General features: G+C 40.4%; 3 protein-coding genes and 1 pseudogene across 5 annotated transcripts; 1 reads left to right on the top strand and 3 right to left on the bottom strand.

Annotated features, from left to right (window-relative positions):
- Positions 1–88077: 88077 nt before the first annotated feature.
- Positions 88078–118902, bottom strand: LOC308518374 (protein FAM170A-like). Its single transcript, XM_081090085.1, has 6 exons — positions 118236–118902; positions 94500–94816; positions 90685–90825; positions 89232–89928; positions 88780–88838; positions 88078–88193 (listed from the first exon to the last, which is right to left on the bottom strand). Exons 4-5 carry the CDS (start codon positions 89762–89764, stop codon positions 88832–88834), a joined length of 540 nt encoding a protein of 179 aa, XP_080946211.1. The 5' UTR covers positions 89765–89928; positions 90685–90825; positions 94500–94816; positions 118236–118902; the 3' UTR covers positions 88078–88193; positions 88780–88831.
- A 23504-nt stretch (positions 118903–142406) lies between these two features.
- Positions 142407–221545, bottom strand: HSD17B4 (hydroxysteroid 17-beta dehydrogenase 4). The gene is made up of 24 exons (XM_081090420.1): positions 221343–221545; positions 219689–219742; positions 210878–210985; positions 209031–209090; positions 204392–204413; positions 204237–204283; positions 202383–202467; positions 201011–201198; positions 192641–192732; positions 189986–190010; positions 188317–188445; positions 182465–182571; positions 180771–181007; positions 177691–177742; positions 175171–175242; positions 170364–170467; positions 168052–168117; positions 165997–166066; positions 165290–165396; positions 164243–164329; positions 159519–159605; positions 158250–158388; positions 149286–149413; positions 142407–142838 (listed from the first exon to the last, which is right to left on the bottom strand). Exons 1-24 carry the CDS (start codon positions 221398–221400, stop codon positions 142749–142751), a joined length of 2214 nt encoding a protein of 737 aa, XP_080946546.1. The 5' UTR covers positions 221401–221545; the 3' UTR covers positions 142407–142748.
- LOC308518683 (tubulin alpha-1A chain-like) lies at positions 206901–207880 on the top strand (annotated as a pseudogene). The gene is made up of 2 exons: positions 206901–207023; positions 207262–207880. The product of its transcript is annotated as a tubulin alpha-1A chain-like (transcript).
- Positions 221546–245032: 23487 nt separating the features above from the next.
- Positions 245033–287309, bottom strand: TNFAIP8 (TNF alpha induced protein 8). 2 transcript variants are annotated; one of them, XM_081089907.1, is made up of 2 exons: positions 287217–287309; positions 245033–246764 (listed from the first exon to the last, which is right to left on the bottom strand). In XM_081089907.1, the coding sequence occupies exons 1-2, from the start codon at positions 287269–287271 to the stop codon at positions 246199–246201; spliced, it is 621 nt and encodes a 206-aa protein (XP_080946033.1). In that variant the 5' UTR covers positions 287272–287309; the 3' UTR covers positions 245033–246198. The 2 variants fall into 2 exon arrangements, with proteins under 2 accessions (XP_080946033.1, XP_080946034.1); XM_081089908.1 differs by lacking the exon at positions 287217–287309 and adding an exon at positions 284857–285026.
- Positions 287310–288358: the final 1049 nt, after the last annotated feature.

The raw sequence follows: 288358 nt of genomic DNA, 5'->3' as shown, positions 1-288358 counted from the left end.
TGACAGGAGGAGGTGTGGATGGTAACCCCCTTTTACAAGTGATTAGAATCAAAGCTGGAGGTAGGGGGTTAGCATTGGGAGGAAGAGACAGCTCTTCACTGGGAACAGTTCTCACAAAGGTTAAGACATCACACAAGGAGGACACAGAAGCTTCTGTGAGAAGGGCTCAGTTGCCCAGCTCCTGAGCCTCTGCAGGGATGGAGGAGATGCTGGGAGTGCCACAGGGAGTCCCGAAGGTCCCACTGAAGGGCAACAGCAACCTGGGTGGTGGATCACAGCTATTTACCTCTGGTGGCTTCCTACTGCCCTCTGCATGGTTAAGAACAAATAAACAAAATTAAAATTAAAAACAAAAATAAATAAAATTAAAAATATGCCCGTTGGAGACAGAGATTCAGATCCATTCTATGGCTAGCAAGCTTGCTGTCCTAAAATTAGCTTTAGCCCCTGAAAATGAGACCCTCTCATTATTTACAAAGCAAGAAAGGCTAAAGCAGAGAAAAGTTAGCTGGAGCCACTCCCACCCACACAAACAAATAAGCAAACAACAACAACAAAAATTCCTAAAAAAACAATTATAGAACACGTCAGTACATGCTACTTCCTTTTACAAATTCTTTTGAGAAGTGTTATCATCAGCAGCTTCACTCTTTCTTTTGCACATTAAGAAAGACCCTGAGTTAAGACGTTTCTACAGAATGAAAAGGTAAGGAAGAGGGAACATGAGAGCATGTGCTTGTTGTAATAACATTACATCTGCAAGAATGACATGAGGCAGGAGAGAGGCACTTCGCACATGACCCTAAATGAAAGTGAAGCTTGAGGGTCTGTTAGCACTAAGGATTCAGCAGCAAGAATTAGTACAATAGGCAAAGGGACATCAATAACTAAAATTATTTTTGTAGGACAAATATGATGAGGATAGCTGTTTGTAAATATGACTATATTGTATATTTTAAAAACCAAATTATGTCAAACCTTTATTCCTTTTTAAGAAAAATTTTTAACTCAGATTAATTTTCCCTGCATACTGAGTCATTTCTGTCAGTGGCTGTGAATATTAAGTCTTTTACTACCTCAGAAAAGCTCTATCTGTGACTGATATCTAGGCAATAACGTTTTGTGCAAGGATCTGTGTGTTTGTTTAATTTGTTTTGGTTTTTAGTGGTTGTTTTGAAATACAAATACAGGTTTTTCAAGAAACAGTCACTTGAGAACAAACCAATGCTTCCTAAAACTGACAACAAAAAACTGGTCTGCGCCCTCAGGGCAGACTTATTTATTTCGCCCATATTTTACCAGCTTGAAGCTGAATATTTTATATCAACATGTGCAGATGAAAATCAAAATGCAGCAACAATTCATCCATTGAGACTAAGAGATAAAATGTAATTTGATTTTCCCATACACTCAATCACCTGTTTTTGGTTCTGTTTAGAAGTATTTTTCAAAAGTCTGACATGCTTGTTAGCAAAGCCCAACACAGATTCAGCAATGCCCCAGGCGGCCTTTATGACTTTTGATTTTTATTTATTTATTCATTGGATTTTTAGAACTGCCCATTCCTGACGCTTTGAGATGCACACATACACATACACAGGATTCTCAGCATAATAGTTAAAAACAGCAAATAACTGTGATAATATCAAAGAGAAAAACCAACAAGTTTTTTTTTTTTAATCATTCATGCATTATCTTTCCATCTGGATAGGCTCTACAGAAAAAGCAGGATTTTGGATTCAACTGGAATCCCATGGACATGGGCTTAGGGTTCTATTATTGCACAGAAAGAGAGGTCATCTCTTAAAAGATGTATAATTGTACTTAAAGGTTTCCTTCTCTTAGAAACCTTTCCTTTCCTAACCATACCATAGCCACCACCATTTGGGCTTAGGAAGCTACCAAAGGTCACTTCCTTTACTGTAATGATCCTTGGTATTTGATTTATATTTACAAATATAAATATATTTATATTTAAAATTCATTGATACTAATTTTTGTCTTGGTTTTACTGTTTTTGCAGGTTTACAAATTCTATGAAATATTAAAAGGTAATTTATCCTATCCTCCTTTTGCATAGGGGGTCCCCAAGACCACACCCAGCTCCACTGATTCACTTGGGAGTTTCACAGGACTAAGCATACAATTGTATTCATACCTAATATTTATTAAAGCAAAAGGATACAAACAAAATCAGCAAAGGGAAAAAGCAAGTGTGGTAAAGTCCAAAGGAAACCAGGTACAAACTTCTAAAGGTTATTTCTGAGTGAAGTCACACAGAGCGTAATTCCTCCACACATGTGCTGGTGCTCTTCCAGGGAAGCTCATGAAGACTCAGTGGCCAAGAATTTTATTGGGGACTGGTCAAATGGACACCCTCTGCTTCTGCCAAAACTTCAGACTCCCAGAAGTAAAACAGGTGTTCCACATAAACTGTCTATTTGCACAATCAGATTAGGCAAAATGAGCCACTCTTTTATGAGTTAGAGAATGGTGGGAGCACTCCAGAAGTCCAGTTCCCAAACACAAACCAACAACCAGCTCTACACACAAGCCTTTCTAAGGATAGCAGTCCTGGTAACTCTTTTCTGCACAGACCCCCTTAGAGATGAGATAGTCAAATTTTTGTCTCTAAATCTGGAACCCTAAATAAAACCTGAGCCACATGATCTCCAAGCATAGAGCTAACTCCATGTTCCTAACCGCTGCTGCCAAACAAAACACATAGAGAAACTCTTCTAAACAGAGAAACGGCTTTACTGAAACTACACCTGACTACTCAAAGTCTTATCTCCCCGCACCCACCACTACCCACAAACCTCAGCTTCTGGATTTCTGATCTAGAAAAGTAATTGACAATGTGAGATTTCACCTTCATTTTCATCTAGGCATGAAGTGCTTAGAAATGGGCATGAATTTCTTGCCAAACTCACTTCATCTGCTAGTTTAGACAAATGCAGACTTCCTTCTGTAAGGATAAATAAAGAAATTTTTAAAAATCCTAAGTATATGATGCAGTTCAAGTGAAAGATCAATCTGCAGAATCAGATCTAATAATGTCCTGGCTAATAAATTCAAGGAACTACTAACTTAGTATAGATAATTGTTAAAATATTTTCACTAGAGTTTTCAACAAGTTTCAAGAGAACCTTGTGTCCATTAATCTAAATCAGATAGTCATTACAAAAATATACACATACTAGAGGCCCAGTGCATGAAATTCATGCACACGGGGGGTGGGGGGGGTCCCTCAGCCCAGCCTGCACCCTCTGGCAAACCGGGACAGCCGACTCCTAACCGCTTGCCTGCCTGCCTGATCACCCCTAATCACTTGCCTACCTGATCACCCCAACCAATCGTCTACCTGCCTGATTGCCCCTAACTGCCTCTGCCACGGCCCTCGCTGCCACGGCTTCATCAGGAAGGACATCCAGAATGATGTCCAGAAGGTCGTTCCACTGTCTGGTCTAATTAGCATATTACGCTTTTATTATTATAGATATCTGATATGTAAAACTGCACATAAATGGAAAATTTTAATAGGAAATTAAACTGCATGAAATATATATATAATTGGAAACCATAAAAACAGCAAATTAGGAGACAAGTTCAAAAAAATTTTTAAGTTTTTTAAAAAGAGAAAGGAATAGAATAATGAAAGAAAAGATAAAACTTGTAGGGAATAAAGTTGCTAAGAGAGAAATCTTAAAAGTTCTCAGCACACACATATACAAATTATAACCATGTGAGGTCATGGATGTTTTAACTAACCTTACTGTGGTGATCATTTCACAATATATATATGTCTTGCAAATCATCATGTTTATACCTAAAACTCACACATTATATGTCAATTATATCTCAATAAAGCTGGGGGAAAATAACAAATGATGTTTAACTATATTTTATTTTACTTTCTTCCTCTTTTCGGGAGATTTTACATTTTTTCAGATTCTCACTGTTGCAAACAACTCTGTAATAAATAGTTTTGTACATAAATCTCTGTATGTATTTATGACTATTTTATAAAAGTAACTTCCTGACTGAGTAAGAAGAAACCAATGTTTTTGTAGCTCTTGATACTCATTAATAAAATTGTTTTCGCCGAAACCGGTTTGGCTCAGTGGATAGAGGGTCGGCCTGCGGACTGAGGGGTCCCAGGTTCGATTCCAGTCAAGGGCATGTACCTGGGTTGCGGGCATATCCCCAGTAGGAGATGTGCAGGAGGCAGCTGATCGATGTTTCTCTCTCATCCATGTTTCTAACTCTCTATCTCTCTCCCTTCCTCTCTGTAAAAAATCAATAAAATATATTTAAAAAAAATTGTTTTCTATAAATGTTCTTTTATGCTTAATCCTTTGTGAATATATATATATATGAAGATCTTTAGTTGGGCAAGGTACTGCCCATGCTCTGAGGTCTGAGGGTGCCCCTGGCTATGCTCTGCAGTTGAGGGGCCACTAGATGGACTCCCTGACCCGGCGAGGATGCTGCTGTGTTTTGCAGTCAAGTGGGGCCACTGTAATCACTTCTGGTTGGACAGGTTCACAGGTTATGCTCCCTAGCAAAGAGGTGCCACTGACTGGACTCTAATTGGGAGGAACTATGGGCCAGGCTGCACGATCTCTCCTAGTTGGGTAGGTTCTCAGGCTGTGTTTCCTGACCAGATGGTGCTGTGGCTGGACTTCAGGGTCAGGCAGGGCCACACGCAGGGTACTGTAGTTGAGCAGGCTGTGCTGGGCAATCATTTGGGGCTACAAGTTGTGCCTTTAAGTTGGACAGAGCCATAGACTGGGCTTCAAGATCCTATAGGACACTGGCTCTTCTCCACATTGGGCAAGCCTGGCTGGGCTCACAGCTGGGGAAGAGCCTCCAGTTGTATCCTGCAGTTGGATGGAGGTGGAGACTGCTGTGTGGTCTGTTGGGGTGACTGCCCAGGCTTCCTTGTTGGATGTGGCCACTGGCTAAGCTCTATGACAGGGGAAGGTTAACGGCTGGACTTCCTGCCTGGGTGAGGCCACAGGCTGTCTTCAGCGATCTTGCAGGGCCATAGGCTGGGCTGGGCTCCCCAGCTTGTGGGACATAGGCTGGCTCCTTAGTTGGGGGTGGGTGGAAGGGGGGCCAGAGGATATGATAATAGTTAGGCAGGGCTGCTGGCCTGGCTCCCAGCCCTAGTGGGGCTGTAGGATGGGCTCGTGGATGCCCAGGTTCCCTGACCAGGCTCCTGGATGATCAGCAGTTGGGTGTGGCTGAAAATTTGCTTCCCTTTCTGGGTGGTGTGGTGTAACAGTTCCACTGCCTGCACAACCCACAGACTGGGGACCCAAGTGGGCGGGGTCACTGGCTGGAAATTCTGTCCGCCAAGATCTGAGGGCTGTTGTAAGCCCGCCCCCTTCTCGGTCTCCATCTGATCCCCAGTGATGCTCATGAAGCATCCCTCAGCACTGAGGTTGGATATCCATCCACTTGGGCTCTTTTCCCACTGCAGAAACCGCAGGCCCTGAGGGCCTCGAAGCAGGGTGGCGCTCTGTGGGTCCGGAGGAGGGGCAATGTGGTCAGAGTGTCGGGCAACTCTTATCCTTCTGATGTGATCTGTCCTCAGTCTCTGTGGTCTGAGGCTGCTTTATCCTCACCCCGGGGTTCCAGGATTTTCACAAGCATGTTTGTTTGTGGATAGTTGCTAGTTGGACTTCTTGTGTGGGGGCGCTCGATGACATCATCTCCGGATTCTAGGTGGTCATTTAAAATAATGTTTTTTAATTACATTTATGATACTTGACAATGCCACCATATTTTGTTAAATGGAAACAGATTTTTAAACATAAAAAGATGCACAAATAATTCACTAAAATGTTAGCTGCACTTATGTCTGGATATTAGCTTTAGGGTGTGTGTTTTTTCTCATAGTCATTTAATGTTTTCCAAATTTTCCAAGAAATTTGAAAAGAACATCCTTATAATTCATATATATAATGTGCATAATCATAAAATATCCTTTCAACTCGGAGCAGCTTCTGTCTGTGTCTCTTGTATTCAAAAGAACATCTTTAAAATAATATTAAATGCTCTTTTTCCCCATTACTAAAGATAGAATTACATATTCTATATTTGTAAATATGCTTTTTTATACATAATCTGTTAGCTCTAAGAAAAAATATTGTCTGAGTTGCATGATTCATCTTAAAAGACAAAGAAAAAGATCTCACAAATTCAGTTGCACAGAATGGTATGTAATGGATAAGGATCACAGTGTGCTATGAATCTGGTGAGTTGAGTTGGCGATAAATTATAGAATTTTCTTTCTGCACAAAGCAATTTTCCCTAAATCTAGCTTCTATTGATGCTCACACTGTTCCTATTTTCTGTTCATTTAACAGTAAATTACCAGGTTATCTGAAAGCAATAATAAACTAATTTCTCTTTAGATCTTCTGAGGGAATTCTTTAAATTACAGTTTGGAAAATAAATGGAAAAGAGTGTCCCTCTGCCTCTCTGACATAGTTTTTATGTAATTACTTCCTCTATTCTCATTCCCCCAATCAAAACAAGGTCCCCATCTTCCCATTAACCACCATCACTTTCACAGCATCTTCCTTCTTTCCGTGAATGCAGTGGGCACCAATTATGGTGAAATGTCAGCAAACAGCAGAAACATGATGCCATTAACCTACTACCATTGAACGGGACAGTTAATGTCAAAATGTGATAAATTTCTCATTGAAAGGCATTCTTCTCCATCCCTACAGCCCCTTATCTGCTCTGGATCCTGCTTGAATTTAAAATCAGCATCACAAATGGATGGGCCTGATTCTGAAATGTAACAAGTCAAGCTCTCTCAGAGGGATTAAAGATATCAGAAGGTATATATACACCACAAAGAACCTTCTGTTTCAAAAAGCTGTTGAGCAGGGAGAGAACTTTTTTTTTAAAGGCCTGTGGAGCTCCAGGTAGGGCCTCCATAAGTGGCCACCTGTACCAGAGATCCTTCAGGATCCGGATGACAGGCCACCTAAAGGTGACCTTCCTAAGGTCATTGATGCTGAACAAGATATTAAGCAGAATATCAATTTGTCAAGTAGCTAGAGACCTGGAAGCCTTATAATCTCTACTGATCAGCACCCCCTCTCTGCAACAAGAACAATTTTATAAGCCAATTTGATCTCCACTTCAATCAAGAGAACAATTCCATCATTCCTATAAGTTTCCTCGTGCCCTTTTCTAGGCTATTGCCTTGCCCACACACAGGCAACAATTACTGCGATTTTTATCACCGTAGATTTGTTTTGCCAGTCCTTGAACTTCACATATATAGAGTCCTACTTATGTCTTCTTTGTGTCTGACTTCTTTTGTTCAATTTTATATTTTTGAGACCCATCCAGTTTGTTGCTTTTATCAGTAGTTAATTTCCTTTTACTGCTGAATAACATTCTATTTTATAGATACATTATCACAAATTGTTTATCCGTTTTTCTGTTGATGATCATTTGCTTTGCTGCCAGTTTGTGGTTATTATGAATAAAGCTTCCAAGAATATTTTTGTATAAGTCTTTTTGTGGACATATAATCTTGTTTCTCTTGAGTAATTTTTAGGAATGAAATTCTTAATCACATTTAAACAGCCAAAATTTGAGTCATATATAGCATCAGCTTTTTGTGCACAGACATAAAAAGAAGCCTCCTATTCTATGCATCTCTTCCTATCTTTTTTGCTCTCTTCTTCATTTCCCCCCTTCAAATTCTTTTAACACTTCACAGCTTTAAGATGGGGGAGGAAAAGCAGTGCCCTTGAAACACTCATTCTTATCTATTAGAGATCATGAAAAGCAAGAAGCCAGGGTCTGAGCAGCACGCAAGAGTAAAGTAACACGTTCTTCTCAGAAGTCAGGAGTAGAAAAGAGAACAGGAAGTCAAGCATGGTGGGTATTCCCTTCTGCGCCTCCAGACATACTCCCACTCTTCTCTAACTTGCTTTTTTCCTCAGGAAGCTGAGCCCTACTGGTGGTACCATATGGACTCCCTTGACCTTTGCCTTCTACACTGGTTTGCCAATGGCTAATGCTGGCAGGAGACGAAGGAGGGAGAAGGGAGAGGTTAGGGAATTTACTCCCCCCTCCCCTCCACACCTTTTCCCAGTGAGCAGAAGCGTGGCAGTGGCTATGTTATCACCCCAAGGTGACATCTCCATCACATGAACCCTCTTCCACTGCTGCAACTGTCCCCATCTTCTCATAACTACCACCCCCTTCAGGTCCAGAATTAGCATGTTTCACCAAGGAATGCTTCACCATTTTTGTTGGTTCCCTTAAACTTACTGACACCATTGTACATTGCTCCTTTATTAAACTTGTTGTCTTTAACTTACCCCTTTGAATTTGCTATCTGTGTGCTGCCCTGACTCTGGTTAATAGCTCAAGTTAGTAGTTTAAAAGAAGTATGTATCTAAGTCAGAGTGGGCAAGAATCCTGAAATACAAAGCGAAAACATGAATCAAGTTACCAGCAATCTGGGATGTCAATATAAGAGTCTGATTCTGATATGAAATCTGATCAAATGAGGAACCTCTTGTACACTTTTAAGACAAGCTGAAGCCACAAAGGGATGGAGATAAAGGTAGTAAATTCTGAGAGAAAACACATGTAAGGAGGGATTGGTCACAAGGTCAGAGACAAAGTACAGGAAAATTGAACTCCATTGATCTGTAGACTACCGCTCACTCCTCTCTTCCAAGTCTCCAAGTCTTCATCCTTAAACTTCCCCCCCACTGATAATTTCACCCCTTCTCCTTGAGCCTTCATCTGTCATTCCCATGTAGAAAAACGTTACTCTTCAGTTCCAGACCCAGTTCCAGTCCCCTGCCACTCAAAATGTACTCTGTTCCAGACTTATCACATCTTCATCCTCTCAGTCACTTGGCAATTCCTCTTGACTTGCCTATTTCTCCTCATGGCATCAGCTGCTCCCCATTTCATCCTGCTCAATACCTCCAGCATTTTTTACTAGTTTTCCCCACAACCCCCATATCTAAATCTGCTGCCCAACAGAGACTGATTGTACTAGTATATCACTGTGTATCTTCTCATGTTAACTTTAGTCTTCCTCTCCAGTCTCATCTCTCACCTCTTCTCTTTGTGGTCTCCATCTTATCTTAGAATATAATGCATGTCTTGCTTCTACATTATTCACTCAGGTATAAAAAGCTTTTGCCAAACAATCCCAACTATGAGAAAAAAATTCAAATTTTAGTATACATATGTCAAGTACCACTTCCCTCACAAAGTATTTCCTCTTTCCTTTCCCCCAACAAAATATTATCTTCTCCTTCTAAATATTCTATTTATATATCACTTTTATAATTTGTTTTTATTATGTATTACAATCATATGTTACATATTATAATTATGTATTACTATTATGTGTTATACCAGGGATGGCGAACCTATGACACGCATGTCAGAGGTGACACGCGAACTCATTTTTTTGGGTGATTTTTCTTTGTTAAATGACATTTAAATATATAAAATAAATATCAAAAATATAAGTCTTTGTTTTGCTATGGTTGCAAATATCAAAAAATTTCTATATGTGACACGGCACCAGAGTTAAGTTAGGGTTTTTCAAAATGCTGACACGCCGAGCTCAAAAGGTTCGCCATCACTGTATTATACTATTATGTATAACACTATTATGTATTATAATCATGAATTATGTATTAAAATCATGATTATAAAATACAAATGTTTTGCCTACGGTAAATTTCAAATCACTAGAAAGTACAACGGGTCCTATCTATTTGATTCTCTGCAGCAGTTTTTCAATAAATAATATCTGAATTGCATTCAATTGCATTCAATTGCATTGAATTTTCTGACATGCATATCAAAATTTCAGACAAAGATATTTATAAAATTAAACAAAGACTATCAAAAATCCAAAATCTGTGCATTACATATCCTCTATCTAAATTTTTAGAATTTAGAAAATAAAATTAGAGTAAATTTATGAATAATATTTATCTTTGAAGTACTAACCAAGCCAGTCTTTAAAAAGTGATAAAAGTGATAAACTGTTGTACCTATAGTTCACAATAAAAGATTTGGTAACACATTTTTCTCTCCTAAACAAAGTAAGTTATTTTGGATAAGCATGCAGTGTTTTGTTAGAAAAGTGAAGCTACTTGTGCCTGCACTGCAATTTTACTGATTGGTGCATATATGAAGTGGAAACTGAAAAACAAATGTTTTGCAGGATGTTTTCTATTTTCACAAAAGCATCCACTCTTGCTAAGAATGAAAAATTTTGACCTAAAAATTTCTCCTAGAAAACTTTGAAAAATCCTTTCGTTTGATCAATATTTCTACATATTTTTGTAATTATTTGGGACATCTGCATGAAAATATGTTCTCTGATTTAGCTATTCATTCTCTTAAAAACCATAACTGAGTATTAGCATTATAATTTCCTGAGGAACATGTATTAGATTCTTCTATAATGACATCAGTGCCTATTTATATTTCTCCTGAAGCCCTCACCCACTTAGAGCCATTCTCCATCCTATTATCTGTAACTATATGCAATAGACCTTCTGTTTGTTTGCATTTTAGTTTTGTTTTGTTTGCCTGCCCTATTTAATTCATAGCCCTTTCTTCTGTTATTAGCTCCCAGTTATATTTTGGGGAAACTTCCTTCCCCACACCCTCAGTCTCTATGGTCTGAACTGCTAGGACTGACTCCATCCTAAGCAGTAAAAATGGAGGTCAATGCTGCAGTGCTTAGTGCACAAAGAAATAATGAAGGAAGTTGAATTCAGAAGAATCGGTCAGAGACATGTGGAACCCTTAGAAAAGGTGTGTCTTCCCATCAGGATTGCTAAACAGAAGCTCCTGGGGAGAAGCCACTTGAGGAGGAAACCAATAGAGGAATGCAGAACAAGAGGTAGAGAAAGATTTCTGATACAATCAGTTTCGCATCTAGACTCAGAGGTGCCTTAGCTGAATATGTAATTACGTAAGCCAATCATTTTTAAATTAAGTCAATTTGTGAATCAATAATTTTTTTCAATTAAATCAATTTGAATTTATTTTTCTGTCCCTTGCAAATGGAAAAATTCATTATTTGGAATGCCATGGAGTGCCTTTCTCACTGACCAAACACCAGTGTTCACCTGGCCTCCTGCCCCTTTACAGCCACTATAATCATGACTTACCCCGTGGCCCAATATATAACCCTCATCCACAAACTCAAGAAATCCCTTTGGGCTTTATTCTAATGATCCTCTACTTCTCTCTACATAACAGTGCACTATGCAATGCCTTTTTTTTTTTTTAAATTCTTACCGGAGGATATGTTTGATTTTTTAAAATTAATTCTTTTTAGAGAGAGAGAAGGGAGAGGGAGAAGCAGAGGAAAAAGGAAAGGAAGAGTTAGGGAGAGGCAGAAAGGGAGAGAGATGGAAAGAAACATCAATGTGAAAGAAACATCCATCAGTTGCCTCTTGAACATGCCCCAACTAGGGATTGAACTGCAACCTGAGTACGTGCCCTGACCGAGAACAGAACACCTGACCCTTTGGTGCACAGGAAATGCTCCAACCAACTGAGCCACACCAGCCAGAGCACAATGTCACTTTTTAAGTGTTCATTTACTGATGTATCCCTAAAGATGTTTCAATTCCTTCTGCTTCTTTTATAGTTCCCAAAATGTGCTTAAAGTTTTTAAATCATTTAAAATCATCAGAAAAACAATAACACAAAGAAATAATTAACAACAAATATATAACTTAATAAAGTCACCGAAGAGGGCTTTGAGGTACATATTTGAAATATTGATGACTCTAGAAGTAGGCAGAGCAAGTACTGGTTGAGGACCATTATAAGAGCCTCACCTCACCCCCAAACTGTAGCCCCTTATTGCCAATCCTACTTCCAATGAAATCACCATAAATAATTCTACCATTTAAGTTTTAAAAAGTGACCTGGGTAGTAAACACACTGACCATGTTTGGCATATTAAAAAATCCAGACACTTGACATGACATCCATGAGTATATTCATGTCAAAAACATAAAACATAAAAATATAAGTATCCTAGAAAGCCCACTGCACATGGACTTTGAAAGACACACCATTGAGCTCCATGTTGCACATGAATAAAAGTTTCATTATGAATGATTGGTATACTTTCAGAAGATCCTGAATTTTCTAGTAAAGGTTATTTAAAAACTGGAATAGAGCCAAAACCGGTTTGGCTCAGTGGCTAGAGCGTCGGCCTGCGGACTGAGGGGTCCCAGGTTCGATTCCGGTCAAGGGCATGTAGCTGGGCTGCGGGCACATCCCCAGTGGGAGATGTGCAGGAGGCAGCCGATCGATGTTTCTCTCCCATCGATGTTTCTAACTCTCTATCTCTCTCCCTTCTTCTCTGTAAAAAATCAATAAAATATATATTTTAAAAAAAAAATACGTTGAATTTAAAAAAAAAAACAACTGGAATAGGGCTTGAAATAAAGTATTCTGCTATGCCTCCCCCGCAAAATTGAGATGTGTAAATTTTCCAAGCTTCATTTTTTCCATCAAGGCTATTGCCAAGGGAGATTATTATCTCTGACTTTTATCTCACTATTCAGAAAGGAGTACCGAAGCAATCTTAATAATACATCAGTCTCATCAATAAAACCTCTGCTGAACTCCAATTTACATGAACTTCTTATGAAAAGTAATTGACCACATAGAATTTACTGTGGGAGTCAGCTAATGCTGAATACAAAAGCACAGGGAGATTGAGGAGGAAGGCCTGATGCAAGGTTATACACATTGTAAAAAAATCTGAGTGGTCCTCACAGGAAAAACAATGTTGGGTCTACTTAAAAACCACTCAACATGAAATTAAGCTTTAAATTTTGAATAAATAAATGTCTTGCTGGACAGGAAAATCTAGTGCCCCCAAATCCAGCAGGCACAAGGAGACGGTTTTGCAACCTTGTCACTGTCTGACATCAATGTCATAACAATCACACTGGTTACCGGCTGATTGTACTAGGGCTCCCCTTGTAGCATCAGATTCCAGTCATTCATCCAAGGTAATAGTCAGAGCTGGGAATGCTGACAGGGGTCAGCATCTCGGATATGCAGTTAATCTGAAAAGCTTTTAATTTCATGTGCAATACTGAACAGACTTTGTAAGTGAGTAAGATCACTGGCACTCTCAATTCCAGTACAAAATTCCTGACAGCTAGCTCATAATGCACATGAAGGAGGGGGTTGAGCTTCAAAGTTTAAAACAGCAAACGTAACATGTAAGTAAGGCTCAAAGATATGTTTTTCCCTCATCCTGGAGACTGGAAATTGAAAAAGTGGCAGGTATAAGATACAATTTTTATTGATAACAATATATATAAAGACAGATTCTGAAGGTATTAAGGTCCAAGGACTCAGATGGCTTCACAAATACATATGTGTGTGCATATATAATTTTATACACACAAAAACAGAATAATCAAACCTGAAGCAAAAATAGCACTTTGTAGAAGGCTCTCTCCTCCAACAATCCAAATTCTATTCAGTCCTGAATCCCTGTTTAAGTCCTACCTTCTCCGGGGTCTTCCCTAGGAAATCCAGCCCACGTCCTCCCTCCTTTCTCAAACAAGATTTCTACTTCACCACCACCATCACACACGTGAGTACTTAAAGTGTAGGACCTTACTTCTGAAGTAACAGGCTGCTCCTAAACCTGGAAGTTTAAAGCTAGTTGTGAAGGCAAGATGCAGGCATAAAAAGGTATAATCAGCAGCTCACAATAACTGTGGATCACGTAGGTGAACACAGCAACGAGGAGAAGGAGGCCTCACCCAGTCTGGGCTGGTCAGAGATGGGATGGGTTTTGGGTGGAAGTGGAGTTCAAGTTTGTCCTTGAAGAAGGGCTCTTCTCACACAGCCAGGATGCAGGAGAGAGGCTGGGAAACATGAATAAGATGTAGAGGCAAAGATGGACCAATACAGGACCGTCAGGAAGACTTGGGCTGCAACTAGGACCCTCCCTGTTAGGAAGTTCACAGGTTCTCTTCATCTGTAGATTTACCCATCACTAAATGTGGTGTCTCCTGTGGGCGGAGTAAATCTCACTAACCAGAGCAAAAGCAATGCAATAGCACATACTTCTAAAATAATTTAATTTAGATAGCATTAGAAAGACAGACAAAGGATGCCAAACTAGTGTCCACTCTAATCGGGGTTCATTAATACTGGTTGCCTCAATTTGGACCACAGCATAATAATTGTGAGTGAGTCCAGTTAACTCACATTTGAGGTAGGAGCCTTTCACTTACAAAGCATAATACGGTATAGACTTAAGTAAAAGAGGAAATAAAAGTTCCTTAAAAGTCACAATTGAATTTGAAATCCCCAGTGTGTGGGTTGAACTATAATAAAGCAACATGAAAAAAATGAATGAGTCCCAAAAACTAGGGACTGCCCTTTAACCTCTATGAAACACATGCAGAGATTCATAGAGATTTAGGTCTTGCTAAGAGTTACTCTGAAGAAACCAAAGTTTCCCTTCAAGAGCCCAGGGAGTCTCGATCTTCCTTAAATATTAAAGGCACCTGGAGAACTTTTAAAACCCTCTGAAAACAGGGTCCCCACCTGATCCACTAAATCAGAATCTTTGTGGGTGGAGATCAGGCAGGTGATTTTCACAGGCAGCAGGGGTGAGAACTATTGACATCTTCCCTCATACAATCATCAATGGTTTTACCAGGTTAGGGAGGGCTCAGCCATCCTGTTTACTATCATCTTGTGAATGCCCAAAATCATTCACAGCACAGCATATACAAACCCTTAACCTTATGTAAGCTTTTGTCTTAGCTATCAATACTTGGCATAATTCACTAAGCAATTAGTAGAAAATCAGAAAAAAATCAAGCAACGTAGGCACAGCACTTAAGGAAATTAGTGAAAGAAAACAATGGGGACAAAAACAAGAAAAAGTGATATTAGAAATAAAAGTTCCTGAAATTTACAAGTAGAGCCAATATTAACTCACCCCGTTAATATTTATGATGATATATATTAACCACAATGACAATGGTAGTATCTAACAGTTTTTCTTTCTTACTAAGTTGCTTTATATATTAAACTCAATCTTACAATTCTATGAAAGAGAATACCCCATTTTAGAGATGAAGAAATAAGGCTCCTGATGACTACGTCATTTTGCCTGATGTAACCTAACTAGTGACTGAATTAGCTTTCAAAAAGATTTACTGATTCCAAAAGTGTCTCAAAGGCAATTTGATTTAGTTATAACCCACCATCATCCAAGGGCTCAGCCTACAGCCCCAAGCTATAGTTGGAGAGAGGGAATGGGAGTGGGTATATGAGTTGTCATAAGTGACTTTTGAGTCTATGCACTCCTGATTTAGGGGGGGGGGGGGGGGAATCACTTAATTTTTAAATTGTTGAGCCAGGTTTAATTTCTAACCTCTCAGATGGGCTATATAAATGTCATTCCGGCCAGTTTCAAACTGTCTTTCCTAGAAGCAGCTTTTGTTCATGGAACAAAATTCCCAATATTTTTGGAGCAAGAAAACTGAAATTTGCCCTAACTGGTTTGGCTCAGTGGATAGAGTGTTGGCCTGAGGACTCAAGGGTCCCAGGTTCGATTCCAGTCAAGGGCATGTACCTTGGTTTCAGGCACATCCTCAGTAGGGAGTGTGCAGGAGGCAGCTGATCGATGTTTCTCTCCCATCGATGTTTCTAACTCTCTGTCCCTCTCCCTTCCTCTCTGTAAAAAAAATCAATAAAATATATATTTTAAAAAAAAAGAAAACTGAAATTTGATTTTTGGAGCCAATTTCTTCCATGGTACTATTCTTTAAAACATTGTTCTTTTCCAACTACGTGGGTACTGGTAACGAGCCAGACCATTCAGGGAGTCAACACAGATCTGAAAGTAAAGGATAATACTTGAAAATGTCATGTAATTATTTCAATAAGTTCCTGAAAGTGTTTATAGCATTAACAGCATTCTGTACATGAGAGATTGCATTCTGTTTATAGAATGAGAACTAAGGGACACACACCAGCCTAACTCATCCAAAAAGGGCCAAAGCAGAGAATAAAAGCAACTCCTCACGCAGAGCATTGGACCCATCCCACAAGAACTCTGCTATTTAATTTAAAGTCTGGCTTGTTCTACTTTTCCATCCAAATACCAAGAGAAAACACGTCAAACAATTCCGCCTTGAAGATTAGAATGGGGCTCCCAAGGGAACTGGAGGAAAATCCACTCCTAACTGAAGATAGGCCCTTAAAATCCTAATCTAATTTTCTTATTTGCTGCTTGGCATGTCAGCCTGCTCCTTATAATTTATTCCAGCTGTTTCTCCTGAAAGTATGGTATTTGCAATTTGCTGTGGACCTCAAAAAGCACAAAGAAATGGTAAATCATCAAATGCTGATCACCAAGTCAAAGAAATAGATATTGCTTTTCCTAGGGGAAGACAGAAATGACTATTGCATAGTCGTAGTTTTAAATAATAGATGAAGGCTTCCTTTTAATGCACAAAAACCTGACAATGTCATGATTATATACTTGAAATGTATTACATGTTCAAGTACTAAAATATAAAGGATATAATCTCAGGATATGTTGTTTTCTGAATATGCTAATCTTAATTGCCATGAAATTTGCATTTCATATCACTTTTAGGCTGAATATGAGCATATTTTATCTGAAGCCAGTATCACTCAATTTTTCTTTATTTTGGTATCTTCATCCTTGATTTTTTTTTTAAAAGACAGAAATCTAATGCTAACATAATAATTCTAAAATTAAAATCATTAATTAAAATTCTGTCCTTTTGCTTATCTTTCAGGCTTAAGAATGGATTAGTATATTTTAGCAATATTGGGTTCAAATACAATTAAAGTTGAACTTTTATATATTTTCCCATTTAAATGTTCAACCTTCTTTATATTCTTATAGGTTAACTCATTTCTACCTCTTTTTAAAGCACAAAATTAATAGTACTTCCTGACACAAATTATTGTTAAATAAACCTTTCAGACTTATACTATGCTTCTAATTTTGGGTCTGTTTCTTAGAACAAATCTATTTTTAATAAGATTGTTAAAAGTTAATTTATTTGTATAATGTTCTTCAAATTAAACATACTATTATATTTTGTCACTTAAATTCATAATTTTGTTCATTAACCCTGGGTGAATTGGATTTAATCTGATAATTTTTTAAATGATGAAGGCATTAAAGATCTCCTTATTTTCTGTAACACTGCTTCTTTAATATTTGGCATAAGTGGGATTTTACTTTAGTGTCTGCTATCCAAAAGACAGGCTTAAAATATTAACATAAAATTTTAGGAGACATCATAGATAAATGTCACCTAATTCAATTCAAAACATGTTATTGTGCACCTACTATGTGCGGATACAGCAGAAAATACAATTGATAATGTCCTGTCTGATGAAGCTTTACACCCCAGTAGGGCTGTCACAGTAAAATGAGTAAATATATATCAAGTCATTGAAAGTGTTTAAAGAATAAGAGCAGGGTAAAGGAGATAAATGAGGCTGAAGAAAACACTTTACATACGGAGGTTAAAAAAGCCTCCTAGTTAGAAAGATGCTCAAACTAAGATCTAAAAGAGGGAAGTAAACTAAAAAGTTACACAGGGAAGAAAATCACAGATGTGGGAAGAAGCAGAGTAAAAGCCCTTAAGGGTGAATGACTATGCTTGGTGTGCAAAGAATATCAAAGATGCCATGGTGGTGGAGTGGAGTGGAGTAGAATCATGTAAGGGGAGATGGTAGAGATGAAGGCAGAAGGCTGCAGGAGTGAAGAGGAATGGGGAGCAGATCATGTTGGGCATTATAGGCCAGAGTACGAGTTTTAGAAATGTGAAACCATCTGAAGATTTTGAAAGAGAACTGATATCTGTCTCCCATTTTTTAATGCTCTATGGAAAATTGGTTAAAAGGGTAGGTTAGAGTAAAGAGATGAGTTCAGATGCTACTGAAGTTCTAGACAATATGTGAGGAACCTCAGACCAGCACAGTAGTGGTAGAGGTAGTGAGAAATAGTTTGATTCTAGAAGAGATACTTTGAAGGAAGAACCAAGATGGGTATAGATAGGTTGCTAAAATGGAGGTGTTAAGAGGGAGAATCAAGAATGACTCCAAATTTTCACCCGATCAACTGGAAGAATGGAATTGCCAGATTTTTTTAAAAATAAAAGAAGAAGAAGAAAGCAGAGGACAAAAAAAAAGAAGAAAGCAGAGGACAAGCATAGGGAAAGAAATTATTAATTTGATTTTACAGTATGTAAATTCCTATTTCTAAAAATTAAAAATAGAAATACCATATGATCTAGTAATCACACTGTTTGGTATATATCCAAAGGAGATAAAATCACTATCTTGAAGAGATATCTGCTCTCCCATATTCATTGCAAAGTTACTCACAATAGGTAAGACATGGAAACAACATAAGTATCTATCAACAGATGCCAATACATATATATATATATATATGTATATATATATATATATATATATATGCGCAATGGAATATTATAAAACCATTTAAAAATGCTGCCATTTGCAACAAAATGGACAGACCTTGAGAGCATTATGCTAAGTGACATAAGTCAGCGAAAGACAAATACTGTCTAATATTACTTATAGTGGAATCTAAAAACATTGAACTCAAAAATAGAGAGTACTGTTAGTTGCCAGGGGTTGAGAGGTGGTGACAATGGGGAAATGTTGGCCAAACATGTTGGCACAAACTTTTTATTATAAGATGAGTAAGTTCCAAGGATCTAATATGAACCTAATAATCTAGTAACTATAGTTAAAAATACTGTAAGATGTACTTGAAAGTTGCTATGAGAATAGAGCTTTAATGTTCTCAACACAACAACCAAAACAAAAAACAACAACAATAACTATGTCAGGTAAAGTGTATATTAACTAAACTTATTGTGGTAAACATGTAATATACAAGATGTCCCGAAAAATATATATACACTTTGAATAATTATTAATTCCAATAGGTTAAATCTAAAAAGACAGAAACATCAATTAAACTATCAGCTATTAAGTATATGTACCTTTTTCGGGACACCATGTATATGTGTATCAAATCATCACAGTGTACACATTAAATTTACACAATGTTATATGTCAATTATATCAATAAACCTGAAAATTCAATTAATGTTTTAATTTTTTTAAATTGACAACTGGCCAGTTAGCTCAGTTGGTTAGAGCATGGTGCTAACAGCACCAAGGTCGTGGGTTCGATCCCCATATGGGCCAATGAAAATATTATTAAAAAATTTGATTTTGGACAAATAAAATTGGGATTCTCATTAGTCATTCAAGAGTAGATGTAAAAAGGCAGGTGACTATGCAAGTCTGGTATTTAGTAGGAGAAATCTGGACTAGAAATAGAAATTTGGTAACATCAGTGTATAGATGGTAACTGGTTGCGACCGAATAAATTACTCCGGAGGTGAAGGAATATAGAAAAGACAGCTAAAGATTGCATTGAAGAGCCTTGTTTTTGCCAAAAAAGGCAAAAGGTGAGGGAGAATACCCAATTTCAAGTAATTCAGACCATCTTATTTCTTAATGTTAGAGGGCTCTTTTATGGTTATATACAATTGGCAGTTATCATAAGTTCTCTCATTTTCAGAGTAATCAGTACTAATGAAGTTAACGTATTATTTATTTGCTTGCTAAGCACCAGCTGCTAGTTCCAGCTGATATGAACCTGAACAAAATTAGTTCAAGCATCATGAGAATTGGACTTCCCTAAAGGGAACGGTACCTTTGAATAATGTCTTTTAAGAAAACCCAAAGGCTTTACGCAGCCGTCTGGTGAACAGGAAATCTATAGGGCTGCTCTACAGAGGATTTTGTTCTGATGAAGGCTCCTCAGTACTGGGTTTCTATCATCAGCCTACCAGGCATTCACCTTTGAAATGAGGACAGATTATGTATTCATTTTTATCCCACTGTAATAATCAAGATAGCTCCAGGGATTCCAAACTCCTGGTGTTAAGACCTTTGTAGTTCCCTCTCCCATTGAATAGGGCTGCCTGTATAACCAGTGGTCGGCAAACTCATTAGTCAACAGAGCCAAATATCAACAGTACAACGATTGAAATTTCTTTTGAGAGCCAAATTTTTTTAAACTTAAACTATATAGCTAGGTACATTGTTATTAACTTAATTAGGGTACTCCTAAGGCTTAGGAAGAGCCACACTCAAGGGGCCAAAGAGCCACATGTGGCTCACAAGCCGCAGTTTGCCGACCACTGGTAACCAATAGGATACTGTGGAAATGATTGTGTGTGACTTCATAGACTAGGTCATGAAAGACATCAGAGCTTCCACTTGCTTATTCCTGAATTACTCACTTTGGAGAAAGCCAGCTGATATGTTTTGAGGACACTCATGCAGCTGTAAAGCAAAATCCACTAGAAAAGGGACTGATGCCTCCTGCCAACAGCCAGCAAGGAACTAAGACCCCCATAAATGGCCAAGAGAATGAGCCATCTTGAAAACAGATTCTCCAGAGCCTTCAGATGACTACAACCTTGGCCAACAACTTGACTGCAACTGCATGAAAGCCCTTAGCCATTACCACTCAACTAAGCTTATCCCAGATTCTTGATCCATAGAAACTGGAATAACAAGGGCTATTGTTGTTCTAAGCTGCTAAACCAGGGGTCCTCAAACTACGGCCTGCGGGCCACATGCAAATACAAATATTGTATTTGTTCCCGTTTTGTTTTTTTACTTCAAAATAAGATATGTGCAGTGTGCATAGGAATTTGTTCATAGTTTTTTTTTAAAACTATAGTCTGGCCCTCCAACAGTCTGAGGGACAGTGAACTGACCCTCTGTTTAAAAAGTTTAAGGACCCCTGTGCTAAACTATGGGGTTATTTTTTATATAGCAATCCTATACAATAAAAGCCTAATATGCTAAGTGTCTGGTCATCCATTCAACCAATCAAAGAGTAATATGCTAATGATATGCTAAGGCTGCTCAACTGCTCCCTATGATGTGCACTGACCACCAGGGGGCAGACAGTTGACTGGTCGACCAGTCACTATGATGTGCACTGACGATCAGGGGGCAGATGCTCCGACTGGTAGGAGGTTAGCTTGCTGCTGGGGTCCAGCCAATCAGGACTGAGTGAGATGGGCCAGACATGCCCTGGAGCCCTAACACGGTCCCTCCCTGGCTGGCCAACCTCCCGCATCTGTCGCCAAACCTGATCGTGCACTGGTGGGGTCCCTCGGCCTGGCCTGCACCCTCTCGCAATCTGGAACCCCTCAGGGAATGTTGGAGAGCCAGTTTTGGCTGATCCCACAGGCCAGGCTAAGGGACTCCACTGGTGCATGAATTCATGCACCAGGCCTCTAGTGGATAATGAAAACCTCCATAGTCTTTACTTTCCTATACCTTTTACCCCCTTGTCTACACATTTTATTTGGGGTTTGATTCACTCACAGGAGAATGGAGGTTAAAATAATTCTCAACATTGGCTGCATAGGAGAATTTATTTGAGAAGCTTTAAAAATATGCCCACTTGTTTCCCAACCCCAGAGGTTCTGAGTTCATTAGTCTGGGATACAGTGTGGACATCAGAATTGAGTCAATATTATGTTCAAACATATGCTATCTGATTACAGATGAGATATGGAGCCAAATAGTCACTTCTTTCTAAAAGTAAAAGGCAGCTTTGTTTTATGGGTCAGAATGTTCTAGTTATGGATACTGACAAAAGCATCAGCAATGAAGGCGTATCTGTCATCATTTGCTAGTGACCTATACAGAGCAAATATATCTGTGGCTGGAGGTACAGAGGAAAATCCAGGTAGCTATGAACTATTTTCCACCTGACCTCAGCTTATATCAGTGATGGCGAACCTATGACACGCGTGTCAGAGGTGACACGTGAACTCATTTTTGGGGGTTGATTTTTCTTTGTTAAATGGCATTTAAATATATAAAATAAATATCAAAAATATGTCTTTGTTTTACTACGGTTGCAAATATCAAAAAAATTCTATATGTGACATGGCACCAGAGTTAAGTTAGAGTTTTTCAAAATGCTGACATGCCGAGCTCAAAAGGTTCGCCATCACTGGCTTATATACCACTTAACACATGCTGCTATGTGCCTACAGTTTCATTAGGGATAACCTGAACTATTTTCTTCTTTTCACCCAAATTTCTCCTGCATTACATCCTCCTCGAGCTCCTACCCCCATACATACCACACCCATATCAGTCAAGATGCTTTCAGTGGTAAGTACAAGAAAACCCAACCCACTCAGCTTAAAATAAAAATATACAGAGCTACAGTGGCACAATTGGTTAATGTTGCTACTTATACAGCAATAAAATAAAATGCATCCTCTCTAATGACACAGAGCTCAGAGGTAGGACAGCCCAGAGTTGGTTAATTAAGTGGCTCATTAATATCATGCACACAGGTTCGCTCCCTCTGTCTGTACTCAGGTGTTCCCCAGTGGACACAGACAACAGCCTCAACTCCAGGCATGAAGAGAACATCTCTTCCAACACATCCCCTTTTACCAGGAAAAACAAACAAACATTTACACACACACACAAGACTTCCAAGATATCACACTGATGTGAAGACTACGTTATTTGCTCATTTCAAGCAATCAGGAAAGAGAATAGGAAAATATGATTGCTAAGGCTGGACATGATTTACCCCACAGAACTAAAGTCAGGGTCAATCACATAGTCTCTCTCTCACACACACACACATGCTTCCTTCACATTATGGACACTGATATATTCCATCAATTGGAATGCTTTCAATTGCCTATAACAGATATGTATCAGTTAGCTATTGTGAGATGCAAAACACAAATATGAAATCTCAGTGGCATAAAACAAAAATCACGTATTCTTAGAAATTGGCAGGTGAGCATTAGACATTTGGTTCTGTTCATCTCAGCTGGACCTGTTCACATATCTGTGGTTCTTTTGATGGTCAGCTAACCTAGGCTGGATCTAGGTGATGCTGCTGGAAGTCATGGGCCAAGCTAGACTTAGCTCCTCGCTGCAGGTTGGGCTGAGGTCTATCTATTCCATATGTATTCATTCTGAGGCATGGGCAGAGGAGAAGAAGGTACCCAGGGAAGCTTTCTCATGGCAATAACAGAAACACAAGAAGGCAGGTAGAAATGCATGCCTCCTAAGGTCTAGATGCAGAACTACAGACACATTATCCCTTTTACCCTAACCATTGGATAAAGCAAGTTCATGGCCAAGGCCAAACCAAGACATACGGACGTGCATGTCAATGGGAAGAACTGCAAAGCCGCATGGTAACAAGTTTGAATATAAGGAGAGGTTAAGAATTGAAGCCAGTATTTCTATCTACCACAGATACTAAATCTGACTTTGTTTATCAAAAACAAAATTATTAGAAAAGTATTGACGACTCACACAACTGATGGAAATTAATGGTTAGGCTTTAAAAAAAATCAATATTTCCAAATAAACAAGAAGCTGGGAGCACTACGATCATGTTTAGTGTAATAATCTGCCAGGAGGCCACCACTTCCAGACACTCTGCCGCTGCCACTTCTGTGAAGAAACTTCCCAGATGTCTTTTCTTTACTCATTCAAAATTGAGAACCCTTGTAGAAGCTCCAATTAGGCCAGTGTAGGTCATTCCCATGCAGTATTATCAGGGTCAGGGAAGAAAGGACCTAACTCTTTACATTTCCATATCGAGAGGTGGACACTGCCTCCACCAAGACTACTCACAGAGATTCTCCCACAATATGAGGGGATGTAGATACCAGATAGAAAAAGACACAATGTTAAGTGGCTGCACTAATATGATAGGGACTGTGTGAATGGATAAAAGACATCCCATTACAACATCAAAACATCCATTACAAAGGGAAGTACTTCATGCTCATCAACAGGAGGGTGAGTCATTAGATCATTCATGATAAACCATCTGAGGTTTAGCCAGGATTTAAACAATAATTTCAAGCAACAATTCCTTTTGAATCATGAAAGAAAGATATCTGCTAGCCTTTTATTTCGTGCTGCTGAATATACTCAAGGAAATTAAATATGTTCCCAATTTTACAATCAACACTTAAATAATTGAATATACATGCAAAAGATAGGTACCTCATGCTCAAACATGCTCAGGAAAAATCATTGAGCCTTGAAATGTCCTAACTCACAAGGCTTTTTTATGCTGGGAGATGCACTCTGGTGTGATAGGTGTTCATTTCTACCCATGGCTTTAGGGGATCTATAAATTCAAAGAACTATTATTATGCTGAAATAATGTAATTCCACTCCAGAGACATAGACTGCAGTGTCAGATAAGGCGATGAGATGCATGGATTGGGAGGCTCTCATTTTTTTCTCTCTAATTCACTTTTGGATATTACCACAATGACAAATGCACTGAAAAGAGCTGGCTTAATAAATGGCTGGTTTCATTAAATATTTATAGTAAGTCAAATCTATATCACAAAACAGCTATTTGGTTGGTGAAGAGAAGTGCATAAGGGGCAGAAAGGAAAATTAGAAAAGGGAAGGGAGGGAAAGAGGGAGAGTCAGGAAAACCAGGAGGCAGGGGGAGAGGAAAAGGAAAGGAGAAAGAGGCACCTGCCATCGCCTCTCAGGGCTTTACGCACACAGCAGTTCTCTGAATCATTCATGCCTCATTTAGGGTTGTAAGATCGTACAGGATCTGCATGCAGAAGGTCAAGTGTGTTCTCTTAAGCAATTTTATTCTTCAGGAATAGGGGCCAATGCGTCAGATGAAACGTGATGGCTCTCAATAACTACACCCACATCTGTAGTCCAGGCTCCTGTGATCCCAGACTACTCTCTTTTTTTAATTTTTTCTGAAAATAGAGCAAGCATATTCTCATCAGAAGTAACCACTCAAATACACAAAAAAGAGAGGAGAGTAAGGAATGCAAAAATAGGGCAGTATTATGAAGACCCTGACTTCTCCTCTAAACAACATTCTGGGCAGCTGTCGTTCTGTTTCGATGACTGCTCTACTTCTCTTTCTTTTTCTTTCTTTCTTTTTTAACTTTTATTGATTTTTAGAAAGAGGAAGAAAAAGACAAAGATAGAAACATTGATGTGAGAGAGAAACATGGATCGGTTGCCCCCTTCATGCACCCTGACTGGGGATCAAACCCTTCACCTGGGGCTGTGCCCTGACTGGGAATGGAACCACCAACCCAGCCCCCTGGCCAGGACTATTCCTGCTCTCTTGTAGATACACTGTCCCCACATAAGTTCCTTTGCTTTTTACGCTTGACAATACTCAGCAAAGCCCCACTTTCTTTCTCTCCAGACTCTTCTACTAGATAGAGTGACCAGGAAAGAAAAATGAACCACTACTTACTATACTGAAAGTAATAATAGACTCAGGAACCTCAAGACACATAATGAAAGAACTTGACCAAATGCCCCAGAAGGTCATACCATAGAAAGGAAAATGAATGAAATTAATTCCATTCAGTTGTGTGTTCTGATTGAGTCATGGCACAATTTGAAGTCTTCAACAGTAAAATAAAGAGCTTCCTAACTTGGGCTATTTTAAACTTTCTCCATTAAATATAAGTACTTTTGCATATATTCATTTAAATAGGTCATCTAGTTCTAATTAGATCTAAATGAGAATAGAGAAAATAGCTGAAGTGTCCACAATGTATGCTCAATAAACTACAGTAATTAAATTATCTGAATAGGTCCTTATCTAGAAGAAAACTTTCTATTAAAAATAATGTACCCTTTCTTTATCTAAAGCAATCCAAAGATTCCAAATAATTAATTGCAGAGTCATTCCTTTTCTATTCTTGACTGAAATTGGTCAGAGAGGGTTTAAAATAATTTTACTTCTAGTCTGGACAACTCTCCAACAAATTGTGGTTTTCAATGCATTACTAATAATAAATTTTAGTACTCAATTGGGCTGATGTATTAAAAACTCCTGATTTTAAAAGAAAAAGAAACCTACCCTTTTTTAATTCCAGAAAATACTTATGTAAGTATAAAATTATGTATACATAATTTTATATATATTTATATTTATATATATTATTGATTTTTAGAGAGGGGACAGAGGAGAGAGAGATTGATGTGAGAGCATAATATCAATTGGCTGTCCCCTACAGACCTCTCACCAGGATCGAGCCCACAGTGCCTGACCAGGAATGGAACCAGCAATCCTTCAGTGCACAGGACGATGCCCAACCAACTGAGCTACACCAGCCAGAGCTAAAATTTTTACATTCTTGTTTTTTGTACTTAAAGTCTCCAAAAGAATCTTTCTCATCATTCTGTTCCTTAATTTATTCCAATAAATGTTCCTACAAGATTCAAATTTACCCAATTATTTGCATGCTTTACCTCCACTTTTCAAACCCCTGCCAAATTCCAAATTAATTCTATTCATCATTATTTTCTATAGTCCAACAGTAAAAGAACCTTGTCTAAATGCTAATCTGCTGTGTATTCATTTTTTTCTCATATAGCTTCAGTTCCCCAGAGTTTGACATTTCAATAAATCCTTAAAAGGGATTATAATGCTGCCTTGCTACATTTTGTTTTCTATGAGAAAACAAATTAAGAAACTTCCCCACCTTCAACCTTTAAAATTTTAAAAAGAAACCTGTCTTTCTCTAGAAAACAGGTTTGAATGTGGAATTAATTCCAAGCATCTGGAATAAAACACAGTCCCTGGGTAACAGAAGATGAGTTCAATGGATTCTGGCAAAATCATTCCTATATGATGTCTCCTTCTAATCAATATGATCACTCTCATTCTTTTAAAGCCGAAAATCCCATATGCGCTCATGCAATATTAAAAAGATCCTTGGCTATTTTTCCTGCAACTCTGCATGCAGCCCTTGGGTTTCCCTGTCATTGAAGGCAGTCTGTGCACAGTGGACGGAAAACGATATCCATGATATTATTCTCCTCAACTGTATAAATTGAGAAGACAGATTAAATTTTTATCATGATTCGAGAGAAAGAAAACTTAATATGCAGGAGCTAATTAATATGAAAATAACTAATTGAATCAGGAGTTATACACAGCTGACTTGCTAAAATAGAGCAGGCTATATAGAAGGACCAAACCAATTTATTCTCCTCATGTCCTCATTACCAAACACAGTGAGCAGGTAGAGCCTGGGTGTCGGGCATAGCCTACCATTGCCTGTGCTTTAGCATTTCTTTCATCAAGTAGCTCATGCCCATCACACAGGTCAGATTTACTTTACAGCTGCCACTCATATGTTCACGACCTCTGGTCAGTCTAACCAAGGGAACAACCCCCTGAATCCAAGGTGTTTCTACAGTTTCAAATCTGCATCAGTCCATGCACTTGGTGAGTGCTAAAAACAGGATTTGTAGGAATGACATTTCCTACCAAAGAACAGCTCAATATTGGTTCAGCAAACAAAACTTTGATTCAGTCAAATGATGCACTTCAAAGCCAGTGTAAACCACACTTTCTAGAACCATGTTGGGGAGTTCAGGAATTCAAAATCCAGAAAAATGTTCAAAATAGAAATCAATGCTCATCTCCAGTTTTATACTGGAGTGCCCACATGCTAAATTCCTACTGGATGACTGAATATTTGCTACCACTTCCAGTTCAGTTTGTGTCAGGCCATGTCCTTGGGGCAATGAGGTGAGGAAGCTGGGAGGTGGCAGGAAACCACAATTCTTCTTAGGGAAGGAGAGAGTAAATTGTGAGATTAAGAGCCATTTGTCAAGTTGGACAGGAATGGGAGTGTGAAGACTGACCACAGCCTAGGGAAGGTAGGGAACACACAGCATCACATGAGGGCAGTTTTAAGGGACAGCAGGGTATGGAGTACATCACTTCTACCAACCTCTCATGGCCCCACCTAACCCAGAAATACAGTCTAGCCTTGTGCCCAGGATAGGAAATAAGAGGATTAGGAAATTGGATTTCATGAACATATGACAGTCTCTGACACATCAATCTAGAATTTAATTCCAACCCTCTTATGAAAGTTTTCAATTTCACTACAGTCAGAGGAAGATTTGCCCAGCTTCTGAGCACAAACACTAATCTCCCATTTGGCAAAAAACTCTACCTTTGCTTTTTCTTTATTGTTATCCTATCGCTATCAAATTATCATGTTGTTTTAAACATTTAAGAATGTAAGTTTTGTTTCTCCAAGTAGATAATGAGCCACTTATAAGTAGGGAGTAAGTTGTATTTCTGGTTCAGACACATATAAACACATATACATACATGTTTGTACACACAGAACTCCTCTGGCCTTTCCTCCTATTAGGTATTTTACAGGAATATGGTGAGTGAGAGCATAAGGTTCAGACATGTAAAATTAACCTATCAATAATAAATACTCTTGGGCTTACAATGCAAACATCAGAGTTTGGGATACTAGAGATCCAATAGATGTCAACCACAGTATGCTCAGTGGACTGTGTGAAGATAGATATGTGCGTAAGGTGATTTTTAATAGCAAATAGGAGTTTCCACATAAAATTTTGGTTTGATTGCATAAATTTATTTCCTGAAATAGTTTTAGTATAACTTTAAGGAATAAAAAAAAATTATAAACTCAAAGGACAAAGAAAATGGAAAAAAGAGACAATGGCAAGCCAGCCGTTTTCATTAAAACTTAATCCCTACCCATTTTGGCTCAATGGATAGAGCACTGGCCTGCAAGGACCAAAGGATCCCAGGTTCAATTCCAATCAAGGGCGTGTACCTCAGTTGCAGGTTCATCCCCAGCCCCAGCCCTGGTCAGGGCTCATGCAGGAGGCAAGCAATCGATGTTCCTCTCACATGGATGTCTCTCTCTGTCTTTCACTCTCTCTTCCACTCTCCCTAAAAATCAATGGGAAAATATCCGCAGGTAAGGATTATAAAGCAAACAAACACTTAAGATGCACAATGGACTGGGGACTGGTGAATGACTTGCATGAAAAACGCTAAAACCTGCAATGAAGGAAACTTTTGAGAAGTAGACTGACAGAGTCTTTAGAACCCTGGAAAGCTCTCAGGAATTGGAGGCACCCGGTACTTTGGGAGACAAAGGCAAGGATGAGACTGTATAAGGATTCAGTCCATACTGCAAGCCGCCTCTACCCTGGGCCAGGTGAGTTCTCCCCATCCCTTCAAAAGAAGAGAAATGTACTCTCTAGAGAAATTGAGTCCAGGAAGACTTGGGACTCAGAGACACTGAACTCAGCAGGGAGAGTAAGCTGCTGTCTTGAAAATGAGAAATTAAGAGAATGCCTATTGTTAAAGGAAAAATTATTCTGACACCTGTTGAAGATGGTAAGGCAGACTTTACTCAGGAAGACTATTACAATGGGATTTTGTAGGAAGGGACAGAGAATTGAGCTGAATACAAGAAAAAGTAAAAATTTATAGCAGCAAAGAAGGACACTGGCTAAACCTACTTTATAGGATTATTGCTGAAAGCAGGCCAAGGTCATAAGGTATCAAGGGTGTGGGATAAGGAATTTAATTGGATATCAAGGGTGGTCAGATACCAAAGTTGAAAGATAAGGAACTTGATCAGATATTAAGGTTGGTCGATTTTCACTAAACTGCTCACCCAGCAGGAGTTTTACTAAAATTGGACCAAAAGAGGTAATGGCAGAGCCCAAAGGAGGAGGCCAAGTCAAAAAGACGATTCAGAGGAACCTGAGGAACTAAAGCATGGTCTTTGTCACCATGAATAGTGAGGGATGGGTGTGGGTGTACTGCTCAAACTTCAAGGACTGGGTATAAGAATGGCATTACACTTCTCAACCACATGACTAAAAGCTGGAAGATAATGGAATGTCTCCAAAATTCTGAGAGGAACTTGTTTTCAATTTAGAATTTTATATCTGGTTAATTTGATTCAGGTGTGAGAATATACTCAAAACATTCTTAGATTATTTTCAAAAAATATTTTTCACATTCTTTGCTTTCTTAGGAACATATATAGGATGTGCTCTGAGTAAAGCTGTGAGCCCAAAAACTATCCCATGAGAGCTTGCTGCCTGCAGACAATTATTTAACCTTCCACAGTTCAGGGAAATTAAACGATGACCAATTATTTTACAAAGGATCTTGGCATAAGAATTATAAATGAAAAGAGATGGGAAATAATATTTTCCTCATGTTCAAAATTTTTTAAAACTAACATTATTTTTTATTAAACTTGTTTTGCAAGAGCAATATCCCACAAATGCTTGTGTCAGTAACTCTTCAGATCCTTTAGCTTCATTTTTGCTGGCACCAACATTTAATGCAATCATATGCTTGTGTGAACTTTTCAGTTTCTGAGGCATAGTAACCTGATCATTTTTCTTTTAGTTTTTCCATATATAGTAGGCACTTCATTGTGTTCAATGGAGCATGAGAATAGGAGCCTGCTTTTTATTCAGTTGCCATGTTAGCTAAATCACTTTTTGTTGCATAATAGACACCTTACTCATGCTACTTTGGTAAATAAAGGTACTTACTGGATCACATAGGTTAAAAATTCATATCGGACTTGAGCCCAAGGCTCAAATTTTATCAGCATAACCAGGCTCTCTCTCTTTCTCTGCCTGTCCCCTAATGTGATGCCTTATTCTCAGGTTCGAGTCTAGCAGAAAATAAAGAGCATCGCTTTTAGAAATCTCAGCGAAGGACCCAAAGAATTCACTTTGATTGGCCAACTTAAGTCATGTACCTTTTCCTAAAACAAACATAAATGTATATCCTGGGAAATTAGGGTCACATTCTTTATGCTACAGAGCCCCATCTGGACACTTGGCCAGAGATAGGGAATCTAGTTCCCACAGGAAAATGGGGGTACTTTTTCCAGTAAATAGGGAATGAATGCTAGGCAATAAAAATAGCATATAGCCACAATAGCTTTTAATACATTCAAAAATTCCTTGTTCTACTGTCTCCACGAAGCAGAATTTCCTTGTCTTACCCTCAAGCCAACTTAATGTTTCCCTTGGTAAAAAAAAAAAAAATACTAAGGAGTAACACATATTTTCCTTTTAGACTTACGATCAAATCACAGAGATGTAGATTTTTCAATTTCTAAATAATCATTTGAAGTCTTTGCAGAGTCCTTGCTCAATGTTTGTGGTACTGGTAGTTATGACAGAAACTAATTGTAATTGGGCTGATAACTTGCGATTTTCTTTCCCCAGAGGGTCTGCATTTCCACCTGCAGCTTTCCCTTGAATATCTTCACATTCCACCCTCATCTCTGAAGATGAAATGTGAGGGTTTTCCTTTGCATCAACACGCCCTGGGCTGCGGGTCATAATCCGCCTCGGCAGGAAGCTGGGTATCTGGGAGAGCCCTGGTATGCGTCCCTGGGATCAGAGAGGAGTGCAGCTCCATGTAGGCCTCCTGCCTATGCCAGTAAATGGCTCAGGTGATGTGGTTTAATTCCTTTCTTTACAAAGGAAGAAATTAATTTTCAAAAATTGGCACGAGGCTCTGTTGTTCCTGTATTTGTCTGAGATAAACACTTTCCTTGTGCTCAGCTACACCTCTGTCTCAGGAGACTGGGCTAAGTCATCCCGTGTTGCCACCAGGGAGGCCTGATTAGGGCTCCCGGGCTTATTTCTACAGAAACAATCCATTCTCTGCCATTACATCTCAAGTTCAGAGAAACCAGCAAAGCTCTTTTATTTTTATCCTTACATTTTCTTTTCCAAATGAAAACTTATCACATTTGTTTATTGAGAACCTACTAGAATTAAAAGATCCCTGTCCTTAAGGAGATCATAGTCTGGTAGAAATTTTGGTATGTTATTATATAATACAGTAATTTAGAAATATACTATGGGATCTTAGAAACAACCTCTGGTAGCTAATCTCCTACACAAAAAATTGTTTTTGATATTAAATTGCCACCAAAAAACACTCTTATGTACTCATTCACATATACTGTGACAATGAATTGTAAGAGAGATATATATGTGTATGTACACATATATTTATATATTTATATTTGATATACCAAAGGCAAGTTTTTGATACATTTACTTACTCAAAGTATTTTGTTATCCTGTTAAACAAAGTCCTGTTCTTCGGTTTCATCAAATCATAGTTATTATAATAATTTACAAACTTAAAAAATAAAATCAATTTATTTACACTTCCTTTAGGCATAGCAGTTTCATAACTCTTTATATATCTTTAGTTTGTATTATCAAGCTCTCGTTATTCTTTCCTGATAAAAGCAGATTGGGGATGAATAGAAGGACAACACAAAAAGAGAAGCAAGACTTCTTTTGGCTTTGTTTTCTGGTCATTTCTTGAATGGGATTTCCTATGTATGGTTTGGATCTAGCAGCTAAAGAGAAGTAACTAGTGAAAGTAGATATTTAAGAGCTAATTAATTTATTGTATAAGACAAATAATAAGAAGAAACATTTACAGTTATGAATTATAGGATGTCCCCCTTACTATAAATCCAAGTATAATAAATAAAAATAGAGATATTTTCCCGGGGTTTAAAAGAACCAAGAAGAATTTCCCACGTGGAATTTGCTCTTGTGCACAGCATTCGATTTCTCTCATCATGTGCAAAGCAAGGAAAAAAATTCAAGCTAAACCAAAACTATAAGTGTTGTAATGTACCCCACGAATCACACAAGGACACCACAAGAAGTCGAATTAAGGAGTCACATTTATTGCAAATCCGGGACTACGAGGGGGCATTTCGCTCTCTCAAATCTCGTAGTAATTACCTAGCCCCAACACCAGATTTATAAAGGCAAAAATCACAAAGGTATTGATTACATCTCAGGGTTTGGAATGAGGAACCTGGTTTGCAAAAAAACAGTTTACAGAGCAGAATTGAGCATGTTAGTTAAATTACAGTCTTGGGTCTCCGGATCACTGAATCAACGGAAACACATTGCCTGGAGCCATGGGTCTTGGGACCACTGAGTCAACCTGAACACATTATCTGTAGCCACTGAGGCAATTTAGGATAATTGTGCTGTCCTGGTTCCCAGGTACAGAAGAATGTGCTTTCTAAAACCAGTATGACCACAACCTGGTCATACTGGTCAACCTGGTCAAAATGGGGTATTGAAATTACAGTCAATAGGGTATTCAATCAAATGGAATGATTTATATAATTCAGAAAATCAAAATAACTTTTCTATTATTTAAGCAAGCAAATAAGTACAGAAGCCAAACAGCAGGGTTAAAGTTAAACTACAGTTTCTACCTGAGATGACTGCTACAATACTTCATAAGCTTCCCCAATGTCTTGGCCCTAATGGCTTTTATTCTTCTTGCAAAAGCATTTTAACCCTGTAGTCAAAATAACTGCCTGTGACATGTCTGTACTTCTTTGCAAGGTTTTTAAAATATTTTCTAATGTAGTTTAACCAACCCAGGAAGCAGCAGGTAGACTATTGAGGCTACAATAGTAACTACATGTCCACTTCTGGTTGTTTACCACATCAGGATTTGTCTGGAGAAGGCTGGTGGTGAAGTAAATTAAATTACAAGATAAACTCATTAGACAAGTCTGCTGGCACTAGACTTTTGAAAAAGAATTCAAATGATGAAAATATCGTCCATTATCATTTGTTCCACCAATCCCGAAATTTTTCACCAAATATTACGATCATCTGTATACTATTTACCAGTTAAATATTTATCAACTGGAGTGTGCTCTGAAAGGAAAACCAATGAATAGGGAAGAAACAGTGTAAGCTCACATATCAGGGGAGGCAGGAAAGTCTTTGAGAATCTACCCTGAAGATAGGATTTAAAAGGTTCACTGGATCCTGGAAGGCTAAGAGAGACCCAGGAAATAAAATGCTAATAAATGAGGAAGTAGACCTATGCATTGAAATACAACTACTTTGAAGGTCAGTGTGACAAAATAAGGAAACACATGTCATCAAGCCTGAGATATGCTTTATAAGTTTCAATGTAGCTGGGTTTATTTTTTATGTTGTTAATCCTCACCAGCGGATATTTTTGCATTGATTTTTAGGGAGAGTGAAAGGGAGAGGGAAAGACAGAGAGAAACTATATGAGAGAAACGATGTGAGAGAAACACATGAATTGGTTGCCTCCTGCACAAGCCCTGACCAGGGCCGCGGTGGAGAAGAGCCTGCAACCGAGGTATATACCCTTGAAAGAATGAAACTCAGGACCCTTTGATCCGCAGGCCGACGCTCTATCAACTGAGCCAAACCGGCTAGGGCAATGTAGCTAGATTTTAAAATGAGACTGAGTACTCAGATTTAAGAAACACAGGGATACCTCAGAGATATTGCAGGTGCCAAACTACTGTATTAAAGCAAGTGTCGCAAAGAAGTCGTAATATTTTTGTTGGTGAAGGTTCTTGGCTTCAATTTGTAAAAAACACATCTGCGAAGCACAATAAAGCGAAGCAAGATAAAACAAGGTATGCCCATATCCATTTAAATTTATTTTCCCCAGCTCCGTCCACTGAAAGGGCTCAGAAGCCCAGAAGCAATTACACCCCTGGAGCAATTAGCACATCTGACACTCATATCTGTATTTCTAAATACCATTCTCTACTAAAAGGAATCAGGTGCCCCTGAAGACATGGCAGATTCTAAGGCTGGGACAAGGAAGGTACAACATGAACCTGAACATTTTGTGCCAGAAAGTAGGAAATGCTAAAAACAAACCAAAACTCAGAAAAAAAATTAAGGACAGGTCAATAGGACACATGGAACCAGTTCAAAGGAGTTCCCACTGGTAGGTCAGAGACCATTTGAGCATTAAAATAAATAAGGACTGTAACACATTATAACACATTGAATAAAATAATAATCTATGAATCCATTTTGGTAATAAAGAAATGATTGATAAATAAATACATAGAATATACAGATAGATCTTTCTAACTATATAATGCTGACTAATAAATCTGGAACAATACAATTAGAAAATTACATGCAACTATCATGATAATTTATGTAGGCAAGACCAATTGTCTATGGTATTAGGAGTGGGGGCTAAGTGAGAAATAGACTATTTTTATAGTTCCACCCCACACATTATCATAACTATAACAGGGGAATACAGCCAATGCCTACCCAATAGTAAGCCGAGGCTATGGCCCTGCCCAACTTCTGGGCACAGCCTGTGGTCCCACCTGGTCACACAACATAGCCTGAGACCCTGTATCAATTCAGTGCTCTGCCTTTGGCCCCATCTGAATGCAGAGTCCAGCCAGTAACACCAAAGTTCCAGGAAACACAGCCTGTGATCCTGCCCAACCAGAGGTGATTCCAGAGCCCAGCTAGTAGCCCTACTTGACAGCAGAACATAGCCAACAGCTCTGCCAGACTATGGCATCCACCTTGCAACCCCACTTGAACTTGGAGCCCAGCCAACAGGTTCACAGCCAGTGGAGTGCAACCAACAGCCAATAGTAACTCCCCTGACCTCAGAGCATGGACAGTGGTCTTGCCCAAATTAATCCAAGGACATGAAATATCTGTGGACACTGATAACAAAAAGACCCTGATGAAAGAAAATGAGGTAGACACAAATAAATGGAAAAATATTTCATGTTTATAGATCAGAAGAATTAATATTGTTTAAAAAAGTCCATACTACCCAAAGGCATGTATAGATTCAATGTAATTCGTATCAAGACTCCAATGACATTTTTTATAGAAATAGAAAAAACAATTCCAAAATTCATATAGAACCACAAAAACACCAAGATAGCAAAAGCAATGTTGAGAAAGAACAAAGGTGGATGCATCACACTTCCTCATTTCAAACTATATTACAAAGCTATAGCAGTCAAAACAGTATGGTACTGGCCTACACTCTGACACATAGACCAAGGGAACAGAATTTAGAGCCCAGAAATGAATTTCCACATGCAGTAAACTAATATTTGACAAGGGAGCCAAGAATCCTCATTGGAAAAAGATGATCTCTTAAATAAATGATGCTTAGAAAATAATATTCATATACAAAAGAATGAAAATGGACCACTATCTTACACCACTCACAAAAATTCACTTGAAATGTATTAAAGACTTAAATGTAATATGTAAAATTGTAAAACTCCTAGAAAAAAACATAGAAGGTAAGCTCCTTGACAGTAGTCTTGGAAATAATTTTTTGGCTATAACATCAAAAGCACAAGTAACAAAAGCAAAAATAAAGAGAAAGGACTACATCAAACTAAAAAGTTTCTGCACATCAAAATAAACCATGAATAAAATGAAAGACAACCTAAGGAATAGGAAAAAATATTTGCAAATTACATATCTGATAAGAAGTCAAGATCCAAAATATATAAGGAACTCATACAACTCAATGGCAAAATCATCATCATCATCATATTTAAAAATGGGCAGAGGACTTAAATAGACATGTTTTCCAGAGAAGATATACAAATATACAATAGGCACATGAAAATATACTCTACACCACTAATCAACAGGGAAATGCAAATCAAAACCATAAGGCAGTGATGGCGAACCTCTGACACGCGAACTCATTTTTTTGGTTGATTTTTCTTTGTTAAATGGCATTTAAATATATAAAATAAATATCGAAAATATAAATCTTTGTTTTACTATGGTTGCAAATATCAAAAAAATTCTATATGTGACACGGCACCAGAGTTAAGTTAGGGTTTTTCAAAATGCTGACATGCCGAGCTCAAAAGGTTTGCCATCACTGCCATAAGGAGATATGACCTCACACCTGTTAGAATGACTATTATCAACTAAACAAGAGATAACAATTACTGGCAAGGATGTGGAGAAAGGGGAAACTGTATGCACTGCTAGTAAGAATGTAAATTGGTACAGCCACTATGGAAAACAGTATGGAATTCCTCAAAAAATTAAAAATAGAACTACCATATGATCCAGCAATCCCACTTTTGGTATGTATCTGAAGGAAATGAAGTTACTCTCTCAAAGATATATCCATACTCCCATGTTCACTGCAGCATTATTCACTATAGCCAAAACATGGAAACAACCCAGTGTTCAAAGACAGATAATTGGCTAAAGAAAATGTGACTGATTTCATATATACATATATTCATGTATACATCTGCATCACCACTAACAATGCACAAGCATTCCTCTTTTTCCACATCCTTGCCAGCAATTGTTATCTCTTGACTTTATACACACAAGGGAATATTATCCAGTGCTAAGTGAAATAAGTCAGAACTAAATTCAAAGAAACAGAGTGCAGACATATCAAAAAGAAAGAAAGAAACCATCACATTATGAAAAACCACATATGTAATGAGGTTGAAATTTTTTAAATTTAAAAACCATTCATTCAATAGTTCTGCTGTCATAACAATGAAAGTCTGATAAAAGCCAATCAAACATCAGATTTTTTTTCTTGTAAAACAATAAAGATGTTGCAACAGACACAAGACAAACATGTATGATAATGTTATTTTTAGACAAAAGGGATGCTTTAGCTCATATGTCAGGTTCACCGTGATAAAGAACCAGAACTTGGAAAATGTTGAGCATCATAAATGACACAGTGGCTGAGAAACTAGAAGTTGACATACTTTATTATGATCCAAATCAAAACTGCTCTCAGCCCTACACTTTGAAGGAGACAGAGGTTAGAAAAACACTAGCGTTTGTCTTATGGCCTTTCCAGCTTTAGAAAGCGAGGCCCCTGAGGATCAGCAGAGCCCCCTTTCCCAGGACCAGAGCATTTACCACGGTGTGAGAGACGATCCTAGTTCAGTGGTCGGCAAACCGCAGCTCGTGAGCCACATGCGGCTCTTTGGCCCCTTGAGTGTGGCTCTTCCTAAGCCTTAGGAGTACCCTAATTAAGTTAATAACAATGTACCTACCTATATAGTTTAAGTTTAAAAAATTTGGCTCTCAAAGGAAATTTCAATCGTTGTACTGTTGATATTTGGCTCAGTTGACTAATGAGTTTGCCGACCACTGTCCTTGTTGAATGGTGGCACGTGACTGTCCACTGATGGAGTTGAAGGCCGTGCTTTACCAGGACCACAACTCTGTTCCTCCTTTACCCGGAGGCTGCAGTGGCTCCCAGGTAGCCTTCACTACAGGGACCATTCTTCACAAACCACAGTTCATCTTCATTTTTTTTTAACACTTCACATTGGAAAAGAAAGCTGCATAGCAGCTTGTGTGAATCCTATTATCAGAACAAAAGGAGCAAGAGCATGCATCAGCAGTCCTTTCCGATAATTTTTATGAACTGGATGAATGTTCTCATTGGGAAGTTAACTAAATTACTTAAAAATTTATCATGCAGAGAGAAGACTCGAGTTGGCTTCTGGCAATTTTTTTTCCCATTGACATTGCTTAATAAAACCCTTTAAGTGTTAGTAATATGCTGCCGGACTGGGATGCCCCTGTCGACAGTGTATTCAGTAATCCTGAGTATTACGGGCACCCTGAACAAGCAGAGGACAGGAAAGTCCTGCTGAGACTAGCACAGTATCGGGTAATCCATTGGCTCACTCACTAACAGGTCCACCGATCGGCACTGGCCTCCCTGGTGAGGTCAGACTCAGCTTCAGGGCCTGTGCATCGGAAGGCAAGAAAGACTCTCCTAGAGCTCAGGGCTGAACTTCAGCTTATCCAAACCAGCCCTCTGATGGGGGAGGGCGAGGAAGCCTAAAACAATGGAATTACTCTTGCAGTAGATTCCTCTACTACCACCACTCAAAATCCAGAGCAGTCACAACAAGAAATAAGTACTTCCTACTGGCCAGGCAAAGGAAGCACGTGAGATTCATAGGGAAGAGGGTGAAGAACTCCTGGTCCTGGCTTTGTAGAGAAAACAGGCCACAAAGAGCTGCGTCAAGGTCACTAGATAACGCACCCGGGGCAGCAGGCTGGTGGCCCAGCAGGCCCGTGCAGCCAATAGCAGACGCGTTTTATACAATGTCCTGCGGAGAGGATAGGAGCGAGGCTCCAGCAGACAGAAGCAGAGGCACAGACCGTGGCACTAATCTTATGTAACAGATGACATAATCTCTGCAGTGGGTTCTCCTGGGGAAAACTGGAAAGGGGAAGGCTAAGGTCCAGGCGTAAATACCTGCTGAGCTTCTTGAGCTCGCCGCTTTCTCGCTGAGGCTGGTGGTGGTGGGTAAATTGCTCGCAGATCCTAAGGCTGTAGTTTTGCATTGGGAGTTTCGGACTTTATTTGAGCACATCTTTTTCCATACTGGGTCCGGAAATCCGCTGAGTTGAACTGGGTCTGACTTAAAAACCGGACTAGGTCTGGGGCCAAACAGGATCTGACCTAGGAGCTGAACTGAGCCCAGTGTGCTCTGGTTAACCTTCCCAAAGATAATCTGAGATTATGTGGCCACAGTGGATAACTTTTAACCTAGACAGGCTTGCCCATTTACAAGATGTCCTAGGCCGGGGATGGGCAACCCCTGGCATGCGTGCCAAACATGGCACGCCAGTAACTTTTGCTGGCACGCGAAACCCTCTCTTACAATCTTCCATTTAAAATTTTTTCTTAATATCGATTTTTTTATTTTTCAGATAGGTGCATCAGTGTAGGTGCATCTTAGATAAATAAATAATTTTACATAACAAGTTATCTTAAAGACCATAGACATGGATTGACAAGAGAGGGGAAGAGCAATTTCTATGCCTCTGCCTTAACTCTCCCTGCCTTCCTAGATCCAACCAGTGTTTTGGTTTCATCCACATACGCTTGTGAATCTTTGCTCTCAGTGATGAATTTTGTTAAGTCTCAAAGGAGTAGCCTGACGGATGAAAGTAGTAGCTCGTGCATATCTATGAAGGGCACAAAATATAAACCTGATGTAAAATCTCTGTCATCAGTGATGCAGCAGCAAAAGTCCCACTGATAATATCAAACGGAGTCATAAAGTTTTCTGTCAGACTATCAGTGTACATGTATACATTAAAAAATAAATGTATTTTTCATCATCATATACTGTGTTTTTGTCGCTCAAATGAATTTTATTATTTCTTCAAGGTACTTCACATATCTTAAGAGAGATCAAGTAGGCGTAACATGTTCTCAAAAAATTAGGGTTGGCAAGCAGAAAAATTTTGAGTCAGAGATTTTGCTGGCTTTGGCACACACTCACAAAAAGGTTGCCCACCCCTGCCCTAAGCCGTGGTCGGCAAACTGCAGTTCATGAGCCATATGCGGCTCTTTGGCCCCTTGAGTGTGGCTCTTCCTAAGCCTTAGGAGTACCCTAATTAAGTTAATAACAATGTACCTACCTATATAGTTTAAGTTTAAAAAATTTGGCTCTCAAAGGAAATTTCAATCGTTGTACTGTTGATATTTGGCTCTGTTAATTAATGAGTTTGCCGACCACTGCGAGAAACAGGAGTCTCAGCCAAGCACTCAACATAAAGGACAGAGGGAAATACTTTTTCCCTCCACTACAGTTTCTGGTGACTGGGATGAGAACCTCAGGGACACCCGGCTTGCCCCAGAGCCTGCAGATGGAATCGGGGGAGCACTGGCAGAAGCCAGCAAATGTGAGAAATCTTACCAGTCAGCTGTCCCAGATCTCTACCTATGGAGCTGGTCAAGACAGGAAGGTAAAATTTCATGTTAAATCTTCCTTTCCAAATTCAGATCGGCAGGTACAACAATTGTATGAATTAGACCTTTGAATTGTGACTTGTGAATTTGCTTTCAGGTATCCATTGGTTGTTGATCCTTTTTCTCCCAGACACAGTGATTACCTTCTTGTTTCTCCTACTTGGTGTCCTGAGAGCTTAACTTGGCACATCAGCTTGGTGGCCCCCAAAATATGGCCAGACAGAAATGTGGGTCGCACTTCATTTGTGACTAGGGTCCTACTGACTATTGCCAACTCCTGGAGGAATGGTTCAAGTCTTTTTTCTTTCAGTTTTGCTGGAAGTGGCTCTGAATCTTGGTAGAGTAGGATCTTTTGCACCTTCTTTGGAGATGCCTCTTGCATCCATGGGGCTGTTCAGTACTCTGAGGAATATTTACTATTGGTCACACCTGAAACCTGACAACATATTTGAAATGATTTTTTTTTAAGTAGCTCTGTGGTCAGAAGTTGGCCAAATTAGAATAGATACTTAGAGCCTGATGTGAACTTTTCCTTTTAGACCCTTTCCCCTAAACTAATTGAAACTATGTATCCAGAGGGGAGGGGGGGATTTCCAAAAAGAAGCCTTTAAATGTAGAACGTAGGAATCTTTTTATTTCCATCTTAGTTGAAGAGCTTCCTGCTATAAAGAAGCAAATTAAAGATATTAGTTGGATGGGTTAATAAGCCGCAGTATCATTTGGGTTGCAGCCCAATTTTTTGAGGAGTTAAAAACGACATTTCAGTTCTTGTAAAGACTCAGTTTGCAAGAACAGAAATGTGGATCGATAGCCAATCAATAATTTCCTTACTTTGATTCTGACTTTCTCTATAAAAGCCTTTTCCCAAGATTCTGTCTGTGGGACATTCCTGACCACTTCTGGTTTGACACTGCCCAATTCAAATCAATTTTTGCTCAAATACACTCATAAGAATTTTAATATACCTCAGTGTATCTTTTAAGAGCATGTATGCTTCAGTCCTTCACGGTACCCACCACTTTTTAGCTATCCATTGTGTTTCCCATTTAAGCCTCTGCTATGTGAGTGCTGGCCGCGTCTGGTGGTAGGTGGTTCAAAGAAAGGCCAATTAAACTGTTAGGACTGCTACTATTAACACTTTCAATAAAAAGCAAGCTATGTTGTATTTCATGCTCTTCCAGGCCTTTCACCTAAGACTTCAAAGTTCATTACCAAAATATATGTGGTCATGATTGCTCCCTTCTTATAAGATACATACTTTCAAAGAATCACACCACACATGCATCTTTTTTGCAATGTATCTGCTTAATTTGAAATATCTTCTTTTGGCATAGAACAACAGATGAAGTACTATAACTCCTGACACAAAAGCATCAAACATTTTCCCTTTAGCTTAGCAATGTACAATAAGACAACAAACAGAAAGAATTATCCTGAAATTGGTCACACAGTACCCAAACGATTTGTCAGAGTATTTGAAGCAATAGATATTAGGGAGGCAATGCATATAATTACATGAATCCAAGAACATTTTCATAGCCTCCTATGATTAAAACATACTGGGCCATAACAAGCCTCTAGACAATACTCAGATTAGTTCTATAATTTAAGTCCTGTTTGCAATAACCGCATAGAAAGCACAAACATCAAAACATCCAATTTGTGCTGGTAGCAATGAGATTCTATTATTCATTTATTCATTTCAAGGTTCTTAGTTGCAAACCAAAAAACTATTCTAGCTCCTTAATGCAAAACATATACTTTATTAAAGGATATAAGTCTCAGAAGCCCTGGGAAAGCCACCAAAGCAGGCTTGATGACCATTCTTCTAGGAACAACCTCCAAAATAAAACACAAGACTTTGCCAGCACCAGGGCTGCCACCAGGGCTGCCACCAGGCCTTGCGCTGGTGATTCCAGGCACTGGAGACCACTGCTGGACTCTTTCAGCCTGTGCCTCTGAAAGGCTGGATGTCACTGTGTGGGCCATATGTTTGCACCTGGCTGCAAGGTATGATGGCCAGGAAAGCAAATTTCTGGGGTCTGGCACTGTGAGGAGTGGGGTCATAAGGTGAAGAATTCCCCAAACACAGGAAAAGGGTACAAAAGGGCTGAAGAATCCAAATAAATGACCAACGTACCCAACAAGCAACAGGGCACAGATGCAGGGGGAGGTGGAAAAATAATGTATTAAGGCAGGCAGGTGAGTGGTTAGGGGCTATCAGGCAGGCAGGCGAGCAATTAGGGGCATCAGGTAGGCAGGCAGAGTGGTTAGGGGCGTTCAGGCAGGCAGGCACCCTCTCACAATCCAGGATCACTGGCTCCTAAATGCTTGCCTGCCTGCCTGATCGCCCCTAACCATTCACATACCTGCCTCATCGCCCCTAACCACTCGCTTGCCTGCCTGATCATCCCTAATTACTCGCCTGCCTGCCTGATCGCCCCTACCTGCCTCTGCCTCAGCTCCCCCACCCCCCACCATGACTTCGTCCGGAAGGACATCTGGAATGACGTCCGGAAGGTCATTCGGCTGTCCAGTCTGATTAGCATATTACACTTTTATTATTATAGATAATTACAAATTGTGTAAGTGATCCAAAGGAAATCTGTTTCTCTGAGAGCCGATATCAACAGGACCCAACCTGAATTGGGGATCCAGAAAACTTCTTGAAAAAAAATGATTTCTGACCAGAAATCTGAGGAAAGAATAAGGGATCAATGAAAAAAGTCAAAGAACATTCCAGTCAGGGGGAACACATAAGCAGTGGGTCTGTGATGAGAGGGAACAGAGAAAGTTTGAGGAGGTGGAAGGAATATGTATCTATTCTACAATAAGGTTGGGGTTGGAAAGGAGTCTTGAAAAGAAGATTTGAAAGGAAAATGGTGGTAGATCAAACAATATTTATGTCTTCATTCTGAAAGCAAATGTGGATGGGTGAGCAGGAGAACTCTAGAATGTTCACATTGCTTTGACTGTGGTGTGGCTCATGAGCATTTAGAGGTTGTGGGCATTGTGTGGTTCAGGAGCGAGGTGATAGGGGGCTCAACCTGTACAAGGCATGTGGGAAAAGCCTCCAAGCCACTTACCATAGATTCTTTTGCATTTTCTTCAGTGTTTAAGTTCTATTTTAATCGTTTTTCCAATTATTTTTCAAAATTAAATTACATACATGCCTAAAAATTTTTCTGATTTTGAGAAGCTTAACACTATAAATATTCCTTTTTTGGAAACTGCATCCAAGCTGACACTACAGAATATTAGCAATTTATAGCCTAATGCATTTGGACAATTTGCAATTCCTTGAAATTTGTAAATTATTATAAAATGCATTATGGTTTCCAAGCAGTAGTGGATGACCAGGAAATTATATTATTTATCACTGCTTTTCAGACATCTACCTGAAAATTGCCTTTTCCTGCTTGTCACATCTACTGACTCTTCACCAAAAAACTCGGTTAATTTTTGCATAAATAGCAATGGAAATCTCTATAAGAATTTCATTATTTCTTTTCAATTATTTGAAATTCAGTTAGGACTGAATATTTCTTTACATTAAAGCAGCCTGAAGCATTAGATAAAAAAGTGGACTTTGGAGCCGGAAGACCTGATAAGTTCTGTTTCCATCACGGCCCAGATATGACATTGGGGAGTTATTTGGTCTCTCCCAGCCTCTGTTTCCCTAGCTTCGACAAAAGAAGCATGATAGGGCCTCCAGTTGAATTATAGCAAAGGTTAAATAAGAGGATATTTTATCAAAGTAATTGCATACTGGAAAACTAGAGAAGCTTAAGTGGTTACTAAACATGAAAATGATTTACTAAATACCCTCCTCATTTGGGGAAGAGGAAGTATACTTGCTAGAAAAGATAGTATCCAAAGTGTTTGCAGCATTTTAACAATATGCACAAAAGTGTAGATAAAAACTGTTTTGATTGTGCCTGAGTTCCTTCTTTCTGGATTTTCCTCGCTGGTCTCTGACCTCAGAGTACGTGAAAACCCTAAGCCAGCCCACAATAGCATCCCAGATGGGCCATACCCCCACAAGGCAATCATGGTGGTAAATTTAAACAGAGGCAAGGAGTAAGCAAGGCATACCTATTCAACTGCAATGCATACTTTGGTTCCTCCAGTGCATGGTTATGGGTTTATGTTATTTTATTTTATTTTTCATCAGATATACAGGACTGAATTAATAATGCTTCTCAGTTCAAGGCACATTATTATCATCGATCCAAGTGAGACTCTCTACTTTTAATATTCATTTATTCCATTTTATACCCATCTTCAAAGTAACCATTCTGTTGTGTTTATTCCTTTTTATTTTAAAGTGCTAAAAAATGTGATGTGTGGTCTTATTGGCATTTATTTTAAACTATAAAAATCCTTATAGATCTCATTCTGTTTCCCCTTTCTTTTAGACTAAGCACTATCTTTTTAAGATCGTCTTATTTCTATGTATACATCAGATGTGTTCCTTGGAAAGCTGCTTAGTCACCCAAAGTATGTTTCCTTCAAGTCTTGCCTATTTACCCAAACTGCCACCAACTCCCACCATTGTAAACAACCTTCCAACAAATATCTTTATATATTTCATTCTATAAGCATGTTTGACATTTTCTTTGGGATAAATTCTCAGGAGCAGAATTTCCAGGTCATAGTATATATGCATTCTTAATTTGCCTACTTCATGTCAGCTAGTTCCTCAGAATTGCTTCTCCATGAAACTTCCTGCATACCTGCTTCCCTGACAACACTCAGCATTATCCAGCTTTCTAATTTTTGCCAATTTAATATTGTTAATTTAGCCTGTGTTTCTTTATTGCCTTTATTTACTAGGCCTTCGTGTGCTCATTGGTTTTGATATATTTCTTGCCTGTAAATCATTTGTTCATATTCTTTACCTGTTTTCCTACTGCAGTAACTAACTTGTCAATGTACAGAAATTCCTTCGTGATTATGAATCCCTTGTCAGTTTTTAACGTTGAAAATACTTTCTCCCATTTAGTCATCTATTAATTTGGCCCATAGAATTCTTCATGACTGAAAGTTTTAATTTTTATATAAGTATATTTCTTAATCTTCTGCTTTGTTGTTGTGTGTTTTGAAATTTTTGAAGTGTTTTCCCATTCCTAAATTATAAAAAAATATCTTAGACATTTTCTTCTATCAGCTGTAAATTTCTTTCCTTTCCAACTTAGATTTATCTAGAGGCCACCCTTTATGTGGGCTTAGGTAGAGAGCCAATTTAATTTTCTACATATAGTGAGCCAATTTCCCCCAAATACTTCAACTAAACAATTTCCATTGATTTGTGGTCATTCCTTTAAAGTTTATGAAATTCCCATGAAAACATTAGTTTCTTTCTGAGTGTGTTATTTTCTTCCATTTTCTCTTTTTATCTGATCTTCACCAAAAGCTGGTTGCTTTTATAACTCCAGCCTTATAATATGTCTTATGTCTGACAGGGCAAGCTCTCCATCTTTATGACTTCTCTTTAAGCAAGAGACAGCCATGGACTTTATTCCTCTCTATAAATTTTACAGCAAGTTTAGTAGTTTCTCTAAAATAACTGGAATTTTGATTGAAATTGCATTGCCCTTATATACTGCAGAACATCTACATCTTTGTAATATGAATTCATCCTATCCAAGAGCATGAAATGTCACTCCATTTATTCAGATCATCTTTTATGTCCTTTACTAGAATTTTAAAGTGTGTCAGGAAATTTATTTGAAACTTGAAAATAAGTTCCAAAAGATAGTAGCACATCCTTCAATATCACAAGGTGGGCAGAGGCCACACAAGGATTGCTATGAGTGTGCTCAGTTTCTCTCATTGATGACTATTAATAAAAGGTCTCAGACATAGTGAGGTTATATGTTAACTTCTAGAATTTTGTCCAGTAGATACAAATAATTTTGTGTTTGGTGAAACAGATAACTCTAAAGATTTATGGTTTGTGGAAAATTCTTTTTATAACTAATTCAGCAATCTTATCCTAATATTTCTCTGTTAAATCGCCTATAAATCCCTGGCTTCCTAAGTGCTCTTTGAACTGACCATAACATCTTATTGATTCCCTCCTTAATTAATGATTTTTAAATCCTTGACACATGTTCATTTTATATTTGCGGGAAAGGCATGATTTTATATTTTTGAAAAGTATAATTTGTCAAGTTTCTCCATGAAGATCTTACATTGTTGAGGTTACTATAACTACTGAGTATTTTATAGTTTTACTGTAATTATGAATGGAATATTATTTTTCTGGAGGTTTTTGAGTGATTATTGCTGGTATAGAGAAATTTGATTTTTGTTGGTTGATGTGTCTAACAACTTTGCTAAACTCTTATATTGGTTCTAATAGCTTCACTCTAAATTCTATTAGTTCTTTTACATAGACAATCATAATATCATCCATTAAGGAACAGTGAGATACTATTACACTAACACATTTTTAAAACTAGATAAAAAGAATTTCTAGAAAATTATTGAATGCCAAAATTAGCCCAAATTTTACAAATACTCCTGAGTGTGATCTTAGTTTTAGCTTCTGCCTCAATAAAAATTCATACCTATAGTGTGGTTTCACATAAATGACCTCATTTCATGTCAACTAAAATCCTATGAGGCTAATGTTATGCTCATTACATATTGAAGAAAATAATATATATAAAGGGTAAGGCCATTATGAGAAGGTACAACACTAGCTGTGGTGGATCCTTGTCAAAAACCCAACTCTTGTGTCCTGAAATCTTTGCAACAGAAACTTCAGTCCTCCAGGTCAGTTTACTACCTAGCAAGTTCACAAAAATAAAGCTGATTGTAGCAAAGAAATGCTCATCAGCTAATGGGATAACTGTATTCACACAAGAGTTATTTTTGTCACTCTGGGATACAGAAGGAAGAGCACTGGGAAAACAAGATGATGACTATTCTGCAGGGGTTCTGTTTCCCCTTTGGGCTCTGGAGGACATGGCCAGGTTCCTGCAACTGACTTGGCAGCTTTGAAGATCTGCTTGTGGTTGGATTGCCAAATTTAGCAAATATACAGGATGCCCAGTTAAATTTGAACTTCAGATAAACAATGATATTATTTTCATACTAGAGGCCTGGCGCACAAATTTGTGCACCAGTGGGGTCCCTTGGCCTGGCCTGCGGGATAGGGCCAAAATGGCTCTCCAACATTCCCTGAGGGGTCCTGGAGTGCGAGAGGGCACAGGCCAGGCTGAGGGACCCCACTGGTGCACGATTGGGGCCGGGGAGAGACATGGGAGGTTGGCCAGCCAGGGAGGGACCGTGGGAGGGCTCCAGGGCATGTCTGACCTGTCTCACTAAGTCCCGATTGGCCAGACCCCAGCAGCAAGCTAACCTACCAGTTGGGGAGTCTGCCCCCTGGTGGTCAGTGCACATAATAGTGACTGGTCGACTGGTCAACTGTCTGCCCCCTGCTGGTCAGTGCACATCATAGCGAGCTGTTGAGCGGCCTTAGCATATCATTAGCATATTACACTTTGATTAGTTGAACGGCAGACGAGACAATGAGACACTTAGCATATTAGGCTTTTATTATATAGAATAAGCATGTCTCATGCAATATTTGGGATCTGCTTATAATAAAAAAGTATGTACCAAAACTCACATTGTTTAAATTCACTGATTCAATTAATATGGGTTTCCATTTTTATGTAGAGCAAGCTATGTTCTTTACAGTGGAGAAATGATTTGTGGTCAAATAGAGACTAAAATCCAAGAAAACTAAAAAGCAAGCAAGAAAGTAAAGAAAAAAAATGCTACATTATAATGTGAACAAACAGGGAATATAATTGTAATAGTTGCATCTCACATGGACTGAGGATGAATATGTAATGCTGGAAAATCCTTTTACAATTGGGTCATACCCCAAGCTCACAATATTACACTAACTGGCAATCCCTCTTCATACAGAGAGTCTTCCAGCAGGAGAAAAGAAAAATTAGTTTTCATCTTTAATAAAAAGTACCACAGAAAGAGAAAAGATTTGGCAAAGGGCAACACAATAACAAGTTGTGGAAAAGCATTACAAAGTCCGAAGAGCTGGGCAAGTATTAATTTGACCACAGTATTAATAGGATAAATTGCTTCAGACTCTTAAAAGATAATGAGTATGCCAATTATTTTCTCAGGGCATAGGAGCAGGACGAGGAATTACTGTTGTTTTTAGATGTAATAACAACAAACTGAACAAGTCAGATATGTCATCCTCAAGCAGTTGTTCTTATTTGAGCAAAGAGATATTAATCACAGGTGAGTCTTGCCAGTGACTCTCCAATCACACAAGTCAGGGTTCGTTGGCAGTTCAAGCATGATGCTCTCAAATTAAACCTGGTATTAATGAGGTGCCGCAATAAGGAGACTTGCGGCAACCATAAATTTTTTGATTTCCACGTCAGTTGTCTATTTGTCCTTGTTGATTGAGAGCACATATTTATTCTGCTTTCAGGGTAAATAGATGCCAGAGATGGAGGAAGAGAGAATTGATTCCTGAACATGGGTTGCTGTGTAGTAGGTCTTTTGACATCATAATTGCTATTTCTTTTATACATTAAGAATAATTTTCCTGTTACAAATATTACATCCTGCTCAAATCTATTAAGGTTTCAGAGGAAGTAACACAGGATTTTGGGTGGTATCAGCATTCCTCTGAAGTTCTTTTGTTGTTTTTATTATTGTTTTATTGCTGCTTGTTTGGGGGCTTTTAACCTGGATGTTTTATTAAAAAATATTTTTAACCTACAAAACAGTTGAAAGAAGAGAGCAATAAATAACATTTACCTAAATTCATCAAAATATTAACATTTTCATTTTTCTCCCTTCTTTTCTTTCTTTCTTTTGTTTTTAATTTTTTTAAATTTTCTTTTTATTGCTTAAAATATTACAAAGAGTATTACATATGTCTCCTTTTTTCCCCCGCCCTTGACAATCCCCTGGCCTCCCCTACTTTTCTTTCTTTCTATATCTGGGCTAATCATTTTTTACATAAGAATAGCCTATTTAATAAAAGAGAAACATGCAAATTAACCATCCCTCCACTACACCCAAGCCACGCCCACTAGCAAATCAGGATCACGTATGCAAATTAACCCAACTAAGATGGCAGCAGCCACGGAGCTGGAGCGAGCAGGAGGCTTGGGTTGCCCCTGTCGATGGAGAAAGCCAAGCTTCCTGCCTGCCCTAGCCAGTCCTGGGCTATGCTCAAGGCTACAAAGTTTCAATTATAGAAGGTAAATAAATCCCAGATCTTGCTTCCAGCCGGCCATGGCCTCCGCTCAAGGAGGCACTGAAAAAAAAGAAAAAAAGGAGAGGCTGGGAGCTTGAGCCACCAGGGGGCGTGGCCACTCTGAAAACGGCCCTCAGCCCCTCACCCAGGCTGGCCAGGCACCCAAGCGGGACCCCTACCCTGATCCAGGACACCCTTCAGGGCAAACCAGCTGGCCCCCACCCATGCACCAGGCCTCTATCCTATATAATAAAAGGGTAATATGCAAATTGACCCTAACAGCAGAATGACTGGGAATGACTGGTCACTATGACACACACTGACCACCAGGGGGCAGACGCTCAATGCAGGAGCTGCCCCCTGGTGGTCACTGCGCTCCCACAGTGGGAGCTCTGCTCAGCCACAAGCCAGGCTGCCAGCTGCCAGTACAGCAGTGGTGGTGAGAGCCTCTCCCGCCTCCTCAGCAGCACTAAGGATGTCTGACTGCAGCTTAGACCTGCTCCCCGCTGTCAAGTGGACATCCCCCGAGGGCTTCCAGGCTGCCAGAGGGATGTCTGACTGCCAGCTTAGGCCCGATCCCCCGGGGAGTAGGCCTAAGCCAGCAGGTAGACATCCTCCAAGGGGTCCCAGATGGCGAGAGGGCACAGGCCGGGCTGAGGAATCCCCCCACACACACACACGCAGTGCACAAATTTTTGTGCACAGGGCCTCTAATATATATATATATATATATATATATATATATATATATATATTTAATGAAACATTAAAAAATAAGTTATAGACACCATGACAGTGCATCCCTAAGCACCACACATCTGGAAAGAATAAGAGTGTTGTGTTATATAATTATAATATCATTTTCTTATATTCACATTCAAATTTCTCCAATTGACCAATTTGTCCTTTAAAATTGTATTACTCTTTCAATATAGAATCAAATCAAGGTTCACACATTGTATTGTATTGGGTTATATCCCTTTAATATCTTTAATATCTTCCAGTCTAGGACTAGGCTTTTATTACATAGGATGTAGAGCAAGTATTTTTATTGGTTGATGTGTCTAACAACTTTGCTAAACTCTTATATTGGTTCTAATAGCAGTTATAGCCATATAACTAATAGTTCTAATAGCCATAGAAGTTATAGGTATGATTTTTGTTTTTGTTTCCATGACATTGAAAAATTCAGAACAGTTATCTTATACTATGCCCCACACTCTATATTTAATTTTTCTCCACCATTAGATTCAGGTTAAATATTGTGGCACAAGTACTACATACTTACATAAGCAGGCTTTCTGGAGAGAGCAAGGCAGTCCTCTCAAGCTGGTCTGAAACCGTCTTGCAAGACTGGCATGGGGTTTATGTTGGTGAGAGGATGAGGTTGGCATGAGGGCTCCTGTACACAGACAGGTGCATGTGTGGTTTGACTTTCTCACCAGCACCAGATGAGGAAGCAGCCAAACTTTCTCATCAGTTTGTCTACAAGTGGGGCTGAAGGGGAAGGAGGAAGAGTGAGGCTCGAGATGTTAGCAGTCAAACATCAAAAAATGGAGTCATGGTCTTCGTTATACTGCACTATCTTACATTCTTTTATTTAAGTCTATGAGATAGAGACCTGCTGCACAGATACTTTCTATGCGTGCCCAAATCGCCTTTACAGGGTACTTCGGAAGTGCATGGAATAAGAACACAAGTCACTTCAGGCTCTTTTTAAAAAAGAATCTTTTAATATGTTTGTATTGATTTTTAGAGAGGAAGGGAGAGAAAGAGAGAGAAACATCAATAAGAGAGAATCATGGATCAGTGGCCTCCTGTACACCCCCCTAATGGGGATCAAGCCCATAACCCTGGCATGCACCCTGACCAGGGACCAGTGACCTCTTGGTGCATGGGTCAATGCTCAACTACTGAGCCACACCAGCTGGTCTCAGCTCTTTGAGGGAGAAACTACTCTATAAATATGCAGTATTTTCACCAAAATCATTACTCCTTTCCAAGGTACTTGACATTTTCAAATTGTTTATAAATCAGTTATGGACAGGGCTATCAATTTTCTGTTTAGAAAATCAACCTTAGAAAGATCATGTGCTTTCATGATGTCAGAGGGTTCCTGAGAGGGTCAAAGTTCTTAAACTTACATCTCAGCAGAACACCAAGATGATTCTCAGAGCGTTATATTGCATATGGAATGTTAGGTTAATCGAAATAACCACTATATTTAAACACACAAAAAATAAAGCTACAGATCTTTGTCAAAACAAGTATTAATGATAATAATAAGAGCAGCTAGCACAGATTGAATGCCTTTATCTTCCAGGAACTCTTCCAAACACATCACAGTCATCCTCATAATAGTTCAGTGGGTTAAATATTATTATTTTCCCAATTTTGCAATGAGGAAATTGAAGGCCATAGAAGTTATAGGTATAATTTGACCAACATCCCACTGTAGGTATATAAGGAGTGAGAATTCAAATATGAAACAGAAAGAGAACATTGAAAATTAAATATTTCAAAACTGCATTGTAGTTCTGACTGTAGAGCACAGATTGATTTCCACTAAATATCAGAAGTGCCAAGCAGGCTCAGCTTTTAACCTAGTTGGGATGAATTTTTATTCTGTTCTATTTAATTTTGACCTCCGAATAGTAGGGGTACAGCATCCAAGATAGCAAGTAGCCAAATGATGAGGCATTGGACAGATGAATGGTTTGGACATTCCCAACCTAAAAGGTCAAGTCAAAAACCAATTTAGAAATCAGTCATGTATGCCCTGTTGGGTTCCCAAGGCATTTTTCTTCTGTTGAAACCCAGATAAAGTTATATAGTGAAATGATAATGGCATTGACTTCAAGAGTAGCCTTAGATTGGTTTAAAAATTGTTAAACCACTGTTTGACCTTCAACTTTAGAGATCGCAATATAATATGTATAGTGCTATACTCTAAATGATTTATATATTTCTGAGCACTTTCACACACCTTTCATTTAATCTACTTAATAACAGTGCTATTTACAGAAATTTTACATACACAAATGTGGAACTAATATTCTATGCAATCCATGTGTATACTGAAGTACGGGGAGTGCATCAAACACCTTGTGCAATCCTGTGGCCCATCCCTTTGCTCAGGTGGCTGTAGCGATCAGCTGTGGCATGAATATAACCTCTGACAAAATGACACACCTCAGCTGTCTTTCCCTTGCTTTCTGCCCCAGGGTCCTCTACCCACTGAGATTCTGAGCTAAGCTGGTCATGTACAAGCCTAGAGCAATCCCTGATCAACAGGGGATAGGAATTGGTAAGTAAGCATTCCCCTTTCCCATCCCTGAACGTAATTCTGAGGCACATCCTGTACTGCTCCAGTGGGGCCTGGGCAGCCCTGAGCCCCAGCTGCCCCGCTGCCCCAGCCATCTCCTGAAAATGCACCCTTGGAGCGGCTTCCTTCCTTCCCTGTTTTGTTCCTCCCGATTGCCATGCCTACTTTGCTTTATTAGATTTGGTTGCAGTAGGTAATTAATAAGTAGTTAATATATACATCAAGAAAAGTCATATACCAGGGGAGCCATTCATCAAACCTTTGTCATGGGATCTGCTTTAGGGGTATCTAAGGGAAATTAGAGAGTTTAAGTAACTCATAAAGAAAAGTTAGTTATTATTGGAGTTATAAAATAGGTCTTCTGTCCCCTTATGGGATATGGATTAAAAGCATTGGATTCACCCGGGTTTGAAACTAGCTGAGACATTTTGAGACTGTGTCTTGACTTTTCTGAGCCTCAATTATTAAATGGGAATGGTAATAAAAATAATCACAATGGCCAACCTTTATTGAGAGCTTCCATATGTAGATTCTGTTTTAATACTTTATATATACCATATATATGGTGTGTGTGTGTGTGTGTGTGTGTATTCACCTACTAACCCTCACAATAACTTATGAGATATATGCTAGTATTATCACCATTTTACAGAGGAAGTAACCAGGGTACAGAAAGGTTCCTGTGCACAAAATCACAGAGCAAGTGGCACTTTAGATAATCAAGCCCCAGACAATCAAGCCCTAGGGCAGTGATGGCAAACCTTTTGAGCTCAGTGTGTCAACATTTTGAAAAACCCTAACTTAACTCTGGTGCCGTATCACATATAGAAATTTTTTGATCTTTGCAACCATAGTAAAACAAAGGCTTATAGTTTTGATATTTATTTTATATATTTAAATGCCATTTAACAAAGAAAAATCAACCAAAAAAATGAGTTCGCGTGTCATAGGTTAGCCATCACTGCCCTAGGGCTCACACACTTAATTACTATTCATTAGCTTTATAATTTTCTCATGGGTTCATAATGATAAAATGTAATAAAATAAAAAATAAAGCATTTACTACAGTGCCCAGTGCAAAAGAAGTACTTACAAATATTAGCTTGAAAAAAATATATACTTCTTTTAAAAGTTTGAATCCTCATGAAAAAACTGACAACAAATATTATTTTCCTGTCCATTTATCTTTGTTTCTCTAACTTCTTTTCTGAGACTCTCTTCCATTAAAATGTTACTGCCCTTCCATCTCTCTAACTCGCTGATGTTTTACGTTTCCTTGCTCCTGGTCCCCAGTCACCTTCTCCAACTTCTCCACATTCAAACCGAATTTTTCTCAATTTCAAGGCCACTGACAGATCAGTATGAGAAACAAAAGAGATAGTTTATTTTCATGACATCCCCTTCAGAATGTCACCAGCATAAATTTATGTGGCATTTGCAACAAAGCACCCCAAAATACTTGCACAATCACCATCATTATTTTTCAAACCCTTGAAAATATAAATGAAGGCTTCCGTGATCTAGAGAAAGCAATACAAGGATCTCCCTGGCAATGTAGGTGCTGCCTACAGTCTGAAGCACAAGCCAAAACAGCAAATAAGTTAAATAAACACTTTATTTGATTCATTGGCAAGATCTTCTCTTTCTTGTAAATTAATAGTCTAAATGCTAACTCACTTTAACCTTTCCTCATAAATGATACCAGTGAGGGTAATTTGCATATGTAAAAGAGTCACACAGGGAGCTTTAATTACGGCACTTGACAAATTCTCTGATTACTACATTTTTCAAGGCTGCCAAGAAATGTTGAACTACTGTCTTGACTTTTTTCCCCTGGTGGAAGAATATTGCTTATAGAAATCTGAATGATTGCAGTGATCACTAGTAAAATGTCAGCAGGTAACAAATAGATGGCCCCACTTTGTTTCCGAAGGCAACCTTGCATTATCCTAAGTTTTAGGAAAGCAATATTTACAGTGACTTGACTCTTCTTGGGGACTAAGCAGGGTATGAATTAATTGAATTTAGTTTAATTATGTAAACTATTTCCCAATGAAGAAACATTCCCAGGTACTGTTAGTAAACTTGCAATTTACTACCTTCCATTGAGTAAATTCTTCAAAGTGGTTGGCACATTAACATCTCCAAGGTTTGCAGTAGTTCCTCTATTTCTGTGGCAAGTAGCTGTTTGCTCTAATTTTTGGACAGTGGTTAATTAGTGGAATATTCATCTACACATTAAGACATCTTAATGTATCCATACCTCACACTGAAATATTCCCCATCTGAAGAGTTTACACATTGCTTACTCTTTCAGTCATTGCTTGTTTCATTAAGTAATTGAAGGAAAAGCAAAATTCTCATGGTTGGTAGGACCCACATATTAAATGTATTTGTTTGTCTAAAGTCCATGATGTGCATTTCCTTGGATCTTAGGCAATACTATTCTCAGGCTAAATACCAACCTCCGTGGTAATCATATTAATGTCTAATTTTGATCTTATGTGGGGTTTTTAGTTTAGTTAACTCAACTGTTTTTTAGTTAACTCCCATGTTAAACATGCTGAAACATTGTGTCCTCTATGTCCTATTACTTGAACAAACTGTACCATTAGTTTAAAATATAATGGAATAGAATTCAAGAGGGGAATTTTTAGCACCATTTTCATAGAGCACTCTTGGTACAGGAACCAAAATTATTAGCAGTGCCTCTTTTTTTTTGCTTGTTTTAGGAGACTTCATTTTCAGCTGATAGTTACATCTCTAAATAGATCTCACGCTTTCTGCTCAGATAGAAGAGCACACTTAGCTTTCGTAACATTCAAATAGCACTCCCTTCACTCAGCACCACCAAAGTCCATTATCAATCCCAGAACCTATTAAATGAACTACAGAATTTTTGCCGGTTTCAAGTTCTCACAGAAAAAGCAAGTCTGTGAGAGAATTTAACTGATTTCATCCTACTATTACACAGAATGTTCTTATATTCCAGAATTTACCTACAAAGATTTTAAAAGGTTCTTTCCTGTGATCCTGTGAATTAGTCATAATGTCAACTTTCAGGGATAAAAGAGAGCCCTACAGGAGGAGAGATCTGAGTGTAAGGGACTATTGCTTGGTAAAATTTAAAAAGAAAAAGCCCCAGTTAGGGATATACTATCCTTTGGCCATGGGAAATTCAATTTACTATAGTTCAAAAAAAAGAAAGGGGCTACTTGCAAAACCCAGTTGAAGATGATAACAATTCAAGAGGAAATTCAGTCAAGGGAGGCACCGGCCCAAAAGTTAAGTGGGGATCTAAGTGAGTAGCCAACATTGAGGTAAAAAAAAAAGTCATTAAGCAAGGGTGTTCAGGAATGGGCACAGTAAGCAATCAGCTCAGAGGACACCTGCTCATCAGGTATGAACATCCCCGCTGGTTCTTAAAGGGCTACCTTGGAAACAGTGCCTGGTGGGAAATAGGCAGGACAGATTAAAGTCTTCCTTTCTGAAGCTTTGATGGCTATCCAGAGCCTTGTACTACCCAGAATTGCCCTGCGCTGTTGGAAGGCATGCAGTTAACAACTGAGAATGGCAGTTCATAAATTTATTTCTCAGTTCTAGAATGCTGTCATTTTAAAGGAATATTCTAGGTAGACCTTACAGTTAATTCAAAGCAGGGGGACCTACTAGATACCAATATGTTGTTCTCACATACATTCATAGTGCTGACTCTGCCTCTCTCTGTACCACCTTTCCTCCAACACCATCATTACCAGTCACAGTACTAGGAACCATCATCAATATTATCAAAAGTTACTAAAAATTTAATTTTAAGCTCAAAATGTTTTCAAAGGCTGTCAAAGTTTCTGATGCTGAGTAATCTAAGCTAATTCCTCTGAAACTATAATATGCATACAAATCTCTTGGGAGATCTTATTAAAATTCTATAGTTCTTGAGTGAGATCTGAGATTTTTGCATTTCTGACTCATTCTTGGGTGATGTCAAAGCTGTGGATCTATGGGCCACACCACTGAGTTCCTTGGTAACTAAGAACTTTTATAATTGTTCCATAGTCCTGATGCTTCTTCAGATTAGAATTCAGCTTAGAACCAAATCAATTCTCCAAACAAGAGTTCTCAAACTGAGGTCCTGGGTCTCCAGCTCCAGCATCACACTGCCTTGGTGCTAGTCCCAGCTCTTCTGCTCCCTTCCTGTGCAACCTAGCTACTGAATCTCTCTATGCCTCCATTTTCTCATCTTACAGAATTATATAAAATAGAATCTGGCTCATCCAGTCATTGTAGGGATTGAGATGACTCAGGTAACATGTCTCCCATAGTGCTAAGCATGGTAATCAAACAGCAAAGGTTAGTTGTCCTTAGAAGATCCTAGGATGAAACTTCAGGGCAATCTATGAGAAAATTGAAATGATTTCTAAAATATTCTATGTGCTGAAGTTTATTTGACCTACAGAGAGTCCATGTTTATCACTGGATTCGCAGTGGAATTCATAACCCCAAGAAGTTTAAGAACCATTGATTAAGACCGACTATGGGGCCCAGAGCTGCCCTGGTATCCAGAATATGGGTCTAAGGAAAAGGCACACTTTGGCCTAGCACTGCAATAAGTCTAACCCCACTGGGTTGGGGGGACAAGCATAGGAGGAGCAGACAATAGACTAATGTCTTGCTACTTTATAATTAGTGTTGCTATCACCATAATCATGTGGGTGTTTATCCATTGGGATAAAGTTCTCCCTGGAACTCCTGTGCTCCAAGAGCATAAAACAATGCAGTGGGAAAACTCTGTCAGGCCGCCAATGACCTCACGGAGGTGACATACTCTTTTTTTAAACAGCATCACCTGCCTGGTCAGCATGCCCTATCCAACAGGCCCTAGGGGGACAGTTATGTCGCAGCATGTCACGGAGCTATGCACAGAGGAAGGGTGATAGCACCATACCAAACATGTCCTGACTACTTGGAAGCAGTCAGCTGTGAACAGGTAGGCAGCAGACACAATCTCATCGTTTCTGAAGAACTTAAGCACTTATAAAGGCTAATGGAACAGCCAGAGACGATTGGAGAAAAGTCAAAACACAGCCATGACAAATTTATGAACAATAATTAGAGTTGAGAAACCAGTGTCAGCCAAAGCAGATGTGAGAAAAACAATACTTTAAAAACCATACTTTATCAGTCTCCTACCTTACTGTTTAGTGGGCAAAAGAAGCCCACTTTCAGAAGAGATACAGAAGAAATTTTTGAAAGTGTGTATTATGGAAAAGATGTGAAGGCACTGAATAAACACTCAGAATACTCATTTTAGTGCTACTAGTTTAAATAAACCCATATATTATATAAAATATTAAAATCTAACACATAGGAAACTTGATTCTTAAGACTATGAAGTAGGCACATGAAGACAAATATATATGCAAAATATAAGGCCTTCAGCATTAAAATAAAGTATATTTATTAAACATAGTTATGAATTCTTAAGATGAAAAACTGTTTTTCACAGATATACATCCACATACCCAAAAGTGAACTTGATTTTAAATTACACAAGTAAAGATTATGTTATAAAAGTTCACTAAAAAGTGTACAAAATATAACCCTTTTGTCAGAATTCCTGCCACCAGAGCATCACACCAGGATACATGAAGATTGATACCATAAAAATGATTTCTACTTTCAGTTATAAGACCCAACTTCAATATTTACAAAAATGACTAAAGAATCATCCTAATAGCTAATGCAATTTACCAAATTAGATACTTTGCTGAATTTGTAATAAGTTTTAAGTCACTATGAATGTCATAATTTGAATAGTTGACACTAAATCCCAAGGTTATATTATTTTTGTGTAAGAACTAATCACACTAAAAATAAAGAAAAAAGAAAAAAAAAGAATTACACTAAAATAAAATTATTTTATAAATTGTGGAAATGTTACTTTTTTCTTCTTAATCTTAAATTATATCTCACATACCAGTTAATTTTATATTTCACCTATTTATAAAAAAAAAAATATGAAACTCTAAAGCTGATAGAAGAAACATAAGGGAAATGCTCCAGGACATAGGATTTGGCAATGATTTCTTGAATATGACACCAAAAGTACAGACAACCTACAAAAATAGGCAAATTGGGCAACATCCAACTTTAGAACATCTGTGAAGCAAAGGAAACCATCTGAGAAGGCTAAAAAGGATTAATTCCAATGTAACCCTGATATTTGGGGAGCTAACAATCAGAATCCATGCTGCAAGCTCAATGTACATTCTTGATAACCTATAATTAAGTCACTACCTCCTTCCCAGATACTGGCCTTGCAAACCTGTTACAGAGGCCATAAAACTGTGAACAGTGCACTGCCCTGGAGGGAGGGTTATTAACGCTGGTGCCAGACCAAACCATCAGATATGGCCTGGAGACCCCCCAACACCTGGGGGCCTTCTTGTAAGGCCTGCGAAAAGGACCGGAAGCATAATCCATATTTGCAGGACAAAGACCACAGGGAGATATAAAAGAGAAGCCCCCTGCATGTTACTTTACTCAGATTTGGAAAGTTATTCCCCGAGTCTACTGGCATAAATAAAGTGTCACTCCTTTTCTCTAAAGTGTCGCTTGGTTTTTCTGTGGTCTTCTGCAACAAATCAACAGAGTAAAAAGGCAATCTATGAGTAAGAAGAAGTATTTGAAAATCATATATTTGATGTGGGGTTATTATCTAGTCTAGAATATCTGAGGAACGTCTATAGCTCAACAACAAAGAAACAACAATAATTTTAAAATAGGCAAAAAACTTGAACAAACAATTCTCCAAAGAAAATATACAAATGGCCAACAAGCATATAAAAAGAAGCTCGACATCATTAAACGAGAGAATTTGCAAATCACAACTACAGTAAATGTAATCTCACACCCAAGAGTGGCCAACATTAAAAAAAAAAAAAAAAAAAAAACCCACAAAAATGACAAGGATGCAGAGAAATTGAAACCCTTGTACGCTCTGGGTGGAAATGTAAAATGGTTATGGAAAACAGTGTGGAGGTTCCTCAAAAAAATTAAAATAGAATTATCATAAGACTCAGCAATCCCACTTCTGAGTATATATCCAAAAGAATTGAAAGCAGGATGTTAAAGAGACATTTGTATACCCATATTCATAGCAGCATTATTCACAATAACTAGGAATAGAAGCAACCTATGAATATCCATTAACAGTTAAAAGCATAAACAAAATGCAGTATATACATATAATGAAATATTGTGCAGCCTCAAAAAGAGAAGGAAATCCTATCACATGGGTGGTATGGAATTTCAGTTTTGCAAGATGAAAAAGTTCCAGAAATCTGTTGCTCAAAATTGAATATACTTAAAACTACTGAACTGTACACTTAAAAATTATTAAGATGGTACATTTAAAGTCATGTGCTTCATCACAATTTAAAATATATATATTATTCCTGAGTCCTAACTACAGAGAATATCATTTAATTTATCTGGCATGCAAACTGGACATTGAGATTTTTTTAAAGTCCCCACCCTCACCATAGTGATTCATCACTGCTCTACAGGACCATGGGCCTGGTGTTGTCAGACCTTCTGATATTTTCAAGAAAAGCTAGAACCATGATTTTTATGTAAACATTTGTGATTTTTTAATGCTATCAACTAATTTTTAAAATGCTATGCAAACCAAATAGCATTTGCCGGCTCTAAGCTAGTGATGTCTAAGTTCCCTTTTAATTTAAAATGTCTGTGGATCAAAATTAAGTTTTGTGTGTTTCAGTAGCTGGCTCCTTACCAGGTGAGTCTGCTCTGACTTTGAAACTTCCCTCCATGGAGTGCTCATCAATAAACTGGGTCACCCTCCACATCGAGGTGACACAAGAGGTCTATCAAGGCTATGAATCCTCAGCCCCATGTGGGTTATCGTTTTGGTCAGTAAAATAGATTGAGGATCTTTGAACAGCTAGTTCAGGCAGAGAACCCTGTTGTTTAAGTTGAAGGTTACCCGGACTCCTAAATACATTTACCATTCAAAGGCTGAATTGCTTTGATGTAAGCAGGATTGGGGAAGGGGAAGTGAATGGCTGAGAACAATTTCTCATCCCATCAGGAGGTTTTTCTGTCCACAAAGCCTGTATGGAGGTTCAGAGGAAAAGCCTCAGGAGCTGGAGGAGGGACAGCAAGCTGAACCTCTGCATCCTCTGCTCCCAAACAGACCAGGGGCTGCTCTCCCTGCTCTTATCAGCTACACTGAGCGCCCACTTAAGCTTGTGTTCATAAAAGGGGTTCAACTGCTTTAAAAAAAAAGTTAAAAACCCTGACCTAGATTAGGGTATTTAGTACGCTCATTCATTTTTCAGATGACACCAACAGAGATAAAACTAACTGAACAAATAGAAAATATAAGTACCAATGAATAGTGAAAAAATAGGGGAAAAGGTAGGACTCTGAGGCTGTCAAGCAAACTCAATAAAATGTTATTGTTAGAACAGAACTCCCGTTCAGGAAAGCATAAGCAGAAGTCAGCATGGGGATGTGAGACCCCAGCCCCCCAGCTTGCTTGTGGACCCTCCGAATGGAGCAGCACTCAGGCTGGGCTTCAGTGTCTGCAAAAGTGAGCAGCTTGTTTAGCAGTGAGGTTAATTAAAGGTCTATAATGTGAAGTTTTACATAAGCATGAAGTAACCAAGATTATTCTGCCAAAATAAAAACACCAGGAAGAGATTTAATATTGAAAGGCAAAGGCTGCACAGGCAGAAAAAGAAAAAAAAATAGATTAGATCAAAATGAAAAACTTTTGTGCATCAAAAGATGCTAGAAACAAAAAGAGGCTACCAATAGAATGGAAGAACATATTTGCAAATTATACAAATTATAAAGAACTTCTACAACTCAACACCAAAAAAAACAGCAAAGGACTTAAATAAGAAGTTCTCCAAAGAAAATACACAAATAGCCAATAAGCATATGAAAAGATGCTTTACAACACTAATCATTGGGGAAATATGAATCAAAACCACACTGACATAGCAGTTCACATTTATTAGGATGGCTATTAGAGAGAGAGAGAGAGAGAGAGAGAGAGAGAGAGAGAGAGAGAGAGAGAGAGAGAGAGAGAGAGAGAGAGAGAGAGAGAGAGAGAGAGAGAGAGAGAGAGAGAGAGAGAATAAGTGTTGGTAAAGATGTGGAGAAATTAGAACTCTTGTGCAATGCTGGTGGGAAAATCATCTGAGAGATGCAAATCAAAACGACAATGCGGTACCATCTCACACCTGTCAGAATGGCTATCATCAACAAATCAACAAACGACAAGTGCTAATAAGGATGCGGAGAAAAAGGAACCCTTGTGCACTGCTGGTGGGAATGCAGACTGGTGCAGTCACTGTGGTGAACAGTATGGAGTTTCCTCAAAAAACTAAAAATGGAACTCCCATTTGACCCAGTGATCCCACTTCTAGGAATATATCCCAGGACACTAGGAACACCAATCAGAAAGGATACATGTACCCCTATGTTCATAGCTGCACAATTTACCATAGCTAAGATCTGGAAACAGCCTAAGTGCCCATCAGCAGATGAGTGGATTAGAAAACTGTGGTATATCTACAGGATGGAATACTATGCTGCTGTAAAAAAGAAGGAATTATTACCATTTGCAACAGCACGGATGGAACTGGAGAGCATTATGCTAAGTGAAATAAACCAGTCAGAGAAAGATAAATATCACATGGTCTCACTCATTTGTGGAATATAATGAACAACATAAACTGATGAATGAAAACAGATCCAGAGACAGAGAAGCATTGATCAGACCATTAAACCTCAGAGGGAAGGTAGGGGAGGTGGGGGTAAGGGGGAGAGATCAACCAAAGGACTTGTATGCAAGCATATAAGCCTAACCAATGGATATAGACACCAGGGGGATGAAGGCATGAGTGGGGGGGGGGGCGCAATGGGGGGATAAGAACACATATGTAATACCTTAATCAATAAAGAAACAAATTTTTTTAAAAAATGCTGGTGGGAATGTGAAATAGTGAAGCTACTATAGAAAACATAGCAATTCCTCAAAAAATTAAAAATAGAATCACCATATGATCCAACAATTTCACTTTTGGATATAGACCCAAAAGAATTGAAAGCAAGGACTTGAAAATATATTTGTCCACCATCTTCATAGCAGCATTATTCACAATAGCCAAAAGGTAGAAGCAACCCAAATAAGTGTTCATCAAATGTGAATGGATAACAAAATGTGGTATAGGTCATCCGCTTCTCCCTCAGGAAGGACATTGGTGGTGGGGAGAATATAACTACCATGTCTTCCAGTGCTTTGCAAAAACCTCAGATGCGTGACCTTCTGGCCAACTGTCTGAGATTTCATATTGTTGGAGCCGTCATTGTATCCTTGGAGGTTGCAGCTTCCTATGAGTTTCGTGTAGCTGAACCAAGAAAGAAGGCATATGCAGATTTCTACAAAAATCATGATTCCACAAAAGATTTTGAGGAGAGGAGGAAAGCTGGTGTCTTTCAGAGTACAAAGTGATCTTAGAATGTAAAGAATATCTTTGGGTTGAATTCCATGGAAGTTTGTCACTGACCTGTGTTCCTGAACTATGAAACATGAATATTTGAGCTAAGGAATAGTTTCTCTTGATAAATAAACAATGAAATACTACGGACAACAAAAAAATGTAGTACAAACAAACAATGGAGTATTATGCAGCCTTAAAAGGGAAGGGAAGTCTGACACATGCTACAACATGGATGACTCTTGAAGACATTGTGGTAAAATAAGCCAGTCACAAAAGAACAAACATTGTATGATTCCACTTATATAAAATACCTAGAACATTTGGATTCATAGAGACAGAAAGTAGAATAGTAGTGCCAGGAGTTGGGGGAGAGAGGAAAGAGGAGTTATTATTTAACGAGTAAAGAGTTTTCATTTTTCAAGATGAAAAATTTCCTGGAGATTAATAGTAGTGATGGTTACACAATGTGAATTCCACTGAACTGTAACCATTATGAAATTGTTAAAATGGTAAATTACATTTTATGTATATTTTACCACAATTTAAAATATTTTAAAGACAAAGATTATGAGAATCATGAAAGCATGTTGGCCCACATGCTTAGTGAGTCTCATGAGACACCACCCCTACGGACTTAATAAATTTCCTCTTCACAATATATTCTACTTTGTTTGGTAGATATGAGGATCTGTGATCAGCTCAGGGTGAACTCTGAGTGCACCTTCTATGGCGGGACTGATTATAAGGACTTTGACTTAGAGGGGGAAATAAATGGAAACAAGAAAGCAAGATTAGAAGGACTGGTTGAGCAAAATGAGATGAATAGGATAAGTGAACATTTCAGGGCAAAAGGATTTTAGTGAACCTGATGATTCTCATACATTATTAGCAATGCAACTTATAACAGACACCAAACTACTTAACATAACAAGGCAGATCAAAGTCAACTGGTACAGTTTGTGAGAATGAAGTCTTGAGATTACTAACAGCACAAATGTATAGAACTAGGGATTGTTTATCAGACACTGAATGTAATATAGAGAAAAATTAAGGATCTCCTTCTGAAACATACAAAATTGCCTCATGGGTGCTAAAACAATACTATGGTTTAGGATAGCAATGATTTTACACATTTTGGAATACCGGTAATTATGGCTCCACTTCCTCTGAAAAAAGTGAAGATTCATATTTTTTTCCATCATCCCTGCTTTAGAGGGCTATGGGAACCTCACATTTGCTTGGCATGGCCAGTGCCACCATTCAAAATGCTTAAAGGAATTGAAATATACTGGATAGTGAATATTGTGAAACTAACAATGAATAAAGGACATACCAACTTTGATGCTCCCATTAATTGAGAATTAACAAGCAAATTCACAACAAATAAGAGAGAATTCCAACAAAATAAGCCAGAAAAAGCTAAAAATAAATTTTAGTTATAAATGTAAAGAAGAGTTTTCAAGAAAATATTATGGCATTTTAACCTTCTGTCAAGGTTTAAGCATATAAATTTTCAACTATTGAAACAACCAATTTCAAGAATAGATGCAAAGCTCCCAAGTTCATGGTGGTGCTAGAGGTACAGCCTGGCCCTGCCTGAGGTGAGCAGTGAGGGAAGAAGATGAAGGCATGGGGGTAAGAACAGCAGAAAGACACAAGGGAGCTGCCAAGGAACTCCTTCAGCAAGCAGCCCCCCAATCCACTGGCATCACAGTGGTAACCGAACACCTGCCCACAGAACCTGAAGCACACAGCAGAAGGATATACTGTGTCCAAAGATATGCCAAGCCTCAGAAGCAAAGGTCTGTCCAAGTGGGCAAAATATAATCGACTTATGTGCTTTCTCTCTTTTTATTGAAGTTCCTCTTGGCCTCGAGTTGCTGAATGTTCACATCATAATAGCCATGCTCCATTTCCTAGAGATGGCCGTTTCAGTGTTTGGGGTTTAGACAAATCCTTACCTGCATAATCTACTTCACAACACGAGAAGCACAGGACAATTGTTCCTCAGCATCTGGCCTTCCTAACCCCGCCTAGACAACTGCTATATTTTCTCCAAGACACGCCTATCAGTCCACTGGAGCAGTGCTTCTTGGGTGAGCAAGTGCTCACACTGTTTGTGTCTTGCCGATCCTGTTTCTCTTGAATAGAGCTCACTACGGCTTACTGCACTTCCTGTGTAGAATAGAAAGAGGAATAAAACCACATTTTTGTAATCAAAGCTATGTTTGTCCTTATGACATAGCAGTAAAGGAGAATAAACCATTCACTGGCCACCAAGTCTCAAAAGATGACGTTAAATTGTCCAGCTTTATGTTTTAGTGGTCTTTTTTTATTGAGACATAATCAACTTAAATTTGATGAAACAGAGACAAGATTATGGGAACAGAAACTATTCCAACCCCTGAGAATGCCTGGACTTTTCATTATTTCATTAGCTGAAAGTATATTAAGATGCAGATCTATGAAATTCCATTTTTACCCAAATCAAGGACTTGCTCTCTTTTTCTCCAAACTTTTTAAAAGAAAACACAGATAGTGTTGATACAGATTGGTCATGTGGAGTGGGGTGCTTTTTAATGAGATCCGGACCTGAGTCTCAGCTGTACCACCAGCTGTGTAACCTGACATGAATTTATCTCCCTGAGCCTCATTTTCCTGTCTGTAAAATGGTGCTGAGAATGCTTACCTCTGATGCTTATTGAGGGCATTATGTGGGGTGATGATGGCTGAATCCTTCATACAGAGACAGGCTCATGGTGTTTTCAAAATTAAAGGTAAAAGGGAGCTAGGCAATTTCTGCCTTATTCTACATGTTCTCAGGAAAAAGAGAAGGGTGGGGAGAGAAACTAAGAGAAGAAATATCACAGCACAAGGCACTGACATATCACAGACCTTGTAAGATACATAGCTATCTCCCTTCTAATAGAAACACAGAATAGATTAAAAGACCCATCTCATATAGAGAACAACCTGGTGGTTGCCAGAAGGGAGGAGGTTTGGGAGACTGGGTGAAAGAGATGAAGGGATTGAGAAGTACAGACTAGCAGTTACAAAACAGTCACAGGGATGTACCATACAGCATAGGAAATACAGTCAATCATATTGTAATAACTATGTATGGTACCAGGTGGGCACTGGAAATATTGAGGAGAACACTTTGTAAAGTATATAATTGTCTAACCATTGTGCATACACCTGAAAATACAAAATAATATTTAATGTAACTGCAATTGAAAAAGTTAAAACAATAAAAATCTTTAAAAAAGTAAAATACCCATCTCACAAAGTAGGCGTAGGCCTCCCACCCTAACATCAGGAGTCCAAAGGGTTTCGTTGTATTTAACTTGGACTTGTATTTAGACACATTCAGACTAGAAAATGAAATCATTGAACACATTAAAAGGAATTTAAAGATGTCCCCTACCCCCAGACTCTAATATGTATACTAAAGGATTTCCATATTTGTCTTCCCTTCCCACTCACTTTAGACTGGCATGTCTCACTAGGGAGTATTTATCCTATCTGCCTCCCTTCTATGTATGTTTGGGTGAGAAAAAAAAAAGCATCTATTCATGCGTTGATCCAGTCTTTAGGTCCATTTCTCATTAGTTTTCCTCCCATCACATAAGAGAATGAAAGCTTCAGGCAAGCCTTGAGGAGTAAACTACAGCCAACTAGCAAATCCAAAGCCAGTCCAAGGTCAGCAATATGCCAATGAACCCAGTGTTTATCTCTTGGATATTAGGAATGTTTGACATGAAAATGAAGAGGATTAATCAGTTAATGAATCTGGCAGAGCAGCATCTGGCGGGTGAGGGAGGACAAGGCACTGAGTTCAGAAACCAAGGAGACATCATGGACAAACCAGGTCATTGCCTATAAGTTTCTTCTTCTCTCCACAAGTCTGAACTTCCTATCATTTAAGAGTACAACCCTTTCCAGCTCTGCAAGGCTTGAATGCCTCTAGTGAAATGCCAGCATAAGTGAAAATTTAGTAGCTTTCCACCAGCAGCACCTGTGCTGACAAATTGTACCAAGCTGCAGACAAGTTGAAGGCCTCATTGTGTTATAGATGGAACAGCTGGCCCGTCAGTGTTCATTAGCTGAATGGATTCTGAAATCCCTGCTTGAGCTGGAAAGGAATCTCTGGAAAGGTAGTTAACTCTGAGCTTCCATGCAAGATCCATCTGTCATCTGAACAACTTTGTGGGAGGTGCCTGTTCTCTAGGCTGTGGCAACTGATAAGAAGATTGCCATCAGAAAGAGTGACAATGCTCCTCAATATATCCTTTCCGAGTGACAAAGCAAGTCTCTGTTGCCACTAGCTCAGGTCGTTAAACATCATCATACCCAGAACCAGAGTCATTTACCCAACATCCTCTTTAAAAAAAGGAACACTAGGTTATTAACAATGAGGTTCAGTCCTGTTCTGAGAGGTGCTTCAGCTACCCATTTATGTTATCAATTGAGGATAAATATTCTAGGTCATTGTATCTACTATAGAAAGTCTGGGTTATAATAAATTACTCCCAGAATTATTCCAGTGGGTATAAGCATATATTATGGAGGTAGCATATTTTTCAAATTAAATGTTTTCATTGTATGTATTGCCTAAAACATGCCCTAACTTCTCATGCAATTTCTAGTTATTAAAGTTCTTTAATTGAACTATTTCTTCTTTTTCATTCATACCCACTAACAATCCCTAACCCTAATCCCACCCTATTCCAGGGATTCACAGTAAAAGGAAATAAGATTGCACATAGACAGGCATATGTTCACACGTGCTCTCCAAAACTAACAAACCACATACTTGAAAATCAATAAAGATAAAAAGGGACCCCTCCAAGCTACATGACTACCTGATCTCACTTTGATGTACTTCTACTCTTGGCCTTATCTTCCATTTCTAGATCCTTCCTCATCCTTTGGGAAAACCTGAACTTACCTTCTCAATGAGTAAATGAAAGGGTTTAACTCATCTCTATGTCTTCCTCCACAGCACAAATCTTGCATTTCCAAGTCCAGCTACTTGTCTGGACTCCCCCTAACTCCCTATGCTAAAGGGAAGGAAAAGTTGTGTTTTAAATCCCATGAGAATGAAATCGGATGCAAAAAAGCTACCCAAACTGGCAGACTAGAGTAGACTGTTCTGAATTTGCTCTTGGGGCAAAAGGATTTCTCCAAATGATGGTCATTTAAAATGATAATCTAATAGGAATGTAATTTAGCATCAGTTTAGGGAAAAACAAAGAACACTTTGTTTCCTATAGACACTTTACAACCGACAAACTGAGCCGGGTAAGGTTTGATATCAGCACAACATGATGACTCCGAGACTATTCGGAAGATTATTATGGATGACTTCATAACCTAAAACAGTGGCCTACAGTTCCTACCTATTACTGGTTCTAATGATCATTCCTGCATTTTAATGTTTTATCATTACTAAGCCATCAGACACTGGAGATAGTAATATGAAATTACATCCCACTATTATTTTTGAGCAACTAATAGTTCCCACTTGAATAAAATGAATTTATTTTATATCAAATGCAATAAGACAGACCTAGTGTAGAACTTCAGTGCTGCACTGTACTTGCTGGAAGTTGAGTTCATTAGATTCCTGGATGTCAGCACAACCCCAAGCTCCACCTCTCAGGCCTGCCATGGACTACTATGTAATCACGCCTACATGAGCCAAAATCTCCTTACCTTGTTTTTTCTTTTTTAGTTTGTTTGCTTTTTCTCCATTTGTAAAATGGCAATAATACAAGGTTTCCAAGTCAGGGACCTCATTTCAGGATTTATTTTTGAGTTATGCTCCTAGAAGCTCTAAAATCCTGCATAGTTGTTTCAGGTGTCCAGCTGGTCCAAATTTTTTATTTCTAATGTATATTTTAACTCTGTGGGAATATACTTGAAAGCACTAACTCACATGTGTTATATATATCAGATCTTTAACACATTTGGGTGAACCCTCTTCCAAAATATTATATGGTTAACTCATTCTTGCCTGCAAACCTCAGTATAAAACTTCTACCAAATCTGTGCATATGAATGACCTTCCTTTAAAAATCTTACTAACTAAAAGCCAGTTTCTGGCTTCCTCTCATTTCTAAAGATGTATAATCAAGTCCCCACATATGTGAAAGATTTTCCAAGGCCTACATTTTAAGCCAGTCCCTATTGGGCATGTGCAGTACCTAGTCTCATTGTGGAACCTGTGGACAAGGTGCTAGTACGACAGGAGAAACTGTTAAGGCCAGATTACAAGGGCTGGTTAGTTGATGGCAGATTTTGCAATCATATTGGGGAATCATGCTGAATTTTCAGGGTGACAAATTTGGATTATAAAGGTTTAAATGAGACCCCACTCTGAATTTCATGCAACTAGATAGGATCTCAGACAGGTAGAACTGAGGAGAATGAAGAATCCATGTTCTTTGAACATCTCCCAGACTAATGTCCCTTGGCATAATTTGCTAAGTACATACCCTTCATCAAGTTCAAGTTTAAGTACAAGTTCAAATTCATCACAGTAAACTGTACCTTTGATAAGATTTAAATAAGAGATCTCATTTTTCCCTTACCAATAATTCAGTTCTACAATAGCATGCCCCTCCCATTTATATGCTATGTGAGATATAGACTCATTTACCTGGAGTACAGTCTTATCACCTAACGCTCAAATGTTCAATAACAAGTAAATTTCCAACAGGTAATGTCTTAATATTATCTATATATATAAAAAGACAGCAACTGGAACACCGGAATGACCAGAACGACAGGTCACTATGACACCCACTGCAGTCAGAGGCCCCTACCCCCAGCTGGCCCGACCCCTGATCACCCCCCCACCCCAATAGGGGGTGGGGCCAGCCAGCCAACAACCCACAGCCCCTCCCCAGGCTGCTGGCCCCTGATAGGCCCCCCACCCCATTTGGGGGCAGGTCTGGCTGGCCCACCACCCGCAGCCCCTCCCCATGGCCGTCCCTGCCCCTAATCGGCCCCCCTACCCCAATTGGGGGTGGGGGCCCGCCTGCCAATCACCCATGGCTCCTCCCCTGGGCCGTCCCAGCCCTGATCGGGCCCCAATCAGGGCAGCCCAGCCGGCCAACCTCCCACCATCACCTCCTCCTGACAGACCCGACCCCAATTCACCCAGATTGGAGCCAGGGTAGCCAGATCCCACCCATGCACAAATTTGAGCACTGGGCCTCTAGTTGAATTATAAATCTTTTAGTACTTAGAAGTGTTGTGTGCTTCTTGTCTGACTTTGATGTTTGGGATAAAAATATAATCAGCAGATATTGTTGGTTATTCCCTTTTGAAATGGAATTTCCTACTGTACCTCTTTGGGTTTCTGGACAAATAACTGCAGAGTGTCCTTACAGCATACTATAGCCTGTTACCATTTTTCAAATATCTCTGTTGAATTAGTATGTTCATAATATATTTTTTACTTTGGAGTTCTACTAAATATTCTATTTGAAAAAAATGAATCAATTGCTGGGGAAACATTTAAAACTACTATTTTGAAGATACAACCACTGATACTATTTGCAAACCATCCTGGTAGGTAGAGCCAAAACATCGAATGTGTAGCCCAAGCTATATTTTGTCCAAGCTGTGAGTAGGCATCACTAGCAAAAGAGGGAAACGTCTTACCTTGTGCCAATCCAAAACACAGATGGAATAGCTCTCCCAAATAAAATCTGTGATAAATGCATGAAAATAGATAAAAAGGCTGGGAGATAAAATAAATAAAATAAAATAAATAAAGCTGAGAATTTGAGCTTCATCTGCACCAGAAATAATGTGAACAGGTCTCATGATTATCATATTATATTATCAATACTTTTTACAAATTTTAGGTGCTTCTGGCCTGGATTTTATATTAACAACAAAGAATTAAAGCAGTTTTAAATGATTAGCTGTTATTACACATGGGTTCCAGCTATGCTCTTAACCCTCCTGTCCCATGCAATCCCTTTTTTTTGCCTCCATCATTTGCCCCCTAGAAATGGGCTCCAAATTTAAAATCAAGTCACTCCTATCCACTCTGCAGTTATGATTTCCCAGTTAAAGTTGTCTTTAAGAATATCTATAAAGTACTTTTCCTTAAGAAAGAGCTTACACTTTGTTTGCATTTTTTCTTCTTATATATTTCAAGTAAGAGAACAAAGTGAGAAGAGTGGAGAGAAGCACTTTTAGTACTCATTTTTAGTAACTAAGAAATAAAGGAGAATGAATGACCACCGGTCCCCCATCAAGTTCATTTAAACTTGATTACTAGCTATCAACTTAATCTAGTTTTCCTATGACACCAATCACTATTGTGTGCAGACAACTGAATTCAGTAGGACTTGATTATTGCAAATGATGTTATAATTATTCTTAAATCATTAACTGTTTCTCTTAGGTTATTTTTTCATTAGCATTTCATATAACTGATGCCTACTCTTAGATGCTTAAAGTGCAAACATTTAATTATAAAACAGTAGTGCCCTTATGCTTTTTGGAATCACTTCTACATTGCATAATTATTTAAACAGTACTGTAGTCAAATGATGTCTGTGAGAAATATGTTAACTATAAAGGAAATCTAAGTTTTTCTATCCTTTAATATCTTTAGATAAGAGACAACTTGACAACATTTTTCCTCAGGAAAATGATTTCATATAGGTTCTCCCAGAATCAAACCCAGTAATAAACATTCCAGTTCAAATAGTTAATTTGAGAAATGGAAGAAACCCCAGTAGGAAAGTAAGAAAGTTGGATAGGAAAGAGAAGGCTATTAGCTGGGGAATAGTGAGGACAACTGTAGGTAATCCACAAAGAAACTAGGAAATGCAATTATCCCCTCTGAAGAGCAAGAGGGATAGGGCATTATGTACTCACTCTCATCATTCATTGGCTGAGGAGACATTCATTCCCCTACTTCCTCCCTGCTGTCTGCACAGGTGGGGAAGACGTCTACAGCTTCAGAAGATCTTGGGCTGGAAAATGGCAGAACCTGCAGCTGGAAGCCTGCTAAGTGCACAAAAAAAGTAAGGTCTTAGACATATGTGAGGGGCACTGAACGAGTTGCTGATAGAAGACAAGTGGCTTAAACAAATTCAAAGTGTTCCACAAGTGATCTCAGCACTATCCTCTATCATTTGAAAAATGATTAATTACTGTTTGCCTTTACCTAACAGTTCCTGTTTGCCAGGTATTGCACTGAGTGCCCAACAACCACGAGCTTATTTAACCTTCACAACAATCCTATTCTTATCATCACCAATTTACAGATGAGAAAGTTGAGCTCAGTGGGAGTAAGACACCAACCCAGGTCTCTCGGGTGCCAAAGTATATGGTTTTTCTGCCTCCCATTGCCTTCAAAGGAGCTTAGATTAAGATATATTTTCCTTAGCATGAGTTTATAATCAGCTCTGGAAATTCTATCTAAAGAACAGTCTACCACTTTCAGAGAAAGACCTTTTCGTCATACTTTTGAAATTCCAGCCTGTGAATAGTACAAATACGGAAACAGTTCCCAACCTGGAGGCCCTGCCATTCCTGCACCAGGGACTTTAGGAGATGCTCTTTCAGGTATTTAGCGCTTAGCACCTGCCCCATGTGGTCAGCACTTTCAAAGAGCTGCATGCTCCATGAGTTACAAAACTCGCTCTGTCTCGTCTCCTTTCCTGTCCGACTCCCATCCCCACTGCCTGGTCCTGGATGGGGAAGTTCCTTTTTCGCAGCCTCCTTCCAGTCTGACTATTATTTCCCCTCCACCCATTCTATATTCCACCAAGTGGCAATTTTATTCTAAGATCTCCAGGTAGAATGTTAACTTAGATTTTCAATGCACATCTGAGTATTACAACTTCAGAAAGCTAAAGTATCACCATTTTCTATAATGAACCAAAATTTAAATTTATTTTAATGTATTTTGGGGCAAAATAATATTTCACACTGACTTGTAGTAGTTCCTTTTTAATTCTGATTCTCCAAATCATTCTTAAAACCTTCAAACTCTAAGTCCCTTAATGCTATCACTGCCCGTTTTCAATTATTTGCATCAGAGGAAGGGCCTCTCATGGGGGAAAGCCTTCTATGTTATTTTTCCAGCTTAATTTCCAGCCAAACGCTTCAAAGTGATCGACAGGCAGAAGGAATGTGACTCCAAATAAACTACAATCTAGGAAGACAGTCCAAGAATTAGCAACGAAGGTCAAACCCCAGTAAGAATACTGATGTTTTGTTGTAGTGACATTTCCCAGTAATTGGTAGTTTGTTAAAAAAATGACATTTCCAGAATCAAAAGGGATAACGATGAAACACACCCAGAAATGGAAAGCAACAGGGAGCCTCAAACAGTAGCTGTTGGGAACTTATAAGTGGTAGCAAGTGACTAACAAAGATAAGCAGCATTGTCACTGATGGGGGAGTTTTGTTGCTGACAAACCACAAGGAGTTAGGGAGGGGGGCCGGGGGAGTGCCTGCCATGATTCGGCTTCCTCCTTGCACTTTGTGGCACATGACAGTTCATCGGAAGGTTGACACAGGCACACACACACACATATTGAGGAAAAAGAAACCTTCCACAGCATCTATGTTTGAAAGAACCAAAGGTCTTTCGTCAATATTATTACAGGCTTCCTTCACATCCTGGAACCAGATCCACAGCAGAGGTTTACCTTCCTCAAGTAATACTGTGACAACTACATATGGTGCCAGGTGGGTCACTTGTAACATCGGGAGAGCACTTTTTAAAGTATATGATTTTCTAACCATTATGCCGTACACCTGAAACTAATACAGAATAATATTGAATGTAAACTGTAATGGAAACATTTAAAAAGTAGAGCTAAAGAGGCTTCAAGAGTAGCTCCCTTCCCTGAACCAGGTCTAAATTGTCTTCTTTTAAAATAAACAAGAAAATAGCTATTTTAGGATACTAAGAGACTTAGTCCAATCTATACATCGATATGTATTGAACTTAACTCATATAGACACACTGAATTCATCTTTCTGATTTTCAGATTACTTCTCAAATGTCTGAGCATATACAGATCCCACACACACATACCCATACTCTTCAGGGGAAGAGAGGGTCTTGGAGAAATAAGGTCTTCAGCCATAAGTTTTAAGGAGAGTGAGATGTTCTCCTTTTTAATAACTGCTTCAGAGGCACAAAGGTTTCCTGTGTCACCAAGCATAACTGTGCTGCCTGTTTGGAGCAAGCATGGATGGCTTGGCCCTCCCTGTCCTCGGGAACAGCACTGTCTGCTGAGCCGGTGCAGGTTTGGACCAGAGGGATTTCTTTGAAGAAATTCACAAGCAGTGCATGTTCCCCACCTCTCACAACCTGAGGAATATAGCTAGCTCCTCAAGTGCTGCAACTCATTTAATCATCATGGCTGTTCATTTCATCTTCTCCTGAGAAAGAAAGAAGCTATTAATTGTATGGGAAGTACCCATAAAAAGGAATTTGACCACTGTTCTCTAGAATACCCTTTCATCCTCACAAGTTTGGGGCTCAAGCAGAGGAGGTGGTGAGTAGGACCAGGAGTTATGCAGCTGTGCTTTTGAAAGGCCTTTAGCTGGTTCATGCTTCTAACGCCCTGCCCAGAATTCATCAAACTCCTTTTTTTTTTCTCTCTATCACTGCTATTTCCATTCAGGTGTTACATGTGCCAGACCTCCTTTCTATTGTGATGGCCCTTTTAGGTCCTGAGGCAATTTAAAATAATGCAAAGAAAGATCTGCTTTGCAGAAACTTTGGAGAGTTCACTGGTTTCATGTTGCTCTTATTGGAACTATGGCATAGCATCCTCTAGTCTACCCTCAATTTAAAACAAACAAACAAACAAAAACAAACAAACAAAATTGCCCCACTTGATTCAGTGACCTATATAGTCCAGTGTGACAGTGGTACACACACAGATGTTGAGCTTACTGTTTATATTGATGCCCAATTAAATTCACCCCATACATGTATGTACCTACATGACCTTTCTAAACACACATCTGATGAAGTCCTCCAATAAATACCTCTAATGACTCCCTACTGAAAAGGACAAAATTTAAACTTGTTAACGTGGCCTCAAGAGCCCTGCCTGCCTTTCCTGCCACAGCTCCTGTCACTCCCTCCCTCGGATTCCATGCCCCAGCCATATCAAAGAACAGGCACTGTTCTCTTCACCTTACGGAGAGAACTCTGTACAGACTGGTCCCTCTGCCTGAAACTTTCTCCTTCCCTCCATCTTTGCCTGGGAAGGTCCTGGAAATGTTTTACTCTCTTACAGATCTCTAGTATTACTACTTTTAAGAAGGTCCCGTGGATCACCCACCTCCAGCTGGGTTTAATTAATTGACCCTTCTGTTTGCACCCACAGAGACCCTACTTGCTCTATCAAATGACTTGTTTCCTATCTCATAATTGCCTACTTATTTATCAGGCTCTCTGACTGAACTATAAACTCTAACGTCTGAGAATTTGCCTGGCTGGTGTGGCTCAGTGTTTGAGCTTCTATCTCTTTAACCCTCTCCCTTCCTCACTAAAATAAATAAATAAATAAATAAATAAATAAATAAATAAATAAATAAATACATACATAAATAACATTTTTAAAATTTTTTAAAAAAAGGCTGAGAATGTTTTTTTCTTCACTATAGTATCTCAGAGGCTAACATGGTGCCTGACACATGACAGTAACTCAATAAATATCGATGGATGGATGGATGGATGGATGGATGGATGGATGGATGGATGGATGGGAAGCTGGCCAGTTGTATGAGGTCAATCCCTATTCCACCCCTCATTCTCTTATCTGCAACCCAAATTACAGCCCAGTTCTTCTGATGGTCCTCCCTGGTCCTATAGCATCTGTGAAATTCAGCAACATCCTTCCCATCCCAGACACCACCACTTCAGACCATTTGTTCTTTTTGACTCTAGTAGTACCAGTGTTAGCTAAGTATGACAGTCTTCTCCTACCACATGTAAAACCTCTGAGACAGGTGCAGCAGCTTCCTTTCACACTGCTCTCACAGGCCACAGAATGGATGAAATTCCCTTTGCCCATGTCTGGGAGCAGCATCAAGTCTTTGGGGCCTAGGAAACCCATTGTCAGAAGTTCACAGCCCTGTTCTCTCTTTTGGAGTGAAGGTCCAAAGAGCACATCAGAGAATTTTCTGGACCTCCACAGGTATAAACAAGCTCCACCCTTGAAACACAATCTGGATAAAACCAAATATAAAAGCCTGCATATTAAATGAAGCCAACTTTAAACTCAGGCCCTTACCTGGTCTCCAGAAACATCTAAGCTTGGGTCTGTCTTTTTAAGACCAGATCATAATTCTGTGGACCACTAGAGCCTGATAATGCATCCAGAAGGATAACAAAACTGTTTCTGTGTAAATGGGGACCTGGATCTTTCACATTGCTCCTGTTAAATCTCCCAGGACAACAAAACTTTACCCGTAAAGGGTAAAAGCTACGTTAGCCCCAAGTTTCACAAACCTCCTCATCTCTTGTCAGTCATCTGCAGTTAATTCCAGGAAGACTTCATTTGGCATTGGAAACATGGTTGTCAGGATGACACTGACTTTGGGACTCCCCTTAAATATGGGCTTCCAGACCTACTAAAAGGACCTCAGAAAAGTCCAAGGAAATAATTGCAGTTGAGAATTGGCCATTTCTGACCTACATCTATAAAGGATTTCACACTCTACCCAGAGCCAGTGTGTACCACTCCTTAACTGCCTCCATCATGGCTCAACAGCAGGGTTGTCAGATTTAGTCAATAAAATAAAAACAGGATACCAATTAAATTTGCAGTTCACGTAAATATAAATAAATACTTATTTTTAGTATAAGTGAATCCTAAGCAATATTTGGGGTATACTTATATTAAATATGTATTTGTGATTTTTCAGATATTCAAATTTAAACCTTCAATATTTTATTGGCCAACCCAACTTATCAGAATGATGGAGACTCATAAGGATCCCAGAGATGCCTGAGAATCCTTGACTTCTATTCACACACCTGAATAATGAGCATGAACTTTCCTCTCCAATATATTAGCTATAATAAAATGTATTCTCAAGTTTAGGTCTTTTCCTACTTGTCATTGTCACTGTCTTCTTTATTTTAAATAGATATTTGCTCCAATCTTGATCAGTCATCAAAAAGAATTTGAAAGTTTATTAGATAAAAGGAGAACAACATGTATCTGAAAAATAAAGAGAACTGCCTGGTGTTTAGTGAAAACCTATTAGGAAGCTTGAAAAAGGCAAACTTAATAAGCAAACCTCTCCAAGGATATTTTCATAGCTTGATATGCTCCCACATGCTGAAAATATTATTGCATCAAGAATGTAGAACTGCAAACCAAATTGAAGGCTTCTTTATGACTCTGTTAAGTTGGGAATGCTCCGGTGCTCATAAGCGAGCTGAGTACCTGCTCCGGGGACCTTGGCAGTTGGTGGAGCTCTTCCAAATGCCTAGGGTAGAAAGAGCAAATTTTCTATGGGTCCCCCTTGGCCCCAGTAAGATTTGCTACACTCCCTGTAGTAGACAACTTTAAGTACTTTCTACATATTTTCTTTTTCCTGTTACTATTTGGACTATATCCTAGACTTGATGTTACATAAATTGAATTCAAGAAGCTATTTTTAAAAGTTGGTAGGAAGTCTTGAATCTTGTAGTCCCTGGCTTACCTTCATCCAGCTGCATAAGGGTTTTAAAAATAGCAGTGTAGTTAGCCCATACAGCCATCCCATGGTAGTTTTAGAGATGTAAAAATGTATCATGATATTTAAAGGTTTTAGTGGCAAAATCATCAAGTCTCCAGATGGAGGTAACAGAGCAAAGAGATTAAATGTATGGATTTTGACTTGCTCTACGGTCTCAGGCAAGTCACTTGGCCTCTGGATATTTATGTGTATTTTTTCTGCACTTACTGTCACATGAGGTTTATAGTTGTACCTGACCCATTAGTATGTTGTGAGAATTATGATAATTGTATATACAGCCATTACAAGAGTACCTGACACAGAGCACTCAGCAGATATTCACTACCAGCTACTGGAAATACTTCTCCATGAGGAGGATGGCACATACACACCTTTTTTTCCCATATAGGTCACCTCCAATATCCTGTTATTCTATGGTTCACCCTCCTCATTGAGTCACTCACTAAATGGGGGGGGGGGGAGGGGGAGTGTGTATGTGCATAGAAAAATGTCTGAAAGCTTATATACCAGATGGTTAATCACATTAACAGAAGATCGGAATAAATTGGGGAAGGAATAAAGAAAACTTGTTTTATTCCACTTCTAAATTATTTGATTTTGACGCTGAGACATCTCATATAATGTTTGTATAATTTTTAAAATATGGCAGGATAAATATTTTGACGTTTTCCTGCTATGCCTGTGTTGTTATTTTGGAATTGTTGGTATTTCTTGCTATCTTTGGATCTACACCCATTGAATCAGCAGACCATTCTGGAGGGAGGAGACTAGAGCAGAGATGAAGTGAGAGAAAATTGGAACAACTCACAATGACCCTATATTGGGGAAGGATATGATGAGGCAAACATCCTACCCTTGTGATGACAAGGATTCTTTTGGCGGAGGATGGAGGGAGATTGGAGGTGGCTGGACAAGAGAATCTACTAGCAGGGAACACACACACAAATGCAGAGCAAACGCCCTGAGGTCATTCTGTTTGCCTCCATGCAAGCATGGGTCTCCAGTGACCAGCATTCCACCCATGACTTCCAGCAAGAGAGTACCAGGAGGCCCATCTGACTTATTCTATCTCCACTACGGCAGGACATTTATAAACCTCTGGGTTGTGAGATGGTTCAGATACTTAGAAGGTGATGGTGGGGGATCTCAGAGAGCCCCTGAACCTGCTCTTGGTGGGAACAAACAGAACCAGTTCAGAATCCCCACTGGGCCAGAGGTTTTCTGCACATACTGGTAGAACAATTTGAAGATTTATATGGGCCAGATACACCTCATTGAACTTGGACTCTCTTAGTACTTTATATGAGTACACTGTACAGTAACTTCAGGCATGCATAAATTCCTCATCTACTCTCATATACTGCAGGCTAGTGTGATCTGGTCCCAGCTGACCCCAAGGTTGCAGAACAACAAAGTTCCCGCAACATTCCAAGAGTTGTGCCCACATTGACTTAGAACAGAGACAGCTCATCCTGTGATATGCTATTGGCATCTGCCTCATAGAGTCATTCTGTGGACTAACTAAATAGTCCATACAAATGCTTGGAAGAATGCTTGGCTCATGATGCTTTCTCAGTAACTAATAGCTAATTTTATTATCATTTTTCTCCTCCTTATTTAGAGAGAATTAAAGATTAAATTCTCATGACCCCTTAAAACAGGTTAAATAGTTTTTCTATTGATAATGATTCTGACTCCAGGTGTAAGAAGTCATCAAAATCTACAGTGAAAAATACAGGGGGCTTTAAAATCTTGAGGATAAAGTAGAGTGCCTCAAAGATGGAAGAACTTGGCCAAGAGATTCAAAAGAATATTCCCAGTAATGACAAGAAGAGAAAGTACTGGGGGTCCAGAACAGCAGAGTGTTTGGGTCAGATTTTGGCAGCACCATGATGGGGACAGGAAATTGCATAGTGGAATGACAACTGAGAAACCTATAAAGGGAACCCAAGCTTCTACACTTACAGGTTGCTCCAAAAAGCAAGGCAGAAACAGCTAAAATCTGTCAGGCCTAATGCAATTATTCAGATAGCAAAGGGCAACTCTGCTGAACTTGTCTGGATTTGTAACTAGAGATCATAGTGCCCTTTCAACTTTATTTCCACCTCCAATATACCACAACCTTAAACACACACAACACACACCCCTTGGTACAGATTAAAAACTGATAAATGGCCCTGACTGGTTTGGCTTAGTGGATAGAGCATCGGCCTGTGGACTCAGGGGTCCCAGGTTCGATTCCAGTCAGGGGCATGTGCCTTGGTTGCAGGCACATCCCCGGTGGGGGGTGTGCAGGAGGCAGCTGATCGATGTTTCTCTCTCATCGATGTTTCTAACTCTCTATCCCTCTCCCTTCTTCTCTGTAAAAAATCAATAAAATATATTTTTTTAAAAAAACTGATAAATGAAACCATTGCCTAAAGTGTTTTATGTGGAGTTTTCTTCCAATTTTTGGCGTGTTTTTTTTGTTTTGTTTTATTTGTTTGTTTGGTTGGTTGATTGGTTTTCTATTCATGTGGATTTTAAGACACCTTTACCCCATGACTTTTACCTAAATCATCTTTCTTGGATGGGAATCCAAAGCTCAGTTTAGGCAGTTGTCCAGGGACTAGAATTTGCTGGGAGGTATTCTTGGTATGAGCTTTATTCTTAGAAGGCTTTGAAACTCAACTGCAGGTCTCTGTGGGCCTATTTCTGTGGGTTGCCAGACAGGGAAGCTTCCAGAATTACAAGAATACCTGTGAGGTTATTCTTTTTCAATAAATATTTTCTAAATTGTGAGGAATAAACTCTAAATGTTTGTGAGGAAATTAGGGAGGGAGATAGAAAAATTACCGATATGGGAAAATAAAAGGAGGGGGTCAGGATGTAGAGAAATAAGAAAAGGACCTTAAAAGAAAGGAAGGCTTTGTCAAAAAAAGAGAAAGAAAAAGAAAAGTTTTCTAATGGGTTATTCTGAAGCTACAAAATTAGAAGGATTATTGATGTGTGAATATTATGGCATAAAGTGGATAGACTTTATAAGGAGTTGCTGAGAATATGGTGAGAAGCATGTTTATCAAATTATAAATTCACTGCAATGGCATATTAGAGGGACATTGGGGAGTGGCAGTAAATGCTGGTGAGATGATAGTAGCAGGTGGAATGTTCTTACAGGGGAAGATCAGTTTTGCAGAGTGTATGTCAGAGATGGACCAGTGTGAGCAGCAATGAGATAATGGGGGCAGGGGGGCCCATGCTTCCTTCATTGAGTGAACTCAGTCCCACTGGCCAGCCTATAAACAAGCAGGACTTCAGGAAATGCGTGAGGCACTAGAGCTAGATTTTCATCATCAAGACTCAAACCATCTCTTCAAACTCACCTCTCCTTCCAGAGCTTCGTTTGGCTGTCTTCGTGACCCTCAAGCTGTGGACTAATATCACATAGCAAGATCAGTCATTAGTATTCCTGGTCCCCTAGCTATCATGCTTTACATCATTGGAGTACTGAAGGCAGTGGCCAAACAACGGGAAACAAAAGTGTATGAACAAGAAGAGATAATGAAAAAGCAGCAGCATCCGTGATAGTGTGGCCCAAGTCATCTGTGTGTTCCTGGCATCACCTTCATTATGAACATCTTTTAGGAAGACGTTCTCAGAAGGCAGAGCTTGACTATCTAAATTCTCTGCGCCCTCACAATCCCACTCAGTGACCTCAATAACAGCTTCGGTCCCCAACATCTTTCTGTGTCTACTCATAGGTTTTGGATTCTCCTTTCCTCCACATTTCTCTTGAGGAGGCCATGGCGGAAGCAGGGCAGCTCAGGCCAGCCCAAACTCCCCTGGGATCCCAAAAGGATACCCAGCATTAACCTCCTGCCTTCTGGGAAGCTCCATAGAAGTTCCCATTTGGGGGACTTTTCATTTCATCTGTGCTTCCAATTGCTGGCTGGAGGTGGCCTGTTGGCAGGTGGCTAAAGGTAAGCAGCAATCCTTTCAGACAGCCTGGCCCTTCTTGACTATCAGGAGAAGTCTTCAGGGGTGTTCTAGGGAATGCTTTTTATTCTAGAAAAAATATGGAAACAATCCAGCTGTCCAATAAAGCTTGAATGAAAAATGAATGGTGCCATATGCGTATGATGGTATAATAGCAAAGAGTTAAAAATGAAAGACCTAGATCTACATGAATTGGCATGAATAAATCTTGAAAACACAATACTGATTGAAAGAAAATAAGATGCGACATTTCTCATAGTGATATTTTTTGTGATATATTGCTTCAGGCAAGGGGAATAAATAAACAAATGGAACTACAAACTAAAAACTTTTTGCACAGCACGGGAACTATAAAAAAAATAAGATGCAAGATGTTAGATTATGACAACAATTATGTAAATATTTAAAACACTTCTACATATTGCTTATGGGTGCATATATATAAATATATATGCAAGAAAATAGTTGAAATATGGCCTGAATACTTGCAAATCTTTGATGTTGGTTATCTCTGGGGAGGGAAGAAATCTTAAAAAAAAGGTGCAGAAAAGGTTATTATGTGTTTTAAATGTATCTATAAAATGCATTATAATGAACTAAATTTATCCACAGAATATGTTATTTACACTTAATATCATCACTTATCTAGGAAACTCTAAGGAATCCACACATAAACAAGTAGGAACTAATAACATAGTTAACAAGGCCAACGGATACAAGATCAACAAATGTTTTAAATCAATCAAGCTCCTCTACATTAATAATAATAAAATAAAAAATGTAAGAGAAAATAAGAAAAAAATATATTACTTAAAATAGTAACAAGAGCTATATAAACTTTTAGAGGTAAGCATATGTAAAAGCGAATATACCTAACAGTATGACTAATTAAATTGTGCCCAACTCAAGGTTAAAAAAATACACCACTCAACATGTTAACTTTATGTACCTCTTACTTTATGAGAAAAGACCCTCTTCTCAAATAGCAGATCAATAAAAGAGAGTGACTCTTAAGAAACAGTCTTTTAGCCCTAACCGGTTTGGCTCAGGGGATAGAGCGTTGGCCTGCGGACTCAAGGGTCCCAGGTTCGATTCCAGTCAAGGGCATGTACCTTGGTTGCGGCACATCCCCAGTAGGGGCCGTGCAAGAAGCAGCTGATCGATGTTTCTCTCTCATCGATGTTTCTAGCTCTCTATCCCTCTCCCCTCCTCTCTGTAAAAAATCATATATATATATATATATATATATATATATATATATATATGAAACAGCCTTTTAAAGCTCAGCTAGTCCAAGCTTCTGGGTTACACAGAAGGAAGTTGAGCTCAGATTAAGTAACTTAGTCAAGGGCCTGTTCTTACTTGAAGACTAGCAGTTTGCACTAATTCATAAGCCACAACCAAATTCAGTGCCTTGAAATAAAAGTAAAAAAAAAAAAAAAAAAAAAAAAAATCCCTACAGAGAACAATCATGGAGAGTTACTCAACCTTAAGTGGAGAAATAGTCATGACAAAACTCCAGATATTGAGGGAAAATTGAAGTGCAGAGTTTAAGATGTCCATAACCCAGATGGAAACTGGAAACCATTTAAACTATTTTATCGAACATTAATGATACCCACTGAGTATATAGAAGAAAAGCAACCGGGTTAACAGGGAAAGTCACAAGACAGTTGCAGGAGAAAGGGGGAATCTTTCTCAAAGTGTCCATCAATAAAAGAATAGATAAATTATACTTATCTAAAAAGGTGGGATGGATCTATATTAAAGATTTGTATTGAATATCTATAATGAAAACATTAAAAGAACTCCAATAAAAATGTTAATTTTAGGATATGATATGGTATAATTTATGAACCAAAAATCTCTATAAAAGTAGATATATATCATAAACGAAACACTATATATGGAAATGCATGGACCAAAGGTCTTGAAATCAAACAGCTAATAATAAATCTCTCTGCAGAAGGAAACAGGTTTGGGAGTGGGGTTGGAGTATTTTGAAAAGAGACTTTTATTTTACTTCAATATCGAGTTTTTAATGAAGAGAACATTTCTGTATTACTCCTAAATTTAAAAAATGTGTAACTGGATAATACTATGAAAAATGAACTGGCATATTTTTTATTATTTCTCTCTGCTCCTAGATTTTTCCCCCCATCTTGCTAGCTTGGTACTCTGAGTTCATTGCATTAGGAAGGTAAAGACCCCGCTCAAATAAGGGAGAAAAAAGAAAAATTCTTGGCTTTGAAATGTTAAAAGCAGAAGCCCACAGCAGAACAAGAGAGATTTATGTGAACAAATAATAAATCTCACATCGATTGTAAAAAGTATTCCTTGAACTGGGAGGTAAGAAAGAGGTGGATCGGGGAGACATGTATTGAGGGAGAGAGATCGGTATGGCCAGGGATAAGTTATATCAGTGTGGTCAGTGTGCTTTAGGGACATTATGCCAAGGATCAGAGTTAGTATCTAGAGACTATCCAGCCTTCATTTGACCACTGACTCCAGTTTCCACTCCCAAACTCAGACACTTGCAGACTCCAAGAGTGAGTGCGTGTAAGTCAGGAGGGTCACCCTGGCTGCAAGGGCTGTGGCCAGTCCCCATTTGTGAGAAATCCCCATCTATCTTCATTTTCTGTTCTAGCTCATTTAGGCTGATTTCAGGGTGGGGAGTAGAGTTACACCTACTTTATTAGAATCCTAACCAACAGTTTAAAGATGAGCATAAGTATGGCTTCAAACTGCTCTGAAATGCCTTATTCTGAGCAGAGATTCAAAGTCTTATTGAAAATTTGTCTTGTCAGTGGCCCCAGCGAGCTGATCTGGTGTGACAGACGTGTGCAGTCATCTTAGAAAAGCTTTGGAGCCAAAGGCCTTCATTCCCACTTCATGGTCAATGCAGTTCTTCCTGCAACACTATGAATCATACCTACAGGCCCTCAGGTAACACCCTCCATGCTTTACTGGGAAGTCTCTTTCCCAGCAGGATGCACAGTGAGAATCCTCATTGTATAACCATTATCCTACCAACTTATGGGGAATAAACCTTAGGTGTTTAAAGCAGTCAGTAGAAGAGAAAAGTCAAATAACATACCAAGGAAAGGAGAGGAAATGATGAAGACTTGGGAAAAGAGATATTCTTGGTAGACTCAACAGTGGGTGAAAAGGAACAAAAGTGAAGATTGCAGAGTACACAGAGGTGGTCAAAGAGTGAGTATGAAAGGGTAGCTAGCACAGGCCTCAAATTCTGAACTCCTTGGAATGAGAGTTAAAGGTGGAACTAGGCATCCTGAGGCAAGAGATTTGTGTATATAGATGATATCCCCGAGGGAGAGGCTGGGAAGCATGAAACCAGTTAGGAAGCTGGTTTATTATTATTGCCAAAATAATAATGGCAACACCAGATCACTGGAACCATCGTTCATTCAATAAAGCCCTGAAAACAGAATGGAGTTTTCTCAAAAAATTAAAAATGGAACTCCCATTTGACCCAATAATCCCACTTCTAGGAAGGACATAATGCACGCCTGTGTTCATAGCAGCACAATTCACCATAGCTAAGATTTGGAAACAGCCTAAGTGCCCATCAGCAGATGAGTGGTTTAGAAAACTGTGGTACATCTACACAATGAAATACTACGCTGCTGTAAAAAAAGGAAGAATTCTTACCATTTGCAACAGCATGGATGGAACTGGAGAGCATTACAGTAGGTCCTCGGATTACGTAGGAGATCCGTTCCTATGGTGCGATGTAACGCGAATTTCACCATAAGTCGGAACCCACCTACATAAGCACCTACATCACTCACATGGAGCACACTCACAACAGTAATGAAGTGAAACAGTAAAAAAAAATTTAAAAGAAAGATAACAATTCCTGACCTTTACTTGTGGTAAATAATAAAAAACATAAAGCACATATGTAAATATGTGGAAATGATAGAATTTTTTTTTTTATAAATAAGTGTGAGATGGTGATGTAACCACGAAACGACCTACGTCGAGTCCGACGTAACCCAAGGACTGCCTGTATGCTAAGTGAAATAAGCCAGTCGGAGAAAGATAAGTATCAAATGATCTCACTCATTTATGGAATATAATAAACAACATAAATTGATGAACAAAAATAGATCCAGAGATGTAGAAGCATTGAACAGATCATTAAACCTCAGAGGGAAGGCAGGAGCTGGTGAGTGGGGTGGGGGATGGGATAAGAGATCAACCAAAGGACTTGGATGCATGCATATTAGCATAACCAGTGGTCACAGACAATAGGGGGGTTTGGGCTTGTGCTGGGGGGAGGTGGGAGGAGCAAGCTGGGAGAGGTGAACGGAGGGGAAAGGAGACTTATGTAATACTTGCAACAATAAAGAATTTTTAAAAATAAATTAAATAAATAAACAAATAAAGCCCCATGGAAGATACCCTACACATCCTGAAAAAAAATCCATGAGACTTTGGAATTAGACTTTATTCTGCTTAAACTGGCCAAAATCTCTGAACTTCCAATTATTTCCTTCTAATTCCATCAATCCTTCCAAGGCCTGGCTTTGGCTCCCTATTCAGATTAGGAATACACATTATTCCCTCCTCACCTTTTGGACTGTGGACAGCCTCATGCATCGAAATGTCCTCAGTGCCTCCTAGATGCCTTGAGCTCCAGTGGGTGGTAGAAGTGGTGTGAAGATGAAGTTCAGAGGTGACAGGATCAAAAGCTTGAGAGGCTAGAATGAGAATTTATTTAGAAGTTATAATATTAACGTCAGATGGAAATATTAGAGTTCATTGGCGCAAACTGCTAACGCAGCAATCTCCTCCCCAAATTCCTGATTGTGGTCAGATGGCTTCTTTTTGAACTTTGTAACGAAGTGTCACCATCTCAGGAGGACCCTGTTCCATGGCCACCTTCAAGACTGAGAAATTTCTCCTTTGTCTTGGGATTTCCTTGTGAAGTCACAAATAACAGTCAGTCCTTTGCCCAGGCCAGGCCTAGGGAGGCATGCAAACCGCCTTCCAGTCCTCTGAAGTTCCCCTTCCCAGTGTTTTAAATCAGGACCCATTAGACCTGGTTTCCACAGCTCCTGCTACTTTCCAAATGCTTCATCTGAACTCAGTGTAGCTGTTGTGGTCCCTGTGAAATGTGGTTTCCAGCCTTGGAAAACAGTCACACAGGAGCCTAATCAATCCCAGGAGGCTGGATACTGTTGCTTCTGGAAAAGGACGGTGGCTATCTTTGGTGTTTATGGAAAACCTCATTCACAAACCACTAGAGAGACAGATGTAGATGATAGATGATAGATAGATGATGGTCAGATAAAATGGCTAGATTAATTTAAGTAAAGAATATATCTACTAGGTATAGTGCCAGGTGGATAGTAGATATATCGGGGGGAACACTTTGTAAAGTATATGATTGTCTAATCACTATGCTATAGACCTAAAACTAATACAGAATAATATTGAATTTAAACTGTAATAAAAAATAAAAATTTTAAATATTAAAACAATTTTTTTTAATTTAAAAAATATATCCAGGAAAGTTTTTCGAAACAGCCTTTATTACATATGATGTTTATGTGTTAGATTGAGTACTGGTCCCTTCATCTTCCTTCATACCACTGGCATTCTGTCTGCTACTATCTCCAGGGTCCTATCTTCTCCCTGGAAGTGAGAAAACAAAAGAGGCAGAAGAGGAAAAGACAAGAAGCCATATGGACTCTATTAGTCAATTACCCTCCATTTTGTCTTAAAGCTCAGAGGCCACGCATACCACAATGAGTTTGTTTCCAGATCAACTACAGCAAAATAAAGGTTCTAGAACATTTCCAGATCACTTATTACCGACCTCATTTCCATGTGCTTCTGTCAACACTTTCCACTCTCTCCCAAGGGACTCTGTCCATAGGCCATAGTGAGATCCCAGCTCAAGCCAAAGACTCTCAGCCCTGAAACCTCTGGTCCTGCTGAGCCCCCTGTCATTTCTTCATACCACTCCTGGCCCTGGAGGGGCTGCTGGCGGTATTTCCTCTTAAGTGAGGTCAATCATGGAGACTCTGGGAGAAACCCTGTCAAAATTCTCCACTTTCTCAATAAGTAAATGGAGATCAATTCCCTGGAAGCGCTGAGACAAGTTGGTGCAACTCCAGGGGCACCAGGTAACCCAGTGCAGCCGTGCAGGCCCTTCCCTCAGGTTCCTCTGGGCCTTCATGACGTAGGCTCAGAAGGCTGTGCCAGCCTCAGGCCTTACCTCTCCCAAAAGGAGGCCGCACCGTCTTCCAGGATCTTCTGGCCCAGGAGTCTCAGTTGCTGTGAGGAAACCAACACAGAGGGAGACACTTCTTAGTTAAAGAAGAAAGGTGCTCTGTTAGCCCTTGGAAATCCTCAGAACTTCCTGCAGCAGCTGAAACACTCGCGATAAATTCTCACTTACAGTCAGGACTTAATTAAATGCCTGGGCAAGAAGCAATGGGCTCAGTTTCCCATCACCACCACCCTGACCCCACCCTTCAGCTGTTCCCTGTACTGATATAGCCCCTAACTCTCTCTAATTGAGGCAGAGGCCTGGATTGGAGAGAGGACTGGCTTGGAGAAGGCACAGCTCCCTCAGCAGACCCAGCCCCTGCTCACTTCCTTTCCTTTGGAGAATGAAACATACAACCTGGACATGGGCTCCAGGACCTCCTCAAGCCAAGGTTTTACCCTGTGGGCTGCTCCTCCACATTCTGTTTTTCTTCTTGCTTCTCTTTCTTTTCATTCTTCTTCTCCTCCTCCTCCTCCTTCTCCCGGATGCTCTCTGATTCCACATCGCTTCTCAGCTGAGCCATGGTGAGATGAAAGACGTGACAGCTGAAGCCCTCCCTGATCCCAAACTGCACATGCTCCTTGAGGATCTCCAAGGTGGGGAAGACCCGGCAGCAGGCCATGCACCTGAAGCCAGTCTCCATTGTAACCAGCCAGTCAGGTGTCTTGGCCCTGGGTGTCTCCTCAAATGTGGGCAACCCTGGTGGACTGTCTGGCTCTGCTCGTTCTTCATGCTCTTTCACCTCCCTGCTGGGCTCAGACAGGAGTTTTCTGGTGGACACGTCAGAGGGGGCTGTACCTACCAGCACGTCCTCAGGAAGTTTCACTTCTTCCATCCTTGGCTTCTTTTTTAGTGACTCTGAGGTTTCCTCTGTCTTCCAGGAGATAGCCACACCTTTTTTCACTTGTACTTGCATGTAGTATATTTTCATGTCTCTTTCCTCTTTGTTTATATACTGAGAGACTGCACAGGTCTTATAGGATGAAGGGGACGATAAGGAGACGTGTGGTAAGAGAGGAACAGTCTCCTCTTGCTCCTTAATCTGGGCTAGGGTTGATCTAAACTGGGCACTCTCTTGATGTAATCTCCGGATTCCTGGGAAAGGAAATTAGAAACTTAAGAATATGTGTGGGGCATGCGGAAACTGAGGAACCAAGTATGAATATGCAGGATATAGGAGAAAGGGACTATGATGTGATGTAGTTGTGTGATGAGCTTGGTGTTTGTTGTTTATATTGTGGGGTAGTATATCTGGTGTGATCTGTGGGCTTCTGATTTGTGTGTGTAGGGATATTGGAGGGGTGCCTGTACACAGCGGTGTGGAGTATGGTGGTGAGGGCTGTGATATGTGGGATGTTGTTGGGGTGTGTGCTATGAGAGGGATGTGAGTTTGTGTTATCATTGCTGTGATATTTGTGGAATGTGGGCTGTGATGTAGGAGAATGGCATTGTGGGTCATGTGATTGGGTTTTGTGTGTGTGCTAAGAATGGATATCATGGAGTGTCGTTGTATGTGTGAGGTGTGAGGGCCTGGGCTGAGGAACTCTGTCCTTCTCTGGAAGCAAAGACAAAGCTTACATGTTCCTCTGAAGGTGCTTAATCTGGTACCTCTGTCTATACCTCAAGCCCAGACCTTTCTGGCCCTACTCCATTACTTCCCCACTGTAGTTGCACCAGGGCTCACCCTCTCCTATCGTGAGCTCATATCCAAGATCTCCAAACCGTTCTGCCATCCTCCCTGAGCTCCTTCACAGAGCCCTGATCATCTCCGATTGCCCTAGGTCTCCTCTGAGGTTCATGCTTGGCTCTATGTGCCTCCTGCCATGCACCCAAGGAGGCCCACACTCTTACCACTATGGATGAACTTGAGTGGGGAAGAAACACAGGTGAAGTATTCAGAGGCAGAGGAGATCTCCCCTACCCCTGGGTCACAGTCTTTGGCCACCTCGGTTGATCCAAGCTGAAGGGCATCCTTTTGTGACTTCGAGATTCCTGAGGAAGGTACAAAAGCCTCAGAGATATGTTTGTATATCATTAATCTGTCCAACAAATGTTTACTGAGTGGCTGGCTTTTGTCAGGTGCAGTGAATACACATGGCTTAGACTCTGATTCTCAGTGGTTATTCCAGTATTTAGTTATAATCAACAATTACTTTGTTAGTATCTTGTTAGGATGTAGGCCTGAGTGGTGACTGTGAATATGTCAGAAGTGTGAGAGTGATGTGTATCACCTCAGCCTTTCTGTTGTTGTTAATCCTCACCCAAGGATATTTTTTCCTTTTTATTTATTTATTTATTTATTTTTACAGAGAGTGGAAAGGAAGGAGGGAGGGAGGGAGAGAGAGAAACATTGATGTGAGAGAGAGTTACACTGATTGGTTGCCTCCCACACCTGCCCCAAGTGGACTGGGGATGAACCTGCAAACCAGGTATATGCCCTTGCCTGAAATCAAACCCAAGGGCCAATATTCTAACTATTGTGCACCACTAATCAGGGCTCAGCTAAGCCTTTGGTAAGTGTGGGATTAGTGTGGTGACTAGGGCAGAAATGTCTGTATCTATGTTTATGGAGAGTTTGTGTGTATGGTTTGTGTTCACAACTCAGGAGTGTATGACATGTAACCTGAGTAATATGGTATGGTTTGTATTTTGGTATATATTCACTCATTCATTCATTCATTCATTCATTTGCAATGTTCAATGAGCAATTACTATGTATCAGGCACTATTCCACTATCCTAGGCTTTAATAATGCTGACCATTAGAGCAAGGAAACACACAGACTACTAAACAGAAATGCAAGAAGTATATAATGTGTCAGCTGGTAGTAAGCAAATAAGGGTTTAAGTAAACAAAAATACAGGACACCAGTTAAATTTGAATTTCAGATAAACCATGAATAATTCTTTAGTGTAAATATTCCCATGCAATATTTGGGTCCTAATATTTGGGACATACTCATACTAAAAAATTATTTGTGGGTTATCTAAAATTCAAATTAACTGGACAGTCTGTATTTTATCTGGCAAACCTGATAAGGGTTGGTGAAGCTGTTTCTTGGTGGTTTGTGCAAAATGAGTCTGGTATTACTGTACAATGTGTTGTGTGGGTGGTGTATATGACATGTGACTGGTTCTTACAGAGGTATTTAGAGATAGTTGAAGCTACCTGTGTTTGCATGATAGCTGGATCTAATCTATATACACAACCTCCAGAGTTTGGGGTGGGAAGAGAGGATGATATATACAGGGGTTGTATATGAACATAATATAGGAGTGATGTGTGTATATACCTATATACTCTGTGTGTTCTTTAATAAAAAGTTGTGTGTGTAGGTGTGTAATTTTTTTCTCCATCTGAGTGTACATGTATGTGTGTGAGTGACTGTCCATGGAACACCCTTCACAAGAATTCTGATTCTGAATACACTTTCATGTGTATTGAGTGTCACCAGGTCCAGGCATGATTATAGAAACCTTACCACACAGACTACACATCCGATAAGCTCTCTATCCCATTTTATCCATGGGTTCCACCACACATGCACAAACACAAAAATATCCTGAAGTGTACAGGACAGGGATAATCACTGCCTTCCCCCTCCTATCCCAGCTGCTATCTGAGCATCTGCCTACTGGCCAGGCCTCCATTCCCAGGGCTCAGCCAATGGTCTTCAGGACCCTGGGCCTCATGGAGACTGCTGGGCTCCAATTTGGGACAGAAACCTAGAGCTGGATCTCTGGAGTGGGCTCCATTCTGCCCCACCTTCTACCTGTGACACCCCCCACACACACCTTTCCCAGGACAAGCTTCTAGTTTACATTTAATGCACACAGTCACCACGCGGCCTGGGAAGTACATTCATGGCTCTGAGTGCTCCCTACAGGGCCCTGACATTTCTCACCCTCATCCATTTGATCTTAGTCTCTGGAAGGCCTTTTGCTCCCCTTGATCTCTGGGAAGTTCACCCCTGTGGATTCACTCCCATGGATCAATTGGTAAATTCTTCCTGCTGAAGAAATAAAATCTCCTGCTTTCAACAGGATGCCATCCCTAGACAACAATCTCCTTTCAAACAGGCATTTTACTTCTCCAGATATTTTCAACAAGGCCTTTAACTCATTGAGCTTCACTTTGCTCTTTGGTAAAATGCACAGGACAACTCATGGATCTCTATCAGCAACCTTTACACACCACACCCCCCGGCCCAGTGACCCCGGGGTCAGATCAAGCAAAGAGAACAGAAAGAATGGGGGCACCGAGAAAAGCTTCACCTCTGAGCCTGAACAAGCAGAACCCCAGTGGGCTCTAAGTCCAACAGAGCTCCAGGCTGGAACAGCCCCAGGAGAGTGCTCAGGCCCTCAGACCGGCAGGGTGGACTTTCCATCAGCCAGGGCATCTGGCCTCTCCGTGCTAACTCACCCCAGGGGGACCCTAAAGATGGACATGGCAGCACCGGGTGATACCAGGTCTCTCCCTCCCTACTTCATAGGTGCACGGTGTCCTCAGGCCCTGTCTTCTTAGAGAGGCCTCAGGCTGGCCGCCACCCTTGTGCCCAGCACATACCTCCTCCCTTCTCGTCAGTTTCCTGGGACTCATCATTTTCCAAATGTTTCCTCTTTTGTCGTTGTTTCATACTACCAGCAAGAAGAGCCCCCTAGAAGATGCCTAACATCCAGCTCCTCCTTCTCCCTACAGGTTGGCCCTCCTTGGCTCTCAGGAAGTCCATTGAAAGGATTTAGTACAGATGAAGAGGTGACTCTCTTAAATGGCTGAAGAACTCAGACCCCTCAGAGAACCCGCAGCACTGCCCAGTGCTCTCTACAGCGCAGGGCTATTAAGGTTCAAAGGTTGCCAGGCCCACAGCAGAATTCTCCGACATCTATCATGACATCGGAGCATTCCATGGACCGAGGCCCAACAGTCCCTGTCACTGCACAGACCCCATTGTCAAGACCAATTCTTTTTCCCAATGGAACCTCTCCCATGAATTCAACTCTTGCATTTCCAATTGTGGCAGGATATACTGAGATGTTAATCTGTTCCTGTTTCATTTTTTTTTCTTCCTTATTTCACCCTTCCCCTTCTGCATTCAAATGGGTAGCAGAGGCAGAGCATGGCAAGGCTGGAAGCTGGAACAGCAATCTTTGCTTTGTCCCTAAAGTCCCAGACTCTATAGAAAGATGGGCTGCTTGAGCAGAAACAGAACAGAAGCAGGACTTTTGAAACTAGCTGTTCCCTTCTTACCCTGCTAGTGTTGAAATGTGCTAATTAAGTCAGGGAGAAATGTGTAGGGATCATGGAGGAGAGGCTTCTCAAGTGTGGCTGGGGGGCGGAGGGTGGGGTGGTAGATGTGCCAAAAACTCCAAGAGGGGATGGCTGTATTGTGCACACAAGCAGAATCTTGGCAACCTGTCCCACCCATGGCATGGGGGTCACCTAACCCAAAGGAGGCATGGCCACCAAGTTGATGGGATCGAAACTACAACTGTGGGCTCTAATATAAACGGTGACCATGCTCTCGCCCCCAACCCTCAAGACCAGGGCCTTAAATGATTTCCAAACAGGAATGGGTGGAAATCCAAACAGGACACCTGCAGAATCAAGGCTTAAAATACAAACTAAGTGGAGTTATAAAAAAAAATTTCACATTGTTTCTTGCATACCTCAGCTTGTGGGCTGAAGTTCATACCAGTTATAAGTGGCGACCCATCTGGATCCTCCTGATTCCAGTCTAAAATTAGAGACACTTCATTGCAAGGCAGTGGCCAGGATCCAAAGGGAGGACTGGTGTACAGGAATGAGGTGAACTCCCAGAAGTCACTGCTAACATTACAAATGCCCAGTGGACTAAGGTGGGTCCAAATCTGAAAGGGCACCACAGAATGTCTTAAAGTCTCAGCAGAGGGAGGTGAAGGCAGGGCAAATGCAGCCTCGGGAGGATTCTTGGGTGAGGTTAGCCTTCCGGTTTCTTGCAGAATCCCTAGGAAAGAAGGCAAGGAAGATCTTTAAAAACCTTTTGTGACAGACATTTTCACACACAAAGTAAAGAGAATTCTATAGTGGGAACATGGCTTCATAAACCCGTTGCCCATTTTCAACAATTGTCAATATTCTGTCATTCTCGTTCTGTACACACACAAACACATGCACACACACAGGCACACTTTTAACTTATTGTCCACTGCTTTCATTTTAGGTGGGTGTGTTTTTGTTGTTGTTGTTTTTTGGAGTGGGGAGAGGGTTTGAAGCAAGTCTCAGATGTCACATCATTTCTCCTTAAATATAGCAGTATTTATTTTCAACAGACTAAAAGGTTTTTTTTAACATACAGAAATATTATTGTTATACTACCCAACAAATTTAGCCATAATTCCTTCATAGCACTTAATAACCAAGCCATACTCAATTTCCTCAAACTGTGTTAACATGTCTTTTTTTTTTTTTACCTGGTTCATTGATTTCAAGATCCAAGCAAGGTCCACATGTTGCAATTGGTTGATGTATCTTTTAGTCTAGGACAGTCCCCTCTCCCCCCCCTCCCCACCTCTTCTTTTTTGCCATTTATTTGTTGGAGAAATAAAGTTGTTTATCCTGTAGAATATTCCAGTTTGGAGTTGATTGACTATATTTCTGTGATGTCATTTAAGATATTTCCCCTATTACCTGTACTTTCTTATAAACATGTAATTAGATCTAGAGAATGTATTATATTTACATTCAATTTCTTATTATTTCAATATTACTTTATAAGGGGTGCTATTACCTTCCTATTACATCATAACAAGAAGCACATAAAGTCCCATTTTTAATGGTACTAAGATTGATCAGTGGTTTCAGGTGCTGTCAGCTTGACCCCTTCACCATAATGTTCCCCGTGGCCAGGAGTTCTGCTTCTCATTGTGCTCATTTTGGGTCCAGGTTGACAAAGCTGCCACTACCTGAAAATTTGTCAGTCATCACTGTAGAGAGAAAGAATTCTGGGAAGTCTCACACTGGCATCAAATGCTCTGGCTTAACGTAACAGACGTCACTTCCACCCAAAGTTGTTAACCACAGTCTCATATGTGTCTCCCCATTTTCTAGACTCCATAAGCAAAGTAACATGGACAGTACTAAGGAATAGCACAGAGACCATATAGAAAAATCCTAATGCTCCATTTGAATATAAGATGTGGCAAAACCATCAAGCTATGCATTCATGAAACTAGGGTTAAACGCAGATCTCTCAGATCATAATTCAGAACCTTTCCACCATGCTGTGCTGGGATTTTTACACCAGGACAATATAGTTATAAGACACTTACTTTGTTTTATTTCTTTTTTCATAAATAGGGTCAGGAGAGAAGGTTTGAAAGCCCATAAAACACTTGCCTTAAACCGAAAAGCAACTGCAAAATAATTTCGCTGCCTTTGGAAATGTTTGACCTACTAAAGATTATATGTCTGGGAGGCTTTTATATTCTGAATATAGGAAATACAAAGGAAACATCTTCCTATGACTTCCAGAAACAGGCAGAAAAACTTTTGACTCCCATTTTGTTGCTTCGATTATCTTGTTGACACTCCAGGTCTTTGAGTAATAGTAGTGGCAACAGCCAGCATTGAGCCAAGATAAAAGCATATATAATAGTGTGGCAGCCCCTGCAGAACCACATGCTACACTACAGAAAATGCTTTAGCTCAATCCTATTTGCTCATGGGTCTGTGCAAAGTAATAAATGGTTCTGAAACATTTATTTCAAATCACTTTTGCTCTTGTTACTTTAAAGATAAGTTGGCTGTGAAATATTTGCTCCATGAAGAAAAAGAATTCATATATGGGAAGAGGATTTATGCATTAAGATATGCTTGCTTATTTTGCTTCTGCAGATACAACGCATATCTAATGAATGAGAGGCAATCTTCCACTCTTCTCCTAATTGGTGATAAATGAGTATGTCTTTCCCCACCTTTAATACTTCTTGGTCAGTTATTTTCTTAAAGAATATTATTTCCCCACTTAAATCTTAAATGGCTTCCCAATATGAACAGAGTAAAATGTAAAATATTCAACCAAACATGCGAACCCCTGCAGGGTTGAAAGCCCCTGTTGAGTTTTCCAGGCTATAGCACAACACTCTCCTTCCAATCTCTGCTCAAGCAGGACAAACCGCCCTCCCTCAAACAAAGCACAGGCCCTTCCTTGAGTCATTTCTTTCAAAAGCACAAACTTTTAAACTACAATTTGTTTTTATGTTTAACTAAAATCCCACTTTCACCCTGGCTGAGTCACTCATTTGACTGGGTCATTGTCCCATGCATCAAAAGGCTACGGGTCCAATTCCTGGTCAGGGCACATACCTCGGTTGAGGGTTTGGTCCTTGTTCAGGGCACATGTAGGAGCCGCCAATTGATGTTTCTCACATTGATGTTCCTCTCTCTCTCTCTCTCCCTCTAAAAAAAAATAAACATCCCACTATGAGAAGCCTTTCTAGATATCCCAGTGAGAATGGACTCCACATTTTCATAGCATGCTAGTTGTGCCTCTATGATAACTCTTTTTATATTCTGTGTTCGGCCAGTCTATTAACAAATGTGTCTGATTTCCCCACAACACAGGGTATAAACCTTGAAAGTAGAGGCGATGATTCCTTATCTCTGATTTTTCCACAACTCCTTGCACTTAGCATGAGCTACCCTCCCCCCAAAAAGCTTAAATAAATAAATTTCCAGAGTAGTGGATCTTCTTTCTCCCTAGGCCAGTGGTTCTCAACCTTCTGGCCCTTTAAATACAGTTCCTCATGTTGTGACCCCCAACCATAAAATTATTTTCTTTGCTATTTCATAACTGTAATGTTGCTACTGGTATGAATAGTAATGTAAATATCTGATATGCAGGATGGTCTTAGGCGACCCCTGTGAAAGGGTTGTTCGACCCCCCAAAGGGGTTGCGACCCACAGGTTGAGAACCACTGCCCTAGGCCAAACAATGTCCTGACCAGGTGCCTCGTTCATTCTCCCCATGCCAGCACATAAATGCCAGCTCTACATGAACCCAGACCGGACACCACACCCATGACCTGAACCACAGTGAGAGCCCTGCTCATCCTGAGTCCTGTGTAATCACCCAACCCCCTTCATCTCCATCTGAAATATTTTCCCCACTGCTTAAATTTAACCTTCGAGATTCAGTACCTCGAATGTTTAACCTTCAAGGATTTTTATTAAAATACAACAACCTCATGAGAACTGATACCTTAACTTAAACCATTATCAGCCCGTGTCAGCAAGGACTAATGCAGCGGTTCTCAACCTGTGGGTCGCGACGTCTTTAGCGGTCGAACGACCCTTTCACAGGGGTCGCCTAAGACCATCCTGCATATAAGATATTTACATTACGATTCATAACAGTAGCAACATTACAGTTATGAAGTAGCAATGAAAATAATTTTATGGTTGGGTCACAACATGAGGAACTGTATTTAAAAGGCCAGAAGGTTGAGAACCACTGAACTAATGGAAAACAAGCTGAGAATTGCACCATTTTTAATAGGGTAGGAGATGTAAAGATAGGGCAAAGAAGAAATGGTTTATTTGGTAGAGAGGAAGATGTTGGGGGTGGTGGTGAGAAAGTACCAAAAATAAATACTCAACATCCTTACATATTTGGAACAGACTAGATCTTCCTGAGATGGTGTCCCCATGTGAAGCAATGCATTGAGATCATAAGACATGCATATCCATTGCAAAGCAATAATGTTGACAAGCTGAGTTGAGACTCATGGAGTTCAAATAACTGCATAGTAATCAAACTTTAATTATAAAAGAGCCCGGGGATTGGAGTAAAACCCCAAATGTCAGGACACCTTCCTATCAGGGACTTTGCTGCTATATATAAATTGTAGGCAAGGGAAGCAAGCTCATAAGTAGGCTCAGCTGATTTCCTGGTGTCTAGGAATAACCTGAAATGAGCCACATTTTCCTCTAAACCCATTTGGTAGGGTTTTGAAAATCTCCACAAACCTTTGACAGCAGTTCATAGAAGTAAAAGAGATTAACAGACTCTGACAAAGTTCTAAGAGTCTTTTCCAAAAGATAGGCAGTATATCCCCAACGAGGAGGGGAAGTGCCTGAGAACTCCAGGCTAAAAATGCCTCTTTCTCTATGAATCATATTCCCCTGCTGTTTAAAGAATCACGAGGAAACCTGCTCCCCGGGGTGACAACTGAGGTCACTGGGAATTAGATGTTACTATGAGCCCCTGGTGTCTTCCCCAAGAAAAGTAATGAAATGGTCAAACCCCCACTCCTTTTGCTGGAGTATTTACTGGATGACTCTACAAGAGTTCAGCTATAGGACATGAGCAAAAACCTTCCATCAATTACTTCTAGTCCTTAAAAAGAGGTAAAAGGCCCCAAACAGTTGATAATTGCTACCTGACATGGAGCTGGAACAGTGCAGCTAGTGGATGGGTAATTTTTAAGGCTACTTTTAATTGTGTGTGAAACCCTTTGAATGGTTCTCCCTCTCTTGGGTATCCTGAAATTTCCATCTCATTAAAATGCGGAAAAGAATTCAAGTTCTATCTTCCCTCAGAGAGAAGAGGCAGCCACAGTGTCACAAGCCTAAAGTTAGACTTTGTACATGCAGCCAAGTTAGACTATCTTACTGTTGCAGCCTGACAATACCAGAGACCTAATTTGAGACTTGATAAAATCATTGTCAAATAGCATTTGTAAGAATGCAGTTGCAATGAGATGGTGTGCTAAGTTGAGGATAATGAATTATGCAGTTACAGCTGCAGGCCTCCGGGTGCCTACAGTTTAAGGCAGTGGTCGGCAAACTGCAGCTCACGAGCCACATGCGGCTCACAAGCCACATGCGGCTCTTTGGCCCCTTGAGTGTGGCTCTTCCTAAGCCTTAGGAGTACCCTAATTAAGTTAATAACAATGTACCTACCTATATAGTTTAAGTTTAAAAAATTTGGCTCTCAAAAGAAATTTCAATCGTTGTACTGTTGATATTTGGCTTTGATGACTAATGAGTTTGCCAACCACTGGTCTAAGGCAAGCATGTGGGTATATAGAAAACACAAAATAGAAATGGCAGACAAAATTAAAATGGTCCAAGTTACTGCTCTGCCTTTGTGGATTCTTCCATCCCCTGTCACCCACCCATCCCCCAAAAGCATATCCCAACCCTGGTGACCAAGGTAGAGGTAGAGCCTGAACAGCAGTCAAGCAGCTGCTGAGATGCTCATGGTTGGGAAAGATTTTGATGCTTGTGAAATCCAATCCCCACAGTAGCCTTGAATTTCCTCTCCAATGGCTCTCCCAGGCAGTTACTCGACCCAGGTTCCAATACTTTCAGGGACTGGGGAGCCACCACTTTTTTAAACACATATACACACAACCAAACTCTACATATTTGGGTGAGTATAACAGGAAATTCTTCCTTGTGAGGACAAATCTACTTCCTCAGAACCTTAGGACAACAGAGAATAAATTTACATTCCTCTTCCATAAGACACTCCTTCTAATATTGGTAGACTGTTATTTCAGCCCTGCAAAGCTTTTCTTCAGCTACCCAGCCTTATTCCTCCAAACATCCAGGTTTCGTTTCCCCATTGCCATCCATTCTCTCCTGAATGTGTCCTAGTTGCTTTATATTTGTCTTAATGTACATTCACTGAAACTGAACACAGTATCCCAACTAAGGTCTAGCCAAGGCAAAGTGGAGAGGGGTTCTCCCCCCTCAAAAGTACTTCTGCTAAGACTGGCTTGTTGTCAGCCACATCAAACTAGTAACTCCTGCCCATAGATGCAGCCACTTTGAAGTGGCCAAGTCAAAATTCAAACCCATTATTCATGACCAAGTGAGGATATCCCGCTCTCTTCTACCCCTCACCAAAAGGCCATCCATAAGCCTCACTCCACAAACATAAAAGCTTAAGAAATGGGTGAAGTCTTCTGTTTTGCACATTCCTTTTAAAAAGCTGAAAATTGATTTGCTCACAATTTCTCAAAATACCCCAGGTCAAAATAATCTCAAAACATTATACAATGTGGTGAGCTAATTATATAAACCTTTAAATTCCATGAAGGGATACCTAATAAGTTAAGCCATTAAGCGTAGGGAAGCCCGGCCAATGTGGCTCAGTGGTTGAGCCTTGACCCATGAAGCAGGAGGTCACAGTTTGATTCCTGGTCAGGGCACATAACCAGGTGGGGGGCTCAGTCCCCAGTATATGCCTGGGTTGTGGGCTTGGTCCCCAGTAGGAGGAGTGCAGGAGGTAGCCAATCAATGATTCTCTCTTATTATTGATGTTTCTATCCCTCTCTCCCTCTGAAATCAATACACACACACACACACACACACACACATATATTAGTACATATATATTAAAATGTAGGGGAAAGGGTATAGGGCTAGCATTAGAACCACCTGAGTTTGAAGCTCAGTCACATTAATAAAGAGCTGTTGGCCAGGACATCTTATTCTGAACCTCTTTCCTTCTCTAGAAATGGGGATCATACTCCATCTTGCCATGTCCTTACCTAAAGTGCTTGCCACAAGCCTGGTTGATGGCAGCCGAGCAGTAAATGGTGTGTTTCCCCTCACAGCACAGATTACTGCAGCTTATATCTCATTTCCCTCAGTAGACCACTAGCCCTTAGAGAAAGGGACTGAGACCTGCTTGTCTCTATGTCTCTCATATCCTCGACAGCAAGCATGAGTAGACACACATTCTTCTTGAATATAAATGTGAGCATCTGGCTTCAAATTCAGTCAAACATTATCTAGAAATAACCACATTTCTCTTCTGGCCTCTCAGCTTTGCAAGGGATATTTGAAAATTCCCAGAGGGCATCTAGATTATCTAGTAGAGAGACAATAGACTCTCCTCAGGTCTCAGGCGGTCATGTTCAAATGATGCTCGAAGTCTCATCTATTTGGGAAGCAGGTGGACATTGACATTTCTAATATTTTTTATGTTGACCCAATTTTAAGCTCTATTTCTCTCCTAAAGTAACGGTGTTCTGAGACATAGCTAAAGCAGGAGATGCCAGAGGAAGCTGATGGGGAATAGCAGCATCTGATACCACCAATTTCTGACCTAAAGGAAAGTTTTGCTGGTCTCTGGTGTGTACCCTGAGCAATAAAATTAAGAGAGTTCACGCCCACACTGCCGCCGCCGGGCTGAGGTAATTGTCACTGTTATGGCTTTAGCAATGAGAGTGGGAGAAGATGAGAATTCTGAAAGAGACTGTTTACTGGAAAGCATCCCAAATATCTCATTAATCCGCTTTTCATTTGGCAGACTTTCCTTTCATTAAAAACGCCATGCTCTGCGGTTTGTGACAAAGCAAAACTGCCTCTGAGAAGGCGAAGCAGCCAAGTGGAAAGGACTGGGGCTCTGGAGTGAGTTAGACCTGGGTTAGATTTCCACGGGTGGTGCTGACTTACTCTGTGACTGTGGGCAGCTTTCCTTAGCCTGTTAGAGTCTCAACCTTCTCATCTATAAAGAGAGGATAACTGCCCCGTTGTGGTTTGGAAATAGTTGAGATCAGCCCTAGGACCTTGGGCATGTGTTTGTTTGTATGTTTACACTTTATGGCTCAGATGGTCATCTTCAAAAGGAAGATCGTATAGTACTTGCTTCCCAGAGTTTGTGGTGAGGATTTAAATGAGTGAATTATGTAAACTGATTAGAACAGTGTCTGGCACAGAGGGAGTGCCATGTAAGTGTTTGTTAACATCATCAGTATCAAGGGTTAAAGGATACGTGAAAAGGGGGCCTTGCACAGTGATTCGCCTGGTACCTGGGAGACGCTCCATCAATGTCAGGGGAGACATCTCCCCCACAGCAGGAAGCCCACAGGAGAAGCTTTGCACTGGGCTCTGAAGAAACTCCTCGGGCGGGAGGACCTTTTCCACAATCCTATACTTGGAACTTTGGAGAAAGAGGGCTAATGTAGATCGCGCTGGTTTACAAAGAAACAGACAGAAGGAAGTGGAGGAAGACAGTCGGTAAGGGAGATGGAGGAGGGATAAAGGGGCACAGTCCATGAAAAAGAAAAATGGCAGGTTTTCTGACACCCAGATTACTATGGTTTGTTTGTTCCCCCTCATCGTGCTGCCTTTTAAGTGCTTACTGGTTAAGAAACACCTTCCTACAGAGTTCCAACTGTCAGGTGGCATCCGATCCTCTTTGAGGTTTTAATAAAGAGAGAGTAAAGGCCCAACCAGTGTGGCTCAGTAGTTGAGCGTCAACCCATGAACCAAGAGGTCTAGGTTCTATTTTGTGCTGGAATTCTGGGCCCCTCTGGTAGCTAATAGGTATTAGTCTGCCAGAAAATACGTGTAAATATTTTCATGAGGAAGCAGGGGAGGGCAAGGTAATGGTCTTAAAGTAGTGTTTAATATTTTGTGGCTTTGTCCATGGCCTACGTACCCTTGTGGACTCACATCTCAGTGCTAAAAAGAGAGGGCTATACATCTAAAAAAAATAAAGAGAAAATGTACTAACCATCCTGCCCTGCTCTGAGATACACGCATATCCCAAAAGGGGGAAGACCAACATTATCCCACCTCTACCTGGCCCACATCAAGAACTTCAGAAAGGAATCAGAGTCTGACAGAGTCAAGGATTGTACCAGGAGAGGCTGTCCAGTGAGAGCAAAAGCTGTTCCCCCAGAAGGCAACCAGCCTGCCCACGTGGGAGCTGGAGCAGCAAACACATCATGAAGCCCACAGGAGGTAAACAGAACTGGACAGCACACAGCAGATTAGCCCTAGGGACTCTGCTGGGGGTGGATGGGAGGGCATTAGCGTGTGTAACAGCCAGAAGGATAAAAATCGAAAACCACAGGTTATTACCATTTATGTGACCCCTTTTAAAACTCCAGGCTAGTGTGGCCCGAGAAAATGAGCTGACATTGGTAATAACACCGCCTTCTGTGCCTTTAGTACAGTTTAATCTGCACACAATGTTATAATGAGGATCCCTAGTGGGCTGTGCTCATCCAGACTAATTCTCTTCTGATGCCGGTGCTCCCAGGAAAAGAAACATGATTCTTGATTCTTATAATTTAATTATGTGCTGCTCTTCATATTAAAGTAATTCAAACTATTGTACCAATGTGACATACGATTTGTGTTACTTTTCTTATAAGTGGGATGGGCTGGTACTTGAATCATCTGTTTTCTCAATCCGGGTCCCTTGCAACCAATCACACACTTCTGAGAAATAGCAGGTCAGGGTTAGGGGCACAGTGCGTATTCATGAAAGAATTTCTCTGTAAAGAAGCAGTAAAGAACTGTTACATCAATTAAACTAGGAGGCCATTAGACAGAGGTGGTTCTAATAGCTTAGCATTCTATGCAAGCAACCCAAAACCTAAGCCTGTAAATGCCTAAAGTTAAGAAATCAAAACCTAAGGACAACCAATCACAAACAGCCAACTCAGCTTTCGCAAATAATATAACTGCTTATAAACTCCAGCCAGTCAGATAATCCCCTTGCTTTGCTTCCACATCTTTTCTGTAAAATGGTTCCTATTGGTAGAGCTCCTAGCCACTTCCCATTTGGCACTGCCCAATTCAAATGGGTTTTTATTCAAATAAACCCAAAATTTTTAATATGCCTCAGTTTATTATTTAATGGAACTAAGCAACACTAGTCTAAAGGAGAAGCAAAAAAAAAAAAAAAATGCTCATTAATATTAGCTGGAGCCTAGCCTTAACCTGTCTGGACCTCAGTTTCTTCTTGAGTTAAAAACAGAGCAAAACGGAAAACGTGCAGGTGAGATCTCCTATGCCTCTCCTCGGAGTTCCTATGAGAGCCAAAAAGTGATCATTTGAAACATTTTTAACCTATAAAGGATCATAAAAAATAAAGGCTGTATAGTCCATTAGGGTAATAGAACTTTGTTTTCAGGTAAGTTAAAATGCCTGCTACCCCAACTGTTGTTAAATAACAAAATTCAACCAAGTTAATGTAAAGATCTAATTGTCTGTATTCAGTGATTCACGAATGGGCAGCATCCCATCTAGTAACAAGAAGGCCACACTCCAAGGGGTTATACAAATGGAGGGTTTTTATAGGAAGAAGGGTGGGGCAGGGGAGCTATTAGCAAACAAAAGAAAGGATTAATTTTAGACCAGGAAATCATTTTGGGGGGAGAAAGGGCCAGCAAGGTTTTTACCAAGACTTTTTTTCTATGGGGTTTGTAGAGGGCCCATGTGACAGATTACCACATTGGTGTTGACCAGAAAATTGCAGACTGGTAGGTTAAGATTACATTCCTGGTGAAGGTTGACATGGTAGGGGCAGAGATAGAATATTGGGATTAGCTATTAGTTATAAGAAATACTAATCATGCTCTGTTAATTGGTCATTTTCTTCTAATTAAAGACAGCACATTCTAACCTGGCGGGGAGTTGTACACAGGACAGGGGAGCTAACCTGGAAATGCAGCTTCTGGACATGGAAGTATCTGAGCCCATTATCATACAAAGATTAACAACCTCATTGAGGAAAGGAAACAGTGGAGTCCCATGCCCCCAGCCCTTCGCAAACCCCCAGCCCTCACTGCTTGTAGTCTGTAACCATTGTACCCATTCTTATTCCTTTTGCCTACTTCCCATGCAATCTTTGTATTTGTACCCCATATAAGCAGCTGGCTTAGGGGGTGCAGAGCAGATTTTTGTGGATTACCTGCTGCTCTCCCATACTGCCGGCAGTATTGGAATAAAGACCCATATGATTCAACCCTGTCTCTGCTTAATTGGCTCAAGTAGTGACAGGCAGCCCAGACCCATTGGCTGTTGGATTTCAATAATGCAATAAGGTCAGGCATTAAGTCTAGGTTAAGTATCATGGGCTTTAGCACAACGGATACCATTTGGTGCCTGTGGTTTTCTTTTTAACATTGTGATTTTACCAGTTAAAAATTTATAAAATATACCACTGCAGCTCATAATTTTCATGTGATTACATAAAGTACAGAGACAAAGAAAAGGACCAAATCCCTTCCCATCGCAGTTTCTGGGCAGTTTTAGCTGATAATGTTTTAGTGGTGCTATTTTATACTATTGGATATTAAGCTTTCTTTCAGAGAACAAAGAAAATATATGTGCCAATACTAAGTTGATTTTGCCCCTGTTATCTTAAATGTACATGGGCATCTTCTTAAGGAAGTTTGCAAATCAATATGCCACCAGCGTAGTGAAAAGTGGCCACACACACCAAAAGTGTGACTAAAAGGAAGCATCCTTCCCATGAGAAAACCTAGTGGCTTTCAGCGAACAGAATAAGAATGAAATTAAATTAGAGTTGTGGGTGGTGACAGCAGAAGAAGTAGGTCATCCTTTTAAATGCCATTTCCTGCAAAGTTTCATGTTAATAGAAGCCTAAAGTCCAAAAAGTGAGTTTCCCTATTGCCTAGGGGAAATGATGTCAAAGTAATTTAAACATTTTTCAAATGACTTTCTTTAATATCCCCTGCAACTGAGAAATCTCCCAGACCTGTAAATCTTAGCAAAGCCATTGTTTCCAGCTCTAAACCTTGCCTTCGGGTTTGGCTTTCTCTCTTCTTTTATGGATGAATAACATTTTCAATCAAGTTGTTTTTCTTGTTACTCCGGGAACCAGGCCTGTTTTGAATAAACATAATCCTCCATTTCAGGCTCTCTGGCCTTCCCTTCTCGCCTCTGCTAGAACATGAGATTCACGGTCTGGGACCTGCGTGGCATGCAGAGGAGATGCAGTGCTGATGGGACAATGTTTTTGAAACCTTAAGAGCAGGGTCACCTCAGAGAAGATGCTTCAATTCTCTGAGTCGGGTTCCCAGCTGTAAACTATGGACAAGAGTGACACTAAAAGAATCAAATACAACTTCACTCAATGACCCCGCCTCCATGAACGCTCTCCTGTCCACTCTCTCCTCCCTTAGAGAGAGCCACCCACTCCCCACCTTGCGTTCCCACTGTGGTGTGAACAGATTTGGATCACAACATTTTAGTTCCCTTCCTTGTTTATATTTCTCTCTCCCTTCACCAGCCTAAAAACATTTAGAGGGCAGGACCTTTGCCTTATTTTAGGAATTCCCAAATCATGCTCACTAATGTTTGTTATGTAATGAGCTCAAAGTAATGTCTGATGAAAAATTAATTTGTTAATTGACTAGTTGATTGATTGAATGAATGCCACAGATGAAAGCGCCTTGTAAACCTCTGATCACTAGACAAATGTAAGTTACTATTATATGGAATTCTATGAATTAACTTTGAACTTAATTAGTCAATTGCTCAAAGTCAAGAGTTAACAGACCTTATAAATGTTCTCATTTCATGGCATCCTTAGATTTTGTTTATTTGTTTATTTAATCCAGACAGCTGCCAAGAATTGACATACCCTACAATAATAATATGCTAAAAAAAAACAACACACACACACACAAAACAAAAAACCAACAGTCCATGCAACAGAAATATTGAAAAATATTTTGCTGGTTAAAATAGTTGCCACTTGGAGATGCAATGATGAAATAATATACTTTAACTTCTTCTTTGGGTACAATTTGGTGTCCTGGTTCAGACCATTATACTAACACCAACACTAAACACTCGGGGGCCTGTCCTCAGATGCCCAGTTTTCACCAATTGCTTTTGATATGAGAGTACTTATAAGAAGTAGTTGGGTGTTTGGATTTTGTTTTTGTTTTTTACACTATTCAATTCATAAGTATTACATACCAGCTACATGTTGGCTAAGTACAAGAGCTGCAAACAAGAATTTCAAGGTGGGGTGTGGGCTGCACCAGAGGGTCTTGACAAGAACATAAATACCATAATCAAGGCAGAACATAAATGTCATAAGGCAATAGATAACTCCCCAGTGCTATGGGTCTAGACTAGAGACAGAAAGAAGAGACAGGCAAAAGAAGATCAGAAAAGGAGATGGAGGAGATAACACCTGTTATAAAAGTTAAGCTTTGGACAATATTTCAATCCACATAGATAGGGAGATCAGCATGATAGGGCTGGGGAAAGTGGGATTCTAAGAAGACATGATACTACAGAAAGTCCGGAAGGGAAGACCAGCTCCCATGGCTGTCTCTAGTCTTAATTTTCATTACATTCCATCTGTTCCTGGTATTCTATGCCAACTTGACTCTGGTAATAACCAGTTTCAGATTAGCTGCATTTGGTGTAAAACAACACTAATATTATTACTGCAAATATCTCTCCCTTTTTACTGCAGCAATAAGTATTATTTTAAAGTAATGGATCAATGTTGCATTTATATAATATCCTTAGAGAAATTATTCAAAATTTAAAATACACTTTGGGTAAATTATAATGTCTTTAATTTTTATTAGAATGCTAAACAAATATTTTTCTGCCTTTTCTGAAAATTATCTGTGCTTTACATGGAAAAACACCTTTTAATTACTATAGCATAACATTTTGCCAATGTCTACATCACTTGGTCTTTGCCAAATTCTGATGTCTAGCATTCGCATTAACTTCTTCAGAATATTTTTAAGAGCTGGGAAATGTAGATGCATAACCATAGAACATTTTGAACTCCATCAAATTCTAGAGCAGGCTCTTCAATCTGTGTTAGAAATAAAGAATTGGTTTAATGCAATGTCTTACAAACTGCTGTTCTACAGGATATTAATAGGTGTTTCACTTTAAAAAATGGGACTTATCAATTGAACAAAGTTAATTAGAATTTTTTGTTTGTTTTGCTTTTATTCACAAGACTTTTCAGAGTCATTAATATGTTCTCATAAGTTGTGAATCTCCAAAGAAGAGACATATGTCCTCCATACTTTACAAGGAAACATTTTTAGCCACGTCTATTAATTCCCAGAATGTTGTTTTAAGAAATACAAATCTGGCCCTGGCTGGTTTTGCTCAGTGGTTAGAGTGTGGGCCCACAAGCTGAAGGGACTTGGGCTCAATTCCCAGTCAAGGGCATGTACCTCAATTGCAGGTTCAATCCCCACCCTGGTTGGGGCATGTGCGGGAGGCAATCAATTTATGTGTGCCTCTCTCACACTGATGTTTCCCTCTCTCTCTCTCTCCCCACTCCTCCCTCTCTTTCACTCTCTAAAAATCAATGAAAAAAATATCCTTGGGTGAGGATTAAAATATATACAAATATGAAAAACAACTTATCTAATGAATTACACTAGATTAAAGATAATTCCACAATTCAGTTCTGGAAGAACAGTTGACCTCCACAGAAATGTCTCCCTTCACCCAACAAAAAGCATGCTGAGCAAAACCAAGAGTATTAATCCCAAACACAAAAAAAAATGTTACATAAATTATGTGGCAAATGCCACTTAGGCAATTCTTCCAAGGTGCCAAAACAAAAACTTTAAATATTAATTCCAAAGAAATACTGAAATTTTTCTAAAGTACAAAACATATTTGATATGCTAATAAATTGGTAACCAGTTACCATATATTAGATAAGTAGATACACAAACTATTTCATTCAGGTTTACTCACTTGCTAAACACATACCATCAGAATATCTAATAACTTAAAAAAAAGTATTTACATAAAATTCACTATTCAAATCAAAAATTGCTTCAGTGAATCTGCATGTACATGCCAGAGAAAACATTTATGTAGCACAAAAGCCGTAGTAAAAAGCCCCCTCTCAGCTGTTCTCAAGACAGGTTTGGGGCTTGTGCACTCCGGTCAAAAGTGCTGTGTCTCCTCCCTCACATGACTAAGAGAAAAATCTACAGAAAGGACCTCCCACTTCCCAAACCCAAACCTTGTCTATTATTTCCTCCTAGGCCTGTGAAGAAATAAGGTCAAGCAATGTGGGAAAGCCCATATATTAGAATAAAAGGGAGAAATGATGAGCTCATGAAGAGAGAAGTAAACTTCTGAAGGACAAACTTGGCCAGGCACTTATCCCCATCTGCCAAGTCTATGATCCTTTAAAAATATATTTTAAAAACTTGTAAAGATATCTGAAAATGTGATTTAAGCTATTTTAACTGTTTTTATAGGTATGTAAGAGTAATTTCGTGATTTGTGGGAATTGTTTTGTGATTTTGGGTGGGTTAGAAGTCCTTTACAATTTTTCCCACTTAAAATAGTGGGACATAGGCTACCCCTCTTCAAATATTTGACATCCAAAATATTTGCTTAGATTTGGATAAAGAAGGATGCCTAGTTATGTATTTGAACTATTCATGGAGTAGGTGGTTTGATATCTGCCAAAATAGTTTAACTTTTTCCAAGTAGACACCTTGGAAGTATAGGAATGTGTGACATTACTCCAACAATACTTTAATTACTCAAAATGTTTTTAACACCTTTTTAAAAATTGCCTTTATTTAGACTTTTAAATCTCCTTAGTGGTGAGAACAGACAAAGATATTCAGAGCCAGATCTGGAAAATAAGGTAAGTAGTCCTTCCAAGAAATTGTATTTTTGATCAACTGGGGGTCTCTTTTTAAAGTAATCTCACCGAATCTCTTGTGTGACTTATGAGTGGTTCTGAAATCAGTAGGATAGGAGACATTCCAAAGTGTTTTGATTCATGGCAACATCATTAGAAAAGATACATTGTCCTGAAATGAATGTGAAAGATAACACTATTTGTTAGGAACATTTCGATATGGTTGTTCAAAATAGCTCTCATACCTCTTTTCATGTTTTGTTCAAAAATAACTTGTCTACTTAAAGCAAATCCTTAGAGAACTAGATTTGTCTTTTCATTCAAATGGGATATTTCCCTTTCAAGTATTATTTGGAAGGAAAGATGAGACTTACTTTGTTTTGGCTCCCTCTCACTTATAATGTAGGGGAGAAAAACTAGGAGGAGATTAAAACAAAAATAGACAAGGTTTGGGTTTGGGAAGTGGGAGGTAAGAGACAGATAATTTGTTTTTTGGTTTTTAAATATATATATTTTATTGATTTTTTACAAAGAGGAAGGGAGAGGGATAGAGAGTTAGAAACATCGACGAGAGAGAAACATCGATCAGCTGCCTCCTGCACACCTCCCACTGGGGATGTGCCCACAACCAATGTACATGCCCTTGACCGGAATCGAACCTGGGACCCTTCAGTCCGCAGGCTGACGCTCTATCCACTGAGCCAAACCAGTTACGGCAATAGACAGATATTTGACAGGGAGATCAATCAGATTCACAGGACAAGGCACAGATTGTTTCAGAATCTTTCAGTACCTCCCAAGGCAACCAGACAAACCTTTGATGGTTTTCAATCATAATATTTACCTTGAATTTCAAGTAACCTTAAAGCTACAGTCCTTTTGGCTCTCAGCAATATAACAATGGGCACTTATGAGACCTGGATTTCCTGTTCCCATTCTGCCATTGGACCTTAATCTACTGAGGACAGAGAACTCTGTTTTGTTCATAAATACATCCAAAGTAGTTACAATATGTACTCCCAGGTGCTCAATAAATACTTGAAGTAAGAAGGCTTAATTTCTCTAGGTCTCAATTTCCTTATCTGTTAAATAAGGACACTGGCTTACATCAAGAGATTTCAACCATGGGATGTATTTACTAGTAGAGCCTCATCTGTTTTGCTTTCCTCCTCTTTCTAATGGCAGAAGTGGGATTTATTCCAGGGATGCAAGGATGGTTCAACATCCACAAATCTGTCAATGTGATACACTACAGTAACAAAATGAAGGCTATAAATCATATGCTCATTCCAACAGATATAGAAAAAACATTTGACAAAATTCAACACCCATTTATGATAAAACTCTCAGAAAAGTGGGTATAGACAAAACATATTTCAGCACAATAAAGGCTATGTATAACAAGCTGACAGCTAACATCATACTCAATGTTGAAAACCTGAAAGCTTTTCCTTTAAAATCAGGAACAAGACAGATACACCCACTCTTGTCACTTTTATTCGATATAGTATTGGAGGGTCTAGCCACAGAAATTGGGCATGAAAAATAAATAAAAAGCATCCAAGTCAGAAAGAAATAAGTAAAACTCTATTTGCAGACAACATGATGATATATATAGAAAACCCTAAAGACTCTACCAGAAGATTATTAGAACTAATAGTCAAATTCAATAAAATTGCAGGTAGAAATGAACACATAAAAATCTTTTTTGATTTTATACACTAACAACAAGCTATCCAAAAGAGAAATTAAGAAAACACTCCATTTACAATTGCTTCCTATATGATAAAAGCCTAATATGCTAAGTGTCTGGTCATCCGGTAGTCCGTTCAACCAATCAAAGCATAATATGCTAATAATATGCTAAGGCTGCTCAACCACTCCCTATGATGTGCACTGACCACCAGGAGGAAGATGCTCTGACTGGTAGGTTAGCTTGCTGCTGGGGTCTGGCGGATCAGGACTGAGTGAGACAGGCCAGACAATCCCTCGAGCCCTCCCGCAGTCCCTCTCTGGCTGGCCAACCTGCCGCATCCCTCCTGGGCCTCAATTGTGCACTGGTGGGGTCCCTCAGCCTGGCCTGCGCTGTCTCACAATCCGGGACACCTCAGGGAATGTCGGAGAGCCGGTTTTGGCCCGATCCCACAGGCCAGATGAAGGGCCTCTAGTCAATAATAATAAAATAGCTAGAAATAAATTTAACCAAGGAAGTAAAGTACCTGTATACTGTAAATAAATTATAGGACATTGATAAAAGTAATTGAAGAAAACATAAATAAATAAAAAATACTGAGTGCTCATAAATTGGAAGAATCAATATTGCTAAAGTGTCCATATTACCCAAAGCAAATACAGATTCAGTGCAATCTCTGTCAAAATTCTAATAGTATTTTATAGAACAATCTTAAATTTTCTGTGAGGTTACAAAAGACCTAATGAAAAAGAACAAAGCTGGAGGCATTCTACTCCCTGATTTCAAACTATATTACAAAGCTATGATAATAAAAAAAAAATATATGGTATTGGCATCAAAATAGACGCACAGATCAATGGAACAGAACAGAGAGCCCAGAAATAAACACACATACATATGGTCAATTAATTTATGGCCAAGGAGGCAAGAATATACTATGAGGAAAGGTCAGTGTCTTCAATAAATGGTGTTGAGAAAAGTGGACAGTCATATGCAAAGGAATAAAACTACTATCTTACACCATACACAAAAAATTAACTCAAAATGAATTAAAGACTTGAATATAAGACAGGTCTACTTAGAGGGGCTATTGCATGGGCATTAGTGCAAGGTTTTTTTATAGCTACTAATATTAAAGAAATTATTTCTGGATTCTTTAACTGCATTGTCAGTTATTGAACAGCTAGAAGCCTGACTTCCAGATAGCCTTAGGAAGCATACTTTAATCTCTCTGGGCTTCAAATTCCTTCTTTACAAAATGAGAAGGCAGCATCATAAACCATTGCAAGTATTTATAACAGAGGAGATTTAATACACAGAATGAGTTACTCAGGTGATAGAGAAGCTAGAGCCAAATGGGATGATGTGGTAACGCAGATATTAGGAACAGCAGGAAGCCAATGGCACCTCTAGATGCAAAACAAAGAGAGGAGGCGGAATTGCTGGAGCTCAGGAGAGTCCAACAGCCAACAAAGGCTGGGACTATGGTGGGCCTGTAAAATGGGAGTTGGAACCACAGATAAATTCAGCAACTGTCAGAGAATCAGCCCAAGGCAGAGAAGGAGGAGGGAAAATACTCTGGCTTTTCCCTTCTCCCTTTCCTCTCCCTCCCTCCAGTCTCTCACCAGTGCCTTCCCTGGCTAAACTCAGGAGAAACCTGGGAACAACAGAGTTTGGGGAATGACAGCCTTCATGGGTCAGCCTCTCCATGACAGAGAACAGAAGGGCATAAGAAAAGGATTGAGGCTGAGCAGGTCTAAGATCACCACAGTCTAGAGGTATCCACATTTTTTTTCAAGAGCAGTAACATGAAAATAAAGACATAAGTCAGAGGACTGTTTGAACTGATGATAATGGTAGCTGGAGCCCAGCCGGTGCAGCTCAGTGATGAGCATTGAACTATGAACCAGGAGGTCACAGTTTGATTCCCAGTCAGGGCACATGCCCAGGATGCAGGCTCGAACCCCAGTGTAGGACATGCAGGAGGCAACCAATCAATGATTCTCTGTCATCATCAATGTTTCTACCTCTCTCTCCCTCTCCCTTTCTCTCTGATATATGTGTGTGTGTGTGTATGTTTATATATAAATATATATATTTATATACATAAACATATATATTTATATATGCTTATATATATATAAATATATAAATACACACACACACACACACACACACACACACACACACACACACACGAGGCCCAATGCACAAAGCCGCGGATGCTTGCCTTGGCCCTCGTAGCCCTGGCTTTGTCCGGAAGGTCATCTGGAAGGACATCCTTCTCTGGAAGGTCATCCAGCTGTCCGGTCTAATCAGCATAGTATGTTTTTATTATTATAGATTTTTAAAAAGGTAACGATAGCTGGTAAAGATCAATGACTGACATATAAACATGGGACTTTGCTTAGATAAAAGGCAAAGCTATATCAAGGCATTATTCACATTCACAATCTTTTTATCCATCAAATGGGTCTGGTACATGTCCATCACACCTGCTAACATGATTTCTGACAGCTGTATTCAATAGGAGCTAATGTATATGTGTGCTTTTGTTTGGTCATTTTAAAAATTTAACCAAAAGTTCCAGGCAGTCAGGACCCAGAGGTTAGGTAGCTGCGCTGGCCTAAGGACCTCTTACTGGCTGGACCAAGATACTGCAATTCCTTCATTTCTTCAGGGTGGTGCCTGCACCCTCCACTGGGGAAAGATTCCTGAAACTTCCAGGGAGGTGGTATAACTACCACAGTGGTCCTGCCAACATTGTCAGCCTCCACCAGGCCATGGGCACTGATTCTTGGTTAGGAAGTTCTTAAGCCTAGTTCTCAGTCATGCAAATGATTCTTAAGGGACCCAGGACTGCTAAGAAGAACTTCCTGGAGCCTTAGCACTTACCCACCCCTAGCCCTTTTGGGGGGACCAGATTTCTAAAGTAAAATCTTTGGGTATCAATTAGAACTAGACCAAAACTTGGAGTTCCTCACCCACCGGGCAATCATGCTTGTGTTTTATTCTCTAGAAGCCTGCTGGGCACTGGACCTCAGCCAACTGTGCTGAAAACACACAGGTGAAACCTGGCACTTCCGTTTTGTGTGAGGATCATTGTGATGCTCCCCCCCCCCCACCCCGCCCCTTAAAATGATCCACATAAGCACAAACTCATGCTTTTCTCTATCAGCCCACGGAAATGCTATAATTCCATGAATAAGAAGCCCTGTGCCCACCCTTTAGGTTTCCCTCCTCCTCATCCAGAGTTCTAGCCACCAGTGACAGTGACTGGCGCCAGGAGGCAGTGCCAGGGCTGGGTGAAGAGGGTCAAGTTTCAGCCAAGGCTGCAAAAAGCCTGCCCAGCAGAAATAGGAGCGCTCATCAGCCAGGTGACAAACAGAATTTTGTTCATGTCTACAAAATGTATACTCCCACATGCCCCACCGCACACATCAGAATTTAGGAAGGAGTAAATATGGCCCACTGTCAGCGTATGGAGGGGAATCCAGGAAACTAGCTGGGAGACTTTATCTAAGAAGGAATTTTTTTAAAGGAAGTCATTTATTTAAGACAACAAAAGGTTTCTATCTTGTTTTTACATTTAACATTTTAATGGTTGGAAGGTTAAGGTTTTTGAGCAAGGATTGTTGCTATTCACCTAGAAGCAACTGATGGTTTTTAGTGAACTTGCCCCTCTCACAGGTATTTAAGAAGGCCTTTATAATGTCAAGCCCTGATCTTTTCCCTGAAAGAAGGCAAGAGACATAAGAATGACCTCTATAAAGTGGCAGTGAGTCACAGAGGAGCCAGCCTACCCATCGCCCTCAGGGAATCTACAGAGACAGAGAGGTAGACAGCTAGTTTGAAAAGGACAGAGGTAAAGGGACATCTGAAGACTCAAATCTCATGATAAGTTCACTTTGCAGAAAAACAGGAAGTAGACTCTCTGATGAGGGGACTTCAGGTGGTTAATTCCCTTACAGTCTGGGGCTCTGCCACTAGTTTCTCTCTCTGCCCTTATTCCCCTCCTCTTCCCAACCTCATCCTTTCCCCTGCAGGATGCAGATAATTAGCAAGCGCCCTGGAAGGGGGCCCTTGTAATCATTCCTTAGTGTCTTTTCCAATTGTCTAAGCTAATAAGAATCTAGGGTTTTCTAAACTAGTTCAACATATGGACCCCAAAAAAGGAAATTTACACTTACAGCTACTGTCGATGGCCTTTCCACAGTTAAATGTGTTTTCTTCAATCTTGTGCTATTTAAATAGTCAGTTCTACAGAACATTGCCCCTTTGGTGAAAGTGCTGGGACTTCAGCGTGTGGGGGTGAGAGCACTTTCAGGCAATGGACCTGCGGGGGAGGGTGGGGAGTGAGGCGGGGGGGGGGGGGGGGGGGCAGAACAGGCCGGCCCCCAAGAGTAAGAGCAGCAGCAGGAGTGGCAGCCCCTTCCTTCCACAAAGATGCTCCAGGTAGATGCAGGGAGAGGACCTCGTTGAAAGAAAACATGGGGAGGAAAAGGAGGTCAGCATCAAAAAGCACCTGAGCACCCACCAGCTTTGTACCATTTCAGGGATAAAAGTAAGAACTTTAGGATGTCAGACCCAACTCTCCTATCCTGGGCTTTCATTTGTTTCTACAAAAGCCTCCCTCGGCCCTGGGGGCCCCCTGGAATCACCTGGGGAGCTTTAAGAAGGCAATCTGATGTCAGGCCGCTCACCAAACCAATTGCACAAGGATGTCTGAGGGAAAGGGGCAAGCACTGGAGGTCTGAACAACTCCCCCGATGACCCTAAGGTGACAGGAGGTTCCGAGACATACTTGACTCCACTGTCCGCACCTGGATCTAGAAGCCGCATTGGGAGCACCTCGGTGACCAGGAATTCACTGCCTTCCAAGGAAAGTTAGTCCCTGTTAAGACCGTTCTGGTTTGTACAGGTTTTCCTTATGCTGGGGCTGGCTCAACCTGCCTTTCTGTAACACCCACCAAATTGGCCTAGCTCCGCCCACAAGGGCCAACGAAAATCTACATAATGATACAAACCTGGAGGAACTTTGCTAGCACAGCTGACAGGCTGAGGGCAAAGCTGAGGCCAAATTTAACCAAATGAAATCTAACAGGTACTTGTGTTCTTTTACTTGGGGCTAAGAAACTGCACAAGGAGAGGATGCGAGAGAAAGGGCTTAGCAACAGGACAGATTCCTGGGTAGGGGTGGAGGGTGGAGGCAGTAACTCAACAGGAATCATCAGAATGAGTGGCTGCCCAAACTGTGCCTACTCTCTCTCCCGGCTGCATTAGCAGACACGGGATTCCAGAAAGCGGGATACTCTGGAGACCCACCTGTGGTAAAGACCTAACGCCACGCCACGTGTCACACACTTCAGAAGAGACAGAGAAATAGAGAGAATGAGCCCAACAGTGAGGAATTTTTATTACATGTTTATTAAATGTTTCAAATAAACTTTTAGGGGGAAAGCAAGTAGAAAAGAAAATATTAAAATAAGGAACAGGAAACTAGCATTTGAGTCTATAGTCTGTGTCAGGTGTCATACTTACATCAGGGGATCTTCTCAGGTAATCATGCGGATGTGAACACACAGTACAGTGTGCAGATGATGTGTTGTGGAATTGTGTCCCTGAAACCTGTATACTTTTGTTAACCCGTGTCACCCCAATAAAATTCAATAAAAAGAAGGGAAGAAGGACAGCCTCTGAGGTTACCTAATTATCTAAAGGGAAGATGTTTACATGGTCTCAATGATAAAACTAGGATGGGGAGTGGGCTTGAAGTTTAAAAAACAGATCACTTCAACTTTTGGGCAGGGGAGGGTCTCCTTTGGAAAAGACTAAGATAATTATGCCCAGTTGGTAGAACTCAGTTCATTAGTCCACACAGACTCCTCTTGTTTATTTATTCATTAACTCCTTTGTTTACACACACAGTTTTCAAGTCCCCACGGCCCACTAGCACTTCTCTCCCACTTCATAGGCAACAATGCAGTTTCTTCTTCCCCATTTTAATGTTTCTTTTTCTTTTACTTTTTAAATTAAATTTTATTGGGGTGACATTGGTCAACATGAACATACAGGTTTAATGTGTGGATTTCTAAGTTACAATATCTATATATAGCACCATGTGTCCACCCCAAAAGTCATCTTCTCCTGTCACTTCATATTAGACCCTCCTTCTTCCCCCACTCCCTGGCAACCACCACACTGCTGTGTGTGTTCATGAATTTCAGTTTATATCCCACATATGAGTGAAATCTTATGGTTCTTAGCTTTTTCTGTCTGACTTACTGAACTTAGCATAATGTTCTCACGGTCCATCCATGTTGTAAATGACTCTATTTCATCCTTTCTTATGGCTGAGTAGTATTCCATTGTGTATATGTACCACATCTCCTTTATCCAGTCCTCTATAGCAGGGCACTTTGGCTGCTTCCATGTCTTGGCCACCATGAATAATGCTGCAATGAACATAGGGGTGCATATAATGTTTCTTTTTCATCTGTTTTCCCCCCAACAGTTCTTTATTTGAAACACTTAATTCTTTTATTTGCATATGTTCTTATAAAATTCTGTATGTGTTCTGTAAATTTTCTTTTCCTATACTTTGCCATTTTCCATGAGAATTTGTACCTTTTCCTTGTTAGTTTGCAGTAGTTCTCTGTGTCTTCTACATATTAGTCCCTTGTTGGCAGCAGCCACATTATTTATAGTCTACTAACATTCTAATATTTGTAATAACATTGCCCAGTTATAATAAAAATCAGCTTTATCTTTCTTATGGATTTTACATTTCAAGTTTTATTTAACAAATCCTTCCCAACCTTAAGGTCACAAAGAAATTCCCCTACATTTTCTTCTAATAACTGTATAGTTCTAACTTTCACATTTTGATCTTTGATTTCTGAAACCCACCTATGGATGTGGTATTATGACAAGAGCAACCTTATTTTTCTCCATGTAATGAACCTGTTTTTCCAATGGCATCTCCTGCAGAATCCTTTTTTCCCAATAGACTTGTGTCCCACCTGTACATTCTATTCATTTCCAATCAATACATGAGTCTGGTCTTGAGCTCTATATGCTGTGTCATTGATCTATTTGTCTGTTCTTGCACCCACCTGGCACTTTTTACTACTATGGCTGTGCAGTATGTCTTCATATCTGCCCCAGACTGTTACCCCATTTCCTCTTATTTCAGGACTGGCTTACTGTGGAGAAGTTCTGGAGGTCTGCAGGACCACATTGTGCTTATAGTTAACAATACTGTACTGAACACTGAAAATTTTGTTTAAAGGAGTAATTTCATGGCATTTACCATGGTGGTTTTTAAAAAGAGATTCACTTACTGTTATAGACATTCATTATTCTGCATAAATTTTAGAGTAAAGGCTATGACGTGCATTAAAAAACCCGTGGGATTTTATAGGGATTGAATTGAAATTGTATCTCGTTTAGGAAGAATCGCCATCTTCATTATATTAAGTCTTCTCATCCAAGAGCATGGAATGTCCCTCCATTTATTCAGGTTATCTTCTATGTCCTTTATTTACATTTTACAACTTGTCGCCACAGACTGTGTATATACTCTTGGATACATTAATGCCTAGATACAGTCTTCCTGGCAGAAATCCTATATGTGCTCTGATAGAGAAATGATATCAGGATAACAGAAGCCTCTGGTTAATATGGGATTTTTCAAACACATTCACATTTCCTGTGCTATCCTGCAGGTGTGTGCAAAATAGCTAACCCAGCTGCTACTGCTCCTCCAGTCAGGACCCTTCACTAACTTGGTCTGTCTTTCCTCTGTTACAGCCAGCATCCCTCTGTAACCCAAGGACCATAGATCTCAGGTCCCAGTTTCTTACCAGCACATTGCTAGTCACCTTCCCAGTTTAGCAGCTCTGAGCAGATCCTGGTCTCAGGGAAGCAGATTTCAACTATGCCCAAGGCAAGACTTTCTGACCCAGTTGTTCCAGGAGGGCGTAGTTACCAGGTAGTTGCCACCTCAACTGGGGAAAGCGGGCATTTCCTCAGCCTGGTCAGGGAGATGCCTGCAATGTCCCAGAATCCAAGGTCTCTGTGGTCACTTCCAGGTCTGACTTTTGGTTGTTCCTAGGCTTCTGGTGCCTCTTTTCACCTCCCAGCCTCACCTTAGAGGGACACGCCTCTCCTCTGAGCCTGGGGTTCCAGGTTGGGAAAGTTGTTAAATGCCAGTTCAATTTATTTAATATTTATGGCTCTCTTCAAGTTTTCTATATTTGTACTAGTTTTGCCATTTTGTATTTTTCAAGGATTTTATCCATTTCACCTAAGTTTTAGGTTCATTTACATATAGTTACTCATAGTAGAGTAAAACCCATAATTGGATAAGCAGAATGCAAACCAAAAAAAAAAAAATCAGTCATGTACGTGAAGAGATGTTTAATCGTAAGGTTAATGAGATGTCCATGAAGAGCCTCCACAATCTACAGCCAAGAATTGCAAAGTTGAGTTCAAATTTATCCCAGATAGCTGCAATGTGCTGCCACCTAGTGGTAACTGTCCGGTCTAGCTTAAATATAGATAATTCTAGGACCCAGGACTGGCTGAAACCTCCAGGTCAGTGGCAGCAATTCCAGGAATTTCCTAGTTAGTTGGTTGCCTACTGTTGCAGATTTGGGCTAAAGGGGCTCCTTCAAAGGTTGCCCGCTGTTCCCCCCACCCCAGCCCCACACCCCTATCATGGCTCTCCCAGAAATGATACAAAGTTGACTCCCTGGCCATTTGAAAGTAGGGACAGACTATATTGTCAATCCCAAGAAATCAACTTAATGTTATTGTGGGATATTATGGTACTTTTTCATTACTTTTTTTTTTTTACATTCCTGTTGTATCTGTATTTACTTGGCCATTTTCTTCCTCTGTTCTTTACAAATTTATCATCTCTTTTGCCCTATCTCTATTTTAAATGTTACTTTATTTTTTCCATCACCATTTATCTCCTCTATGCCCTCTTCCTACTCAACCCCCACCCCACCCCTAGCAACCACCACACTGTTGTCCATGTCTATGAGTTTTCTTTTTTTCTCAACCCCTCTCCCTGCCCCCAAACCCCCAGAGCTGTCTGCCTGCTATCTATGAGTCTGTCTCTATTTTGCTTGGTAGTTCAGCTTTTTCATTAAATTCCATATATGAGTGAAATCATATGGTACTTATCTTTCTCTAAGTGGTTTATTTCACTTAACATAATGTTCTCTGGGTCCATCCAAACTGTCACAAAGGGTAAAATTTTCTTCCTTTTCACAGCAGAGTAGTATCATTTTCCTTATCATTTTTGTTTAGAGTTTGTCAATCTCATCTATCTGGTCAAAAAAAGATTTTACTTTTGTTAATCTTTCTGTTTTTAGTAAGATAAATATTTTGATGGCATATAATTAATAAGTGTACAATTTGATGGCTTAAGTATATTCACAAGAATATGCAATTAGTGTCACTGTCTAATCCAGAACATTTTCATGACCTGTTGTCATCCCTTCCCAGTCCCTCCTTTCCCCCTGTTTCTAGAAACCACTGATCTGCTTTCTGTCTCATGGATTTCCTATCCTGGGTAGTCCATAGAAGTGGATTCATGCAATATCTGCTCTTTTATGTCTGGCTTCTTTCCCTTAGTCTTAGCATAATGTTTTCAAGCCTCATCCACACTGTAGCATATATTAGTGCCTTCCTCTTTCTATGGTGGGATAATATTTCATTGCATGGATATACCATTTTCGTTCATCCTCATTAGTTGATGGACATTTGAGTTTCCACTTTTGGGCTATGAACATTCATGAACACGTTTTTGTATGGACATGTTTTCTGTTCTTCTGAATACACGCAATGAATCCGTGTTTAACTTTTTCAGGAACTGCCAAGCTTTTCCACAGTGGCTACCCACCATTTCATATTCCCATCAGCAAAATGAATGGGTATCATTTTCTCTACATCCTAGTGGGTATGAAGAGGTATCTCATTGTGGTTTTGATTTGCATTTCCATAATAACTAATTATGTTGAGCATTTTTTTCATGTGCTTATTGGCATTTGCATATCTTCTTTGGAGAAATGTTCCTTTAAAATTATTTGCCCATTTTTAATTGGATTATTTGCCTCTTTATGGTTGAGTTGTAAGAGTTACTTATATAGTCTAGATACTGATTTTACCCACCACCTTTGATCAATTCCTTTGGCCAAGATTTTACCTGTGAAGTCAGGGATAAGCAGCCCTGAGAGGAGGCATTCTCCTGAGATTTTAATCCAACAGTCCTGGGAGTGTGGAGGGCAGAGGTCAGAGGAGTATTAGGAAAGGTGCAGGTCAGCTTGTATATGTTTTCATCAACTATTTATCCTACTAGGGCCCTGGCACTGCCTGGATCTTACCATATCCAACATCAAAAATATGGGGTTTTTTGCTAAAATTTCAGTAATAAATCCCTATTTTTAGTCCAGGATCTTGAGGATAATCTTGATCCCTCTGTACTTTATCTGTAAAGTAGAGACATTATCCTTGAAGCATCATCTTGAGGATTATATATAATGTACAGAAACAGTGGCTTATAGTTGAAATATTAGATGCTCCTCCCCTTGTTTTAATGTTTATTTCCCATATTCTGCCTTCCAACATCTTAATCTCTTATGTTCTCACTGCTTAAATATAATAAACGTTTTCTTCTCATGCTATAAATTACAAAGTCTTTGGCTGGCCTGCTATGGAAAGAGCTACTTTTACTGAGTTAAAGTACATATGTATACATGCAGCCTTCTAGGATGAGTTTATGTTCTAAAGGTTATAAAACAACTCTAAGTTAAAAAGTAGCCTTGTTTTTAAATTACATTTATGATTATGGTTTGTTGCTTATCAACTGATTCCCAATAGGCATTGCTGAATGGATGTTTACCCTGAAGCCTCATTTGTTAAAAAGAATATTGACATAAAAGAATCCTTACTAGAGCACCAAGAAAGATATATTATTCCTTTACTTTCTAGACATCTAGTAGCAGAAAGTACAAATTTTATTTAAAAGATTCAAAATACTACTGTTTGCAAAGTGACACATGGAAATCTGATTCACAATTTACTACTACAACATGTAATGGATGGAGTAAGTCATATAGGGGACATCTGAGGAATTGAGGAATCCTTTTTTAGTCATTGTCTAATATTATATCCAGCCTTTTAAAAACAATTTCAGTCTTTAGCATTTCAGAATAGCCTGAGAGCCAAAATGATGATCAATAAGGAATAAATAGCTCAGTGTATAATATTCATACAAGGGAAGGGGTGATTTTCGAAAATGAAGAGTTCCATATCCCAAAGTTAAGGAATCCCCAAGGTAATCTCTTTTTTTTTCTTTTTTCTTTTTGGTATATTGTTTCTCCTTTATGCCTATAAAGGTTCTCAATTTCAAAAGCCTTGATTTGGCTTGAAGTAAAGTTTGTTTGGTTTTAATTTTGTATCTTTCTTATTTTGGTGTAACTGTGGTCAAAAGTTTACTCTCTCTTCCCACAAATGTGGCTGATTCTTCTTAATGTTATTTGGAGAAAGGGAGAGAACACTGTCACGCTTCAGTACACATAGTAGCCACTGAATAAATTCTAATGACCTTGGTGAAGAAAAATATTCATAAAATCCCATATTCCAATTGGAAGTATTTACATTATCAAATGTATTAAGCTTAATCTGAAGAACAACTTTACATGTACAATGATTTGCAAGAGGGGCTTCACATTTAATCCTATTTTATACCATTTAATTCTCATCGTGGGCCTTTTACATAACCGATCCAAAGCTAAATGACTAAAATTCCCCTGAATCTTTTCCCTACTGATGTTGCCTCCCAACCAGTTTAAAAATGTCATTTCTGCAAATGAAAATCGCCTTTCCTGAAATTTAACAATTTCATGGTAATCATCCATCCATATTTAATTTTTATATGCTTTCATTTGAATAAAATTTCATGTAATATCATCAAATAAGTTTCCTTTGGGGCATTGTAATTTTCATATTGTCAACTTAACCATTAGTCAAGTATGTATCTTATTGTTTCCCAGAATCACCCTTTTCCCTTTTTCTTTTTAAGTCTGTACTTACCTTCTTAGATTCAGGGGTATTTTATACTAAAGAGGCAAAGTATCTCCCAGATTTATAGAAAAAAATCAAATTTTTTGTTGGCTTTGTGGTCAACTTTAGCCAACAAAACTCAACCTCCTATTCACCATTCACAGACTGAGAGGTTACAAAACAAACTCCAGTCTTCACCACCTCACCAAGGGTTTTTCTGGAAACCCAGGCTCCTAGGGCTGGGATCCCCTGAGGGCATGTAGACCAGAGGCTTTCCACCTTAAGCACACATCAAAATCACCTGGGAACTTGTTAAAACAAACTGCTGATTCAGTAGACCCAGCCCAGGCCCAAGAATTTGCATTCCTAACAGGACCTGGAAGCTGCTGGTGCCACAGTATGAAGTTTCCAGACCACAATTCAATGACCCAGAATTTGAAAACCACTGCCAAAGTCCCTGTGCATTAACCTCTGGGAAGACATGAACTTTTCTCAACACATATAAACTTCAGAGATCAAAAAGATTAGAAAAACTGCTAAAACCTCCCAGAATTCGTTTGCTGCCTGCACCAGCTCCAGAGATCATGAATTACGTAATCACTTGCTGAAGTCGCTCCTGCGGAATCTCTGGCCTGGATGCTGGGTCCTGATCCCTTGCCTAGAGGTTCAGAATTTTCCAGACTCCCTCTGCTCCACCACGTGACTCTTGTGGCCCTTGTCCCAGTGTCATGATGTTATTGTTATATATCTTCTAATGCTTAGAAAAGCAGATGAAGAAAAAAAACCATGCCATCTTCTGAAGGCAGATAAAAACTGCTCACCAGGTCACGATTCCGCTGAAAAACAAGCCCTTTTAAGGACCCAATATTAATGAGCAATCCAGTAGTCCCAGTACATTTTAAAACATCTCAAAGCTCATAGGGAGGGGAAGTGTCTCATGTTAGCTTCCACTATTGCAAATACTTTAATAGCTTGAGAACAATTCAGAAAGGCAAAAGCATGTCCTCAATAAGCTGGTAACTTCGATAGAGGTGGCATAAGGTCAGGAGAGGGGAGAATGTGCTGGTACTCACATCCCCTTACAATCACTTTAATTTATTCCTCCTGGTTCCATGCCATTTACAAATGCACTGAAAATATAGCGTAGGTTCTGCTAGAGTCCCTGGCACAAAGGAGGCTGCCTAAGGCACTGCTATTTTGGTTGTGGAGCAAAATTAGGTAGTGATTACCTTATGTCTAATACTGTATGTGAGATGGTTCAGGGAGCAGTCATGAGTAATCTTTATTAAAAACAAAAAACCCTTTCAGAGAAGGGTAAGTATCACATGATCTCACTCATTTGTGGAATATGATGAATAACGTAAAATGATGAACAAAAACAGATCCGGAGACACAGAAACATCAAGCAGACTGTCAAACCTCAGAGGGAAGGCAGGGAGGGTGGAGAGTAAGAGATCAACCAAAAAACTTGTGTGCATGCATATAAGCATAACCAATGGACACAGACAGTAGCGGGGTGATGGCATGTGCTTGGGGAAGGGAGCGGCCAGGGAGAAGTCAATGGGGGGAAAAAGGAGACATATGTAATACTTTCAACAATAAAGAATTTTTTTAAAAAAACACCCTTTCTGAATTATCTTCTCACAACTAACACAGTGATGTAAGACAATGCATATTAACAAGTGTAACTAATTTATGTCAAAGAGCAAGGACTGAAAGGCACACATGAAAACATCTTGTATTATGAATCAGCTCCCCTGTTTCACTTGTGCGGCTCCAATATCTATTTAACAGAGTCAGAAAACTCAGTGTTTACAACATCCAAAATGAGGTGGCCGTCTTCGCCTCTAAGTATGTGGAGGACATGCTTACAGTGCTCTGGGTTTGGTCCCTAACTTACAGCTGCCTTCTCTGCAGCTCTGGAGCCTCTTCCCCTGCCACATGTGGAGAGAGGGAAACTTCATACTGCAGAGCAATGAAGTGATTTCCCTCGGCCAAATATACAGGGAGCCTTCTTGCTTCAAAAGCATGCCTCAGGGTTCTCCTCCAGGCCTCCCTGCCCGGCCCTGAGAGGCCACAGGAGTGGGCACAGCATTGGTAGCCCACACGCAGGCCTGAGCTCTGAGCAACCCCTCTACTCTCCACACCTTTGTCCCCTCTCATTATAAAAGCTCCTACAATACCACTTAACACCGGTGGGCTGATTAGACTTAAGGGTATATTAATTAAATGCTTCATCGCAACCAGGTGTTTACTTTTTTGCATTTGATCACTGATTACAGATTGAAATGTCTTCCCTTACAAGTATTTTAGCCATCAGCAAGTAGATGGAGGGAAAATTTGTAGGGAACACTTAAAAACCACTTTTGGGAACTGGGGGGGACATGGTGAGTGGGAGGCATGAGCCAGAAGAAAGTGGCACCCCATAACCACAGCCTTGGGACTGGACCTTCCCTCCCCAACATGAACATCGGTCCAAATGGAGACCATGCTCCCTCTCCTTCCCTCTCAGCCTCACCCTCTCAGCCTACACAGATGCTAGGCTCCTGGGCCTGTTTGGACAGGTGGGAATGGTTCTGATTGCTACAAGAACCGGGGAACAGCCCTAGCATTTCCTGGGTCCCCGAAGGTGTGGACGGAGTCGGCGAAGAAGGAATGACACGGAAACAGCGTTCAGTTGATCAGCCTAGCCAGGATCTCTAGCCAAGTTCTGGTCAGGATCTCCAGCGAAGTTCTGGTTAGGATCTCCAGCCAGGTTCTGTGTCCATGTTCTCTTGCTAGGTTCTCCAGGTTCTCCAGCCAGGTTCTGTCCAGGTTCTCCAGCCAGGTTCAGTCAGCAGGTTCTAGTCAGGTTCTCTTGCCATGTTCTATCCAGGTTCTGTAGCCAGGTTCTGTCTCTAGGTTCTTCAGCCAGGTTCTCTCACTAGGTTCTGTCTCTAGTTTCTGTGGCCAGTTTCTGTCCAGGATCTTTTGCCATGTTCTCTCCAGCGAAGTTCTTCTGTCTCTAGGTTCTGTGTAGGTTCTGTGTCTAGGTTCTGTGTCCTGTTGTCTTGTTACATCTGTATTTATACCAGTTGATTCCAATCCTATCAATCTCTATTCCAAAGGTTAGGGCGTTTCTTATCTCCATTCCAGGGAGTAAAGATTATGTAGCTTAAGCGTGATTGTTGTAGTTAAAGTGATTAGCTACCCACCTGGCACTTAGTTAAGAGGTTTTATTCCCTCCCTAACTTCAGGGGAAAATCCCTACCTGGGAAACAACCTTTCTCAGAGACCTTGGTTAAAACACATAGTGCCAAGAAGGTGAGCAAACATATTAAGAACAGTATGCCATATATGCCAGGTCCCTTGAAACAGCAAGGATGGACCAGCTCCCGGCAATTTCCCAGGCTTCCTTGCTCATCTTTTTAAACCTGGCAGAGGGTGGGAGGCCTTCGTTGGGTCACACAATGTCCAGTGATTCCGCTAAATGAGGGGCCTCTGGTAAACTAAACTAGAAAACACATCTTAGGTCTGAGGCCTTCTACGTCAAACTGCTGTGTCAAGGGAGGTGAGGTGTTGTAGAAAAGGCTATCACCTGAAATTCAGGATCTCAAATCTGAGCAGATTCCTGAGCAGGGTGGCCCAGTGGTGACTGCATCTTAACTAGAAGCCACGACTGAGACCTGACACCAGGTGAAGCAGTGCATAACTTCGCATTACAGCATGCACGTGTCTGAGGGGGCTAGCTTTTTGTCATGAAAGTGTTAAAAATGCACGAAAGTAGAAAGAATAGTATAATCCACTATCAGGTCACTTCAACCCTACCTAATTCAGTGTGCATTATATAATGTAAGGACATTTTCCTAAATTACCCTTAATAAAATTTCTTGATATCATCTAACATTCAATCCATACTCAATCATGAAATGGAGAGAAATGCTTTTATTTTATATGGCTAGCAGAAAAACTGATAATATTGAAAAATGGACTATAGTAATGCTGATTATAGATACTTAACAACTATCAAAAAGAAACAAAACTTACACTGGGTTTGTTTAACTGTATTAAAATAACATTAATTAAATTATTTATTCAATCATTTGACACTTATCCCCAATGACCACAGGTCATAACAATTATGCACATCATTAAGTGTGTCCTGGGTTACAGTGGGATCCAATAAAATGTACATGAGTAGTACAGGAATCTGCTTATAACTGCATAAGAAAATTGTTTATTTCCAAAGAAAATGAATTGGCCTAGATAATCTGTGTTCAGACCCAGGGAAGTGTAGTTGATACCAGGAGTACAAAAAAAATCCTTGGACTTTATCAAACTCCTGACAACCTTCTCTCATTACCTTTGCAGTGATATATTATGCTCTTAGCTAGGTGAGGAAAATGCTGATATGAAACCTTGGCCCAATTACAGAAAATGCAATTGCTCTGGGATCTCTGAGGAGAAACTCTTTTGATGTGAAAATTTTAGAACCTGAAGGACTAGCTTTGCACACTGTAGCTGTTTAATAATTCTTCTTTCCCTCTTCCTACTCCCTGAACCCACCTCAATTTGCAGGTGAGGGTTCAGGAAACTGACCTTGAGCAAATTTCTTATTATAATTCAGGATGTCTTTGGGGAAACACTGATGTTATTACATCAGAAGGCTTTCTGCAAAGTTATTGTACTACCTTCACAAAAAATATGCACACATTTCTTTCTAAATCTAAAAATAAAAAGATGTACTTGATTCAAAGGAAATAGAAGTAAACAGAAGGCGCTCCACCCACTTGTCTCCTTCCACTGTGGCAATTGGTGTTTGTTCTCATTCTCTGCAGGCCTTGTGGCTGGCCACTTGGTCCTTTGGACACAAAATCTACTGAACTCAAGGACCCCACTCTGCCCTGTGGTCAACCAGATTGACTTAGAGTCCTGAGAAAACCACCCTCTGCAATGTTGACCTTAACTCATTAGTAAGGTCATAAGCATAACTGGGAAGCTTTTCTTAAGTTCACATTAGCAGGGAAGGGAAGGGAAGGGAAGGGAAGGGAAGGGAAGGGCAGGGCAGGGCAGGGAAGGGAAGGGAAGGGAAGGGAAGGGAAGGGAAGGGAAGGGAAGGGAAGGGGGGAATAAGAGAGGTAGGGAGGGAGAGAGGGAAGAGGGTAAAAAGAGGGAGGGCAGGCTATGCTTGGAAATGAACTCTCTAGAAGCCAAAGCACTAGTGAGCTTGTTAAAGATTTTCAGTCTGACAGCCCAGCTTTCCCAAACCATTGCAGCTATAAAGGGAATATAATTACACTTAACAGAAGCCACCTGCATTTTGAAGTTGCCCTAAATTTAAAGCTTCTGGGAGTCTTAATTAAATTTAATGAAAACCATAGCTGCTAAACAAAGACGTATTGTAGCTCCCACTTAGTTATTCCCAGGAAATTAAGTAGCAATCATGAAGACCTACCTCAGCTTTCACATTTAAACCTCTGGATATTAACACCCAGAGTCTATAAATAAGGTAATGCTCTCTTCTTTTTATTAGCTAATAACACTGTCAAACTACTCACCTGCTCCTGTAGAAAGAAGGAAAAACAAAACTAGAAGAAAAAGAAAAGGCGAAAAGAACGAAGTACAGCAAAGTAATCCTGAGCATGAAGCAGGACAGGGTATTTTATCCCAATTGGCTTCCCATCCCGTGCGCCCCTCCACCACCCCACCATCACTCCCAGTGACCTCTTTGTTGGTTTGTTTTTCAAAAAACTGTATGTTGTTTGGCATTACAGTATAATTGCCTGGGTAGTTCAGATCAGATAGGTGTCTAAATTACAGCTCTAGACTATGTGGTTCCTTATACCCCATGCAAATCTTACCTACCCTAGACTATTTATATGTGGAAACAAGGGTGATCCTTCAGATGGATTTCAGCAACATACCAGTAGATTTACCCTGAAAGCCAACACCAGGCCGGCACTTTCCTCTAGGAGTAGGCCAAGGAGGAGGGATGAAATGGCCTCATCTGCCTCCACAGAGGGCAACCAAATAGTCCAAGACAGGGCTTCAAACGTTAGTGTGGCCCTAGCTAGCCGACTCATAGACTAAAGGGTCCCGGGTTCAATTCTGGTCAAGGACACGTACCTCCATTGCAGGCTCAATCCCTGGCATGCGGGAAGTGACCAATAAATGTGTCTCTCTCACATAGATGTTTTTGTCTCTTCCCCTCCTTTCCATTCTTTCTAAAAATTAATGGAAAAATATCCTTGGGTGAGGATTAACAAAAAAACAAACATTAGTGTGCATCAGAATCCTCTATTGCACTTGTTAAGTAAGACACAGATTGCTGGACCCCCACATGCCGCCAGCTAATTCCAGCATGTCAGCAGGGCTGAATCCTCTGGGAATGGCTGATGGCATTTCCCAAACCTGAAAAGGATGCATTAAATGATTGCTTGCTGCCAGACAGCTCAGGGCATCTTAATCTACATGTTATTGCCTCCTACTGGCCAAACACCTGAACAGCCAAAGGCAGTTTCTCCAAAACCTGATAATCTGACAATGGATTGTGTATATGAAACCTGGCCCTTTGATGTGTATATCTCCACCTTGCCTTAGGTCAAATTGTGTTAACAAAAAGCAAGGGGTCCTGAGACGAGGAGAACTTAGTTCCTTTAGCTAAGTCTTCTCTGATACCCCATAATGCCTTTCAAAATTATGTTCCGTCTCTGGACTCTTATTTAATTTACACACAGCACATTCTCCAGATTGCTGAACTCTTCTAGGTGCTGGATTAAGACCACCGGCATTACCCAGAGATTCAGAATTCAGTAAGTCTGGAATGGGGCCCAAGAGCTTGCCTCTCTAACAACTTTCTAGGAGATGATGATACTTCTGGTCCCGAGACCATATTTTGAGAACCACTAGTCTAAGACACAGTGTCTCATAAATTTAGAAACTGAAGCATTATTTAGGAAAGGGTTTGGAATTCAGTAAATCCAACCCCCCAAAAAACAGAAGATAAAAAACTAAGCTACCAATAATAAGAGGTAGACAGCTAATGGTTGAGTCCCAGAAATCTGCCTGGGAAGAGCAGGCCCATCACCGTCAGCTGAGAAATAAAGTCTTATCCTGGGAAAGGTGAACAGAGCCGGATGGGATCCTGTAGCCACAATCCACCTGCTGGAATCAGATTAGGGCCTCCGTCCTTAAGGGAAGCAGCCAATATGCTGTGGGAGGTCCCTGGGGGCTGAGGAGTGAAGCCGGGGCAGGCGCTTCAGGGCAGGGGACTTGGAGCATCTCCCACCCACGAGAAGATCTGACTGGTAGACTGAAGCACGTGTTCCCTCTACTGGCATCAAATGTCTGACAACCAGAACCGCTCTCCACCCCCACAGAGACACACTCCTGCCCACAGGTGCTCCACGTCTTGACAATCCCTGTATAATAAAGCAAAATACCTGAATCACTGAACTCTAGACTCATCTGCCTACATTTAGAGCATTGTCTGCACCAATTTAATGAATCATAGAACACACACTATAAGGCAGTGTTATTAAAACACTTTCATATTCATTTTCACTTAACTCTTAAAACAGCCCATTGAAATGAGCCAAAGAACATCCAAGAGAAAGGGATTCTCAGGCATCACACAACTGTCCTCAGACCTGCCATTCAGGGAGGTCGAAAACAGTGTCCTGATGCCAAGTCCAATGTTGTTCCCATCAAACCATGTTCCCTCCCTTCCAAGAAGGATTTGAACCAACTCTACAGAACAGGAGAAACTGAATCTTTCCTGCTTCATTAAACAAAAAAACAAAATCAACAGACCATCCAAAGAAGCACATTTCATCATTCCACAGAGTTATCTGACACATGGCACAGCCCATTTTCCTAAAGAAGTCCCTCCCTGCCTTAGGAAAAATAGAGTTCTCCATCATTAGAGGTGACCAAGCAAGAGCTGCACAACCACTCGCCAGGTACGTTAAAAAGGGATTCAAGTACCCGGTGGGATGGATATTGACTGATGCTATTGATTCTATTGAGTCTAAATTTTCTTAATTTCTCTATTAGGCTACTCTTTAAAAACAGACAGCATCCCTGTCACTCTTTCTGTAATTTTTGTGTTAAATGTTTCTGTTGGCCCAGTAATTTCAAAAGGCAATGAAAATTCAATATTTTTATTGCAACAGTTAACATTTTCACAGTTGCCAGTTAGTTTACTTTTAACAAGTTGAAGTACACAGTAAGATGTTCCTTACCAGAATGCAGGTGTTTGGAATTCCAAAAATAGAACAATACTAGTACCTCAGAATCCCAAGAGTGTGTATTCTTGCTCAATGGTACCTTGACTATCAGAAAGGGTTTTCTTTAATCTTCTCTGATTAGAACTCTCTCTCTCTCTCCTTTTCTATTGCTTACACTGTAAACACTTAAAATAAATGTCTTTCGATAAGTTTTTTTTTAAATAATAAAATAAAGTAAATGTCCTTAGGCATCAACTCTGTGATGTTTATTATACAGTAAAACCTTGCACATTTTTAATGGAATCATTATAAAAACTTCTGCTGATAAACCCAAGTAAAAGTACATTACTCTTTTAAATGGAAAGCCCATCAAGGCAACATGCCACATAGATGTAGGAGTTTAATGAGCTAGGTTAGACTCCAGGCACCAGTACGTCCCAAGTCTGTAACTCTGGGAAAGTTTCCTCTTTGGAAAAAATGATGAAAAATGCATATAACTCACAGGAATAAAATGCAGTAACATAGGTGCAGTCCCAGCATAATGCATAGGCAGCAGCATTTTACAGTAATTGAGCACGGAGATAGCTTGTGCCCAAATCCTCCACCTGCCACTTAACAGCAATCTGATCTTGAGGAAGTTATTTACCCTCCCCACACCTCTCTCCTCATCTTTCTACGGGGGGGCTAATGTATTATCTGCTTCACAGGCTTGTTGGGCTGATAAGTCCCCTGGCACAGGGTGCTGGGGGTGGTGGGCACTTGGACATCCTTTCCCAGGCTATGTCTGAGTCTTCCTACTCACTTCTTCCTACCTTGCCATCCTACTTTGAACAGAAGAAAAAAATACATGTAAGCTAGAAGCAGAATTCCTCTTAGGGAGAGAAACCTTTTTCTTTAGCTATATATACTGAAATTCTCGTTAGCAAATGGATAGGAGCCCTCCAAAGGCCTGGTTGAGAAACAGAGTTAAACGGTTGTATATAACGAAGTAGGAGGAGTGTGGGGCTTCTGGAGACACAGAGGTGAGGTGGGCAGATTTCAGGAGTCAGCCCGTTTGGAACTTTTTAATGGTGGCCAAGGCAGCCCTAAGAACCAGAGTGACTAGTATATTTCACAAGCAGCTGCTGGGCTCAGGCTGTGATATAAGCCCCTAGGTTAACCACAACACTGCAGTAAGAGTCTAGGACACATAGTTACCTGGAGTGTGTGGTTTTGGGGGTTGGGGACTATCAACAAATTGAATGCTATTCCACATTTAGATTCAATGCATAATAAGGGAATCACTGAATAAGGTGAGATGAGGAGTTGATCATTCAATACAATCAGAACATCATAGCAAAAGGTCATTTGAAAGCCATCAAAAGCCGCCCAAGAATACAAGGACATGTGGGTAGTGACATTGGATGTTTTATTGTAAATAGATGGGAACTCTTGGTTTAAATATTAAATGAGAGGCAACCAATAGGACTTCATTGAAAACTTGGGCTCCCACCACCTTTACACCATCAAGTCTGCTGACATCTTAATTATACCATTTTCTCCCTTTTCATAACTGGCTTTTCATTGGACATACATATACCACATAATTCTTACTGGATAAAGTGAAATACTTGATATCACGGCAAAGTTAGAACTCTGATGTTCATAGACTCCTAAAATCTTGAAACCAAAAGACCTTCTGGGGATAACCTAGTTCAAGCTGTTAACAACTAGGAAACCAGCCAGGAAAATGACTTGTCCAATTCTCATGGCAGGTTCCCAGCAGCATGTGGACTTGAGTTTTCAGCCAAGGGCAACCATTCCCTTCCTCTTCATAGGGTAGCTGTTTCAAATCAGAAAAGGAATAAAAAAAAACCTAAGTAGGAAAGGTGGCTCACAAAAGTAGGGAACTATTACTAGTTGTCTGTACATGTTGAGTTGAGATTATTAATCTATTTCAGTAATGGATAATCTCTTTATTTCAACTATGCCAATCAACCACATCAATATATCATTATATCACATAACTTTCTAATATATCCTTAGAATAAAATATCATGTTAAAACTCATTTTTGACATATGAAAGTGAAATTAAGTATGAAAACATGTCCACTTGATTATCAGGACTTCTAAAGTTTTCCTTTGCTCTCCTATGTCTTGAACTGATTTTCAGTTGAGTTGAATTAAAGTGAACAGTTTAGAAAATCCAATACTGTTACAAAAGATAAGATTTTAAATAATGTTTTGTTGTTTTCTAATTATTGAATAAGTGATTAAGTTCATTCTCACTGAATTCATAAAATAAAAATCAACTAAACATTTTAATTAACTTAATCTGGAGAACTGAAACCTATGATTTCTTTTAAATGGCTGAATAATGAAGTCATAGTTTTATAACAATTCAATGTGTGTTTATAAGTAATACTTTCACTTTTAAGATATACGAAAAGATAAAGATGAGCTACTGTATAGAAATGGGAGTTAATAGACCATGTCTTAGGAGTATAAGTATTGTTCTTTTATAATAGTTATAGTATAAGCCTAGTTAGATTCAAGAGAGAATTTGACTTTGTCAACTACAAGATTTTATCAGGAAAAAAAATAACAAAGACTATTGTATCTTTGGATATTGGAGGAGGGGTGGAGGTCTGGAGATGAGTACCTGAGGTGTTGTCACAAGGCACTTGGGGAATGGAACATTAATACATAAAGGAGCTATACGGAGGTATCAGCTAGGGGAACATTTTCAACTCCCCAAGGACGTCAGAATTCAAAAAACATCAAAGATAAAAAAGCTGCTCTGGTCAAAGTAGTTATACAATACCCAGCCTTCTCCTATTTCACCTTTAATTTAATAATTTTCTATAATTCCAACATTACAGAGTAAAAACACTGCTAGCTTTAGAGAAGCAGCACTTTTCAGAGCTCCATTCACTTTAATTAAGAAGTCTACTTTAAGGCAGATCATATTATCCTTAAAAGATAGGGGTGGAGAGACATGTTTAGAAGTTCTGCTTAGAAGCATAGTGGATGAAACATGAACTAGGAGTTGAGACCTAGTTTCTTGGTCTGACTCAAACCTCTCCCATGTGATCTGGGACAACTCACTGGGAGTTTCACTGCCATCTGCTGAATGGGTTTCTTTTTTGTCAACTCTAAAGAATAAAACTGATGACTCACATCTGGGGAAATACATATTTCTTAAACAACCCATTGAAAAATGTTAATTCTCTAATTAATGAAAAATACTGTATCAATTTAAAAACCAAGCTCATAGATACAAAGAACAGATTGATGACTTCCAGAGGTGGGGGTGGAGAGTGGAGGGTTTGAGAAATGGATAGATAACCGTTTTATTTTAGGTTAAAAGTTCGAATAAAAAATTTTTAAATGCAATTTAAGTCAAACTTCAGAGAACATGAATATCTGCTAATGAATTTCTTTAAATAACAGCACTTTTAAGAAGTAACAATAAAATTAGAATCACTCATTTAATGTAATAAGCTGCTTGAAGTTAGCTATTTTCTCTTCCTTGTTCACATCTAAATCTTCAATGCCCCATATACAGTAGGAGTTCAGTAAATACTTAACTATCCATTGGTGGTCTTGAAAATTGTTATTTGGGAATCAATGTGGTTATATGTAAAAAAAAAAAATCCATATTTCTGGAACAGCTCCCATATTAAGCTGAAAGGTGAAGAGTAAGGGGAAATGACATTTGTTCCAATCTGTCCTAACTCATCTCCACAGGACAAAAAAAATTGAGCAATCATAACCAGGCAGAGGAAAAATAAGAGAGGCCTATTTTCATAGGGGATAGTTGGCCAGAAGGTAGTGGTACCAAACACCACTCTAATTTCCCAATCTGAAATATAAGGTAAAATACTCTCATTGTCCAGGCGCCCTCCATTGGGAAATGGGCAAAGGTAGTGGCTCACTTTGGACTGAGTCTTGGTTGTCAACTTCAGTTGATTATTCAAAAAGGCCAAAGATTCAAATCATATTAATGCACAGCGTTACCCACCTTATGCTATGTCCTGTGGTGTACCCATTCCCAATCAGAAGCAGGGCCCGCTCCTCCCGGTCCATCATCCCACACCCGGTAGCATGCACACTTCTTTTCTAACTTACTCCTACAGCCACCTCATTTGAATCACAGGCCTAAGTTCTATTGCTTCCATTGCTTTTCTGGCTTGGTGATACAAATTCAGGAACACTAGGAACCAAAGCACTGTGAGTCCGCATGCATTGACTTACAGAGGCTGTCTCTTTTGTTTTCTGTGCCAGAGCTCACCATTCCTAAAGATACCCACACTTGCTCTCCGTTCCTCACCTCCCCAAGGGGGATGACAAGCACAGAGGGGACCTGGAGGCTGTAAAGGATGTCATCAAGCTGTTCTTCCATTTTCATCCAGTAATTCCACTCCCTAACAGTTTTGTGAGGAAACCATTCAGAAGACATGAAATGTCTACAACAGTATTGTAGAGGGTAGTGGTTCATGAATGTTGATGGAGATGAAAAGGTGATACCTGAGTTGCTGGTTTGCAAAACCAGTGCATGTTGGGACCGTGGTCCAATACATGTTACCTCCACAGAATGCACATGTGGGCTGGGAGGAGCAGGGCCAGGGATGTGCTGTGCAGTGGGAGAGAGCCTCTCATACTCCCATAATTCAGGTGAGTTAATTCCTATATAATAAAGAGGTAATATGCTAATTTGTCTGTTACGGTGTTGGAGTCACAACCAGTCAACGGGTTGCACATGCACAGGAGCTGGGGGGTGGGGACGGGGGCGGGGACTTCCACCCCCAGTGGAGGAACGGCCAGGCCTACCCAGCGCTGATGTGAAGCTGCCTGCCTGCGTCCCCGGCCTGGGGCGTGACCCTGCCTGCCTGCGTCCCCGGCCTGGGACTGACCCTGCCTGCCTGCGTCCCCGGCCTGGGACTGACCCTGCCTGCCTGCGTCCCCGGCCTGGGGCGTGACCCTGCCTGCCTGCGTCCCCGGCCTGGGACTGACCCTGCCTGCCTGCGTCCCCGGCCTGGGACTGACCCTGCCTGCCTGCGTCCCCGGCCTGGGGCGTGACCCTGCCTGCCTGCGTCCCCGGCCTGGGACGTGACCCTGCCTGCCTGTGCCCTCGCCCAGTGCTGAGGTGAAGCAGGCAATAATGGTGTCTAAGTCACACCCAGTCAATGGATTGCAAATGCATAGGAGCTGTGGGGCAGGGACAGGGGCGGGGACTTTCACCCCCAGCGGGGTACGCCTGCCTGTGTCCCTGACCTGGGACATGGCACTGCCTGCATGCGTCCCCCCTGCTCCCCAGCGCAGAGCTGCTTCGGTGTCTTGGTGAACTTTGCAAATGACCCAAGGAGGAAACCAAGAGGGGAGAGGCCAGAAGCTATGGATTCCAGCGCTTCAGTCACTTGAAAACAGCCCTACTTGGAATGCGAGGCGGCTGTACATTTAGCTGAGAAGTGAGGGGGCTGAACACCACGGGGAGCGGGCCTAAGCCATCAGTGGGACATCCGTGAGGGCTCCCAGACTGTGAGGGGGGGCAGGCCGGGCTGAGGGACCCCACCCCCCTCGTGCACAAATTTTCATGCACTGGGCCTCTAGTACTTTCATAATTATTCAAAGCAAACAAAAACGACACTTTAATAGTTTTGTTTTCTAAACCAGAGCTCTCAACACCTATATCCCAGTCCCACCCTGCAGGACAAATCCAGCTCCTGGCCTGTTTTTGTACAGATTTTTATATTTGTAAAAAGCTATTTAAAAAATGAATATGCAACAGAGACCATATGTGGACTGCAAAGCCTAAAATATCTACTATCTGGCCCTTTACAGAAAATGTCTGTTAAACCCTGATTTAACCAGTCATTATCCTTTACTGATGGAACTTGAGGATACTAAGGAATAGAGAGCTATTCGACCTCCCTTCACAGGATTCTCACTGGAAGTAATACATTTCAGTCTGGGTTTTCTGGCTGAATTTTCTTCTTCCACGCTGCCTTCAAAAACGTCACCAGCCACTGCTCCCAGCAACATGCAGCTCTTTCTACTTCTCTATTTTTTTTTATACTTGTCAGCTGTGAACTCAAAAGTTATTCAGCCAAGCTTCTTAAAATTGGGTTCTGGGTGAGGCTATAAATGCACTGTGCCTCAACATTTTCCCACCTCAGGTTTCTCTTTATTTTTTAAGCTAAGTTAACCCTGACATCTAGATGTTACCTACCAGGTAACTTCAGCAGATACAGTTCATACACATAAACCTAGATTCATTTTTAACTAAGGTTTTCAATTTTTCTCTTTTGCCTACCTATAGGTTTTTAAATATGTTCTTTTCTTCCCTCTCCCCTCTTAAATAGCTTAGTCCACACTGACCTAAAATCTTCTGCTCTTCAGAAAAATCACTTTCCATTACTCTGAACTTTTGAGGCTTCTTAACTTCAGAATTTCAGTAGATTGGATTATCATATAGTTTTGCTGCAATATCTGCTAAAGAACAAAATTAATGTTAGGGTAGTAGTATTGTTAAATGGATTGTCTCTCATATCTATTTCTCTCCAATATAAAAATCTGCTTTCTCACGTTATTTGCTTTAAAATACAGATCAAAAGTTCTGTGAGATGTCAGAGGTTTTTCTATCAGTGTTGGTAAAAAACAGCTGTGCACAGAGGCACACTGGGAGGCTTAAGGAGATAGAGCTGCTTACCAGGTGATGAGGTAAAAAGCAGTTTAGGAGAGCGAATGAGCCTTTGGGGCAGACATTTCTGCCTTGGCTCCCTCATACCCTAAATTCCCTGACATCACACCTGATTCTCTCTCGGACCATGTAGTTTGGGTGTGGCTGAGCCTATCAGGGCGGAAAAGCGTTAACGTGGCAGGTCTGAGACTGCTGTCCTTAGAAAGGTTTGTGTGCAAGGTTGGCCCTTGGCTGGCACCTAGGAACTTAGATTTCAGTAAGGTTTCCACCATGCCCTCACTGAGAATAGGGGGAACCTGTGCCCAAACTGTACAAACAATGTGGCTTAAATTAAACACCTGCTTTCCTTCTAGGAGTCTAGAATTTTGGTAGATGCTCTGGAGAAGCCCACGTGACCAAGCTCCCAGTTAAAGCCTTGGGCGCTGAGTCTCAGTGGACATGTCATACCTACTGCCAGTTTGATGCTGGGGAAGCAAGCAGGTCCTCTGTAACTCCATGGGGAGAGAACTCTCAGCGCCTCTACCTGATCTCTGGACTTTCACCCTGTGACACCTTTTCCCTCTTCTGATTCTGTTCTGTGTTGTTTTACTTAATAGAGTCGTGATATGACTGTATGCTGAGTCCTCTGAGTCCTCCCAGCAAACCACCCAAACTGGGGGAAGTCTTGGGGCTCCCCAACACTTCATCCTTAGCTTCACACAATGGTCAATCAGTACATCCAACATCTCCGGCTACAGTGATGGGCTCAGGGATTGGCTTTTAACCCATCACAGCCAGTGAAACCAGGTGAGAACTTCACTGGCCTTCTGCAGGCTGACTTGGGATGGGACTGTGATGCTGTACCCGGTGGCTGCCTTCCTGTAACCATAACAGGAATAACCTGGAGCTTCCAGGAGCACCATGTGGAGCTGGCGGACAGAGCAGGCAGAGATTGCAAAGAATTGCGCCAAGATAACACTGAATTGCTTGGTCAAGCCCCTTCAAAGCCAGTCCTACCCTTCAGTTGTGTGGATAAATTCTGTTATGCCTATTTGAACTGGTTTTATTACTTCCAACTGAAAGAATCCCAACTGATGCAACTGTCAACCATGTTAAGAGGCTGACAGTAAGATGACAATCACAGATTTCAGTGGAGAAGCCACATGTTCAGAAGGCCCCTCTGATGGGTGATGACGGTGGACAGTAAAAGACTGGAGAGACCATTGGAAAGCTATTAAAATGAGCTGTCACATAGAAGGGCATACTCAGGTAGTGGTATCAGAGAATAAAATCTGTAAATATTCAGGAAGTAGAAAAAACAAAAGCTGGTGATGGATTAAATATGGGGTATGAGGAAGAGAGAAGTAAAAAATGACTGCTTTCTTCATTTAGGCAAAAGGTGATGCTTTTAACCAAGACAAAAACAGAAAAAGACACAGATTTAGGGGTAGAGAGGAAGATCACGTTTACTTTGGACATTGGTCTGCAGTAACTGTGACAGCAGTCTGGTAATGATTTGAAACTGTGGGTGAAACTGTGGAATTATGGAAAAATCAAAGCTAAAGATACAGATTGGGAGTTACGAGCAATTAGGTAATGGCTGAAGATATGAGTAGATTGAATGATGCAGGAAGAAAATGTCTCCTGAAAAGAGGAGGTTGAAACCTTGATAAAAAATCATGAAAAAATAGGTAGACAGAGAAAATTAAAGAGACAAGAGAGTTGAACTCATAAGCTCATTAAGAAGTTAATATATTTCTCATTAGAAGATAGACGGGAAGGAACTAATTGAGGTGGGTGGTACATTCAATAATATTAACTATTATAGAAAGCTTAGGGAGCACGAGGACCAATAACAAAGCTGCTGCTAAATCTAGATACCAGTGTCTTTCTGACCTTTAAAGATTAACAGAGAGAGGTTAGTACGATAATGAAAACGTTGCTTTCTTGCCCTGCCAATGTGCTCTGTGGTTAGAGCGTTGACCCACTCACTGAAGGGTTGCAGGTTCTATTCCCAGTCAAGGGCATGTACCTGTGTTGCAGGTTTGATCCCTAGCCCTGGGTTGGGGTGCATGCAGGAGGCAACCAATCAGTGTGTCTCTCTCACATTGATGTTCCCCTCCCCCCCGCCCCCCCTCTTCCGCTATCTTCCTCCTTCCCTTCCACTCTCTCTAAAAATCAATGGAAAAATATCCTCACGTGAGGATAGCAACAACACAACAAATCACTTTCTTAACATGTCTTAAGCATCTAAGGTCTCGATTCAACACATTCATTATGTGTGGTGGCATTTGATTAATTTTAATATGCTATTTAATATGCTGTTTCTATTTAGAAGGACATTAAGCTTTTCCAAACTCAACAGGGACAATAACTATTATAGAAGACCACCATTAAAATACTGCCATTGTTTTTTAAATTTAGTTGGCATAACAATGGATCACTGTGAATTAAAGTTAATTTTAAGACACCATACAAAGTTCAAAAGACTAAGGCATAATTGACAAATATGTAACTTTTCTTCTATGCCTTCTACATATTGTGCTCATTCATTAAATCAACAATAATACATCGAGGTCCTGTAGTATGTTCCAACACTGTGCTAAACACCAAAATTCTAAATTTCTGAGACCTACTCTCTAGATCCCTGAACTCCGATTCCCTCAATCTTATTCCCTGAAGCAAAGTACTGTGCTGTGGGCTCCCAGAAGCCCTACTCAGGACTGAAGACATACCCCTCCGCTGCAGGGAAGATAATTAATTGACTATAAGCACACTCCAGGAACTGCTCTGCTGCTTCGCCCAAGGTCATGGCCCCGCCACAGGGCAGGTTGTAATCAATGACTAGTTAGCTCAGGCAAGTCTAAAGGTGATCCCAGCTTCTGAGCTCCTTAAAGTACCTGCCGAAGGCGTGTGGAACAAGCACCATAGTGTAACTTCTCCCTCTGCCTAGCCCTGCTTCCTCTGTTTACCCCCACCTCCTTCTCTATGCGCTGATCCCAAACACACTTCTAAATAAACTTCCTGCCCCTAAACCTTTATCTCAGTCTGCTCCCCGGAGAACTCACATACCCTGTGGTATGGCCACACATACCCTGCTCAGCTGTGCTCCATGACTGAAACATACCCTCTCCCTGGCCTGAGCACTCATGTACTTTTTCATTACCTCTGCAGCCACACCATCAGAGAGCATCTTCTCAGCATCCATCATTTGAGTTAAAGGTTGGGGAAATAATGATATGACAGTACTTGCTAGTGAACATCTTACTATTTAAGTTTAACAATTAAGCAAGAAAGCTATATATTTGGTAGACTTACAAGCATTAGATGAAAGTAAAGAATTTCCAGCTAAAGGGGCAGAGGAAGAAAGAAAACTATTTGAGAACACAAAAGACCTTTCTCTTGCCTTAAAGCAGAATACTATCTACTATACGCAAAGTGTGAAAAATGAGTACATGTATGAAAATTCATGTTAAAACCGGGGTTTCAATAAATTACAGAACAGAAAGTAACAAAAAGTGCAAAAGGCATCAATGTGGCCTTTACTCATTTAATTTTCCTTTCAACGTATAAATGCTATTAACAATTCTAAGGATACTAGACTTTAATGAAAATTTTTTTATTATGAAGATAAGGTCTAGGAAGGATAATTATGTGCTATTTTACAGTCCCTTGTAAAAATAATGATAACATGAAAAATTAGTAGAAAATGAAAATCTGAAAAGTTATCTGAAATCTGAAAATGTTAAGCAATTTCTCCTGCATCTTAGTTTTGATCACTTTTGCTGAATCAGTTTTGTGTATTAAGGTGGAGACAGAGTTCTTCTTTTGTTAACAATGGAGCATGTCCTTCAGAGCTTGGCATAGTCTTTAAAAATCGTCTGAAGCTTCAAGCTCAGCATGATGTTCCCTTTGGCCTTCAGTCTGCCACTGAAGAATGCCTGCAAAGAAGAGGGAAAGAGTACCAAACTTTACCATGTTACATTTTATTTGTATTTTTAAAAGATCATTGTTAAAAATAAAAAAGATCATTGTTGAGACTGAATACAATTGAGTTAACTCTTGGCAACAAAGGCAACTTTTACCTAGCAATGATAGTTTAATGATTATAGTTTTAGACAGCTAAGAAAAAAATAGACTCCTGTGTATTTTAGAAAACCACAGACTAATTTATTTGAACTGACAGATCTGGGAGTTCTGCTTCAAACTATGCTTCCAGCTTTAATTTATGTTCTTAAACATGAATTTGAGAATATATGAATTTTTAAAAAAAGGCTTTACTGTGTTCCTAACAATTAAAATATTAAATTCAGAACTTTTAAAAGAAGATTAAAAATATGTATTACATCTTCATGAACTAGAAAGCCACATAATGATAAAAGAAGGTAGATAACCAAGTAGTGAGTAGATCCTGGGTGCTAGCATTAGAATGCCTGGGTTAAAATCTAGGCTCTGCCACTTACTAGAAAGCTGAGCTTGGGCAGATTCCGTAACCTCTCTGAGCTCCAGCCTCCTCATCTACATGGGCAGGACAGCAGTACCTAAATCATGCAGCCTTGTTGTGTGAGTTAAATGAAACAGTGTGCAAAGTGCCTAGCTGAGTGTTTGACATGTGCTAAGAGCACAGCAAGCTCATTATTACCAAGTGAAAGGCTGTCGTGTTCAAACACTAAGAGCTCCTGTCACCTCTGTATCTGACCTGACAAAGGAAGCTGTGCAAGTGCTTAAGTTTCTCCTCAATGTCAAGTTCCCTGTGAGTAAAATAAAAATAATAAATCAGTTTTTATCGCTTATTGAGAAAATAACACAGAATGGGAAATAAAAAGAAGTCCCTAGATTTTTATCTACATTATAAAATACACTTAACATTATGTACACTTAACATTACAAAGCAGCCCTACAAATACAAGCAGCCTTACTTCAGAAGCACAGCCATCAGCTTAAAGTGGGCATAACAACAATTCTCAGCCCTGGGGGGCAGATGAGAAACTGAGGCTCAGACAGCTTCGATAACCGGTTCGAGGTCTCCTGCTTATTAACTAGTTAGTAGCAACTTAAAGTCAGGAGCAAACCCTCATCATCTGGAGGAAAAGCAAAAACTACTGAAACTTTTTATCCCAGAAAGAATCAGGGAGAACTCGTTCAATCAGAATCAAGTGCTGGATATTCAAACTGGAGACTGGAACTTCTCAACTAAGACTCTTCACTGTGCAGTTACAGGAACGACAGTTACAGTACTGAGGCCTATTTACAGGTACTAACATCTGAGAGGACTTACAACCTAAAATAAAAACACCTCATTTCTTGAAATAAATACACCAATATTTGGTGGTTGTTGCTGAGTGGAAAAACTGTATACATAAATCTTTGTTCTTATTTATTTTCTTATAATAGATTCCTAGAAAAAGAATTAAGAAATCATGACATTTCTTACATAAGGTTCTTGACCATACCTCCATATTGCCACAGTTTCCAAACTATACACTGTGGGACCCCAGAGCATCTCAGCAAACCCACAGGGACACTAAGGAGTATTTAAAAATTGGTCAAATATATAAAAAAACAACAACATGAAAAACTACTCTGTTTGGACCTAACTACTTAATGATTCGCCATAAAGGAAGAAAGTCAGTGAACCTCTGCCACAGTGCTTTCCAGAAAGACACCACCAAATTAAAACTCTTTCCAACTACATGGGAATTCTCTTACTTCAACCTTAACAATACTATTTTCTTAATTTTTGAAAATCCAAGGCAAAATGACATGCTTTAATTTGCATTTTTAGATACAGGGAAAAATCAATAGTTTCTCTTATGTATATTAGTCATTTCTATTTCTTTCATTAATTACTGGTTCACATCTTTTGCCATTTTTTTCTATTGAGATCTTACAGCTTTCCAGAATTTTTTACAGGTTATAGATACCAACATACTGTGTATCATCATCTTTATTTTTCTCCAGGTTTATGGGAATACCTTATGGAGTCTGACAGGCAGAAGTTTTTAATTTCTACACAGTCCAAACTACTGCTGTTGAGTTCTGTTCCTTGTTTCTATCCTTGCCTTAATCTACTCAAGTATGAACTGAATGACTACAGTATACTAGGCAATATTCTAGGCTAGAACGTAGACATATTTCCCTGTTCTTGTGGAGTGCATATTATAGTAGGGGACTCAAAAAATAAAATGTAAGCAAAGACTTTAAGACTGGAGCAGTAAGACCAGTCAAAAAGCTGTGTAGTAAGCCAGGTGAAATGATGGACACTTGGATCATGGTGATATCCCTGGCAGTGAAGAGAAGAAGATGAATGTGAGGTATATTTTGGAGAAAGACCAGGCAGGATTAAGTCCAAAAAGGATACAGAGGTATAGAAGGAAGCCAGGACAATTCTTATATTACTGAGCATATAAATTTGGGTAGAGGAGATGCTGCCATTTCCTGAAAAGGAAAAGACTATAGAGAAAATGAAATCATGAGTCTACACTGGACATAGACATAGTAAGTTTGAGATGCCAGTAAGATTTCCCATTCAAGAGGTCAAGTAGGGAGCAGATTCTATCTCTATGGAACTCAGAGAAGACAACTGAGTGAGACATTTAAATCTGTGAGTTGTCACCCTAGTTGGTTTGGCTCAATGGATAAAGCATCGGCCTGCGGACTGAAGGGTCCCAGGTTCAATTCCGGTCAAGGGAACATGCCTGTGTGTGGGCTCAATCCCCAGTAGGGGATGTGCAGGAGACAGCCAATGAATGATTCTCTCTCATCATTGATGTTTCTATCTATCTCTCCCTCTCCCTTCCTCTCTGAAATCAATAAAAATAAAATTAAATCTGTGAGTTGTCAACTTATAGACATCTTTAAATACTATAGGATGAATGGACTATTTAAGGAGCATGTTCTTTAGAAAAGAGCTGTGAAATGAGCCCTGAGAAACACCAAAATTTAATGGATGGGGTAGAATGCATCAAAGAAGGTCAGGAATAGCCAAAGGTGAAGGTGAATGAAGCAAAACAGGAGAATATGGTATCATGAAAGTCAAGGGATGAAATTATTTCAAGAAATTGATGATGACAAGAGTTAAATGTTCCTGGAAAGTTGAGTAAGACATAGAGAAATATCCATTGGAATTAGTAAAACAGTGGTCATCATGCAAAAGTCAGATAAGAAAGGGCAGAAAAGCAAAGTCAAGACAGAATGTTTAAACATGTGCTGTACAATAAAGTAGCCACTGAGCACCTGACTATCGTTAGTCCTTGCTGAGATGTACTATGAGGATAAAATACACACTGGATTTTGAAGACTTAGTATTTTAAAAAAGGATATAAAATATTCCATCATTATTTTTAATATTGATTACATGTTGAAATACTTGTATGTACTGAGTTAAATAAAAATACAGTTAGTCCTTGAACAGCATGAGTTTTAACTGTGCAGGCGGACTTATATGCAGGTTTTTTCCAATAAATTTACAGTCAGGCCTCCGCTCCCATGGATGTGAAACCTGGGGATAGAGGGCCAACTGTATATTTATAATGATGATAAACAACATTGAGGTTGGAGAGAAGGTAATAGAACCAAATGAGTTTAGAAAATCCCTGGTATTAATTAGCATTTCTCTAAGGATTATCATTAAGAATAAGAAATACCTAGGTTTTCATCAAGTTTTTGCTTCTACTTTTATTTTTTACACAATTCCATTCAGTATGGTATTGACTTAGATATATGGAATAACATAAAGCACTACCATTTCCTAAGCAGCTGCCCAGTATCATTCACTGAATAATCCATTTTCCCCCAAAGGTCTGTTATTCCTAGCAATTATATAAATGTTTCATTAATCCTACATTTAATCTTTATATACAGACATGTCAAGTATAACATATCTAAAAATAACTCGTAATTACCTATTCTCTCCCAAAGGCAATTTCCATTCAGCAGATGCTGTCATTCCACAGCTCAGTGGCTTCCATTCACACTTAAGACCTGAACTCCTTACCAAGTTCTAGTCTAGAGAGTCCTGGGTGATCCAGCCCTTGCCTATTCTCCCATCTCACATCCTCCCACTCTCCCCACTGCTCATTTACTATCACTGGCCTCCTCACAGTTACATACACTTAATACAGCGGTTCTCAACCCGTGGGTCGCGACCCCTTTGGCAGTCGAATGACCCTTTCACAGGGGTCAGCTAAGACCATCCTGCATATCAGATATTTACATTAGGATTCATAACAGTAGCAACATTACAGTTATGAAGTAGCAACAAAAATAATTTTATGGTTGGGTCACAACATGAGGAACTGTATTTAAAGGGCCAGAAGGTTGAGAACCACTGACTTAATACATGACCCTACTCCTGCCTCAAGCCTCTGTACTGGCTGTTTCCTTAACCTTATAGCTCAGCCCTCACTTTGTTCAGACTGTTATGGACAACCTTATCTAAAATAGTTCCTCTATCCTGTCACACGCGAATCCAGAGTTGGCAAACTAGAGCCTGTGGGCCAATACTACTCTGCTGCCTGTTTTGTAAGTAAAGTTACACTGGAACACAGCCACATCCGTTTGTTCACATATGATCTATGGCTATGTTAATTCTACAATGGCAGAACTGAGTGGGTAAAACAGAGACCATCTGGCCTGCAAAGCCTAAAATATTTATAATGAGACCCTATAGAGAACCCTGACTTAATTTTCTTCATACCTGAAATTGTATTTCTTTCCACTCACCTCTAGAACTAAGTTCCGCACAGTTGGGGCACTGTCTTATCTAGTCACCCCTAGAACCCGAATATGAATAGGTACTAAGTAAATTCCTGGGAAGGAATAATCTCAGAACTCACTCAGTACCAAGTACTTACTAAACCAGGGGTGGGCAAACTTTTTGACTCGAGGGCCACAATGGGTTCTTAAACTGGACCGGAGGGCCGGAACAAAAGCATGGATGGAGTGTTTGTGTGAACTAATGTAAATTCAAAGTAAACATCATTGCATAAAAGGGTACGGTCTTTTTTTTTTTAGTTTTATTCATTTCAAACAGGCCGGATCCGGCCCGCGGGCTGTAGTCTGCCCACCGCTGTACTAAACTCTTCACATATACTATTGGATTTAGTTATCATCACAATGCTTTGGGATTGTAATCATTCATTTTACCAATAAGAAAATTGAAATTTAGAGAGTAAGTGGCAGGGCTAAGATTTAAACTCAGATATATCTGATGACAAAGAACATATACTTTACTGTACTACCTGACAATTCTTTTTCAAATTATTTTACAATTCTTTTTAAATTAGTCTTTCTATCCAGAAAAACCGAACATTTTCCATTTATTCAAATTGCTCTGTTTCTTGTAAAGTTCTATAGTCTTCTTCAAATAAGCACTGCACTTATTAGGGTGGTCATTCATGTTTTTTAGTTTAGATTGTAATTATAAACTAATTTTTAAAAATTATATCTTCTAGCTGGTTTTGCTATGTGAAAGCTATTTTTAATAGTTATTGTGCATTTAACCACTTCTTTGAACTCCTCTATTCTAAGAACTAACAAGTTGACTCACTTGAGATTTCTAGCTACATAATCATGATTTGAAAATAACAAATTTTTCTACTCCAGTCTAACTGCTACATCAGTTACTTTAACTTTGTGTGCTTGTAGATTGGGCCAAAAGTTTCAAAACAATACTAACTCATCATAATCAGATATGGCACTCCTGTTTTAATCATGGTTTTCCACTACAATGTCTGACTTTAAATATTTCACCTTCAATAAGACACTAGTGCCCGGCCAGTGTGGCTCAGTGGTTGAGCATTGGCCCAGGAACCAGGAGGTCACAGTTCAACTCCCGGTCAGGGCACATGCCTGAGTTGCAGGCTTAGTTCCCAGTAGAGGGGGTACAGGAGGCAGCCAATCAATGATTCTCTCTCATAAATGTTTCTATCTCTCTCTCCTTCTCCTTTCCTTTCTCTAAAATCAATAAAAATATATATTAAAAAAAGGCACTAGCTGTTATACTCTATCTTTCTATTTCCAATTTTCAATGATGATTAAGACAAATTCTTAATCATATAACAGGAATGAATGTCTAATTTTATGAAATATCTAATATCATAGGGTTTTTCACCTTTGAATTAATGACCTAATACAAAGTGTAGATGTGGGTTTTATATTGTTGATATGCTAAAGAATTCCACCAAAAGTTCAATTTTAAAATGTGTCAGCTGAAACTCTACCAGAAAAATTCATGATTTGACAACTCAGATATTGGTATCAACTGTGTCTTCTTCAGAGTTGTATGAACTCTGCCTTATAAATCAGAATTTGGAAGTCAGCTAAAAATTGCAATTGTCAAACAGAAAGCAATGATAAAGAAAAAATGAACATTTTAAGCATATTACCTTCTGAGGGTCAATCTTGCCCAGGACTACACCAATGAAATCATCATCTGAAAGTGTGATTGTTACATCAGCAGAGCCTTTTGCAGGGCCTTGATACACTTTTCCTGTACCATTTTTTAGGTCAACAGCTGGGGAAAATAATAAAAAAAACAATGTGGGTCATATTTTCTTCACAATATAGAGTAAAATAAACTATTTTAATACGGACATTTTTACAGTTTCCAAGTTAATGTGCTGCCTATTTATTCTAAATTAGATATCACTTTCATTTGGAAAAAATTTTTAAATCCTTTATTTTTTGAGGTGTCCTTTTTATAAAGAAGTTCTCCAAAAAGTCAAATCAGTATTTTTCCTCAGTGAAGAATTTACCCAACAGAAACATTTTAATGTAGAATAATATAAGGAAATTAAGTTGGTGAAGTTTATATGGTTACAGCCTTTAGGTTCAAATACTCAACAAAGGAGGAAGCTGAATTTTAAAAGAGTTGCATGTTGGGGGAAGGGAACATATATTATAATCTCCTTTCAAATACCTGAATTCATCAAGATAGTCAACATAAATTCTAAAAAAATATTCTAATTAGTTTTGTTTTGATTTTTATAAAATACTTATTGCCTTAATTATTGTGAGTAAACATTAACATTTACTCCTTTTCCGTTAATGTTTTTGGCAGAATTAGGTGCCCCAGGCTGGGTAACTAGAAAAACTGTTAAACCTTTACCTTCATTGCTCCCTGTATCACATGTATAGAGCTTCATGCCACAGTTACACTTGAAAAAGTTTTAATTATCATATATATGAGTGAGACCAGTCAGCCAGCAGCCTGATTCTACTCCTCCAGCTTCAGCCTCCTGAGGGTGATTTCTCTTGCTACAGCAAAGGAGCTGCAGTCACATCACTCTCCCTGAGGTGTATAGGGCACTCCCAATTTAGGTCAAGGAAAAGCTACACAATCTTAAGAAAAACCCACAGTGCTTACCTACATTCTGCTTAGCCACGCCTTGCTCCAAAGAGAAAATCAAATCACTCTAACTTTCCACAAAAGAGAATGCTACCAACAAAACTAAAAATATAATTTGACAATAATGGTTACCTTGGGAAGGGGAAAGGGCTAAGGGAAGAGAACCTCTCTGCTTTGTATACTTCATTCACTCACTTCATTGCTTCTACTGTGGGTGTCAGACAATAGGCAAGGTACTACAAGTGAGGCATGAAAAGCAGACTGTTCTTATTGAAACTTACATATTATGAATGTGTTTTCATGTATTATTTGTACTACAGTGAAAAGGAAAGAAAGGGAGGAAAAGAGAGAAGAAGACAGAAAGGGAGGAGGCGGAGTGAAGAAGGGAGAAAGGAAGGACTCTAAAGGGAAGCAAACCTCTAGCATTCAAGGACAACACCATGGTTTAATTCTTCACTAGTATTTCTAAGGCCCACTGTCCATACGAGTCTTGCTCAGGAATAAAATTGCACCATACTCATCTCACTACTAAAGAGTGGCAGCAAGCCTCTTAGCAATGAAGGTTCTTAGCTGTCTGCTTGCCCTCTCACTCACCTGGTTTTACGTGCTACTTCACAGCCATGACCCTTGTAAAGCAATAAAACTGTCTTCGATGGAAATCTAGAAACTAATATTGATAAAATAAGAGAGTGCTAAGATGGGGAAAGTTCTTTGCAAGATACACAAAGTTGAGGTAAAGGAGTGGAACTTTCAGTTCTGCAGTGGCTCAGGTCACGGTCTACAACTTGCCTCTTGGGGAGAATCATCATCTACCACCATTACTTTGAGTTTACAGACACCTGTAAGGTCACAGCTAATCTTAAATTAAAATGAAGAAACAGGTAGTATATATTTTATTTTAGTTGTACAACTTATTTTAAAAGCTTTATAAAATGACTTTAGCTTTGTATTTATATAATCATTAAGGCTCTAAAAGAGTCTATAAAAAGTTCAGTTATATATTACAGCATTTAACGGGAGAGGGAGAGGTGTTAGATGAGCACACAGCATTTGGAAACTTGGAGATCTTCGAAGGTCTTAGGATATGGACCTTACAAATCACAAAGGGATTCTCTGGGAGAAAGAAGTTGTTTTTGTGGATACCTTCTCCCCTTAAGATTATAAATTCTTTGCTGAAACAAGAACATCTAGTCTTTAAACCTCCTTATGCTTTCTTGAATAGAAAGTACTTAGTAACTATTTGTTAAATGGCTGATTAAAAAGCACCTGGAAGAAGCAGCTCTATAAAAATAGTGACAACAAACAAAAAACTTAGGATGAAAGTAAAGGTTTCTTTAAATCACACCAAAAAGGACACATCACTTTTGTGCTATTCCTGCCAAAAGTTAATAAATTCTAATAATGCCCTAACCGGTTTGGCTCAGTGGATGGAGCGTCGGCCTGTGGACTCAAGGGTCCCAGGTTCGATTCCGGTCAAGGACATGTGCCTTGGTTGCGGGCACATACCCAGTGGGAGTGTGCAGGAGGCAGCTGATCGATGTTTCTCTCTCATTGATGTTTCTAACTCTCTATCCCTCTCCCTTCCTCTCTATAAAAAAAATCAATAAAATATATTTTTTAAAAAAAGAATAAAAATTCTCTAAAAAAAAAAATTCTAATAATCATGAAGAAACATAAAATAAATACAAACTGAGGAACATTCTACAACATAAGTGGCCTCTACTCTTCAAATATGTCAATGTCCTCGAAAATGAAAACAGACTGAGGAATTTGTCCAGGTTAAAGGAGACTAAAGAGACCTAACAACTAAATGAAATGCAATATATGATCCGACATTGGACCTGAGCAGTTCTTACTTTTCCTTTCTTCATTTCTATTTTGTTATTGTTATTACTATTGTTATTCCTTTGATATAAAGGACATTACTGAGGAAATTTGTGAAATATTAGTAAGGTCTGTAGATTAAATAATACTGTATCAATGTTAATTTTCTGATGTTGATAATTATTCTCTGCATACATATAAGAAAGCATTCTTAGGAGATGCTACCACTTTACTCAGAAATAAAGAGACATTGTGTCTGCAAGTTACTTTCAAATGCTTCAGGAAAACAATAATATGTATGAGAAACAAGAAAATAGAATAAAATGTTAGTCTGAAGAAACTGGGTGAAGGACAGATATACATTCTCTGTACTATTCCTGCAACTTTTCTGTAAGACTGAAATTATTTTAAATAAAACTATAAGAAGATATTAAAATGAGTAACACACACAGCAAAATGAAAAGCCATAATAGTTTTAGGTAATTTGTGTGTAAATGCACATGGGCAAACAGTCAGGGGCTGTGATGGTTAGAGGGGAAGCAGCCACTGTTGCTAAGGGAAAGAGTAACCTGAAGCTGACGCCTCTCAAATAAGGAGGTCCCCATCCCAGACTGGACAGCATCTTCTTTCCAAAGATCAGCTTTCAAATTTTTTTTCCCAGAGTTTCTATAAACACATGAGATGCTCATTTGGATCCCAACCCTAAATATGGGACCAATACCTTTAAGATCTCATTTATATCCACGCTGAGAAACCCTAAAGGGGTTTCTGCTTCGACCACTAGAACATGAGCAGCAACCCAAGAGCTAACGGTATCCTCAAGCATGAATGTATTCCGATCTTAAAAGAATGGCAGTTGCCCAAACTGTACATATTCTACCACATAATGGCAAATTTCCAAGATCCAAAACAGATGACTTCCAACATGCAAAATAAAACAACTCTAACATCCATTCATGTTACATAGTGCATAATGGATGCCTGGATTTAGTCCAAATAGGTAGACTTAGCACTACACCATTGTTACAGTACACATTTTTAAAAAGCCAACTCACTGTATTACTCAGCTAACATTATTTAAGCAATAATGCATAGTATTTCTATAATCTTGCTATATAAATGTAAAATCCAATTATGTTCCTATAATGGAAAAGATTACAAATATGTAAAAGGAAACCAAATTTCCTTTAGGAGAAAAACAACCAAATTGCTCAATGCCAACCAGTTTAAACCTATCATCCTAAGGAACACATATACTTTCTACTCAGTAACAGCGTATCATTATTACATGAAAATAAATCTGTCTTTGTCAAAAGTTTCAGTTTTGTAGCTACTTCATAATCAAACAATAAACAAATCTTATTTGGGAACACAGGGCAATATTCATGTCTAGAGTTATAACAAATTGTATATTTAAAAATTGGTCAAATTCTAAGATGCTCACTTTATTTAGAGAAAAATGGAAATACTGGAGCCATTATTCTATAAACCATGAACAGCAAATAACCTTTGTGTGCGCCACAAAGCAGAGTAGGAAAGCTAATGCTCTGAGTTCCAACTAATAGTTCCATGAACATGGTTTTCAGTTCTGTCTCCAGCTGTGAACAGTTCCCACAACCCAGGCCGGATCTCGGGCTGCTACAGTTTGGGTACCACAGCTTTTCATCTTCTCTCCTAAATGTTTCTGCTCTCTCATGTTTCACCTTTTAGTAACACAATCAAAATCCTCAGTCATGCCCTGACTGGTCTGGCTCAGTGGATAGAGCGTCGGCCTGCGGAGTGAGGGGTCCCAGGTTCGATTCCGGTCAGGGGCATGTACCTTGGTTGCGGGCACATCCCCAATAGGGGGTGTGCAGGAGGCAGCTGATCGATATTTCTCTCTCATCCATGTTTCTAACTCTCTATCCCTCTCCCTCTCTGTAAAAAAAATCAATAAGATATATTTTTTTAAAAATCCTCAGTCATGCAGCTGAGCACTTCTTCATTAGCTGTCTCTTTCTCATTCCTCTTGTTTTCCAGGCATTATTAGTAGCCCAGTCAGTCAATTCTATCTCAGCAATAGAACCACACAGGCCCTTTCCTCTCCATTATTGCCATCACCTTAACAGAGGTCCTTCCTTCCTTTTCATCTGCGGTACAACCATCCTTGTTTCCTTAACTCCAGTATTTTAAACTTTCCTGGTTTCTGTAGACCAAAAAACACACTTGTCTTTTCACATCTGTAATCCACAACCTGGCTGAGAACTTGGCACATAGTAAATACTCAAATATTTGTTGAATGAACCAATCCTCCAGTCTGTGAAAGCCAACAGCACGTTTCCCATGACTCTGATCACTTCTGTTCTACCAAAATTATTTGTATATATGAATAGGTCTCAATTCCCTATTTAGCTCCTTTGGGCCAGATGTGTTAAGAATTCAGAATTTTTCAGAATTTAGGAAGAAAATACGGTTCTTAAAACATGTATTACATATTATGGAAGACCTCCAACACTATAAACAAATATGTGGTTTCTATATTTGACTAACCAGGTGAGTAAGGACAATCAGTTGCATCGTTAAGTTCTAGTCAGATGTTGCCACCAATGAGTTATGAGAAAAAAACTCTCCATTTTTAGAGTTTTCAGTTTCTGGAATTGCAGATAAAAAACTAACTGTGTTCTAATTTTCAGGAGCAGACTATTCTATAGGCCATATAAAGCCTCTGATATTTTCATCTTCTTGATGCCTTTCTCTCATCTTTCATTTCCTCTGAATTTTTACTGCTGCTTAGAACAAAACTGTTGCTTAGGGACCCAAAGGGTTTTTACAAGGACAACTTTTGGCTGGCTTCAATTAATAGTAATAAAATCATAAAATATACTACTTACTTATAAAATGTTTCAATTATATCATATTATTTCTGAATATTTCCTCATCCTAAACAGAAAATACATATTACTTTCCATATAATAAACTTATTGTTTTAAAAGAAGAAAAGGCACCAATTTCAGCACTTTTTTTAAAAGGCAAGCATCTGATTCCATCCAAAGCTGTGCATTTTACATGGCTTTTAGTACTTACTCAACACTTACGGAGTCAGGCTACTATAGGTTATAGATCGTACTTGAAGCTGGAAATAAACTAATCCAGAGCTCTTATCAGTGTTCAACCCAAGGACAAGTGGGAGGACATATAATTAGAAATGACCATAACACAGTAAGATAACGGTAGTGAACAACAGGCTCTGTTCAAAGAGAATTCAGAGATTATTTCTCCATCTGATGTCTATTTTTAAAAAAATATATATTATTTTTATTGATTTCAGAGAGGAAGGGAGAGGGAGAGATTAAAAACATTAATGATGAGAGAGAATCATTGATCGGTTGCCTCCTGCACACCCCATACTGGGGATCAAGCCTGCAACCCAGACATGTGCCCTGACTGGGAACTGATGTCTATTTTTACCTTTCCAACCTAATCAAAGAGTCTCTAGAAAAATAAAAAGACAAAGGACAACCTTTATTCAAAAGGGGAAAACCCCTGAAGGTATATAGGCTATCTAAAAAAGATGTTCAGACATGGCCAGGCACTGAATTACATTTTGGAGTAATAAAAAAGGCAGAGACAAAAATCACTGTATTCCTGGTATTATAATAAGTATTAACAGTGAAATAAGTAAAACAGGCTTCTATCATAACCTTATCTACTTAAGGAAACACTATCTATGGACCATAATGTTTTTAAGAGTTCTAAAATAATACTCCATAAGCCAAACATTGTCTCCAGAGGTAGAAATAAGAAGCTGCAAGTGAATATTCCAAGATACAACTTCCTTCCCCAAAATACCTCACTGAGGCCCTCTGGTTTCTCATGTAGATCAGGGCCTGCATTTCTCCATGACACATACTCTTGGCCCGCAGAAAACAAAAGAAGGGCTCTCTAGCCTCTCTCAGGTCATCTCAGCCCAGCGACACAGAGGCCACTGGCTTTCACCAAGTCAGCTGCCCTAGATGACCTGAATGGGCCTCAGGGAGGCCTAACTCCAAAGACACAGCTTATGACTTCTCCTCCTCCACAGCCAAAGCCACCCCTCACCCAGTACTGACACAGAACCTCACTAACTCTCTCTATATTCGGACTAATTGGGTTTGCAAAGATTCACCCCCCGCCCCCATATGCATTCAGCCTGGAGATTTGTTGTTGGTGTTGTTTGGATGCTGGGTGAGGGAGTTAACAGGGAAGATGGGCATGATCCAAGATCTTTGGGTTGGAATGTGCCTTCCAGGCCACTGAGCCCAAACCCTTGTTCCTAGACTTGCTCAAGGTCAGTCACTCATGTAGCTCCAGTGACACCTGAGGCCAGCCAAGGTACACTGAGTAGCTTAGCCCTGTTCTCTGTAACCAGGCTCCAGTCTGCCAACATGTGAAGGCTAGGACAGCTAGCAGCATTTAACATAGGAAAATATTTAGTAATAAGTATTTAGCAAACATTTTAAAAACTGCTTTTTAGGGGGGGGAAAAGGACCTTAAGTGTTACCTAAATCAAATCATTCAATCGTCTATTTCATGTCATTAAATGTCAAGATGCAAAACAGAGATGCCAAATGGAATCACCTTCCAAGATACCATAAGCCAAAAGACCAAGATAGTTTCTGCTGCTTCCAGCTATTGCTACTTAATTCGGTGACATAAAGACTTTGAGAAAACAATAAAAAGAACTAAAAATAGTTGCACAGCTGAGAATCCAATCAAATAACAGGAAGCAGATAAACAAAAAAAAATGGTAAATCTTTTCAGAGAAAACTTTAAGATCCAATTTCTCTGTTAACTTGAAGAGATGATAAGACCAACATAAGCCACAAGGCATCAATAATAAGTACTTATTAACAAGATTCCAATAACCCATTTTTTTTTTCCCAGTGAAAATATAAGGAAAAATGCCTTAGGTTCATTCAAGGTCATTTTTCTATGTAAGCACATTTTCTAATATTGCCTACAAGGAAACTGTCACCAAGATAAGGGGAAAACCTTAGTTGGTAATTGAAACTGTCTGCCAAGAGTGAGTCACTTGTCTACTTTATAAATTCCTTCAGAGTTCTGCCAACAGTGAGACAGACAGTTCCAGCACCTTTTCTCACTCATAGATCTCATTTCTCTTCTTCACCAATATCTTCAAAAGTCCTGTGCTTTATATTTATTACCCAACTTCCAATATATTATCATCCATTGGGATAAAATTGAATTCCATCACAGATACATACAAAGAAAAAGGGAAGGACAGAAAGATGAAAGAAAGGAAAGTGATGACACCTACATTTACAGTGTTAATCTATGGAGTTATTTAGAAAAATATTAGACACTTTAAAATTTGGGGGACCAAGAACATATTACATTTTTGGCTTCCTTTATACCCCTTCTGGATTAACGGCCTATAAGTACAAACGTCTTCCAGAAGAACAAACATTAAAACATTAACTGTGGGTAGTAGAATTATACATCATTATTTTCTTTCTATATCAAACATTATACAATGAACATACATTGCCTAAAAGAAACAGCAACTGTTTCATTAAAAAGAAACGTGCTTATAATGAACCAAAATTAATTAAATAAAAGTTCAAAATGTTTTTTAGGAATATGTAATAGATTATTTCAAAAGTTTCAGTTGATTTAGAGATGCAGTTTAATTTTTTGGTCTAAATGAGCATTTATAGTGATCTTCAGTTGTAATGAGAAATAATCTGATTTTCAAGGCATTTAAATAGGCACCTTTAAATTACAGTCTGATAATTAAGGTAATAATCCAAATTACTAATGTTTTGGGATGAAAAAAACAATTTTAAAATTGTCAAAATATGACAAAAATATCTCATTTGACCTGACAAACTTGCTTAAATGTTTAAGAGAAATTTGAAGATTAGTCAGAGAAGCAAACTGCTAAGATGACTGTTTAAAAGTAGTAATACCGGATGTTACAATAGAATATTTAAAACAGGTATTTTCATTTTAATTGATTCCCTACATCTCCAAATAACAAGTCTTTGGGTAACATGAAGCCTATTGTTTCCATTAAAAATAACTGACCTAAGAAGGTAGAATTTACCTACTTTCAAAGAGACAGGCTTTAACTATAACGAGGATACTTTATTTACTAAGCATTACTTTAAAATATTTTAAGGTCAGGAATATAACTTACTCCACTTGGCTGCAACACTCCCATCTTTAGTGATGTGCCACTCAAATACAGCATTTACTTTCTTCACCACCTCGTGCCCAACATCCTTAAGACGACGGCCTATTTCCTCAAATACCAAGCTACTCTGAAGCTCCTCACCCTAGGAAAAAGAAAATTTAATTTTAAAAGTTATGTAAAAATGAGTCAAGGAGAAAAAGCATTACAAAATATATGTGCATTAAGGTGATTTTTCCAAAATCTACACCTACATAAGGCAGCTTAGTATGTTTTTTCTTTTTACTCCAGACTTCTTTCACACTTTCCTTATATTCAATCATTTCATCCAGAAATTCAGCCCTCTTAATAAGAGGCTTTTACTTTTATCAGAATTCAGAAATAATAGTTGAAAAGTAAATTAGGAAGTAGACAACCTATATCTTAATTAACTTTAACAGGAAGATACAGGGCAAATCAACTTCTGTGGTCTTATTTCTTTATTTATAAAATGGGATTAAATTATATGAAAACTGAATTTCTAGCTCTAAAACTTCATAAATTTTTTATCTTAGAGTTTTCTTGAGAGAGATTCATTTTCACTCATTTAAGATCATAAGGTAAAGGTATGAAAACACTGACATTACAAAATTAGTATTCTGGAGACAGAGAACATAAACATTTTTATTAAAAGTCTCAGCATGCTAACAGAGAATAACAAAAATGTTTTGCCCTGGCTGGTGTGGCTCGGTTGCTTGGAGTGTCATTCTGTACACAGAAAGGTCGCAGGTTTGATTCCAGGCTCGTGCCTAGGTTTAAGGTTCAATCCCCAGTCAGAGCATGTATGGTAGGCAACCATTCAATGTTTCTCTCTCACATAAAAAATGTTTTAATAAATAATACCATTGTTTTTATATTTGTATAAAAGCTTTATACAAACCTTTGTATCAAGAAAAGTTTCAGGATATTTAACTTTTTCACTTATTTTTCTCCAAAATATTGTTTGCTTGCCATTTCTCATTAAACAATTGATTTAGGCACTCTAAAACTAGAAAATTAATTATTTTATCTTGAAAGATACCCCAGTATCCCCTCCAAAGAATTTTTTTTAAATGTACTTGTTGTCAAAATATTCTTTTTATTCTAAGCAGTTTTGAATCGATGTCTTTTAGTTCAATAATTAAGAATCTTTCACAACTCTTAATTTTCAAAAGTAGGCTGAACATTCTTAAATAATTCAACAGAAATTCATTCAGAAATTAGGAGGTGGCTTGGATACCAATTTTCATAACCTACCTCAGAAGGTGTCTTAGCTAAAACATCAGATGTTGGCACAAGATCCACATATGCATTTGAAATGACGATGTTTCCAGTTTCTTGGGCCTTATAAGGGGTACAAAAAGGAAAAATAAACCCGTTCACTCTGATAATTCCAATGCAAACATTTCATGTGAAATATAAAGTTATTTAAAGGAAATTTACTCTTTTCCCCTCATATAAAAAAGAAAATAATCCAAATTAAATGATAAGTTCATAAATTAAATGTCAAGATGAATAAATATGAAGACTTACTGATTTATTAATACTACTGTTATTAATCTAACTGTAAAATCAACTGGAACCCTTTTAAAAATATGTTTGAGTAGGTCCCATCTCCAAAAATTCCAATTTAAATAATCTGGGGTGCAGCCTGGGCACTGGTACTTGGGGGACTTTTAAAAACACACAATTGTGTGTCTAATGGAAACCAAAATGAGAATTACTGAACTGTTGAAAGGCAGAAGGCATGGCACAATATCCACATGAGGTAGAGGTAATCAAAGTATATTTCTGTTAATACTGGTCTTTTAAAGTATTCTACTTCTTATTTCAAATAGGAAGTATACATAGCACAAACTAAATGGTTAAGTAGCCTTTTATCAAAATATTCATTCCAGGAACTCAAATTCTAATTCTTAATACTTTATATAAAATTATTTCAATGGCTGTTCTTTCATAAAATTATGGAACTGCTAGAAATGTATAGAAAAGTATCTAAAAATTAAGGTAGCATTTATCAAAACTGATTTTTAACTATCAAGATCATTATTCTTTGACTACTTCATAAAAAAAGATCTTTCAAATTTGTTCATTTTATTTCAAATTATATCAGCGAAAGGGTATGGAAAAAGACAATTTATAAACAAAATACACTTTAGTAAATTACTTTCTGGTAACCAAGCCAAGCATATCATTTGGAACATTAGTTTAAGATGTTTCTTAAAATACAATAGGAAGGAAAGAAAAAAGGGAGGGGGGGAGAGAGGGAGGGAGGGAGGAAGGGACGGAGGAATAATTCTTATATATAACTAGTAGAAAAAGAGCACATCTAATCACTGTATATTAGAGATAATGGTATAGCCTGCTTATAGGAACTCAATAACTGGAAGCTGTTACTATTATTAGTGGTGGTATTTAAGCTACTCAACACAAGTCATCTATGCAATATTGGTACATGACCAGGCCAAAAAGTATCAGCCGGTCAACTGTGTTAACAAAAATGACCTTTAAAACACTTGTAAGTAAAAGGAAGGTTGCATGTCCTTTTAGTATTTTACTGGGGCACTGCTTAACAGCCTCATCCCAAAATTACTTAACTCTATAGGGAAATACACTTTTATTTGTCTTGTTATTTATAATTAGTCTGACCCGTGACATAAAGTGTTACTTTGTGGACTTCTGTGTGATTAAGATACATGTGATTTTTGTCCAGTAGAAACCATAACCATAAAGGATATGGTTTTACTAGAGGCCTGGTGCACGACACTCGTGCACTCGGCGGGGAGGGTTTCCTCAGCCCAACCTGCGCCCTTTGGCAGTCCTGGAGCCCTCAAGGGATGTCTGGCTGATGGCTTAGACCAGTGGTAGGCAAACTGCAGCTCGCGAGCCACATGCGGTTCTTTGGCCCCTTAAGTGTGGCTCTTCCACAAAATACCACGTGCAGGCACGCATGTACAGTGCGATTGAAACTTCATGGCCCATGCGCAGAAGTTGGTATTTTGTGGAAGAGCCACACTCAAGGGGCCAAAGAGCTGCATGTGGCTTGCAAGCCACAGTTTGCCGACCACTGGCTTAGACCCACTCCCTGCCTAAGCTATCAGTTGGACATCCTTAGCGATGCAGCCCAGCTTGTGGCTGAGCGGCGCTTCCCCTGTGAGAGCGCACTGATCACCAGGGGCCACCTCCTGCATTGAGCGTCTGCCCCCTGGTGGTCAGTGCACATCATAGCAACCAGTTGTTCCACCGTTCTGTTGATTTGCATATTACCGTTTTATTATATACTAGAGGCCCGCTGCATGAAATTCGTACAAGAGTAGGCCTTCCTTCTCCTGGCTGCTGGCACCAACTTCCCTCTGGCACCCCGGACCCGGGCTTCCCTCCAGCACTTGGAACCCAGGCTTCCCTCTGGCCACCGGCAGGTACCTGGGACCCGAGCTTTCCTTGTAGCCCCAACTTCACCCGGAAGGACGTCTGGTCTAATTAGCATATTATGCTTTTATTATTATAGAGGATTATTCTTTAGTACATTAACTAGTTTTTTCTCTAAATCAGTAAAATTATTTTAGAATGCATTTCCTATTGGACAACACAATGTTGTTCTAATTCGGTTTTGAACCAGTTTTATCATTTTGCTTATTAGTTCCCTCATTAAGAAATTAAATACATTTATGTTATGTTTTCATTTAAATCTCTCTGAGAGCCACGTCTTTAATTTTTTGAAGATTACAATTTTACAACCTAACTGTTTGAGCCAAAAAGATAGGGTTGGTTGCATTTTCAGAACAGCTTTGTCACTGCTACACATACAGGAACCAGTTATCCTATCTAATAAAAGAGAAACATGGTAATTAGCATACGACCGCTAACCTTCCCACTGGCTAATCAGGGCGATATGAAAATTAACTGCAGGCCAAGATGGCGGCCGGAAGCCAGGCAGCTTGAAACTAACATGAGGCTTGCTTGCTTCAGTGGCGGAGGAAACAAACGTTCCCCGCCTGCCTTGCCGACCTCTGAGCTTGCAGTTTGAAACATAGTTACAAATATAGAAGCTAAATAAAACTCCAGAAACCTGCTTTCAGCGAGCCGGGATCTCAGAGCTGGAGTTGATACAGTGTTTCAATTATAGAACACAAATAAACCAGATACCTGCTTTCAGCAGCAGAGGTCTCAGAGCTGGAGCCAGAGCTAAAGCTGGCCCAGAATAAAAAAAAAAAAGAAAAAAAGGAGCAGTTGGGAGCTTCAGTCACCTGTCAGCCTGAAAACAGCCCTCAGCCCCTCACCCAGACTGGCCAGGCACCCCAGTGGGGACCCCCACCCTGAAGGGTGTGTGACCACCTGCAAACAGCCATCATCCCCTCACCCAGGCTTGCCAGGCAGCCCAGTGGGGACCCCCAACCTGAAGGGTGTGTGGCCAGCTGCAAACAGCCATCATTCCCTCACCCAGACAGACCAGGCACCCCAGTGGGGACCCCGACCCTGAAGGGTGTATGACCAGCTGCAAACAGCCATCATCCCCTCATCCAGGCTGGCCAGGCACCCCAGTGGGGACCCCCACCCTGATCCGGGACACCCTTCAGGGCAAACCAGCCGGCCCCCACCCGTGCACCAGGCCTCTATCCTATATAGTAAAAGGGTAATATGCCTCCCAGCACAGGGATAAGCAGAGCCGGGAGGCCTCCCGGCACCAGGATCAGCATGACAGGGGGCAGTGCCCAAACCCCCTGATCGCCCTGCAGCTCTGTGTGTGACAGGGGGCGGGGCCACAACCTCCCTATCCACCCTGCTCTGTTCATGACAGGGGAAGGCGCCCCAACCCCCTCATCAGCCCTGATCTGTGCCTGATAGGGGGGAGCTCCCCAACCCCCTGATTGGCCCTGCTCTGTGTGTGACAGGGTGCAGTGCCCCAACCCCCCCACGGGCCCTGCTCTGTGTGTGACAGGGTGCGGCGCCCCAACCCTCCCCCCCCCCCACGGGCCCTGCTCTGTGTGTGATGGGGTAGAGCCATAACCTCCCCGTCGGCCCTGCCCTGAGTGTGACAGTGGCGGTGCCCCAACCCCCTGATCGGCCCTGCTCTGTGTGTGACAGGGGGCGGTGCCCAACTCCCCTATCGGCCCTACTCTGTGAGTGACAGGGGGGAGCTCCCCAACCCTGATTGGCCCTGCTCTGTGCGTGACAGGGGGTGGCACCGCAACCTCCCCATCGACCCTGTGTTGGGTGTGACAGGGGGTGGTGTCCCAAGCCCCGAATCGGCCCTACCCTGAGCGTGACTGGGGGTGGCATCGCAACCTCTCGATCCGCCCTGCTCTGTGCATGACAGGGGGCGGTGCCCCAACTCCCCAAACGGCCCTGCTCTGACCCGACCAAGGGCTGCACCTAGGGATTGGGCCTGCCCTCTGCCACCCGGAAGCAGGCCTAAGCCAGCAGGTCATTATCTCCCGAGGGGTCCCAGACTGCGAGTGGGCACAGGCCGGGCTGAAGGGATCCCCACGCCCCCCGAGTGCACAAATTTTTGTGCACCGGGCCTCTAGTCTATATATATAAAAGCCCAGCGCCCGGAATGGCGGCACAACCAGAACAACCGGAAAAATAGGTGGCTATGACGCGCATGCAGCAGTCAACCAGCCTGATCCAGGCCCCGATTGGCCCCCAACACCCCGACTGGGGTTGGGGCTGGCCAGCCAACAGCCCACGGCCCCACCCCTCTGCCAGCCCAGCCCAATGGGTCCCCATTGGGGCTGGCTGGCCATACCACACCCGTGCACGAATTTGTGCACCAGACCTCTAGTTAAAAATAAAACAAAATAAAAAACAAGGTACATAGGCATCTTATTTCTAAATAAAAGTTACCACTGATTATACAAAGATTTTATAGGTTTTTGTCTCTTTTTTTTGTTTTGGTAATAACCCAAAAAAAAAAAAAAAGTTAATACGGAACAAAATTATAGGACAGAGTGAAGAGGGTACAAAAACAATATTCATACCTTGGTTTGGAAATGAATTCTATTTCCTTCCTTCCACATCTCAGTTTTTAGAGTTTGTCCTGGATATACTGGTTTTGCAAAACGAGCCTTCAAAAAAATGAGTTTTGGGGTTGAAAATGTTTCAAAATGCAACTTTTCTACTTGTGAGAAAAAATTGTGAGGGAAGTCAAAGAGCATACAAGGAAGAAAAGACAGGTTTTAAATATAGTTAATTTTATAAAGCAATAAAAATAATATGATAAAATAAGTAGAGAAAGAATATAGTTAATATAAGCCAATTCTTTGTGTTTCAAAGTACAGAGTCAATAAATAGTGTTTAATCCTGGCAAACCAAGAAACAGAAACATAATTATATTAAGTAGTTCTATGTAGATAACCACTAAAACTGTTAAAATAAAATCAAAAGCATGAGAATGACCAGTACTATCAAAGGCAAGGCATCAAAAAATGCATTTTCACTGCTACATGGAACACAAGCTGATAAAAGCTTTGGGAGCTATTTTATACTGTACTACACTTTTTTAAAAGTGTATCCTTTGACTTACACTTATGCAAAGATATTGTTCAGAGATAGTTTTCTTTGTAATTTATAATGGATGAAAACTTGAAACCACTTAAAAGTACAAAAACTAAATGCTACCATCATATTGATGTAGGTGTATGTTTATTAGAGTTCAAATGCAGCCATTTAACATTTTCAATTAAATTAATGTCAAATTACAAAACAGTGAAAAAAAATTTTAAAGTGAATCTCAAGTTTTTCTTAAAGCATATATGCTAATATATGTATGCAAATTATTTTATAAAACAATCTGATTAATATGTTAAAATTATAACTGTATATGATACCCTTACATGAAAAATGTGTAATAGAGGTAGTTTTAGCTACAAAGAGAAAACGTGTTAACTGCCAAGTCAATGTAATAAAAATGTTTATTACTTCAGTACAGTACTTATTTTTTAAAAAGTCTCTAAAACTTGTTTTTTTCTCTAAAAATGAAAAAAAAACATAACTAATGTTCAAATTATGCAATAATATGCGTGTACCTTAATTGCCTTAAATCTTGACACGTCACTGTCTGCAAACTGCTGCAAAACATGCCTGGCAGAAAATCCAAATGTACATAATCCATGTAATATGGGCTTGTTGAAACCTAAAAAGAGAGTTTAGCTAGATATGTACACATTTCATGTTTAAAAACCAAGAATAATTTAGGATTTCAAAAATATAATCTTCAAACTACATTAGAATGAATTATACCTTCTATTTTAAGCAACATGGAAAATATTCTGTAAATAATACCTCCTGGATGAAAATTGTGAAATAAATAAAAAAATGAGGAATGTTAGAGATACAGGAACACAACGCATTGTTTTGTTCAGCTTGGTTATAACCACGAAATCATCCATGATGATTTCAATATCCATGTATATAGATAATCTTTCCCTAAACCTTTCAGTTTCTTGCTCTCTCCTCCAATGACCTTGACCTTAATGATAACTCAGACACTAACTCACATGGTCCTATCCTAGACCTTGCACTAGCAGGAGCTCCCTTCCACCATAATCCCAATTTCAAGTACACCATTTTCGGAACACTATTCCTACCTTTCAATATCCTTTGCATAAAAGTATTATGAGAGGGCTATTTTTAAAATGTTACTTAAACTACAAGTCATAGTAGCAATGTCTTTAAGTCTTATTTAGATAACTGAGCTAGTATTTTTTCATTGGCACGTATTTTAGCAACTTACCTGCTAAACCAGCAAAGTTAGGATCAATATGTAATGGATTCCAGTCACCACTGAGGCGGTACAGAGCAGCCTGTGCAGAGAAGAATTGAAAATTTAACTAGTTTCCAGTGCTTTCTTAGAACACATTAAAAGAAAAACAGGAAATAGGGCTGGTTATTGTATATGAAATGCATTATAATGCACCTAATTGAAGCTTTGATTAAAATATAACTATTTCTAGCCCAAGCTGGTTTGGCTCAGTGGATAGAGCATCGGCCTGTGGACTGAAGGGTCCCAGGTTCAATTCCAGTCAAGGGCACATGCCCAGGTTGCGGGCTCAATCGCCAGCAGGGGGTGTACAAGAGGCAGCCAATCAATGATTCTCTCTCATCACTGATGTTTCTATCACTCTCTCCCTCTCCCTTCCTCTCTGAAATCAATAAAAATATATTTTTTAAAAAAACAAATAACTATTTCTAACAAAAAAAATTAATTCTACAGCAAATTTTTGTAACACCTGACATTGAAATCAGTTGAGAAGGATTGTCAAATAATAAGAAGGGGTGCCAAGAACTATATCTATAACACTGTTTACCACTACTTAAGAAGAAATTCACAAAAAGAAATCCATCAATCTACTCTCATTAAAACACAATAAAGATAAGGTAAATGTTTACAGCCTTTTCTAACAAAGCAAAATGTATGCCAACCTTCTAAATAGAATGTTTTAAATCAAATGCAAAATGGTCAGGAATCTCTGACAAATGATGAGAGCTCATTATTTATACAAAAAATATTTGTCAACTTAATATTTGTCATGCAGCAAAATAGCCAACGCTGCTAAAAGCTAACAAAAAGTTCTACTTGTCTGAAAAAGTAAAAGAAGAAAAATTCCTCTACTGTGTGTAGAAATTCAAGCCTTGGAAACTATTTAGTTTTTCTTATCTAAAGCAGATACATTTTATTATTTCAGTAACCCAAGAATAATAAAAGAGCATTTGTGGTTTTTCTGCACTGTGAAACCTTAAAGCTTTTTCTGTTCTTTAGTGCCCTAAAAAAATTGATTTCACTATGAAGCTTTAATTGAACATTCTTAAGAAATTGATTAGAAACAGACATTACAGAAACATTTAAAGGCAAAAACTAATTTGAAGAAAAAAAATATTGTTCTCTCCATCATCCGATTATATAGTGCAGAAAAAAAAATACAATTATGTACTAACCTTAATTCTTTCTGGCACATGAAATTGTATTTCTATCTGCCAGAAAACATAAATCCTGAAGAAGTGCTCATATCCAGTATATCAAAATTAGCATAAAAAAGTAGTGAACTTTATAAATAATTTGCTATCATTACATGCTCATTCACAGCATAACTTCGGAGCTTTGCCTATTCTATTGTATCTCTGCATGGTTAGTCTCTGGGCCACTACAGAGAAGAATCTTCAGGTCTCCCAAAAACAAAGTTGTTTTTCTCCTCTTTGTGGCTACTTTTTGTTTCTTAAATAAATCTTTACATGCTCATAGAATTTGTTACCTGATAAGGCATTTTATATCCACCATCAGAGAACAAATTATTTATGTCAAACAAAAGAGATTAAATCACCTACCCCTTCTAAGATGCTTTATTTTGCCTGTCTGCTAAAGTTAGAATAATATAATCTGATTCCAACCGATGCAGCTCAGCTTCCCTTCCCAAAGGAGAAAAGGATGACTAAAATTTGCCTTTTTATTCTTTCTATCCTGTCCTCTAAAGCTCTTACGAAATTCTTCACTAGTAAGCATGGCAGTCTTCCTAAGGCAAGCGCTCCATCGCCAACAAAGCAAGATGCTCTTTGAAGAGACTAAGGAAAAGCCATTTAATATTATATTTTGATACCTAGTAAAGAAAAAATTGGTAAGTAAAAATTTAGAAAGAATGAATTCTAACCACACAAGTATTTTATATATTTTTTATTATGTTGAAGGACACAGGCACTACTTTTAGGCTCAGAAAATTATAAGGTGTCAAGAGTTATAAATTAAAAAGTGTCAGCAGTCAGGTGGATTTAACACTTTAAAAAAATACAATCTTACCTGATTAAGTGAGGTGGTGTCTGTAAGTACAGCATCAGGATGTCTATTAGGTATGGCTACAGCTTCCTGAAATAAAGAAAAATATTGTATGTTAAATACCAACAAAGTAACTTTTATTCTCTTAACCCAAACTGGTATTTGATAACCAACTATGTTTTAATATAATAAAATCTGCAAGTTGGATAACAAGTTTTTTTTTTAATACTTTATGTTCAGGAGATAATGTTTAAAATTTCATGACTGCTAGCTTCCTCTACATTATGATTTCCCTGTTTAATGAAAGGAGTTATATAACCAGATCCATTCTCTAGACCACAGAGAAGAAAAAGGTAAAGATTGTTTTCCAAATGCAAAAGATGAGGATAGATATAAAAATTAGACAATTCACATCTAAATTGATTTAATCTTTAAATGCACTTTACTAAGGGTATAGATCTCTTTGCATTTATAGCCTATTTGGAGTTGGTTGAACTTCTTGGACGTGTAGATTGTTTTTCATCAAAGGCATTATTCCTTCAATTATCTTTTTCTGCTTCTTTCCCTCCTCTCACTCTGCTCCTCCCACTACTTGACCGTATTCCATGTTTCTCTGAGGCTTTTCATTCTTTTTTTCCCTTCACCTTTTTTCTGTTCTTCTGACACATACTCATAGATAGGTGGAATAGATAGATCTTCAACCTTTTTGATTCTTTCTTTTGCCAGTTCAAATCTACTGTTGAGCCCCTCTAGTAAATTCCTCATCGCAATTATTGTACTTTCAGCTGCTGAACTTCTATTTGGTTCTTTTTTTATATATTTTCTATTTATTGACTCTTCTCTACTTGATGAATCATGTCATCATACATTACTTCTACTAGCAGGGTTTACTTTAGTTCTCTGAATATATAATAGCTGCTCTGAAGTCTCTATCTGTTATTAAATCCTCTCATAGGTGATTTCTGTTGCCAGTTTTATTTTGCTTTGTTTTTCTTATCCATGGGTCATACTCTCCTGTCACTTTCATGTCCTATTTTTCTGCTGATAACTGGACATTTTAGATTACGTATTGTAGTAACTCTGGATACTAATCACCCTCCCCTTCACAGCTTGTTATTATTAACGTGTTAATTATTTAATGACTTGGCTAAATTATTTTAGTTAAGTCTATTTCTCCCAGAGTGTGCAGCCCTGATGTTGCTCCTCAGAGGGTGCAGCTTGCCCTGGGGTGACAGTGGTTTTAGTAGGGCTCTCTATGCTAAACTGTCTGCCTCTTTTGGAATCACACCCAGCTGATGGGCTCCACTGGCTGCTAAATGACTGCTCTATTATTTTCAACAATGCTTTGGGGCACAAATTGCTCCAAGGTCTGATCCAATTACAGTCAGGCATCTTTACAGGGGTAGTTAGTCTTTGGGGCCAGTCTTAGAGATGTGAACCCATGAGGACTCCACTAAGCTGTCTCATTCTGTGGTTCTCTCTAGTACTCTTCCACTAGGGCAGAGGGATCTGGGTCTTGGCTGCACCTGCCTGAAGTGAAGCTTCTACCACACTGAACCAGGGAGAGAAAGGAAGGAGAGAATCATGGCTCAAATGCCACATTCTCACTGTTCTTACCAAGATAGAGATTTTGAATAGATATTTCTTCATTTGCTAATTCCCTTAAAAAAATTCCCAGAAACTTTAAACTTTCTTTTTTTTTTTACATAATTTTAACCAGTTATGATTGTTTCACTGGGGAAAGGGTTAAAGGAACTCGCACACCATCATTCCAGAAGTAGTCTGTCAATGTTGCTTTAATAATACTTTATCTACTCCAGAAGAATTTACAGTATAACTTTATTACTTCACATAAATTAGAAGTCTAGGTTAAATTAGTATGAAATACAAGTTCTAAAACATTTTAGAATAAATATGTTTTTAAATAGAATTTGAGAACTACAGAATAACTAGAATTGTCTTATATAGGAGAAATGCTAAAGCCATTTAATGAATGAATATTTTAATTTCCACAAGAGTCTCTTGTATGTGTTAAGCTTTTCTAAAGACTTTTGGGTGCTACAAAGTTTGTATAAGAAAGTAAAAGCATACCCATAATTATCTCAGGTACATTATACTTATCTCAGCCAGACTTTGCTATATGTAACGTATATTATATATTAAACTATACAAACATAAACAGCATTTCAAATCCAAGGAACATATTCTGATTCAAAGAAGTGTGGATTACTGAGCCTCTACTACATGAAATTACACACGTGGTAAAATGGTAAATTTAAGATACAGATCAGGATCCTTAACTACACATATACTTTACTTATAAAGTCATAGTCTACCTTGACTTTATCTGAAGTCCGTTTTCCACCAATGCCTCCAGAGCCAACAAGGAATAGGGAGAACTGATTATAACATATAAGTTCCTTCCCAGAATAAGAATAGACTGAAAAGTAAATGAAAAAAATGTTTTAAGTTGTCAAAAGACATAACTAATTAATCAATATATGATCAACAATTCCTTTAAAAGTTAAAAAACAAAATCCAATTACTGAAAGTTTTTATAATTTAAAGATGTCTAAGCTTGGTTACGAGCCATTCATTTTAATTCACCAGTTTCTGGAAGACAGACAGAAGAGGATGTTCACCAACCCTTACTTGACTATAAAATAGTAGATTCTCTCCCCTCTTTCTAAACCTTCCCAACTTTCATATTTAATTCTCTCCACCTCAAACATTTCAAGCAATCCCTCTATAAAGCGCAGGTAACCTCACACTCAAACTTTCACACATTCTGCCAAAGCACTCAAAAAGAGCCTGAAATGTAAAAGAGGAAATAAGTGAGACTGAAAGTATAAGCTTCTGGAGGGAGGGATCATGGTTATTTTGCTCATCAGCATAGTCCCAGCAATTAGAATAGTACCTGGGACCAAAAGAGGCACCTGATAATGTTTATTAAATTAATTAACGATTCAATGACTAAATGACAAGTGAGCAAGTTAGTAAACAGGTAAGCAAGTAATAAATGAATGTAAGACAGCTGTCCCTCTTTCTACTGACTCATTTCCTAGTGAGAGTTTAACTATTATCTGTGTTTCCAGCTCTAGAAAACTAGGAACATGATTTTGACCTGCATTAAAGAAAAAATCCAATTATAACAAAAAATAAAAAGGTCATAGTAATTTGTATTTAAAATAAAAATTTTTGTTTATTAAATAAGAAACTGGATATTCTATTTCATTTATACTTATCTACAAATTCTAATACATTATTACATATTACCAAGCTATAGTTAAATAAATGGAGTCAGTCAAGAGAAAACAGTAACAATTAAAGCTAAGGTTACTGCAGAATTTTTGTGGTATTACATTTGGTAGGATGGCGAGAAGACTAAAAGATAACTGGGGGAATTACAGCCAAATACTGGCCAACATCTGGAATGACAATAAAATATGAAAATCTAAAAAAGAGAAATAGAGGAAGAAAGAGAGGAAGGGGAAAAGGAAAGATAATCAACATATGATGATATACTGAGTTGACAAAAACAATGTAGTAGAGTATTTAAGAGCATCAAAATGTTCTCAATATATTATTAAGTAAAAACAAGGCTAGTCCAAAACAGCAAATACAGTATAACCTCCTATGTGTTTAGAACAAAAATGGTACCGCCTATATTCCAAATATCAGATAATATTAAACTTTCTGCTGTCCTTTATTCCCAAAAATTTTTGACAATAAATATTTATTTTGTTCTTAAACTTTAAAATAAATAAATTTTAAGCAGTGTTATCTGTAGCTTATGTTTAATTATTCGTATTTCAACATTTATTAAACTACTATAATCTTTTTTCCACTGCAAATAAGATGTGGCTATAATGTTTAAACCACATTATGAGTTCAATAGGCTTGAAAGTGCAAGTTTAGGGACCAAACCCTATTTAGAAGAGTGATCCAGGGGTCAAATATGTTCCAAGTTCCAAAGAGCTAACAAAGAAAACAATTTCTACAATATCGCCTAATTACCAACGGAGGGCTGTGTATGGATTCCTTCCTGTCCAAAACTAACTCCAGCAAGTATAATTCTCCTTATGTTCTCCAAACCAGCCACAGTTCTCCCGTGCTTTGTTTGTATCATCTCAAATCCCCTGAAGGGGCCTGCTCTCCCTACCCTTATCCTAATCTACTCCTTCTTACCCTCCTTCCTTATTTTCTAAAACAGCTTCTTACTAATCACTTTTATGGTGAAGTAGTATCCTATCTAATAAAAGAGAAAAATGGTAATTGGTGTACGACCGCTACCCTTCCCATTGGCTAATCAGGGAGATATGCATATTAACTGCCAGCCAAAATGGCAGCCGGTAGCCAGGCAGCTTGAAACTAACATGAGACTTGCTTGCTTCAGTGACGGAGGACTGCAACGTTCCCCGCCTGCCTTGCCGGCCTCTGAGCTGGCAGTTTGAAACATAGTTACAAAAATAGAAGCTAAATAAAACCCCAGAAACCTGCTTTCAACGAGCTGGGATCTCAGACCTGGAGTTGATACAGAGTTTCGATTGTAGAACCTAAACAAACCAGATACCTGCTTTCAGGAGCGGAGGCCTAAGAGCTGGAGCCTCAGAGCTAAAGCTGGCTCAGAATAAAAAAGAAAAAAAAAGAAAAAAAGGAGCAGTTGGGAGCTTCAGTCCCAGCCTGAAAACAGCCCTCAGCCCCTCACCCAGACTGGCCAGGTACCCCAGTGGGGACCCCCACCCTGAAGAGTGTGTGACCAGCTGCAAACAGCCATCATCCCCTCATCCAGGCTGGCCAGGCACCCCAGTGGGGACCCCCACCCTGATCCAGGACACCCTTCAGGGCAAACCAGCCAGCCCCCACCCATGCACCAGGCCTCTATTCTATATAGTAAAAGGGTAATATGCCTCCCAGCACCGGGATCAGCGGAGCCGCGAGGTCTCCCGGCACCGGGATCAGCATGACAGGGGGCAGCACCCAAACCCCCTGATCGCCCTGCAGCTCTGTGTGTGACAGGGGGCGGGGCCACAACCTCCCTATCCACCCTGCTCTGTTCCTGACAGGGGAAGGCGCCCCAACCCCGTGATCGGCCCTGCTCTGTGCCTGATAGGGGGGAGCTCCCCAACCTCCTGATCGCCCTGCGGCTCTGTGTGTGACAGGGTGTGGCGCCCCAACCCCCCCACCCCACGGGCCCTGCTCTGTGTGTGACGGAGTAGAGCCATAACCTCCCCATCGGCCCTGAGTGTGAGAGTGGCGGCGCCCCAACCCCCTGATCGGCCCTGCTCTGTGGGTGATAGAGGGTGGCGCCCCAACCCCCCCAACCCCACGGGCCCTGCTCTGTGTGTGATGGGGTAGAGCCATAACCTCCCCATCGGCCCTGCCCTGAGTGTGACAGTGGCGGCGCCCCAACCCCCTGATCGGCCCTGCTCTGTGGGTGATAGAGGGCGGCGCCCCAACCCCCTGATCCGCCCTGCTCTGTGCGTGACGGGGGGAGCTCCCCAACCCCCTGATTGACCCTGCTCTGTGCGTGACAGGGGGGAACTCCCCAACCCCCTGATCGGCCCTGCTCTGTGCTTGACAGGGCGTGGCGCTGCAACCTCCCCATCAACCCTGCCTTGAGTGTGACAGGGGGCGGTGCCCCAACCCCCCAATCGGCCCTACCCTGAGCGTGACTGAGGGTGGCATTGCAACCTCCCAATCCGCCCTGCTCTGTGCATGACAGGGGGCAGTGCCCCAATTCCCCAATCGGCCCTGCTCTGAGCCAACCAGGGTCTGCACCTAGGGATTAGGCCTGCCCTCTGCCACCCGGGAGCAGGCCTAAGCCAGCAGGTCGTTATCTCCTGAGGGGTCCCAGACTGTGAGAGGGAACAGGCCGGGCTGAGGGACACTCCCCTTCCCCCCCGAGTGCACAAATTTTTGTGCACCAGGCCTCTAGTCCTATATAATAAAAGGCCAGCCACCATAGGCATAACAACTGGAACGACCAGAGACCAGAATGGCCCTGCCCCCAAGCAAGTGGTTAGGGCAGTCAGGCAGAGTAGTTTGGGGTGATCAGGTAGGCAGACCAGTGATTAGGGGTGATCAGGTAGGCAGACCTGTGGTTAGGGGTGATCAGGTAGGCAGACCTGTGGTTAGGGGTGATCAGGTAGGCAGACGGACCCTCACCGGGCTGGCGCCACCACCCAGCAAGCAGTTAGGAGTGATCAGGTAGGCAGGCAGGTGGTTAGGGATGATCAGGTAGGTAGATGAGCAGTTTGGGGCAATCAGGTAGGCAGATGGCCCCCAAGCAAGCAGTTAGGAGTGATCAGGCAGGCAGGCAGAGTGGTTTGGGGTGATTAGGTAGGCAGACCAGTGGTTAGGGGTGATCAGGTAGGCAGGCAAGTGGTTAGGAGTGATCAGGTAGGCAGGCAAGTGGTTAGGGGCGATCAGGTAGGCAGACAGTCCCTCACAGTGCTGGCCCCACCCCGCAGCAAAGAAAGAGGGAGGCTCAGGCCACCGGCTGCAACTCTATGGCAGGTGTGCGGCCAGCCAGTGATCGCCCTGCAGAGGGAGGCCCAGGCCCGCCAAGCTATCGCACCCCACGCCTGTTGACTGCAGAGGGAGGCCCAGGCCAGCCAAGCTATCGCACCCCATGCCTGTTGACTGCAGAGGGAGGCCCAGGCCAGCCAAGCTATCGCACCCCACGCCTGTTGACTGCAGAGGGAGGCCCAGGCCAGCCAAGCTATCGCACCCCACGCCTGTTGACTGCAGAGGGAGGCCCAGGCCAGCCAAGCTATCGCACCCCACGCCTGTTGACTGCAGAGGGAGGCCCAGGCCAGCCAAGCTATCGCACCCCACGCCTGTTGATGGCAGAGGGAGGCCACCGGTGGCAGGGGAGAGGGGCCAGTGCTGCACAGATGACAAGCAGTGGCAGGAGCAGGGGTGGGGCCAGCTGCCTGCAGCCAGGGGAAGGAAAGCCCCGATAGGCCCTATTCTCAGGCCAGGCCTAGGGACCATACCTGAGGGGTCCCAGATTGTGAGAGGGTGCAGACCAGACTGAGGGACCCACAAGTGCATGAATTTTCATGCACCAGGCCTCTAGTGTTATATATAAAACCTATCAATCTAACAATATTATTATAAAAACTGGAAATTAGTTACCATCGATAAGAATTACTAAACCGGATCCTTTATCTAGGACATCAGCAACAACTGTTTCATTCCTTAATGTTCCTAAAATGAAAAGTAAAATAAATAAATAAATAGACTGTTTTAAAGACCATAAGTAGACTGTGTTAAAAATAATAAGTTATTATATTAAGACATGAGAGAATTTAACATAATTTTCACTATTATAAGTTCAGCAAAACTAAAAATTATGATTTAAATTATTTTCATTATAATGTTAAATAATTCAACATTAGAGGCAGTCAGAACACTTGGAGTCACTAAACTTGAATCAGTAATTCTGATAAATTAGGTTTTAAGAAATAATACTTTTCAATCATTCAACAAACATTAAAGATATGAACAGTGCCATTTACAACATTCCTTCTCAAATCTCTACTCTATTGGCTTCAATGAGACTGTTTCTCTCTAATCACTCTGTACTTTTACAGACTCTTCTTTCCATCATGGCAATGTCTTGGATCATCATTGTCTGGGGGTGAACTCATCTTTTTCTCAAACCTGCTTTTCTCTTTTGTTCCCTGTGTAAATGAATGGTACTACCCACCAAGGTGCGCAAGCCAGAAACTTGAGCATCACCCCTGACTCACAGAGTCTAAGTAGTGTCTACACTTGGTATGCGGAGAATGGTAGAAGATGGATTCTACTAAAATTTTGTACTTCATCCTTAAGTCTGGGGTTTTAATAGGGAAGTTACAAACACATCTGTATTGCAGAAATAACATTACGGCTGCAATGAGGCGAATAAATCTCAAGGGAACAAGAATGGAGACAGAGAGAATACTTAAGAGAACAAGAGAAAATGGCCAGTGGTTCTCAACCTTCCTAATGCCGCGACCCTTTAATATAGTTCCTCATGTTGTGGTGACCCCCAACCATAAAATTATTTTCGTTGCTACTTCATAACTGTAATTTTGCTACTGTTATGAACTGTAATGTAAATATCTGATATGCAGGATGTATTTTCAGGGGTCGCGACCCACAGTTTGAGAACCGCTATTAAGAATAACCAAAGAAGTAGAAGTGGAGGTGGGCAGAAATAGGATTCAGATGTACCAAAGGGAGAGGACCAACGAACTTGGTAAGTGTCTGGATGTGAAAGGTGGTAAAAGAGACACCAAGGATGACATCCAGATTTCTCACTTTTCTAAATCTCTCTGACCCACCCACTTGTTTCCATCCTTCTACCACCTTAGTGCAAGCTACCATCATTTCATCTGAAGTACCACTACAGACTTTTAACGAGGTGCCTGCACATCCACTCTGACCAACTTAAAACATGCTCTGTACATGTCAGGTGATTTTTTCACAAAGTCAAATCTGACAATGTAATAAAGTGCTTTTCCCAACACCACCACTATCTCTCCCCACGAGTCCCATAAATATAAAATTGTGATAAATACAAAATTCCCTAACATGATCTGTGTGATACTATTCCCTGCCACCACCACCAGGCTCTCCGGCCACCCTGGCCTTCCTTACTCCTCCATTATCTATGCTTCTCATATTTCAAGAGCCTTTACACAGGCCCTTGGATGTCTGGAAAGCTCTTTCCTTCCTTCTTTGCCTCACTTCATACCTACCTGAAATCTTCCTTTAAAATCTCTCTTCATATCAGTTCCTTAGAGAACACTTTCATTACCAACCCAATAATGTCCAAACCTTCTATTTTAAGTTCTAATGGTATCATGTATGTTTCACCTATAATGTTTATTACAAGTAGTTACAGGTAATATAATGTAATAACAGGTGATTTTGATGTGCAGTCAGATTACAAAATTATCTAAAACCGAATACTGCGCCATACAGCAGATATTTGATAAACGCAATCACCACATACTGTGCACTACAACTGATAAAAAGGACTGTGTGAAACTTAAGCTTTACCACTAACACTGAAAAAAAGCTACTCAGCCTTAAGCAATAAGAATCTCATCATTTCTTTACTAAAATAAGAATACTGAGGAAAGAGTTAAAGTAGGATTCTAGCTACTTGTTGACTTCTACATTATACAAAGTGAAATGAACAAGTAAGATATTATTGAGAAAAATAGATGATTAAAGATACAAAAAATTCTGTATCTTTTAACATGGTTTGCTTTATGAAAATCAGCACCAATATAAATACCTGAGAAAAGAATGAAGAACCATGTTAATAGGAATCATAACTGATTGTACACAATCACCAAGTTAGAACACATGCACAAAAATGTTCCTTTCATTTGTTAATAACACATACATCAACAGAAATAAATTATTAGCATTTTGAAGTAATTTACTAAAGGAAATTATTAAAGGACAAAGTTTAAGATAATCAAAACAGGTACTAGTTAATAGCAACCTAGTCTAATCGCTGACAAGCACATAAATAACTTGTGATAAGCTTTATTTAGGTTTCTCTATGCCAATTTAACACACTGACACAGTTTGGAAGGTTAGTTAAAAAAATAAAATTATGATGTGGTTACAGGAATCAGTATAGCAAGAACTCACCTGTTCTGGGAAGTGGTTTATACAACTCCAAGTACTGCTCCCCATGAAGAATCTATGTTAGGATAAGCAAAGTTTTATTAGCAGACTTTCTTTTTCCACGGGTATTGTCTGTGGATATTACTAATCAAAAGTGACATTTCACTGTCCACATGCTCACATCACTACTTCCCCCAAATTAATTGTCTCAGTTTGGCTCCTACTTCTTAAACACATGATTCAGAAATAATCAGTCCCCCAATCTAAAAACTGTCTTTTGGAACAGAGAAGATATCTTATATTTGTGTTTTCTTGACATTCACAAATCCCTGTTGACTGATAACTATGGATTATTTGCCAGTGGAGACACTAAACTAAGCTGTACTTCCAGTGCCTGGAAGTGGGTCTCCAACACATATCTATTGAATGAAAATGAATTGGCAACTGCTAGTAATTTCAGGTCACACATACCAAATACAAACAACTCAACCAAAAGACACACATAAACCTTCAAAACTATCTATAATAATCAAAGCATAATATGCCAATTAGACCAGACATCCTTCCAGACGCCCTTCCAGACGAAGCCAGGGCTGCGAGGGAAGCCCGGGTCCCGAGTGCCAGAGGGAAGCCGGTGCCAGCAGCCGAAAGAAGGAAGGCCTACTCTTGCACGAGTTTCATGTGTCGGACCTCTAGTGTTCAAAATTAAAGTACTACCAATGCCGATATTTCCTTAGTATAATTATCTTATAAATTATCTACAAAGAGTAGATACTAAGGACACTGTAGCTTCATAGCCACTTAACCTCCAAATATATGTAGGAAAACAATAGGACAGGAAAAACAAAACCTGGCCCACATATTCCAAAGACCACATTCCACTGCCATGGGACAGCTTAATTCCCAGTCTTCCTCAGAACCCCGAAGAGGAAAAAGGGTTAGGTGGTTGGCAGTGCTGGGAGGACAAATGAAGGATGCCTTACTGTATCATAAGGCCTGGAAACTCAAGGCTGGGAAGACTGGGATTCAGATGCCAAGACAGCCCTAGCTGGTTTGGTTCAGTGGACAGAGCATCGGTCTGTGGACTGAAGAGTCCCGGGTTCAAGGGCACATACCTCAGTTGCAGGCTCCTCCTCGGCCTGGGCCCTGGTCAGGGCACGTGGAGAAGGCAACCAACCAATGTGTTTCTTTCACATCAATATTTCTCTCTTTCTCTCTCTCTTCCACTCTCTCTAAAACTCAATGGAAAAATATCCTTGGGTAAGGATTACAAAATAAAAAATAAAAAAAGAATGCCAAGACAGCTATCATTCCAGGCTACAGGTTTTGAACACCATTTCTGATTTCCAATTCCTTTCAACTCTAAGGGACAATTCTGAAACATGTTTTGTTTGCTCTTAAATTAAGCAAACAGAAGAACTGTTTGCAGCAATTACCACGGGAGAGTGACTAAAACAACAAACTGCTTGGCACACATTTCTCAACTCCCTCCCAACTTCATGAACTACTCTTAATAAAATAAGGGTATTCTCCTAAGTTCAACACAGCAATGGAATAATGGAACCTCCAGTAAATGGGTTCTCCAATCAAGGAGTTGCAGAAATGGTCTCATAGCACTGATTCAACAATTATCACTAGGCTCATTCTAAACCTTACTCCAAGGAATAAAATAAACCCCACCTCAAAAGCTTTCTCACAGTTGTTCATGCCTTCCTTTTTGAAACAATTTATTCACTTTGCTTTCCAAATACCATATTCTCCTGATATTCCTCATAACTCATACCTTACCAGCCATTCCCATGCAGTCTCTCTCACTAATTTCTCCTCGTCTTTTCAACCACTAAACACTGCAGGGTCCCTAAACTCAAGAGCTTCTCTACATATACTCACACATTAGGTAATTTCATGTCTTTAAATATCACTTAAATGCTACAAACCCCAATTAGGCCTTACCCCCAAACTCTAGATTCATATGTTCAACTGCCCACTTTTTAACTCCACCTGCATGTATGATAGGCATCTCAAATCTGTTGGAAAACAACTAATTATCCCCACCTTAAAGTAACTACATATATCTATTTTATTAGACATAGTAATGTCATATGTAATTATTATACATATTAAATATGTTGTATATAATTAATTATAAATAATATGTATACAGGGTGGGACAAAAATAGGTGTACAGTTGTAAGTGAAACAGAGCTTATTCTTATATTATTTACTAATTATTGTATTATTTTTCATATGAACAAATGTAAACCTACTTTTGCCCCACCCTGTATATTATCATCCCAGTTGTCCAGACTACAAACCTTTATCCTTGACTTCTTTTTTCCACCCTCATATCCAGCCTTTTGCTTGAATTATTATACTAGGCTCCTAACTGGTTTCCATGCTTCCATGCTTGGCTCCCATATAATTTATTCTTCACACAGTAGCGAAAATGAGCCTGTGAGTGAACACAGCCAGCTCATATCACCCCTCAGTTCAAAGCGCTACTAATGTCCCTACTCATTACTCAAGAGTATAAACTGAAATCCTTACAATGACTACAAGGTTCTCTTCTTCCACCACTGCCGCCTTCTCACTCAACAGCGACACTGGCCCCCTTGCTCACTCTACAGCTATATTGACCCCTTTGCTGTTCCAAAAATAAGCCAAGTATGCACCTGCCTCAGGGCCTTTTACACTTGTGTTTTCTGCCTCAAATACTCTTCCATGGGATAACTGCCTGGCTTGCTCCTTCCCCAATATCATCAGATAATGATGATCATATCCACTTTACAGATAAGAAAACAAGCTTTGAGAAGTTGTTTACCCTTGGTCAGACAGCAAGTAAATAGCAGAGAGAGAATTAATAATATTATGTCAAGGTTATGGGACTGAACATGACTGCTTCTTCTTTTTGTTTGCCTTTTCAACTACTAACCCTTTTCTCTGTTATTCTTAAAAAGAATATCAAAGGATATGCTAACTATCCCTGAATCAACCATTATAAACTGTTTTACTAATATACACGCACACATAAGGTATGATATTTATCAACCATATTTAAAGAAACAGAAAAAAAAAACAAAATAAAGGTTTCTTATTATGCATACCTTTGCTAAGTCAATTGAAAGCCCAGGAATCTCTACTAAGTCTCCACGCATTACAGATTTCTGAGCTATAATAACTCCAAAGGTAGGCAAACAGGAGAAGTCAGAATGTCCTTCATAAATAAACTTCAAATCCTTTGGTTCCTTGACCGATGCTCCCACTCCGAGAGCATACATAATAGTTTCCAGTTCCGTGTAGGCAGAAGAAAATGAAGGAAGCTTGTGGCCAACAGCTTCACCCTAGGGGGCAATTGTAGAAAATGATTTTTGCACTCATCTTTAAAACTTCAATTTTTCAAAACTATTCATTGCTTACATACCTACTTTTGTTTTTGGAAAGATGTGATTAAAATATTATTTTAATGAATTTAATGGAGTATTATAATTATTTCATGATATTTAATTTTTTTTTAAATAGAAACCAATTAGATAATGTGTGGAAAAGGACTGCATTTACAGGTAATTACATTTTTATTACTTGCTAACAGTTAGTATGTCTCATTTTAAATTTTCCTATTTTTGAAGCTGGAAAGCCCTGTTAACTCAGCAACTATTAGCTACCCAAAAATAAAAAATTAAATTTAAAAAGCCACATATTTATTATAAGTAAGAATAGTGAACTGCCCTATAATATCTATTACATAAAAATTTACTGTAAACAGATGAGCAAAACACTGCTTAATGCTTGTAAATTAGAATGCCTCATTATGGCTTTACGTGAAATGAGATTTTACCTGAAGTTCCTTCCTAGGAATGTACCTTATCTAAATGGATGTTGTAGTTTTCTATTTAGTGATGATATGCCTAGCTAATATGTAAAGCATATATTAGGTTATAAAAGAATGATGCCCAATTTTCAATCACTCCTTCTAAAGCAGGAGTCGCCAAACAATGCTGAGAGCTAAAAATGGTTTTTACATTTTTTCGGTGGTTAAAAAAAAAGAAAATCAAGAAGAGCATGTGTTAGAAATAGTATGTGGTCCAGAAAGTCTAAAATATTTTATTATCTGGCCCTTTACTAAAGAAGTTTGCCAACTCCTATCCTGAAGTAAAAGCACACTTATAAACTGATCATATTCTCAGCGTTAAAATTAGATGGTTAATTTTATCACTATGTCTGTCCTGAGTCACAAAACACCAAAATCACGTGTGCCAAACAATTTACTTCTTACTATTTATGCATTACAAGTTTTTTTTTTAAAGGATAAGTACAACAGATTGTAAATCTGCAAACTTCATGAGCTATAATCACAATTCTATTAGAATTTGACACAATGCGAGGCTTTTTACTTGCAGCCATGCTGAAACATTTCTAAAAATACATACATCCTATCAAAGCTTTCCCTTACAAGAAATGACTCAGAAGAGGCACTATATAAATTAGCCTTTTCTAATAAGTTAGAAAAATAGTGACTAACATAGGATTATCAATGCTTCTGGGGGGGGGGGGGGGGAAGACACCTAGTTATACTGAAGAAGAAGAAGAGAAAGTAAAGGTTACATTTAATATTTTAGCCTTGTGTTCAAATTTTATAAATATTTAGTAAATATTTTAAGGAAAGTTTTCTGGTCACTTATCTTTCCTATTAAACAACAGATGAATAGCTTGGAAAATATGTTTTGTATGAAACAAAAGAAAAAAGAGCAGGAAAAGGTCTCCCAAGAAGGCACAGCTTTAGGCATTTTTCCCCACTTACAGATCCTGAGGTGGCTTTTGATGATGCCGCATGGCTGGTATGATTTGCTGAAACTCCTCCATCTGAATCTATTTTACTTAGAACTCCGATTATACTGCCAGTTGATTCTAAAAAATAACAACAACAACAATAATGCCTTTGTTAAAGATGTGACTAAAGAAAGCTACAATGTGCTACATCAGCAACTTTAAAACTTTTTCATCTCATGGCACACAAAATCTCATTACTAAAATTCTGCGGCACACTAAAAATATACTTTTTGCCAATCTGACAAAAAAAAATGGGTATAATTTTGATTCTTTTATACCAAACGGCTATTTTTGTGTTGGTTGTTGTCATTATTTGAAAGTCTAAGGATAAAGAGGTCAATACTTTAAAAATTCTTGAGGAACACCAGTGTGCCTGCTGTGGCACACTGGTTGAAAATCACTGGGCTAGATAATTTTTCCTATAACATTCAGCAAGTCTGCTGCAGACGCTAGACTGGCACTCATGAACTGAATGTATAATGTCAGGCTATTATGGGAAAAAGTTGTGAAAGACTTTCAAATAGACTACAGATAACTGGGTGTTTTCAACTGAAAACAAGACACTGTCCAACATGCTCTTCGCAGGTTATGACCCTAAGGAGGCTCTGAGCTTTGCAATGTCTTTGAACAATTTTACAACTCTGTAAAGTGGGATCCACAGACATGCAATTTCTGCTTGGTAGAGGGACAACTAATTTCCCTTCTCTGACGACCATCACCCTTTCCCCAGGATCAAACAATGCCAAGATTACCCCTAGGTCCCTGTTCAAGTAGTAGCTCTGAAGATAGTACTAAAAATTCTTCCAGACAAAACAGTCATTCTGACCAGTGCCTCCACACAGGTTTTGGAAACTGCTATTCTGGGGTCTTAAGGTTAATAAAGAAGAATCATGGAGCAACCACATAGGCCATACGATTCCAAAGGCGCTGGGACCTTCCCTAACAAACGTTTGAGTTACGGGCCTCCTTCTAAACTCAGAGAAAAACTACAACCAAACTACAGAATGTGAGAGGACCGGGGACATCTGCCCCTCCTGGTGACACTAATGGAGAGGATTTTTCCTACTAGTCCTATACTTTCTTCCCCACTCAGACTGCCGCCTAGAGGGGGCTATTTAACTGAAAGTCACCTTAATGAAGCTGGAAGTACCACACTCAGAGTGAGACAACCTGAGTTAACTCATGGCTCAAACACTGAGAAAGCTTGGAACATTTATTTAGTTTTTCTGGGATTTAGTTCATCATCTATAAAATGAGAAGTGGCATAGGTAGGTGCTCTAGACCAGCAGTCGCCAACCTTTCAGACCTCATGGACCACCAGTGGTCCTGTGAACCACCGATTGGCAACCGCTGCTCCAAAGGTTTCCTTAAACCAGTGGTCGCCAACCTTTTGGACCTCATGGACCACCAGTGGTCTGCAGACTATCAGTTGGCGACCACTGCTCTAGAGGGTCTCAATTCTATTAAAAATGTGAAATTTTTTCTTCTACCTGTACTTCAAATACAAGACATAGCTTGCAATCTATCCTATCTAATAATAGACAAACATGGTAATTAACCATACCTCTGACACGCTTCCTATAGGCTAATCAGGGCGATATGCAAATTAACTGCCAACCAAGATGGCGGCCAGCAGCCAGGCAGCTGAAGTGAACAGGAGGCTTGCTTGCTCCAGTGATGGAGGAAGCCAAGGTTCCCCGCCTGCCGCTGCCAGCCTCTGAGCTGCACTCTAAGCAACAATGTTGCAATTATAGAAGCTAAACCATCCCCAGAAACCTGCTTTCAGCCAGCCGGGAACTCAGAGCTGGAATTGCAACAGTGTTACAATTATAGAACCCAAACTAAGCCAGATCAGCAGCCGAGGTCTCAGAGCTGGAGCTGAGCCTCAGAGCTAAAGCTGGCTCTCAGTGCCAGTGACAGCCATAGAAGGTAAATAAATCCCAGAATAAAAAAAAAAATAAAAAAAAATAAAAAAAAAAAACAGAAAAAAAGGAGAGGTTGGGAGCTTCAGTCACCCGACAGCCTGAAAATGGCCCTCAGCCCATCACCCAGACTGGCCAGGCACCCCAGTGGGGACCCCCACCCTGAAGGATTGTGACCAGCTGCAAACAGCCATCATCCCCTCATCCAGGCTGGCCAGGCACCCAAGCGGGACCCCCACCCTGATCCGGGACATCCTTCAGGGCAAACCAGTCGGCCCCCACCCGTGCACCAGGCCTCTATCCTATATAATAAAAGGGTAATATGCAAACTGACCCTAACAGCAGAAAGACTGGGAATGACTATGACACACACTGACCACCAGGGGGCAGATGCTCAATGCAGGAGCTGCCCTCTGGTGGTCAGGGCGCTCTCACATGGGAGGAGCTCTGCTGAGCCACAAGCCAGGCTGATGGCTGCCAGCACAGCGGTGGTGGTGGGAGCCTCTCCTGCCTCCTCAGCAGCGCTAAGGATGTCTGACTGCAGTTTAGGCCTGCTCCCCGCTGGCAAGTGGACATCCCCTGAGGGCTGCTGGGCTGCCAGAGGGCTGTCTGATTGCCATCTTAGGCCCAATCCCCCGGGCAGTGGGCCTAAGCCAGCAGGTGGTCATCCTCTGAGGGGTACCAAACTGCGAGAGGGCACAGGCAGGGCTGAGGAACCCCCCACCCCAAGTGCACAATTTTTTGTGCACCGGGCCTCCAGTATATATATAAAAGGCTAATATGCAAAGTGTCCCCCAGGAGTTCAAACGGGAGACAGGGAGTTCGATTGCTTGCTATGATGTGTGCTGACCACCAGGGGGCAGGGCGGAACAAAGGAAGGCCCTGGCTGGCAGCCAGCAGACAGGGAAGGAAGGCCCCAGCTGGCAGCCAGAAGGCCCCAACCGGCCCTGATCCTTGGCCAGGCCTAGGGACCCTACCCGTGCACAAATTTCATGGGCCAGGCCTCTAGTTTATAATAACATAATTCATTTAGTTAGCTTTTTCTTTATATTAGTCCAATACTTTCAAGTCAATAAAGTGGAACTTTGACATCAGAGGAAAGTTTTTAATATACTTCTTCCTTTTTCCTTTCATTCATTTACATTGATAGGCAACTGCTTTTGATAGACTAAATTTATCTCAAATATCAAAATACAGAATATAGAAAATGCTACCATTAATGACATAACAATTATGTTATCATCTGATTGAGGAAAAGCACAATAAAATTTCAGTGTATTTACCAGCAGGCAGCCAAGCGTTATTAAGGAAAAAAAACAGAATAGTCATTTTTCTGATATATTAGTCTATCAAACATTAAATGTATAATTACTAAGAGGGGAAAAAGAGTTCTCTGTGAAATAACCCTAATTCATGATCGTTCCCAAAATAGTCCTTGAAATTTTATATACTACTAGAGGCCCGGTGCACGAAATTCGTGCACAGGTTGGGGGAGGTCCTTCAACCCGGCCTGCACCCTCTTCAATTGGGACATCCCTCTCACAATCTGGGACTGCTGGCTCCTAACCACTCACCTGCCTGCCTGCCTGGTCGCCCCTAACCACCTCTGCCTGTTGGCCAGATGCCTCTAACTCTGTGGTTCCACAAAATACCACGTGCAGGCACACACGTACAGTGCGATTGAAACTTCGTGGCCCATGCGCAGAAGTCGGTATTTTGTGGAAGAGCCACACTCAAGGGGCCAAAGAGCCGCATGTGACTCGTGAGCCGCAGTTTGCCAAGCCGCAGTTTGCCAACCACTGCCCTAACTGCTCCCTGCCAATCTAATCGCCCCTAATTGCCTCTTCCTGCCAACCTGATTGCCCCTAGCTGCTCCCCCATGCCAGCCTGATCGCTCCCTAACTGCTCCCCACTGCCGGCCTGATCACCCCCTGACTGTTCTCCCCTGCTGGCCTGATCGCCCCTAACCACCTCTGCCTCAGCCCCTGCCACCGTGGCTTTATGTGGATGGATGTCCAGAAGATGTCTGGAAGATGTCCAGTCTAATTAGCATATTACCCTTTTACTAGTATAGATATGCACACGTGAGTTATAGTAGAAAAAATAATGTGACTTTTATTGGTTATCTACTTCTGTGGCATATCACAGATGATTCAATAATTCAAGGTAACGAGCATTACTAAACCCTTTCTATGAGTTCTGTGCTATGCTAACACCAACTACTAAAGAAGTACATACAAGATATAGTCTTGCCTCTAAAAGCACTTACTATGCAATTAAACCACACTATGGGGGACCCTTTCCCTCTCCCCACGTGGGAGTCTGTACTTGTTCTTCAATAAATCTCCACCTTTGCTATACAACTCTCTGTCTGTGGATTCATTCTTCAACTCCAGCAGACAAAGAATCTGGGTTCCAGTCCAAAAATTCCATTTCAAATTGGTGTGTTGGCCGGGAATTTCTCCCTAAGTCAGTCAACCCTCTCCACATCAAACAATGTATTCTCCAGGGCCAAAACCAAAGCGGGCATGGATCAGTCAAGTAAAGGTCACTATGGCAACTGCGGCTGCAAAGAAAAGTCTCCCATGTAAGGATAAACTGGTGCCAGGTTGGGAGCGTTAGGCTTTCACCAGTCGCAAGTCAAAGCCCAGCCATCGACTAAATGAGTACTTCGGTCCCTGCCCAGCTCCGAAGATCAAAGAGGCAATTCCTCCCCCTGGTTCGAGAATCTCAAATGTCCTTAGATGGAAAGCGTGTTCTCTACACTACAAAAAGACAGTCCATTAGGATGTATCCTCAAGAATTCGGATAAGTTTGACCCACAAACCTTGAAAAGAAAGCGCCTGATTTTTTTTCTGCACTCAGGTTTGGCCTCTACCAACTAGCAAATGGAGAGAGTTGGCCCTCAGAGGGAAGCCTCAGGTATAACACCATCCTACAATTAGATCTTTTTTGTAGGAAAAACAGGAAATGGTCAGAAGTTCCATATGTCCAAACTTTCTTTACCCTAAGGGACAAGCCAGATTTATATTAAAAATGTAAAGTAGCCGAAACCGGTTTGGCTCAGTGGATAGAGCGTCGGCCTGCGGACTGAGGGGTCCCGGGTTTGATTCCGGTCAAGGGCATGTACCTGGGTTGTGGGCACGTCCCCAGTTGGGGATGTGCAGGAGGCAGCTGATAGATGTTTCTCTCTCATCAATGTTTCTAGCTCTCTATCTCTCTCCCTTCCTCTCTGTAAAAAATCAATAAAATATATTTAAAAAAATAAAAAAGAAACCACACTATGAAACAAGAGCAGTGAGAAGCAGTAATGACTAGATGCTCTAGTTGTAACAGTTCAGCTACAAGAGAGATCGGCGTAGCCCAGAATATCTGGGGAGGTTTTGTTGAACATATAGGCCTTTAGCTTTTCTAAAGAAGTCCTAATAAAAGGAAGAAGAGGCATTTTAGAAAGACAGAGAAACAGTGGCAAAGACAAAGTGCCAGAACAGCAAATCTTTGCACCAAACAGAACAGAGCTAACCCTAAATAAAACAGGCTTAAATAAACCTTTTGAGAAATAACGAAAAATCAGGTCAGGTAAGGAGCAAATGGTTAGATAATGGAAGACTTTGAAACAAACCACCAGATGAGAAGTAGATGCATTAAGCACAAATGAATAACTTACCTCACACACCAAAAAAAAAAAAAAAAGAAGACTATAAAAAACCTGAAAAACTGACAGTGGGAGTGACATACATATCTTAAATTTGAAGAGTTCTAATACACATTAGAGTAAAAAAATGTATTCTAGATGATTTATGTGTCTAAGTCATCACAGTTAAAATACAAAGAAATTCTATAAAAAGAATAAATTGCCTCTGGTTCCCCAGCCAGGACTGGACTGAGTGGGACTCTTTACCTTCAATTCTCTGAGGCTTGCTGGCATTTTCAAAGTCACAGATCTTTCTCCAGTTAGCCTTCACTGCCTCAGGAGTCATCGGCTGATTCCTCTGTCTTACAATTGCCCCAAGGCTCCGCTCCCAGCGCACTGGTTATAGAAACAAAAATAAGATACTGAACACATAGTTTAAGTAAAGTAAAATTCATAAGAGTCCCTTGAGTTAACTTTAAGAAAAAGGAAATTCAGAAAAAGGATTCCACTTCTAAAGAGTTTTCCTACATGCCTTAAAGTTGATGTTTCTAAAATAACAAATCCATTAAGATCATGTCAATTTTTTAAGAAAATATTTGAAACTGAAGGGAAAAACCTTTCCTCTTACTATACCAAACACTATTAAATGCAGAATGAAATGCTAAATCAGAAAGAGTTATATACATACTATCATGCAAAAAAACTCACTTCATGACGACAGATCATTCGGGAAATATTCTTCAAGATAACAGAACAGAGCTTCGTTGGATAGTAAACCGAGGACTAGTAGTGATAACAGATCAAAAAGTTCAGACAGCCAAATACTATATCAAAATAATTTTTCTTTTTCCTCCCTTTGTTCTTCCTCCTTCTCCACAGGAAGTCAACTAGCACTCACGGATTCACAAAAATCATTACTACTGCATAAGTTCCATGAGAATTAACATTGTTTTCTTTTCAAAAGACAGGAATAAATAACCACTAGTAACTTATTTAAATATAATGGTCAGATTCAGATGATTATTAAACTGAAGATCTATCTTGGAGAATGACAGAAATGACTGCTTCTAGAGCTTTCCTACTAATAAAGTCCCAGATACAGCTTTTATTGTAAGAATGGATCTTCCTTTTTAAAATTGATGTCATAAGACACTTAATTGAGTAATATAACTTACTTCAATAACTGGAGAGAAGAGATGAAAATATTGATAATCTACAATGCTCTCCAGTAATGGTAATCTTTTAAATAATTCAATTAATTTTTATACCACTAGCCAACTGCAAACATAAATTGGGATACAGGAATTTTTACAATTTTTAAAAACTGCCTTAGAAAAGCAATTATCCAATCTGGAGCTCACAAGGTTTAAGGGCTGGGGTAAGAGAGGCTTGAAGCTAAATGAATTTACTAGTGGGCTGAAGGGAAATAATTTCCACAGATCGGTTGCAATTTCTGTCCCACAAAATTGTCCATGTGACTCTATGTCTCTTGATGCCTCATGCTCTAAGGAAAAAAGAATTAAATGAGAGAGCTGGAGAACTTGCCTGCTGTGGCTCTTCCCATCTTTTAAAAACCAGCTCCCCCTCCGTCCCACCCTCCCGCTGACAGTAAGAACAAGCACATGGCATGCCAGAGATGTGGGAGGACCTCAATACAGAGACTATGCTGTCTGAAGGAAGAGCCAGTTCTGGATAAGAAGAGGCAAATCCTCAATAAGGACTGCCAACGGAAAGAAAATAAAACAGATTCTTGAAAATGCTACAAGTCTGCAGGACAACTTCCAGGTTTTAGAATACCTGGTGGTATAACAATGTTTGAGATTGAGTGTGTGTGCACTAGACTCAATGGTTAGGCATTTGACAAGATCTTTATCCAGCTCTAATTAGATATGCAGGTTTAAAGATATGGAAATAATGTATAGCAAAAGAGACTTACATTTTCCAATCCATCCTGCTCCAACCTACCAAGAAGAGGAAAAAAAGTTAAACCATCTAATGTGAAATCACTAATAAAATTTTTAAAATGTAAAAAACAGGCAACTATCTTACTAAGAATATTAGAATACTAGATGACAAAGGATAAAAACAATACAAATATCCACTGGCCCTCGTGACTGCACTGTTCATGTTATCACAGTAGAAATATAAAGCAGCACAATGTAGTAGAAATCCTGTAGTAGAAAAAAGACTCTGATGTCAGAAACCAAGGTTTAACACCAGTTTTTCTTACTGACTAGTTATGTGACCCTGGTCAAATTATTTGACTTTCCTAAAGCTAAGTTTCCACTTAGGTAAAATAAGGATAATAATACACTCTTCGTGAGGTAATCATGAAGGTTAAAAAATATAAATTATAAAATTGCCTAACACATCACAGACTTGAAATACATGTCCCTCTAGAAAAACCTAGTGGATAAAAATATTAAAAGCAAAGAAAAATAAAACCAGGATCTGAGTTAATGAACTAAGTGTAGTCATTTTAATAAAACATCTTTATGTAAAAGTAAAGCAAATGACCAAATATATTAACTGCCACACAGAAGATAAATTTTTTTCTAGAGAACATTCAAAGATATTGTCAGAAGAAAATGTTGTAGGTAAAGAAAACCTGTTTGCCGTGTCTTCAAATATCACTCCGTGTGCCAGAATTCATCACCAGAATTCCACACAGGTATGGAAATAAGACAGTGGACAGTGGGCAGTACACATCTTCGTGGCTATCGGCTTAAAGGTATGACTTTTTTTTTTCCATCTTTTTCAAAGGTCTGATTTTTTAATCACCCTTTGCCTTTATATTAACAGGCCCACACTTTTTATAACAGACCCATCAGTCCTGATGCTGTCAAAGTAGATAAATCAGCAGTGGTTTTGACAAGTCAAAAGAGATACATTTTTTTATCATATTTGGGGAGTGAAGCAACAAACTACAAGCTCCTCTCAGGTGCTAGAAACAACAGCTTCAACTGAGCCAAAGGAACTGTATCTGCCATCCCCGTTATCTATTAGGACTTTACTTTCAAGGTTTAAGTCAGGATATCATACACACATACCTTACTTTATTTTATCAATCATACATACCAAATTTCCTCACTAAAAATGTACACAATATCATAAAAGAAAACAACACACATAATTTCATCTACCCAGGATCCTGTGTATGTTTATTGTGTGTAAAATGCATATCTAAAAACGACTACTAGTGTAAAATGCACATCTAATAAAAGACTGGAAGAGAATACATAAGAATATTAATAGTAATTATCTCTAAATAGTAGTAATGTGGGTGATTTTTTTCTTCTAAATATTTTCCTGTATATTTGAAGTTGTCTACAAAAAGTACATATTATTTTTGTTCCCAGAAATTAAATAATTGTAAAAGGTAAAGAGATTTTTTTAAATTCCCTAATAAGATTAAACACACACACACACACACACACACACACACACACCAACAACAACAACAACAAAACAAAACAAAAAAAACAGGCTGGTAAAATTTTGAGCTTGATATTATTAAATTTTCTTCCTCTGTAAATTTAGTGTAGTAAAGTTCTTTCCCACTCTAATTGTCCACAATTCACACCCAATGATTGTGATTAAGAAACAGAGGCACATATCTCCACTTAAACATAGATAGACTGTTTTTTATTTACTTATCTGCTTTTTGTTCAAATGAATCAGGCTAAAATACTATTCACTTCAAACTGAGTCAGGTTATTTTACTACTAAGAAATATTTTTGGATATCGTTCTATTCCTCATACAACAGGTTCATTATTACTAGAGGAAGGGAGTCATAAACTATATCAACAGTTCATGCTAGAAAGGTAAAAAGAGATCAAACTCAAATGAGAAAAAAATGCATAAAGTGGCATAAAGAGATCTAAATGGACTTTGACTATGGGTCTCAATGGATGATGTAATTATATGGGTTTTTTTGGTTTTTTAATTCTACAATAAACATTTAAAGCTTTGCAACAAGGAAAAAGGGAAGAGTTTATTTTAAAAGTTAAGATAAATAATAAGCTGTGTTTACTGATCTATCACACCCAGACTAAATTCCTGCTATACTGATATATTTAAATTGAGGGGTGACTGCTAAGTACTATGTACTAGGCTCTATACTAAGAGTTTAAAAGTATGATTTCTGTTTGCCACCAAAAAAACTAAAGTTCAGGGAGGTTAATTTGTACAAAATTCCAGCAAGCCAGCAACTGCCAGAATACCAGTACTAAAATACCAGAACTAAAAATCTGACCTGGCTGACTCTAAGCCCTAAGCTCATCCTTCCACTTTACCACTGAGCTTCTCAAACCCAATGAGACTTTCTATATTTGATTATACACCCCAAACCAGCCACATTTTCATTTGGTAAGAATATCAGAAACGAAGAAGAAAGTTAAAAGAGAATTTATGAAGTTGCAGTTACTTTCTCAAAACATTCCTTAATTATAATATAACCATAAGATTTTTTAAAAATCAAATGATGCTGTTTTAAAAATGTGAGCAATTGGAAAATACTAATTTTTAAATCATTTTCATATCTAATTACACAATATTGCTTTGAAAGAAAGCAGGAAGGTACAGAATACCTCAAACAAGCCACCGTTTTCCTCACAACTCTCATGGCACAGCCAAAGGACCAGAGGTGCCACGTAATCTGGCTTCAGTGCTTCCAGAATATCTGAAATAAATAGCCCCCAAACAAGTTTATAAACAAGAATATGTACACACTTCAGCAATCATGTTACTTTCTGAAAATTTCTTATAAAATGACAGGCAATTCAGAGACATTTCAAATAACAAGAACAAATTTATATGTACAAAATTAGACTAACACTCAAGGCTTTTCAAAGAACTTTTTCTATCACAAAAGAGATATTCCTAAAGTTCTCTCAAGTTCGAATATTAAATACATCAGACATGCCTTTTCCAAGATGGATAACATACTATTCAGGAGAAGTCAGTTACAGCTGCCTAGGCAAACACTGGTGAGCAGAGCTATGTATGACATAGGAACTTAGCTACCATTCGTTCCCAAAGCTATTTCACTCTCCCAGCCATTAACCAGAAGCTAGAAAACTAAACACACACACACACACACACACACACACACACAAAACAAAACAAAAACACAGCCTTGAAAATTGCAATGTTAGTGGGATGATGATGTGAGATGAACCTTGCAACTGTGTAAGATAATGATGTGAAATGAACCTTGAAACTGCATAAGATGATGGTGTGAAATGAACCTTGCAACCATTACTGATCAGTAACAAAGTGTAAGAAATATTTTCCCATTGCATCCTTCCTGTGAGCAACGTAACCAAGCAGAAAGGTACCACACAAGGAGTATGAAGACCTGGATTTTACTGCTAGCCCTGCCAAGCAGGCAATTTAGGACTGTGAACACATCACTCAACTCCCCTGGACATGTCTTCACAGTAAGATGGTAAGTAAAATGCTTTCCCTGCCTATTCTATCAAGTTGTTCCAAGGCTCAAATGAGATACAATTTGCTAATATACTTTATAATCTTTAAAGAATAAAATAATTGCACATTTTAATTGTGAAATTACGAAATATAATTTTATATTAATATGCTAAAGTAACAAAGATGGCATTTACAGTCTCTATAAATTAAAGAGCAGCTCCAAAAACTTTTCATTTCATAGCCTCTAAAAGTTCTCAAGTATGCAAAAAATCCAATGGTACACTGTCTCCACTCTGTAATAAGCATGAGGAGAAAACCAAAGGGAGAATCCAACTTCTTAAATGACATGACAAAACAAATTCTTAACCTATACAGATGTTTGCGTTGACTAACTTTATAGTATTGAATGCAACAATTAACACATTAATGAAATCCAACTCACCATCTATTATCTTAGGTGATAAAAAAAAAAGAGAGAAAAGAGCAGGTCGTATAAGAAGAATACTTCTGACTTGCATTTTATTTCACATATTGTTACTAATAATTTAAGTAAATATTCTTGCTTTCCAGTACTCAAAATACATTCCAAACTCCAACGTTAGTTAGCATCTTATTAAGCCCGATTTTATGAACAAAAAACAGGATGAAGGAGGTAAGTGAAATTCCTGAGAATATCACAATGAGGATACAATTTTATACTAACTAGATTGACACATGCAAACAATGCCAAGTTTTGGGGAAGGACCAGGCATAGGGAAGGGTTAACTCAGAAGGCCAGGGTTGCTTAAACTTTGCACAATCCTAAGAAAGGTCTGTCTTCAGGACTGGAGCTTGGCCAGCTCCTGAGGGGTGAGCTCTGAGCCTTTGGATATGCGGCCTAGTAGGAGTGAGTCCCTGGGCCATGCTGAACCAGTTTGATCAGATGGTTTACGCTAAGGATGTGACGTACGGAGAAGTCTTTTTGCTCTGAGGGGATGGAGTCAGAGTGGCTGAGTTAAATCACACAGGAGCTGCTTGCTTACATGACTGACTTTCCAATAAAAAGCCTGGACACCAAGGCTCAGGAGGGCTTCCCTGGCTGGCAACATTTTACAGCATCCATCCTGGTTTCTCATGAATTTCACTCTGTATGCCTTTCCCCCTAGCTGATTTTAACTTGTATATTTCACTATAAAAAACCACAACCATGAGCATAACAGCTTTGCTGAGTTCTGTGAATTCTTCTAGAGAATTATGGAGCCTGGGGTGATCCTGGAAAACCCCAATCCAACCATAGGTCAGTGAGAACTCTGTAACCACTGATGAATGCTATATTGGCTTAACCCATTTGAAAATTATTTAGCACTATGTGAAGTTTAACATTAGTATATTCCATAACTCAGCCATTTTACTTCTAAGTACACAACCTAGAAATATCCTTGCTGTGTGACTCTGGACACATGAACAAGAATGGAAACTGGAAACAAACCCAGATGTCCACTAGTAAGAATTAGATAAATTCACATAATGGACTATTACAGAACTATTATATAAATGAGTGAACTACAGCTATAAATAATATAAATTAATGTTAGAAATATAACATTGTGCAATCCCCCCCAAAAATACAGTATATTACAATTTTATGAATATCAAAACAAGCAAACCAAATAGTTTTTAGTCACATATTTATTATTTTTTAAATTTAATTAATATTTAAATGGCTTAATATTTTTTAAAGAAAAATGGTACAGAAATGAAAACCAATCATTTTCTTTAAGTTATTACATCTTGGGGAAGCAAGAGGGTTGGGATGAAAGAATAACAAACATAGATTTAAGTTACTGGTAATGCCCCGATTTAGAGGTTGCATGACAGCTAGTCTTCAAAATGGCCCCAGTGATTCCCCATCTCCTCTTATTCACCCCTTTTTGTAGTCCCTTCCAACAATGTACCAGGACTGCTCTCTGTGACCACTAGAATAGGACACTTCTGAAATTAAAAGATACTGCAACTTCTGTCTGATGGCTGTTTCTCTTTTTCAAATTATTAGCTCTGGGGGACGTCAGCTGCCCTACCAAGAGTAGTCCTATGGAGAAAACCACATTATGAGAAACTGAGGCCTCCTGCTGTCATGTGCATGTCTGAGCTTGGAAGTGGATGCTCTGACCCAGACAAGATTTCAAAGGACCAGAGTCCCAGAAAATATCTTCATTAAATATCATTACAGAAAACATCTTCATTAAACCCCAAAACTTCCCAGCTAAGCCACTGAAAACTCCTGATCCCAGAAACTGTGTGAGATAATAAAGGCTTATTGTTTTAGTCTACTAAATGTTGGAATAATTTATCACAGAATAGTAAATAACTAATATAACTTGGGAAGTTAGTTCATGGCTATTCATTCTAGGACAGTGCTGGCGAACCTTTTGAGCTCGGCGTGTCAGCATTTTGAAAAACCCTAACTTAACTCTGGTGCCGTGTCACATATAGAAATTTTTTGATATTTGCAACCATAGTAAAACAAAGATTTATATTTTTGATATTTATTTTATATATTTAAATGCCATTTAACAAAGAAAAATCAACCAAAAAAAATGAGTTTGTGTGTCACCTCTGACACACGTGTCATAGGTTCGCCATCACTGTTCTAGGATTATGTTTTATTTCATGTAAGAAACATGTAAGTTACATACATTTCTTTCCATTTATCAAATATATTTCAAATAGAAAAAAGAAACTGCAAATGTCTGCATACATTACTTATAACATCTGGTTTTTTAACAAATAATTCTTATAATAGCCTGTAAGTGGATATTTCAGAGGGAGAGAAGAAATATCTGTGCAAAATTAATTTTCAGCTTTTTCTAAGCTATTAAAAAAGGTAATAAAAACCAAAATAGGGTTGCAAGGTAATGACACAGAAAGACCTTTAACTCACTTCCTCCCACTAACACACCCAATATACCCTACATACAGAGAAATTTCTCCTGAAGAGACACTTGGGGCTGACTGAACAGCTTCTGCACAACAAATGGCATAGGGACCAGACAGAGAAGGGTAGGCGATACAGAGACATGGTAATGAGGGGACCCATCCCCAACACAGTGGCCTGCAGTATGAATATCACTGAGCGGCCCGCATGCAGACCACCTGCCCTGGGGCGCAGCGAGAAAACAGCAGTCTAAAGGGCACCTAGACTATATGTGAGGAAATCCATTTACAAACCCTAGTGTGCCTGCCACACGGGTGAAGAACTGCTGGAACTCTCTCCAGGATCAGAGGTAGCAAAGAGCATCATTTTTATGTTACCCCCTCCACCTTAATAGCAGGGGTGAGAGCACAGTGCAGGCACTCTAGCTGGCCTGCCATGGCCATTCCATGTCCCTGAGTCCCTGGCTCACGCCAGCACCAACCATTCCCCAAAGGTGGCTCCAGTGAAGAGTGTCCTGGGACCCCCAAACCTGCATGCAATCCAACTGCCCTGCCAGGGTAGAACTGGTGAGTCATACCCTATGTCATCCCCAGCCCATGCCTCCTCCATATCTAGCTGTCCCACCAAGGCAGCACCAGCAGTACATACCCTAGCTCCAGCCATTCTGCCAAGACAACCAAAACACAGTGCCCCCCAGGACCTCCAGGCCCACACCCACTGTAGCTCCAGCCATCCCACCAAGGCAGCCCCAGCATGGCAGTGCCCCAGGACACTCCAACCCACACCTGCTCCAGCTCCAGCCATTCCACCAAAATGGCCTTGACAGAGCATGTCCTGGGATGCATCAGAACTACGCCTGTTCCAGTTCTAGCCAGTCTGCCAAAACCACCTGGCACACACAATCAATACACTCCTATGCAAGGCTGCTCCTTTAAGACTAGAAGAAGTGGCTGTGTTGCCTAATTCATAGAAACAAATACAGAAAGTCAAACAAAATGGGGAGATATAGAAATACATTCCAAGCAAAAGAACAAAATAAAACAGAAACACTAATTAAACAAACATAAGTAATTTACCTGATAAAAAGTTCAAAGTAATAGTCATAAAGATACTCACTGAACACAGGAGAAGAATGAAAGAACACAGGGAGAACTTCAACAAAGGAAAAAAAACACACACACAAGAAAAAAGCAATCAGAGCAGAAGAATGTAACTGAAATAAAAAGTAAACTAGAGGGAATTAACAACAGAGTGGTTGGTATGGAAGAACAGATCAGCAATCTGAAAGACATAATAGTGGAAATCATTCCATCAGAACATCAAAAAGAAAAAAAAATAATATAGTTTAAGGGACCTCTAGAACAACATCAAGCATACTAACACTCACATTATAGGGATCCCAGAAGTGGGCAAGAGAAAGAAAGGGGTAGAAAACTCATTTGAAGAAATAGTCGTTAAAAACTTCCCTAATCTGGAGAAGAAAACAGATATCCGGGTTCAGCAAGTCCTAAACAACATGAACCAAAAGAATTCTATTCCAAGACATCCTATCTAATAAAAGAGAAACATGGTAATTACCGTACGACCGCTACCCTTCCCATTGGCTAATCAGGGCAATATGCAAATTAACTCCAGCCAAGATGGTGGCCAGGAGCCAGGCAGCTTGAAACTAACATGAGGCTTGCTTGCTTCAGTGACGGAGGACTCCAACGTTCCCCGCCTGCCACTGCAGGCCTCTGAGCTGCAACTCTAAGCAACTATATAACAAATATAGAAGCTAAACAAAACCCCAGAAACCTGCTTTAGTCCGCCGGGCTTCAGCCAGCAGGATCACAACATTGTAAGCAAAGGCCAGAACCCTACTTTCAGCAGCAGAGGCCTAAGAGCTGGAGCCAAGCCTCAAAGCTAAAGCTGGCCCAGAATAAAAAAAGAAAAAAGAAAAAAAGGAGCGGTTGGGAGCTTCAGTCACCCCCAGCCTGAAAACAGCCCTCAGCCCCTCACCCAGACTGGCCAGGCACCCCAGTGGGGACCCCCACTCTGAAGGGTGTGTGACCAGCTGCAAACAGCCATCATCCCCTCACCCAGACAGGCCAGGCACCCCAGTGGGGACCCCCCACCATGAAGGATGTGTGACCAGCTGCAAACAGCCATCATCCCCTCATCCAGGCTGACCAGGCACCCCAGTGGGGACCCCCACCCTGATCCAGGACACCCTTCAGGGCAAACCAGCCGGCACCCACCTATGCACCAGGCCTCTATCCTATATAGTAAAAGGGTAATATGCCTCCCAGCACCAGGATCAGCGGAGCCACGAGGACTCCCGGCACCGGGATCAGCGTGACAGGGGGCAGCGCCCAAACCCCCTGATCACCCTGAGGCTCTGTGTGTGACAGGGGGCGGGGCCACAACCTCCCTATCCGCCCTGCTCTGTTCGTGACAGGGGAAGGTGCCCCATCCCCTGATCAGCCCTGCTCTTTGCCTGATAGGGGGGAGCTCCCCAACCCCAATTGCCCTGCGGCTCTATGTATGACAGGGTGCGGCGCCCCAACCCCCTGATCAGCCCTGCTCTGTGTGTGACAGGGTGCGGCGACCCAACACCCCCCTCCACGGGCCCTGCTCTGTGTGTGACGGGGTAGAGCCATAACCTCCCCATCGGCCCTGCCCTGAGTGTGACAGTGGCGGCGCCCCAACCCCCTGATCGGCCCTGCTCTGTGGGTGATAGTGGGCGGTGCCCCAACCCCCTGATCCGCCCTGCTCTGTGCGTGACAGGGGCAGCACCCCAATCCCAATTGGCCCTGCTCTGTGCGTGACAGGGGGTGGCGCCGCAACCTCCCCATCGACCCTGCCTTGAGTGTGACAGGGGACAGTGCCCCAACCCCCCAATCGGTCCTACCCTGAGCGTGACTGAGAGTGGCATCACAACCTCCTGATTGTCCTGCTCTGTGCATGACAGGGGGCAGCGCCCCAACTCCCCAATCGGCCCTGCTCTGAGCCCGACCAGGGGCTGCACCTAGGGATTGGGCCTGCCCTCTGCCACCCGGGAGCAGGCATAAGCCAGCAGGTCGTTATCTCCCGAGGGGTCCCAGACTGCGAGAGGGCACAGGCTGGGCTGAGGGACCCCCGTTTCCCCCGAGTGCACAAATTTTTGTGCACCGGGCCTCTAGTCTACACTAATAAAAGAGAAATATGTAAATTGGTTGTCACTCTGCTATGCCCACCAGCCAATCAGGACGAGTATGCAAATTAACCCAACAAAGATGGCAGGTTAATTTGCATATGCAGGCACAGAGCTAAGACTGAAGATTGAAGAGGCTTGGCCAGAGGGGAGCAGCCAAGCCTCACAGTGGCCGGAGAGGAGAAGCCTAACCTTGAGGCTTGGCTTCTCTGCTGTGGCTGGACCAAAGGCCTGGGTCCCGGGTGCCAGAGGAAAACCGGTGCCGGCAGCTAGGGGAAGGAAGTCCTATTGTGTGAATCTTCGTGTAAAGGGCCTCTAGTTTATAATAAAGATGGTAAAAGTTAAAAGACAGAGAGAGAATTTTAGACGTAGCAAGAGAAAACTGACTTGTCACATTCAAGGGAAACCCCATAAGACTATCAGCTGATTTTTCAGTAGAAACTTTATAGGCCAGAAGGGATATTTAAAATGATGACAAGGAAAAACTTACATCCCAGAATATGCTGTGGGGCAAGGTTATCAATCAGAATTGGAGGAGTGTTTTCCAGAGAAGCTAAAACTAAAGAAGTTCATCACCACTAAACCAATAAGGAAGCACTTTCCTTAAACAACATATTATATCAGATGGCCTTAATAGATATTACAGAACCTTTCACCCCAATACTGCAGAATACAGTCTTTTCAAATACAAATGGAACATTCTCCAGGATATGTCACATTTGGCCACAAAACAAGTCTTAATAAATTAAAGAATACTGAAATCATATCAAGTGCCTTTTCTGACAACAGCATGGAACTAGAAATCAATTACAAGAAAAATCTAGAAAAAATACAAACACATGGAGACTAAACAACATGCTACTAAACAACCAATAGTTCAATAGTCTATTAGTTATTTTTTTTTTAAATATATTTTATTGATTTTTTACAGAGAGGAAGGGAGAGAGATAGAGAGTTAGAAACATCGATGAGAGAGAAACATCGATCAGCTGCCTCCTGCACATCTCCTACTGGGGATGTGCCCGCAACCCAGGTACATGCCCTTGACCGGAATCGAACCTGGGACCTTTCAGTCCGCAGGCCGACGCTCTATCCGCTGAGCCAAACCGGTTTCGGCTATTAGTTATTTTTTAAAATTATTATTATAAAACAGTAAGAATGCTATTACCACGTTCTATAAAAAATATATTTATGTATACTGTATATACCTACACAGAGAAAAAGAATGAAAGTGTATCTCAGTGTGGTAGAATTATGGCTCATTTTTTAATCCTTCTCTTGTGCTTTTCTAAAATTTTTGTAATGAACACACATTATACATAATGCTATTATAAACTGTAGGAAAATAATTTTTTAACTATTCAGAAAATGAAATACTTTTGCAAAGCTCACCTCACACAGATTTGTGGGTAACAGCACTGAAAAATCTAAGCTACTTACCTTCAGGCATGACAGTCTTGGTCATCCGTGATCCAGCAGTAGGGGCAATAGTATTACAATGAATGTTGTTTTTCTGGCCTTCAATTGCAAGAGTATTTGCAAGGCCCAGAAGACCCAGCTTTGCAGCACTATAATTTGCCTGGCCAAAGTTGCCATATATTCCTGAAGCCGATGAAGTCATAATTATCCTAAAAGGAAAATCAATCCCCCAATATCATCTTTGCTATGATTTTATAATGCTACAACTGTATGTCTTTTGTTCTTTTCAGTACGATTACACCTGTCAAAAACAACTCTGTATATTGCCATTAGATTCTTATAATCATGATTCATATACCTAAAACAATATTAATAATAAAATTAATCTCGGCCCTGGACAGGTAGCTGAGTTGGTTAGAGCACCATCCTAATATGCTAAGGTTGCCCCAGTCAGGGCACATATAAGAAACAACCAATGAATGCATAAATAAGTCAAACAGCAAAACAATGTCTCTCTCTCTCTCTCTCTCTCTCTCTCTCTCTCTCTCTCACTGTTTCTCTCTCTCCTTCCTTCCCTTTCACTCTCTAAAATCAATAAATAAAATTAAAAATAAATGATAATGATAATAATAATAATAAAAGTAATCTCTCAAACTTCAACTATAAGATTTAACTGTTTTAAAAAGAATCCCTGTTTAGAACCAAATAAATTCAATTATAAGAATGTTCATTCATTATCTATTGAAAACAGCAATAAATATTTATAAACGTAAAATAAACTGGCAATACATACGTTAAAATTTTAGTAAGAAATATTAGATAAAGCAGTTCTAATTCTTCAGTACTCACCACTTTGACCCTCTCTCTTTCTGGATAACATTAAATGCCTCATATTAAAACAATGCCATCTCATCATCTCACCCAATCCGACAAATTTACTAGCTCTACCACGTTCTGAGTACTCACAGAGATGTAACTATGAGAGTTGTAGAGTTCCTAAACAGTTTATAAAGACTATCTCATGTCTCACAAGTACCAACTAACAGGAAACAGCCACTCATTTCTCCTGAGTTAGTCACTGGATACACAACATGATATTTTGGTTAGAGAATGAAGTACAGGTATGTCCTCAATGTTTACATGGCTAAAATATCAGCACAGCGGAAAAATCATTAATAATGAAAAGTAGGTGAAAAAAAATACATAAAGCTGTCCAGCTCAGCTAATCTATAACTAAATGACCAATTTAATGAGAGGGTATGTGCCAAAACTACACCTAAAAAGCCCACACATATATGATGATGTTTTCCTCAATATCAAAGCAATTATCATTCCCTCTACACAAGAACCCACACACATTTCTAATCCCCCTGGAAAGCATATGCAACTCTACCTTCCAAATTTCTGTTTCTTCATGTGATCCCATGCTGCCCGGGTCACTTGGAATGAGCCCCGCAAATGAACTTTATGGATTAAATCTAAAACAAGAAATTATTTTTTGTATATATTTTGTCAAAAATTCCAATAGACGTCTCAGAGCCAACATAAGCAATGATTTACTTATAAACTCATTTTAAACCTAGCATTCAAAATCAACTGAGTAAATATTTTTGCCTTTGTTCCAGTTAGGAAAAACCAATCATACCTGTTTTGCCTATCACTTATGATAAAATTACTGAAACCCTGTACTTATCTAAATACAATGACATCTTTTTTTCATAGGTGTGAGCGAGAACACAGTCCTCCACTACCACAAATTATGCAGTCAAATTTCCCACATTTGGGGAAATCGCAGGGGTCAGCATACGCAGAATGCAATGGATAAGGCTCCGCCTGGGAAAAACACCTTGGTGATCATGGTAGTTCCCATGACAGGTAAGCATGGTACAATGCCATCTTTAATTTATGCCTACTTTATATAAAAAAATCACTAACTTTACATATATAGTTGGGACTCTACACAAACATTAGTTAAAGCATAATCACAAACCACACAGTTCATCATCAAGAAATGTTTACAAAATGCTCAGTATATATCCCTATTTTTCCCAGGGTTTATAAATGAGTTAGAGAGAATTGGGGGGTTGGGGGGTAGAAAATGAGAGAAAAGAGGGAGGGCGGAGAAAGTGAGAAAGAATGCTAATCTAATGAATAGACAACCTGGGGAATGGTTCAGATAGACAAAAACCTGTAGATTTAATTTTTAACTCAATTTATTTATATATAATTTGATATTTTAATTATTAGGTTTTTAACCATTCTTACTTATTTTTGTTTCAATCTGGGGGTCTCATCAAATGTTTTCATGTATATGTGAGAAGAATAATGTAAGAGTGAAAAAAAGAAATTTAAAGGGGGTAGGGAGGTAGTAGTTAGGATGGTGAGCTGAGGATGAAACCAGAAGAGGAAACATCCCAGTCCAACAAGAGATGAAAAGAAAGTGCCAACATAAACCCCCTTTGCCAACAAATCTTATCTTAGCTTCTTTTTTACTCCAATTCCTACAAGGGAAGAGGAACTAAAAGCCCTTCTTTGCTTCACTCTAAGTCACAAAGATATATTTTGCTTCTTCCAACAGAACTTGTGGCCATATTCCTCAGGAGCACACACTATAAATGATGAGAGAATTCACCTCAGTTACCATGCCTGTCACTGTCTCAGCCACCATTGCTTGTTTTAGTTCTGATAGCCAATGAAAGCAAGGGCAAAGAAGAGTGAACAGAAAAAACATTTTTTTCCTAACTGTGATTTGTTCATTATCTAAACTCAATCTTTCCTAGTGGAAAATTTTCCTACTTATTAGAAGCTTCAAAATTACATCTAGATTTTCCCACCCATTACTAAGATTTCCATCATTTTTAGTGCCCCGGGCTACCTTCCATATCCTGTTCTTGCTCTTGAAATAAGAATCACACAGCCAGAGAAGCATGATGCAGGCTGTTCGAAAGAGTTAATACTGCTAGGAAATGCTGACAACCTCTCAAGGGAAAAACAAATCGACAGGCACAAAATCCTTTTGAATAACTTCTGACAACTGATTTAAATTTTTTAAAATTTCTCAAATGTTTAAAAAAATCAGCTATTTCCAAGTGTTCATCATTTTCAGTTATAAAGCTTATGCATTACTTACATTAGCAGAAGTAGATAAAAGCAAGTTTTTTCTTAAATGTAGAAATTTATCAAATATTGAAAGGCTAAATGGACAGGTATACTAGTATTCCAGAGACATATATTAAAAACAACTTACCCCAGTCTTCATCACTTATTCTACTAAAGGAACGATCCCTCAGAATTCTAAAAAATTGATATTATATTGGTTAGTGTAGGGAAGGAGTATACAGTTAAAAATAAAAAAACTTTGTATGCACATTACTAAAAACGAAAAAATAAATAAATACTCACCCAGCATTATTAACTACAACATCTGCAATATAAAAAGATCCAGGTCACAAATATATAAGCAAGCATATTAATTGGTAAAGAGTGCTATCAGAACAAAACTTTATATGTAAAGAAAAAAAAATCTATTCACAAAACCACAGCCAGTATCACACTGAATCAGGGCTTTGCTCTCAAACTTACATATCTAAATTTTTCCACCTCTTCATTCTGCTGAAATTATATCATCTTATTTATATAATTAGCTATTGCACAACTCTTAGGTTCTTAGGATTCAGGGGTAACCACAAGCCATTCCTCATTTAACCACAAAATTCACTCAGAAAGTTAAAAGCTGAAAAGGGTTTTTCCTTGCCACTCAAAAATCAAAAGCCCAGGAAGAAAACCAATACTTTAAACAATAAAGAATTAAAAAAAAAAGAAACCGATGTCTTAACACATAATTGTATTAGTATTCCTCTTATGAAAAGAAATTATATATTTTAAGGTGAACCACCATCATGTAACTATTTTCACCTATGACTTCCCACCTTTGTGGTCTTGATTCCTCTGTCACTATATGTGAACATGTCTCTTAGGAGCTCAACCAAACATGACTAGAAAAACAAATATGCTTGACAGGATAAACAAAGGAATACATTCAAATTACAAAAAAAAATAATGTTTTCCAGATTGTAAACATACTGGGCTAGTTTGCAATAATGTTTCTCTCTAGAATTCAATAATCAACCACTTATTAAAAACTAGAGGCCCTCGGCCTGGCCAGCAATCAGGGCCCATTGGGGCTGGGCCGGCTGGGCCAACTGGACGGGGGGAGGGCCGTGGAGGTTGGCTGGCCGGGACAGGGGGAGGGGCCGAGGGAGGTTGGCCACTGCCCCCCTACCCCCCCATCGGGGCAATTGGGGCTGGCCGGCCATGGGGAGGAAACGGGAGGTTGGCCAGCCATGGGAGGTTGGCTGTGGGAGTGCACTGACCACCAGGGTGCAGCTCCTGCATTGAGCATCTGCCTCCTGGTGGTCAATGAGGATCACAGCGACCGGAAAGGCATACATATATATATATATATATATATATATATATACATACACAGACTAGAGGCCCGATGCACAAAATTCGTGCAAGGGACTCAGCCCTCACAGCCGCGGCTTCATCTGGAAGGTCGTCTGGAAGGACATCTGGAAGGTCATTCGGCTGTCCGGTCTAATTAGCATATTACACTTTTATTACTATAGATGTGTGGAACTAAACCAGGAAGATTATCTAGATAACGGCTAACTAAATGACATATTGGAAATGCTTCTTTAAAAATGAAGATTTTTTATTATACAGTTGACTATTGAACAACAGGGGTTTGAAATGCATGGGTCCACTTATATGTATTTTTATTTTCATAAATATATCAGAAAAATTTTTAGAGATTTGCAACAATGTGAAAAACTTGCAGATAAAACACAAACTCTAGAAATACTTTTTAAAAACTTAAGAAAAATTATGTATGTCATGAATACATAAAATATATGTAGATACCAGTAGTCTATTTTATCATTTATTATCATAAAATATATACAAGTCTACTACAAAAAGTTAAAGTTTATAAAAATGTGCAAACACAGATCATAAGTGGTACCATTCACAGTAGAAAAAAGTAAACAATTGTAAGGATGCACAATTAAATAAATGCATAAAGTTAACAGTATTATATATTGTGCTAGTGTGATAATTTTCTAGCCACCTTGCAATGAGATCAAGTGTTGCAAGTATCCAATAAAAATGCCATGTGAACCTTATGCAGTTTGGCTCAGTGGGTAGAACATCAGTCAGCAGACTGAAGGGTCCTGGGTTTGATTCCTGTCAAGGACACATACTTTGGTCGCAGGCTCGATTCCCCTGGCCCTGATCAGGGTGTGTGTGGAAGACAACCAATAGCTGTGTCTCTCTCACATCGATGTTTCTCTCTCTCTCTGCCTCTCCCCCTCCCTTCCACTCTCTAAAAATCAATGAGAAAATATCCTCGGGAGAGGATTACCAAAAACAAATGCCATGTGATGCTAATCGCTCCTTATGAGAAGTTCCTCTCTTCAGCAAATTGTGTATAGCAGCAAAAAGTAATGTTTTCATTTTTTAGTGCAATATGAAGTGCCACTCACTAGTGGTGCTGGAAATGCTCCCAAGAAGCAGCGAAAAGTCATGACATTATAAGAAAAAGTTGAGCCAGTTCTCTTACATTAACTGCTTAAGAGACTTGCTATAAAAAGCAACAACCTCTCCTCTTCCTGTCCACAAAGCAGCAACCACATGTGAGTGCATCTCCATCCACATTGGCCAGGCTGGTGTCCAGATCGGCAATGCCTGCTGGTAGCTCTACTAGAACAGGTTGGGACTGTAACATGACCAGATGCCAAGTGACAAGCGGGCGTTCTCCATTTACTCAGCCCCCCAGGTTTCCACAGCTGAAGTTAGCCCTACTCCTCCATCCTCACCACCCACACACCCTAGAGGACTCTATGCCTTCATGGTGGACAATGAGAACATCTACATCTCTTGTAGAAAACTTGATATTGAGCACCCAACCTATACTGACCAGAATAGGGTGATAGGTCAAATTGTGTCTTCCATCACTAAATCCCTCAGATTTTTTAAAATATATATTTTTATTGATTTCAGAGAGGAAGTGAGAGGGAGAGAGAGAGAGAAACATCAATGATGAGAGCGAATCATTGATTGGCTGCTTCCTGCACACACATCCCCCTGCTGGGGATCAAATCCACAACCCAGGCACGTGCCCTGACTGAGAATCGAACCATGACCTCCTGGTTGATAGGTGGATGCTCAACCACTGAGCCATGCCGGTCAGGCATGCTTTCCGATGATTTGATGGACCCCTGAATGTTGATCTGGCAGAACTCCAGACCAACCCAATGCACTATCCCTGCATCCACTTCCCTCTGGCCACGTATGCCCAAAATCTCTGCTGAGAAAGCCCACCAAGAGCGGCTGTCTGTAACAGAGATCACCAATGTGTGCTTTGAGCCAGCCAACCAGGTGGTGAAATGTGACTCTCACCACGATAAATACATGGCTTGCTGCCTGTTGTACAGAGGTGACATGGTTCCCAGAGATGTCAGTGCTGCCACTGCCACCATCAAGACAAAGTTGATCACCCAGTGTGTGGACTGGCACCCCACTGGCTTCAAAGTTGGCATTAATTACCAGCCTCCCACTGTGGTATCAGGTGGAAACCTGGCCAACGTACAGCGAGCTGTGTTCACGCTGAGCAATACCATAGCTACTGCTGAGGCCTGGGTCGCCTGGACAAGTTAGACCTGATGCGTGCCAAGCGTGCCTTTGTTCACTGGTACGTGCGTGGGTGAGGGCATGGAGGAAGGAGAGCTTTCTGAGGCCCATGAGGACATGGCTGCCTTTGAGAGAAATTATGAGGAGGTTGGTGTGGATTCTGTTGAAGGAAAGGGTGAGGAAGAAGGAGAGGAATAAAGTTAAAATGTCACAACAGTGCTGCTTTTACAGGGAAGCTTATTCTATTTTTTTAAATTTCTTTATTGATTAAGGTATTACATATGTGTCCTTATCCGACCATAACCCCCCCACCCCCGACCTCCCCAACTCATGCCCTCACCCCCCTGTTGTCTGTGTCCATTAGTTAGGGTTATATGCATGCATATAAGTCCTTTGGTTGATCTTTCCCCGTTACCTCCACCCTCCACTACCTTCCCTCTGGGGTTGGACAGTCTGATCGATGCTTCTCTGTCTCTGGATCTGTTTTTAAACTTTGAAAAGTTATGGTCTGTTCAGCTGTTGGATGTAGCAGTGCATACTCTCATATACAATAACTGGCCTAGGCTTTAAAAAACACGAAGCTTTGTTGCCGTCCCAACCTGTCCATTTCTCCAATGGGTTTGAAAAAAGGATTCCTTGTCTTAAATTTTAAAAAGTTGAATTACTTAACATGTACCATAGATTGAGAGCTCTAACTGGGGCTGCCTGCATTGCCAGATAAATCAATCCAGCATAAAGACCATTATAAACAAAAAAAGAAATTCATGAAGCCATCACTGCAGCTACACCCACAGTCATGAAAATTTTGTGCTTTTCGTGAATATCTTTTTATCTCGTATTGAAATGCAGCTTTTATGGGAGTGCAGGATTGCTGTGAGAAAGGCACGGCTACAGACACTAATGTGACTTGAGAAAAAGCAAACTCATTATATGACAACTTAAAGCAAATGGATGGTAACGGACCTAAAGCTCAAGAATTTAATGGCAAAGGATGGTCTGGTAATTTTAGAAAGAGGTTTGGCTTAAAAATGTCAAGATAATATGGGAAGCAGCTTCTGCCGACCAACAGGCAGCAGACAAGTTCCCAGACACAAGTAAGAAAATCGCTGAGAAGAAAGGGTATCTGCCTGAACAGGTTTTTAATGCAAATGAAAGTGCTCTATTCTGGAAAAAATAAATGCCACAAACGACATTTATTAGGAAGGAAAAGAGCACCACGACCTGAGGCAGGAAGGGATAGCTAACTCTACTATTTTGTTCAAATGCAGTCAGGCATCAGGACTGCCCTTACCTATAAAACTGCTAAACCCCATGCCTTGTTAGTACCATAAAAGCAAAGAAACATCACCTATTCTTCCAAAAGCATCCAGTGCTGTCTTCACAAGCTTCTCTCCTGCTTCCACTGAATCTGAGGAAAGGGAAATTAGTACAAAACTTCAGTAGTATCTCTCAAAATGATTTCTAACTTCTTTTTTAAAATTTTTTATTTATTTTAGAGCAGCGGTTCTCAACCTGTGGGTCGCGACTCCTTTGGTGGTCGAATGACCCTTTCACAGGGGTCGCCTAAGACCATCCTGCGTATCAGATATTTACATTATGATTCATAACAGTAGCAAAATTACAGTTATGAAGTAGCAACGAAAATAATTTTATGGTTGAGTCACAACATGAGGAACTGTATTTAAAGTGCCAGAAGGTTGAGAACCACTGTTTTAGAGAGAGAAAAGAAAGAGGGAGGGAGAAATGAAGGTGCACATTTAAATTGAAAAAGCATGTTCAACACTATATACTACATGTGGAAAATAAACCTGTTTTTTAATACTAAACACAAGAAATAAAGCTTGGCAAAAATAGTAGTTTCATTGTTTTCTGCTAATCAGCTGAGGGGAAGGGCTCATATCCTCAGAGTTGTGTGTCAGCTGTCAACTCACTGTCACCACTGTCTCTTTCTATATCCTCTGCAATCACAGGGGAGGATCCAGGAAACACAATCCCTTTCTTAGGTCACATATAGTCCTGAGTTAGCTATGTCAAAAAGAGATAGTCATCTAAAGCACGGAAAAGTAGAAGCCTACAGATGCAGGCAATCACGTGAGGAGATGTAAAACCAACAACACATCTACTACCTGCTGCAGGCTGAGATGGTCACAGACAGTTTCCCTGACATGCACTTCCTCAACCCTTCCAATGGCTATGTTAGCCTCTAATTCTCTGTATTGAAACCCTCACACCTGGAAAACCTAGAGGGGCTTCGGTTTTTCTGACTGAATCCTGATTGACACAGACTGCATATCAAAACTAGGGCGGGAGTGGGGGAGGGTCTGGAATTTTTATCTTTATAAAATAGGTTTATAAAACACCAAAATTCAAATTTTAAAAAAAAAAGGTGAAGACAGTTTTCTAGACCCTTAATGTGGAAACAAGATACTAAAATGTCTGTTTCATTATTCCTTTAAACTCTCAAAATAAATCATATCCTATTTCTTTTCCTCTAAAATTTCCAAATGAAGTCACTGGTAATCTAATTTAATCCCTGGCCCATATAAACAATTTAATTTGCAGAAAAATTAGTAAGTGCTAGCTTTTTAAAGTAAATCTATTTAAGAAGGTTCCTTACAAATACTATTAGACTCAGTACATCAAATGTAAAGATTGTATTTGCTGTTTTTCTTGTGGCTTCACTTTAATGCCTAACTTTGACACAAGAATTTCTAAAGATAAGAAGTTACATATAGCAAGATTACTTGTAAATAATGGAATATAGAGGTTGAGTACAGAAAGGGGGCATTTCACTTCTTACATGATATTACTTTTTTTAAATTTTTAAACAATTTCAAAAGAAAAATGTAATGTTATTCTACAGAAATACATAAAACCTTTTAGCTAAAACAGGTCTTTTAAGAACAAGAACATATTCATATACACATCTACAATAATTTATTGATTATATCATGTGCTCATTAATAAAAAAAATTAAGTAAGCAATAGAAAAGATAGACATGAAATAATCTATATCAAGAGTTAAAAATTCTCACATATGATAAAAAATACGTAGACAAATAACTTTGTCTGACTTAGATAAAATCTAATTTCATAATTATACTGGAATGCAGAGATATTTGCTCAATGATTATCAATGTGTGCATTAGCTGTAGGAAACATTTAAAAATAGTCTAATTCTCTCAAATACCATACCATAGTTGGCCACTGCCTTTCCACCTTTCTTTCTTATTTCTTCAACAACCTTATCGGCAGCTAAGGAGCCTTTACCAACTCCCTTGAAGTCCCCTCCTAAATCATTCACTGCAATGCAAAAACAAACAAACATGCAATCATTTCTAAACTTTCAAAGTATTGAGTTGAAATAAAATTATTAGTATATATCTTTAGTCATCTGCCCAATTACATCCTATCTCACCCCCATCTTACTGAACACACCATGAGGTATATTCAAAACATGCCTCTCTTTTTGTTTTTAAATACAGACATGAAAAAGCAATAAAAATATTTAAACAGGTTTGTCATAAATTTTAATTGTATAATCCTTTTGTTTTTTAAAAAAGAAAAAGAGCATGATTTAACCCACTTTTAACAAAAAAAGACTAGGAAAAAACTAAAGATCACTTTTAGATTAAACACAAAATGACATTTGTTTATTTCTGGGATTTTCCATTTAATAGTTTCGGAAGGTATTTGACAAAATGTAACTGAAACTGTGGGAAGTAAAACCATGAAAAAAGGGAACTAATGTACAGTTAAAAATTTGTTAAGAGGATAGACCTCATATCAAGTGTTCTTACCATAGTTTAAAAAGAAAGGTTAAAAATACATTATGAAATATCTTCTCAAAGTGAAGAAAGCCTTTGTTTACAGAAATGGTGATAAAGAACAAACATGATATTAAACTATTAGAGAAGCAACTTAATAAGTTTTCATATATATATACTATGCCATAATCTATGATGAAGCAAATAAAACTATTTAAAAAATCAAAATTACATACAGAACTAATTTATACCATGTTTAGTCACTAATTTATGACTCCGTGTTTATATCTTTAACTGACCACACTACCAGATACCATCTGCCTATATCCAATTACATAGATATAAATGTTAATTGAGCATTTACTATTTGCAAGGAAATCTACAGAAGAACAAAAGATGAATAAGAATGGTACATCTTAAAGCATTTATAATCTATGAATACCATAGTGCACAATAAATTTTAGCATAAAGTAAATAAAGGCCAACATAACTAAATAATAAGGCCAGATAAAGTAAATTTACACAATAATTTAAGGTAAAATTTATGAAATAACATGCAAAAACTAATGAAAAGATACATAGATCAATGCCAAATATTTTAAAAAAAACAGAATTTAAGAAAAATACTTGGGACAAAAAATTAATGTGCATTGCAAAATGATCTGTAAGATTTCTTAGGAATATAATAAAAAATATTAACCAGTTAACCGCCACGATATTTTGAATTTAATTTTTAAAAGTTCACTGCTTGCATCTATAGACACTTAAGGTGTACAAATGGTTAAATAATAAATGGCATGATGGCATATACTAAATTTTAAAGTATTTTAATACTAGTTGATGATTACCACATCTGAAAAAAAAATACTTTTTCTTCTGAAGAATGGTTTTGTTTTGTTTGCTTTTTGTAGATTGGAATGAGAGTGGCAAGTGGTGTGGGGTGGTAAAGATAATACAGCGAAAAAGCAAATGCCTATCCACACTTAAAATTAGCTAAATAAATGTTTTTTTAATTAACTTTTTTTAAGGGAATATGTTTTTCAAAATGTGGACTCGGACACATTTTTTCTAACAATATAGACTTACCATTCATACTGTATGTAAAAAATAATAAAACCACGAACACAAAATAATCAAAAGAGGCTTACATTATCCCTCAAGAGATTTAAAGAAAGCAGTAGTAAGATTCAAGACTAAATTCCTATTAACTGTTCATTTCCATGCAAATGACCGAAAACAACTAGCAAAAAATATCAAGAGTTTAAGACATGAAGCTAACAGTCTTTTAAGAGCCTTTTTTAACTAAGCAAGGGAAAGTTCAAAAGCAAATTGGCAAATGCGATATTTAAAGAATTGTTCAATTGTGCAATGAAACACCACCCCCAAGTGGAAATTGGTCAAAGTGCAACCACACAGGTAAGCATTGAGACCAGTAATGTGCAGTGAAACAGTATCAGAACAGATTTATTCAAGGTAAGTCTTTACATTTGAGAGCATTAAATTAGCACTGACCTCATTCAGTCATCCCACTGTCACCAGAGCTAAATTACACAACCCTAACTAGAAAAGCTGGTTACATGCTGAAGAGCTTGGATAGAAACAATATTAAGATTTTTTTGCAACTGTACACAAGAGAAATCTATCCATACTGTGTGACACTGTTACCACTTAAATTTATGGCTAAAATTATAATAATAATAATGATTTTTTTTAAATACCATTATCACCTTATACTGGTATGTGTCTACTTGGCATTTTCGAAGAACCATTATGTACACTGCTGCATTTGCTCTCCACACAGCTTTTTAGGAGGTTAGCATGAAGAGCTGTTCCCCCTGTCACGGGTGAGGAAAGTTCAGGAAAGGTTAGGCAACTTGCCCTAGGCTCCAAGGCTGCATGAAATAGCAATATCCAGACCAGAACTCTGACCTACTACAATGCTACTCTGCTCCTCTAATGCTGTAAGCAAGTTTCTTTTATCCTGAAAAGAAGGTAATCATTTCCACTAAAAAAAAATCTTATTTGTTTGGGAAGCTATAGAGGAAATGATAAATCAACCACCTCACTCAAACAAATAGCTTTAAAATAGGTAGTAAAAATGATAAGATGATGATAGTTAAGGACAGTCTTTTCAATTGAAACCATCAAAATATCCCAAAATGTGATATATTTGTCAATTTTCATTTATATTTCCTACTGTTTTGCTTGTTTAAGTCACATTTTTTGGAGTGTTTATCCTTCTTACAGATTTTTAAGGGTACTTTATTTATAAAATATTTTAATTACATGCTATATGTATTGCATGTAAAGTAAATCATAAATTACTTTATTAAAATGTTGAGAGAGGTAATATCTGAAGATTAATATTACTTAATGGTTTCACTTTACTGCTTCAATTTATTATAGTAGTTCCTTCTTTTTTGCTGTAGCTCAATGTGGCTACATTACCAAGAGGAATAATATTAAATGCTTTATATTTGAAAAGTGCTTTATAACTATCTTTACACATATTCACGTTCATATATTTATTCAATTCAAGGGTTTGTCACCAAATGAGTTATATCTATTACCAATAGCATATCTATAAACTATTTTTATTTCCAAAGTAAAACTATGCTTCCAATTCTACATAATTGGAATAACTTTTATATGTATTGGTATGTAAGACATCCTTTGTACTAGGTAATCCAAGAAGTGTATAAAAAGATAATAAGGCCCTAAGCGGTTTGGCTCAGTGGATAGAGCATCAGCCTGCAGACTCAAGGGTCCCAGGTTCGATTCCGGTCAAGGGCATGTACCTTGGTTGCGGGCACAGTAGGGTGTGTGCAGGAGGTAGCTGATTGATGTTTCTCTCTCATCGATGTTTCTAACTCTCTATCCCTCTCCCTTCTTCTCTGTAAAAAATCAATAAAATATATTTAAAATTAAAAAAAAGATAATAAAGGCAATATTATATTATAAAAGTATTTATTTTTTGGAGAATTTACTTACTTTTTTTTTTTTTTGGCCCACCACCTCAACCCCCTTCCCCTCTGCCAACTGTTTTCTGTTCTATGAGTATGTTTTGTTAGTTCATTTATTTTCTTTAGATTTCACAGATAAGTAAAACTATATGGTATTTGTCATTTTCAGTCTGATTTCGCCTAGCATAATACCCTCTAGGTTCATCCATGTTGTCGAAAACGGTAAGATTTTGTTCCTTTTGTGGCCAACTAATATTCCATTGTATATAAGGGTGAACAAAAGTAGGTTTACAATTGTGAGTATGCAAAGCAGAGGCTATTACTTTGAGTTTTTAAGAAATGCAAACTCAAAAAGTACCTTTTTACACATCCTCTATACCAGTGATGGCAAACCTATGACACGCGTGTCAGAGGTGACACGCGAACTCATTTTTTTGGTTGATTTTTCTTTGTTAAATGGCATTTAAATATAATAAAATAAATATCAAAAATATAAGTCTTTGTTTTACTATGGTTGCTAATATCAAAAAATTTCTATATGTGACACGGCACCAGAGTTAAGTTAGGGTTTTTCAAAATGCTGACACGCAGAGCTCAAAAGGTTCGCCATCACTGCTCTATACCTGTCTCTCCCACAGATAACTGCATTAGGCTGTTCCTTGGATATCCTTCTAGACCAGCCGTGGGCAAACTATGGCCCGCGGGCCGGATCCGGCCTGTTTGAAATGAATAAAACTAAAAAAAAAAAAGACCGTACCCTTTTATGTAATGATGTTTACTTTGAATTTATATTAGTTCACACAAACACTCCATCCATGCTTTTGTTCCGGCCCTCCGGTCCAGTTTAAGAACCCATTGTGGCCCTCGAGTCAAAAAGTTTGCCCACCCCTGTTCTAGACATTTCTGTTTGAGGACATTTTCCCACTTTTTAAAGTTAATTTTGAGAAAGAGAGGAAGGGAGAAGGATAAAGAGAAATATCGATGTAAGAGAGAAACATTGATGTGAGAGAGAAGCATCAATCGGCTGCCTCCCGCATGCATCCTGATCAGGGACAAAGTCCACAACCTGGCCAAGTGCCCTGACTGGGAATCGAACCAGCAACCTTTTGGTGCACAGGACAACACTCCAACCAACTGAGCGACACCAGCCAGGGTGATTTTTCCCCATTTTGATAAAGTTTCCTATAGTGAACAATAGCATTAAGAATAATTTCATAGGTCCTGGTTGTGTAGTTCAGTTGGTTAAAGCATCATCCAAATACAACAAGGTTGAGGGTTCAATTCCTGGTCAGGCCACATACAAGAATGCATAAATGAATGCATAAATAAGTGGAATAATAAATTGATGTTTTTATCCTCTCACTCTCCATCCCTTCTTCCCTCCCTCCCTCTCACTCTAAAATTAACAAAATGTTTTTTAATTAAAAAAAGTATAATTTAATTGATTTTAAATATATTTTTCTTGATTTAAGAGAAAGGGAAAGGGAGAGAGAGAAACATCAATAATGAGAATCATTGATTGGCTGCCTCCTGCAGGCCCCCCACTGGGGATCAAGCCTGCAACCCAGGCATGTGCCCTTGACTGGAATCTTTCTTCTTGTGTCATAAAAATTTAACTTATTCACTCAATTGGCATCTATGTCCTAATCAATTACTAAGCAAAGCACTTTCCTTACACTTGAAGAGATGCACCAGGGCCTAAGGCAGGCCCTTTTCTCGAAGCAACTGTAAAAGAAACATGTTGCTTACGCAAGCAAGACCTCAGGCTCACTTTGACATATCTGGTTCATGAGCACAGCGCCTGCATCGGTTCCTTTCTTTTCCCTTTACAAAGGGCTTTCGTTTTTTGTGTCATTTAATCTCCACCATAATCCTGGAAGTTAGGTACGGTGGCTACTAATATTCAGAGGTCATGTAGTTAGGTAGCGGAGCCAGGATTTGAAGCCTGTTCCCTTTTACCACTACAATTCACCTTCCAGCTATCACCATCACACAGCAGTTAAAAACACGGGCTCTGATCAGACCACATGAACTTCAGACCCACCTTTACCAATTATGTAACTGCAGCAGAGAAAAGAAAGCATGTCAATCTTACTTTTAAAAACTGAACTTCAATCGCTCAAAGGTGTTACTTCTCCAGTTCGAGAACAGAAAACAATCTGCCTTTCTTACTATCAAAGAAAAGGTCCTTCTTACTGAACACTTCAATCACTGCATACATGCCCTCACGATAAAACTCAGTATCAGGAAACTGGGTACGGCTCACCTACTGAGGAAACCTCAAAACTGTTCCATTTCCAATATTTTCTTCAGGTTCGTGCAAACGTTTTCTGAAAGATACAATTTCTACAAAACCAGGTGACCCTTGTTGCAATATCAAGCGAAGGCTTAGCAGTCTTATACCCAAATTTAAATCTCCCATAATTTTACATGACGGAATATAAAATGTAGCAATCCTATTAACATGAAGTTAGAGAATATCTTAAGTGATGCCCGGGACTTTGGGCATGGCCAGTGATTTTCTTTGGCCAATGAAATGTGAGTGGAAGCGGCATGCCTCTGAACAGAAGCTCTCAGAGCCACCACATGCATCTACTGTTGTTTTTCCTCTGTCCCAAGAGCCATGTCCCAGATGGAAGCTGCTCCTTTGGCTGGGATCCTGAAATTAGGAAGACACACAGAGCAGAGACACAGCTGACCAGAAGATGAAAGGTCACATAAGCATGAAATAATCCTGTTATTGTAAACCATTTAAATGTGCTTGTTAATCCAGCATAAGCCAGCAAAAGTTGATTTAAAGCAGTGGTTCTCAACCTTCTGGCCCTTTAAATATAGTTGCTCATGTGGTGACCCAACCATAAAATTATTTTCGTTGCTACTTCATAACTGTAATGTTGCTACTGTTATGAATCGTAATATAAATATCTGATATGCAGGATGGTCTTAGGCAACCGCTGTGAAAGGGTCGTTCGACCGCCAAACGGGTTGCGACCCACAGGTTGAGAACCGCTGATTTAAAGGATAAATAAGCTACTCTATTTCTTAAGGTCTTGATTCTTACTGGCCTCAGAGCTAGTCACAGATTTTTCTGAAAACAAGATTATCTGATGTCATAACATCCTAGGTTTGTTTATTCCTCTTTAATATATTTTGCTTACTCAGGTTTAAAAAAAATGCTGAGCAGAAGAAAAAATTTACAGGAGAAATGTTAGCACATGTGATGCAATCTAGAAGCAGGGTATCTGTTTTTAAAAAACTAAAGTAGAGGGTGATGTTGATTAGGAAAGAGCATAACCCATTTATGCCTAGAAAGTTCACAGGTAAGTCACAGACTTAGAAGTGGAAGAAATCAACAACCAAAAGTTTCACATAGATTGACTTCTCCCCTAAACCAAACTAAATCTGGCGCTCTCAGCCAAGATTGGCAAATATTTTTCCAAGACACACATTTTCTACCTTCTTAGACTTTCACCAGCACCTGCTGCAATACCATCTCTAAGGCAATGACAAAATAAATAGACACGCTGTCCCTGTTTACGTTTTAGAACTTAAAAACTCCTAATCAAAATTTAACAAAGGTCACAAATATAGGAAAACTGATCCCCACAAAAACACACTGCTGTAAACTTTTCATAAAACAAGTTTATAACCTAAAAATTTATCTCAGTCACAACAAAAAAGAAAACAGAAATTTATTCAACCAATCTCAAAGACACACCAGCGCCTGCCCCCACCCCGCCTCCCAAAAAAGCCTATGTCAAACAATAAAAGAACCAATGAAAAAGTAGCTTCTTTGCCCAAAGCAACATTCTAGGTCTAGGTCCTTTAGAAGATACAGAAGATAAAACGAGGTCCTTGCACTTACAGAATTGAGTGGAACAGATGAAAATAAAAAGTTATACGGTAAAAATATTTTTTAGAAAACTGCAATATAGCCCTGACCAGTTTGGGTCAGTAGATAGAGCGTCGGCCTGCGGACTGAAGGGTCCCAGGTTCAATTCCGGTCAGGGGCATGTACCTTGGTTGCGGGCACATCCCCAGTAGGGGGTGTGCAGGGGGCAGCTGATCGATGTTTCTGACTCTCTATCCCTCTCCTTTCCTCTCTGTAAAAAATCAATAAAATATATATTTTTTAAAAACTGCAATATAAAAGAAAAGAAAAAACAGTAACAACATGTGACATTATGCCATGACATGAAATATACTTAGGAAAACCTGGCAAAGAGGACTTAAACTATACACCCGCTAGCCAAATACAGTGTCAAAATGTGTCCTTGCCACAAGAAGCAGATCGGATTAACAGACATGGGCTATGACCTTAAACAAGAAACACCCAAAGTCTCTGTGTCCTTTCCATAAACATTGGTTACACATCCCCAGTGAGGGAACATAATATATTTAATGCCCTGCTTAGGTTTTCTTTGTTTAGAAAATCTGGTTGCTTGCTTACTCTTTTGTTATGTCTCTATAAACAAATGAGGGGAAATTTATCTCTATGTAAGATATAAGAAAACTGGGATTGGGAAGCCAACAATTTTATCCCAGAAAAAGATACTAATAAATATTGGGCCATAACATTTGCTCTACCCACCTACCCTGCACTGAGCACTTGGTTACTCCCCACAAAGACTTGGATATAGACAATTCTGCCCCTGTGTTCACACCACGACCAAGTACATCAGGCCAGTCCACACCACTTATCTTACAAAAACCTCCCACCTTTTGAGATTCTTCAATGCAGCACCTTCCAACTTACCCCTCATAATAAATCTCAAGCTAACTACCCCTTCAATAAAAAATTTTTTAAAACTGTTGTAAAAAGCTTCCATGTGAAAAACTTTGATTAAAGATATGTTTAAAAAGAACAATATACTTTGGATTCCCTAAGTCTAAACTTCTAGTTCTCCAAATGCATTTATTTCTTACTCTTAGCAATATATTTACACTTAGAGATTTATCTTGCATGAGCCTTCTATCTCAAAAAATGATAGCCCACAATATACCAAATGCAATAAATTCCTTTTATACCATGAATGGCATCCCATCCTTATCAATTCTGTTAAGTTGCAAATTCTGTGAAAGTAGTTTACTTTAAAATGTAAGTTATAAAGTCAGCCTCAAGGGGAGGGGGGAATTTTTGCTGGCAGAAGAAAAGATTAGTAATGAAATTTGACCTTGACACATTAGTGATATAAAGACAAGCGTGGCTGGCTTGTGAAGACTGTCGTACTTTAGCTGCCAGCTACTGATTAAAAAGAAAAAAAATGTCAACTTACCAACAACTGATGCACCTCTTTCTGCAAAAGCCAGAGCATAGGCTCGGCCCAGCCCTAATGAAAAACAAAATAATAAAAAAGTTGAGCAAATGTTAGGGTAAGTTTGGGTCCACTCAACTCAATCCCTATTTTAAAGTAACCATGAGCAATTAATTATGTCTTCATTAGTACTCTCAACCTGTATTTCACCCTCCTCTACTTGCAGAGGTTAAAAAGCTTAAAACTGTATTTTCTACCTTTTCTACCTATCATTTCCTACCATTCTACCTGGCTGCTAGGATGCTAGATGGGAACTGGATTCCACCATTAAACGCATTTGCATGAAATCTGGAAAGTGGAAATGAGGCAGACGCCACCGTACTGTGACTTCTAGCTGTTGCTGTTGGTTAAGGAGCAGATTTCTTGAAGCTTCCTAGGTATTAAGAAACCGTGGACGTAGTGGCAACGTCTTACCCTAGCTCCCTAAATCTGGAGGGTAGCTTCCATGTTCTACATCCCTGGGATCCATGAGGCTGCAGCAGTTAATGGCAGCCTCACAGGTTGAGGCTCCTAATGGGCCTGCTCTGTATTGTTCCACCAGTCATTCCCAGAGGAGCTGCCTAAAATACAAATGGCTACGTTAAATCCTTTCCCGCTTCAAATATCTGGCGATTCTTAAATACTGCACTGGACTGTGATGACACAATCACCAAACACATATTTAATTCTCAATTAAACAGTAATTAAATGTTTAATTCCAGCTCAAAGATATAAGGTATAAATGTACACATCCAAAAATGAATACAGGTTTTACAGGCATAGAATATCTCGGGAAAAATATATAAGAGGCTGCCAGTTAGTGCTCGCATCCAGGGCTGGACAGAGCGGGTCTGCTCAAGATTTCATCACGCTACTCAGAATAGTGCACAATTTTACACTCCTGAAGTTTATTTCTAGAACTTTCCATTTAACAAGTTTTTGGGTCAACGGTAACCGAAGTCACAGGTTAACTGGGGACTAGTGCAGAGTGCTTGGCTTGATAAGTATGCAAACTTATCGAGGACTCTTAGATGCCTCTTTAAAGAAGGCCCTCTCCGGAATAAAAATTAGCCTAAAGCCATGGGACAGAGGAAAGGAACCGCTCAGTGAGGGACTTTTCGGAGGCAAGGAACTGACAGCTCCACTCCGCGGGGGTGGGAGGGGAGGGCCGCCCCCAGCCGCTTTCCCACAACTTTAAAGACTGAGCGAGGCCCGAGAGTCTCAGGGCAGGAAGAGCCGGCCCTGGTGCGCAGAGAGGAGCTCAGTTAGGACTTTCACCTCGTTCTGCAGCCCGCAGCCCAGCCCCGCCTCCCTCCTCGCGTAACTCTGGGGCCCACGGGCGGGCGGCTGCACTGGGCGGGACGGGGAAGGGGCTGCAGCTGACCGTGTGGGTAAGAGTCCGTGGCCCCCCACGCACGGCCGCCAGCCCCACCTCTCCCTCCACAACAGACTCGGTGTCCTGACAACAGCAGTTGTACGTCCTCTCCCTCCATCCCACCGCGTCCAGCCCCTCGCTCCCCAGGCCGCTTCTTCCCGACCCCACCCCGCCGCCCGCAGCCCCATACTGAGCCCGGACGCAGCTGCTCCCACGCCGCGACCCCAGGGAGTGCGTGCCCTCCAGCCTTCGCGTGCTCACCTCCCCCTGCGCCGGTGACCAGAACCACCCGCCCGTCGAATCTCAGCGGCGAGGCCATGAGTCCAACCTGCAAGACACACACAGACACAAGCAGAACCTCCGGAGCTCAGACTGCGGGACAGGGAAGAGACGGGCAAAGAGGAGGCGGGTGCGAGTGACCTGCCAGTTTCTGGGAAGGAGACGGACGCCGTAGTTTTCCAAGTGCGCCTGCGCGGAGACCCTTGGCCCTCTGGGAAATGTAGTCCAGCGTGCCTCCAGCGGGGAGGTGGCGGGGAAAGCCCGCCCAAGAGGCTTAGGTTGAAAGCCCATTTCTGCTGCACGAATTAGTAATAGGAGCTGCTGGAACTTGTGTGGTAAAATAGCTGACTTGGCACCTTGCGTTTATTCATTCACCCGTTGTTTTGTCATTCACTCAACAAACGTTTTCTGGATTTAGGAGCTAGCCCTAGAGACATAGGACGCAGCCCCTATCCTTAAGTAGCTTTCAAAACAGCCTCTAAGAAGGAATGGCACCCTTACCAATGAGTAAAGATGCCTCAGAATGTAATCTCTGGACCTCCTGCATGAAGTTCATCTGGGAACTGTCAAAAATGCATAGTCGTGGACCCCCACGCTGATCCCCCAAAACAGAATCGCGGGACCAAAAAAAAATGTTCACAAGTGCCCCTAAATGATTTTTGGTTTTGTATGTTGATAACAGTCCTATGATGTAATTCAGTCAACATTTATAAAGCACAAGTTTACAGATGAACAGTAAGGTCACCCGGAGTTACCCAAAGTCAAATATAAACCTTTAATAACAGTGTAAGACCTGTGGCAAATATGTACAAGTTAGCTAAATGGTGCCAAAATAAACGGACCCTATCCCTGTTGGGGAGAAAGGGGAAAACTTTCCAAAGGAGATGACGCACAAAGTACTTTCAGAAGTGAACTATGCAAAAAAAAAAAAAAAAAAAAAAAAAAAAGGACATTATAGGCAATTAAATACTAGCTAGATAGGGGGCGGGGGCGGGAAGGGAGAGGGTAGGCCACAGAAGTAAGTAGTCTGTCAGATCGCATTTAGATGTTTTAATTTAGTGCTGAGAATGACTTTAAGCAGCATTACTCCGGAGAACACATTTATATCATGGAAGCGTCGCTCTGCGCTATTATTGAGGAGTGATTGGAGGTTGACAAGGAGAACTGATAGAAGAAACCTGCTCGGAAAAATTATGGAGGTCAGAAGTAAAGTCAGAGGAATTGTTGAAGAGGAAAAATGTTAAGATATTTTTGGAAATGGAGTGAAGGCTTTGTGATTAATTGGATGTGGATGTGAGGGAGGGACAACTGAAACAACCCCCCATATTTCTGGCTTGAGAATCTAGGTTATGGTGGCAGTCATCAGAAAAGGAATAGTGGGAAAAGAGCAGCTTTTAGAGGGAACATGCCTGCGACTTGGGACACACTGCACTTGGGAAGTGAAAGGAAGCTATGGCTGCAGATGCCTCGCAGACAGCTGTGGTTTTTAGAGCTCAGAGATTTTGTTGTTATCGTTTTAATATAGTTTTATTGATTTCAGAAAGGAAGGGAGAGGGAGAGATAGAAATATCATTGATGAGAGAGAATCACAGATTGGTGCCTGCATGCCCCCTGACTGGGAATCAGACCATGACCTCCTTGTTCATAGGTCGATGCTCAACCATTGAACCACACCAGCAGGTCTCTGAGAGTTTGATTTCCGTGTTCAGGCACAGCAAGAGAAGTCTCTCTGTAACTCAAGACTAACTCGCCAAAGAGCAGTCCTTTGGCTGAAAGCTGGCCCTAAAACAGCAACTTGCTCTCCTAACCATTTGTGCACATCTGCCTTATGACATTTGACCCTTGAATTCCAGTGTGCATGGAAACCCCAGGAAGATAACTCTGGGGGCACTGGGCCCAAAGATAAGAAAGCCCTTGTGATATGAAAGAGGTGACTCCTAAAGCTTTGGGCCAAGACCTCACCTTGTCCCAGTGCCTCCTCCAACCAATGGGGTGGGTTGCCTGGAGACGGAGCCCTTCTCTCAGCCCCATGCTGGCACTAACTCTGCTGCCCTCCACACAGGCTGCTCTGTCAAAAGGCGAGTCTAGTTCAGATTGATGACGACCTTCTTTGGATACTGGCCACGAGGAAGGCCCGGAGGTCTAGTCTGAGAGCATTATGAATCCAGGCTTGTATCAAGATGCAAAAGTGAGCCTTGGGCACGCCCATGTGGGAATCCTAGGTTCAAGGGTAAGCCTGTGTGACAGCTTGGTAGACTTTGGCCTCCACACCCCTAATTCCTGCAGAGAAAGCTGAAGTAGCCAGGCAATGCAGCAGAGCCAAATTTCCACAAAGTAGATCCCTGGAGATGCCCTAGTGAACTGTGCACTAGGCCCTTTCTCCAAGCCCCACCTGGTGCAAGTGCCCAGATATCCTTGTCGGGTATCTGTTTTGATTTTGTGTTGTAATGTTTCCTCATTAACCCAATAACCCTGTTCTTATATTTTAAAAAAGTAATTAGAAAACAAAAGGGGGAAAAAAGCACTGTGTATCCATATTTTCAGGATCAACCCAGTTGTAACCTACAGTGAGGTGTCCCCGCCACAGACTTACAACGGGAGTGAGAATTAAGGCTTCATCAGCCATGGCTGGGAGCCAATACTCCACTTCCCAGTGTCAGCAAGTAAATGGACACACAAACTCTGCTACATTCAGACAATGGAATGTTATTTAGTGCTAAAAAGAAGTGAGCTATCAAGCCATGAAAAGACATGGAGAGAACTTAAATGTGTACTATGAAGTGAAAGCAGCCAATCTGTCAAAGGTCACATACTGTGTGATTTCTACCGTATGACATGCTGGAAAGGACAACACTATGGAGACAGTGAAAAGACCAATGGTTGCTAGGTGTCAGTGGGAGGAAGAGTGTCTTACGAGACTGTAATCAAGGTGTCCATTGTGGCTGCTGTCATGTCAAGGTTCGTTTGGGGAGTATCCACTCCGCGCTCACTCCTGAAGCCATCGGAGACCTCTGGTCTTAGCCAGCTGCTGGCTGCAGACATCATGGGTGCCACATGGGCTCTCCATAAAGCTACTCACAACATGGCATATGAGAGAGCAAAATAAAGCACCCAAGATAGAAGCCATAGTCTTTTTAAAAATATATGTATTTAAGAGCAGTTTTAGGTTTACAGCAAAATTAAACAGAAAACAGAGTTCTTATATACATTTTGCCTCCGCATATGAACACCTCCCACATCACTAACATGCCCCCATCAAGAGTGGTCATTTATAGAAGCTCTCCCACTGCAGACACAGCTGACTCTCATAGCCAGTTAGCCTGGAGGTCAAATCACCCCTGGTATTGCCGACAACAATCAAGGCTTAACTACAACAAGACTGCGCACAAAGACCACTAGGGGGTGCACCAAGAAAAGACAAAAAAATGCGGAGACAAAGAAACAGGACGCAAATGTCAGAAATGGAAGATATAGAGCTCGAAACCACACTTTTAAGGTCTCTCAAGAACTGTCTAGAAGCTGCCGATAAACTTAGTAAGGCCCTCAAAAAGACTGGTGAGACTGCTGATAAATGTAGTAAGATCCTCAAGAAATCTAATGAGACCCTCGATGTTGTGATAAAGAACCAACTAGAAATTAAGCATACACTGACTGAAATAAAGAATATTATACAGACTCCCAACAGCAGACCAGAGGAGCACAAGAATCAAGTCAAAGATTCGAAACGCGAAGAAGCAAAAAACACCCAACTGGAAAAGCAAAATGAAAAAAGAATCCGAAAATACGAAGATAGTGTAAGGAGCCTCTGGGACAGCTTCAAGCATACCAACATCAGAATTATAGGGGTGCCAGAAGATGAGAGAGAACAAGATATTGAAAACCTATTTGAAGAAGTAATGACAGAAAACTTCCCCCACCTGGTGAAAGAAATAGACTTACAGGTCCAGGAAGCGCAGAGAACCCCAAACAAAAGGAATCCAAAGAGGACCACACCAAGACACATCATAATTAAAATGCCAAGAGCAAAAGACAAAGAGAGAATCTTAAAAGCAGCAAGAGAAAGAAACCCAGTTACATACAAGGGAATACCCATATGACTGTCAGCTGATTTCTCAACAGAAACTTTGCAGGCCAGGAGGGAGTGGCAAGAAATATTCAAAGTGATGAATACCAAGAACCTACAACCAAGATTACTTTATCCAGTAAAGCTATCATTCAGAACTGAAGGTCAGATAAAGAGCTTCACAGATAAGGAAAAGCTAAAGGAGTTCATCACCACCAAACCAGTATTATATGAAATGCTGAAAGGTATCCTTTAAGAAGAGGAAGAAGAAGAAAAAGGTAAAGATACAAATTATGAACAACAAATATGCATCTATCAACAAGTGAATCTAAGAATCAAGTGAATAAATAATCTGGTGATCATAATAGAATCAGTGACATAGAAAGGGAATGGACTGACTATTCTTGGGGGGGAAAGGGGTGTGGGAGATGCGGGAAGAGCCTGGACAAAAATCGTGCACCTATGGATGAGGACAGTGGGTGGGGAGTGAGGGCGGAGGGTGGGGCGGGAACTGGGAGGAGGGGAGTTATGGGGGGAAAAAGAGGAACAAATGTAATAATCTGAACAATAAAGATTTAATTAAAAAAAAAGAGTGGTCATCTATTACAATTGATGAACCTACATTGACATATCATTATCACTCAAAGGCCATAGTTTATATTAGGATTCACTCTTCGTATTCTACATTCTCTGGGTTTTGACAATTGTATAATGACATCTATCCACTATTATAGTATCATCTTATATAATATAAGCCTAATATATTAAGTGTCCAGTTGTCCAGTGACCTGTCAACTGTTCAACCAATGAAAGCATAATATGCTAAAGATATGCTAAGGCCACTAAACTGCTTGCTATGACATGCACTGACCACCAGGGGGAAGATGCTCTGACTGGTAGGTTACCTTGCTGCTGGGGTCTGGCAGATGGGGACTCAGCGAGATGGACCGTACATGCCCTAGAGCCCTCTTGCAGTCCCTCCCTGACTGGCCAAGCTCCCGTGTCCCTCCCTGGCCCCAATTGTGCACTGGCCGGTGCCCTCTCACAATCTGGGACCCCTCAGGGGATGTCAGAGAGCCAATTTCAGCCCGATCCCACAGGCCAGGCTGAGACCCCACTGGTACACGAATTTGTGCACCGAGTCTCTAGTACAGAATAATTTCACTGCCTTAAAGATCCTCTTCCTCCACTGACACCTAGCAACCATTGGTCTTTTCGCTGTCTCCATAGTTTCGTCCTTTCCAGCATGTCGTACGGTAGAAATCACACAGTATGTGACCTTTGGCAGATTGGCTGCTTTCACTTCATAGTACACATTTAAGTTCTCTCCATGTCTTTTCATGGCTTGATAGCTCACTTCTTTTTAGCACTAAATAACATTCCATTGTCTGAATGTAGCAGAGTTTGTGTATCCATTTACTCGCTGAAGGACATCTCGGTTGCTTCCAAGTTTTGGCAAGCCATAGTCTTTTTGTAACCTAATCTTGGAAGTAACATCCCATTCCTTCTGCTGCATTCAGTTCATTGGAAGAAGTCCGCTACACACAAAAAAGGGGAGAGATTACGTGAGGGCATAAATACCCCCTTGGTATTCCCTGGGAATACCTGGTAGAAGGCTATCTTAGAAGTTGTCTACCACACCAGGGGAGGCAAATGTTTACAGCTACCTTGACCATGCCCAAGCAGCCAGCCAGTTAAAGAATGCCCTTTATAAGTCTGTGCCTGAAAATAATCCACTCTTGTTTTGATGTAGCATAACTAACCAACGTTCTAAAAACTGCTGAGCAGCAAAATGGGTGCACTTGACCCTAATGAGAACAATCCCAAGACACTTTAAAATTTGCTGCCAACTCATTTTTCTAGAAAAACACAATCTATTTCTAGCAAATTTTCTTGGACAGCTGCCCATCCATTCAGGTTTTCATAAAAGAGACATCCCACTTAAACTATGTAATTTGTTCCACTCCTCTGCAGAGAGGAGTATGTAATAGAGAATAAAATGCCCAATAAATAAAATAATTTCAGTGTCATTGCATATATCATATATTGGAAAATATAATATACAGATTCTACATTTTTTATTCTTGTAGAGGAAATTCCTATTATTTCCCCTCAGCTGGAATGGAAGGGTGAAAATCCAGTGCCTTCTTTCCTCCTCAGATCATAAAATCCCCATACTAGTCCAACATTTGGTGGGGAAAGTGTTTGTGAAACCATCTCTTGGTGAGAACAGTGGATTAATGTGCTATTTACAACTTTTCTCAGGTGGATTCATTATTAATTCTCTGAAAGACATGTCAAATTTATGCATAGATCCTCAATGCATCATTGCCTTATTGGATTGTTATATCCAATCTAAATATGTTCTCATGTTAAACAACTTGGTGATGTGTGCCTTACGCAGGAACTCAAAGTTGGTACAATAGTTAGAAAACAGTGACACCACATAACCACAAGAGGGAGTGGAGCGCCACAGAAGTATAACATTTAATGTTTTTAAAGCTACATTCAGCTATTCTAGAGAAAACAAAACTTTTGTTGTTTCTATCTTCTCCATCCCCTTTACCCTTGGAATAATCTAGAGACTTTTTTTTTTTTCTGGCCAAAGGCAGTTCCAGTATCTCGGAGCAGATTATTTCTCCTGCTGCTGTACCCTGCTGACTTCTCTAAGGGAAACACCTCAGTACTGATTCACAAAGAAGTGGGTTCCTGTCTCATTGCTGAAGGCACCCTGCAGTGCCTGTCTCTGATTTCTGATTTGCCACCAGAGGCCAAGTACAGTTGACTCTTGAGCACCAAGATTTGAACTGTGTAGGTCCACTTATATGTGGGGTTTTTTTCAGTAAATACTGTAAATGTATTTTCTCTTCCTTATGATTTTTTTTTCAGAGGTGGAGAGAGAGAGAAACATCAACCTGTTGCTCCATTTGGTTTTTATGCATTCATTGGTTCATTCCTGTATGTGTCCTGACTGGGGATTGAGCCTGCAACCTTGGTGTATTGGGAAGATGCTCTCTAACCAACTGAGATACCCAGTCAAGGCTGATTTTCTTAGCATTTTCTTTTCTCTAGTTTACTTTACGAACAAAGTATATGCCCTAGCCAGTTTTGCTCAGTGGTTAGAGTGTCAGCCCTCAGACTGAAGGGTCTCGGGTTTGATTTGGGTCAAGGACACATACCTCATTTGTAGGCTGGATCCCTGACACTGGTCATGGCACATGAGGAAGCAACCAATCCATGTATCTCTCTCACATTGATGTTTCTCTCTGTCTCTGTGTCTCTCCCTCCCTTTCGCTCTCTCTAAAAATCAATGGAAAAAATATCCTCAGGTGAGGATTAACAACAAAAAATATAGCATATAATACATATAATATACAAAATGTGTCTTTTTAAAATATATTTTTATTGATTTCAGAAAGGAAGGGAGAGGGAAAGATGGATTGAAACATCAGTGATGAGAGAGAATCATTGTTGGGCTGCCTCCTGCACGCCCCCTACTGGGGATCAAGGCTACAACCCAGGCCGACACTCTATCTACTGAGCCAAACCGACCAGGGCCAAAATATGTCTTAATCAACTGTTTATGTTATCAGTGAGGCTCTGAGCCAATAACAGGCTATTTAGTAGTTAAGTTTTGGAGGAGTCAAAAGTCATACACGAATTTTTGACTGCACAGGGGTTGGCACCATTAACCCCTGCATTGTTCAAGGGTCAACTGTCTATAGTTTATGAGAATACTTCCTGTGTTCAGCAATTCAAGTACTTCTTGAGTTAATTTATCATGGCCCTAAAGCAACTAGGAAATACAAAGGCCAATGAGTGACTTTCAAAGGCTGAGAGTAAATGCTCAGTAAGCAGGAAAAGGTCTGAGAAAACATACCTTTCCTAGAATGACATGAATAGAAATCTCCAGTTGTAATCCACAATCATCCCTCAGTCTTTTGCACCTGAGGGAGTTCTAAAACTCTAAGTCCCATCAATGGTGGTACCTTATACATAATTACTGTACAGAATGTTTTCAGATTTTTTTTCATGTTAGCACAGCCTGGATAAACAGAATGATGAATAGAGCTGCGCAAGGCAGTTCTCCCTCAGCAGTGTATGGCAAACTGTCAGGCAAAAATAGAAGGCGGAGTAAGTACAATGGGCGATAAATTATGACTGTGATAATAGAAATATGATTCCTTGAGTCCTGGCTGATGCTTACTATGACACATGGATTCAACAGAACAGGTTTCAAAACTCTCAGAGTTTTGAAAAAATTGATAATAAATTACCAAACGTCTGCCACAAGAGCTTATTCTTCTACTAGGGGCCCAGTGCATGAATTTGTGCACCTTGAAAGGAACTGTGGGCCGCAAGGCTGCGGTAGGCACAGGGGCAGGTCTCAGCCCATCCTCTGCGCTCCTGCCTGGTCCCTCCTGCTGCAGCCCTCAGTCCCCTGTCTGCTGGCAGCCCTGCTCCTGTCTGCTCCCATGTGCTAACGGCACTGGCCTCACTCGCACCCGCTGATGGCGCAGAGTGATTGGGGCTGGCACCAGCAGCAGTTGCAAGAGGGGGCTGCTGCCCCGATTGCCCCTCAGGAGCGGGGGAGGTGGAGAAGCCCTGAAGGGCGATTGGGGCCGACAGGCATCGCTCACATCCACTGACGGCGCCAAGTGATCGGGGCCAGCGCCAGGCACTGGCAGTGGGTGTGAGCACCAGGCAGGACTGTGGTGTGCAGGAGCAAAGAATTTTCAGTAACCACCAAAGTGTTACCCTGATGACAGTGACCGGCGCCCCACCTTGGTCTGGCACCCCCGCTCACCTGCTCCACTATCTGGCCTTGGCCAATGCCCACCATGTTCTGTGCTCTGCTGCCTGCTGCTGACACCCGCCATGTTTTGTGTGCGCCCCCTGGTGGTCAGTGCATGTTATAGCAACCAATTGTTCAGTTGTTCTGCCATTCGGTCTATTTGCATATTAGCCTTTTATTATATAGAACTAGGGGCCCGGTGCACGAAATTCGTGCACTGGGTGTGTGTGTGTGGGGGGGGGAGTGTCCCGCAGCCCAGCCTGCCCCCTCTCACATACTGGGAGCCCTCAGGTGTTGACCCCCATCACCCTCGGATCGCCTGATCGGCCCCTTGCCCAGGCCTGACGCCTCCGCCAGAGGTGTCAGGCTTGGACAGGGGACCCCCATCTCCCCCGATCACTGGCTCTGGCCCCCGCCCAGGCCTGAGGCCTCTGGCCCAGGAATCATGCCTGGGCAGGGGACCCCCATCTCCCTCTGATCGCTTGCTCCACCCCCCGCCCAAGCCTGACGCCTCTGACCCAGGCTTCAGGCCTGGGCAAGGGGACCATCATATCCCCCCAATCCCCGGCTCCACCCTCCACCCAGGCCTGATGCCTCAGCCAGAGGAGTTGACCCTCATCACCTTCCAGTCACCAATCACCGGATCGGCCCCTTGACCAGGCCTGAGGCCTCCGGCAGAGGTGTCAGGCCTGGGCAGGGGACCCCCAGCTCCCCGCAGTTGCAGGCTCCGCCCCTGCCCAGGCCTAACGCCTCTGGCCTAGGCGTCCGGCCCGGGCAGCGGGGACCTGCAGTGGCAGCGGGGGGCGCCGTGATCGTGGGCTTCGCTTTAGGCCCAGGCAAGGGACCCCTAGCTCCTGGGACTGCCAGCTTCGACCGTGCCCAGCTCCCATTGCTGGCTCCACCCCTACTTCCTGCTATCACTGGCCAGGGCGGCAAAGGCGCCTGATTCTCCGATCATGGCTGGGGGGCAGCCCCCCATCTCTTAGCTCCCCCCTGGGTTTCAGATCACTGTCAGTGGCAGGGGGCTTCTTCCTGCTTTCCCTTTCGCCTCCCTGCATTGTGCCTACATATGCAAATTAGCCGCCATCTTGTTGGCAGTTAACTGCCAATCTTAGTTGGCAGTTAACTGCCAATCTTAGTTGGCAGTTAATTTGCATATAGCCCTGATTAGCCAATGAAAACGGTATCGCCGTACGCCAATTACCATTTTTCTCTTTTATTAGTGTAGATTAGATTTCTACAACCTCTCTCCAAAGAGTTCAAAGTGTTGTACTGAATGGAATGCAAACATTTTTTCAACACTGTCAAAGGCAAAGCCTCATCTAGTCATGGTGGTGGGAGAAAAGGTGGGAGATGGAGAAAACAATAACCAAGATGCCTTAAAGACTGGAGATGACTTCAGATGACTGGAGAAAGAGAGATAGCTCCATCTTCGATTGTGAAAACTCAGCTGGCAAAAGGAATGAGCATACAAATAAAGTCCTGTACTACAGCAATCTTGAAAGCTTGGGGAAGCTTATTGCAACTCGGGAGACACATCACGTCCTGAACCTTGGGATCCTGCAGCAGATTTAGATCCAGAACATCTCATGATGCAATTCCCTGAACTCCTCTCCCTAATGCCCTCCTGCTGTTAACACTGGTCCCTCTTATACAATGTTCATTTATTATGGAAAAATATTTGCCTCCAGTGCATCACAAACTTGTATTTTTGCCATTGGATCAGCATTCATTCCTGGCTGTATGTCTGCTCGAGTCAATATGATTTTACAACCAAGCCCCCAAATCTCAGGAACTTCTCAGAAGCAGTTCAGCCTTGTCCCCAGGCTGAGAAGTCACTACATCAAGGTCTATCTCAGAAATCTCAGCAAAGAAGCATGGAGTCCAGTGGCTTGTCATTATCCATTTCTGCAGTCAGGAGATTATGAAGCTGTGATTGTGCAGACCTGGGTCACATGCCACCTTTAGAGCTGGGGTGCAGTTAGCTCCACCTGCACTGAGAGAACTAGAAGAGGAGATTCCCAGTGAATGTTGGACTATTAGAAATAGAATAAGTGAGTTCTGGGCAGCCAAGAAGCAACACGTGTCCACCTCAACCTCTTTTCAGCCCTTCCCTCTCCATAGTTTCCTAACACAACCTCCTTTGACTTCCACTTAGATGTCTGAATATAGTGCAAATAATGCCCTTGGTGTCATACACTGTGTTGGCCTTGACTATCAGCAACCACACACTAGTCATTGCTGTATGATGAGGATCATTAATATTCATTTCCTTAATACAGTCATGTGTCGCCTAATGACAGGAATATGATCTAAGAAATGCATCATTAGGTGACCTTGTCATTGTGCTAAAACCATAGAGAGCACTTATACAAACCTACTTCACACCTAGTCCATACAGTAGAGCCTGTTGCTCTGAGGCTATACACCGGCATGGCATGATGCTGTACTGAATACTGTAGGCAACTATAACACAGTGGGAAGCATTTGTGTATCTAAGCATACCTAAACACAGAAAGGGTACAGTGAACTGTGGCATAAGAGATAAAAATGCTTCACCAGTATAGGGCCCTTGAATGGAGCTTGTAGGATGGAGTGGCTCTGGGTGAGTCGGGGAGTGAGTGACTGGAAAGGCCCAGGGCATTACTGTGCACTACCGTAGGCTTTGTAGTCACTGCACACTTGGGCTACACTACATGTATTTAATTTTTTTCTTTCTTCAATAATAAATTAAACTTAGCTTACTGTGACATTTTTACTTCACACTTTTTAATTTTAAAAAATTTTAGATGTTTAAAATAGCAGATTAAAACACACACATTGCACAGCTACACAAAAATATTTTCTTTATTTACCTATTCTATAAGCCTTTTCCTATTATTTTTTTTCTTTTACTTTTTAAAGTTTTTTGTTGTATTTAAAAACTAAGACACAAACACCCACTTTAGCCTAGGCCTACACAGGGTCAGCATCATCAATAGCACCGCCTTCCGCCTCCACATCTTGCCCCACCGGAAGGTCTCCAGAGGCAACGAAGCGTGGACTGTCATCTCCTGTGATGACGATGCCACTAAGGTAAGCATGTAACGCACCACAGACATTCCTCTCTGTGACATTACAACAGCTACGACGTCACTAGGCAATAGGAAATTTTCAGCTCCATTATAACCTTATGGGACCATCATCAAATATGTGGTCCATTCTTTACAGAAACATTATTATGTGGCACATGACTATACTGTTTCAGTCTCTGCTCATATCTTTCATTAATTTCTGTTGCCCCAAGTCACACACACACACACACACACACACCACAGGGAGCCAAGCCAATAGCGACATCTGACAACTACCACGAAGACCTGAGATAATAACCATCATGGTGACAGGGGAAACATCAAGGATGGTCAGGGTGGCGGAAGGCGTTTATTACCATTTTCAAATTGACCTCAGAACAAGGCATGCTATCAATACTAAATTCACATAAAGTAAATCATTCTTTCCAGTAAACTTCTCAATTTCTCCCTTTGAGCACAGTATTTCAAAAATAAATAAAAAAAAGAGTAGATACTTTTTACCCACATCTGGTTCCCAGAGTAATTGCATGTAATCAAATAAATTATTGAGTGGTTCATTAGGAAGGAGTGATTATACTTCCACAATGAGACATCTTCTCCAGCTTTTCAGAGCAAGAAGCATATATGATGAGAATAGAACAATTTTTCCCAAGAGACATCCTTTTCCTTCAATGTGATTCAGTTCTGCCCACAGTCTGAGGTGGCCACTGGAAAATCCCACTATTGGACTTTTGGGTGATCCTGGGGGTATTGACTTGTGGGAACTAGGTCTCCTGGTTCTCTCAACCCTACAGTGAAAAATGTGGGCTCAGGAGCTGGAGGGCAAGGACTCCCACCTTGCAGGCTTGAGAGGACACAGGCAAGGAGGCGATGCGTGGTGACTAAAGGGTGGCTCTGGAGGCGGGCAGCCTGGCTTATCATCCCAGCCTCCCCTTACCCTTGTGAGTCCTCCAACAGTCCTCTTCTTCGGGGCCTGCATTTTTCTCATCTAAAACGGTGATGAGTTCCTAGCTTCCAGAGTTGTGATAGACACAGATGGTCCACAAAGAGAGTTAGCATAGAGCCAGGCATGTGCTACTACTAGTAAACAAGCAATCGTTTGAATTACGCTTTTTGATTTGTGTTGTACCTTTGTTGCTGCCTTTTATTTTGGTTTATGTTTAAGTGCTCAGGAGGTAAAGCTCAGCCTGAACTCTTACTTCCATCAAGAGAAGAACTGTCATTGACAATTTAAAACAGCCTTGAATTGAGAAAGGAGACCACCATTGGAAAACTTCATTCTTCCCTGGAAATAGGAAAACACCAGGTTTAGACTTTCCTTTACCTACCGCTTGGAAGGGCTAGCAAATAAATCTTAAGCAGCATACAGAATGTTTAATACACCTAATATGTGTGTTTTTTCTAGAGTTTGTGTTTCTATTTTAAATTATTTTGACTTTTAATTCTGGCCCAAGGATATAATATGACTCATCACACAACCCCCCCAAAAAAATTCAGAGCATTATTAATAGTGATAGCTTCTATTTATTGATATCCTGTTCTGAGTGCTATACGTGCCTTTAATGATTATTTGAGATGGGCACCCTGGGTGTGCCCATTTTATCGATGAGGAAACTGAGGCGCAGTGAAATGAAATCACTTTCCCAAGCTTCAACTACAAAGCTTGTTTTCTTAACCTGAGGACACTTTGCAGCCTTCCAAAGTAGTTTAAATAAATGATCACAAATGCTTAAAAATAATAAACCTGAATTTGAACCAATACATCCTCATGATATTTCAGGACAGACTTTAATTCTGAATTCTAGCTGTTTTTTTCTCCACTGACCAGGCCAGGTGCTCAGTCTGTTTCTTGGCAAAGTTTCCTGGAAATAGAGGTTTCTTGTGTTCCCGCTCCCTTCTCTAAAAGAGCAAGAAATTTTTACAGGAAATGCAGAACCAACCTAGCGATCATCTTCTAGCAATCAGAACTCTCTCCATTATAAGAACAGAAACATGACTCACTATGGTCTAAGCAATAAATACCAAATGTATTGGCTCTTGAAACTGAAGAAGTCGGAGGCAAGGCTGACTGCAGGCGGGTGGAAAACAGTTTCATATGATGCACCAGGACTCACTTTCTCTCCACCTCTTGACTCCGCTTTCCAGGTTTGTTCTTTCTTGGACTGGCTCTCTCCTCACGGAAGCACATTGGCTTCCAGAAGCTCCAGGCGCAAGCCTCGTAGTTTCACATTCAGTGGGAGGAGAGAATGGTTCTTTGCCTGTGTCTCAAGCAGCAGTCAGAGGATGATCTATTGTTGAACCTGATTACATGGCTTCATCCCGTATTCATCCTGGAATCAGTCACTGACTCAAAGGAAATAAAATGCTCTGATTGGCCAGACCTAGGTCATGTGCCCAACTGGCACCAGAGGTGACAGTAGCACCTGGATAGAGAGACGGGGACAGGTGCTAGTCCTAAAGAAAACCCAGAATGTTGTTAACAATTGAAAGAGAATGCATGTCTAGCTGCAAATGTAAATGATAAAACATAAGTGATTATAGGTCCTAATTCCCTATGAGCTTAGGTACTCAACTCTACGTATTACTGTTTTGTTTTTTTTAACCAGGGGCAAAGGTTAATGCAGTCCTCCGCCACCACAAATGATACAGTCGAGTGTCACGCACTTGGGGAAATCGCAGGGGTCAGCACACCTGGAATGCAATGGGTGAGCTTCACCCTGGGAAAACCACCTTCATGATCCTGATCTCTCTCCTGCCAGGTAAGTAGCGACCATACATGTTCTTAACTAAACTCCAGGCCCATGTAATGACAATAAGACATAACATTAGAAATAGGACAATTCCTAAAATCCAGGCCAGATGACTACTGACAACATATGGGCAGTACTTTCTGGCAAAGTATAGATTTAATCAGTTAATATAAAGCACCGCTTACTCAACAATTAAGTTAGGCCAGAGTCAAAACCTTCAAATCCAGAGCAACATAACAAGTGCCAATCATCTCTTTTCATCCACACTCACTTTGTCCCGACCTTGGAAATTCTAGGATTTAAAACAAGGAAGTCCTAACAGAGATTAAAGGAGCCAGAGGCAAGCAGGCTTAGAAGTTTTCAGCTTATCCTTAATGCTAACAGAGGAGAAAGGCCCTTCTCAGATGGCGCCCATATGGTTTACATATTGTATACATAGCATTTATGTCAAATCTACAGCCAGGACAAGGGTGATGCAGAAGGAGCCCACCGATCACTCTTCCCAGGGCTGGAATCCACTGTGAACAGGATCTCAGCCAGGCAGTGGGGGATGAGAGGGGTCATTGTTGGAGGGAGCCACAGATCGGCAAGACGGAATTTGGTTTAGTTGAATGAAAATGTTAGCAGAGTTCGGGTGCCCTTGGTTGAATATGTTATTACGTTCTAGATGTAAAAGAAAGGCACCGCATGATAGCTAGTGAGTGTTTTCAAAATGAAGATGAACATTTAACTCTAAATCTGAATCTTCCTCAAATATCAACTGCTAATATAAAATGCCCTAAGGATTAAGCAAGTCTTCTAAATACACTCTCATTTACTTTTTATTGCATTTATTGGGGTGACATTGGTTAATAAAATTGTATAGGTTTTAGGTGAACAATTCTATAATACATCATCTGTATGCTGTATTGTGTATTTATCACTCTGAGTCAAGACTCTATTCCATCACTATTTACCCCCCTTTTACCCTTATATTTAACTGCACAACACACCGTGGAGAGTATCCTCATGAGATTCATTGCCTAAACTTGGCAGTCACTCTTAGATCTGGTTCAAAAGAATATTTGAGGAATCAAATGAGCAAAAGAAGCCAGACACAAAAGAGTAAATATTGAATGATTCCACTTAAATGAAGCTCAAAAACAGGCAAAACTAATCTCTAGTGCGAGATGAAAGTCAGAACAGTGGGTCAGTTGGGTGAGGAACTTCTGGGTGATAGAAATATTTTTCTTAATCAGAGTGCTGGTTAACAGGTGTGTTCACTTTGTAAGAAATTTCTAGAACTGCAACCTTAGGATTTTCTATATGTATGTTATATGTCAATAAGTTTAGTGAGAGGAGGAAGGGGAGGGTAGAGGAAAAAACAAAAGGAAGACTGAAAAGAAATGAATGGAAATTTAAAACAAAAAAATAAAATAACAAGAGCCTGAAAAGATGTTTCATTAAGTAAAATCACAAGGAGCTATAATGACACACCTATTAGAACAGCTAAAACTTACCAATGGTGATGATGACAAATGCTGGTGAGGATTTGGAGAAACTAGTTTGGTGTTCGTGTAAAGTGGTATAGCCATTCTGGAACATGTTTTACACAGCATTTACTATATGGCTCAACAATCACATGCTAGGGCATTTATTCCAGAGAAATGGAAAATTATTTCACAAAAAATTTACACACAAATATTAATAACAACTTTATTCATAGTAGAAAAGTACTGGAAATGACCCAAATATCCTTCAGTGAATGAATGGTTGAACAAACTCTAGGACATCCATATAATGGAATACTACTCAGCAATAAAAAGGGATGAATTACCGATACACACAACAACCTGGATAGACCTCAAGGGTGTCATGCTTAGTGAAGAGTTAATTGCCAAAGTTTATATACTTTATGATTCCATTTATGTAACATTCTCAAAATGATAGAACTATAGAGATAGAGAGAAGATGACCGGTTACTAGGGATGGGAGGAGGATTGGGAGGGAGGTGGTGTGAGCACAGAGAGGTAGGTGGCAGGAGAGAGGTCTTCTGTGGTGATGGAACAGTTCTGTATATTGATTATGGTGGTACATGGGATACAATGACATGAAACTATGCACACACACATATATGCACATTAAAAAGATAAACCCTCTATAGTGAAAACTAAATAAGGTCTGTGGTCTAGTAACAACATATCAATATCAATTCTGGGTTTTGAGATTGTGCCACACCTGTGTAACAGGTCACCTTCAGAGAAAACCAGATGAAGGGTATGCGGGACTCTCTGCTCTCTTTGAGTCTCTAACTGTTTTTAATTGAAAGCTGTTTTAAATAAGAGAAGAATCTTCAACCCTCTCCAGTTTCAATTAGCCCCATACATGTTTGCCTATGCTGCCTCCCCCAGGCAGGGTTGCTACCCCAGTCTTACTGTTAAGCAAGCGTATCTACAGATAAAACACACGGTGAGGGGAAGCCCACCACTCCTCTGGGGCTCACTGGTTCATCTCTCTTGCTCCTTGGGCTCAAGTGATTTGCATAGTGGGTTTCACATCAACTTAGAATTTAACTCTTTTCCTAAAAGTGGAATCTTCATGTATATGTAGAAAGATTTTCTTAAATATTATGAGGACTAAACAGAAGAATTAAAGGTAAGCTACTTAGGGAGACCATCTGCATTGAAATTAGCATTGGAAAAGGATGAAAAAATTTAGGCTGTCAAATTCCAAACTCGAATTGTGCTGACAGCAGCCAGGAAGTCAGAGACCCTTCCCAAGGTGGCTAAAGGGAGTGGGAGCCAATGTGCTATCAGGGGGTTGCTTCTTTAAAGTCTGGGAGAAAGGAGTGTGGCAAAGGCCACGTGAACGCAGATCAGAGCAGACATCTTTCTTGGCCTGCTGATAAATGCGAAACTGGTTCAGCACACAGGGTAGGGTTTTACACAATCAGCCCTGTTATTATTACTGCCCTTGGTTGAAATTACGTGGTTCATCAAGAGACAGATAAAACAAACTCAAACTTCAAAAGCCCATCTTTTTGTAATCAGGAAAAATAAAAATTCCTGTCACGAGTTAGCAGGTATCAGGAACTGCTGTGATGTGTCCAAAAAGAACTTTGCACACCAACTCTCTAGACATACCCAATGAAAAGGAAAGGATCCCTGTCCTGGCTAGAGCCACAGGGAAAGGTGCTGGGGATGAAATACATTTAGGGTCTAAACTTCAGGCTGTGTTCCTGGGCCTGATTTCCAATTCTTTGCCAGCAAGAGGACATGCTATTTGATAACTTTTTTCCCTTTTATTTATTTACTTTTAATCTGAGAATATGTTTTTATTGATTTTGAGAGAGAGAGAGAGAGAGTGAAAGAGAGAAACATCAATATGAGAGAGAAATATTGATTGGTTGCTTCCTGCATGCTCCCCACCAGGGATCGAAGGCGGATTCTTGTGGTGTACAGGCCCATGTTCCAATCAACTGAGCCACACCAGCCAGGGCTTGTTAACTTTTCCTTTTCAAGATGCAGGAAGCTCTAGGCAGTGATAAACATGTGACAAGGGAGCAGACAGAACCAAACCAGCCAGAGGCATGGCTGGCAAGAAATATGGAAGGGCCATCCTCACCGGACCAGTTCAATCATGTGCTTCTGAGTCCTCGCCTGGGGTTTCAGGGGACACAGATTTACCTCCCTGAGGACAAGGACTTGAAGCCAGTTTATCCAGCTTCAAAAGTGGGGCTATAATCTATTTCTTAAAACAAATAATAATAAAAAAATGATTTAAATAGTTGTTTCCTATTCCTATTTCTCAAATATCCCCAAGAATTAAAATGTTAATTGTTAATTAAAATGTTCCTTCTTTGTTTTCACTCAGATTCCTCTACTCAGTACAGTTTGTAATCTTTGTCATGCTATAGACTCATTCACAAACATTTTTATTTTGAATGAAAAAAAGGCCTGTAAATATTTTTCTTTTACCTGCACCGTCACAACACACACACACACACACACACACACACACACACACACACGTACTTGGCGTTGCTTTTGAAAAAAATCTGCCACTACTTTGAGCTCATTGCTTTTAAAGCATGAATTGAAAACTCGAAAAAATGTGAAAATGTTAAAGCCAGAAAGTGTATTCGAGGCTAACAAAGCCTTTCTTGGGACCCTCCTCATCCAGGGAATCCCAATTTAATACTAACTTACCTGTGGCCTAGTCTGTCCCCACATGAGTGACCTCCTCAAGGATAGGAACGAGGTGTTTCTGTGTAGTTCCCAGGCCCAGCCTAGTGATGGACACATGATAGGTGTTCATTATAAATTGAAAGAAAAAATCAATTTTTTAAGGAGACTGGGATTTAATAAAATTCTCTTGGGCTGCGGAAATCTGTTATTTTAGACTTACTTTCTTTGCTTAGTAAACAATACCTTACACGGGAATAGTCTTCAGAAGGTTGCAAAGCCCTCCGTGTTTTGCTTAATTTATCCAAAAAATGAGAATATGAAGTAATTGATTTTATCCAAACTTTAGAGATAAGGTGAGAAGGCTCTCAGGCAGACAAGGAGCCAGAAACCCTGGAAAAGGCCCAAGCACAGGCCCGGTGTACCCTGCTAGGTTCTACCTGGCCACTCGCCAGGGAGTCCCCAGGCAGAAGAGATCACAAACTCCTGCACTTGGTGTTTGAAAATACTCTGGAATGTTTCCACTCATGGGTTTCTGGTGACTATTTCAGCAAACCGAGAATGGGACTCCTTAGTTATGAGAACACAAACCTGGTTAAGATATGGCAGCGCTTGTCAAGCCGTGTGCCGTAAGAACTTTCAAAACATGCAGCGCCTGACTGTTTAGTCAGGGGCACTGATCTCTTTTCCCTTGGATTGTCCACTAAAAAAATGACAACACAATAGCTGTCCGGTGTGAATGAATTAAAGTTATACCTATTTTTTTGTCAGATCGGCAAAAAAATATATTTTTTGGTGTGCTGCAGAATTTTGGTAATTAGATTCTGTGTGCCATGGGATGAAAAAGGTTGAAAATCGCTGTGATAAGGGAACAGCAATAATGCTGGCACTTTCATCTAATTATCAGCAAGTCCTTGTCCAGGACATTTAATACCTTTTATAAATGTATAATTTGCTTGGCAGGTACTTCTCCTTTAGTGAAAACAATTGGTCTTAGCAGCAAAAGATGCTGACAGTCACTGCAGATGGGTGCCTAGTGGCTCCTGCTGGGCTGATAAGAGTCCATTTTCAGGAAAATGTAACCTTGATTTCTTATAAAACATCGGTCATCTCAGATAATGGTGACAATCTAGGTACGGATGCTTATATTCGTATCTCACATCAGGCAGTTTAAAATGACTTTATCTGTAAGCTTTTAAATGGAAAAACTAAAGCACAGAGAAGCATGTTGTCTTAGATGACTCTGCAAATCAAAACACATACTTCTTAAAATAAAATATTCTTTTCTTGTGTTAAGGACAAACCCCATGAGGCAGAAATATAGTTATGCAGCTGTCGGTGGGAAGGGCAGGGAATTTCCTCAGCCACCCATGCAGGAAGATGAGGGGCCGTATCCATTGGCTGGCTCATCTTATGAAGATCCACTGGAAATTAGGTGGACACAGAGCACCATTCTCTGTGCTTGCAGAACATTTTCCAAAGCACAGATGTTTTTCTCTTAACTGTGAACGCTGGCTGGCTTGTACATATCCTTTTTCAGGGCTCTGCCGATGGGCTGATTCGGAGTGAGTTGTCCCCTGTAGCTTGGGACCCACGTTCATTGCTGGATGGAAAACACATCTTTGGCTAGACAGACATAAATCAATATTACGGGAAAATGTTTCCATTTTGGGAAATTCCCCAAAATAAAAGTGTCTTCCTGGCTCTGGGCCTATATAACTAACCATGAGGACACCTCAATAAAAGAGAAAATGGATTTTCAATAGGTTTGCCATCCTAGTGATATGTGATTATGAGCTCCTGAAGATTTTTCTGTTCCACTTTAGAAACAAAAAGTTGACTCATTTTTTTTTTCTGGTTAGTGCCTCAGTGTTTTCATTAGGTATTTCTAAAAGACTTTATCTGAATCACAGTAAAAAAATTATTTCAGAGCTAGGATACAATTTTACCTGTCATAAACAGCCCTGAGTGTTAAAACCTGCTTTGAGCTTAACAAATTACACAGAAGCTGAATGCCCAGGAATACAATATACCAAGTAAACCAGTAATTTTTAAAACACTGAAAGGTTCAATTAATTTAGATAATACAAGTTTGGAAATGCAAGATTGGCTAAAAATATTATAAATCCTATTAACTTGCTAATTAAGTTTGTTTTATTAGAATATTTTAATTTCCTAGCAATCAAATAGCATTTAACTTTTTACAACAAATATTTCATCATATGGATAGACACATTCATCTTTTATTTATTTCCTCTCAAGATTGATATGCTAAATTATAACTTAGCTTAATGTGCTCTCATTAAGTATTTTGAGGATAAATTTAAATTTTCAGTAAAAATGCAATTAACTTGAAATGTAGACCCAAAAAATGCTTGTGGAGGAAAAAAATCCATCATTACATTTAAGCTTTATGTTTATGTAAGTATTTATTTATATGGTGGGAGAAATAAAACTTTCCAGATAATTATGAATGAGATACTGTTATATAATACATTATTTCTGTGTTAAAGCTCCTGACATTTGCTTTTTTAAAATTAATTTTGAGTTGTATATGAAAGGTCTATTAATCAGAAAAACACAACGTTATCTTTAAACTTACTTGTTCAGATATTTCCAAACTGGAAACCTGGAAAATCATAAAGTTGCAAACTGGCATTATACCTTTTCTGGGGACAAAATGGTGAGCTGTTGCTTCCTTTCTGGGTGTGTGCACACAGACCACTGCGTCCACTGAAAACCACCTGCGGGCTGGGGTACCTCATGTGTCAACGCTCAAAGTCATCGTTAATTGTGAGCACCTTGAGTTTAAGTTCCAGAAGGGACAGAAATCTGAGCCATGAGATGCCCCCAAGTGAGGAGCCAAGTTGAAAATTTCATAAAATGTCTTTGTGTAAATTACACCCAGACCTGAGACTAGGGCAGCCCTGTGGAATTAAAATATTATCTGAAATGTCATTATGTGAAAACCACTTTAGAAGCACACTGCCCACTCTTCTCTGAACCAATGGTGTTTCTAGAATTGCCTTTATCCATTCTATCTTTAAAGGAAAATACAGTTTTATTGATATTATTGTTTTGATACTTAATAGTTATGTGACCTTCGGCAAATTCCTTAACTTCTCTTGCCCTAGTGTCCTCATCTGTAAAATGGTGAAGGTTGTAGCAGGGATTAAGTGAGTTAATGTCAATTGTTAAAACTAGTATAATCCCTGGCTGGCATGGCTCAGTGGTTGAACATGGACTTATGAACCAGGAGGTTATGGTTTCATTCTGGGTCAGGGCACATGCCTGGGTGTGGGCTCAATCCCCATTGGGAGGCATGTAAGAGGCAGCCCATCAATGATTCTTTCTCATCATTGATGTTTCTATCTCTCTCTTCCTCTCTGAAATCAATAAAAATATATATATTTTAAAAATACTGGTATTATCACTCATCTACTAGATTAACTTACAATTTTGCAGAGAAGCCATCAGCACTAAAATTTAAAAAGCAATTACAACACAATTCATAAGTTTTTCCCAAAATGTAAAAAGACTCAATCTTTAAAAAACTTTCATAAGACTCCCAAAATGACTATTGCTTGGCTCGGAATTATCTATCCTAAATACATTTGTATTATTTCTAGCTTTAACCACCCCCACTCCACCCTCCTCCCCACCTCACAACTAAATTCATGCACAAAAAGAGTCCTGTTGCATCAAAGATGAACTTGCTGATCAAGACTTTATAACTGATCCTTAGGGCATGCCTCCCAGGCACAGGGTTGGTAAGGAGATGAGTTCCTTCTAGAAGATGAAGCTGAGAGATAACAACAAACAGTTTTCCCTCCTTCAGGATACTCCTCACTACCTTCCTTCTGTGTGAGATTAGGAGTAGCGCTACACCTGCAGGCACAACTCTAAGATCGGATGTGTCCAGACTGATCTAAATGTATCCCTAGGTCAGTGGTCGGCAAACTCATTAGTCAACAGTACAACGATTGAAATTTCTTTTGAGAGCCAAATTTTTTAAATTTAAACTATATAGGTAGGTACATTGTTCTTAACTTAATTAGGGTACTCCTAAGGCTTAGGAAGAGCCACACTCAAGGGGCCAAAGAGCTGCATGTGGCTCGCGAGCCGCAGTTTGCCAGCCACTGCCCTAGGTCCTCTCTCTCTGGTGGTCCTCTCCGTAGCTAGAGATGAGCAAGAAGCACACACCATCTGCGGGGCACTCCATTTTCCACACTTGCTGAGGGAGGTCTTAGAGAACAAAAGGCACCAAATCAGGAGCTCCCACAGATCACACTCAGCTTTCTCAAGTGAGGAAAGAAGAGCTGGTCAAGGAAGGCTGCTGAGCTAAATTTATGAGCTACTCCACAGAACATGAAGCTAGAGGGGTCATTTCTGCAGTCACTATGCTATTTCTATAACATATAGGAGTCACCTACTAGCTCTAGGAAGGAGAGTAATTTAAGTTCAAATCTTTATGTCAGGATTTAGTATCGAACAGGGAGATACTCTTTGCCTCTGCTGCTTGTCTTAGACAGGCACATGAGGGTCCCAGGGAAGCTGGCTACCTTCTCTAGGTGGTAGTGGGTTAAAGCAGATGCCAATCTCTGGATGTTTTAGTTGTAGGCCCTTTCCCAGGGAACTATTATTTAAATGTCACTATTCTAGGAGGCAGTCAAATTCAAGGCAGGAGTACACTAAGTCACAGACATGATGACAATGCAAATGTTTAGTGCTGGTGGTTGCCTGTTATTTCCTAGGTGATACTGTTGGCCCACGGGCTTCCTTTCTTTTTTACATAATAAGCAAATGTTTACTTTATCATTTACACACATAAAATATACAGAAACAACATGCAAACTGCTCGAAATGCAAATACTCTGGTTTACTTATCATAATAGCAAATAAAAAAATAGCAAAAACCTTTTCAGTTAAATAAAAAAGTGGCATTCTTTATTTACTATCAAACCTTACTAAACATTGAAATGCATTCATTTTCATTCTCATGTTCTGTGGTAATATCCTTTCTTCCCTTTTGCCCCTCATTCCCCTAAATTATTTTGATGGGCTCATCTCTAAAAGGAAGATTGTTTTAATTTTCTTAATATCACGTACTTTTTATTGCCCTAATATCAAGAACAATCTAGAGGTTTCTTTGTCTCTTACATTTGAAATGAACATTAAAAATGGAGATTCCATCAGCATATTTTCAAGGTAACATGAAAGTTAAGCCCTCAGCAAGCATTTCAAAGCAATGGCATGCCATTCCGTTCTGGGGAATTATCATGTTTGGGGAAGTGTCAGGTTGGTACTAAAAACCAGGACTCACCTCCAGAAGCATATCTGATATTAAACATTATTCATAACCTCAAATACAGTTGTTTTCTATAATAGAGAAGCAGTTTTCTATTTCTCTGAGGGTTCCAATTTGACTACCTTAATTCTTTAATGTCTTAATAAAGACAATTCTTGAATGTCAATGACAAAAGTATTTAGCAAAAGAATGTTCAACAAAGGTAGAGTTGAAAATGGAATGGTTTGAATGGTTTCAAACAGAGAAATGACAGCAAGGGAAAGTTCTTGGCTTTTTAAAAGAGGTATATATACATAGTAAGGAATAAAAGTGAATCAAAACACATAATTCTGTACATGTTAGAAATATCCAATGTGCTGCCAACACAACAACTGCCCTAAAAAAGATGTGTCGAGGTTTGGAGCCACACATATTTTTCTCTGTATAACTCGACATTTGCGTTATGCAACCACACATCTTTCCCAGGTTCTGTTAACCCTTAGAAGCATTTAACAACCTTTGGCAATATGCTTTTCTTCAAATAAAACAAGCTTCACAAGATATTGTCATTAATGTCTGACACTTGGATTGGGCAAAGTCTTTCTGAAATATGTTTACTCTTCAAAAAAACTCTTCTTTCCTTCATAAATCAACAGTGCTCCATCTTCACATAAATCAGGAGCAGTCACCATCTTAATTCACATGCTCATATGTTCTCTTCATCCAACATTTTGTTGACGCCATCACAAAGTTTTTTTAAGTGGGGTTTAAAATTCCCAAAGGGATTATACAAGGCAGCCAGAAAATCACAATCTGAAAAGTGATCAAAGACATTATTAATCCGTCCGTGCGACTTTGCGGTGAGGTGGCGCTGAATGATCTGGTGCAGCAACTCTCTGCATTCGTTCAGCAGCCTGGACAGCACGTTCCGGTCAAAGGTGTAGTCCACCTGATGGAAACTGACCACGGTCATTGCAAGCTGATGAACTTTCTTCTTAAATTTCTCCATCAGCGCTAGCTCATCTTGATTGAACTGATTATTCCTGTACAGAATGGCCAACTTGAGGACTGTTTTGATGAGGTTTTTGATGATCTTCTCGGCCTCCTTCTTATTCTGGGTGTACTCCCTGGTCACCCGGTACAGCTCATCTAGCACTTCACTGCTTGTGTCATCGATTAAAGTGGTAGCGATGGATTTGGATACCATTTTACCCAAGATCTTCTTTTGTGCCTGAACGGCCAGGTTTTTGGAATTAAAGACATCTGTGGCCACTAAAAAACAAAGGGTGGGGGAATAAGAGATCAGTATCAGTGACAGGGCAAATTAAAAACAGATACAATGGTGCATTTTCCTTCTCATTTTCCCACTATGATGCAGGGGGTCCCGCGGGGGTGAGGCCGACAGAGCCCTAACGAAGCATGCCCGACTCCGGAGACCAGGTTCAGTGACGCAGATCTAAGTTTATTGTGTAAGTGCAGCAACATCTATAACATTCCAGACCAATCAGAAGTTTACACCATCCTTAGGGCAACCAATAGTAGGAATGATCAGGGTACTATGTAGGGGCTCTAGGAGGTTCGCTCAGGCGGGCGCTGCCACTTCCCGGTGTGCCGAGGAAGCTTGGAAGCTTGTATAGGCGGAGTGCACTCACACCATTGCATCCGCCACTGCACTGAGATAAATCTCCTGAGCTCTTCCCACACCACTATATGTACGATACGCCTCCCATCTACTGATACTAGTTTCTGTTTAGAAAAGAGCTAAAGAAAATATCCCTATATTTCTGGACATTAGGTTCTAATCTGTTGTGCATAATCTTTAAAGTCTTTGGCAATTCAAGTATTTTTTTTTTAATATTGATTTTTAGAGGGAGAGATGGGGGAGGGAGAGAGAGAAACATCAATGTGATAGAGTAACATCGATCAGCTGCTTCCTGCAGGCCCCCTACCCGGGATAGAGCCTGAAACCTGGGCAGGTGCCCTAACTAGGAATGGAATCAACAATCTTTCAGTACATAGGATGACACCCAACCAAATGAGCCACACTGGCCAGGGCGGCAATTCAAGTATTTTATACCTTCTGCTATGTCGTCAAGGCTTTGCTTAGAAGTTAAAGGGTTCAACTTTCTTAAAAATAACATTTTCTAATTATAAAAAGAGTATGTCTCAGGAGGGAGTAAGATTTTGTGCAATTTTTCTCTAGCTTCATTTGAAAAGAAAGACATCAAAAATATAAAATCAACCTCACAAGTGTCCTCTGGGAAACAGTTACCAAGAATAATTTAAAGGAACTCATTTAAATGTAAGAGGGACAGACGACAAAGCTATGATACTGAGTAAAATGACAAAATCATGGAAGCAAATCCAAAGGAGAGCCCAGCTTTACAATCCACTTGTAAAAAGTCAAATTTCCCAAGACACTGGTCTATACCTACCAGTTTGGCCATCCTAACCACCCTGAATTTCAAGTCCAGAAGCTGAGTATTGGGAAAAAAATTCATTGGAGTTTATTGTCACTTGCTATTTCTGATGAACGGCCACTGCTCCCTTCACACTTTTCTATGTTTTCAGAAAGTAACCATCCTGTATTAGCAATAATATGTGCTACATGAACAATATACTCTGAAGAAGCTGAGTCTGAAAGTTTACCTCTCGAACTATCATAACTTAATTTGACAGAGGTTTAAGGTACATATTATAATAGTTGTATGTGTTAAGTATTAATGAGACACTATGTGATGTTTCTAGCTTACAGCCAAGCAGTGAAAATGCTCAAGCAATGTTTATTCCAGACCAAGTTTAGTTTTTCTCCAATTCCCACCCCCACCCCCCACTCTGTGCATGCGGCTCCACTACAGCTGTGCTTTCTCCCTTTGCCCTGGGCCTCAGAGCTGTAGAGCTCGGGGTCTCTGCTCCACCTTTGGGTCCAGGAGCAGCTGTTCTCTCCACATATGCCCGTGTATAGGTCTAGGTCTGGGTGTTGGAAAGCACTCATCCAGTAATGAAAGATAAAAGGCTTAAAAAGACAGATTATGAAGAATGAGTCAGGACATTTATGGTATAAAATTACTTCTAGTTTGGACAGGCCAGCAACATTAGAAAACTGCTGCTCCCAAATCCAGGCTGGGAGCACGTATCAGGAGTGACTCCCTCAGTGTGGAGCTGCCGTGTTGGATTTGAACTTTGGGCCAATAGTACAGGCAGCTGCAAACTGGTTCCTTGAGACCAGAACATCATTCCTGAATATGCAGGGCCACACACTGTGAAAGAACAGCCTGATTGGACTAGAAGTCGTACCCTCAAACAAATGTTGATATTTAAACTTCTGAAAACTGAACTGAAACTGCAGAAGAAGAAATGAAATATATTTTGAGAAAGAAAAGGAAAGTGAAAAAGCATGAGAAACAGGCAACTTTGTGAAGGTTTCCAAACTTTTTTATGCTTTCATCATTTAAGCAAGTAGTCCATTTCTATTCCTATTCTTCAGTGGTTTTGCAAAAGAGCCTATAGGTGAACTCACACCTAAGAACCAATACTTAAAGAAATGGGAATGGAATCAGCAGTCTTTCGGTGCATGGGATGACACCCAACCAACTGAGCCATGCTGGCCAGGGCTGCAAGTCAAGTATTTTATACCTTCAGCTATGTCGTCAATACTTTGCTTAGAAATTAATATTACCATATTAAGACCAGGGACTATCTTCCATTACTGAACTTATGATATGGACCTCAACAAGTAAATAAACCCGATTTATACAGAAAGGGATACCCCCAAATTTTCAAATAACAGTAAATAACTTAGGATTTCAGGTATTCATCCCATCTGGGATTCACTGCAATGCCTATTAGATGGAGTACCGTCATACACACATGGTGAAATAACTGAAGCTGGCGGAGTGTGGTCCTAGATGCCTCTGTGCTCCTTTTTCCAAGGCTGGGCTGCAAGTCTGCCCCGCGTCTAGGCTACTTTTCTTATTAAATCTAAAGATCCCATTTAATTTCAAACACAGAGACCAAACAGAAACTCCGTGGTGCAGCACTTTCACTTCCCACAAGAGAAAGCACAAAAGGCAAGGCTGCTGCCAGTTAAGCAAGATTGGTCCTCATTTACTGGTAACCACGTCTGAAGCAGGACAGAGAAGCTGATCTCTGAGGCTCTCACACTCATCTCAGGAACTTCAAGCCCTGCTCTAGAAACACGGCAGTAGCTTCACGCTCGGTTTTGTTCTGCAGTCACCTTTAAAAATGAGAATGAAGCTCTTTCTCCCCCTTTGCGGGGAAGACGTGCCTGCAGCTAATTTATTTTCTCCCGTTAGTGGAGGCTTCTTTGGAGCCAACTGGGGGTTGCGGCTGGGAACTCTTGGCCAGGACTGTGTGGTCTGTGATCATGAAATGTGATTTTCTTTTCCTAGTAAATTAACCGCCTTTAGCCATTCCTGCTCAGGCTCATTTGTCAGTTCCACATCCTCTACCAGATCCTGTGAAGGCCTGGTATATCTCAGAGCTCGTCCTGAACCGTTTTCCTGCTTCGCTCTTACCCTTACTCCTGTGTGACCTCACCCACTCCTGTGGCTTCAGACGCATCCATGTGCCAATGACACCCACAGCCATAACTCAGCCCTGACCTCTTTTCCGAACTCATTTTGCAAATGCATTCAAGGTTTTTCTTTTCCTTGGCTATTTTGCAGGCATCTCAAATATACCATGTCCCAAACTGAATCCTTGGTTTCCTCCTGCCCCCAAAGTACTCCTCCTCCATTCTATCACCATCTTAATTAATAGCATCTCTCCCATCCATTTGCTCAAGTCAGAGTCCTGGGAGTCAGCCACCATACTATCCGCTCCCTTACCCAGTCCCTTATCAAGTTCTTTCTATGCTACCTGCCGAGATTCTCTAAATTCTATCTACTTCCCACCATCTCCACACACATCAGTCTAGTTTATGCCCCTTTCCAATCTGTTCCCACAAAGTAGCCAGGATTTTTAAAAATGTAAATTAGAAAATGATGCTCCCCTTAAAATATTTGCTAACCATCACACTTCCTTGTTCCTGAAATTCTCATTTGCCTAAATTTTTAATGTCTGCCTCTCCTTACCAGAATTTAAGTATTTCTTAAAATACTCACCCAAGGATATATTTCCATTGATTTTTAGAGAGAATGGAAGAGAGAAACATCGACATGAGAGACACACATCATGGACTGGTTGCCTCTTGCCAGGGACTGGGGATAGAACCCACAACTGAGATCTGTGCCTTTGACCGGGAAGCCCAAGGCTCTTTGGTCTATGGGCCAACACTCTAACCACTGAGCAAACTGGCAGGGCAGAATCTAAGCTTTTTGAGAGCAGAGACTGTGTCTTGCTCACTGTGTCATCCCCGGGCCTAAAGGGGTGCCTGGTACATGGCAGTTCTGAAAGAAGCAGAATCCATTTCTCCCCTCTTCACTATACTTAAATACTTCTCCATGGAAACATGCTGAGCTGCAAAATTAGAGTTTTAAATATATATGTGGGAGTTTTTGTTTGTTTTCTTTAAAGGCTAATGAAACAGATATTTGTTTTATCTAGCTAACAATGCGGTTTTCTTCCCCTTAAGAGCACTCCAGAGGGTGGTTTCTCTTACAGTCATCAATCAGCTCTCTTAAGGAGGGAAGATTTGTTATGCACCACGAGAAAACAGCAGAGGACAACAATTCAAATACTCAGTGGTTCTCACTGAGATACAGTAGAAGGAAACTTCTGCTTCTGATTGGACCTATGATTAAGCATGTAACAGAGGGATGGACCAAAGGTATGTCCAGGGACGTGACCAAGATGTGGATAGATGGTCTCAAGGAGAAAGTGCTGAAAGTATTGATTCAATGTTTTACCTACTAGGGCGAATTCACTTGTGTTTTAAAATATACATGTACATTGTTGACTAATGAAAAATGAAGCCATATAATAAAAGTAAACAAAGGATTACTACTATGCTAAAACTACTGAGGAGTATTTTACAGAAACAATTGTAAATGTTATTTTGCACCTACTTATCTTACTGCCCCTCCCCCCATCCTTGGTAGCTCCTTTCTTGGCTTAATCAAATAGTTCATTTTAGCAATGTTTGCTGAAAAGCAAATTGGTATTCAGGGAATCCTGGCTTTAACATCAGCAATTATAAATCTGGAGATAAACATTAATGGTAAAAATATACTGACCCCTGTATATATATTTTACAAAGTACTCAGAAGGTTAAAAACACACACATTTGTACAGCATTAACTAATGAAAAATTATAGTTTTATGAACTTAACAAAAATTCCCCATAACATTACCCCAACTCAGAAATTGCTAATACAGTGAAGCACTCAAGTCACGTCTTTTTTTTTTAAATTTTGTTTTATTGCTTAAAGTATTACAAAGAGTAGACATATGTCTCCTTTTTTCCCCCCTTGACCTTCCCCCCGCCTCCCCTCCCCCTCAGTGTCTTGTGTCCATTGGTTATGCTTATATGCATGCATACAAGTCCTTCGGTTGATCACTTACCAACGCCCCCCGCCTCCACCGCGCGCCCCGCAACACAAAAGAAACCATCAACAAAACAACAAGAAAGCCCACTGCATGGGAGAACATATTTGCCAATGTTATCACCGATAAGGGCTTAATCTCCAACATTTATAGGGAACTCATACAACTTAACAAAAGGAAGATAAAGAACCCAATCAAAAAATGGGCAAAGGACCTAAAATAGACACTCTTTGAAAGAGGACATTTAAGTCACTTCTTTACATCCTCACTAGCAAATACATACTTTCTTCACCCATCAAACTTGTTATACCTGGAGCTTTTAAATGGTGATGACAGATGCACATTTATGGCACTGCTAATTCTTGCCTCGTTAATATTTGATCAAGTGGGCCCAGTATTAAAGGAAGAAAACGAAAACAATTTGGAGAGCATGTCTGGCTGTTGTAGTTTGTTAATAAAAGTTCTTTAAACAGATATATAAAATCGTATTTCTCTTGCCTCTGAGTAACTCCAAATCTAAATGGGGCTTAACAGAAAAGACAGTTTAGGGAGCAGCAAGTGGCCATAAGCAGCCGTAAACACTGTCACAGGAAGTCAGCAGGCTGAGAGTTGACCTGCCTACATTGGGATTTGGAAATGCTCCAGAGAAGTAAGGAATAGTCGGAATGGCCGGAGAGCCTCCACACCAACAAATCCCAAAGTGGAAATTCAACAGGATAGAGAAGAAACAGCAAACAAAAAGAGAAAGAGAGTGCAGGGGTGGGGGTGGAGGACCACAGTCAGTATCAGCAGCAGAGATTCCCACTGTGAGGGGGCTGCCCCGGAAGGGTCAGACCTCTGACCAAGGCAGCCAGCTGGAGGCAATCTTAGCCAGAGAGAAAAGACAGGTGCCAGGCACCGTAACCCCAACATTGGCCTTAGGTCACACGGATGAGGCCCTAACACAAAAGAACATAGTCTGGAAAGAATTAATACATCTGCGATCCTTAACCTGATACTGAACACACATTTTGGTGTGTATGAGTTTTCCTGACCCCAAGTGGTTAAAAACCAATGGTATGCATCATTACAGTGACAAGTGCTGTCATTCACTCTGTGTGTTACCTACCACTTCCAAAAAGTACATGCTCACTTAAAAAGGCAACATAATTAAAAATACAAATATAGCTTGCCTGGCGTGGCTCAGTGGTTGAGCGCTGATCTATGAACCAGGAGATCACGGTTCGATTCCTGGTCAGGGCACATGCCCAGGTTGCAGGCTTGATCCCCAGTGTGAGGCCTGTAGGAGATAGCCGGTCAATAATTCTCTCTCATCATTCATGTTTCTCTCCTTCTCCCTTCCTCTCTGAAATCAATAAAAATTATTTTTTTTAAATGACAAATATAAGGGGGAAGTGGTGACTTTAAAATGGGCCAATAAAGAAAAGAATATCACTGGGTGGTTTTTCAATGGGATATTAGAACTTGTAATACACCCCCTTCCATCGTCTTTTTATTGTTCTTTACTTAATTATTTGACAACTTTGAGTTGCAGAAAACTGATAGTATTGCAAATGCCTTTTGTCCATAGAGACACACATGTCTAGTGGAGGGGCAACTAATTTCTCCTTTTTTGTTTGCCTGTGTTGTACTTGGACTTCTCCTTTGAACCTACTATAAGAGTTGACTGATTCATCATTAATTAACGAGGCAAGTAATATCCTTAACATGCACATTTTTTTTATTGTAGAAGAATCATGAGTTTACCTTTTTAAAAACATACCCATATTAACTTAAAGGGGAAAAAAGTACAGTATAAGCTTGTCTTCTAGTACACATTTCCTGTGGCAACTAATTCCCCCAGGACCCCGGAAAAGAAGAGTTTACTTATAAAAGTCCAAATATTCTGTATCGAATGGTTCCTCGTACTGCCATGCTGCTCAGAGATATCACTAAGACTCTGTTTCCCCATCTCTAATATGAGAATAATGATCCCCAACTCTTGGAATTGTTCCAAAGATAAATGGGCATGGACATGTCTCACATGTGAGACATATAGGACATGTCTCACACAATGTCTGGCACAGAATCTTCTCCACTGATCTGTTTAAAGAACTCAACAAATTAGGCCCTGGCCTGGCAGCTCAGTTGGTTAGAGCATTGTCCTGATATGTCAAGGCTGTAGGTTCAATCCCCAGTCAGGGCACATACAAGAAACAACCAATGAATGCTTAAATAAGTGGAACAACAAATTGATGTTTCTCTCACTCTCTCCCTTCCTATCAAATCCATCAATCAACACAGTAAACTTCAAACACATCCTGATGGTCTTTTGTACTGAATCACATTTGGTCAAAATTATTCAACTCCTGGAAGTAATATGGAGCTGGGAAACGCAAAACGCCAGATGGCTGTGTGAAAACAGAGACCTCACACAGTTCAGTTATCAAGGAGCTGTATTTCCTCTTCCATGATGACATTAAAAAAATCCAATACATCTTAAAACTATCAGGGAATTTCCCTTTTTTAAAGATGTTGAATCTTGTTAGTAACAGTCAGTAGTACCGGGACTGTGATAGGAAGTGCAAGGCTATTTTGTCTAGAGAAAATTGGAGCACAGAACTAAAGGCTACTACAAAAAAGACAGGAGGAGAAACAGTGTCAACATCCGTGCAAAACTGTGCAACAGAAGCAAGATGTAAAGGAAATGAGCCAAAGATAAAGCTGAAGTGAAAATCCACAGCAGCCGACAAGATCATTCCAGTCACATGATCTCACCCAGAGTTTCCGAAGCCGCCCAGGAACCCAAAGGCAGGGCAGGAAGCCAAGTGAGAACAGCCTGGATGGAAATACAAGGCTCAAGGTCAGGAGTCCTGGGTTGTAAACTTGAGTGCAATTTTATTTCTTTGAATCTCAGTTTTCTCATCTGCTAAGTGGAGCATCATTTCAGCTTAAGTGAGATTTAATGAGGTGCGAATCTGAAAGCATCCAGCAATGTGCTAGGCTCATGGCCAATGCCCATTGGGTTTTGCTCCCGTACTTACTATCACTTGCAATGGAGGAGCAGGGACTCACACCAAATACTTGCACACACTGTGTTCTTTCTACTCATTTCTCTGTTTATTACCTATTTTCCAGATTTGTGGACAAGAGAAAATATGCCCTAAAGAAAACACTATGAAGCCTCTCCCTGTGTAAACTCAGGCTACTTTTGTTGCCTTAATTTTAGAGTTTCTTCATGACTTTGTGTCTCTTATTCCTATGGTTTAGTTTTGTAATGATTTGAAATTGAAAAATGTCACTTTCTGAGTCTCAAATCCTTTTACTTCATAATAGACCCCATCTCTGCTCTTTTTCTGTCAGTTTGCTCCAGAAATCTTATGATGCTTTGATTGCTTTCTGCATGGCATAAACTCTCACTAGAGATCCCTGCTGCCTCCAGGTTCACTAATACCAGGATTGGGAAAAAATTGGTGATATGAAGTGGTATTGTTGGACCTAAGGAATGTCAGTCTGGTAAATATTAGGAAAGAGGTTACAAGAATAGAAATGAATTCTGTGTCTACCCAAAGTCAGAATAGGAGATTTTCAGTCCTGAGAGCCCATGGCTAGCTAACATATTTTGAACTTTTACTACATTATCCTGAGAGCTACCCAGAATCTGTAGTTATCTTATTGGAGCTTCATAATCACCCCAACAGAGAAGTTATTATTATCCTCATTTTATATATAAGGTAACTGATGCCCTGAGAAATTAAGTTATTTCTCAAGGCCATAGGTCATTAAGTAAGAGATGAACTTGAACTCTGATATGTCCAACTGCAAGTTTTTCTCTTAAGAATTTCATTATATTGCCCTAGATGGGTACCTCTGTTGGTTAGAGTGTTGTCCTGATACACCCAGGTTGTGGGTTCGATCCCCAGTCAGGGCACATACAAAAAGCAACCAATGAATACGTAACAAAGTGGAACAACCAATCGATGTTTTTCTCTTATCTCTCTCTAAAATCAATTTTTAAAAAAGAATTTTATTATACTACACGAGCTTAAGAAAGAGGCTTCCTCTTGAAGGTATAGGAGGGCAATAATATTCAACTAAGTCAAGTGAAATAAAAGAAAAGAAAAGCCAGAGACCATGTCTCCCTGAGGAGGAAATGGATTCCATAAGGTAAATTAACCCAGCTGGGCTTGAAATAGTCTGTTTTTCCAGAGCAGTTTTAAAACATTTTAAAATATAATTTAAAATACAAAAATATGTGTTTGTTATTCAAAGGGCAGAATGTAAATATTTAAAGTGAAAAGTCTCTGTTTCAGCCTTACCACCCACTGTATAGTCTGACCCCAACCCCTGCTTCCAGGGGGTAACACTGTTCTTAGAATTTTGGTACCCTTTCAGAGTCTTTTTTTTTGTTTTTTTTTTCTGTGCATTGATAAGGATAACTATGAATAGGTACTGAGCAGTAAGTATTAAAGGCTTGCAGTTCTTAAAAAATACAACTTTGAGAGATGAGAGACTATAAACTGGAAGTGTCCATAATTCCATGCATGACTCCAACATAAAGTGATGAGTTGCTAGAGGCACCTGGCTATATTACCTTTGTTCCCACCCATGCAATAGCAATGGGAGTCCTTCAACGAGTGATGACAAGGAAGTGAGTGTGAAATACAGGTCTTTATTTAATGGGGATCTGGGGGGGGGGATATAAGTGCTATGATTAGGGCAATCATAGAGCTTATCCTCTAAATGGGGTACCTTTGAAAACAGCACTATTAGTAATTAGATGGTGACAGCGGATCTGTAACTATCCCAGGTAAATGTATGTAGTTACTGAAGACTCTACTTAAGCACTTAAGCACTAACGACACGCAAGCTAAATAAGAGAGGGTCAAAAGTATTACCCAAATTTTTAGGACCTGAGGCATTTCTTGGGAACCCCACAGGAGCACTAGCTAGCATTTCCCCCAAATTACACTAACAACAAAAACTAGTTCTTAAAGAAGTTGAGTTTTTGTTGCTGTTTTTAAAGGAAGTTAAGAATTTTATGGCGGTGGGGGGTGGGGGTGGGGTGGGCGGGGGGAGGATTCTCTCTAGTTACATAAGTTTGGGAAACTGTATATATACTAAGGTCTCCTTTGAGGTGGACAAAATGCACTAATAATATTAAAGGTCTTGAGCACCAGGCAGTAAAGAAACATTTTAAGTTTACTTGTCCAAGTTTTCCACAGAGGACCCATGATCAAATTTGTGGAATAAGGTCCGTAACCAATTGACTTAGGCCCTTGCTATTCCTCTGGAATGGATTCACAATCGTCTCATGCACACAGGGGAGGGCAAGACAGGCAGTTGGGCAAAGGCAGGCAAAGGGGCATTGTGAACCCAGGCTCTAGAGTCACACTGTTAGGGCCAGAAGCTCGGCTCTCCCGCTAAGTTCCCGTATCCCTGTGGCAAACTACCTAACTTCTCTGTGTCACAGTTTCCTCATGTGCGAATGGGGATACCTAAGGTTTTTATGAGAATTAAATTAAAATAATTCATATGCAGTACTTAGAATAGTGACAGATGTAAAAATAACTGGGTTGATTTTTTAGAAACTATTATTATTGTCATTAATACTGCTATCATCATTAAGGTCGATATTGTAGAAATTCTGCTGCTTTGGGATGACACAGTTTTGTGGTCATGTCTTGTGAAATAGGAGTGAGGGGAGAAGAGAGTACAGTAACCCAAAGACATGAATCATTCAACAAAACTTCTGTTGAGTATATGTCAGATAGTGTGGTTTCAAAGATAAAGAACACTATCCCTTATCTCCAGACATCTGTGTAACACGGGGGGCACATAGCCATGCAGAACGCAAGATGCAATGGTAGCAAAGAGAGGGAACATTAATTTGCTACATGGAGTGAGACAGGGAGGCAATATTTGACAAAAGGAGATTGACCCGAGAGATCAACCTTGAAGGAAAAAAAGATTCTGCCTCAGAAATAAACGAAATTGCATTCCGAGCTGACCTATAGAATTCTTCCTGGCTGGTTAGGGACTAAGAATTCTGTTCAGCAGTGCATCTGTGTGGCACGTACCCAAGGATACATGTGGGCCCTATGGCTTTTAGAAAAACTCATAAATTATGTATAAGGTTGTCAAGGCCCATGAAAATTCATTACAAAGGCACTTGATTTTCCTGAGGGCATTTGTAGGGAGAGGACGAACAGGACAGGTATCTGGGGTGGCATTCTGGTGACATGGGCCACCTGCATCAGAAGGGCCTGGAGGCGTCCTAGAAATACAGGTTGCCAGACCCACTGAATCAGAATCCCAAAGACTGCAGCTTAAGAAGCTGCATTTGTAAGAAGTGACCTATGTGGTTCAGTTGTATAATGAAGCTGGAAGACCCCAGCTCTGAGGTATACTTTTAGAAGACTGTACTTTAAATTTTCTTTCTTTCTTTCTTTCTTTCTTTTTTTTTTTGGAGAAACCAGTTGAATTTCTGGTGGAGTTTCCTTACAATGGTGGTGCCTGGCTCAGGGCTGGCCAGAGAGTGGCCAAACCCACCCCCACCTGCCAGGGTTTCTGTGGTGGGAATAGAAACAAGAATGTACTTTAAATTTTCAAATAGACTATGCTTTTGACTACACTTTGGTCATGAAGGCATGCTGTGAGTGGACTAGGAACAGATTTGATTCCCTCTCAAAATTTTTTCACTAACATAATAGATGCAAGCTTCTACACAGAATCCAGAGAAAATTCTTTCAGAATATAACTTATTATATTAACGCCTCCAAGAATTTTAATAATGTATCCAAGAGAATAGAAAAGTTAGTCTCTTTTACATGCTACTTTAACAAAAGTTTAAACTACTGCTAGGCTTCAAATTAAATAAAAATATCCTATAAGCAGTTATACAAAACTGACTTCAGTAAACTATGCTTTTTCTTTTTTAATTAAGTGAACCCTTTCTTACTAATTATACTGTTCCAATATGTTAGGATTTCCTTAAATACTTCAATTAAGCTTTGTTTACGTACATATTTTCTCGAGGACATGCAGCCTCTTCACTGTTGATAGAATCCAATCTTACCCCAGAATGAAGGTGAAAGTCCTCTACACAAGCTCCATGATTTCTGCTTCTCCACTCCCAAGTTCTCTAGGCCTGCCAGAGGCCCTAGCCTCTGATGAATATTTATACCCACGTGGTGTTTAAAAAACCAGTAACAGGTTTTAAAACCCAGGTGAAGGGCAGTTTGGTTACTGAACCAGCCCCTAAAAGTGGCACGGGCGGTCAACATACCCTTTCTGGTCTCATCAGGTGGCTCCTGGCCACGGAACAAGGACAACCAGACAACAAAATTACAGCTGACATTTGTGTAGAACTCTACAGTTTGCAAAGTATTTCCCCCTGTATGAAAGTGCTCATTCTAGTTTGGTCCTCTTATTACCTAACCCTGTGGGAGCCAGGTGAGAGAGCCGAGGCTTAGAAATCAAGTGCCTTGTCGAAGGGCATGGAATTAGTGGCAGAGCTAAGGTCATTGCTGCCTACATGGCCACTCAGTAAGAAAAGTGAAATGAAGACAGTGTTCACTGTTTATGAATTTTCTATCGAATGCCATGATGCTGCTTAGCCAGCTGCAGAATCCCACTTCTTAGAGTCTGTCTGCTCCCCAAGATAAAGCAACTCCTTGAACCAAAAAAAAAAGGCTCACAGGTCTCACACATCACAGAATAGACACTAAAGAAGAGAAGCTGTGTATCTACCCTCCCCGTCTTCCTCCATCTGTCTGAAAAAGGCCTGCTCATCCTGTAAGGTTCAGTTTAAATGCCACCTTTTCCAAGATGTGTTTCCAAATCCATGGCTGAATGATTTCTCCAGATCCAAAGAGGAATAAATCTCTCCTTTTAAGATGCTTTTTCTGCCATGTGGGAGAGTTAAATTCCTATTGTATCTTTACTTGATTATGATTTTGGACAACTAAGGGACCATGTCCATTCAGCTCTGTATTCTTCAAAGTGTTTAACATGTGTACTCCAGCTAGCCTGGAGTGAATAAATCCATGTTCTCTAATCTGCCTCCATGAAACCCATCAAAATGTATTTTTAACTTTATTTTTATTGTTGACACTATTACAAATGTCCCCATTCCCCACCCCTCCTCTTGCCACCTCCACCCAGGTCACACACCCCTTCCTCTGGCCACCACCTCCCTGTTGTCTGTATCTGTGGGTTGTGCATATATGTTTTCTGCGATATTTTTTTTTACAGCAATTCATGAAGTGGTGTCAGGAAGTCAATTCAATTCCATAGATCTAGAGCTTAACAAATGAACTTCTACTCCATGAACAAGAACATAGCCTTATACATGGGATGTAAAATACTCTTTGTTTTAAAGGAGAGGAATCTAGATAAAAGACATGCCTTTTCTTTTTCTGTCTACTGCTTCTCCCCTGCCCTTTGGCAAAACATACAGAATAACCAGCCACTTTTGTGTGGAGAATTGACCATATTTAGCTAACTCCATCGCTACTGCAAATCTTCTGGAATCGCCCATGCAAATATCCCAAACCCATCTGTTTGAGTATTTTGGGAGCAGTAGCCTCTTGGCCTCAGTTTGGGCATTTCTCAAATATGCATCTTGGCACAGCCTCCCAACATTCTTGTCAAAACCTTTCCCCAATAACTGTATTAAAATGTTAAGTTAGTCATGCATTTTAGAGCCATGTCAACATCCTAGAGGCCAGGGCCCTTTAAAGGTAAGGGAATGGTTAATGGGATCTGCTGGGTCTTAAAGTAAACAATCTCATTCCAAGTATCACAATACACAGACTCTCTGAAACTTTAGGCTACAACCTGGCAAACCCCTGAGCGCCACTGGAGCAGCGCCTCTCCCTGCTGGGCACTCCCAATGAGGCACTTCTCTGTGAAGTGGCTTCTGCACCTTTCGAACCTGTTCTCCTGGCCCCTAATGCTCAGGTACCCCTGTTTTATTAAGATCGGGATATCTTGCAGAGGTTGTGACCAGGACACTGCATTATTTGGCCTGCACAGTGTTACACTGTTCTTAGAATTAGTGGCTGTTGTTAGAAAATTGGGAAATTGAACCTTAACATCTGTGTATCTGATTTTCTTTGAAACATTCTAAGATCTGGCCAAATGGTCCCCCATTCCCACACAGCAATGACTGTCTTGAGGTACATTGTGGCTGCCCTCGTTAGAGGGAGCCTACCCCTGCAGTTCTCCACACAAGCTCTCCCTGCCATCTTCACACACGGATGTTCCTCTCCTGGCTCTGTAGGCATTGGCGTGGGCAACTCCTTCCTTACAGAAATAAGTGGGACTATATTTCAGAGCCGGTCTACAGAGCTCCCACTGGCTAGTTGGGAATTAGAAATTCTGCCCATCAGCGTAGCTGTATTTCAGAAAGCCAATTATTTTAGAAATAATTTAAATTACGTTTAGCAGGTGAGATTCTGAGGAGGTTTTTTCTTGGGGGAAGTGGTGGAAAGGTTAAGAGTAATAATGATTTGTTTTTAAACCACTTGTTATTAGGCCACAGACTTCAGGAAGCTACATTTGGGCACCTTATTTCTACATGTGTTAACTGGGTCACAGAGAGGTGAGGTGGTAAATGTGCCCATTTTGTAAAGATCCTGGGAGAAAGCTGAACTTGGTTTTTCCATACCAGTGGGAGTTCTACCCAGTAAACAGACTTTTAGCAGAAACGCCTTCCCCAGTCATTAATTCATTTCCTCATTCTTTCACATAACACATTTTTATTGAGCATCTACTGGATGCCAAAGTTCTTGCTTTCAAGAAACCCAGATTCTGACAGAAGAAGATCTAAAACATAAACAAACATGTAAAAAAAAATGTCAAGTAGTGGCAGGAGCTAAAAGAAAAATAAGGGGTATGTGTGAGTGTGTGTGAGTGTGTGTGTGTGTGTGTGTGTGTGTGTGTGTGTGTGTGAAGAGTAAAAAAGGATGACAGGGGCAGGGCTTTGCTATTTTACCCAGAGTAGGGGAGGAAAGCCTTTCTGAAAAGAAGACATTTCAGCAGAAATGTTAAGGGGGAAGGGAGAGCCATGTTGGGTGAAATCCTACCCATCCCCTCATAGTCCTTCAACAAAGCCTTTATTGACTAATCAGTCAGAAATGTTTTGTCCTGTTTCTAACTCTTACTGCAAACTGCTTGATATCATATTTATTTGTTTCCATTTTCCCTGAAAGTAAAATCCTTGGGATGGGTTATTTCTTTTCACTATGGAAAGAAATTATTTCTTTCTTTCCATAATGTATATTCAATTAATCTTCATCTGCCATTTTAAAAAAGGGGGAGGATGGGGAATATGTTATAATTTTTATAAGACACAAGCAAAATAAGATACTATAAACTACATTATTATTACTTATCTCAAATACTCTTACCTAAGCTATGAATATTCCAATGTAATCCATTGGAAAATGTTTATTCTAAATGAGTCAATTCATAACTAAAGCTAGGCATCCAAAAATATCTTATCTTGATAACATTTGGATTTGGGAAGAATTACTGTATAACCCATACTCTGAAGAAATAATAAGATAATTTTGTTCCTAAAATAGATGTTGCATTTTTAAGATTAAAAAGGGCATTTTTAATTTTTTAAATTGATTTGAGAGAGAGAGAGGAATGGGGAGAGAAGGAGAGAAGGAGAGAGAGTGAAACATCATTTTGCTGTTTCACTTTTTTATGCATTCATTGGTTGATTCCTGTATGTGCCCACACCAGGGATTAAACCTGCAACCTTGGTGTATTAGGATGATGCTCTAACCAACTGACCTAACGTCCAAGGCAAAAAAGAGCATGTTTTAAAGAATTGATTCATAAAAATTAGAAACTTAAAAAGGCATAAATTCTGCCTTTCTTTGCTAGTTTGTTAAGAAAGAAAAAGTCATTGAATTGGCTAACAAATTAAATTTAGAATTAAAAAACAATGAAATCTCCAAGAACCATAAAGACAAATAGTTTGTTAAAATAATTGTAACCCTTTGGTGTTGATGAAACATACTTGATATATTAAAGTCATTTTTCAGTTAAAGAAAATAACTAAAAGGACCATTATAATCATTCTCTTGTAAGAACTAAAAAACATTTCCCTATATTAACTTGCTGTCTTGGAGACGGATTACTTCCCTAATGGTAGATATTTGGGTAAAGTAAACTTTGGCAAATAGCATAACGGATCAATTTAACGACTAGTTGCCAAATAACAACAAAATAAATCACTTCTATAAACCACGGTGGCAGCCCCCACCTTTTAGTAGCTATGTATTTTCACCCACTCATTCAACATTCCAGAATGAATTGAAGCCACCATTCCACCTCTCACCATTCTATCGCCAGTCCTACTTTAGGAGATGGAAGAAACCATGAGGACCACAGAGGCCAAAGGTTAATTCGGGGTCACAATGTGACGCCCATTAACTCCTCCTGGTCCCTGTGAAAGGTACACTATGTTGGGATGATCAAAATTACGAGCAGTACTTCCTCCATCTAAAACAGAGCTGACAAACTTTTGGCTGGTAATGAATTTTGTTGGGTCTCAGTAATGTTTTTTTCTGTTTTAAATTTAGATAAAATTCATATAACATAGTATTCACCATTGTAACCATTTAAAAAGTGTACACCACTTGCCGAAACCGGTTTGGCTCAGTGGATAGAGCGTCGGCCTGCGGACTGAAAGGTCCCAGGTTCAATTCTGGTCAAGGGCATGTACCTGGGTTGCGGGCATATCCCCAGTAGGAGATGTGCAGGAGGCAGCTGATCTATGTTTCTCTCTCATCGATGTTTCTAACTCTCTATCTCTCTCCCTTCCTTTCTGTAAAAAATCAATAAAATATATTTTAAAAAAATAAAATAAAATAAAAAAGTGTACACCAATAATTTTTATCATATGCACAATGTCATGCATCACCACCATCAAACTTCAGAACATTCTTATCACCTCAAAAAGGAAGCCTCATAATACTTTGTGTGTGTGTGTGTGTGTGTGTGTAAAAGTTGGGAGCAGTGACATAAAAATTCACATTTCAAGCTTTTCTAGAAAAATGACTTGGCAACACTGGAGGGGATGGTGGGGAGAAATGGGCCCCCCCAATATACCACCTGGCAACATGCCTATAGCGGCCAGAAAACTACCCAAGGCATATGCATTAGCCACCCTGGCCTTACACGATCAGAGGCTTGAACCATTCTGAATCACTTCTCAGAGAGCCTTGGGTGTGACTCCATAGGCTAAGGCCCTCCCTCTGTTCCCCTGGCTGCCAATCAAGCCGAGCCAGACCACTTTCCACATCTAACTCTCCAACAGATCTCTTGGCTTCTGCCAACTGCTTCTTCTATTTTTCTAAAATATATTTTTATTAATTTCAGAAAGGAAGGGAAAGGGGAAGAGAAATTGAAACATCAATGATGAGAGAGAATCATTGATCAGCTGCCTCCTGGATACCCCTCACTGGGGATCAAGTCTGAAACCTGGGAATTGAACCGTGACCTCCTAGTTCATAGGTTGATGCTCAACCATTGAGCCAACTTCTTAATCTACCTTTTCATCAAAATGCTTTGCATTTTCCACCCCAGGATCTTTGCTGAAATCTCTCTCTACCCAAAAAGCCACCCTGTATCTCCCTGAGCAACATCCTAATTCCCTGTCTTTTCTGTACCACCATCATGACTTCCTGCCTTTGTTGTCTACTCACTACCTATATTTTATTTTCCTACGGTTACTTAATAGCTTTTTATTAAAAAAACTAGAGGGCCCTGACCAACGTTTGGCTCAGTGGATAGAGCGTCGGCCTGCGGACTAAAGGGTCCCAGGTTCAATTCCGGTCAAGGGCATGTACCCTGGTTGTGGGCACATCCCCAGTGGGGGGTGTGCAGGAGGCAGCTGATCGATGTTTCTCTCTCATCGATGTTTCTAACTCTCTATCCCTCTCCCTTCTCTGTAAAAAAACAATAAAATATATTAAAAAAAAACAACAACAAAAAACTAGAGGCCCGGTGCACAAAAATTTGTGCACTAGGGGGAGGGGGGATCCCTCAGCTGGCCTGTGCCCTCTCACAGTCTGGGACCCCTCGGGGGATGTCCACCTGCTGACTTAGGCCTGCTCCCCGGGGGATCAGGCCTAAGCTGGCAGGCAGACATCCCCCTGAAGCCCAGGAGCCCTCGGGGGATGTCCACTTGCCAGTGGGGAGCAGGCCTAAGATGCAGTCGGACATCCTTAGCGCTGCTGAGGAGGCGGGAGAGGCTCCCGCCACCACCTCTGTGCTGGAAGCCATCAGCCCGGCTTGTGGCTGAGCAGAGCTCCCCCTGTGGGTGTGCACTGATCACCAGGGGGCATCTCCTGCATTGAGCATCTGCCCCCTGGTGATCAGTGTGTGTCATAATGACCAGTCATTCCCAGTCTTTCTGCTGTTAGGGTCAATTTGCATATTACCCTTTTATTATATAGGATAGAGGCCTGGTGCACGGGTAGGGGCTGGCTGGTTTGCCCTGAAGGGTGTCCCGGATCGGGGGTGGGGGGGTCCCACTGGTGTGCCTGGCCAGCCTGGGTGAGGGGCTGAGGGATGTTTTCAGGCTGGCCACACCCCCTTCAGGATGGGGGTTCCAACTGGGGTGCCTGGCCAGCCTGGGTGAGAGGCTGATGGCTGTTTGCAGGCTGGTCAAGCCCCCCCAATGGGGACCCTCACCCCATGGGGGTGTGGCCAGCCTGGGTGAGGGGCTGAGGGCTGTTTTCAGGCTGGCCACAGCCCCTTCAGGGTGGGTGGTTACCGCTGAGGTGCCTGGCCAGTCTGGGTTAGGGTCTGATGGCCGTTTTCAGGCTGGCCATGCCCGTGGGCTAGAAGCAGGTATCTGGGATTTATTTAACTTCTATAATTGAAATTTTGTAGCCTTGAGTGGAGCCCAGGTCCGGCCAGGGCAGGCAGGAAGCTTGGCTTCCTCCATCACCAGGGGAAACCCAAGCCTCCTGCTCGCTCCAGCTCCGTGGCCGCCGCCATCTTTGTGATAGAGTGACAGTTAATTTGCATATTATTCTTTTATTAGATAGGATAAGTTCATTTTAAAAGTAAACTAGATACTGTATGTGAATGGAACCTGATACTACTCCCCTAAATATATCATAATAAAAAATCATTTAAAATTTTTTAAATGATTAAATTCAATGAGAAAAAAAATCCCCAATACTATTTGTTTCTAGTCAGATATTATTGCCTGCCAAAGGCCATGCCCCATGTCTACCTGCATGGCATAAAAGGTGAGTCAGTGTGAGTAAGGTGGCCAAAGTCATTCAGCCACAAACACAGACATTCTCCGTGAATGATGCAAAGCATTCCAAAGGAACCAAAAAGGGACTAATCTAGTTATGCGATTACAGATGATTTAACACTAGGCCTGGGGCCTCCTAGAATTGTTTACTGTACCACCACCAATGGGACATGCACCACGCACCACATGCCCCTGCTTTCCAAAGCTTCCTGCCAGTGCCATCCACCTAAACAGTTTTACCTCAAGTATCTCAGCCGCAGCCCTTCCTGAACCTCTCTAAGCAATGCGGCGCTCCCCTTGCATGTCCGTCCTTACTTACTTGTCTGCTATCTCCTCCAGAATGAGAACTCCGCAAGGGCAGAGCCGGGTCTCCACACTGCGTGCCCTTCTAGGCGGAGGCTCCACACTACCTCACACCTGCTCAGGCTCCTGGCGCACACCTGTCTTGATTTCCCTGGTGAGGAGTTTTGAAATGACTTTTAAAAATTCCAAACCAGTTTCTAAATGAACTGAAACATGTCCTAGTAGTTCCTGAATAGTAGATAAAGTGATCAATATGGTAAAAGGCACAGGGATCTGAACCTCTTTGCTCTTTCTTAGATTTGGGGATATTATAGAGCAATGGATATAATAGCAACAATAATTACTACTGGGGAGTCATTCTTGGTGTGCTAAGAGCTACCCTATTTAGGGCAGTTTTTGTTTTAAAAGGAAGGGGCTGAGTACTTTTTGTGCTAAATCCAAATGTCATTTATGCCTAGGAAGAATCAGTTCATACTGTCAGGGTCAATTTGGTCAAGAGACATAGGACAAAGATCTCCATAAGTAAGTAAGAACGGTATTAATTAACATTTTTATAAAACATTAGGGGGCAATTTATGATGGTCCTTTTAAGGTATCTAGACTCATTTTCTAAAAGACTGGTGGCCTTATAAGATCTAAACACATGGTTCCCTGATGCTTATTTCATAAGGCCATGAATATAATTTTACTGAGTCAAATGATTAGTACGATTTATGGACATATCTTTGTTCCTGAGAAATATTACTAATGACCTGTAGTGGACATTTTATATTAAGTTCTTGATAAATAACAGAACCTCTGATTAAAACAATGTTTCTAGGATAAAGACAAACCACTTTATTGAAATTTTCTTCTTTATATGATTTCGAATGTTCTCATTGCTGCAAAAGGCAGGAGATATCTTAGAAAAAGAGTACTGAATTTCTCTCTAAAATGCAAACCAATGTATAATACATGCTTAAGAAAAAAAATGAATCAAGTTTTTAGAACGTATGATGTGAGTCAGTTTCTAAATCTGAAAATTAAATCTACCCTAAAGGAACAGTCCCCCTCCACGGCCCCTCCCCTTAAACTAAACGCCAGTCAATTTTCCATTTATGCCATTCAGTCTACTCCTGCTTTGAAAAGGATGGTGAGAGGAGTTAATGGATGTGCCAAAAAAAAAGGGTTTATCCTCTTCCATTTTCAGCATGATCCATCGTTAATGCCATTTGCTGATCTTGGAATGAAGGAAACAGATGCTACTGTTGGACATGAAATGTCGTCTCATACAGTATTTTTAAGCTGTCAGCTGTACAGTTAGCCTTTATATAGGCAATGAACAAGTGCTTCTCTGTACCTTTATTTCCCTGAAACATACAAATACACAAATGCCGGAACTCCACCCACATTCCAATGCAGGGCACAGTCTACAGCAAATACCCAGGAAGAATTCTGCCATATTTCCCCAGTGGATGAATAAAAATGAAATCTTTTTTCACTACATCCTACAGAATTAAATAAAACCATATACCATACTTATTCATACTACCCCAACCAAAATTTAGAAACTGTGTTTAAATGAATGTTGAGACCCTAGCCAACATCAAAAGGAATTTAATTCTTGAATAGCAAAGGTCTCACATCATTTTTCTTCCATTAAGTTGGTATTATTACAAAATAGCACAATCTTAGATACAGGCACACAAAAAAGGAAAACTGTAGAATTCTTGGATTAAGAGACCAGCTTCCACATGTAGGCCTTAACAATATCCCAGCTCTCCAAGGTTTTTAATGGCATTGAATAAAGTATCAAGGGGTCAGGAGTTGGGTCATCTTTTCTTGAGCTGATTTATGGCTCATTGCATTCTGATGGAGGGTGAAGAATCTGAAACATTTTAACATATATATTTTTTGAATCATTAGGGGTAGCGGAAAAGATGCCTAGAACTCTGGCTGGAGGCTGGCGTTGGGTCAGTAGAGGTCTTAGTAACAGCTATTCCTTTGTTTCTGGGCTCCAGGCAAAACGGTGGCCCAAGCCTAGGAAGGCCAACACACTGGGCCCTTCTGGTCTTAGAAGCAAGATTTTCTTTTCACAATTGAGATCATTTTGACCAGGAGCTGACTTTATCACCCATCATTTGGTTGAACTTCAGGGCATGTATGTTCATGGTTAAAGAGGGTTGAGGCCTTTATTTTGCTGTTGAAGTCCGATAAAGACCATTTCTCATCTTCTAGGTATAAACTAACAAATGAATGCTGGGATTTTAGTGGTTAAAAGCATTACATGGGGTTTATAGGCCTCTTTTAGTTAGCCTAAAGAGTTTTAGATTTGAATTCCTCCACTGTTTCTCTGTCTCCAAATCAAGTAACAGCTTTCTTTTCTCTAATCTTACTCCTAAAAGTTGCTTTTTATTTTAAACTAGACTTAATGGTAATAAACTTCTTTGGGTTGATCCATGCCCCAATGGCTGGAACCCAGGAAGATGTACAATTCCAATGAATTGAAACAGAGAGATGCTTTTGTGGGAAAACAAACAAAAAAACCAGTAGGGAAAAAAGCAGGTATTTCAAACACAAGGGTCACACCTAAAACACTCCTTTTCCTATTGCTCTACAAGATGTACTAGAAGTGTTTTGATAATAAAGCCAGTCTGATCCAAATTTAAAAGACAACTCTCCATGGGCAAACCTGGTCTGGTTAAAGCCTTCCCATAGGCCTGCGCTGAGCATAGGCCTCATCACTGTGAACCAAAACACTGGCTAGGAGCCTGGCCAGCGTGGCTCAGTGGTTAAGCATCAACCTATGAACCAGGAGGTCATGGTTCAATCCCCAGTCAGGGCACGTGTCCAGGTTGTAGATTCGATCTCCAATGTGGGGTGTGCAGAAGGCGACCAATCAATGGTTCTCTCTCATCATTGATGTTTCTATCTCACTCTTCCTCTCCCTTCCTCTCTGAAATCAATAAAAATATATTAAAAAACAAAACAAAACAAAAAAACCCTGGCTAGGAGACTGAATATCACCCAGACGGCCTCCAAAGGAATGAGCAAGAAGGTCCTACTGGGCCTTCTGAAGTGCCCCCATATGCACAGTATATTCTAAATGCCCATCATGGTTTTAGTTTTAGCTGACTGCGGGCACCATGGATGGTACAGCCACCTAGTGTGTACAATGCCCTCCTATACCTAAAAAACAGCGAAAACAAAACAGACAGCAAGGCCAGATGATGGATCAACACCAATCAATCTTCAGATGATCCACAATCTCATGAAACCAGCAAAGATTTTAATTCTGCAAAATATTTTACCCTCTGGATCATATGTCTATCTATCCTCACACTTCACTGGTTATGAAGCATTTTCTGTTTCCCTACAATGTGCCCATCATCATAAAACCTACAAGAGTCTTGATCACTGCACAGGTAGAGGGGATTAACATTTCAGATCAGGGAATCGTTTCATTCACGAAAGTCTGGCTTGTTCTCTTTCCCATGGCAGCATCCTGCTGGAACAGGCAGAGGGTATTTGGGGTACAGGATTCCTGTATTTTCAAAAGACCAGATTTTTATCAAGCTCTAACCCAATGCACAGCAGAGCCTATTCTGTTCTGTTCTGCCTGGGTCTTGAAAACAGGAGAAGACCATGAGCAGCACAGAAGAACAAGCATTTCAGAGCCAACGTCACATTCAAACCAAGTATAGCAACCAATCCTGTCCGTTATAAATTTATGATTTATTTCTAAATTTGGCAAAGGAAGTCTAGTTGTTCCAAAGAATCATTAATAACTACCCTAGCCCAAACTAAAAATATTTGCATGCATTTTGTATTTTAAATTATCATCCCATGGCACAATTCCACATCTGAAAAAATAAAAATAAAAGTAAGCTCAGAGACTAACACTTGCACAGAGTTAAGGATTTAGAAAGAGAAACCCCTTTTTATAGTTCTTAGAGACATTCTCGTCTAATAAATGCTGTGTCAACTTTAGCACTTCCACAAAATGTGGTGTTAAGACTTCTTAAATTCCCAAGGCCCTCCTCCACCCCCCAAAAAAGCTGCTTAGAATAAGAAAGATAGGAGAGAATAACGTTTTTACTAAGGCAGAGAAAATTACATTTTTTAGGAAGCTGGCAAGAAAAAAGAAAATATGAAATTATCTTTAACATCCAGAAACAATAGCTATAGGCAACAAGATGCCAAAAACATTTGGTATCTGTCAAAATCATATAATTCTTCCTGGGTTGTTAAAGGGCTACCTGACAAAAAATTATCTAAGAATCACTAGATTGACTGGAACTAACTTTTGGGGGTGGGTGGGGTGGGAAATGCTACTTCTAGTGGAGCTTAGATTTAATGAAGACAAGTCATACAGTACATGTAGATGTCCAGGCACATTCTCACTACTTGGAGTTTGAGGTGCTACACAGGCAAGTGAAGATTATTTCCCCATAACCTACCGCAGGAGGAAGATGATTTAAAAAGAGCTAAAAAAGAAAAGAAAGAATAATAAAAACAAATAAATGGAGCTAAGCATAAAAGAGGCAATAAGGAGAGAATACTGACTCTAGCTGATTCTCATGACTATTCAAATACCCTATTATTCCATTAAAAAAAAAACAGCATAAAATAAGTTTCAATTTGTATAATAGAAAATTTCAGGTGAAGTTATGGCCTGGAAAAAATGAGAAACCAAAGTGGTTGGCTTTGAGCTTCACACTTATCAGACATGTTGAAATGAGTGACAAAGACCTATTCTGTCCAGAAATCCCCCACTTACTTTATTTTTAAGCCTGGAAACTGGTTAGTCATATCTATACTGAACACTTCCTGTCCAGAGGCATGATGAAGGCAACAAACTGCCAAGTTTAGTAGCTGCCTACATTTAATCAATTGAGTCATTCATAGACTAAAACACAGCATCAAACATTAAAAAAAAAAATCTGGCTAACTGAAGATATACAATGAAAACAGGTTTGACTATTTCATGGAATACAGATAGATGGGGTGGGGGGAGGCGGTTAGAAAACAACAGACAATGTTACTTTAAGAGACAATTTTCTGGTATTCTCTGTGATATTCTAGAACTCCACCACCAAATATAACAGCTCTCCCACTCCCACCCTCTACAATTAAATAGTCCAATTGACAGTCCACATCTTCATTTACAAAAGGGCCTGAAGACTGTAGAATGTCAGCAAAATCAACTTATTCCTTTTTTCTTTTCACTTGGTCCAATTATATTTTAAAGGAAGGGCCTTCTGAGAGTTTAAAAGAAACAAATATGCAGAGGATTCAAATAGACATCAGGAATGTAAACTTTATCATCTGGTCTAATCAATTAATCTAACACCACAAGAACCAATCTTTGGAAAGAAAGGAACTCAATTAAGGATTTTAAGAATGACCCTTTCCCCGAGAAACCCTGAGGGCTGTGTCAGGCTTCAGCTCCGCCGCCTCTCCCAAGAGCATTATAATTTACCTGATTAACCCTTTTGTGTGTTCAAACAAGCCAGCTGAATTCCACTGCTGAGAGCAACAAGAACACCTCCCCTCCCCTCCCCTCCCCCATGACTTAACCACACGCACAGAGGGCAAGCCCAAAGCCTGCTGGGATAGACAGCAACAACCAGTAATTGCTCCCGCTCTTCTAAGGTTATCAGCTTGATCATCAAATCAGAGGTGTGCTGAGTGAGCCAACTAATTTAAACCAGCCCTCCCCATAAAAGGCCTCAGCCTGCAATTCTTCAGTGAGCCTGCTTACCGTCAGACTTGTTAATGAGTGAACCCCGGAGAAGTGAGGTTCAGCTTCATAGGAGGGGGTGAGGGCTCTCTACTCCTTCAAGAGCCATTCACTGAAAGTTCCACCGGCCTTCCAGAAAATGGATGGCACAACCCAGCTGATGGCTTTGAAATGACGGCCGCAGGCTGGCATTACTGCTTTTCTAAGTCATCATCGGTTTGCAAGCTATTTGAGGAAATTTTTATAATCCAGTAATACAGTCACTAGGAATCCAAGCCAACATCACACAGCCCTGGCTTCCGACTGGCCCCAACTGACAGTTGGAAATTCAGCAGGGGTGTTCCTGGGTGTCAACTCCTTGTTTATGGGTCTGCATGAACCCGCCTGAGAACTGGAGTGCTCCCGTGACCTGCACACAGCACTATTTCACAGCTCCAAATCTGTGTCCTACTCTGGAGACCACACAGCATCATGCCTCCTGAGAACTGTAGAATCAAGCAAAATAAACGGCCCAAACTTCTAATCCCAGTTATCCCGGTCATCCTGCAGCTCACCTCTCTACCTTTGCACACCTTTTGGGTTTTGTTTTGTTTTGACTTTAGTTATTTCCTTCCTCCTCCCTTCCTCTCTCTCCACAGGCCTACCCTTCCCTTGGGGACTGCATCAGGCCTGGATCCCACCCGCTGTCTCCCACCTCCTCCCACTCCCCATCGCCTCCACTCACTATTTCTTCCTCATCTGTCCCTTGAAATGTCAAAACCTGCCAAATGGCCCCTCCTCCCTTCACTTCCTTGGCTAATCTGGTTTCCCAATTCTTTTCCTCCCCTTGCAGTAGGTGCTACTTGCCCCTGAATTCTACCTCCTTGGAAACTCTCCTGAGAGAATTCTTCTTTAATTATCTCCTTTCTCTGAAGAACAACATTTAAACATGTGATATCAGGGAGGGGTGCATTTTCATTCTAGTTAATTCATAACTGACTTAATTTGAACCTTTGAAAGGTGAAAGCGATTTTAAGTGCTTCACAATGGAGAGCAGTCAAGGCACTAATATTTTACTTTTATCAAACAGCTTTGCAAAAGTTCCTTGGGACAAGCGCAGCTGCTTTCTACAGAATGTGAAATGAGTAACTCTTAAAATATATATATATATATATATATATATATATATATATATATATATATATATATAATTTTATTGATTTTTACAGAGAGGAAGGGAGAGAGATAGCTAAAAACATTGATGAGAGAAAAGCACTGATCAGCTGCCTCCTGCACGACCCCCACATGCCCACAACTCAGGCATATGCCCTTGGCCGGAATCGAACCCGGGACCCGTTAGTCTGCTGGCCGACGCTCTATCCACTGGGCCATACCAGTCAGGGCAAAATGAGTACCTCTTAATTGGGTAAATATCGTAGGCAGGCCGCGGGTGGGTTTGATCTTGGGTGTGATGACAAACCTCCTTCTTTATACAGCGCTGAGTGAAGCTCTCTAATCACTGACACAAGCATTATCTCACTGGTTCTCACAAGGGAGGAGCCACCTAGCATATTTCCACTGGCGTGACAACTGCTTAGCACCTCAGAATGGCTCAACTGAATGGCTCAATTTGGGTGTGGCCCAACTGCTATTTAACACATGTAAGAGTAAAGCCCTTGGAGTCCCCTGTGTTTCAAATCTAGGACATTCCTGGCTGAAACATCAGTGGTTTTCCTAGACAGGTGTTCCTGTCACAGGCAGGAAAAACATGGGGAAGAGAAAGTGAAGGCGAAAGGGAGGGGAGAAAAATTCTCTATTTCTCAGACAGGCCAAAGCTTGAAGGATGAAGAGCTGGATTAAGTTTCCTCCTACCTCAGCTTGTCACCTTCAGGCATAGAGCTGATTTTGTGTGATGCCACAGGGAGGGGTCGGAGATGACGGGAGATCAGAAAGGAATCTGCTGGCAACTGGGACATGAAGGCCAGTAGAGACATGAAGGTCTCCCTCCCTCAGGAGATGGGGCAGGCGCTCACAGCGGGGCAGTCATTTCTGGGCCCACAGGCCTCCCTCATTCCCATTAAATACTGATTGAATACTTGGGATGTATTCTCAGCTCTCAGCAGACAAGCTCTTCAAACCCAGGCTCTCAGCTTTTACTGAGGCCCTAAGAGAGGTAATCTTCCAGGGAACCTCTCTTTAGACGTGGCTCACCACGCCTCCCCAGGGCTCTCATCCTCCTGGCTTCCAAAGCCCTGTTCTTTCTTGTTTTCCTCCTACCTCTTGAGCTACCCATTTCTGTTCCCTATACCCCCTTCCCTTGTAGAAGTGGGTGTTCTCAGAGGCTAACTCCTCCCCTCTCTTCAGTCACTCCCTCGGAGAGCACCTAAGGGGAATCACCTCCTCCATGATGACTGGATATTCCCACACTTGACTGCCAGGCTCCTTTAATCCAGGCTCAGTCTTGTCTTCCAGACCAACCCAGGCTTCTTGTGGGCTTGGTATCCCTACAACACAGCTTTGCATCTGCTCTCTTCCAGCTCAACACCTGCTTCCCTCCTAGAAGGTACCTCAGGCATGCTTTAGTCTAATATGAAAGCCTGCATTTTTCTAACTAGAAACCTGAAGCTCATAGAGACTAATCAGCCACTGAAGGTTGCACAGACACCAAGGAGGCCAGCTCTCCTGACTCCCAGTGCCTGTCTTTTACCCACAGTGTCCCTGTGGGCAGCTGAGTCTGGCCTCATGGACCACTGCAATGTGGCTCACCAGTGCCCCCCATGAACCCTCCACTCCACAATGCTCTAAGCTTCCTTCCTTCACTCTCCTCTTGCCTACAGGGCCAAGCTGAAGTCTGCTAACCACTCTGTGAAGTCAATCCTGCCCATCATGACTTTTGTTTTGTTTTTTTAATATATTTTATTGATTTTTTACAGAGAGGAAGGGAGAGAGATAGAGAGTTAGAAACATCGATGAGAGTGAAACATCGATCAGCTGCCTCCTGCACACCTCCTACTGGGGATGTGCCCGCAACCAAGGTACATGCCCTTGACCGGAATTGAACCTGGGACCCTTCAGTCCGCAGGCCGACGCTCTATCCACTGAGCCAAACCAGTTTCGGCCCATCATGACTTTTGATGAACACTCCCTCCTCTAGATTCTCACAGGGTCTGCTGCCTCATCCTCTGAGCTGTTCTCATCCTGAGCTCCCCATCATGTCTGTCCACCGCAAGCAGAACAACCTGCATTTCTGGGGAAACCTCCGGTCCCCAGCTCAGCTTAGCTGAGTGGGCCACGTGATAACACACACATGGACCACGTGAGCTGGCAGCAAGCACAGATGGCCTGTCAAATTGGAAGGTAAATTCATGAGTTGTTTATTCTCTTTCGGGGAGTCAACCCTGACTTAGGCAAAAAAGGCCTTAAGGCTTCAGGAGCCGAAAGCTATCGTGGTCATTGGGGGCGTTCTGTTTCGTGGCCTCTTTGCCTCCCCATTTCCTTGGAAGAAACTTTGCTCATTGTTATTTATAAAATTAAATCTTATTTGTCAATAAATGTGCACAGCAATGAAAGTCCACAGTACTACTGCTTACACAAACACTAATGCCCGTACAACTTTAAAACCATAAATACCACAAGGTACCAGCCTAGTAGCACAGGCTTTGAGGTCATACAGAGTCCCAGACCAGCACTCCCTCAGCCATTTACTGCCTGTTCAGCAGCACACACTACAGCTCTAACTTTTCTTCAGGGTCCTTATGCCTTTTAAACAAGTTTTATGCAATTGTTTTTATTGTTTCAAATATCTTGGTCTGCGGCGAGGGGAGCAGTGGGCTGCAGCCCCACAGCCATTTCCTGAAAGAGAATGCGATTTGATTCCCAGAACACACCAGGCCTGAGGTGCTGTGTGTGTGTGTGTGTGTGTGTGTGTGTGTGTGTGTGACACCCATCTGCTCCTGCAACGGCATGTCCGGTGTCTGAATGCTGACTCCCTTCCCACCCACACACACGCACACCTTCTCACCCAGCAAGACAGCCCCTGCCCAGCCAGCACCCTCAAAGGCTAATTTTCCTGAATGATGCTCCCAAAGGAATGAAAACAAGTGAGCTCACTGTGTAATTGCCTCTCACTCTGTCTACCACTTTCAAAACCAGGGATCTCACTGGCTCTATGTGCAGAGCTGAAGTTGATTTCACAATGCTTCATCTTTTACTCTCCTCAGGTACACGCAGGAGAAGTGAAATGGGAAATCTCCAAGTGTCAACCATTCCATTAAAGTTCCCCCAGAAGGCAGTGAGAGATGTCTATACAAGCAGATCTGTCCTGCTTCAAGATTGCACGCAAAAATCCAGGATGCCAAGACCTACATTTGCAAAATTTCTTGTTTGCCAAATGGGCACAAGGGGGTTAGAAAGGGCCTGGACACCACTTCTCTGGGCCTCAGCTCCTTTTCTCTAAAGCAGCGGTTCTCAACCTGTGGGTCGCGACCCCTTTGAGGGTCAAATGACCCACAGGGGTCGCCTAAGACCATCGGAAAACACATGTATAATTACATATTGTTTTTGTGATTAATCACTATGCTTTAATTATGTTCAATTTGTAACAATGAAACTGGGGGTCAGCACAACATGAGGAACTGTATTAAAGGGTCGAGGCATTAGGAAGGTTGAGAACCACTGCTCAAAAGTGAAGAGGTTAGACAAGGGACCTGCAACATTGCTCTGAACTCTATACATGGTGATTCCACTTGTGTTGTTAGAGAGTTATTTTAATTATAAAAGTCTTCTCACTGCAGATCTTCCTTAAATATTACAGATACACATACTGATTTGATTTTTTTAAAAATAAGTCAGTCAATGCTATGTTTTAGGCACACTCCACTACATGAAGAGAGGTGTACACCATGCCAACCTCACTGTTTCTGAAGCGGTTACCATCTTTTTCACACAGATGGAAATGTTGACGGATGGTTGTAGCAAACTCAGCGACCCCGCATTATTCTGAAATGAACTGGGTCCTGAGGTTTTCTGGCCCTACTGCTTTCTCTTTCACCTGCCCGCCCGCCCATTTTTTGGCTACTTCCTGGTAAACAGCCAGGAGCAGGGAATTTAATCATCCACATTATCCCTGACTGTTTCCTGGCATCCTAATTAGGTGACAAGAAAGGTGTGATGCATATTCAATCTGATGAAAACTTCAGAAGTGAGGAAGAGAAGGCCCAAATATACCTAAGCTTACACAGCTGGGGTGTCAGGCAATACCAGGTTACTCCTGACACCCACTGTGGAGGAGACTGCAGGGCACACATCTCTAACTGGATTGTCCACTTTTAGCCCCTGTCAGCACACCTCCCTCCAAGCCTAATGACCACATGAAAGGAAACGTAATCACGCCGGAGTCCAGTGTCTCGCGCTAGGCTGCACCCTTTATAGTATACATGACATCAAGGGCAGCAGCACCAAGTGCCATGCATTTCCTCGGAGCCGAACCACCGCGTCACCTGCTGTCCTCTCCATTCCCTCTGCCACGCAAGGGCTGGGGAAGGGGAGGAGACTGGAACAGTGATGCTTAGCGGTGGTGCTATTATAGAAGCTGCCACCCCATGTGAGGTTAAAACAGTGAGGACACCACATGGTATGGCAGCTTCTACAAAACCACTGTAGTGTTTGATGACTGAAGAGGATATTCATAAGTCACCACCATGGAACGACTGAACTTCTCTATGATATCCTGCCTGGTGTTGGTCCCACTCTTTCTTGTTTCACACCAGTGACCAGGGAAGTCTACACTGTCTGTCTCAAGCTGGCCACTGCCCCAGGAAGTGAGGCCCCTCTGGTCCCACAGGTGCTCCGGTCCCTCTCTGCAGCTGGCTCCAGGCACCTCCTAGCCAGTCCTGCTGGGCTCCTTGGTCTGAAGGGTGCACTCCAGAATCCCTGTCTGTGCCCTGAGCAGTAGAGAAAGAGGCAGGGTCGGGCTATTCTCTTTCCCCTCCGACACCTGGTCTCTCTACTCCTGGCTTCTCAAACTGGGCCACAGAGAGCATCCTCCTGAGTGCCAAGCTACCCGAGGAGGGGAGGGCAGCTTCTGGACATCACAGGAGCAGCTCAGGCTTTATGTTCAGTCAGCCTTTGTTCTAATCCTGATTCCACGTTCACAGCTTTGTAGTTTTAGGCCCTGTTTTTGACCTCTCTGAACCTGTTTTCTTTTTCTTTTTTTTAATATATTTTATTGATTTTTTTACAGAGAGGAAGGGAGAGGGATAGAGAGTTAGAAACATCGATGAGAGAAACATCGATCAGCTGCCTCCTGCACACCCCCTACTGGGGATGTGCCCGCAACCAAGGTACACAGTGGGTAGGTACACAATCTAGCATTGATGAATCAGATGGTTTATGCCTGGGATTCTGTGCCCTTGACCAGAATCGAACCTGGGACCCTTCAGGCTGCAGGCCGACGCTCTATCCACTGAGCCAAACCGGTCAGGGCTGAAGCTCACTTTTCTTAATTGTTATGTATAATTAACACAAAGGGTTATTATGTATTAAATGAGATAATATACACAATCAGATCCTTAGCACCATGTCTGGCACATGGAAGAGCTAAATGCATTTTGGTTTCACAATTGTTTCTTCAGTCTTCAAGGCAATTGGAGATGCCAGCAAGCCACTCTGGCCCCTGAGCCCAGAGATCAAAGGCGCATGCTTGCTTTCTCTCTGCCATTGACTGTATTATAGTGGGGACACTCTAAATGAGCTTGTCCTCTAGGTTTGAAAGGCACTATTCCTATAAAGTGAGGTGACTTACTATTCTAAAAGTTTCATCAGATCATATGACCTTTTAAATAAATTAATTAATTTGCTAATGCTTTATTAGGCCCTCCTATATGAGAGGCCCTAGGTCAAGCACCAGAGATTCAGAAAAAATAATACAAATCTTGCTGCCAAAAAGCTCATGATGAAATAGAGGCAAAGGTAAAGAAAACTAATAACCGTAACAAATGAAACGTGGTGCGACTGAGGGGAATAGAGGGGGCTGGGGGAACTCTCTGAAAGAGCATCTTCTCCAAAAGGGGTCCAGGTGGCCACAAGACCCACCTGAGGAGCGGGCAAGAGAGTGATCCCAACAAAGGAAACAGCATTTGTTGAGGGAACAAGGAAGTAAGTAAAAGGGCAACACTAGGGTTGGACGGATCAGTTCAGTGCTGTGGTCAATATTTGTTGTTGTTTTGGTGATCCACGTCCGACTCCCTTCCTTTTTCTGAGAAACCCTCATTTTGCAAGTGTTGGTAGGAATCAGGCCTCTCTCCCACTACAAAAGCTGGAACCAGAAATTCCCTCTCCCATGGGCAGCAAGGGGTAGGTACACAATCTAGCATTGATGAATCAGATGGTTTATGCCTGGGATTTTTGAATGTTCAGGATGACCAAATTTCGGCCACATCTGAAGTCCCAGCAGTGACAGAACTGAAAAATACAGAGGAGGAAAAGGCCATGGTGAGTTCCTTACCAGGCAATTCTAGGGTATGTCCTCGCTGCATCTCCTGATGTATTTTTAGAGGATGTGTGAACAACCTTTCTGTGGATGTGTGAACTACCCAATACACTCTGAATAAATTTCTCCTGCTTATGATAGCAGGAATCAACTTCCATTTCTTGTATCCAAGAATCCTGATGACAGAGGTGGTTATTATCACCATCAAGGTGCAAATGCTGAGGGCGAGAACCAAAGCAGAGATGGGGGAGGTACGTTCAACAAATAATGAGGAGGTTGAAGAGTCAGGAAGAATCTGAGGATAAAGGACAGTATCAAGGACAACTTGCAGATGTGTAATCTGGAAGCCAAAGAGAGCAGTGATCAGTGAAAATACAAAGGGAGGACCAGATTTATGGAGAGTAGGAAATGATGGGCTCAGTTTGCACATACTGAATTCGAGGTGACTACATGACATTCAAAGCATCGTGCTTACCAGCTGCTGGGTGTACAGGTGGCTCTGGGAAGAGTCCAGGCTGGAGAGCGAGGAGATTAGAAATCAACAGCTGGAAAAGGGAAGGGAAATCGGGAGAGTGTTGTGTCATAGGAACCAAGGAAGGAGTTGAGGGTTGCAGAGACACTGGCCTCCTAGTGTCCAATGCTGCAAAAAAAGATCAAGTATAAGACCAGGACAGAAATGTGAATGCTGATCATTGGTGATTTTAGCACCGGGGAAGTCACTGGTGATATTGGTGATTTCAGTGGAATGGTAGAAAAAAAGATAGACTTCAATGGGTTGAAGGATGAACAAGAGTGAAAAAGTAGAAAACATGCAAAAGCTTTTTTCTTTTTAAAGGGTTCATTTTAAAGGAGAGAGGAATGTCTAAAATTGAACAAAATATTGAGTATTACCTTTTTTAAATGAAGGTCATTCATTCATTTTATAAAATACTAGTGGGAAAGGAAATTAATTAGAAGAAATATTTTAATGTCACTATTTGCCCTTTCTTTATAATAGAAGTGTCAACCAAATTCACAATCGGCAATGACAGATCAAAACACACAAGTGTGACTGGCACCAGCCAGAGCTTTATATGTATCACACACGCACGAGTCAACTTAGCCTTTTATAGATATAGAACAAACTTGCTTAAGTAGACCTGCTTTCTGATGTAGCTAAACTTCTTCCAGCCCAGTGAAGCACCCCAACTTCTCTTTCAGGTAATTGTCAGCAACACAGCAGTAAACATCAACACAAAGTAAATTATTATTGTAGATCATGCAGGGAGAACAAAGGGTAAAATATTTAACTGCAGCAGTGCTTGACTATATTCTGTGCAGTGACAAAACCTAAAGTCATTTTCAAGGTCCACCATTTCTTACTTCTTTTCAGTCTGGTCAAGTTTCTAAATCTCGGTTTTCAGGCTAATTAAAAGAAAATACGATTCCACCAAGTCTCCTATCTGCCTACTCTAGGACTTCTGTGAGGATCAAATGAGACAGGCAGGAGAAAACACTTCACAGACATTTGGTTACAGTGTGAAATGTTTCCACCTGGCTATAAAGCAAGTCATGTTCCTGGGCTGAAGAAACTGCAAGGAGGCTAGTTGCTAGGGAAAGGAAACTGGGCGCTGCTACGTGACGTCATTACTTGGATGGTCAGACACTTAGCATATTAGCCTTTTATATATATATATAGATTGAATGATCACCTCTTATTGGATATGTCTTGGATATACAATGAAGAATACAACAGACATGGTTTTGCCCTTAAGGGCTTATGGTTTAGAGAAGAGATGCTAAACAATGTGATGAGTGATGTTGAGGGAAAGAATAGGTGCTACGAGAAGGACAATAAGGGATCCTAATTTAGGTTGGAGATTCAGGAAAAGCCTCCAACCAGGGAATGATCAGGAAAAGGGGTCAGGTGGAGAGAAGGATATTTCAGGCAGAAAGAACAGCAAGTGCTGACACCCTGAAGTAGGGAGATTGAGCATGTCTACACACAGACGTGAAGGAGCCAGGGAAGACATGCAGCAGACTGGTGTGGTGAGGAGCCTGAGGTGGAAGGAGTGGCCTTCTGCAGTGAGAATGACACACACCTGTTCCACAGACATCAGGAGGGTGGGTGTGGGTGGAGGTGAGCCTGTGGGTCTGGAAGCAGGAAGTTGAGGGAGTTGTCTAATGGCTACTGTTTTCTTTGTGAAATAGCAGGCCTGGTGAGGCATGCATCACTGGATGAGGTGGTGGTGGGAAATGCTATTATGGGCAATGGAGGAGGAGCCGAGCTCACTCACAGCTCAACGCTTACTCTTTTCCAAGTCCTCTCAAGGCTACCCCTCCTTAACAACGGCGTCCTCACTTTCTGGTACCAAAGCTTCAAAACCAGGGCGAAGGAGCCCTGGACCCCTGGATGCTTAGCACCAGAAAGACACTCAGAGATCTTAACTTTCATTCATTTTTCCTACTATCTAATTAAGTAATTTACTCAGCAGAAAGCAACTAAATGCCGAAAACGTGGCCCATCAACGTATCTCCTCAGGAAGCCCTCATCTGTTGGATGGATTCTGTTTGTATCTTTCCTTTTAATGGCTTCCCCTTTTTAATAAACTGTGGGTTTCCTTCATATCTCTTGCTTTCTTATCACTGTATGTCTGAATATCTTAAATGTATTCAGCTTTCACTAAAGTGAGGCCTGAATTATTTTTCTCTGTTTAATACTCAAGCACAATTACATAATTATTTGTAAGCAGGCAAAATTAAATCAATTCTTTAAGAGGTGGCTATAGACTCAGGATGAAAGTTCAACACTCCTGGCATGGGATCAAGTACATTCTAAGCTACGATAGCTTAACAATATCCCCAGTCATTGCTACTACATTCACAAATATCTTGGCCTCCAAGGACCTCTGAATCTGACTTGGTATTTTTTTCAGATTCATCCCCAAACAAAGTATACTAGTTTTGCCCCTTGGTTCAGAATAATGACTTAAAAGTATCTCCCATTACAGCACGAAGGCATGAAGCATCTGAAGACAATCTTCTTGCAATGAAGACATTGTGAAGAGCTTATGGTGATGTCACACTGCATGGGATACAGAAGTCCACAGGAGAGGGAGAAAAAAGCTAAGGCGAGGGGAAAGGAGTAATAAAGATAGAGAAGTGAGATGTTATCTACACAGCATCGCTCCTTTCATAGCCATCTCAGTGGTGGGTCTAGATCCCAGCCAATAACCAGCCTTTCGAGAGCTGCCTGGGACACATGAAAGCGCGCGCGCGCACACACACACACACACACACACACACTCACACACACTCACTCACACTCACACACACACACACACACACACGCACACACACTCACCCTTTACCGCCTGGCAGAAGCTGTAATAATTCCATCTGTTAATAAAGTATGTGATCAATCTCCCTCAAGAGTTATTCCATATTCTACCCTAACTGCCATCAATTTAAAACTCTAGCACCTCATATTCTTTTACAAGAAACTTTCTGGGCTTTCTGTAAGTAGCATGGAAGCCAGATAATTTGCCGCAGATCTGTGGAATGAAAATGATGACACGTGGAGGTGAGGTGAGAAGGGGGGCCATCAGGGACCTCTTTACACTCACTTTCAGGGTTACAGCCAGAGAACTGGGCAGGAGGAAAGAATGTGGGCACCGCCAGAGAAATATGTAAGGTACTTCGGGATACTGTCTTTCTACTTTCTCCCCTCTCCCTTTTTACTCAAAAGAAAGGAAAAACTTGCCCGGGAGAAAATACCAGCTTAAATGCTACTTGTCATTGAGACAGAAGTTCACCATTGGATTCTCTCAGACCATTTCCTCTTCGCCTTCCTTCAACTACGTTTGCCTTAGTAGAGACTGCTGCTATGAGACAGAAAAGGGAAGTACCCATCAGCACACAGCTCCATCAGGACACAGGTCACAGCAAGGAGACGGTAATCCCCCAAGCTCCACATCAACCTCAAAAGCAATGCTCCTTGCTGTCATTTTCATTCGCACCAGCCGCATTTCTATTAAACGAGTCTCTTTTTAATGGACTGCTTCCCTCCATGGCATAAGAAGGTAAAACGTCGGCCTGCAGAGACATTACGAAACACGGAGCTTTTACTTTGGTAGAACCAGTAAGAGACCGGAGAGGACAACTTCCAAGGGCTCTCCTTCGGCTTCTCGGGCTCCCGGAGCTGCTGTGATTGACCTAACATGTACCAGTTGGCCAAGAGGCTACTTGCAAAGACAAGGAATTTCACAATCTTGAACATTCTGCGCCCTCACGCTCATTTCCCCCAGCCATCCCCACTCCCACCCCCGCGTACAAGAGGACTTTTGTAGACATAAAGTTTCAGGAAACAAAGCATACAAACACTCACACACAAATAAACTCCCCGAACTAACACGAGCGTATAATTGTGTTTTGGTTGGAGCTTGTCCAGCCTTGTCGCCCGTTCTCTGTTAGGAGTAAATGAAACCCTTGGCTTTGGCAAAGTTAGAAACAGACAGACTCTCCTCAGTTTCACGCTGCACAAGGCTCCAGTCATATCTCTCAGCCCCTTCGGCCCCCAACAGAATGAACTCGCTGCTGAAAAAGCCAGCAAGGGGGGAAAAAACCACCCGATTCCCCGAATAAAGAGCTTTCACTTCTCCCCCTCCCTCCGCTTCCCCTTTTAGCCTGGAACACAGGGCGTTTCTAAGTTCTGAAACCCTTTTCAAGAGACCCTCGACTTGGAGGGCTCTTCCAGGGGACGAGCTAGGCGCTGTCCTGACGCAGGCGGTGCTTTTCCCAGCACATTGTGCATTCTTGGAGGCAATGCCGGGGCCGCTCCGTTTCCAGAGACATCTACAAGGCAGCCTTCAGCGGGCTGCCTGGGCGCTGGGTCCCGCTCTTCCCCCCATCCGCTCTGAAGGCGGCTGGATGGGGAGGGCGCAGCCTTAGGCACAGGCAGCTCTAACAGGGCAGGGCAGGGCCGGGAAGGCGCAGGGAAAGGAACAAAGTACCCACCGCTCCCCGCACGGCTCCCATCTGCTCCCCGAGGCGCCCTCCCTCCACATTCCTCCGCCAGACTTGGCCGGCCCCCGAGAAATCAGAATCATACCTTCCTTGGCGTCCTCCGCTTCGGAGTGCATGGTGCCCGGGTCACCGCGGCAGGGCGGCCACCTCTGAGGCTGCGCTCGGACCGGCCGCAAGTTCGCTTCGGTGCCAACCCCCAACACGACGCAAAATAAAAGGAAGGAAAGCCACTAAAATCAAAACCTCCCCGGGGAGGGAGGGCTGGTTAGGGAGCGGGGATTTTAAGGGGGAAAGTTCTGTACGAGTGACGAATCGCGGCTCAGCTGGGCGGCAGGAGTCCGCCCCCGGGCGCTCGCCCCAGCCCGTCCCGGGGCGGAGGCGCCCTGGCGGCCCGCGGGCAGGGGCGCAGGGCGAGGGGCGCAGGCAGGTGGGGAGCAGACCGGGCCTCAGCCTGGCTCGCTGAGAGGCAGGGCAGAGGGGTGCGGTCGGCAGAGGAAACTGAGACAGGCTAGGCCAGCGAAATACATATTCAGCGAAGTTAAAAAAAAAAAAAAAAAGGGCGCGCTGCAAAATAGTAAATGCATCAGCAGTACAGGAAACGTTTCTGGATCGTTGGGTGACATTTTTCGATGCCCATTTAGCTCTCCTTGTCTTGGGGTCTTATCCGCCCCCAGATTAATTGCAGATTTTAAAGCTGCCCGGTTTAGCACGTTGCTTTTGCAGGAAAGTAACGTGGATCTGGGTCCACATGGAAGGACCTGCTTCACAAGCCTAAGAGGAGGGACTTGGGGAGAGAGTGGGGACGGCCGGCCTCCACCCCTTACCTTGCACGGGGACAGCAGACCCGGCAGCTCACTCAGTGTAACTGGGCGAGCGCTCGACTCAAAGCCCAGCCCAGATGCTCTGCAGTTACCCAAGGGTCGTCCATCCTCAGAGAGAACAGCCTTTCCCTCCCCAGCTTCTCAGAACAATCCTGGATAAATCCCTTCAAAATGCCAAAGGGGGTGGGGGGTCGGGGGTGGGGGGTCGGGGTGGGGGGAGGGGGAGGGGTGGGGGTGTATCCAAGCGTTTGAAATGCTGTTAGAATAAAGAGGCCAAGAGCCCTGAGAACCGATCGCAATTCTGCCCCCTGGGCTGCTCCACAGGCTCCTACAATTGGCTGAGAAGAAGGCATTTTAGCTTAGTAAAGCCTTGGTTTTTACTTCGGAGAGTTGGGGACAAGGCCGGCCATCGATATACCTGTCCTATGGAGAGATATACAGAGCGATTAGAAAAATGTGAGAGAAGTTATATTCTTTTAATAAGTTCATTTCCAGCTGCTTTCCTCCCTCATTTCCCATTTTTATATGGGGGGGGGGGGGGCAACAGGAAAGGCACTATGATAAACTTAATAAAAACAATATACAAAATATATGGATTTAAAGAGTGTGAATTAAAATTTAGTTCTGCCATTTATTATTTGTATGACTTTGGTCATATTAATGAACCTCTCTGAGCCTTCCTTTTCTCATCTGGAAAATGGGGATAAAAACAGTATTATTTACTTCACAGATTTATGTTTGGTGTTGAATAAGGTAATATAAACAACAAGTGATTTGAAAACCACAAGGTACCACACAGATTATTACAAATTATCACACCATTAAAAGTAAATTTTTGTAAAAGATGCTCTTGGGTTTTATTTCAATATTGGATTTGAACAGAAAAAGAGTATTTATGCTATTCACAAGCAGCGAAAGCTATTATAAATGTCAATATAAGGCCTAGATATGAAATCACTTCCAACTGCTGAGTGATTCTAACATGCTTAAGACCCAAGCAGGATTTTATCTCAACATCTCTGACAGGGAAGGATGATGAGAGGAAGACACAGCCAGTCAGAGAGGAGACAAGAGGAGAAACATCTGGAAACTATCAGTACTGCAGGGCCTCCCGGAAACGGACCTCACCACCAAAAGGGTAACAAGCTGCACCCCCTGAAGTCACAGCTCCTGCGAGGTGACCTCACCACCAAAAGGGTAACAAGCTGCACCCCCTGAAGTCGCAGCTCCTGCGAGGTCCCTCTGCTAATCCTGCGGCAGGAGCTGCTCAGGTGTGTCCTCCACCCAGCAACCTCAGACATGGAAGAGACAAGAGGATCATTCTAAATCCAAAGAAATGCTCCTCACTAGTCAGAAGTGACCTTGCCTGTCCTGTCTGGGGAAAGGACATTCTAGGAGCCCACCACCACCATCTGTCTTTGCCCTCCACCACAGCAGCCCAGGTGTCCCCCCGCCCCACCCCCACCGGAGCCCTGCAGGACCTCATCAGGACTGCACACTGCACAGGAAAGATAGCTCCCGGTCATCTATAATTGGAGGAAGGCGCAACACCTTTTCAAGGTGATGATTATGCAAAGTCAGGCAACCCAAATTCCAGGCCCCATCCACCACAGGCAGTACTCACTTTCAACCTCTTCTTTCAGCAAGTGCCTCCATAAGAATTGTTTATTAAATGTCATTTTGCAAGTCTAATGATGTACAAACCACATTAAGGTGTGTCAAAATACATGTCCTTAATGTCCTACTTGTTTTTCCATGGGGTTCCCCAAAAGACCTTCAGCCCAGCTCAGGTTAGCCAAGGAGAACAACTGCTGAGTGAACAGTTCAAACGTTGCCAAGTCAGCCTTGAAATTCAATTTAGAGTCATTTCAGCAGCTCGGGTGATCTTTGAACATTCACCAGGACCCTCAGGAAACCTGGAGAGGAACTTAATGTCCTGATCTAGCTGACGTGCAAGGAATGCTCAGCTTTTTTTTTTTTTTAAGTATGTGGATAAGGATGCTCCTCGTTCACCTGTACAACCTCAAAGCCCTCTGTGTCCCCTGGGCCCTACACTGCCCATGCCCCCACCCTGCGAAAGGATGACAAAAGGCCGCTGATTGTCTGGGACTGGCACATACACACTAGGTCAGTCACTTCCTCTTGATTTTGCTCTGCGTTTTGTTGTTGTTGTTGTTATTAATTCTCGCCTGAGAATATTTTTCCATTGATTTGTTTTTAGAGAGAGTGGAAGGGAGGGGGAGAGACAGAGAGAGAGAAACATCCATGTGAGAGAGGCACATCGATTGGTTACCTCCCGTATATGTCCCAACCAGGGCTGGGGATCAAACCTGCAACCGCGGTACATACCCTTGGCCAGGAATCAAACCTGGGACCCTTCACTCCACAGGCCGATGCTCTATCCACTGAGCCAAATCGGCTAGGGCTTGCTCTGCATTTATTCAAAAGGGGATTAGCTCCTTTCTAGCCCTAGTGAATAATGCTTTAGAATATAATAACGATTTGTTATCTCCTGTAGGTGGAGCCTGTTCGCTCTTAGATGTTTAAGAAATACTCCAACATCACTTTGGGTGGCTTGGAAAATGCTTGCGAGTCATACCAACAATATATTATAGACAACCTGATTAAAAAATGACAACCAAGTTAGCAACACTTCTCATTTAATATCAAACTGCATTTAAATACTAAGTTGAACTCCTACCCATTTTAATTATGAATCTCCTACCTTCTGTGTCAAGATGGGAGAGCTAAAATGCTGGCTGAGAT

The sequence above is a fragment of the Myotis nattereri genome (genome assembly GCF_964212035.1).
Source record: "Myotis nattereri genome assembly, chromosome: 4".
Taxonomy (NCBI): domain Eukaryota; kingdom Metazoa; phylum Chordata; class Mammalia; order Chiroptera; family Vespertilionidae; genus Myotis; species Myotis nattereri.
Note: the sequence above shows the minus strand (reverse complement) of the source record. Positions and strands in the feature narration are given on the sequence as shown.

What these genes read in the sequence shown, in the direction of transcription:
- HSD17B4 (XM_081090420.1), bottom strand. Translation starts at nt 221,400, where the DNA reads ATGGCCTCGCCGCTGAGATTCGACGGGCGGGTGGTTCTGGTCACCGGC. An exon ending in GGATGCTTTTGGAAGAATAG is followed by an intron (nt 204,414 to 209,030) that starts GTGATGTTTCTT and finishes TTTATATTGCAG; the next exon opens with ATGTTGTAGTTAATAATGCT. An exon ending in GAATTCATTTCCAAACCAAG is followed by an intron (nt 159,606 to 164,242) that starts GTATGAATATTG and finishes ACCCCTTATAAG; the next exon opens with GCCCAAGAAACTGGAAACAT.
- TNFAIP8 (XM_081089907.1), bottom strand. Translation starts at nt 287,271, where the DNA reads ATGACATTTAATAAACAATTCTTATGGAGGCACTTGCTGAAAGAAGAG. An exon ending in GCTGAAAGAAGAGGTTGAAA is followed by an intron (nt 246,765 to 287,216) that starts GTGAGTACTGCC and finishes TTTGTTTTTTAG; the next exon opens with TGGCCACAGATGTCTTTAAT.
- LOC308518374 (XM_081090085.1), bottom strand. Translation starts at nt 89,764, where the DNA reads ATGAAAATATACTACATGCAAGTACAAGTGAAAAAAGGTGTGGCTATC.